General features: G+C 34.6%; 21 protein-coding genes, 1 long non-coding RNA gene and 1 pseudogene across 38 annotated transcripts; 4 read left to right on the top strand and 19 right to left on the bottom strand.

The window, feature by feature from the left end:
- Positions 1-10,789: 10,789 nt before the first annotated feature.
- Positions 10,790-11,260, bottom strand: LOC145318182 (histone H4). The gene has a single exon (XM_080159530.1). It carries the CDS (start codon positions 11,156-11,158, stop codon positions 10,847-10,849), a length of 312 nt encoding a protein of 103 aa, XP_080015656.1. The 5' UTR covers positions 11,159-11,260; the 3' UTR covers positions 10,790-10,846.
- On the top strand, positions 11,234-12,869 carry LOC145318150 (histone H3-like; annotated as a pseudogene).
- A 2,613-nt stretch (positions 12,870-15,482) lies between these two features.
- On the bottom strand, positions 15,483-15,878 carry LOC145318181 (histone H2A-like). Its single transcript, XM_080159529.1, has one exon. The coding sequence runs from the start codon at positions 15,876-15,878 to the stop codon at positions 15,501-15,503; it is 378 nt and encodes a 125-aa protein (XP_080015655.1). The 3' UTR covers positions 15,483-15,500.
- A 2,420-nt stretch (positions 15,879-18,298) lies between these two features.
- Positions 18,299-18,913, top strand: LOC145318180 (histone H2B-like). Its single transcript, XM_080159528.1, has one exon. It carries the CDS (start codon positions 18,306-18,308, stop codon positions 18,678-18,680), a length of 375 nt encoding a protein of 124 aa, XP_080015654.1. The 5' UTR covers positions 18,299-18,305; the 3' UTR covers positions 18,681-18,913.
- Positions 18,914-20,997: 2,084 nt separating this feature from the next.
- Positions 20,998-21,670, bottom strand: LOC145318179 (histone H1-beta, late embryonic-like). Its single transcript, XM_080159527.1, has one exon. The coding sequence runs from the start codon at positions 21,644-21,646 to the stop codon at positions 21,098-21,100; it is 549 nt and encodes a 182-aa protein (XP_080015653.1). The 5' UTR covers positions 21,647-21,670; the 3' UTR covers positions 20,998-21,097.
- A 3,044-nt stretch (positions 21,671-24,714) lies between these two features.
- LOC145318178 (histone H3) lies at positions 24,715-26,839 on the bottom strand. The gene has a single exon (XM_080159526.1). It carries the CDS (start codon positions 25,253-25,255, stop codon positions 24,845-24,847), a length of 411 nt encoding a protein of 136 aa, XP_080015652.1. The 5' UTR covers positions 25,256-26,839; the 3' UTR covers positions 24,715-24,844.
- A 1,172-nt stretch (positions 26,840-28,011) lies between these two features.
- On the bottom strand, positions 28,012-37,250 carry LOC145315688 (diaminopimelate decarboxylase-like). 4 transcript variants are annotated; one of them, XM_080155708.1, is made up of 14 exons: positions 37,124-37,250; positions 36,734-36,840; positions 35,628-35,710; positions 35,138-35,254; positions 34,271-34,440; positions 33,853-33,925; positions 33,402-33,449; positions 32,272-32,384; positions 31,908-32,009; positions 31,119-31,213; positions 30,520-30,601; positions 30,098-30,118; positions 28,990-29,069; positions 28,012-28,637 (listed from the first exon to the last, which is right to left on the bottom strand). In XM_080155708.1, the coding sequence occupies exons 1-14, from the start codon at positions 37,205-37,207 to the stop codon at positions 28,496-28,498; spliced, it is 1,317 nt and encodes a 438-aa protein (XP_080011834.1). In that variant the 5' UTR covers positions 37,208-37,250; the 3' UTR covers positions 28,012-28,495. The 4 variants fall into 4 exon arrangements, 3 of the variants coding, with proteins under 3 accessions (XP_080011834.1, XP_080011833.1, XP_080011835.1); XR_013878117.1 differs by lacking the exon at positions 30,098-30,118 and adding an exon at positions 29,120-29,298 and having other exon boundaries at positions 28,524-28,637; positions 28,990-29,015; XM_080155707.1 differs by lacking the exon at positions 30,098-30,118 and having other exon boundaries at positions 28,990-29,090.
- A 3,812-nt stretch (positions 37,251-41,062) lies between these two features.
- Positions 41,063-45,230, bottom strand: LOC145318177 (tRNA pseudouridine synthase-like 1). The gene is made up of 6 exons (XM_080159525.1): positions 45,177-45,230; positions 44,773-44,853; positions 44,180-44,318; positions 43,741-43,884; positions 41,972-42,076; positions 41,063-41,520 (listed from the first exon to the last, which is right to left on the bottom strand). The coding sequence occupies exons 2-6, from the start codon at positions 44,829-44,831 to the stop codon at positions 41,326-41,328; spliced, it is 642 nt and encodes a 213-aa protein (XP_080015651.1). The 5' UTR covers positions 44,832-44,853; positions 45,177-45,230; the 3' UTR covers positions 41,063-41,325.
- Positions 45,231-45,435: 205 nt separating this feature from the next.
- On the bottom strand, positions 45,436-61,929 carry LOC145318149 (tRNA pseudouridine synthase A-like). The gene is made up of 6 exons (XM_080159497.1): positions 61,805-61,929; positions 61,107-61,172; positions 60,365-60,502; positions 59,306-59,370; positions 58,783-58,855; positions 45,436-45,589 (listed from the first exon to the last, which is right to left on the bottom strand). The coding sequence occupies exons 1-6, from the start codon at positions 61,849-61,851 to the stop codon at positions 45,436-45,438; spliced, it is 543 nt and encodes a 180-aa protein (XP_080015623.1). The 5' UTR covers positions 61,852-61,929.
- Positions 47,411-57,667, bottom strand: Ccz1 (vacuolar fusion protein CCZ1). 2 transcript variants are annotated; one of them, XM_080155705.1, is made up of 13 exons: positions 57,371-57,667; positions 56,815-56,966; positions 56,169-56,302; positions 55,740-55,819; positions 55,402-55,481; positions 55,010-55,063; positions 53,931-54,069; positions 53,254-53,373; positions 52,685-52,842; positions 51,887-52,048; positions 51,337-51,472; positions 50,770-50,871; positions 47,411-48,312 (listed from the first exon to the last, which is right to left on the bottom strand). In XM_080155705.1, exons 1-13 carry the CDS (start codon positions 57,401-57,403, stop codon positions 48,193-48,195), a joined length of 1,470 nt encoding a protein of 489 aa, XP_080011831.1. In that variant the 5' UTR covers positions 57,404-57,667; the 3' UTR covers positions 47,411-48,192. The 2 variants fall into 2 exon arrangements, with proteins under 2 accessions (XP_080011831.1, XP_080011830.1); XM_080155704.1 differs by lacking the exon at positions 55,010-55,063 and having other exon boundaries at positions 55,348-55,481; positions 57,371-57,665.
- Positions 61,921-75,039, bottom strand: LOC145315682 (G patch domain-containing protein 1-like). The gene is made up of 11 exons (XM_080155700.1): positions 74,583-75,039; positions 73,718-73,873; positions 73,335-73,430; positions 72,347-72,431; positions 71,530-71,662; positions 66,431-66,529; positions 65,807-65,909; positions 65,225-65,308; positions 64,535-64,805; positions 63,757-64,175; positions 61,921-63,506 (listed from the first exon to the last, which is right to left on the bottom strand). Exons 1-11 carry the CDS (start codon positions 75,002-75,004, stop codon positions 62,531-62,533), a joined length of 2,844 nt encoding a protein of 947 aa, XP_080011826.1. The 5' UTR covers positions 75,005-75,039; the 3' UTR covers positions 61,921-62,530.
- Positions 75,040-75,231: 192 nt separating this feature from the next.
- Positions 75,232-75,845, bottom strand: LOC145315686 (cytochrome c oxidase subunit 7C, mitochondrial-like). Its single transcript, XM_080155706.1, has 2 exons — positions 75,704-75,845; positions 75,232-75,434 (listed from the first exon to the last, which is right to left on the bottom strand). Exons 1-2 carry the CDS (start codon positions 75,820-75,822, stop codon positions 75,344-75,346), a joined length of 210 nt encoding a protein of 69 aa, XP_080011832.1. The 5' UTR covers positions 75,823-75,845; the 3' UTR covers positions 75,232-75,343.
- Positions 75,846-75,847: 2 nt separating this feature from the next.
- Positions 75,848-101,822, bottom strand: LOC145315684 (sphingomyelin phosphodiesterase-like). Its single transcript, XM_080155703.1, has 17 exons — positions 101,657-101,822; positions 100,773-100,897; positions 99,595-99,712; positions 99,067-99,121; positions 95,341-95,434; positions 94,381-94,524; positions 93,700-93,835; positions 93,277-93,377; positions 92,757-92,886; positions 91,783-91,997; positions 91,290-91,366; positions 90,863-90,957; positions 90,407-90,465; positions 79,409-79,569; positions 78,910-79,038; positions 77,026-77,176; positions 75,848-76,489 (listed from the first exon to the last, which is right to left on the bottom strand). The coding sequence occupies exons 1-17, from the start codon at positions 101,741-101,743 to the stop codon at positions 76,333-76,335; spliced, it is 2,034 nt and encodes a 677-aa protein (XP_080011829.1). The 5' UTR covers positions 101,744-101,822; the 3' UTR covers positions 75,848-76,332.
- Positions 79,750-81,069, bottom strand: LOC145315687 (uncharacterized). Its single transcript, XR_013878116.1, has 2 exons — positions 80,563-81,069; positions 79,750-80,439 (listed from the first exon to the last, which is right to left on the bottom strand). It is a non-coding gene; the product is annotated as an uncharacterized LOC145315687 (long non-coding RNA).
- LOC145315683 (tetratricopeptide repeat protein 27) lies at positions 101,822-109,993 on the bottom strand. Its single transcript, XM_080155701.1, has 8 exons — positions 109,517-109,993; positions 108,145-108,738; positions 107,580-107,932; positions 107,025-107,303; positions 106,377-106,769; positions 105,792-105,973; positions 103,093-103,239; positions 101,822-102,727 (listed from the first exon to the last, which is right to left on the bottom strand). Exons 1-8 carry the CDS (start codon positions 109,634-109,636, stop codon positions 102,396-102,398), a joined length of 2,400 nt encoding a protein of 799 aa, XP_080011827.1. The 5' UTR covers positions 109,637-109,993; the 3' UTR covers positions 101,822-102,395.
- An 857-nt stretch (positions 109,994-110,850) lies between these two features.
- Positions 110,851-152,679, bottom strand: LOC145315675 (uncharacterized). Of its 2 annotated transcripts, none has more exons than XM_080155689.1 (36): positions 152,536-152,679; positions 148,820-148,862; positions 148,435-148,523; positions 148,156-148,215; positions 147,791-147,871; positions 146,987-147,106; positions 145,924-146,209; positions 145,443-145,621; positions 144,601-144,726; positions 143,315-143,497; positions 142,496-142,564; positions 141,885-141,971; positions 141,458-141,573; positions 140,118-140,970; positions 139,634-139,741; positions 139,224-139,314; positions 138,191-138,310; positions 137,642-137,755; positions 136,719-136,863; positions 135,814-135,938; positions 135,320-135,379; positions 134,686-134,775; positions 128,793-128,863; positions 128,413-128,503; positions 126,694-127,354; positions 125,887-126,051; positions 125,201-125,342; positions 124,621-124,698; positions 122,985-123,134; positions 121,749-121,943; positions 120,761-120,895; positions 120,313-120,366; positions 119,809-119,892; positions 119,365-119,496; positions 115,902-116,012; positions 110,851-111,467 (listed from the first exon to the last, which is right to left on the bottom strand). In XM_080155689.1, exons 1-36 carry the CDS (start codon positions 152,623-152,625, stop codon positions 111,369-111,371), a joined length of 5,403 nt encoding a protein of 1,800 aa, XP_080011815.1. In that variant the 5' UTR covers positions 152,626-152,679; the 3' UTR covers positions 110,851-111,368. The 2 variants fall into 2 exon arrangements, with proteins under 2 accessions (XP_080011815.1, XP_080011814.1); XM_080155688.1 differs by lacking the exon at positions 135,320-135,379 and adding an exon at positions 135,245-135,304.
- On the bottom strand, positions 113,500-115,259 carry Su(P) (prostaglandin E synthase Su(P)). Its single transcript, XM_080155695.1, has one exon. It carries the CDS (start codon positions 115,005-115,007, stop codon positions 113,691-113,693), a length of 1,317 nt encoding a protein of 438 aa, XP_080011821.1. The 5' UTR covers positions 115,008-115,259; the 3' UTR covers positions 113,500-113,690.
- Positions 152,680-155,338, bottom strand: LOC145315680 (uncharacterized). Its single transcript, XM_080155698.1, has 3 exons — positions 155,011-155,338; positions 154,646-154,752; positions 152,680-153,452 (listed from the first exon to the last, which is right to left on the bottom strand). Exons 1-3 carry the CDS (start codon positions 155,203-155,205, stop codon positions 152,876-152,878), a joined length of 879 nt encoding a protein of 292 aa, XP_080011824.1. The 5' UTR covers positions 155,206-155,338; the 3' UTR covers positions 152,680-152,875.
- LOC145315677 (uncharacterized) lies at positions 155,188-159,919 on the bottom strand. 4 transcript variants are annotated; one of them, XM_080155693.1, is made up of 5 exons: positions 159,700-159,919; positions 157,838-157,941; positions 156,692-157,496; positions 156,386-156,575; positions 155,188-155,243 (listed from the first exon to the last, which is right to left on the bottom strand). In XM_080155693.1, the coding sequence occupies exons 1-4, from the start codon at positions 159,877-159,879 to the stop codon at positions 156,564-156,566; spliced, it is 1,101 nt and encodes a 366-aa protein (XP_080011819.1). In that variant the 5' UTR covers positions 159,880-159,919; the 3' UTR covers positions 155,188-155,243; positions 156,386-156,563. The 4 variants fall into 4 exon arrangements, with proteins under 4 accessions (XP_080011819.1, XP_080011817.1, XP_080011816.1 ...); XM_080155691.1 differs by having other exon boundaries at positions 155,188-155,272; positions 156,386-157,496; XM_080155690.1 differs by having other exon boundaries at positions 156,386-157,496.
- A 1,059-nt stretch (positions 159,920-160,978) lies between these two features.
- On the bottom strand, positions 160,979-163,038 carry LOC145315681 (uncharacterized). Its single transcript, XM_080155699.1, has 3 exons — positions 162,871-163,038; positions 162,314-162,426; positions 160,979-161,837 (listed from the first exon to the last, which is right to left on the bottom strand). Exons 1-3 carry the CDS (start codon positions 163,030-163,032, stop codon positions 161,243-161,245), a joined length of 870 nt encoding a protein of 289 aa, XP_080011825.1. The 5' UTR covers positions 163,033-163,038; the 3' UTR covers positions 160,979-161,242.
- LOC145315679 (uncharacterized) lies at positions 163,035-165,997 on the bottom strand. 2 transcript variants are annotated; one of them, XM_080155696.1, is made up of 3 exons: positions 165,270-165,997; positions 164,345-164,435; positions 163,035-163,890 (listed from the first exon to the last, which is right to left on the bottom strand). In XM_080155696.1, exons 1-3 carry the CDS (start codon positions 165,576-165,578, stop codon positions 163,262-163,264), a joined length of 1,029 nt encoding a protein of 342 aa, XP_080011822.1. In that variant the 5' UTR covers positions 165,579-165,997; the 3' UTR covers positions 163,035-163,261. The 2 variants fall into 2 exon arrangements, with proteins under 2 accessions (XP_080011822.1, XP_080011823.1); XM_080155697.1 differs by having other exon boundaries at positions 163,035-163,892; positions 164,353-164,435.
- Positions 165,998-167,747: 1,750 nt separating this feature from the next.
- Sec6 (Exocyst complex component Sec6) lies at positions 167,748-185,857 on the top strand. 8 transcript variants are annotated; one of them, XR_013878115.1, is made up of 22 exons: positions 167,748-167,938; positions 168,302-168,481; positions 168,768-168,847; positions 169,956-170,073; positions 170,622-170,773; positions 171,207-171,272; positions 171,665-171,794; positions 172,248-172,344; positions 172,801-172,861; positions 173,587-173,780; positions 174,478-174,579; positions 174,987-175,043; positions 176,003-176,118; positions 176,703-176,763; positions 177,513-177,646; positions 181,435-181,573; positions 182,009-182,143; positions 183,006-183,143; positions 184,087-184,167; positions 184,841-184,975; positions 185,009-185,113; positions 185,367-185,857. XR_013878115.1 is itself a non-coding variant. In XM_080155687.1 (21 exons), exons 1-21 carry the CDS (start codon positions 167,805-167,807, stop codon positions 185,039-185,041), a joined length of 2,343 nt encoding a protein of 780 aa, XP_080011813.1. In that variant the 5' UTR covers positions 167,748-167,804; the 3' UTR covers positions 185,042-185,857. The 8 variants fall into 8 exon arrangements, 2 of the variants coding, with proteins under 2 accessions (XP_080011813.1, XP_080011812.1); XR_013878112.1 differs by having other exon boundaries at positions 185,318-185,857; XR_013878113.1 differs by having other exon boundaries at positions 185,303-185,857.
- A 2-nt stretch (positions 185,858-185,859) lies between these two features.
- Positions 185,860-210,293, top strand: CenB1A (Centaurin beta 1A). The gene is made up of 26 exons (XM_080155685.1): positions 185,860-185,982; positions 186,491-186,563; positions 187,319-187,468; positions 188,757-188,865; positions 189,128-189,197; positions 189,588-189,652; positions 190,006-190,074; positions 192,740-192,837; positions 193,440-193,505; positions 194,443-194,571; positions 197,652-197,746; positions 198,048-198,093; positions 200,753-200,824; positions 201,467-201,670; positions 202,105-202,218; positions 203,212-203,319; positions 203,803-203,899; positions 204,570-204,648; positions 205,059-205,183; positions 205,699-205,808; positions 206,392-206,500; positions 206,837-206,917; positions 207,461-207,590; positions 208,178-208,318; positions 209,550-209,717; positions 210,111-210,293. Exons 1-26 carry the CDS (start codon positions 185,933-185,935, stop codon positions 210,163-210,165), a joined length of 2,613 nt encoding a protein of 870 aa, XP_080011811.1. The 5' UTR covers positions 185,860-185,932; the 3' UTR covers positions 210,166-210,293.
- The last annotated feature ends 33,500 nt before the right edge of the window (positions 210,294-243,793 follow it).

Here is a 243,793-nt window from a genome sequence, read left to right as displayed (position 1 = left end):
AACACTCAGCTTGATTAATCAACCAATCAAAATTCACCAAAGTCCCCAAAGTTGTTAGGCCAACTAATAAGAAAACGTTATTATAAAACTTTGGGGACTAGTATAATAAACAGCCCATTGTCCCCTCTCTCTCTGGTTGTTAGTACATTTAGCATGCTTCTAATTGAAAATAAAAATAATGAAAAGTACATCTTAACTAAAAAAAATCCTATTTCAATGTTTCGATTATGCAATAGTTACTAAAGCGATTCTATTTATAATTCTAGATTTAACAAGGATGAAATAATCCAATAATATCTTTTCTCGTATTCATTCGAATCCGGTGGATAGGAACCGGTTCTCATCCATACGAAAAAACTATGTCTAGCATCGTATTATATCCAGCTTTCTACGAATATAAAAATGTACAATCATAAGATTAAAGCCAATTTTTTAGCCCGTGCCTTCGGCACCTCGGGGCTAAAAAACTGGTTTTAATCTTATAATTGTACATTCTATATCCGCGGAAAGCGGTTTATAATACGATGAAAGAAATAACTATTACTAAGTTGCTACACTTGTAAAACTATGGTAGGCAGCAAATTAACAAATACAAATAAATTAAATATGACAAATCTTACAATGGATATAGTATACTTGGAAATATTGCCAGGGGAAAATTTGTCGTCAATTTTGTTTGCTAATATGGAACTCATTTATTGGTCAGTTTGTTCATTTAGTAGGAGGGGATGGGGGCTATCGATGTTTTAGCCCGCTGCAAGTTTCACTTTTTTAGAGAACACGAAAATCTGGTATAGCATCTAAGTGATTATAAATCCATTATTAGACATTTCATTAGAAAATTGTGTAATAGACGTATTTGAAATATAGAAAAGCTTCGCTTATTAAAAAATGTGTCATAATGGATATATTATTACATGGATCTTACACCAGATTTTTATATTCTCTAATAAAGTGAAATAACGGTTTCCCCTCCTCCCTTTGAACTCATTTATCTCAATACCTCCCCTCCTACTGGATGAACGAACTGACCAATAAGTGTGTCTATATTAGCAAGCTAAATTGACGACAATTTTTCCTCTGTCATAATATCCAATTATATTCTACATCCATTAATGTGTCATATTTATATCATTATTTCTTTTTATAAATTAAACATGTTTCAAATCGATGATTTCAACTACATAGAAATTTTATACACTTAAAATCAACATCCTATATGAAAAGTTCGGAGGTAGATTTGTTTTTCTTTACTTAAAAATTTTATTTAACATGTCAATGTTATTTATGAATTTTTTAAAGATATACGTGTTTAGTAGTTATAATAAATATATATTAGCCAAAAAATATTTAGTTATTAAAATGTCATCTAATGACACGTTTGCAACAATCAATATATTATTACTTAGATGTTGCACCAGAGTTTTTTGTACTCTGATAATGTAATGCTCTCAGCTGGCTAAAATATCCATACCATTTACCTCATCTTCTCCCCTTCTACTGGATGTACGAACTGACCAATAAATAAGATTTTCTCATTTCTACGTCTATCCTATATTTATTAGTCTTTAAGGAGATAAAAATATTCTCTACATCTTAACTGCCATAACTTTGAATTTATCATGTGATTATTTCAACTTATCTCTAATGATAAACAAATCAAAGGCCGAAGAAAACAATTTCCCAGTATTACATCGTATTACAGATAATTTTCCACGAATATTAAAATAAAATCATAAAATTATTATCAGTTTTGTTAGCCCGGGCCTTCGTTAACATTTATAAATAAATTGGAAAGCTAGGAAAAAAAATAAACAAAATATTTACAGTATGGATTTAAACCGATCATTAATGTCCACTGGATTATAACCGGTTCTCAGCCATACTGAAATATCATGTATAGCATCGTATTACAAAAAAATCCACTAATTTTAAAATAAAATCATAATATTGATACCAGTTTTGTTAGTCCGGGCCTTCGTAAACATTTATACATTAATTGAAAGATTCAGAAAAAAAAACAAATAAACAAAATATTTACTGTCGAAAATCTGACCCTGAATTATAGCCACCATTTCCTACAGCTGCGCTACCTATGAACTCAATTTTCTCTGTTACAATGTTATAAGAATATTTCTCGTATTCATTCGAATCCGGTGGATAGGAACAGGTTCTCATCCATACGAAAAACCTATGTCTAGCATTGTATTATATCCAGTTTTCTACGAATATAGAAATATACAATCATAAGATTAAAACTAGTTTTTTTAGCCGGTGCCTTCGGCACCACGGGGCTAAAAAAACTAGTTTTAATCTTATAATTGTACATTCTATATCCGCAGAAAGCTGTTTATAATACGATGCGAGAAATAACTATTCTCGTATTCATTCGAATCCGGTGGATAGGAACCGGTTCTCATCCATACGAAAAAAAACTATATCTAGCATCGTAGTATATCCAGCTTTCTACGAATATAAAAATGTACAATCATAAGATTAAAGCCAGTTTTTTTAGCCCGTGCCTTCGGCACCTCGGGGCTAAAAAAACTGGTTTTATTTTTATAATTGTACATTCTATATCCGCGGAAAGTTGTTTATAATACGATGCGAGAAATAACTATTAATTTTATTTTTCTATGTTCAGTTTGCTAAAATTATGGATATAAAATATACGTGGATATTATGACAGGGTAAAAATTGTCGTCAATTATAAAGTTGCTATCATGGAACATTATTTATTGGCCATTTCGTTCATCCAGTAGGAGGGGAGTGGTAAGGTTAAACGGAGTTGATGGGGGTAATACTAAATTTAGCCAGCTAAAAGTTTCACTTATTAAAGTACATGATGATCTGGTGTAAGATCCAATTAATAATAAATCCATTGTAAAATTATCTTGAAATTCTGTGAAAACGAAGGATATTTTACAATTTTCTCCTAAATTTCCATTGAAAAAAATTTCGCTTAAATTTCTTTCATCAGATTTTCTAAATTCAAAATTCTTTTTTAAATAGTTACAAAAAACTTAATTAAGTATTTTGTGCTTCAAATGCACAGTTGAAGAAATTAACTATCTAAGCTTTTCTACAATTGAGATATCTATAATACAAAATAGAACGATGTCTCTCTATCCGTCTGTCTGTCTGTCCCTGCCCCCCCCCCCAAAAAAAAAAATTCCCCCACCAAAATTTTTTTTTTAGTTTTTAAAATCTAAAATACGAGAAATTAGGTTAATCAAACCTCTTGGGGCAAAGCCCTAGATGCTTGGGGCGAAGCTGCTAGTGAATGAATATAGGAATAATAAATTGACAGGGGAAAAGTTGTCGTCAATTAAGCTTATTAATATGGTTATAATTTACTCGTTAATTAGTTCGTTCATCCAGTAGGAAGGAAGGAGCTTTGGGTAAAGGAGTTGGATGGGGGGTATCGTTATTTCAACCAGCTGCGAGGATCACTTTATTAGAGTACATTAAAATCTGGTGCAACATCCAAGTAATAATAAATATATCCATTGAGTTTGTTAAAAGTTTTGTATTAAAAAGTATTTATTTTATTTTTTACAAATAACCAAGCGACAAATTTTTGATTTATCATTTAAATTTTTTTCAAAGTATGCAAATCAATAATTTTACAATATTAATTTGTTTCATATTCAATGTGTTCTACCATAAACGCGAAAATATCATCCCTGAAAATTTATAAACTGAAAAACACAGTCCTCATATGGTTCTCCTTTACAGTGTAGCATCTCATAGGTCCTGGGAAGATTTATAATTATTTTGGGGGTGTGTACCACCACCCTCCCAAGAGAAATCATCCTGAGAAAAATTATTTATAACTCTTTTTCTCAATAAAACTCAAATGCCCCTAGAGGCCTTCAGGGCCATAGCCGCTAGTAGCAGATATGTGAAAATGGATTATGTAATATTAATGATTAGAGTAAAGTTGAAGAATATGATAATAACACTTTTTTGGCAGATGTGATGGACCATCACCATTAAACTATTGTGAATTATTAAGTTTATGAAGTGTTTTTATTTAAAAATTTACAGCTTTGACCATGATCAATTGTACACAGGGATCTAAAGGGATAAGACAATGGCCGATAAACTGATGTACATCCCTAATGCTGATACACAAAATTAACCCTGCTGTAGATTACAATTAATGGTTGAAACATTTGACACTCAACTTAATTAATCAACCAATAAAAAATTCGTAAATGTTCCAAAAGTTGTAAAGGCAACGATTAAGAAAAACGCTATTATAAAACTTTGGGGACTAGTGTAATAAACAGTCCAATTTCCCCTCCCTCCCTGAAAATGAGATATTTGGCACAATAAGAAAAACTATCTTAATTCCAATAATTCTACCAACAATAAAAAAAGACCATTTTCATTCAATGTTATTTAACAAGTAACAGAATGTATATCTGTCTGTAGTTTAAGATCACGCGAACCGGCGGACCGATTTGGTTCTCCTTTACACTGAAGCTTTTTTAAAGATTAAGGGATGGTTTATAAATATTTTTGAGGAGGAAACTTCAACTCTCACAGGAGAAATCTCCTCTGAAAAAAAATACACCACCCCAAATAATTTTTACTTTTTCTTTAAAAACTAAAAATATCAAAATACTTTTATCCCTTCTATGCGAATAAATAATAAAAATTATGATTTTTCAACCAGAAATTATACACAACCTTAATACAAATTAAGTTTTACTTTTAGAAAAAGCAAGGCTTTATTATAATTTTTGTATTTACGTACGTACGTAACAGTTAGCTCTTTCAGTTAATTTGGGCATGTTAGAATTGTTCTATCGATATCAAACTTTGGATGATGATTCCTTCAACGGCTAGGTACAATTTAGAAAGCATAGCAACTCTATAATCGTTACCAGAATGTCCATACGCTAAATCAAAACCTGCTGTTATTTTTTACTTTTTTGTATGACATAATCATCCTATTCATCTGATTTTTGATACATTGAATTCTAGGACATTAAAGTAAAAAATTTTAAGCAAAGTATCTCTAAAATCAAGTCCTAAAATGTAAGTATGTCCCTAAACAGAATTCTGTATTTACTCAATTTAGCCGCAAGTTTATATACAATACAGTTTATTCCTTTAGATTAATTTTATGCTTTGACGATCTGCAAGTGTTCATATTTTTTTTGTTTTACAGATTGATTTCAGAGCTTCGCTTTTATGGATGTTGTCATATTGTTTAATGATGTTCAAGGTGTTACATACTAGGGGTTGGATGATTTATTGCTTATATGATCAACAACCGTCTGCGCCCCTAGTATTAAAGGTCATATATATTCGAATGGTTATAAAAGAACAGAAAAATATGCTAAAACCATCTAGAATTAAACCTAAAAAACAGCCTTAAACCATTCCAGTACATATGTAAAGCTTCTCTGTAATGAAGAACTCAATCGTTCCATTAATCATCGAAATATTGAGCTACTGACAAAGTCTCAATTTGTTATGAGTATAATAAAAAGAAAAATAAAAGAGTGTAGAGATTTTAAGTAACAAATAAGTCCATATATAAAACATTTAGTAAATCCCATGGTTTGACCGTGACAATTAGCATTATAATAAACATAATTTACTCTTTTTATAGCATACTAGAGGCTACGCCCCTAGAGGCCTCTAGTGGCACTTTAAATGTGTTTTTTGTTCAAGTCTCTACGATACTTCTTTATGTTACGTTCAAGTCTCTCAAATATTTTTTAAAAATTTCGATTTTATTGTGATTTCTCTTGGGAGGGTGGTGGTACCCTCCCACAAAATAGTTATAAACCTTCCCGGGACCTATGGGAAGCTACCCTGTTAAGTAGAACCCGATCAGTTCAGCGGTAAGCGAGATCCTTCAGTACAGACAGACAGACAGACATCCTGTTACTTTATTATAAGGATTTCATATTTTAATAGGAATCTTAATGAAAATTGTAGAAATATCTATTCCCGCTATCTTTTAGTTTTGCCTAACAGTATATTCTACCACATAAGTTCCCCAATAATAGTTTATAGGTATACCAAAATGTTGATTTTATTTACCCTTTGTTTTTATAACATTTTTAAAACTACATTGTAAATTAGTTTTTACTTCATCATATTATAGACAGCTTTCCACGGATATCAAAATGAAAATCATAAGACTATAACCAGATTTGTTAGCCCCGAGGACCCGGGTATTAATTATATGATTTGTATTTTATTATTCGTATGGCTACGAACCGGTTCTAATCCAGAGAATATCAATCGGATTTGAAGCCATACTGGAAAATAAAAACATTATGAAAATTGTCAATATAAAATTATAAATGATCTTATTTTTGCAATTGCATCTATCGAGTTTATTATCATTTAACTTAAAACTGGTATTTGTACTTCAAGATTTTAAATGCATAAAAAAAAACATTAATTTTAAATCAATTTAGCATAAATCAGTTTATTTTCTTAGTTTAAAAACAATTGATAAATTGAAAAATTCCTAAAACAAACAAAAAAAATCAAGTTTTACACCTTACCCAAAATGCTTTGTTTTTCTTTTTAGAAACACATATTTTCACCCAAAACTAAAAGTCACACTTAAAAATTTCAACAAAATGACACTTAGCCTTATTTTAACACAGATTAAAACACTTTTAAATTTGTCTTTATTAAATCATTTATACTTTAAATAAATCACTTTCATTTTTAAAAAAACTTTTATTTTATTCGAAGAATTATTCACATTTAATTAACTTAGATTTTATTAGTGTGTTGTTATGAAAGCTATAAAATGACTGCAACTAATATTTGCATACAACTCACAACTGGACCCCTCTTATAGAGTAGAGCTCTCTCATTTTCATATAGCATCTCTCTCTCTCTCTCTCATTCTTTTATTGTTTATCTCTCTCTCTCTCTCTCTCTTGTTATCTCTCTCATTCTCTTCTTGTTCATCTCTCTCCCTCTCAGAATGTCCATATGAGAAAACTCAATTCAGAACTCTGCATTAGTGAGGGGGAGGGGGGGGGGAGAACAACTTAGTAGTAGAATTAAACTCGACGACGGCTAAATATGTATGTTTCTACTATAGCACATAGGATGCCTAAATACGCACGGAAAAGCTTTTTAAAAAAGAGGGGGGGCCGGAGCTGAGGAAAAGCGGGTACTTTAGGCGAGAACTATTAAAAAGCACCCCCACGCCCTTGGCTTTTACCCCCCTTTTGCGCTGCTCATGAAACTCATCTTTATATTTATTTTTATGTATATTACATATATATAAAAATAACATTTATATATGTTAAATATATGTTTTTTCAGTGCTAAACGCGCGCATCCGTCATTTTTAGCCTTTGATTGAATACTTTTAGATAGTCATAACATTGTCACAGTTTCTAAACAACTAAATAGTTTGAAAGGTATATTAGCGTGTTTGGTAAGATATCTAAAACAGCATTTTTTTTTTCAGCAAAACTTAAAACAAATCCTTTTAAATCAATGCTAATTACTTCGCCTCTAGCCTCCAGGGGCTCTGTATTCGAAGAGTATGGAAAGGGCAAAAAATAGCCTAAAACCACCACAAGACTTAAATCTGGAAATGAAATAGCCTAAAATCATCTAGAAACATATGTGAAACTTTTTTTCTTTATTAATCAAGTTACTTTAAAGAAGAACTAGTAGCTGCGTCTTTAGTATCTAGGGATATGAGAGGGCAGAAAAATAGCTTAAAACCATACAACGTTTTCTCAAAAAAAAGCTTACTACTTTATAAAGAAGAATGGACTGAAAAATGTACAATATTTACATAGATACATACACTACAAAATATTTACACTACAAAAACATGTTCAGGTTGACCACTTAAATTGGAATAACAAATTTCAAATTTATAGGTTCTTTTCAATATAAATAGATAGTAGATAGATAAATAGAGGGATGTATGGGTGGATTATTTGATAGATGGATAGATAGATTGATATATGGATAGATAAATAGATAAATAGATATAGTAAGATATCTAGATTGGGGAGGTTTTGTAAATTTTTTATTTAAAAGATTTGAAATTGTGTTTTTTTTCAAACCTTTATTTTTAAGCTTAAGAGGAAGAATGAGAATAATATTCTAGAAAAAATGGTATCTTTAAAGAGTAAACTTTATTTTAGAATATTTTTACCTGAAAAAAAGTTAAAGGTAACAACTTGAAATTAAATAAAAAAAATTCAAAATTTATGAATTTTTCTTTAAACCTTAATTTTTAACCAGAAAAAGAAGCATTTTATTCAAGAAAAACGAGTAGCATATCCCTCATTTTCATGACGTCACATTGAGCGACTGTTACATTTACATTTACAGAAAAAACGAATATCTTTAAATAATATTTTAGAATATTTTCACAAAAAAAGTTATGGGTAGCCAGTATGCCTTTGAATCCGATTGATATCTGCTGGACTTTTAGCCCCTCCAAAAAATTTTCGCAGTAGATTTTCCCCTATTTCTAGACCCTGCGGGGGGCTCTAACCCTGCGGGGCAATCACCTAACCCAACTTAACCTTACCTAACCTAAAATAACCTACCAAAAGCTACTGTAAAATTACGATGACACTCCCCTTAAAAGGCGTCGCCACGAAAGGGACTATACCCGAAAATTGTATTATTCCACTCAGAATAAATTCAATTGAATTTCAATAGATAGACACCCTGAAAGATAAAGTGTGAAACTTAAGTAGGTAAGCAAAGCTTTCAAAACACAAAATTCAATGACTTATGCTTTAAAAAGACACTCTCTGACATTATTTTATTACCGAAAAAATATTTATGTAATGCATGCACATTTTTTTTACATAAACAAGAACAATTATAACAAAGAAAAGGCAGCAAAAGTATGAATTATCGTATACTAGAAATCATATTATTTGGCAATTTGTATTAAACTAGTGGATGCACCCGTAGCATTTAGGAGCTATGTTACCTCGTACGGGCGGGATTACAGTCCAGGACCTTCTCGACATGGTGTACTGTCTAGGCCTTGGTCCAGCAATCCAGGAGAACTAAGGATGACTGGTAAGTACCCTTCTCTGTCCAAACACCCAAGGATATTAGGTTAAGTAACATTCAACAGACAACCAACTCTCTGTGATGCACGACCTTTGTCTGAGAAGTCCCAACTGTGCATGGTAATGAGTTGTGCCTGTTTTGGGCCAAGGCATTCCCCCTACTCTAACTATTTATGTCGCGCATCTGACATAGCAGCAGTAGGAACAATTTTTAACGTCTTTAGTTATGACGCGGTGTCGGCCCGAGATTCGAACCTATCACCTTCCCGACAACGAGCGGATGCGCTACGTGTTGAGCCACGGTCGCGGGTTTAAGGAGCTATGTATTCGAAGAGGTAAGGAAAACAGCCTAAAACCAAACTAAGATATAAAAATGTAATTATTAAAATCATCCAGGGACCTATAAGAAGCTTCCATAAAATGGAGAATCGGTTCAGTAATTATCAAAATCTTAAGCTACAGACAAAAAAATCTTACGTGTTTAAATATTGAGTAACTAAAGTTTTGAAAAGGATTTGGTTGCAAAGGGTTATCAGAAAATTTGGCTCGGCAGCTGCGCGTAAGCCTCGGTCAAATCAATCAATTCATAACTTTAAAAATCAGCTCGTTGTCTAAACCTCTTCCTAACAGTCAATCCATTTTTCGCAATTTCTTTTTTTTTTGCACACATAAGGGTTTAAGGCTGAGGCCTATGCGCGGCTGAGGGTCGGCCTTGGGTTGTAGCCTAGGATTTTTTCTCTTTTTAATTTTCCAATGCAATAAATCTTGCGCTTATTATTTTCGCTGTTATGTATGTTGTCATCCTTGTTTGCAAAGAATGAAAGTCTTATAGGAATGGATACAGGATATACGTATATATAATAACATGTGAAAAACTGTCTTCAATTTAGCTTGCTAATACAAACCTCATTTTTTGGCCAGTTTGCTCATTCAGTAGGAGGGGAAGGTGTATGAGGAGTATCATCATTTAGCCAGTTGCAAGCATCACTTTATTAGAGTACATAAAAAACATGTGCAATATCCAAGTAATAATATTTAAATCAATTGTTATATAAACACATTGACCTCAAAAAGATTAATTTTGTCATTTTTTAAAGCGCAGTCTAATTTGTTTATCTTAGGAAAAAGCTATTACTAACAAGCGAAATAAATCTAAAATGATTTTTGGATTATTACTACTTAGCGTTGCTTCTCAATTTGCTCAAAAATCCCCCGAAAAAATCACGTTTAGGTTTCGTGATTTTTTGGAATTAATTTAGTTGTTGGTAGAAGCTGTGTTATACTTCGCTTTTACGTTATGAAGTTAAATCAATGACCTAAACTTTTTTTCCTCAGTTAAAAGTTTGAAATTCTAAGTACACTTATTTGTACACAAAAGAATGCATACTAAAGTACATTAAGGAATTTTAACTATTTAGGAAAAAATGTATTAGATAGATATTAGTAATGGATATAGTAAACGTGGATATATGGACAAGGGGAAAAAGTGTCGTCAATTTAGGTTCCTATATTGGTTCTCATTTACTGGTCAGGTCGATCATCCAGTAGGAGGGGAGAGGGTGTAACTGAAGCAACATACTAGTAATAATATGTCGATTATTATATCGCGTAATAATTATTAATAGTTTAGATGAACAAAGGTGAAGTAACTGAATGATGAACACATTCACATATTATTCTATTTTGATGTATTATACAATACATTTAAAACAGAATTATAAATAGAATATCTCTTTTAGTTAAAAATGGTTGGCCCTGAATAGGGCCGTTTGTTGTATACAGTGAGCAGTAGTTTAACCTCCGAATCCGTAGAGGGTGCGGCCTTGCCTCTTGAGAGCATAGACAACATCCATAGCAGTGACAGTCTTCCTCTTGGCGTGTTCAGTATAGGTGACAGCATCTCTGATAACGTTCTCAAGAAAAACCTTCAAAACACCACGAGTCTCCTCGTAGATCAGTCCAGAGATACGCTTGACGCCACCACGGCGAGCTAAACGCCTGATAGCGGGCTTGGTGATGCCCTGGATGTTGTCTCTCAACACCTTCCTGTGCCTCTTTGCGCCTCCTTTACCGAGTCCCTTTCCTCCTTTGCCTCTGCCGGTCATCTTGTTAGTTTAATTTCCAAAATAAAACTCAGCTGATAAACTCGATGACGCTATACTTATACCCAACTCACACGAATGCCTCGACCTCCTATTGGATGCACGTCTCGTCGATCCAGTACAACACCAGCGCGCCTCAGAAGTGTGGTTACATGCCGCATGGGGAAGCGGTGGGGTATATTACTAAAAGGAGGAAGGGAGGGAGGGAGGAATGTCAGCTTGTGTGTTATTTCAGGAGAACAAAGAAGTTTGGAGGGTAATCCACAAATCAAAACATTAGGTTTCTTAACCTCTAAATATATATTTTATTTAAAGCTATTAAAAAAGATTTATATAAAGATAAAAAATAACATAATTTTCTAAACTTTTTAAAAGCCATTTTTTTTAATTAGGGTCTGTCCATCCGTATGTCCGTAACAGATGGCAAATTTTGACATGTTGGAATTGTCCAATCGATTTCAAATTTATCCAGATTATTCCTGTAACAGTTTATGACTATTATTACAACATATTTTTTTTCTTTCAAAATAATAATATTACTTTATTAGGCAAAGCAAATGTTATATTATTTTGTATTTAAGCAGTTCTGCAATAGATTTACATACAATTTTGTATAGATATTATGTCTATTGAGTTAAAAGTGTTAATCAGTGCTTGTTTGTTTTCTATTTCTATTGTTTTCCCGTTTCAGTCTAGAAGGGTATCTCCAATCTTCCTACAGAAATCACCCCTAGAAACATTAGTCCCCCCAAAAAACAACTAATATTAACATTGGGAGAGTCATCCCCCACCCACCCACCCTCCTTGAGTGCATCTAAAGGCTTCTAGGGGGCGTAGCCGCTAGTAAATGATAAGTATATATTAGTATTTTTTTCTGTAAATAAATTTTAACATTTTCACTAGCAGTTGTCTTAAAACTATATGAAATAGGGTTTTATTTAATATGGACATTGCCACATATTTAGACTTGATTATAGAGATGCTTCGCTTATAACTTTGTACTTACTAACGTCTTAATAATTAAATGTATATAAAATTATCATATCATGTATAAAAATGTAGCAACGAAGCTACCAAAATTATCATGTTTAAAACTGATATACTGTAATGAAATTAGAATTACTGCGATTTAGAATTATTGCATCTTTTTGCTTGGGAATCAGCATGTAAAGTTTTAAATTAATGGGATGATTATAATCCGGTATTCATACTCAAATTAAGAAATAAAGCTCTCTGTTGCGGATAAACTAGCTTTGCTTTTAAAAATTAAATAAAATATTATTCAAAAAATATGACAAAACCCTTTATTTTTTCCTGATGCGTAATAAGTTGGCGTCAGGTAGCTGTATCATACATTTTATTAATTTTAAACCCCTAAACATTTGTGTGCATGTATAGTTCTGTGATATTCCCGCGCCAATTTTGAATTTCTACTACACCCCACCTCCCCCGCGCATATTTTCTGCCTATAGTGTCCCTTAACATATTTCCCTCTCTTTTTAAAGATTTTTAAAGCTTCCCTTCCAGCGTCTGGTCAGGGAGATTGCCCAGGACTTCATAACCGACCTCAGGTTCCAGTCCAGCGCCGTCATGGCTCTGCAGACTGGTTGGTCTCTTTGAGGACACCAACCTGTGCGCCATCCACGCCAAGAGGGTCACCATCATGCCCAAGGATATCCAGCTCGCCAGGAGAATACGTGGAGAACGTGCCTAAGTTATCTGCCTACCGATCGACAACAGAAATTTAGAAAACGGCTCTTTACAGAGCCAACTATTTTTTTCCACGAGATACATTCTTTGTCAACTATTGAAATTTTAATCTGCTAATAAACTAGTTGTTTCAGAAAGTCAAAAATCATCGGCTTAGTTACATAGCTGAGGCAATATATTTAAGTTTCCCTGAATGAACGAACTTGTCCATATTTAAAGCTGAATTTAAAACTTTCAAGACCTGCGATGCTCGTTTATTCTTCACATGTTAATAGGAGTAAATTTTGTATTTTTAACGCTGAAGACATACAAGCTTTAATTTTAGTATGTTAACAAAGTATCACAAAAAAGTTTTTGTCTATAAATACAATTAGATGCTAATTAATTCTACGCTTGGTTTATATAATTATAAAAACAGAGAGGGGACAATGGGCTTTTTAATACACTAGTCCCCAAAGTTGTATAATAACGTTTTCTCGTATTCATTCGAATCCGGTGGATAGGAACCGGTTCTCGTCCATACGAAAAAACTATGTCTAGCATCGTATTATATCCAGCTTTCTACGAATATAGAAATGTACAAATATGAGATTAAAACCAGTTTTTTAGCCGGTGCCTCCGGCACCTCGAGGCTAAAAAAACTAGTTTTAATTTCATATTTGTACTTTCTATATCCGCGGAAAGCCGTTTATAATACGATGCGAGAAATAACTATTCTTATTATTTGCTTATTGGCTCAACAAGTTTGACTTTCTACAGAAGGAGTAATTTTGTGTATCATCATTGGGGGTGAACATTAATTGATTGGCCATTGTCTTATCCCTTTAGAACTCTGGTTTATTTATGTCCTGTCTTCCATGAGCACCCCGGAGGTCCAGGACGGGCTCTCGTTACCCCTTTTCTAATTATTGAAGGCGGGGTTCTCCAAGACACAACTTGGCAACCTAATTATCAAGCATAGGTGTATTATGGCATGGTGTAAGGGTACAAAAACTCCCTAGCAAGAAAAAATGGGGGGGAAAGGAAATAGGGATAAAACCTCCCCTAACACCATGAACCTATGCTTAATAATCAGATGACCAAAGGTCAGTTTTCACAACAATATAAATGATTTTATTTTTTATGATTCCAAGACCTTTTTATCATTAAAAAATAAGAACATTTGATTGTTGTGTTAACCTCCCCATGTGTCAAAGACCTATTTCCTTTCAGGGAGGAAGTGCATTAGACCTTTTTCCTTCCTCCCTGACATGAAGGGTTAATTAATTACCCCTATATAGATAAATTCCTAGTAAAATATAAAGAAATAAGTGTAAAAGACCTCTATACAAACTTATTTCAAACGAATCACTTAAATTCTCAAGCAAAAATTGTACAAATTCTAATTTTCTTTTAAGCAATATGATTTTGTCAGATATATCTTGCGGGAAAAATGACCTAAAAGCAAGAAGTTTATCTAACTGAGCAATAGAAAAATTAACAACAAATTCTGTTGTTGAAAATAACCTTCTTATACAGCCCGTTATCCAAGTCATAAAATATTCAATCTCAGAAGTAAAAATTATCTTCGTAAGAATAATTTTTATTCTATTATCACTTGTAGTGTATCTTTATAATAGTTTTACAATGTTTTTAGAGAATTGTTTTAGAAAGTGTGACTGTGAAGGAACGGTGAACGGTCTGAGGTGAGGATTGCTAAAAACTGTTTTGCTTTGACTGAAAATTCTATATTTATACTTAACCCAAAAAAACGGTTGAATAAAATGAGTTTCACTTCCTTCCCCTTTTTCTTTTTGTGTAAAAATCACCCTCACAACCCTTTATTGATTCCCACTGCGCGCCAAAAAAAAGGGAATTTTTAACAGCTGTAACAAGCAACTGAAATAATTTAAAATATGTTTGGTAATTTCGGATGATTTTGGGTGGCATTGCTTCGTACCCCCCTCCCCTTACTTTAGATTTATTTCGATTTTGATTAAACCTTATTCTTTGTTTTATGACCAATGAACATCTGTTCTAAACCTTGCTTTATCTTTTATGCTTCGCTACTTGAGGATATTGGCGTCATTTCTTTTTTTAATTTTTCGACATAAATAATTTTTAAAGAGCACAAATTTTAGTTTTATCTCTTGCTGCTATTAATAAACATTTATCGAGTTTAAAACAAAAGTTCTGTAAAAAAAAAAGTTGTTATGGTCATTTTTTTTTATCAATCTTAACTCAGTGATCTTTAAGTAAAAGACAATAAACTCATATTCATATGTAGTGAGGTAAGGATGTTAGATCTGTGGAAACGTTTGGTCGGACAAGGGATGTTACATAAGAGCTTCGCTTCAAAGTAGCAGGTTATAGAATGAAACACAGGTTGATTAAAAGGACAAAGGTCTTTATTGTTTTTTTTTATTCAGACCGGGAGGTATTTTCAGAAAGTGTACTAACACCTACAAAGAGAGATTGGCCCCTTAAATATACTGCACCCGCCAAAACGATTTCTTAAGTGTCACTACTATCATGGTTTGTATTGAATACATCTAGATAATAAATAAGAAATATTTCTCAATATGTAATATTTTTAGCTCTCTTTAAAGAGAGCGTTTTCAGGTACAGAGGTAGAGTAGCAGATACGGTAATCTTATTAAGCCTTGTTCTTCTCAGACTTCTTGGGTAGGAGAACAGCCTGGATGTTGGGGAGGACACCTCCCTGGGCGATAGTGACACCGCTCAACAGCTTGTTCAACTCCTCGTCGTTCCGGATGGCCAGTTGCAGATGTCTGGGAATGATTCTGGTCTTCTTGTTGTCTCTGGCGGCATTACCGGCCAACTCAAGAACCTCAGCGGCCAAGTATTCCATGACAGCAGCCATGTAGACAGGGGCACCAGCTCCAACACGCTCAGCATAGTTACCCTTGCGGAGCAGACGGTGGATACGTCCGACAGGGAATTGGAGACCAGCTCTGCTTGAACGGGACTTTGCCTTTCCCTTCACTTTTCCTCCTTTTCCACGGCCAGACATATTGTAAGTTAATTAGTTGGAATAAGATATTAAACTGAATGACATTGGAATAGGTTTAACATATTTATACCTCTATCTGAATCCACACTATTTTAATTCTTTTCCCCTTTCCTTGACTAAATTGTCCCCCCACCCCCTTTAGTGTGTGTAGCCAACGTAACTTTGAAAATTTCCCCTATTTTCTCCTCCCCATATTTCAACAAAATCTCCACCCCCCTTATATCATTGTGATCTAGTGAATTATTAGGGTGTTTCTTTTTAAAAGCAAAACTTTTCTGTAGGTTTGTTTGAACGGTTAACTCTTTTCGTTAATTTAAACATTTTAGAATTGTTATATCGATTTCAATCTTTGCATGTTGATTCATATAACAATTTGGTACGATTTAAAAAGCTTAGCATCTGTATAACTTTACCAAAAAGTCCGCACGTTCAGTTAAAACATGCTGATTTTTAACTTTTTGACAAATTTTCTGTATGTTATAATGATTCTTAGGACAACAAGGTACATTGATATAAGCGAGTCATCTCTTTAATCAATTTCTTAATTCATGTAAAAGTTTGTTAGTAAATTAATGTACGGCTTATAAAGTTCTGAAACTCTACAAGAGTTACTGTTCGTTTGTCCTTCCTTCTGATTGTAGAGCTTCGCTTTTATGGATGTTGTAATCCTCGTTTCTAAATATTTATCTTTCCTCTCTTAAAGCCTTTCCATTCATTTTGTAGCATATTTACAAAATAATTGTCTTTTTCTTGTCTGTATGACAAATTACTTATCTTTTTTTACAGGACCATAGGATTTATATGTCTGTTTACAAAAGGATAGTAATCTATTCTTAATCTAATAAAAAATGCCTCAATTTTATTTAAAGACAATATCTTTCAACAATATAAAGGATTTAGTAAGAATATTATTTACATTAATTTATAAATCAGCCTTAAATGAATACTTAATATTTTTAATTCAAATAGGCTGGTAATTCTGTTTATCTAATAACAATTAGTTTGTGCTTTAATTTGGTAATTTAAAAAAAAATCTGATATAAAAGATAAAATAGGAATGTTTGGTTCCTAATAAACAGCTGTTTAGGATTACCCTTAACAAAATCAAATTTTACCGCCATTTTGTTGCAATAATATCCCGCTTTCACCTGCCATTTTTACCCGCGAAAACTGCACATAGCATACTAAACCAAGGATCTAAAGGGACAAGATACTGGCTAAAAAATTTATGTGCATCACCAAAGATGATACACAAAACTACCCCTCTAAATATCAAAATTAGTGGTTAAAACGTTTGGACGCTCTATCTACATTCTTTCCTGCTTCATTTAAGGAAGAATCGGAGCCAAAAAAATGGAATCAATCATTTAATTTTGTATTTTACATTCCGCGGAATACTGTCTGTAATATGATGAGATAAATAACATACCAAGATAAGGTATCCATTTGTTTGTAAATGAATTAGATGAAAAATAACTTCTACCATGTATCTTGTTAAAAATGTACATATAGAATTGTTATTTATTTCATCATATTATAAACAGATTTCCGCGGATATAGAATGTACAATTATTTTTAGCCCGTGCCTTCGGCACCTTGGGGCTAAAAAAACTGGTTTTGATCTTATGATTGTACATTTTTATATTCGTATACAGCTGGATATAATACGATGCTAGACATAGTTTTTTTTCGTATGAATGAGAACCGGTTTCTATCCGCCGGATTCGAATGAATACAAGAAAAGAATATTTTCACACAGTAAAAAATATTTATTAGGCCAAATGCTAAGGAATTTCTCAGGCTAGCCTATAAATTAGGATTTTTTAGTCTTGTATAGAATTTATGCTCATTAAAGCATCATGTATTTTTATTTATCTAACTGAAGATTGTTCTTGACATGAAACACTGTGTATTGGACTTATCAAATAAAAATAACATGTTTAATTAAACTGTGTTGATCACTCTATGTCTATATATATATATATAAGGAATATGTAAGACTTAGAAATCCCTTACTTATAGACTTTGATATTATGGGATTTGGCCAATAACTTTTTATTTCATATTGTTTCATTAATGAAATAAATATTCTAAATGTAAATGTTTACAGTTTTATAATTCCCGCCTTATCTTTTGTGTTTGCTCCTAGTTTTGTATCAAGCGCTTTATTACCCCCCTCCCCCTCTGTATGTCTGTGCTTATAATTGTGCATTAAGCGCGTTTTCTTTGTTAAATCTGTAGTATCACCCCCCACCCCCCATCTCTATATTCCCCTCTGTCTGCTGACACATTATGGGGAAGTAATGGGAAAAGGGGGTAGGAAAAGGGGGTGTATAGCAGAAGTATAGGAGATTATTACTTCTGCATTGTATAAATATTTTAAAAATTTTGAGCAAATCCAGAATCGATATAGATTTCTACTTCATCATGGCCCCCAAGGTTTCAGGAAAGGCTGCCAAGAAGTCCGGCAAGGCCCAGAAGGCCATTGCCAAGGGAGACAAGAAAAAGAAGAAGCTTAGAAGGAAGGAGTCCTATGCTATCTACATTTACAAGGTATTGAAGCAGGTGCACCCCGACACTGGTGTCTCCAGCAAGGCCATGAGCATCATGAACTCTTTTGTCAACGACATCTTTGAGCGCATTGCTGCTGAGGCCTCCCGTCTGGCTCACTACAACAAGAGGTCCACCATCACCTCCAGGGAGATCCAGACTGCTGTCAGGCTTCTCCTTCCCGGAGAGTTGGCCAAGCACGCCGTCTCTGAGGGAACCAAGGCTGTCACCAAGTACACCAGCTCCAAGTAAACTGTCTATCGCTATGTTCTGCCTGTTGGAAGAACGGTCCTTTATAGGACCAACAATATTTTTCATGATTTGAGAGTTTATATTCATTTTTTTGACAGTACAGTAATTCAGAGCGTAGGAACTCTGTAATCATTCCATTATGTCCGTACGTACAATTTAAACTTTATTAGATAACCCCATTTTTCTGCATTTAGTATCAATATATCAAGTCCTGTAAAAGACTCCTGAATTTACGCTATTAGTTATTTGAAAATATTCCGGGTTAGCCCGTCCGTCCCAGACATAGCTTTTTTCGTTAATTAAGGCATGTTAGAATTGTCCTATAGATTTCAAAGTTTGCATTGTAATTCCTGTAGTAGTTAGGTACGATTTAGCAAGCTTATCATTACCAGAACGTCCGTACGTCCATTTTAAACATGTTGTTTTTTTACTTTTCTAACAAATTTTTATGTGATCTAATTATCCGATTTTTCTGAGTTTTGGTATACTGATTCCTGTGACAACAAAGTACAATATTATAAGCAAAGCAACTAATAGAGTCCTAAAAATGTAAGTACGTCCATAAACATTATCCTGTATCATGAAGTTTTTCAACAAATTTACTCACAATTTTGCTTTGACTCTTATTCATTTATATTCTGATTATTCAGTTCTGACACTATATAAGTGTTAATGTCTGTTTTTCTATCGTTTCAGAGCTTCGCTTTTATGGTTATTGTCATCCTTGTTTTCTAAGAATTTTAATAATATTTATAATTTTAGTATGCTTTCCCCCCTTTATCTAGCTAACCATGAGTTTTCCATTTCTGTACAGATTTTCTAGAGACGCGCGAGATTGTATTTCTATAATACAAAGTAGAACGATGTCTGTCTGTTTGTGTGTTTGTTTGTAACGAAGGATCTCGCTAACCGCTGAACCGATCGGGTTCTCCTTAACAGGGTAGATTCTTATTTGTCCCGGGAAGGTTTATAACTATTTTGGGGGAGGGTACCACCACCCTCCTTAGAGAAATTAATTTTTTTAAATTTCTCAATTTTAGAAAGAGAGTTCAACGAAAAATAAACGTCAAACGTAATTTTTTTTTAACTTTCTTTTTAAAATCTAAAATAAGAAATTGAATTATTAAATTCGACTCTCTCCTCCTCAAGTGCCCCTAGAGGCCTCTAGGGGCGTAGCCGCTAGTACTACATAGATCACAGTGGGCCAAATCCTATACTATCATAGGCCAACCTGGGTGTTATTCCTAATAACATTTTTATTTTTGAAAGGCTAAAATTAATATGAAATAGCCTAAATCCATCACAAGACCTATATGAAACTTACCTAAAATGGAAAAGCTAATTGGTTTAGAAGTCAAATGCAGCTCAAAAATTTACATTATACACAGCATCATGGCAGGCTGGTAATATTTTGTAGTTAATTTAGTTTTCTCTTTCGATATTTACAAATGTCTTTATACATTGTTGATTCACTAAAATGTACAAAACAAAGATTCTTTAAACCTAATAGTATTATTTGAACTTTTTGAGGAAGTGAGGCGACATGGGTGTGTTTATTTAACTAGTCCCCAAAGTTTTATTCTTTGGATAATTAAATATTGATTGATTGGTTCATCAGAGGTGAGTGTCCAAACGTTTCAACCACTATTTATAATCTATAAAACTGGTAATATTGTGTATCATTGGGATTGTGCTTCAATTTATCGGCCTTTGCCTTATCCCTTTATATCCATGGAGGCTGTATTTTAGCAATAGTTGACATTGTACTTGCGTAGCTTCCCGGGAAACTAGTTAGTTAGTTATCACTAATAATACATTGTAAATAGCACTTGTTATCGTTGGACAAACGGATAGTGAAATATAGAGCAATTGATCAGCGGAGAGACAGAAAAGGATAGAAAATCAGTTACATGTCTGTTGTACCAAAAGACTAAATAAAAAAGGATGTGTCAACAAAAAAAGTTTCTTAGAATGCCTTTAAGTAAGCTGACCAGTGCTCATTGAAATTATAATTCAGCTGGATGTCTAGGCCTGTCAATACATCTTTTACAAATTGTGTTATTAATGCACACAAGCAGATTTAAATTTCAGGCTTATTGCGCGACTGACGAGTACTTTAACAGTATTAAACAATCAGTTTTTTGAAATTATAATATCGGAAGGTCATAAAATATTTATAGTTTGTAGGATTTAAAGAGGTGTATCAATGTAAGGAACAATTGAAGGTTTTGGCCTTACTGGATAGTCAGGGGAATCATGGCGACTACGGCTATAAACTTTAAACATAATCTATGAGGAACATATAGAAAGATAGTACAAGCATCTGAATAGAATATTATTATCTCAACTATGAACATATTTGAGCCCTATAAAGGGCAGTTTCAGGTACAAGTGTAGATTTAAGCAGGACAAGAAATTTACTTCTTGGCAGGCTTCTTAGCGGCAGCCTTCTTGGCAGCGGGTTTCTTAGCTGCGGGCTTCTTGGCGGCAGGCTTCTTAGCTGCGGGTTTTTTGGCAGCGGGCTTCTTGGCAGCAGGCTTTTTGGTGGCCTTCTTGGCAGCTGGCTTTTTAACAGCCTTCTTGGCAGCAGGCTTTTTAGCCTTCTTGGCAGCGGGCTTCTTGGCCTTGGGTTTCTTGACAACCTTCTTCTTCTCAGCCTTCTCTCCGAGCTTGTAGCAGCCAGCTCCCTTGCCAGAGGCCTTTGCCATCTTCAGGGATCCAGCGGCGACTCCACGCTTCAGGGCCATGCGCAGATGGATGGCAGCCTTGGCGGCATCAACCTTGTAGTTGGCACAGATGTACTTGAGGATGGCCTGGCGGGAGCTGCCAGTTCTGTCCTTCAGTGCCTTGACGGCAGCGGCGATCATAACGGCATAGGTGGGGTGGGCAGCGGGTGCCTTAGGCTTCTTGGCCTTGACGACCTTCTTGGCGGGAGCGGCAACAGCGGGGGCGGCTTCAGCAGTCATGTTGAATAATGGGTTTGTTCGGATTTGGTAATTCAAATTCTACTTGATAATTTCAAAGTTCCCGATTTAGTATGACAGAGAGTACCGAATAGAGAGCACCATGGAAATACAAAGTTTGCCTGATATATTATTTTGTGTTTTCACTATGACACTTTTTTCACTTTATTTTATAAAAATAAGAAATATATTTTTAAAAATAAAAATGTAATAATAATCTACATTTAAATTAGATTCTTTTGATATAGATTTCATATTTGTAAATTGATTATAAGTTTTCTAAATTTAGATATAAATCTGAAAATTAAGAAATATTTTCTGAAAATTTGACAAAAAAGTGAATATATTTCTATATTTTTAAGCAAAAACAAAAAAATAATAAATAAATTAGAAAATAAAAGTCATAATCTTTAATATTTTTTAAAAGTAAATATATTTTATTCATTTTTTCAATGTAAAAAGTAAGTTTAAAATTGACAATGAAAAACAAAATTTTTGCCGCGCGGTTAGTAGAGTTAACAAAGCTATGTTACTTTATTCGGACCTTTAAATTTAAAATACACAAAAAAATACTTAAATTATAACAAAACAGTCTTTATTGTGTTAAAACTCTATTTTATAATATAACTTTATATCGTTTTTATTGATAATAAGTTGAAAAAATATTTCTTTTATTTTAAATTTAATGAAAAGTATTAAAATACAAAATAGTCATTAAATGAAGCTAGAATATAAAATTTCCGAATTATATAAAGTGTAAAGTTTTATTTGTCTGTAGCTTAAGATCTCAATAACTACTGGTCCGAATGGGTTATCTCTATATAAGGGAAGCTTCACATAGGCCCTGTTATGGTTTTAAGCTGTTTTATTTTCAGATTAAAGTCTTGAATACGTTTTAAGCTATATTTCGTTAACCCCTCTCCTGCCCTTCAAATACAGATTCTCTAGATAAAAGCATATATTTTTAGAAAAACGGTAATTTGTTTAAAATTTTGATGTATGTTGCCAATGCCATTTTATTGTAAAAAAATACTTAATTTTTAAAAGCGAAGCTTTTCTATAATTAGGGTCGGTCCGTCTGTCCGTACGTCCATAAACATAATCCTGTATAAAGCAGTTTTTCAACAAATTTACTTACAATTTTGCTTTGACTCTTATACATTCGCATTCTGATTATTCAGTTCTGACATTATACAAGTGTTAATGTCCGTTTGTCCTACCGTTTCAGAGCTTCGCTTTTATGGATGTTGTCATCCTTGTTTTATCAAAAGAATGTATGTAATTGTATTGTACAAGGGGATCTGTATTCAAAGGGGGGTAAGAATAAGCAGAAATATAGCCTAAAACATTTCCTAGAATGAAATCTAAAAATATAACAGCCTGAAACCTTTCCGAAACTTAAGTGAAGCTTCCTTTAAAAGTCGATCAGATCAAATGTTATTAAGTGAAAGCTTTAAGCTTTAGACAAAAAAATCTTACTACTTTATAAAATCTAGAATAGAATATACATACATAAAAATATATTTTTTATGTCTTAATATATATTGTTGAAAGAGTTATTTATCGTATTGTTTATATACTTTTTATAAGCGAGGCTTTTCTATTATTAGGGTCGTCACGTTCGTCCGTCACGGTTAGCTCTTTTTGTTAATTTATGCTTGTTAGAATTATCCTATCGATTGCAAACTTTGCATGGTGATTCCTGTAGTACTTGGGTACTATTTAGAAAGTGCAGCAACTCTATAATCATTACCAAAATGTCCGTATGGCCATTTTAAACATGTTGATTTTTTACTTTTTGACATCAAATTTTTGTATGTTAGAATTAACCGATTCATCTGATTTTTAAAATTCTGGTTCCTATTACAACAAGGTACAATGCTATAAGCGAAGCATCTCTATAATTAAGTCCTAAAAATGTAAGTATGTCATTAAACAGTATTATGTATTTATGTAATTTTCTTACAATTTTGTTTATACTTATGCAATGATAATCTGCTTAAACAGTTTTGACACTCTACAAGTGTTGATGTTCGTTTGTCCTTCAAAACAAAAGTAGGTTCATAGTCGGAGGTATTTTACACAGTTTTTTACAGACAAAAGATGATAGTATTAATGTTAATCTATCGGCCACCGCGCCTCAGCCGCTAGTGTGACAACAAAATTAAAATATTCAGCTTGACGCTTATACGTGGCTGTCGAGCCCTGATTTATTTATGCTTTGTTAGTACCTCGGGAGACCAGGCGCCTGGGTTAACACAACAGGAATTGATAATTATATTTTTCATCAACAGTTACAAAATTGAAAAAAAAATCCTAAAAGGCTAATACCAATATCTATAATTTAGAATATTATAATATAGAAGCAAATCTTTTCAAAAATTATGGTCGGACATTCCATCCGTAACATTTAGCTCATTTTATTAGTTTATAATGTTACTAGCGGCTTCGCCACTAGTGCTGCCAGTAGTTTTATGTATGTGAACTAACTTCCCCATAAACAAACAACAAATTGGAGAGGGGGGGGTTTGTTTTGGGGGTGTCCCATCCCTCAAAAAATAGCTTAAAACCAGCACAGGACCAATAAGTATATACCCTGAAGAGTAGAATCCGATCGGTTCATTGGTTACCGAGCTCTTAAGGGACGGACAGACATCAAACTACTTTGTTCTATAGATAAATATTCTATCAATTTCAAACTTTAAATGATAATTTCTATAACAATTAGAAAGCGTAGCAACTCTATAATTGTTCCCAGAAGTTACGTCACATAAAAAGATGTTAAATTAAGTTTTTGACAAATTTTTGTATGATATAATCAATCTATTCATCAGATTTTTGGAAGAATGATGCCAGGACAAGTAATAAATACCAAATATCCATTTAACGCTTTTTAAATTTATTGACAATACGTCCGTATGACCGTACCATATAGCTCTGATCATAGATTTAAGAATGTTCGGTTTGGCAAAAATCAACAGTAATGCCAAACTTAAAATTTTAAATCCAAATATGAAAGCACGTCGATTTCAATATATATATTGTATATACGTTTTTTCGCGTCTAAAACATTTTTGTTCAGATTTCTATTGTTTGCGTTCGTAGATTTTCGTAACATTAATAAATAAACAATTTCAAAATGATTATATTTGTTGGCTCTAAAAAGAGCCGTTTTGGAGATCTTGGTGGAAGAGTAAACTCTTAAGCTCTCTCTCCACGGATTCTCCTGGCGAGCTGGATATCCTTGGGCATGATGGTGACCCTCTTGGCGTGGATGGCGCACAGGTTGGTGTCCTCAAACAGACCAACAAGGTAGGCCTCGCTAGCCTCCTGCAGAGCCATGACAGCGCTAGACTGGAACCTGAGGTCAGTCTTGAAGTCCTGGGCAATCTCCCTGACCAGACGCTGGAAAGGGAGCTTGCGGATCAGGAGCTCAGTGGATTTCTGGTAACGTCTGATCTCACGGAGAGCAACGGTACCGGGCCTATAACGGTGGGGCTTCTTGACACCGCCAGTGGCGGGCGCGGATTTTCTGGCGGCTTTGGTGGCCAGCTGTTTGCGGGGAGCCTTTCCGCCGGTAGATTTACGAGCAGTCTGCTTGGTACGAGCCATGATGATAATAAAGTTGTTGAAATTAAACTAATTCATAGAGTGAAAAGCCGTAATATATATACTTTTGAACATCTGCAGAAACTAAATTCTTTTTATCATAACGCTATGAAATATAATGTATTATCTATATCGCGCATGATAAAAGAAACATTAAAGGGAGTAGGGTGGTGGGGAAAGCTGTATCACGAAAGGGGAAGGCATTTATTTAAAAGGGGGTAAAATAAGGGTAAAAGGGGGGGGGGAAGGAGATAATAAACAAAATCCCCCCCCCCAAAAAAAAAATTGGCCATAAATTCTTTCAAATAAAAAGGCGGGGCATGATTCCAATCAATTTTTACCTGGATTAAGAAATATAGGCGGTTTGTCTGTAAAGATTTTTGACTTACACTGTCTTATCATAAAACAAGACTACAATAAAACGAAAACTGATAATAAGATAAAGTTTAAAAATATTGGACTTTTAAGTGTAAAATAGATAAATATCTAAAACAGCATTAAAGCTGCATGAGTTATGAAACATTTCTTTTCGTTTCTAAACAATAAGTTTAAAGTTATTGATTAGATGATAATTCATCAGAGAAATATATGTAATATATACGTGGATATTATGACAGAGGAAAATTTTTAGTCAATTTAGGTTGAGGTATTATGGAACTCATTTATTTGTCATTTCGTTCATCCAGTAGGAAGGAATATGATGGAAGGTTTTTTTAGCCCGCTATGAGGTTTAATTTATTAGAAAACAGGAAAATCTGGTGCAACATTCAAGTAATAATATATCCATTGTTGTCAGAAAATCTTATCAAAATATTTCAACTTTTTAAAAAGTATTGTCTAAGTAAATCTCATTTCCCCATTTTTTTATGTTTCATGCAGAACATTTTATCAAGAATAGACCAAATCCCAAAAATTTTATAGGCAAGCCTAGGAGGGTATATATATATACTAGTTGTCTCGCCCCTAGATTCTAGGGCAGTGCAAAGGGTGTTGGAATATAGCTTAAAACCACCAGAAGACATCTAAAAGATTCCCTGAAAAGGAAAATTAATTCTGTCTGTATCCGAGATCTTTTGCTTCAGACAAAAAAACTTACTACTTTATACTATACTAGCGGCTACGCCCCTAGAGGCCTCTAGTGGCATTTAAATGTTTTATTTTTATTTTAAATATCTCATTTGAGAAATAATTTGTCTATGTTATGCGACTACGCAGCGAGAGTACGCTAGCGACACTATGCGGCGGAAATATTTAAATCTTTTTCGATTTTATTGTGATTTCTCTTGGGAGGGTGGTGGTACCCTCCCCCAAAATAATTAAAAACCTTTCTGGGACATATGAGAATCTACCCTGTTAAGGAGAACCCAATCGGTTCAGCGATTAGCGAGATCCTTCGGTACAGACACACAGTAAACATCCTGTTACTTTAGTATAAGGATATGGGATATGTCATTAGGTTCATTTAGTTGAGTGTCCAAACGTTTTAACGACTAACTGTTACTGTTTACAGAAGGAGTAATTCATCATCGGGGATGTATTGTACATCATTTTATCGGCCATTGTCTTATCTCTTTAGATCCCTGCATCAAAAAGGTTGAAATCATATGTCGCCACAAGTTTTGATAGGTCAGAGAGAGATAAAAGTAGTGTTTTTCATTTATAGATAATAAATAGTCAGAATAGTTATTTCTCGCATCGTAATATAAATAGCTTTCCACGGATTTAGAATGTACAATTATAAGATTAAAACCAGTTTTTTAGCCTCGAGGTGTCGAAGGCTAAAAACACTGGTTTTAATCTTATGATTGTACATTTTTATATTCGTAGAAAACTGGATATAATACGATACTAGTTTTTTCCGTATGGATGAGAACCGGTCCACCACCGGATTCGAATAAATACGAGAATAGTTATTTATCGCATTGTTTATAGACAGCTTTCCGCGGACATTAAATAAAAAATAAAAAGATTGACAAGACCAATCATGTATAAAGTTGTATTACAGACAATTTTTCATTGTAATATCCGCGGAAAGCTGTCTATAAAACGATGCGACGAGTAACCATTCCAGGATGGTCGGAAAAACAGATAGACAGACGAAGTAAAATATAGAAACAGCCGGAGAAATTTTCTGAAGAAATTTCATCTTTCTATCTTTTAAAATAGTAGAGAAAATAAGATGGACACGCAAGGGCGTCCAAGCTTTTTCATTTGGGGGGGGGGGGGTGTAATCATATAGGCAAGGACGTCCAAGCTTTTACATTTTTTTTTTTGGGGGGGGGGGGAGAAAACAACCAACTTAAAAATTTTACGAATATTTAGTCCCCAATAAAATTGAAATGCTTGAAGAAAAAAAAATTTAATCCTAATCTTTTGATTTATGACTTGTGTTATATTTCAACAAATTATCTTTCAAAACTTACCCGTGGCGTATTGAAGGTCTTCCTTGAGAATGTGATCAGAGATGCTGTCACCTACACTGAACACGCCAAGAGGAAGACTGTCACTGCTATGGATGTTGTCTATGCTCTCAAGAGACAAGGACGCACTCTCTATGGATTCGGAGGTTAAGATGTTATCAGCATAATTGTGAAAACGGTCCTTTATAGGACCAAAAAAATAATCAACTGAGAAATTTTCGGTATAATAAATAGTTATGTATCGCATCGTCCTATAGTAATCCGAGAAAATTAAAATGAAATTATTATGGCCATCAATACTGCTTTGGCTGAGAATCTGTACTAATCTAGCGTGTGTCAATTGGTTTCAAATCCATACTGTAAAAATATTTAGATTGTGGAGGTAAATTGATGTTAATAATAAACAAAATTACCCCTTCTGTAGATTAAAAGAATAGGTTGAAAAGTTCAGAACAAGATAATAAAAATAATACTACCCAAATAACTCTTACTAATACTTGAACTATTAAAACGTAGATGTATTTAATTGGAAATACAAACATTTTTAGATAAGAAAAAAGTTTTAAATGACTAGATACATAACTAGACTAAATTAATAAATTTTTTGTGCCTTCCCTCAAAGTACCTAGCGGGCACAGAATTAATCCCCCCCTCCCCTTCTATACTAAATTTGGGGGGAAGGGGTGCCCTAACCCTACTTTACTACCTTGTACCCAAAATGGCCCTATCTCAACAAACAATCCCCCCCCCCCATTTTAAATTTATTTTTAATAGGGGAGGGGTACTTGCTCGACGAGGTACTGAGAGGTAAACGGCCAAATCTTTAATTAATTTGATTAGGTTTATTAAACCCCCAGAACTGCATACATTCTTCAAAAGTTTCTCTTGGCTTAAAGCATTCCAATTCAATTTCGCCGTTGATTTTCTTGTAGCCGTATATACCACTCGCCAATATTGAGTTAAACCTAAATTTAAGAGTTTTTTTATCACATCTTACTATAGACAGCTTTCTACGGATATTATAATGAAATATAAGATAAATACCAGTTTATTAGCCCCGAGTGGCTAAGGCCATGGCTAACAAAACTGGTAGGAATTTTATGTTTTTTATTTTAATATTTGTGGAAAATTGTATGTAACACAATGGTATACATGATTTTTCAGTGTATACATCCCCTATATTATAATGCTCTACATAACCATCATTCTATATGGTTAAAGTCCTTTGACTGGTAATTGATGCGCTCTGGGGTGTTTTAGTGTGTAGAGGGGTGAACCCCTATTGTTTCTGTACTATAAAATCTCTAAAATGATTACCTGCAGTACATAGACATAGTATAAGCACCAGTATCGTGTACTGCCAGTATATCTCCAGCTGTTGGATGGCTCAGTAACACCTCTTTAGCAAGATAATCACCCTATAATAAAACATAGTCATAGTACAAGCTCCAGTATCATGTACTGCCAGTATATCTCCAGCTGTTGGATGGCTCAGTAACACCTCCTTCGCAAGATAATCCCCCTAGAATAATACATTGACATAGTATAGGCTTCAGTATCGTGTACTGCCAGTATATCTCCAGCTGTTGGATGGCTCAGTAACACCTCTTTAGCAAGATAATCACCCTGTAATAATACATAGTCATAGTACAAGCTCCAGTATCATGTACTGCCAGTATATCTCCAGCTGTTGGATGGCTCAGTAACACCTCCTTCGCAAGATAATCCCCCTAGAATAATACATTGACATAGTATAGGCTTCAGTATCGTGTACTGCCAGTATATCTCCAGCTGTTGGATGGCTCAGTAACACCTCTTTAGCAAGATAATCACCCTATAATAATACATAGTCATAGTACAAGCTCCAGTATCGTGTAATGCCAGTATATCTCCAGCTGTTGGATGGCTCAGTAACACCTAATCCCCCTAGAATAATACATTGACATAGTATAGGCTTCAGTATCGTGTACTGCCAGTATATCTCCAGCTGTTGGATGGCTCAGTAACACCTCTTTAGCAAGATAATCACCCTATAATAATACATAGTCATAGTACAAGCTCCAGTATCGTGTACTGCCAGTATATCTCCAGCTGTTGAATGGCTCAGTAACACCTCCTTCGCAAGATAATCCCCCTAGAATAATACATTGACATAGTATAGGCTTCAGTATCGTGTACTGCCAGTATATCTCCAGCTGTTGGATGGCTCAGTAACACCTCTTTAGCAAGATAATCACCCTATAATAATACATAGTCATAGTACAAGCTCCAGTATCGTGTACTGCCAGTATATCTCCAGCTGTTGAATGGCTCAGTAACACCTCCTTCGCAAGATAATCCCCCTAGAATAATACATTGACATAGTATAGGCTTCAGTATCGTGTACTGCCAGTATATCTCCAGCTGTTGGATGGCTCAGTAACACCTCCTTCGCTAGGTAATCACCCTATAACAATACATGTACATTGTATAAGCTCCAGTATCGTGTACTGCCAGTATATCTCCAGCTGTTGGATGGCTCAGTAACACCTCCTTCGCAAGATAATCACCCTATAATAAAATTAATTAATTACCCATAGTTTTCCATGGACGTAAAGGGAAAGACAATGTGCGATAAATTGGTGTACACTGTACATCCCCAATAATGATACATAAAATTACCCCTTCGGTAGTGGTTAAAACGTGTGAACATCCAACAAAATGAACCAACCAATCAAAATCCAATAAAAGTCTCCAAAGATGTTTAGCCAACGAATAAGAAGACGTAATTATAAAACTTTGGGGACTAGTGTAATAAACAGCCCATTGTCCCCTCCCTCCCTGAATTTGTCCTCTCAGACCTCATACCTGAAAGCATAGAGGACCTCCTATGTCCACATTGATCTCGTTCCCCTCCTTCTTATCTCCATCCGCGGTGTACAGGGAAAATCTATGTCAATACAGGGATCATAACAACCGTTAAAGCGAAGCTCAACTTATTAGACAGACGAACATTAACGCTGAATTAAACGTAAATGTTACAAGAATAAACATATAAAATTTGAAATAGTAAGGACATTTCCAACATACTTGAATTAACAAAGCTGACTAAACGACCAAAATTGTAGAAAAAAACTTCTCCTTTATGAAGCAGAATATTAAAATAAAAGTAAAAGATTTAACTAACTAAAGACCGATATGGTGCTCCTTTACAATGAAGTTTCTTATATGTCCAACCTTCTAAGAGAACTCGGTCCGGGGGGGAGGGGTTATCACCCTCTCAAACTTTTAAGTCCCTCATTCCCCCCCCTTCAAAAATTCAAAATACATTAGATTATCCTCTAGAACCTTTAAAACCCTAAATTTTTAGCCCCCCCTCCCCCACCATACAAGAAAAAAGCTTTGATGTTCTTGGGTAAAGCCGCTAGTTTACAATTAAATCCTACAAAAAGAAGTATTTTAAAAACCTGTGTCTCCAAATATGGGGCAGATACACCTCCCTAGGAAACTGATTTGTCCCAAGATGGGTCAATATTATGGGGTTCTGGTCCTCTATCCATTCCTTAAAATATATTAGTTATCTATATTATTATATCTATTGTATTTGTATTAAGATGGGTCAATATTATGGTGTTCTGGTCCTCTATCCATTCCTTAATATATATTAGTTATCTATATTATTATATCTATTGTATTTGCATTAAGATGGGCCAATATAATAGGGTTCTGGTCCTCTATCCATTCCTTAATATATATATTAGTTATCTATATTATTATATCTATTGTATTTGTATTAAGATGGGTCAATATAATAGAGTTCTGGCCCTCTATCCATTCCTTAATATATATTAGTTATCTATATCATTATATCTATTGTATTTGCAGACTATTGTTTCAGAGGTCCCATGGACCAATAAAATGACAAGAAAGCATTGAAAAAAATTTTAATTGATTGAAAAAGTAGAAATTTGGAAAAACCTTTCGGAAAAAAAGGCATAATAAAAGCAGAATAGTTATTTATCTCATCCTATTAAAGACAGCTTTCTGCGGATATGAAACTAAAAAATATAGGTTTTAAACCAGATTTGTTAGCCCCGAAAGGCCGAAATCCATTGCTAAAAAAACAGATTTTTATTTCAATATTCGTTGAAAATTGTGGGTAATTTGATGCTATAAATGATTCTTTGGTATGGCTGACACCGGTTCTAATCCAACGGATAATAATCGGTTTCGAAGCCATACTGGAATAATATTACCTTAACACTTTGAACTCTGGTAAGACTGGTGCCAGCTTTCAGAAACAGAGATCTGCCAAATTCTGTGACAATACGGTATTTCCCGCTAAATATCATGGGGACCTATAACAAAGATCTGCCAAATTCTGTGATATACTTTTCCAATGATGATACACAAAATTACCTAGTCTGTACATTTTAGTTAGTGGTTGAAAAGTTTGGACACTCAACTTTGTGAACCAAACAATCAAAACTTAACAAAAATCCCAAAGGTTGTTAAGACAACAGATAATAAAACGTAATTATAAAACTTTGGGAACTAGTGTAATCAACATCCCAATGTCCCCTCCTTCCCTCCCTGCTAATAATGCTAGAAAATTCATACCCGTTCTTGCAGATAAGTTCTGTATAGCTGATAGGTGAACTCTTCTGGTTCTTTATCTTCTGTATACGAGGTGGACAGGCCTCCTCCAATGTCCACAGTTTTTATCTGTCCTGATAATCCAATATTTTGTCAATTATCTTTATATAAAGTAACAGGATGTCTGTCTGTCTATCTGTTCACTGTTTTTATCTGACCTGCTTTCACAATATTTTATCAATTATCCATATTTAAAAGTAACAGGATGTCTTTCTGTCTGTCTAAATAAGGTGGAAAGAAATCCACCAATGTCCACTGTTTTTATCTGTCCTGATAATCCAATATTTTGTCAATTATCCTTATATAAAAGTAACAGGATGTTTGTCTGTCTGTCTATAGGAGGTGGACAGGCCTCCCCCAATATCCACTGTTTTTATCTGACCTGTTACCCAAATATTTAATCAATTATCATTATTTTCCCTGCAGGTATGGCTTCAAAACCGATTAATATTCGCTGGATTGGAACCGTTTTCGCGCCATACTGAAAAATCATGTATCGTACCTAGGGTTGGCAATCCGAATCCGGGGTCCGGAATCCGCCCAATTTTTAAGCAATTTTGGAATCTGAATCCGGAATCCGTTTTTTAAGAGCGGATTCGGATTCTTAATTGGTAGGCTAAAATTAGCGTCTTGAGTTTTTTTCTTTCAACTCCGCCTTTTTGAAGGCAAAGATTATCATCTCGGAAGTGAATTATAGAGAACACCAAGAAAATAAATTTTTAGCACATATGTAGAACTTATTTTTTTTTATTTTTAAAAAAAGCCTTTAAAAATATTGCTAGAATCCGAAATCCGAATCCGGAATCCGCCAAAAATAAGAAACCGGAATCCGCGGGAATCCGCCTTTTTTGGACGGATTCTTGTAAGAATCCGAATCCGGTCCAAAAATTTAACGGATTGTCATCCCTAATCGTACCACATCACAGACATTTTTTTTTACGAATAATAATAGCAGTTTTCCTGAGGGGCCGAAGGTATTAATCTTATAAATTATAAATTTTAATATCCGTGGAAAGGAGTCTGCAATACGAAGCGATAAATAACTAGTAGGTATTTGATATTTACTTTTTGAGATAATTTTCATAATTTTCCTGGAACTAGTGCTTCTAAATATTCAACAAACTGGAACAACCTTTCACAACCTTAAATATATAAATTGATAATGGATAAATTTATGTTGATATTATGACAGGGGGAAATTTGTCGTCAATTTAGCTTGCTAATATAAATCTCATTAATTGGTAAGTTCGTTTATCCAGTAGGAGTGGAGGGTATGGGGTAAAGGGGGTGGATTTGGTGGGTATCGTAATTTTAGCCAGCTAAAAGTTTCACTTTAGGATGTTAATCAAACTAGCCCCCAATGTATGAGTATTATTATAATGTTTTCTTATTCGTTGGCTTAACAAAATTGGGAACTTTAAATTTTGATTGGTTGGTTCCTTTAGTTGGGTGTCAAAACGTTTCAATCACGAATTGTAATCTACAGAAGGGTAATTTTGTGAATGATCGGCCATTTTCTTATCCCTTCAGATCCCTGACACTAACCTGCGACAAACTTGTCAACTGGAACTCCTTGGCTGCCAACATGAATATGGACTCCAGTTAACCAGCTGTTATCCTAGAAAAAATATCATCTATTCTAGTGACGTGCCCAGAGATTTGTCAGGGGAAAGGATATAGATTAAACGGGGATATTATGACAGGGAAAAAATGTCGTCAATTTATATTGCTAATATGGACATCATTTATTGGTTGGCTCGCTCATCCAGTAGGAGGAGGGAATGGGGTAAATGGGGTTGATAGGAGAATCGTTATTTTAGCCAGCTACGAGTTTCACTTTATTCTAGTACATGAAATTCTAGTGTAACATCCAAGTAATTAGCCAGCTACGAGTTTCACTTTATCAGAGAACACGAAAATATGATTTAACATCCAAGTAATAATAAATCGATTGTCGAATTACCTTAAATATTTTGCCGATTCTATCCTGCGTGTCCTCCAGCAGCGGGAGGCCAAACTTGGACTGTTTGGCAGCTGTCGACATCATGGCAATATCCCCTGCACCCACAACCGGGTTTATACGCAGGCCAATCACTGGCAGCTCACCTTGGTACTCTTTCAGATAGTCGGCAACTAAATAGGAAATTTAATCAATCCTTATAATAAAGTAGAAGGATCTTTATGCATCTGCCTATATCTTTAACCGCTGAACTTATATGGTTATCCTTTACAGTGTAAGTTCTCAAAAAAACGCTTCTAGGGGCGTAGCCACTAGTAAATATATAAAAGTAATAGGATATCAGTCTGTACCAAAGGATCTCGCTAGATCGATAGCTTCTCAAAGGTCCTGTGAAGATTTTTAACTATTTTGATGGAGGGTAACACCACCCTCCAAAGAGAAACCACCCCTAGAAAAAATAAACCAACACCTTACAATACTTTTTTCCTTTTTCTTTTTCAACTAAGATTGTAAAGGGGGGTTGTCTTTATCTCCCAGTCTCTAGGGGCGTAGCTGCTTGTGAAATATAAAAAGTCTAGATTAATAATTCTTTAACTAGACTAATAGCAACACAGTGATGGAACAATCCCACCACGTTAATGGTTAGAAAATGTATTAGTTATTTATCGTATCGTATTATAGACAGCTTTCTGCGGAAGGTTAAAACCAGGCTAACAAACTGGTATTAATCTTATAATTTTTATTTTAATATTTGTGGAAAATTGTCTGTAATATGATGCTATTCATGATTTTTTCCGTTGGGTTTAGAACCGGTTCTAATCCAGCGGATATCAATCGGTTTTGAAACCATACTGGAAATAAAATAGAAACCTTGCTGAATCTCAAGCTCATTGTCGAGATTAGTATGAAACCCAAGATCTATAGCTTCTCTCAGTTCTTTGACAGTCTTCACGGGGGAGTCATATACAACTTTGGCGGCAGCAAATCCTGAAAATATAAACCTTTTATTGGTCTTGAAAGTATATTGTATTTCAATCAATTTCACAATAAGAAAATTGAGCTGTTTATTACACTAGTCCCCAAAGTTCTATAATAAGGTATTCTTATTCATTTGTTTAACAACTTTCGTGACTTATATTGAATTTTGATTAAGTTAGTTCTTAAAGTTGAATGTCCAAACGTTTCAACTACTAATTTTAATCTATTGAAGGTAAAATTTTGTATGTCCAAATAGGAGATGTACATGAGTTGATCGCCCATTGTCTTATCCCTTTAAATCCTGGTATTTATACACAATTACAGTTAGTATATACATTTTCAAAGTCTTTAGTATGACGCAGAGGATGTGAAAAAGTTATACCTAATGATAGGGCGTGTTTAGCCTCTTGTAAGCTGGCACATTCCGCCCCCAATCCTCTGTCTCTAGCTATGCCCATCACACATCTAAATATTGGGATGTTTCAGTTAAAAACCTGCGATGGATTCTTTAAAATAAATTAGGCTTGCTATTCGCTGGCGAGGCAAAATTATTTTGTGAAAAATCCTCCAAAATCGCATTAAAAATCTACATGAAATAAACAAAATCTTATGTTAATAACCCTTTTATGATTTTATCTAATTTTTGTACATTTTTTTATGCAATTTTGGAGGTTTTTCCACAAAAATAATTTTGCCTCACCAGCGAGTAGCGAGCCTAATTGTTTTTAAAATGGCGTTGCTACAAAAGACCAACTCTACAAGACTTTTGTTGGCGTTGGTCTTTTGTAGAGTTTGTCTTCTGTAGCAACGGCTTTAAAATCCACCTCTGGTCAAGGAGTATATAGAAAAGTCTTTAATGCCCCAACAATAACTTTAAACACTGTGGGTTCTAAATACAAGATTCCAAGAACTTAAGAAGCTTAGATTTTTTTTCTTTAAATAAAAACCAGCTAGGCCTCGAGCTGTGGTGCTCTGGAGAGGTACAAGATTTACAATTTCAATATTGTTTTCTTGTTGCCATTGTTTGAGCTTAGAATAAATTTGAACCAAAATTTCAGAGTTTATAATCAATATAGATTGTAAGCATTTTTCTTTATTGATAACAATAACAGCTCTGTTATTATTTATAGCGGCTACGCCCCCTAGAGGCCTTATAGGGGCAATTGAGAGGGTATTGAGTTGGATAACCCAATTTCTTAATTTCGATTTTTAAAAAAGTAAAAAAAATTCTGGGGAGGGGAAGTGTTCCCCCCCCCCCTATTATTAATTTTAGTAAAAAAAATTAGAGGGGGGGGTAGGCGGGATTTTTTTTCTAGGGGCGATTTCTCTTGAGAGGGTGGTGATACCTTCCCCCAAAATAGTTATAACCCTTCCCGGGACCTATTAGAAGCTACCCTGTTAAGGAGAACTCGATCGGTTCAGCGGATAGTGAGATCCTTCGTTACAAACAAACAGACAAACATCGTTCAACTTTGTATTATAGATTACCTTAAAGGATTAGCCTTAACGGCCATAGCATGCTCAAAGAAGGGTTCAGGAAAAGCTTCCAGCAGACTGTCAAGCCGCCCATTCAAATAGTCAACATCAAATAATTCCTGGAAAAAAATATCCTTATAATAAAGTAACAGGATATCCATGTGTCTGTCTTCTTTACAGGGTAGCTTCTTATAGGTCCTTATGTAAATTAAGACCTACCCAGGATCTAAGGTCGATAAATTGATGTACAAAAAAATACCCCTTCTGTAGATTACATTTTATGGTTGAAAGCTTTGGACACTCAACTTAATGAACAAACCAATAAAAGCTCAATACAAGTCCCCAACGAATAAGAAAACGTAATAATAAATCTTTGGGGACTAGTGTAATAAACGGACCTACCACTGAAGGCTGGTCATCATTGAGAAGATTTTTCTCCAACACTTTCTTTATAACATACTCCATTTTCTGAAAACAACAACACATTTAGAAATAGCGAAGCTCATGAAAATAAAATATTGCTGTGCATGGTTATATGGTCATACGTCTTTCAGACAACCAACTCTTTGATTGCACGACCTTTGTCTGAGAAGTCCTAACTGTGCATGCTAATGATTTGGCAAGTCATCCTCCCTGCTCTGAATATTTATGTCGCGCACCTGACATAGCAGCAATAAGAAAAGTTTTTAACGTCTTTTGTAATTACGCGATGTTTGGCTGAGATTAGAACCTCCCCGACAACGAGCGGATGAGCTACTTGGTACGCCAAAGTCGCGGGTTAAAAAAAAAACAAGACAAAAACATCATACTACTTTTTCACAAAGAATGTACTTTACAAAATCAAAATGTTTCTGATGCGATGTTTTTAAACAAACTAGAATCTAAAAACAAAAATAATTTATGAATCATATGTTTAGATAAACTTTGAACTTATTATTTCCATACTTTTTAACACTGTCTGTTTGTTGTTTAAGATCTCTAAAAGTAAGAAGCAACCAAATACTGATTTTTTATCTTTGAAGATTTAAGACTATTTTCTTTAAAGTAAAATATAGTTTGATTTTTATATTGTTTAGAAAGCAATTAGCTAAAGCGTATTTTTTTTTCTTGCAATATTAATTAAAAGAACAACAAATAAATATATAACTTTTAAAAAGCGAAGCTTTTCTTTTATTAGGGTCAGTCCGTCCGTAACAGTCAGCTCTTTTCGTTAATTGAGACATGGTACAAATGTCCTATCGATTTTAATGACTTTGATGATTCGTAAAACAGTTAGGTAGATACAATTAGGAAACATAGCAACTCTATAATCGTTACCAAAAAGTCCGTACGTCCATTAAAACAGGCCGATTTTTAAATTTTGTTAACTTATTGTTAAAAACGGCTGACACACTCAAATAAAGTTTATTTAAATAAAAAAAAACACATACTTACAAAAGCATATTTTAAATCTGAAATTGAAAAAATAAAATAAAAAATAAGTAACAAATATTTATTTAAACAAAAAACTTAAATATGTTTTATGATGAAACTATAAAAAATCACAGATTTTTATTAATAATTAAGCACATGTAAGTAATTTGAGATCATAATAACTATTTATATTAAAATTATTTTGTGAATGGATGTATTATTACTTGGATGTTACAACAGATTTCCATGTTCTCTAATAAAGTGAAACTCACAGCGGGCTAAAATAACGGAACCCCCATTCATCCCCTTTACCCCATCCCTTCCCCTCCTACTGGATGAACGAAATGACCAATAAATGAGTTCCATGTTAGCAAGCTAAATTGGCGACAATTTCAGGGTGGCCACAGACTTTTTTTCAAAATAGCATAAAATAGTATGCAAAAAAAAAGTAAATAGTATGCAATAGTATGTAAAATTTTTAAAAATAGTATGCAAATTTTTAAAAAATAGTATGAAATGGTATGCATTTTAAACAAAATAGTATGAAATAGCAAGCATTTAAAACACTATAGGGCCTTAAAATGTTGGTTAGCTATCAGTAATTTGAAATGTCCGTCTGTCTGTATGTCTTAGTTTGGGGGAAACGTGATTTTCTCGGCTCCTATAAAAGATAAAAGGCTGAAATTTTTAGACAACATTCCCATTATTAAGGAGCACAATTAACTATAAAACATCAATGGTGGTAGGACCGCTTTTTAGCAGGTTTTAGGCTATTTTTGTATTTTTCACATTTTTCTCCATATCTTTGGTGTTTATGGTCCGATTTCCAAAAATTTTTCAGTTATAGTATCAAAATTAAATTTCCTGTCGTTTCAAGAAAACAACTATGACGGTCAGACTGCCTTTAAGCAGGTTTTAGGCTATTTTTGTATTTTTCACATTTTTCTCCATACCTTTGGTGTTTATGGCCCGATTTCTGAAGTTTTTCAGTTATATATATCAAAATTAAATTTCCTGTCGTTTCAAGAAAACATCAATAGCGGTCAGACTGCCTTTTTGAAGGTTTTTGGCTATTTTTATATTTTTCACATTTTTCCTCCTATCTTTGGTGTTTATGGTCCGTTTTTAAAAATTTTTGTAGTTAAATATATCAAAATTAAATTTCCCGTTGGTTTAAGCATCCAGTGTGTAATTTACTTTGACCGTCGGTCTGTAGTCATAGTACTGAAATATAAATATTAAGAAATTAAAAACAAATGTTGAAAAGGTTTCGTAATTTTTTCCTAATATACATGCTTTAAACAACTAATATCTAAATTCTTATTTTTTTGTTTGTGCCTCGCTACTTATGGATATTGTCATCCTTGTTGTTCATATATAGGACAATCCGGTCCAAAAGTATGTAGCGCAGCGATAACATTAAATACTGAAATAAAACTGATATACTAGATATGGCATATTTATTTAAAGTAGATCGACACATTCCAATAGTATACAATTGATTCTAAATTCTTAAAACTAGCCTATCTATGATTAGAAAGTACGTAACATTTTTAACATTTTTCATATAGACAGTAGCTGCGCTATTTCAAGTTGTGTATGTTCAATTTATACTTTTTACGTCAATATATTGTCGCGACAGGTTATGTTCAGTGTCAGTATATTGTTTACCTTTACTACAGCTGGGAGTTTTTTTAAGTGCTGCTTTTCTATAAATAGGTTCTCATGTATGTCCGTCCGTACGTAACGGATAGCTATTGACGATAATTTAGGTATGTTAAAGTTGTCCTTTTGTTTTCAAACTGCATTATATGATGTCCGAAACCGTTAGATACTTTATAATTATTGTCAGTATGATTTAATTATGATTCAAAGGAAGATTAGCCACAATTTTATGAACGATTATTTTTAGTTTAATTTTTATCCTATAATATAAGTAGTAGGTAAGTTTGTTTTTCTAAAGCCAAAAGTATGTTGGTCCTAATCGGTTATACTTTTCAGCTAAGCTCATAAAAAACTTGGTTGGTTTTAAGCTATTTTCCTGAGGCGAGGGGCGAAGCAACAAGTGTTATGTAATTGATAAATCAACCCTATCATCTAATTGCAAAAGGGGGGGGGGGAGAAATGTGGTGACTCGTCACACGTGACACGACATACCAGTTCAATATGTAAATAAAAGTGTACTGTGTTTTGTTAAAAAAAAATTTCATTAATTTTGGTAAAAATTATTGCACACTTAATTGAACTTTTCTGTTAATATTTAACGTAAAATAAATTTTTTTTTAAATTCTTAATTTATATGTTTGCTACCTATGGAACAATTAGTTGATAGAATGTTACCCATGTACTTATTCAATTCTACTTAATTTATATTAAAGCTGGGGAGCTAAAGCGGTGTTTATTTCTATATACAAATTTTGGGGTGAAGTAGATCCCCGGCCCCCTTAAAATGTTTGAAAATAAATCAGATTTAACCATCTCAAAAAAAACTTTTTTTTAAATGGGGGGGGGGGGGGTTTGGCAAAGTAATAACGGGATTTCCTTAAAGCCACTAACATATTGGTTCTTTGAAAAGTTTTTATTATATTTTATGATAGGTGAAATCAACTACCTGAATTCTATTCTATACTTTTTTTCTTTGCATTCATATAATAGCTATTTCATCATTGTTCATAGTTTTCAAATCTAACTACTGCGTCATCCCGAAACTAGTTTTTTAGGCCTAGTTGGAAAATAGGCCTGGAATAATATTTTCTTACGTTTCCCATCCCTTATCCCTGAAAAATTGAAGATTTATCTGAAATCCAAAGAAATAGTGGAAATAGTATGCAATTTTGGACAATAGTGGAAATAGCATATTTTTTTGGAATAGTTTGCATAGTATGCAAAAATAGTGGAAATAGTATGTTTGTGGCCAGCCTGCAATTTTTCCCGTCATAATATCCAAGAATATTCTATATTTATATCCATTATTTTGTGGTAGATTAAAATTGTTATTTGCGTAAATCTTATTTTTAGCGTTCTCCAAAATATGCAACATAAATTCTATATTCAATCTTAGAGATGCTTTCTTCGGCAGTGTGTGTTTTGTGTAGAGATGTACAGCTGTAGATTAGTTAAACTCATAAACGGCGCCCTTAAACTTTAACGTCACTTTGAGCTAATTTATTTTTGGAAAAGCTGAACTAAAATTAAGCGTCATCTACAAAATTGTCTATTGGCTGGCCAGTGGCGCCCTGTAAATGCTGCCCCACTACATACATGTTGATATCTTCCTCTAGTGGTTGTACGGGCATTTGGTTATACTCATGTGTAGCGCCCTGCATACTTTGCTCGGTGTATTTTACGTCCACCAGAAATAGACCGTGGGGTTCGGCCGGACGCGCCTAAAAAAGAAAAATAATTATTATGTTAGTTTTTATTGGGTACTGGGTAGAACCGCTGGGTTTGAGAACCACAGAGATTAATAGGTAAAGGACATCTCCTGCCTTATTTTCAATTTTATTTTAAAAAAAGGTTGAGGGGTTCAGTGCTCAACTGACACTTTGAGGGAAATCACAATTGTTTCTTAATGCAGGGATCTAAATGGACAAGACAATGGCCAATAAATTGATCTACAACTCCAATGACGATACACAAAATTGCCCTACAGTCCCTAAAGTTGTAAAGCCAACGAATAAGAACACTTAACTTAATGAACTTAACAATCAAAATTCAATTAGAGTGTCTAAAGTTGTTAATAATATGTATTATAAGACTTTGGGGACTTGTGTAATAAACAGCCCAATGTCGCCTCCCTTCGGGATCTTAATGTCTCTAATATGACGTGGATATCACCTTGTTATGATATCCATCATCTGGATATGCCAACATTCTGGATATTGAGTCAAGTTTTAATCTCCCTTCACAGACACACAGACCAGCACCAACCATTCTTCGAATCTAAAAAATGGATGTAATATATACGTGGATATTATGACAGGGGAAAATTTTTCGTCAATTTAGGTTGCTAACATGGATATAATTTATTGGTAAGTTCGTTCATCCAAAAGGAAGGGAAAAGTATGGGGCAAAAGTGGATGGATGGAGGGGATTGAAGCTACAAATTTCACTTAATTAGAGTACATGATAATCTGGTGTAAGATCCAAGTAATAATAAATCCATTTATCTAAACAAGGCAATTTATTTCCATAAGCAGCAAAGATATAAGAACAAAATAAACAATAATTCTATAGAAATTAAAGTTTATTTTGTCCAGTATAGCTTCAAAAGTAACCGATTGATATCCACTGAATTAGAATCGATTCTCCTCCATACTTAACAATCATGCATAGCACAGTACTGCAGACAATTTTACACGGATATCAAAACAAAACTGAGGTGAATTCTTAAAAAAACTTTTTTCTTCACTGGCTCACTAAAATCAGTGAGGCTCAATAAAATTTTTAAAAATAATTCTCCTATGGTTTAAGTCTTATATTTTTTTAATCATTTCATCAATGTATGAATCACTCAAATTAATCAATGAATCCCTGACTGACCTGATTATGAAGAAAAGCATTGCCATTGATGTAAATATAATTTAAAGTGTTTAAACTGGGGTAGGTTAGGTAATGGAGAGCTTACTGATCATTCAATCAATCATTCAATCAATCTTTCAATCAATCTTTCAATCAATCTTTCAATCAATCATTAAATCAATCATTAAATCAATCATTTAATTAATCATTCAATCGATCATTCAATCAATCTTCCAATCAATCTTTCAATCAATTATTTAATCAATCATTTAATCAATCATTCAATCAATCATTGAATCAATCATTCAATCAAACATTCAATCAATCATTCAATCAATCATTTAATAAATCATTCAATCAATCATTCAATCAATCATTCAATCAAACATTCAATCAATCATTCAATCAATCATTCAATCAATCATTCAATCAATCATTCAATTAATCATTCAATCAATAATTCAATCAATCTTTCAATCATTCATTCAATCTAACAATTCATCAATGAATCAATCATTTAACCAATCAATCAATCCCTGACTGACCTGATTATGAAGAAAAGCATTGCCATTGATGTAAATATAATTTAAAGTGTTTAAACTGGGGTAGGTTAGGTAATGGAGAGCCCACTGATCATTCAATCAATCATTCAATCAATCTTTCAATCAATCTTTCAATCAATCTTTCAATCAATCTTTCAATCAATCATTAAATCAATCATTAAATCAATCATTTACTTAATCATTCAATCGATCATTCAATCAATCTTCCAATCAATCTTTCAATCAATCATTTAATCAATCATTTAATCAATCATTCAATCAATCATTGAATCAATCATTCAATCAAACATTCAATCAATCATTCAATCAATCATTTAATAAATCATTCAATCAATCATTCAATCAATCATTCAATCAAACATTCAATCAATCAATCATTCAATCAATCATTCAATCAATCATTCAATCAATCATTCAATTAATCATTCAATCAATAATTCAATCAATCTTTCAATCATTCATTCAATCTAACAATTCATCAATGAATCAATCATTTAACCAATCAATCAATCCCTGACTGACCTGATTATGAAGAAAAGCATTGCCATTGATGTGAATATTGTAGAATTTAAAGTGTTGAAACTGAGGTAGGTTAGGTAATGGAGAGCCTACTGATTCAACTTTTATATTAAACATTGTCTTTATAAATTCTTCCTCTCGTCGCCTCTGAAACAAACCAAAGTAGAAAAAATTTAATTCTAAGCCAGTGTACACAGGGATCTAAAGGGATAAGACAATAGCCGATAAATTTATGTACATCCCCAATGATTATATACAAAATTACCCCTTTTGTAGATTACAATTAAAGGTAGAAACGGTTGTAAAGCCAACGAATAAGATTATGTTTTTACTAAACTTTAAGGACTAGCGTAATAAACAATAAAAAGGGTTGGTTGCTAATCTTAAACTAACAGAATTTAGAATATCACAAAAATATAGTTGGAGATAATTCAATACTTACTACTGAAATATATTTATCAGTTCCTTCCTCCTTGCCATAGTGGAAATGTCCCCTAGCTGTACAGAAAGATTTGAAATTGTGGGTTCCCTCCATAATAGACATAGCCTCACTCATTTGATCATAATTAAACTCAGACTCTCTAAACAAAATATATCAAATGCAGGGATCTAAAGGGATAAGACAATGGTCGATAAATTGATGTACTTTCCCAATTATGATACACAAAATTCCCTTCTGTAGATTACAATTAATGGTTAAAACGTTTGGACACTCAACTCAATGAAACAACCAATTTAAATTTAACAGTCCCGAAATTGTTGAGCTAACGAAGAAGAAAACGTTGTTATAAAACTTTGGGGACAAGATTCTATTTACTAGGGCTCGGCAGCTGAGAAGCCTCAAATTTAAACCCGTTTAAATGCTTTGAAAAGTAATTTCAAAAGAGGGATTGCAATATTTAGGTCAGGTTTAGACTTCCAGCTGACTTTGACTTTTAAAATTGTGAAAGGTTGAATTTTAAAAGACTTTAAAAGGTGGCTTTAACGGTCACCGAGCACTGCAAATTAATTTATTTAAATGCAAAGTCCTCTTACCTTACTTGAAGATATAAATCACTGAATTGAACAGGAAGAAGGCTGTTATAAGCCCCCATGCTTCGGTTATTGGCTTTCAGTCTAAAATATTTAATATTTACTTAACAAAGATGAAAATATCCATAAAAACGAAGTGCTTAAACGGTAAGAAACGACAAAATTGCGTAAATTCAAAATACTTAATATATACTTATATTTTTAAGACTTAATCATATAGAATCCATAGATGCTTCGCTTAAAATATTGCACCAACAAAGGATTCCTCATGCAAAGTTTGAAATTGATAGAACAATTATAGCATGTCTATATTAACGATTAGTGCTAACCCAAATATGTATGGACGTATCGACGTACGTAAGACACTTGTTATAGAAAAGCTTCGACTTTAAAAAATGAATACTTACGATCGGGTGATTTTTGTGGGTTTAGGGAGAGGAAGAGAGGATTTTTTTCGAGGCTCCTGAATTTTTATCCACGTTTTATACGTTTTTTTCAGAGAGGGAGGGGACATTGGACTGTAAATTATTATGGTACCCAAAGCTGTACTTTAATTAAAAAATCAAATCTATGTATTAGACTTAATGAATTAAATAATGTTCTGCTTCTGACACTCTACCACAGTTATTGTTCGTTTGTTCTTCCTTCTGATTTAAGGGCTTCGCTTTAATGGATGTTGTAATCCTTGTTTTTAACATTTTGAAAAAAAAACGTGTTGTAAAATTCCTGGGAAGTGGCGACAATTTGATAGATGTAGCTGCGCTCATATGCATCCTGACGTATTCGGAAATTTGGATGTACAGCCAGTGTCTCATTTATCCTAAATAAATATATATTTCATATATAGCTACGCTCATATGCATCCTGACGTACTCTGAAATTTGGATGTACAGCAAGAGTCTCATTTATCCTAAATAAAGATATGTTTATTTAATATATATAACTGCGCTCATATGCATTCTGGCATACTCTGAAATTTGGATGTACAGCTAGAGTCTCATTTATCCTAAATAAAGACAGAATAATCGATATATTATTACTTGCATGTTGCACCATATTTCCATGTACTCTGATAAAGTAGAACTCGCAGTTGGCTATAATAACCTTACCCCCATTCTTTTAGATGAATTTACTGACCAATAAATGAGGCCCATATTAGCTAGCTATTTTGATGACAAATTTTCTCCTGTCAATATATATCCACGTACAATATCCTATACAGATTAATAACCATTCTCAAATTTTTACCTTTTTACGGTGCTAAGTTACTCAATAACTGAATCAAATGGGGGAAAAGTTTGACTTTCTAGGCTGCTATATAAGATAAACTTCCGATTTTTTCATGATGATAACCCTTACAAAAAGTATATAATTAAATCTATAATACAAAGTAGATTGATGTCTGTCCGTCCGTCCCTTAAGATCTCGGTAATCACTGAACCGATCGGATTCTACTTTTCAGGGAATATACCTACTGGTCCTGTGGGGGTTTTAGGCTATTTTCTTGGCGGGTGGGACACCTCCAATTTCCAAAAAACAAAAAAATCACCCCCTGAATTTTACGAATTCGCAATTTATTCGCGAAAATTTGCGATTCATTCGCATTTTTTCTGCTGGATAGGTAATAGAAGATGTAATTATACCTCTTGGGGCAAAGCCCATAAAGGCTAGGGGTGAAGCCGCTAGTTTTAATAATAGTATGGGAATTGAATATCTCCTCTATAACTTGCTTTGTCCGTGTCATTTGTGATTTTTTGTGCTTTCCTACTTTTGGATATTGTCATCCTTTTTATACGTTACAGCTCAATGTTTTATGTAAAGTTGTCGATAGAATATTCATTTTCAATTTTATATTCTATACTGGATTAGAAACGGTTCTCAGCCATACTGAAAAATTATGTATAGCATTGTAATAATTGCAATTTTCCAAGAATATCAAAATAAAAATAATATAGTTGATACCTACTAGTTAGCCCGGAAATTCGGGGCTTAGAAATCTGGTTTTAATCTAACTCTTTAGTATTCGCAGAAAGCTGTCTATAACACAATGCGATAAATATCTATTAGTAATTCAAATATTAGCAATTAAGAATTTGATTGGTTTGTTTTAAACTAGCAATGCCCAAACTTTTCAACCAATAATTTCAATCTACAAAAGGGTTAATTTTGTTTATTAACATTGGGTATGTATATTAATTTATCTTCCATTGTCTTATCCCTTAAGATCGATTGACAACCCCCTTTTCTGTAGGCCACTGGCTAAACTTAAAGTGATAATAAAAAAAACATGTTGTTGGGGGGAAGAAAAAAGAAAAAATTAAGAGAAATGAAAACATTTTTTTCCATTTTTCTCTCATCCTTGGTGAAAAAACAAATAAATCAATGTGTGGGAGGGGGGATAATATAAATAAAATAAAGAGTTTTTAAATTTTTTTCAATTTTACCCCTTCCTTGCTTGAAAAAAACCAGGAGGGAAAAAAAATTTAAGAAATGCAGCAGGGGAAAAAAATTAATCTTGTGCAGAATATACACCCCTGTCTTAAATAAGGTAAGTATATCATTTAGCTGCATAGTAAATTAAGACATTGGATGACGATTCTTGTAAACATAAAAATTATTAATTACTGAAATAAATAACACATTTTCATATATCAAAATTTATTACTTTTAATAAATACATGATCAGATCAATTATCAATTTAATCATTTTAATACTATTATTTTATCACAATTTATCTATTTCAGTTATTTATCGCATTGCATTATAGAAAGTTTTCCGCTGATAACATAATGAAAAACTATCAGATCAATTTTTATATTTTTATTTTAATATCAGCGGAAAGCTGTCTATATACTACGTGATAAATAACTACCTAAGTATTTCTTAATAAATTTTAAAAAACTTGGACGAAATGTTTTTTCTCTCCAAAATTTATCTAAACCTGGCTATTATCAACAAAATTTCTTTAAATCAAAACTACACTTTTATTATTAATGATCTAAAGTTTTGGATAAAAATATCACAGAGTTCAAATGAAGGGTGCTATCTAAAGAGAGAGTTACATAAAAAAGGGATGGAATGACTATGCCTATCAACAACTTGTAAAATCATTATCAATCTTCTTATTAATCATAATATAATTGTATGTTTACTCGTTTCTTTCATAATTACCATGACTTTCATTAGATCTTTTTTCTTCAAATCACTTAAACTTTAAATTTAGCATTGTTCATAAACATTCAGTGCATATATGATGTTATAAAATGACACGTTTTACATATTTAAACTTGATGTGGTTTCAGAATTTTAGTTTGTAATGGAAGGTGTTCCATATAACAACATTATTATCACATCTTTTAATGACAGGTGTTCCACATTCCAGCATAATTTCATGAAGACAGGTGTCCCACATGACGGCGTTACTACAGCATACAGATGTTGTCAAAACTGGTTTTCATCAGCCTGTTGACCGACTCAGCCACGTCCATCAGGTTGATATTCTTCTCTGTTAGGATGACAACAATGGTTCGAGACCCGGCAACCTAAAATAGAAAACATTAATTGGTCAATTCGTTCATCCTGTAGGAAGGGAGGAGATTGGATAACGGAGGTGAAAAAGAGTTATCGTCATTTTAGCCAGCTGCGAGTTTCATTTTTGTAAGAGAACATGAAAATCTGGTATGAAATCCAAGTAATAATAAATCCATTACTACAGGGTCATTCAAGAAAAATGATTTTTAAAAAAACTTAATTATGCATAGCATAGGCGTCCAAGGGGGGGGGTAATGGGCCATTTGGCACCCCCAAAATTTTGTGAACAATACCCCCCCCAAAAAAAAATTACCCCTACCTTGGGGGTGCCGTGGGCACCCCCAACGATTTTGGGGGGGGTATTTACCCCCCCCAAACCATTTTGGGGGGGGTAATTACCCCCCCCAAAATAAATGTTCTTTAAAAAAAATTTTTTGGGGGGGGTATTTACCCCCCCCCAAATTGAATGTTCTTTAAAAAAAAATTTTACTGTCCAACCAGTTAAAACAGTTCTTAACCATGATAACACAAAATTTAATAGTTTGATCATGTTTTATTTGCTTGGGCCTTTATAAGGGCTAAAACCATCCCGGGGATCTATAATGTAATTGTAAAGCACTGAAGATTCCATAAAATAGATACCTAACTAAATTAAATATTTCATTAAATAATGAAAAGGAATTTCTATAGGCGATTTCTTTTGGGAGGATGTCAGGGTGTCTCAAAACTAGTTATAAAACTTACCAGGACCTATAAGACGCTTCACTTTAAAGTAAAATCATATTGGTTCATTGGTTAGTGAGTTAATTATTGTATTTTTATGTTCTAAAGAATGAGATACTACTATATATTTGAATAGTAGTGGCGCCTTTAGCATCTAAGAACTCGTGTTTTCTAAAGGGTAAAAAGGGAGGAGAAAAATAGCCTAAAACCACTCAAAGGATTGACCTATAATAGTGTGGAACCATCATGGGATCTATGTGAAGCTTTCCTAAAAAGGAGAACTCAGTATTAAAAGTAATGAAATCTGAAGCTATAGTCAAATAAACCTTACTTACTACTTTATGTTATAAGATAGTACTTATTATTAACTTAATAGATTAGGTAGGTGCTTTTTTTACATAATTAAATTACCCCCCCCAAAAATTTTACCCCCGGGGTAAATTAGTTTGGGGGGGGTAATTACCCCCCCCAACAGATTTGGGGGGAGTATTTACCCCCCCCCAACAGACTTTAGTGGGGGTAATTACCCCCCCCAATCAAATTTTACCCCCGGGGTAAAAATTTTGGGGGGGGTAAAAAAAAATTTCGGCGCGCTTCGCGCGCCATTTTACCCCCCCCAAACACGAATTACCCCCCCCCCTAAAATTTTTTACCCCCCCCAAAAAAAAAAGCTTGGACGCCCCTGATGCATAGAAAATAAAACAATTATGTAAAATCCTTTATATATTTGGAAAACCTATTATGAGACATTTTGTTTCAAATAGTTGAAAATGATTATTTCAACAAATTATGTCCTAAAAACCGGTTTTTCCAAAGGCCTTTTTTTCGAAGATTTATTGATTTAAAGGTTGTAAAAAAAATGTGCACCTTTTTTAAATTCAAATTGCGCGGCTTGTGTTAATAGTAGAAAAATGTTATGCATATCGTTAGAATCGTCATAAGCTCTATTTTTTTACTACATGAAAACCTTTCCAGTGCTACGCATGGTATAGGAGCTACGAGGTAAAATGTTCCAATTTCTTAAAACTTTTAACCTTTTTCTCAAATTTTTCAACGTAGCTCCTAAACTATAAAAAGCACAAAAACGGTTCTTATATTTTCAAAAATTAGAGCTTATGACGATTCCAACGATATGCGCAACATTTTTCTACTATTAACACAAGCCAAGCAATTTGAATTTCAAAAAGGTGCAAATTTTTTTACACCCTTTAAATCAATAAATCTTCGAAAAAATGGCCTTTGGAAAAACCGGTTTTTAGGACATAATTTGTTGAAATAATCATTTTCAAATATTTGAAAAATAAATGTCTCATAATATGTTTTCCAAATATATAAAGGATTTTACATAATTGTTTTATTTTCTATGCATAATTAAGTTTTTTTAAAAATCATTTCTCTTGAATGACCCTGTATATACTATAACTAGGTTTAGTCTTTCTGACGGTATGTTACGTAATAATAAAAATTATACAGTCTTAATCGAAATATATTTACTTGGCCTAGTCACCACATTTTCGTTTATTCTTAATTAACTTCAGCTAGCAAACCCCATCCATCCACCCTTACCCTATCCCCTCCCTCTGGAGAAACCTACTACCTAACAAAGGAGGTCCATATTAGAATGCTAAAGTGACGACAAAATTTCCCCTATCAATATATTCACGTATACCATATGTACATTTTAGTATTACAAAAAAGAGTAGTAAGATATATAACAGAGAAGCAATCCACGCGTGGCCACGTACCTGGACAACGACCCACTCATCAGTGGACAGCCTGGCAACAATCTCCCCCTCTCCATCACCAACAACACCACTGTGGCTGGCAGACGTCATCTTCAGGTCCTGCAGATGTTTGTTTATATTCGAATATATGCTTTTTCAATGACAATATTTTTTATAATAAGCGCATTTAAGGCAACAAGGATTGTTAAAAATTGCAGGTTTCTAGGATTATTTATTGTGGTCATTGATCTAGCAACCTTCCAATATTCCAAGAAACTAGGAATGGTTCATTAGCAGCAACATATTTAGAGGAACTGCACCAGTTTCGAACAGTTAACTGTGGTAATTTAATGATATAGAATTTTTTTCAATATACTTCATGGAGATATTATCTATACCTCAAATCAAATGCAAAATGGTTTACAGGGCTAAGTTTTTAATAACTTGTTCACATTTCGTAACCAAAATGTTATTTTTTATCACCTAAAATTAATTTTGAAGGCAGAAAAATTCTACTATAGGCAACTTGTAAATATTGTGGACGAATAAAGGGTCGTAGATTAACATAATAATTCGAATATATTCCTGAATGAAATCTTGTGCCAGCATGATGGCCTTGGTGTTTCCCTCCGTCACTGTCGACTTCACCGCCAGGTTCGAGGCGTTGAAGTAGAAGAACATGACGTTGTCCGAAGGGGCTGGGGGCGTTGGGGATATGGCCCCTATTCAATATGAAAATTTACAATGAATTAGCCTGAAGATAGCTGGATGCACCATGAGATCTTATTTTGGTGCATCTCTGAACCAAATCTTGTTTTATTGATGTGCATGATGTATATTGTCACACGCCCTTTAGACAACCAACCCTTTGATGGCACGACCTTTGTCTGGAAGTCATAACTGTGCATTGTAATGAAATGCACTTGTTTTGGGCCAAAGCATTCCCCATACTGTAAATATTTATATTGCTTAAGCAATTAGGTTTTTTGTTTGTCCGTTAAGATCCGGCAAACCACTCAAGACAATTTTAGGCCATTTATATTTAGATTCAGGTCTTACGCTATTATCTCTGCCTATCTTTTCCATTCGAGCCTCTAAAGATGATGTAATAGCTTATTCATTATTGTAAAACTTTCCTGAAGAAAGAGCAGCCAGGTTACTGCTGCTAGCCCCTCCACAAGCTTGTAAGCTGTTAGCTGCGCTGCTGCCACTGACAGCAGCTGCCCCTTGCTTGGATATGTAGGTGTGAGTCAGGTCAGCTGATAGGTTACCCAATTCTTTCCCTGGATTTTCTTTAAATCTACGAAAAACAAGAAAAATTATCAAGGATCTTAATGGATAAGACAATGGCCAATACATTGATGTACATTCCCAATGATGATACACAAAATTACCCTTTCTCTAGATTACAGTTAGTGGTTGTAACGTTTGGGCACTCAACTTAATGAACCAGCCAATCAAAATTCAATAAAAGTCACCAGATTTGTTAAGTAATAAGAACGTTATTTTAAAACTTTAGTGACTAGTAAAATAAACAGCCCAATGTCCCATCCCCCCAAGGGTTGGCAAAATTCGGGATTTTTGTAGAAAAATTCCGCGGACAAGCAAAAGTCCGTATTTTATTGGTTTAATCCGGGAAAAGTCCGGACTTTTGAAAAAAGTTTTTTTTTTAAATAATCTCTGTAAATGTCAACGTATTGACCCAATCTTTTGTATTTAGGTACGAGAGAGGCAATAGTGAGCTGAGAGGACTTCTTGGTAGTAAAGATACTCTACAATTCTCTTACTTTATTTTAGATGCTATTAAAAACTAAACATCATAAAATGTACCTGGTTAGAGGGACAAGAAAGCAATCCAATGTTATATAACTGAGGTGGATTCTTAGAAAACTTTTTGCCTCAGTGGCTTACTAAAATCAGTGAGGCATAATTTTACCTGGCATAAAATTGTTGGCTAGGATTATTATTAAGTAGAAGAACAAGGGTAGTGTTGACCACGTGGTAGACAGCCAGGTGGTAGCTTCTCTTGTCAAGGAAAACTGTTGGCAGCTGGCCAGCGTCCTCGCCTACTAGGAAGGAACCGCTAGGAGTTCTTTAAATTGGGCAATTAGTTTAGAAGGGTTAAACACAATGGATATAGGATATAGGATATACGTGGATATTTTGACTGAGGAAAATTTGTACCTAGCAATTTAGCTTGCTAATATGAACCTTATTTATTGTACCGTTCGATCATCCAGTGATTATCCAGTAGCAGGGGAAGGGAAGGGGGGTAGTAGTTGTAGTGTATTTTTGTCTTGGGCTTACGATCTCGGAAATTACTAATCCGAATTGGTTGTACTTTTCAGGGAAGCTTTATAGGTTTCTTAGGCTGGTTTTAGGCTATAATTAAGACCTCCCCTGCCTTCCCCTAGAGGCTTAAGACCAAGCAACTACCTTCCTAGTGGTTTAATAGAATAACTTTTATAGGTAAAAAGTAGGTTTAATAAAAATTGCTCTATTCCTGTTGATATTATTAAGACTTGCAAGAATGGTGGTTGAGAGATATTGTACAACAAGCTTGGTCAGATCTGGCTCTATATCTGACCAAATCAGCTGACCTGACTGAAGGAACAAGCACTTACTAAATGGTAAAATATGGCTGGATTTAAAAAAAAAAATAAGGATATCAACAACCATAAAAGCAAAGCTTTGTAATCAGAAGGAAGGAAAAAAGAACAATAACTCTTGTAAAATGGCAGAATTTGATAATTAGAAAATTAATTTGTAAGTCTAATCTAAATAGAACATAATTTATTGCAAAATTGCTTTAATACAGAATTCTGTATAAGGACACACTTTCCTTTTTAGGATTTAATCATAGAGATGCTTCGCTTATAATATTGGACCTCGTTGCCATAGGAATCATATGAATAGAATAATTACATCAAACAAAAAGTTGCTATAAAAAAGTAAAAAATCAGCACGTTTTAAATGGACGTACGGACTTATTGGTAATGGTTATAGAGTTGCTATGCTTCCCAAAGCATACATAACTGTTATAGGAATCACCATGCAAAGTTTAAATTGATAAGAAAATTCATGTCTAAATTAACGAAAAGAGCTAACCATTACGGACGGAAGGAACGAAACTAATAATATAAAAGCTTCCCTTTTTTTAAATTGAGCAGCCATATATCCCTTATGTTCTCTTTGTCCGCCTTGATCCTGTTGATGATGGCCTGGACCCGCAGGAAGTCAACCATCTCCACAGCCAGGTACTGGATACCACCCCAGATGTAGGTCAGGTCACTCCGGTCCACACGCAGTGTTCCAAGATACCTGCAAGAAAATTTTAAGTATTGTCAATAAATCACTGATTCCATGGATCTAAACTATACGTGGATGTTATGACAGGGGAAAAATTATTATCAATGAGTTTGCTAACATGGAACTTGTTTATTAGTCAGTTTGTTAATTTAGTAGGAGGCAATGAGATGTTGTAAAGGGGGTATCTTGAAGTATGGTTGTTATTTCAGCCCGCTGCATATTTAACTTTATTATAGAACATAAAATCTGGTGTAAAATCCATGTAATAAGAGGCCCTAAAAATCCCATTTCCGCACGGTTTTCTTACCTAATCTAAAATTATAATTTAAGTGTATTTTTTTTGTTCATTTAGCTGTAGTACCTATTGGACTAGGCTTGTGTTCCAAGTTTCAAAATTCTAGCTCAATTTGTGGACCATTTTGCTAACTGTTTGAGTTCAGATGTCATCGCGCCCCCTCTTTTCTCAGGATAGTTTTAAAAGCTACGATTGCATGTGAAGATCATCAAAATAAAAAGGTTTAATAATGGTACGACAATTTTTTTCATGTTAAACTTTCAAGGAAAGGAGGGTAAATTACCTACGCTGTTTATTACTCAAAGATATAAATATTTCATAACCATTGTCTCAACAACTTTGGGTGCTTTTTGAATTTTGATAGGTTGGTTCATTAAGGTAAATGTTCAAACGTTTCAACCATTAATTGGCATCTACAGAAAGTGAAGTTTTGTGATCATTGGGGATGTACATTAATTTATAGGCCATCGTCTTATCCCTTTAGATCCCTGTAAACTTTCCTTACCTGGACAAGAAATGGTTGGCCAGTTCCATGAAGAGTGTGACATTACCAGCACACCTGCCCAGGAGGGAGGCCGCTAGACCAGAGTTTCCTTACCTGGAGAAGAAATGGTTGGCCAGTTCCATGAAGAGGCCGCTAGACCAGAGTTTCCTTACCTGGAGAAGAAATGGTTGGCCAGTTCCATGAATAGGCTGATGTTGCCAGCACACCTGCCAATGAGGGAGGCTGCTAGACCAGAGTTTCCTTACCTGGAGAAGAAATGGTTGGCCAGTTCCATGAAGAGGCCGCTAGACCAGAGATTCCTTACCTGGAGAAGAAATGGTTGGCCAGTTCCATGAATAGGCTGATATTACCAGCACACCTGCCCAGGAGGGAGGCTGTTAGACCAGAGTTTCCTTACCTGTAGAAGAAATGGTTGGCCAGTTCCATAAAGAGGCTGATATTACCAGCACACCTGCCTAGGCGGGAGGCTGCTAGACCGGAGTTTCCTTACCTGGAGAAGAAATGGTTGGCCAGTTCCATGAACAGGCTGATGTTGCCAGCACACCTGCCCAGGAGGGAGGCCGCTAGACCGGAGTTGAACAGGCTGAACATCGCGTAGGCCCGCTTCAACATGCTTATCAACACCTGTAAATATATTATTCAAATAGAGATAATGCTAATAGAATGGTTGGTTGGACAGAGAATCGGACAAAAGAAACTTTAAATTAGATGTTCATATGTCATAGGATTAGGAATCTTCACTGAAATTTCAGCTGTTTATCATCAATAACGGCCAATAAAATCTCATTTTCCCATAGCGTTCAGTCTAACTGACGAATAGACAAAGTGAATTATAGAGTAGCTTTGCTACTAAAAACTTAATTTAAAGAAAAGTTATCCTACCTCGTCTGAAACGTCTTCTGGATAGAACTCAATAACATCTCCGCTAGCACCATTTGTATTGTTATTGTTACTTCCGGTTTCTAAACATTTTTGTTGATAAATTTTTTTTGGGGGGGGATCTAAAGGTATAAGACAATGGCCGATAAATTGACGTATATCTCCAATGAGGATACATAAAATTAACCCATCTACAGATTACAATTAGTGGTTGAAACGTTGGACACCTAACTTAATGAACTAACCAATCAAAGTTTAATAAAAGTCCCCAAAGTTGTATGCTAACGAATAGGGAAACGTTATTATAAACTTTTGGGACTAGCGTAATAAACAGCTTATTGTCTCCTAACTCCCTGATCTATATTACTAAGAAAATCCAAAAAAAGAAAATTGGAGAGAACTTCAATAACAATGCCAAAAAAAAGATTTTACCTTTGGTTTGTTGTTTCCTTGTGTTTGGTACAGCTGTGGCCAGACAGAGCCAGTAATCCTTCTCCACCTCGTGGAACACCAGCCTCTCCTTCAGGGTGTGCAGCGAGTGCGCCGGGTGGGAACCGCCAGAGAACCTGAAAGTGGGAAAAATTGAAAAACCTTTTAATAAAGTAACAGGATGTCTGTCTGTTTGTCTGAGTGTTAATGTGTTTGTATGTTTGTACCGAAGGATCTCGCTAACCGCTGAACCGATCAGGTTCTCCTTTACAGGGTAGCTTCTCATTGGTTCTGGGAAGGTTTATAACTATTTGGGGGGAGGGTACCACAACCCCTCCCAAGAGAAATCAACAAAAAAACTGAATTTTTTTTAACAGTCCTGCTTTTGCGTAGAGACATCAACGAAGCATAGACATGAAATAAAAAAAAACATCTAAAGTGCCACTAGAGGCCTCTAGGGGCGTAGCCGCTAGTAAATTGATAACTAAGACATCATATATTGTACAGTTCGCACATCCAGTAAGGTGAGAGGATGGGGTAAAGGGAGTAAATGAGGGATCGTTATTATAGCCAGCTACAAGTTTCCCTTTATTGAGTACATGATTATCTGGTAAAAGATCCTAGTAACAATAGAATCTAGAATGTTTACCTTTTAGCAAAGTTGACCACGCCCTCCACGAGGCCAAGCTTGTGTAACTTGAGGTCAGTCTTGGTGTCCTCTGGCCAGAAATAGACAAGCTTCTTCTCCTCCTCCCCCTCCTTCTGACCCCAGGTACTGTTGAACAGGAAGAAATTCACCACCTGGATGGATGCATTGTAGCACATGCATTAATGATTATTAAAATCAAATAATCAATTTTTGTTTAAATATTGCAGAATTGCCTCATGGCTTTCAAAAAATAAATTTCCAAATTGTAGTCTATGAAAGATTTTTTTCAGGGAGGGAGGAACATTTGGCTGTTTATTACACTAGTCCCCAAAGTATTCAACGTTTTCTTATTCTATGGCTCTTTGGTGACTTATTATTGACTTTTGATTGGTTGGTTCTTTAAGTTGAGTGTCCAAATGTGTCAACGACTAATTGTAATCTACAGAAGGGGTAATTTTGTGTATCATCCTTGAAGATGTACATCCATTTATCGGTCATTGTCTTATCCCTTTAGATCCCTGGATTTTTTATTAAAAAAGGTAATGCATGTATTAACCTGAACAGGCGAATAGTTACTTCTTGGTTCCATTCTTATTTCTGTTGATTAAATTACTCTTTGCTTTTCTTTTGGTGGATTTACTAATTTTAATTTTCGTGGATTTTTTTCACTGGATTTCTTTGAATATCAATGTTTTAATCACGTTTTTTAATTTATCACTGTACAGTAACGTAGATACTTGGAAGAACTGGTTTAAAATAAGTTTTTTTTTTTTTAATGCACTCTGATAAATGTTTTACAATCAAAGATCTTGTCAGTGTGTATCAATCTCTCAAGTTGAGTTACAGCTTCATTCAAGACATCTGAAAAAAGTTTGGATCTAGTGCTGTTCACGGTAAAATGTTCCTGGTAACGATTATCCCCAAAAATCTTAACTTTAAAAGCAGCTAACAGCCAAACGGCTGAACGTAAATGTCATGTCCACAAACCGTAATAAGCGGCATAACGAGGCCTTCTTTAGTCGGTTAAAATTTTGTGCGAGCATAATCCATAAGCTCCACCGTTTGCCCGTTATCAGCTTTTAAAGTTCTCATTTTTTTTAGATAATCGTTACCATGAACATTTTACCATAAACTGCACTAGATCCAAAAGTTAAATATTTTTATTTTACTTGAATTTCATGCAATAATTATAAGATTAAAATAGAAATAAAAACAAATAAAAGAAATTAGATACACACTGAAAACATCTCTGTATAGGATAGATAGATATTTAAATTAAGATAACTATTTTGCTTAGTTTCTTAGAGTAATATTTTTTTCTTTTTTTTTCTTAAACTTTTAACAGGCGAAAACATTAAAACCAATCTTTTTAGATTAAATAATAGACAATGACATAATATCTAACAAGTTAGACAAATCTTAATAAACTATAATTAAGGTATTTTAGACTAAATAAAAGCTTTTGATATTATTTTATACCTCTTATTTCTAAAAATTTTAGGTGTATTGATTAAAATATATGAAATACCTATGAATGTTAAAAAGATTTACAACAAACCTCAATTTTTTTGGAATAATTGCACACTTTCAACAGACATTATCATTATTTAGGTAATAGTTATTTATAGAAATAAAAAATAGTTTTGTTAGCCCCGAGGGACCGTACGCCGATGATAGCAAGACTTGTTTTAATAAATATTTTTTTAATATTCGTGAAAAAAATTGCATATAACACGACGATATTTTAATTGAATGATTTTTATTTAATATTCGTGAAAAAATTGTCTATAACACGATGATATATATGATTTTCTAGTATAGCCGTAGACCGGTTATAATCCAACGGATATTAATCGGTTTCGAAGCAATACGGGAAAATAATTTCTAGACGTTTTATGTGTAAATAATTTTACAGCATTGTTTAGAACCGGTTAAAATTTACCGGATAAAAATAACTATTTCACTCACCTAATATCAAGGTTGCGCTTGACAAAATGATAGTTGAGCCGTTCAGTAATGGTCAGAGGATCATAATATTTGTCTACAATTCACAAAATAAATGGTTAAGTCATGATAATTGCATGAACAGTTGGCAATAATAAGAATTTTAAAGAGTCTTTAAAAAAAATAGGTAATGGGAGAATTTAAAAAATGCAATTAACAAGATTAGATTTTATACAAACTACCTAGTTCCTTTTTTAATGGTAAAGAGATTACTCTCCTTTTGTGTACTTACAGACATAAAAACCCCATAAAAGTTATTTTCAAACTTTACTTGCGAGCGAAAATTTTTTTAAAAATATCCTACCACTCAGGCAGGTAGACAATGGGAGAAGAGAAAAGGACTGGTGACTGAAGATAAGTTATTGAGGGACACAATAGGTAGTTTGTTTAGGTACTTTAAAAAATCTGGAATCAGAAAAAGAATTTGGAGGAAAACAATATACATTTCTCATTTTGGGGTTTCAAGTACGTATCCATTGTATCCTGCCTGGCTCTGGATGTTGTAGCTCCACAGTACAGGTATTCTTGTATGCGTGCACCCCTGTATCTGTCCTATAATATAGATAATAAGTGAGGTAGCTAATTCTATACAGGTATTCTTGTATGCGTGCACTCCTGAATCTGTCCTATAATATAGATAATAAGTGAGGTAGCTAATTCTATACAGGTATTCTTGTGTGCGTGCACCCCTGTATCTGTCCTATAATATAGATAATAAGTGAGGTAGCTCATTCTATACAGGTATTCTTGTATGCGTGCACCCCTGTATCTGTCCTATAATATAGATAATAAGTGAGGTAGCTAATTCTATACAGGTATTCTTGTATGCGTGCACCCCTGTATCTGTCCTATAATATAGATAATAAGTGAGGTAGCTAATTCTATACAGGTATTCTTGTATGCGTGCACCCCTGTATCTGTCCTATAATATAGATAATAAGTGAGGTAGCTAATTCTATACAGGTATTCTTGTATGCGTGCACCCCTGTATCTGTCCTAATATATCATTATGTTTATATTTTTAGATAGGCCTTTGACCCAGGGATCTAAAGGGATAAGACATTGGCAGATAAAGGGAAAAGTAGGTTGCGGGTAAAATCCGTAAAGGTTGTGTGTTTTAGGTAAGATAAAAAACAGTAGTAGAAAGATAAAAATTTATGTTAACTTATTAAAAAAAATTTTGTCAATAGTTCTTTTCAATAAGAAATACACATATTTCGTGAATATTATCGTTCTACTACTATTTAAAGCCTCAAAACACAAACCTTTACGGATTTTACCCGCAACCTACTTTTCCCTTGATGATACCTACGCATAATTACAATTAGTGGTCGAAACGTTTAGTCGATCAACTTAATGATCCAACCATTCAAAATTCAAAATAGTTTCCCAAAGTGCCAACAAATAAGAAAACGTTATTATAAAACTTTGGGGACTAGATTAATAAACAGCCCAATGTTCTTTCCCTCCCGGAGATTTTGGGCAAGAAGTAAACAAAGGGTTTAAATAAATAGGACAATTTAATTATCAAAAATCAAGTAAGTACCTCGAGGAAAGATTCAAAATGGCCGGTTGGGCAGGTTTTAGCCTATATTCAAGGCCAGTCTCTATGGCCCCTTGGATGGACTTTTCCTCGTCAGCTAGCAGTTGAAGATCACTAGCTTCCAATTGGATTAAATGTGTACTAAAAATGAAAAAAATATATAACCACGTTATCTTATTCGTTGGCCTAAAAAAACTTTGGACACTTTTATTAAATTGTTATTGGTTAGTTTCAAACGAATTTTGTTTAAACAATATTTTGATATTCAAGAGGAGAAATTTTGTTTATCATAACAGGGGCTAGGATGTATCACCTCGATAGAGATTATTTAGTCCTTTGACACTAGTATATTAACTTTTTTTTGTCTCATGTGGATATTATTAACCTTGTTATTATACTGTAATTAACTAATCATGATCAATTTTACTGCTTGTTTGTGATTATTTATGTCATGTATATATGTATGTCTATTTCACTAAGTGTGTCATAAAATAAATATTTCAAAAAATGTACATTAATCTACCGTCAATTGTCTAGTCCCTATATTTTCAATGAAAGGCGACGCTTTTCTGTAATAAGGGTCAGTCCGTCCAGCCGTCAGTACGTAACGGTTAGCTCTCATCGTTTATTTATGCATGTTAGAACTCTAGTATAGATTTCAAACTTTGCATGATTATTTCTGTAATTATTACAAATTATAATTTTTATCCTTGTTTTCCAGAGCATCTTAAATAGAATGGCTCACCTCTGGTCTCTGAGCTTTTCTGCTAGGGTACAAGTTTTCTTTCTGCTTGTATTTTTCTGACTTCCACTAAATAGTAAAGACAAACGTTAGATATTTTTATACCGCCTGTTTTAAGACTTACCCAACTTAAAAAAATAGATGTGAACCTTCTTTAAAGTGGAGGACTTAATCCCTTATTCTGGTTGTTATTATGATTTAATCAGGGTGTCGGAGCCGTTTAATTTTGATGCGGCTCCGGCTCCTACCTTAAAATTATTACATCAATTTTTGTTTATTATTGAATTTGATAAAATAAAATAAATAATATAAAATATTTTGCTTTTATTTGATTAAAGCTATATAAAAGTAGAAGGATGTGTGTCTATTTGTTAAGTAACAATAGTTTTTCAGTTTATTATATGGAAATAGACCGTTGCCAAATTATAATATTACTTTTAAAAAATCATTTTTAGCTAATCTGGAGCCGGAGCCGTTTTTAACGAAAAATACGGCTCCGGCTCCACCAAAAATGTTGCTGCTCCCGGCTCCGGCTCCGGCTCCGAAACACTGCTGATTTTAGATATAAACAAACAAAAATCATAGGAGCAAAACTATGTCAAAATTAAGGGAAGTCCAAGCGTCTGTACTCAGCATATACAAACAATTTAATTAATTCGGAAAGAACTAGTTTTTCGATTCAGGCAAATGAAATTACTTACCAAAATCTTGTCCCCTTATAGTTGAAACTGATCAAATATCTGTGCATTATTAAACTTTAACATTATTTTCAAAGTAAATAATGATATTGTTTCACATCACATTATACCTATGTAAATCTGTAATAAGAAAATGTACAAAAATAGACATTATATCACAGCCAACAAATAATGGATATAAAATATACGTGGATATTATGACAGGGGAAAAATTGTCGTCAATTGAGGTTACTAATAAGGAACTCATTTATGGGTCAGTTCGTTCATCCAGTAGGAGAGGAGGGGATGGGTTAAAGAGTTGAGTGGGGGGAATAGTCAATTTAGCCCGATGTGATTTTCACTATGAAAGTCTGGTATAACATCCAAGTATTAAAATATCCATTTAACAAATTGTCATGTTAATGACAATATTTTACGACAAATATGTAGTTCTAATCTCTTTTTCTTTTAAGTATAATTTGTAAAAAAAAACAATTTGTAAGAAAATATATATATAATTTAAAATCTTTAAGATATATGTAATATGTATATAATCCAATTATAAATAATTTTACTATTAAAAGCTTAGAACAAAAGTTTTTTTAGAGGTTAAATGTCCCATTTAGATTTCTTAAAAATCCTTTAATTTTGCTTAATAAAAATAACCTAACATTTTTAAGATAAAAACACTTCAATATTTTAGATACTTTTCATGATACATTAAATATAAATAAGAATAAAAAATAACAATCAATCACTATCACTTTTGGAAGACTTATGCTTCTTCTTTTTTCTCTTTTTCTTGCTCTTCTTTTCTTTCTTGTGCTTTTCTTTTTCCTTGTCCTTTCCCTTCTTTTTCTTCTTCCCCTTTTCCCTTCCCTTCTCCTTTTCCTGCCACTCCTTCTCTGAGTCTGAGCTTCCAGTATCATCAGATGAGATAACAATACTTTTACCCGCATTTTCTTCTTTCCGTCTCAACGGACTAGCGGTCGTTTTGCTTCGGATTGATTGAGCCGCCGCGTTAGCGGCCAACACCGTCGGTGGTGCCACGGGACCGTATTCATCATCGCTAACATCGCCGCTCTTGATCCCGAGAATGTTTCTAACACTGCGGTCGAGAATTGACTTAGGCCGGCTGGTCAACGCCTTTAACGGTACAACCGGTGGCGGCGTTTTCCGCCGCCGTTTCTCAAACTTGTCAAAGTTAATACCGGCAAAAATGCCACGCGCTGCATCACTATTCGGACCTCTTCCGCCGTTGGCTGGGCTGTCGTGGCGGGAGCTACCGCCGCTGCCGTTACCACCATCGCCGCGTGATCTCTTCATTGTGTTGTCTGCAAGTAGAGAAAGATTATTAGTATTGTCCTCTCCCTGCTCACCTTCGCTCTGACTCCCATCATCATCACTAGAGTCAGCAAAAATAGCCTTGAACAAGTCCATTGGCGGCTTCTCCGGGACTTGTATCTCCGGCTCATCCTTAACTAAAACCACATCCCGTGGATCTATCCGTTCTTGCTTTACTTGCCGCGGCGGTGAAGAATCATTATCATCGCCATTTCCCGCCTTTTCTTCTTTAATGTCGTCTTTGTTATTATCACTGGTTTTGTTGTCTGAGGCTTGCCTGGCGCTGCCCAGAAATGCAAACAGCTGATTGCTCTCAAATATTGGTTTCTTTTTCTTGTCCTCGTGTTCGCGAGTGTTGTTGAATGGATTCTTCACGTTAAATCTAAAACAAGGATAATTATTTACATAAATAGGGCAACATTAAATGATGGATTTTATGACAGGGGAAATATTGCCGTCAATCTAGGTTGCTAATATGGACGTCATTTCTTGGTCAGTTTGTTCACCCAGTAGTAGAGGAAAAGATGGGGTAAAGGACGTGGATTGGGCGTATCGTTATTTTAGTGAGCATCACTTTACTAAGTGTACATGAAAATCTGGTGTAACATAAGTAATAATATATAGATTGTTACCTGACACATAAAAGCTTTGCCGGCACCCATTCTTGTGTTTCTCTTGTCAATTTACCAAACATTTTCATATCCACCGCCTTTCTTTTATCGGCAGAAACATCGCCTTTACTACTACCCGCCGCTGATACAAAAGAAATAACGGCTGTATTTTCGGTACCGGCGACTGCTCCGCCTTCAGATTTAACACCGCCTTCCTGAAGCGAACCATCCTCTTTAATTGTCCCCGATGAAACAAATCGCGATGCTATGGCAACATTCATGGGTTTGTACAAATGCGCGGCGCGCTCAAACTCAACTCGCTCCCGCTCTCTCTCCCACTCGGTCATGGCTTTGGGCTGGAGAATGCGTAATGCATCGCGACGGTTGTTCTTGATGCACACAAGGAATTGTTCGTAGCGCAACTGTTTCGCTGGATCAGCCTGAAAAATAACGCAAGATTAATAAGTAATTCTGGATAGGGATATAAAGGGATAAAACAATGGCCGATAAATTGATGTAAATCCCAAATGATGGTACACAAAATGACCCCTAATTTATTACAATTAGTGGTTGAAATGTTTGAACATTTAACATATTGAACTAACCAATCAAAATTTAATAAGTATCTCTAATGTTGTTAAGCCAACGGATAAGAAAACGTTATTATAAAACTTTGGGAATAGTGTAATAAACAGCCTGATTCAACCCCCCCCCTAACTGAATTCTGGATTATTTAAATTAAGAATAGATATCCCTTTTAATGTAGCTTCGCTGCGAAAGTTAAAACTTTTCATACTACCTTAAATGGCTTAAAACCGCCACTTGCGCCAGCAACAGGCTGACCGTCACCACTCGTTAGAAAATCCGGCAACTCTTCCGGTTCCCGTTTTACTTCCTCCTCTTTAATATCAGCTGATTTATCACGTGGTGCTGGTTTCGAGGACTTTTCGCGGGAATGGCCGACAGATTTGTTCTGATCATCAGGGAATAAGGTTGACCGACGCTGGTCTCTGGTTGGGTTGGAGGTCGTAGGTTTTGGAGCCTCGCTTCTAGATGGTGCGTCATCAAATCTAAATCATAATTTAGAACAAGATTAGTTATCATGAAAACTGGTGCCTTTTTTACCATGCAAAAAATTATTACCGTCTTATAGTGTAAAGACATACAAGCCACATAGAATGCCCATAAATTATTTTTTAGTATAGCTTCGAAACCTATTGATATCCGCTGGATTAGAACCGGTTCTCAGCCATACTGAAAAATCATGTTTAGCCTTTTTATTGCAGATAATTACCATAAATAAAAAATTAAAATAAAAGAGTTAATTTCAGTATTGTTATACCGGGCCCTCGGCCCCTCGGGGCTAACAAAACTGATAATTTTAAGCTTGTATCTTTTTTTTTTAATGTACACAGAAAGCTTTCTATAATACGATGCGATAAATAACTAATGCTAAGGCTTTTCTACATTTAGTATGTACAGAACCAACCTTGATTTCTTAACGTATCCCGCCTCGGAGGGTCTCCATTCCCGAGGAATTCTTGGCGGTGGGAAGGACTTGATCAGCATGGACCTGAAATTATAAGGTTTTTTGTCTTCTTTGGAGCTTTTAATAGCGAAGCTACTCTACGATTCACTTTGTCTGTCCGTCAGTCAGTCCCTAACGCTAAGGTGGAAATCTGATTTTCTCGGCTTAGGGAGCGGAAGATTCCTATGGCATATGCTCATCTAAACTATACATTGTTTTGTCCGTCTGTCTGTCGGTCATTCTTCAAAAGATATAAACGTTATATTTAAGGTTTCATTATTTTCTTAGAATTTTTCATTGCTATGATAATTAAATATCTGCTTTATAACTCACTCTGTAAGTTTTCCATTCCAAGATTTTTTGTGCTTCGCCACTTATGGATGTTGTCTTCTTGTTAAATCCTAACTTTTTAGAACATAACTAAATTAACAAAAAACACAATACCTACTAAAAAGTTGTTAAAACCAAAAAACATTAACATTTACTTTATCATTTCGCCATCAAAAAATGTTTTATTTCTAAATAAATGTATTATAGAATAACCTGCGCGTGCTAAGTGTAAAGCCATCCAAAACATCGGTCAACTCATCCAACATTTTGCTGTTACTATTTGTCAGGGCCTTCGACTTTTTGCTGTTTCCTTCACCTTAATGGATATATTATTACTTGGATGTTACACCGTATTTTCATGTTCTCATATCAAGTGTAACGTGTAGCTGGCTAAAGAAACGATTCCCTCCTTCTATTCCATTACATCACCTCCTACTGGATGAACAATACGACTAATAAATTATGTCCATGCAATGTTAGCAAACTAAATTGACGACAATTTTTCTCCTGTCTTAATATCCACGTATTTTCTACATTCATTTTTACCTAATAAACAAGGATGGTTACATCTATTGAAGTAAAACTTTTTGAGAAACAAAAATGACAACACCCATAAAAAGCTCTAAAACTATAAGGAAGGACAAACGCTCAATAAATCTTGTAGAGTGTGAGAACTTAAAAACATAATTCCATTTTTTCAGGATTTAATTATAGAGTTGCTTCGCTTTTAACATTGTATCTTGTTGTGATTAGAAACATTATTCCAAAAATCAGACGAAAAGGATAATTATATCATACAAAAAGTTGTTGTTAAAAAAGTTAAACTTAATATCTTACCAACATCTAAAGAGAAGTCATACTGTGCCATATCGTCTCTGGCATTGTTATAAACATCAAAATCGTCCTCTTCGTAAACTCCAACACCGAAAGCTTCCCCTGAATTGAAATTGATTTTGTATCATCCTTGTTTATTGACTAATTCTAGAGTTTAAATACATCAATTGGTAAGGGGGGGGGAAGTTTGTACACTTATAGGAAATGAAATTCAGTATCAAAGTTTGGGAGGGACGTGTGGGCTTGTTTTTAAAGTTATAAACCTAATTCTTTTTGTAAAATCTCTTATATGGCTGGATGTACACGGAAAACTTTGAAAATTGAATTTTGGTACTTTCCTTCAAGGGGCCAGTGGAGCAAAAGACCCCCCAAAACACTAAAAATATGAGTTCTGAGCTTATTTTTAGAGATATCAACCTAATTTTTTAAATGTAAACTTTTTAAAAATAACTGAACTTAGTAACCATTACACATTTCATTTTGGGACTTTCCTTCTAGGGGCTTGTGGAGCAAGAGACTCCCCAAAACTAAGAAAAGGAGTTCTGAGCTTATTTTTGAAGATATCAACCTGATTTTTTTCAAAGAAAACTTTTTTAAAATAACTGAACTAAGTAACTATTACACATTTCATTTTGGGACTTTCCTTCTAGGGGCTTGTGGAGCAAGAGACCCCCCAAAACTAAGAAAAGGAGTTCTGAGCTTATTTTTGAAGATATCAACCTGATTTTTTTCAAAGAAAACTTTTTTAAAATAACTGAACTAAGTAACTACTACACATTTCATTTTGGGACTTTCCTTGTTGGGGCTTGTGGAGCAAGAGACCCCCCAAAACTAAGAAAAGGAGTTCTGAGCTTATTTTTAGAGATATCAACCTGATTTTTTTCAAAGAAAACTTTTTTAAAATAACTGAACTTAGTAACCATTACACATTTCATTTTGGGACTTTCCTTCTAGGGGCTTGTGGAGCAAGAGACCCCCAAAAACTAAGAAAAGGAGTTCTGAGCTTATTTTTGAAGATATCAACCTGATTTTTTTTTGCAAAGAAATCTTTTTAAAAATAACTGAACTAAGTAACTATTACACATTTCATTTTGGGACTTTCCTTCTAGGGGCTTGTGAAGCAAGAGACCCCCCAAAACTAAGAACAGGAGTTCTGAGCTTATTTTTGAAGATATCAACCTGATTTTTTTAAAGAAAACTTTTTTAAAATAACTGAACTACCTAAGTAACCATTACACATTTCATTTTGGGACTTTTCTTCTAGGGGCTTGTGGAGCAAGAGACCCCCCAAAACTAAGAACAGGAGTTCTGAGCTTATTTTTGAAGATATCAACCTAATTTTTTTTATAGAAAACTTTTATAAAATAACTGATCTAAGTGACCATAACACATTTCATTTTAGAACTTTCTTTTTAGGGGATTGTGGAGCAAGAGACCCCCCAAAACACTGAAAATATGAGTTCTGAGCTTTTTTTTATAGATATCAACCTTATTTTTTCAAAGAAAACTTTTTAAATGTAATTGAACTAAGTACCTAACTGTTACACATTTCATTTTGGGACGCTCCTTCCAGAGGCTTGTGGAGCAAAAGACTCCCCAAAACTAAAAATATTAGTTCTGAGTTTTTTTTAAAGATATCAACCTGATTTTTTATAAGAAAACTTTTTAAAATAACTGAACTAAGTAACCATTACACACTCTTGATTACCACTACATTATTGATATCTTTAAAAATAAGCTCAGAACTCATATTTTCAGTGTTTTGGAGGTCTTTTGCCCAACCAGCTCCCAGTAGGAAAGACCCAAAATGAAATGTGTAATGGTTACTTAGTCAACCTGATTTTTTTAAGAAAACTTTTTTAGACAGAACCGTACTAAGTAACCATTACACATTTCATTTTGGGACTTTCCTCCTAGCAGCTTGTGGAGCAAAAGATCCCCCTAAACACCAAAAATATGAGTTCTGAGCTTATTTTTAAAGATATCAACCTGATTTTTAGCAAATCTGTTGTGGCTACGTAGTTCAGTTAAATGAAAAAAGTTTTCCTTAATAAATCAGCTTACCTAATATCTTTAAAAATTAGCTTACCTAATATCTTTAAAAATAAGCTCAGAACTAATATTTATGGTTTTCAGGGGTCTTTTGCTTTACTAGCCCCTAGAAAGAAAGTCCCAAAATTAAATCTGTAAAGGTTACTTAGTTCGGTTATTTTAAAAAAGTTCCTTTAAAAAATCAGGTTGATATCTTTAGAAATAAGCTTAAAACTCCTATTTTTAGTTTTGGGGGGTCTTTTGCTCCACAAGCCGTTAGAAGGAAAGTCCAAAAACGAAATGTGTTATGGTCACTTAGATCAGTTATTTTTAAAAAGTTTTCTTTAAAAAAATCAGGTTGATATCTTCAAAAATAAGCTCAGAACTTCTATTTTTAGTTTTGGGGGGTCATTTGCTCCACAAGGCCCTTAGAAGGAAAGTCCAAAAATGAAATGTGTAATGGTTACTTAGTTCAGTTATTTTTAAAAAGTTTTCTTTAAAAAAATCAGGTTGATATCTTCAAAATAAGCTCAGAACTCCTATTCTTAGTTTTGGGGGATCTCTTGCTCCACAAGACTCTAGAAGGAAAGTCCCAAAATGAAATGTGTTATGGTTACTAAGTTCAGTTACTTTTAAAAAGTTTTCATTGAAAAAAATCAGGTTGATATCTTCAAAAATAAGCTCAGAACTCCTGTTCTTAGTTTTGGGGGGTCTCTTGCTCCACAAGCCCCTAGAAGGAAAGTCCCAAAATGAAATGTGGGTAGATTCCTCTTAGTATTATTTTTAGCGATTTCGAAAATTTGAGTAGCCCCCCCCCCCCCCCCCCCGACAACAAGATAATAATTTAAGTAAACTATTATTAGGTTGGACAGGAGGAAGGGAGGGAGGGTATATAAGGCGAGACACGAGCCTTGCCTTGCCTTGCCTCAGGCTCCTTAGTCAACCATGCCAACCAGTTTAGGATCGCAGTCCCTCACTACAAGGCATATTGTAGTCGACTAACAAACAGCTACAAGCTTTCAGTCTATTTATAGCAGAATTCTTACTGTAATGTTTACCCCTTTCCCCTCCCATCTGACCAACAACCCCCTTTTCCCCACCCCCTTAATGTTCTCCCTCACATCATGCGAGCACTCCATGTCCGCTACGTGTCCGCGTTTTTTTACTGTATAGTTTACCCCTTTCCTCTCCCATCTGACCAACAACCCCCTTTTCCCAGTCCCCTTTATGTTCTCCCTCTCGTCCGCGTTTTTTTAGCAAGAACAATTTTATTTGTGGGTTGCGTAGCAATATTTAAAAGAAATAGCCGACAACGAACATCTGTGGCCGCAGCGCTCGGCTCCCTAGCCTATAACCTAACCTAACCTAACCTAAAATAGTTTTTTGAAATTTAGAAAATTAAAGTACCCCAGACAACGAACATCCGTGGCCGCAGCGCTCGGCTCCCTAGCCTATAACCTAACCTAACCTAACCTAAAATAGTTTTTTGAAATTTAGAAAATTAAAGTACCCCAGACAACGAACATCCGTGGCCGCAGCGCTCGGCTCCCTAGCCTATAACCTAACCTAACCTAACCTAAAATAGTTTTTTGAAATTTAGAAAATTAAATTACCCCAGACAACGAACATCCGTGGCCGCAGCGCTCGGCTCCCTAGCCTATAACCTAACCTAACCTAACCTAAAATAGTTTTTGAAATTTAGAAAATTAGAGTACCCCGACATCAAGTTGTGGACACAGGAAAAAGGCAAGCTTCAATTTAATTCAATAACGTGCTGTGGAGAAGCCTCGCTTCGCTCGGCTTCCCCACACAGCACGTTATTGAATTAAATTGAAGCTTGCCTTTTTCCTGTGTCCAAATCTTTTCCTCCTCCCGCAGACTATCCAGACTGTCGGGGGGGGGGGGGGGGGGGGGGGGGTACTCAAATTTTCAAATTGATAAAAAATTTTGTAACAGGAAAACGCCGAAATGTGTATTAGTTACTTAGTTCAGTTATTTTTAAAAAGTTTTCTTTGAAAAAAATCAGGTTGATATCTTCAAAAATAAGCTCAGAACTCCTTCTCTTAGTTTTGGGGGGTCTCTTGCTCCACAAGCCCCTAGAAGGAAAGTCCCAAAATGAAATGTGTAATGGTTACTAAGTTCAGTTACTTTTAAAAAGTTTTCATTGAAAAAAATCAGGTTGATATCTTCAAAAATAAGCTCAGAACTCCTGTTCTTAGTTTTGGGGGTCTCTTGCTCCACAAGCCCCTAGAAGGAAAGTCCCAAAATGAAATGTGTATTAGTTACTTAGTTCAGTTGTTTTTAAAAAGTTTTCTTTGAAAAAAATCAGGTTGATATCTTCAAAAATAAGCTCAGAACTCCTTCTCTTAGTTTTGGGGGGTCTCTTGCTCCACAAGCCCCTAAAAGGAAAGTCCCAAAATGAAATGTGTAATGGTTACTAAGTTCAGTTATTTTTAAAAAGTTTTCATTTAAAAAATTAGGTTGATATCTCTAAAAATAAGCTCAGAACTCATATTTTTAGTGTTTTGGGGGGTCTTTTGCTCCACTAGCCTCTTGAAGGAAAGTACCAAAATTCAATTTTCAAAGTTTTCCGTGTACATCCAGTCATATAAGAGATTTTACAAAAAGAATTAGGTTGATAACTTTAAAAACAAGCCCACACGTCCCTCCCAAACTTTGATACTGAATTTCATTTCCTATAAGTGTACAAACTTCCCCCCCCCCCCCTTTATAACACTTTCGTATATTTATATAATAACATATCTAAAAAAATATTGATTCGGCCCATACAAGCATTAGTTGGGTTTCGCAACCCAAGTGAAACCCAACTTTTGTCCTCCTTATAAAGGGCTTCCCCTTAAAAAGGAGGAGAGGGGCCACCTAGCGCAACTGAGGAGTTGAAAAGTACTGCTCAACTTCATGAACCAACCAATCAAAATTCATAAAAAAATTAAGCCGACGAATAAGAAAACGTTAATGCAAAACTTTGGGGACTAGTGGAATTTTATATAGTAGGATAAAGTAAACAAGTTTATACTGATACTCGACAGGTTTAATGCTATTTTCTTTACCTGAAATGGAAAACTTTTTCTTTCCGGCGGCTGCCGCCGATTTAACACTGAAAGCACCAGAACCTGGACCAGAGGCTCGAGACCCAGTACCTGGCCGTTCCAGACCCTTGTACCCGATACCAAAGAAGTTATCCTGAACAATAAATAGTTGTTGGCTTGTTACTTAAGAACTCTAAAACTTCCAGTTTAAAAGGTTTTTAGGGTAGCAAGGATTTAGGATTTTTGTACTCAAGGATTTTCATGAAAATAAAACTATTTCAAGAAAAGGTAGGGTATTATCCTCTTAGAAATTTTTTTTTCAATATTGAAAATTTGAGTAACCCCCCCCCGACAGCGAACTATGAACTCTGGCCGCAGCGCTCGGCCCCCTTGCCTGCCTAGCCGCAGCGCTCGGCCCCCTTGCCTGCCTAGCCGCAGCGCTCGGCTCCCTAGCCTAAAACCTAACCTAACCTAAAATAGTTGTTCGTCGGTAGTCGGGGGAGGGGGTGTGGGGGTACAAAATTGAAAAAAAAAATTTCTAAGAGGATAACGCCAAAGGTAGATAAACAGGAGCAAACATTAATTCTTTAGGTAATTTTCTACAATACCAAGGGGGAAAAGGAGGTCCGTCCTTACTCCTCCCTTAAAAATTTATCTTAGAGTTAGCTATATTATTATTTACAGGAAAATAAACTTTTTTTTCTGGCGGAGGGGTGTAACTCTAATAGATTTGTAATAACTTGGATCTTACACAAGATTATCATGTTTTCTAATAAAGTAATACATGTAGCTGACTAACTATCTCCCCCATCCATGCAGTGGTTAATGCAAATATTACCTTAGGGTCAGCCATATAGACAGGCAACTCATCAGGGGCAAACATAAATTCTTTGTATTTTTTCATCATTTCCTCTTCGCCTGAAGTCGATAGCCAATACTTGAGATAAACATTTATTAATCTGCTATTGACGTATCATTTTATCCTTGAACTGTACATGTAGATATAATAAAGACTTTCCAATTATGACTTCAAAACTGATTAATATCCAATGGATTAGAACCGGCTTATAGCATCGTAGAACAGTCAATTTTCAATGAATTTTAAATAAAAACCATAAAATTAATACCAGTTCTGTCAGAACGGGCCTTAGCCTTCTCGGGGCTAACAAAACTGGTTTTAATCTTATAATTTTTAATTTTAATATCCGCAGTAAGCTGTCTATAATACGATACTATCAATAACTAGTATAATATAAAGTAAAAATGATATAAAAAAAAGGTTTTAATCACAAACATTTCTGGCAAGATCAAACTTAGATTATTACCTACTTTTATTTATAAAAAAATGATTTATTACAATCCCTTATAGATATTTAATTTATGGAATAGATGAAACTAGGGATGGCAATCCGTCAAATTTTTGGACCGTATTCGGATTCTTCAAAGAATCCGTCAACAAAAATATTCCCGCGGATTCCAGATGCTTATTTTTGGCGGATTCCGGATTCGGATTCCGGATTCTAGCAATATTTTAAAAGGCTTTTTTAAAAATTAAGAGTTACATATGTTTTAAAAATTAACGTTGTTGGTGTTCTCTATAATTCACTTCCGAGAACCGAACTAGATTTTAAAAGATTTTATATATAATGATGATAATCTTTGCCTTCAAAAAGCGGGAGTTGAAAGAAAAAACTCGAGACGCTAATTTTAGCCTACCAATTAAGAATCCGAATCCGCTATTAAAAAACGGATTCCGGATTCGGATTCAAAAATTGGGCGGATTCCGGATTCCAAACAAATTCATAATGTAAGTATCGATCCCTGAATCATCTGAGCTATCAGCCGCATACCCGCGACAATCTTTACCGCCGCGGATAGATGCGCTGCTCCCTTCTCCATACGTGTTCTTGTGGCTACTTTTTCTAAATATAACAATCAATCAAAAATTGTTTTATAATTTAATGAGATCTTTTATGACAAAATATTGAGATGACAAATATTAAATCGAATTTACCAAGGGATGAAACAAAAAGCGATAAATTGATGTAATTTCTAGATAATGATTAAGACTATTACTCCTTTGCAAGATTAAAACATTTGTTAGTAAAGTTAACAATATGCTGGTTTGTACTATTCTCTTTAAGATTTTAAATAGCCTTTTTCCTTCTGAATCATCATAAAAAGAAAGAAAAAAATCAAGAAAATCTACCTGTCCTTCTTACTACGTTTACTTGTCTTTGGTCCAATGCCCTGGCCAGGTTTCCATCCCTGGGCCCTCAGCAGGGACTCCCCTATGGTCGGGAGGGTGGGCTGGATCAGCTGGTTGATCACGGCCCCGAACAGGGTGCCCTCGGGACGGTTCGATCTGAATCAAAATTTAGGTTATCTTACACGGGAATAGTAATTTATTTATTTTTCTTTTATAGATAGCTACCTAATTAATTTAACTTTCTTTGACTTAAGAGGTGTGTAATCTGCATGGGATCCCCGGCTATGGGGGTGGGGGGGCTACTTCATTGACTTTTCTCTCCTTATTCTGATCCCTTTTCCGCCATTCAAGCCGGGACGGGGATATGTAAATGAAATATTATTTGCAGCTTGAAAAAAATGTATCTTGCCCCTATTTTATTAAAAAAGTTAAAACTTCATAGAATGCACAATAGAAAAGTGGAGAAAAGGTGAAACGATTTAAAAAATCTGAATTTCATCCATATAAAATATTTAATTCTCGCTTGACATTTTTTTCTCTCAATTAAAACATTTATAGTGACGGGAAACGCAAGTATCTAAAAGGATAAGACAATGGCCGATAAATTGATACACAAAAATATCCCGTCTGTAAATTAAAATAATGGTTAAAACGTTTGAACACTCAACTTAAATAACCAACCATGAATTAAAATTGCTCGTTCGTTTATCCAGTATGAAGGAAGGGGATGGGGTAAAGGAGGTTAATCGTTGTTTTAACAAGCTGCGGGCAATACTTTTAACATAGTAAATGAGATTAATCCAATTAATATAACGAATTCTAACGACGCGATGGCTAACTTTTCCCTCCATGGCTCTAGCCTCACCTTGTAATCTCTTGTGAAGAATTATTCTGAAACCTGGCCTTAGTCTTCAGGGCATGCGGTGCAAATCCAAAACTGCCAAAATCCTCATCATCCATAAAATCTTCGGGTCGCTGTGAAAATTTACTTCTCCCGCTACCGCCGCCGCCAACATCTTGCTTTTCCGCCTCAACCGCCAATGAACTACCGCCGCCGCGAGAGGATTTGAACTGCGACGGTGTCCAGCCTTGCGGCGTGTCGACTGTATTGAAAAATCCCGCCGAAAAGCCGCCCGTAAAAGCACCATGAAACCGTCGCTTGCCATTACGATCTGTAACAATCTGTTCTTCAACACTTATAGGACGTTTTCGTATATTTTCGCCCTCCGTTAATTCTTTCAGCGGTTTTCCAAATTGAATATAATCATTTTCATCTTCGTCAGACATTTTAATTAGCTACCTATGTAAAGACAGCTTAGGATAATCTGAAAAAATTCATTAAGAAGCGTTCATTTCAACAAAACTACTATTTCAACTACATATTATGTTTAAATATTAAAAAGATAATAAAAGCTGTTTATATTTTGTGGTTTTTATGATGTTTAAAATTCTCTTCTTTACATTTAAACATAATTAAATATTATTAAAGAACTAAAATAAAAACACACACAAGATTCCATAATTAAGTCTTATTTTATTTTTTAGAAACATTAATGTTCTACATTAGACTATATATTGAGGGATAAAATACATTGATTGGTTGGAGGAAACTAAATGGTTGAATGTTTACTTCTTCAGGAGCTGGTGACGGATGGCGTAGAAGGGGACGGTCAGGCCGCTTCCGAAGAACAGGATAAAGTAGACGGTCAGCTTGTACCTGAAATAAAACATTATATAACCATAGTATTCTATTTTGTAAAGTAGTAAGGTTTTTTTTTGTCTGAAGCTTAAGATCTCATTAACCACTGAACTAAAATAGGTCTCCTTTACAGTGGAGCTTCTTATAGGTCCAGGGAAGGTTTATAACTATTTAAATAGTTTTCAAATAGTTTCTGGGACTAAGGGATAAGAACATTAACGATAAATTGATGATCAATAACCCAATGAAATTGAACAAAATAACCCTTTTTGTTAGAAACTACCAACCTGTTGTTGATGGAAAATGGGAGGTTGTCTCCGGGGGGAGGGCAGCCGTGGTCACCACCCCTTCTCAGGGCGCTGGTAGCAAAGCCACGGGACTGAGAGATGAGGCGAGAGAAAACCATTTTTTATTCGGGTTTTGTGGCCGGGTCTGAAATATTAAGATGTCATGTTAGATAAATATTTAAGACTAGTAGCAATTTAAGAAATACATAAGTTATGAGTGTCTGTCTTAAAAATAAACAAAATTGAATTGCGCAAAACGCGGCATTCAAGTACATTAATTTGGAAGATTTTTTTGTACAAAATAAAAGTCAAAATATTTTGTTCAGGTACTTCAATTTCAGCATTAAGTTACAAATAATAAAATATAATATAATATATAAATAATTTAGGTACGTGAGATTGATTGGTAAAATATCACAAGTTGTTTTGAGTTTCATCAATTTCAAAGAATTTTGAAGGGATATTTTAATTAAGAGTTTTTCTGGAAGTAATTTATAAAAAAATGGTTCTTTAAAATAACAAATTCATAAAATAATCCCTTCTTATAATGTACAATTTCAAAAAGCTTTTATCAGCAATTTATCAAAGTATGTCAGAAACAAGAACACTATTGTGCTACGTGGCTCAGCTTAGTAGAACCAATATCTGAACCAGGAGATAGGGTTGTAGTAGCTCCATGTCTTGACAAACTTGTTGCAGAACTCCTTGCTCATGTGTGACTGGCTGCTCTGCAGGTTGCACACGATCCGCCGCTTGCAGATCAGGTCACAGTGCGGCCTCTCAGTACTACAATTTATCAGGACGTTTTATAGTTAAAATTAGACGGGTGTATATTTTCCAATAATTTTCATAAATAAATCTGGGGAGGAAATGAAAAGGAGGAGGAAAATCCCTGTGAAAATGTAGATAAAGCCCGGGGATCTTGAGGGATAAGACACGGTTCGATAACTTGCTATAAAACCCCAATCATGATAAACAATTAGTTTGAATCAAACATCAAGATTTAATTTTAAAAAACACAGTTATTAAACCAACGAATAAAAGAACGTTTTTCTAAAACTTTAGTTACCAGAATCATCAAAGTTCATTGCCCCCTCTCATCCCCAATAATAATAAATAAAATTACCCCTTCTGTAGATAATTAGTGGTTGAAACGTTCAGACACTCAACTTAATGAACCAACCAATGAAAATTCAACAAAATTCCCAAAAGTTGTTAAACCAACAAATAAAAGAACGTGTTTCTAAAACTTTGGAGACTAGTGAAATAAACAGCCGAAATGTCCCCTCCCACCCTGATAAAAACAACTGAAGAACTCCTGCCTAGCTCCATGGTATAGATAGTAGTAGTGTATGAAGGCCTCCTCATCATTATCAATCCTCTCAATGTAGTTGTGCAGGTTGTCCGGGCTCAGGGATGTCAAGTTCAAGTCTTTCCTCGCGCTAAATAACCTCCTCCAGAATGGTTCTTTGTCTAAAAACAATACAAAATTAAAGAAAAGTACCCAAACTTTTGTACAAACGAATGAGATAATGTGGTTGTATAAAACTTTGGGTACCTGTGAAATTTACAGTCCCAAGTCACATCCCTAACTGCCAATGGCATAACAATTTTATCAATCGGAGCAGGGATAAGGGATGGGAAATGTAGGAAAATATTATTTCAGGCCTATTTCAAGCCTAGGCCTATTTCTAGCCTAATAAACCAGTTTTGGGATAGCGCAGTGGTGCGTATAAAATGCTAATGAAAAAGCTGTGTGTGTGTGTGTAGATAAAGTATAGAATCAAATTCAGGTAGCTAGTTTAAAGTAAAAAACATAACTTTTTATAAACCTATATATTAATGGCTTTTGTTAAAATGAAGTTTTTTCTCTCCCAAAATTTTTTTATCTTTTACTTTGGTAATTTGAACTGTCAGAAAGCTATCGTTGGGTTTCCCTCAGACAGATTTTAGTTTGTATTATTTGCATTTTTATTAATGAGTAAAAATTTTATTTGAAAATTTCATTGCTAATTAAAATTCAAAATAAATAAATAAATATGCACTTGGGTAACATTCTATCAAGTTCTTTGGATTCTATAATGTAATGATATATCTGTACTGTGTTGTATTGTACAAATTAGGGTTAAGGTGGTGTATCAGTTCCGTACTAAATTTTTAAAATTCAAAATACAACATCTAATTTATAAACTACCAAATGAAAATTCGTAGCTACCTTCTTTCCAAAAAAATAATCCCGTTATTTTTGTTTTTTCTATATGGCCCTTTTTAGTGTTTAACTCTAAGCAGATTTAATAATTAAACTAATGTGATCTAACACCATTTGTATTTATTTTTTCGTAGCAGACGAAATCATTATTTTTTCTAGAATTGTCTGCTTGTAAAATTTCCGCCATCTGTGATTTGGGCTTGTTTTGTATCAACCAATCACCAATTGGCGCCGCCAATTGGTGATTGGTTGATACAAAACAAGCCCAAATCACAGAACACTATTGGTTTAGAGCGGTAGCCAATATGAGCCGTCCGCCAGTAAGGTCATTAAATTAGGCAAATGGTAAAAGTTGCATGATCCCTTTCAACACCAGGCTGAGACCTAATTTATGGCCAGGTTTCCTATCCCTTATCCCTGAATCGGAGGAAGAATCATTGTACAATGTCTCGACCATTCTCTCCAGGGATCTATAGGGATAAGACAATGACCGATAAATTGATTTACATCCCAAATGATGCTACACAAAATTACCCCTTCTGCAGATTACAATTATTGGTTGAAACATGTGGACACTCAACTTAATGAACCAAATAATCAAAATCTAATTAAAGTTCTCAAAGTTGTTGAGCAAATGAAAGAGATAACGTTGTTGTAAAATTTTAGGTACCAGTGAAATTTACAGTCCAATGTCCCTTGCATACCCGCCAATGCAATGGCAGAACAAGTTTATAAATCTTGGTGGAAGAATCATTTATTTTATAGTAATAGATGTAGAATATACGTGGATATTATGAAAGAGGAAAAAGGTTGCTAATATGAAACTAGTTTATTGGACAATTCGTTCATCCAGTAGGACAGAAGGGGCTGGGGTCGTTATTTTATCCCACTACAAGTTCACTTTATTAGAGATCATGAATATCTGGTGTAAGATCCAAGTAATAACATATCCATCTTTTTATTTCAAGGTCCTATCAATCTCTCCAATCGGGTTTACCTGGATGAAGATTAGCCTCCGCAAGGTCCATGTACCAGGTCTCATGATCCTCCACGAGGCCATCCTCCGCCCCTACGTAGTAGATCTTGTAGGACGGGTTCAGACCGTAGTACGGCGTCACAGACGGACCTACACAAAGTACACAGTCATACTCAGCTTTGACGCTGATAAAATACAGGTAGGTGATTAGGTATAGGTAAAAATCTTTTAACTTGCAACTTTAGAAGTATTTATAATTTTAAATTTTTAATTTTAAGTGTTACGTGAAAATGTAGGAGAATTTTTGTTTGAAAAAGAATTTATCTTAAATGATTCAAAATTGCTTAAATGATTCAAAATTGCTTAAATTGACGAGAAAAAGCAAGAGTTTGGCGGTTCTTGGCGGGAGAGACCGCCGTTTTTTTTTTTTTTACAAGCCATGCCAAATTGAAATTGAAACTCTTATTGAAACTGCTATTTTTATGAAAGTAATATTTAATTTAGTTAAGAAGATGTGTGCCTATAAAAGCAATGTTGGTGGGTCGCTTGCGACTACCGGTCATGGCCGCGTCCAGCTCGGAGCTGCGCTCGTAGAACAGCTGGAACTCGTTCATGTGTGTGTGGCCGTAGAATTGGGCGGTAACTGTGTCCTCGTAACGGTTGATTATACGGTTAAAATTCCTAAATGAAAAAGTTCCAAATAGAAACAAAATTAATTTTCTTCTAATTTTGAAAAAAAAAATTTCTTAATGGGAGGTTCTACGAACTGTATTAAATCCTTCAGGGATAAGACAATTAATGATAAAATGACATAATCTCCAATGAAAGTAAACCACTGCTGAAGATCAAAATTATTGGTGGTAAGTTTTTGTCAAATGTCCAACTGATGCTGTTTTAGGTGTGGAGAAAATTACCTGCTACCTCCAACTTTTGAAACAACTCCAGAAGATGGATCCAGAATTAGTAAAGTACATGTTTTTATCGTTTGAAATTCATAATTAGCTAGAAAAGACAATAATGGCTACTAATTTCAGACTTTAAAGACATTACCTGGATTCCGTGAACTTGCCGGCATATATCCTCCCGCTGTGGATAGCAAAGAGGAGCTGCTTAGCCAGGCCACGGAAGTTGTAAGTATTTATTTCATATTATGTAAATATTTAAAAAGAAAAAGTAATTTTAGCATTAAAGCAGGACCAAAATGGTCATAACTCAATTTCAATATTTGTTTAAAATCATTGTTAAAAAGTTTACTTTATAAAAAACAGAAAATTGAAAAGATTATATTGTATTTAGAAAATGAAGTTTTCCTGTTACCTGTAACATTTGAGCCCTTAGAGGACATTTAAAGGAATTCTGAGGTTTGTTTGATTATTATACATTTTTTGTTAATTTATGTATTATCAAAATTGCCGTTAATATGCAATATAAAAAAGATTCAAGATATTTCAAAAAATAGAAAGACAATTAAAAGTTATAGTTAATAAAGAATATTTAAATCTTTTAGTTGTACCTGATTGTATCTGGAATCATCTTGTTCTATCTGTATACCTGCAAAAGCCCGAAAACAATAGTGGTTTTTGAGTAAGGTACAATGATTATTTAATATTGAATGAAAATTTATCATTTTAAAGATTTTTGAAAAAGAAAGAAAATAATGTTTTTTTTACTTACCAAGTTTATTTCCTTTTAAGATTTAAAAGTTCAACTTGCAAAGTGTGATGATGAAAAAGCTCCTATTTAAGAAATCTGCAATCCCTGACTAGGTAAAAGTCATTATATTTGTATTTAATTTATAAAATTTGCTAGTAAACTCCGGGTTATATTTTGTAGCACCATAATTTATTGTGTTTTTTGTAGCACCATATTTTCATATATTTAAAACATTTATAATTTGCAATTAAAAGAATATTTTTTTTATGGAATGATCTTTAAACTTGCTACCAAATGCATAAACTTTCAAGAAAATTAATCTTGTTATTTTTCTTTGCAGTTTATTGATCAAGTCCTGGCAAGCCAATCAGCTAAGCCAACGTATATCAACTACCTGAGTGTATTCTTTTTCTACCAATTGTTCAATGCCTATTGCAGAAGACTATGGTAAAGCTTCCTGGTAAAGATGAGAAGAGAATATCTACATCAGATTGAGACTGTATCTAATGACTGAAAGTGGATTGTATCTGAGGTAAAAAATTAATCCTTCCCTGGAAATCAGATGTCCTATACCTCGTCCCTGGAATAAAGGAAGCAACAAAACTGGACATTTGACAATCAATAAACTATGGTTCCAAGCTCGGTCAATTATAGCTTGAAGAGTCTAACAGCCACGTTTTAACCTGGAGGACTGAAGGTGGACCTGCCTGGGAGCCCCACCTGGCTGCAGCTGCGAAGCTAAAGCCGAACTAGCCGTCCCTCGCGGGGTTGCTAGCACATCACACTAATTTGCATTATTATATATTATATATATTGTTTTATAGTTGAACTTTTTCTTGCTCAATAAAAACGGCCGTAAAAGCGCCAACCCACTAGTCTCATGCGGTAGCCCGATATATGGCTACCGCCCGTCGGGCAAAACGCAGACGTTAAACCTTGTGGGCCCTAACTTGAGATTGAGACATCGGCAGTTTTAAGGATCTTAAGCGGCATAACTCTAATTTTCCATAAGTCCGCATGATTAAGTAGACAATTCCATGAACCTGAGAAGCTCTGGACTCACAGACCCTGGGCTGGATAACTTGCCCCCATTGCGCCGAGACAGAGCCCATCCCGTAAACAACACTACACCAAGGCCGCCAGTTTCAACGCGCGCTAATTTTGAGTCTGACTTGCCGACGTCCCCCTTTACATCAAGGAGAAGTTTAGCCCGTTCTCCCACTGGCCCCCCACCTGCCGCCAACGTTCCTATTGGCCCCTTGTCTGCCGCCAATCCTACGTTGCGTCCCCTTTCTGCCGCCAGAGCTCCTATTGGTCCTCTGTCTGCCGCCAATTCAACGTCGCGTCCCATTGTTGCCGCCAGAGCTCCTATTGGTTCTCTGTCTGCCGCCAGTTCACCTTCGGGCCCCCTTTCTGCGGCCAGCACCCCCACGCGTTCTGACGTTAGTGAAAGCAGTGGGGACACCCTACAATGGGATAATAGTGTTGAAGAAACAATACTTAGCTCAGATATTAGACAATTTGAAATTAGCCACACCGTCCGTGTAAAAACCCCCAATATGGTTTATGAAGGGGAAGTAAAACAGGCACTTGCGTCCCTCTGTAAAGCCCAAATCCTTTTTGAAAACCATCAAGAGAAAGGAAATGATTCTTTCAAGTATAAAACCACCGTCCTGGACCGTGCTGTAGAAGATTTAAATTTATCAGCAAGTCTGCTTAGTGACGTCCGAGCTCATTTTGAAACCAACCCGCCCGAGGATAGAAACCTTGTTGAGAAGGCCGGTTCCGCGACAACGCTGTTAAATGATATACGGACGTTGGTCACTAAACTTTGCGACCACCTTTATGAAAGAAGTATAACTGAACGTGAGGCCGCAGCCGCGCCGCCGCCAGCTATTGCACCGGCAGCCGCCGCCCCTGGAAATATGCCAACAGGGATTAGGGTTTATCCTGTCAATCCAAACAAAATGAATGATGCTACACGGCAAGTTAAATTAATGAGACTTGAGGCCACCAAAACCACAGACGTCCCGCGTGCTGGAAATGTGGAGGAGCTACTCTATGCCATTACAAACAGGATCCCTGAATCGGACGCACACTTGATGGAGATGCTGTACGATTTTGAAGAGTTACAGAAAGAGACTTTGGAGTTATTTAAGAGGCTTGACACACAAATTGTTGACGCCATGGAGCTGGATGAAGTTGAAACGGCTACAATGCTTCAAGAAACTAAAAATAGTCTTGATAAACAATACTTGCAAACACGCGACTATGTAAAAGAAGCAGAACTTAGTTTTGGGCTAAAAACAAAGTGTGTCACCAGTAAACATAAGGCCCAGTCCCTGACCGTCCCGGAATTCAGTGGAGAAAAGGGGTTAGATTATTTCACCTTCAAGCAACAATTTATAATCTACGTTGGTTCTATCCCTGACCTTACCAACTCTGACCGTTTGGAATTTTTGAAGAAAAAATGTTTAAAGGGACTCCCTGCCGCCATTTGTCTGCAAGAAACAACTATTGAAAAATGTTGGGACAAGTTATCAGAAAGGTATGGAAACATTCCCATGATCTTTAACAAATACAAGGATGAGTTTTTCCATTTCGGCAGATGTCCTTACAAAGATTCTGAGAGGACAAAACAAGCAGACTGGTTATATAAGGTTCAAGCCAAGCTGCTAGAGGTTGAGAAATTTGCCGAGAATAATGACGTCACAAGCTATTTATATACAAAAAGTGACATTCACACATTGGTCCAACAGCTGTTAAACCGCGAGCGCCAGATAGAGTTGGGACGGCGATACCAAAAATTTAAATCTGGAATGGGTCTCATGGATGAACACAAATGTTTTGATGAATGTATCACTTTTCTTACTGAACAAGTTAGTGACATTAGTTGGCAATTGTCCATGCCCGCAATTTCTCTGCCTGGTGAAGATAAAACTAAGAAGGTGGAGAAGCAATGGAAAGAAAATAAAAAGGAGAAGGAAACTGTCCTCTCTGTGGGTGCCGGAAACAAACCAACTGACAAAAAGACACGGGAGAAAAGTTATGGAAAGGAAGATAAACAAAAAACCCCACAACTCCAACAGACGGGCGACGGCTATCCACCAATCGACGTTATGTGTGGGGAATGTGACGGCATCCATACCCACCTGTATTTTTGCAAAAATTTCTTGGACACGCCTATAAAGGAGAGGGCAAAGTTGGCTACCTCCAAAAAAGTTTGCCATAGATGCCTTCGAATGGACAGTAATGTTGATTTAAATGATCTGCAGTCATGGTGGGACAGGCATGCCAACGACTGTCGAACAGACCACTTTTGCAATTTGGATAATTGTGGTAAAGTCCACCATAGAAGGCAAAGGCATATTTTGTGTTGTAGTTATCATCGTAATACCAACAAAAAGAGGCTTGATAACTTCAAGGCCTCTATTGATAGCAGCAGGCTTCCCGGCGATAACCTTCTGTTTGTTGACACATACACAACATTACCTGACATTGGAAGTCAGGTGACGGCAACAGACCTACCTGCAAATGTTATCCCAGATGTTGAAAACCCTGGTATATTTATGTGTCAAGAGTTAGAGATAACAAAAGGAGGTCCAACTATACTACTTTTTTATGACAGTGGTTGCGGATCTGCCTGTTTGAGCACGAGAGCTGTTAATCTGATGGACACTAGGGAGATTAGGCCTGGACCTACAACTTTAAATGTCGCTGGAGGAAAGTCAATATACTTAGAATATGGTGACCGGCAATTTGAGCTACCAATGGCCGGGACTGACAAAAGAGCCACCGTCAGTGGTATACAAATGGATCATGTCAGCACCCAGTTCCCAGTCTGGGAGTTAACTGAGGCCTATAATGACATTGTTAAAGCTTATGGACACACTGTCAAATTGCCAACTGTACCTAAATCTGTTGGTGGTTCTGAAGTAGACTTGTTACTTGGGTCAAAATATAATTATTTGTTCCCTACTGTGGTTGCTACTCTGCCCAGTGGTTTATGTCTGTATGAAAGCAAGTTTGCCGGGATGGGTGGTCACCGTGGAATCCTTGGCGGTCCCCATGAAGCCTGGAGACTAGCTGCCCATGCTGCCAATTTTATGGGGTCAGCAGCATTTTTAACCTGTGAATTAAGAGCCTATCAGAGCCATAAACGTGCATTGTGGTCATCTCTGGACTGGAGTGTTGATATGCCAACAAAAGATATGGATGTTGTTGAAGATACGGCTGGACTGACAGAAACGCAACATTCAATAAATCATGCTAAAATGATGGAAAGACGATACTTTGAGCTGGAAGGTGTTGGAACAGAAGCCCCCTATAGATGTATTAACTGCAGAGGCTGCCCTACCTGTAAGAAGGGCAACCAACTGGAGCATCAGAGCCTAAAAGAGGAGAGGGAGGATGAGATAATCAGTCAATCTGTCAAATTTGCACCTGAGGAAAAAAAGGTCGTTGGTACACTTCCATTCATTTGTGACCCTGATGTTGAGCTAGGAGAAAATCATCATGTTGCTTTGGCTATCCTAAAAAGTCAAATGAAACAATTACAGGGAAATCCTGAAAAAAGGCAAGAGGTTCTAAAGTCACACAATAAGTTGGTTGAAAATGGTTATTCCTGTAGAGTGTCAGAACTACCGCCAGAAATACAACTTGAAATGGAAAAGAATAAAGGCTGTTATTATCTGCCCTGGCGAACTGTTCACAAGGAAGGCAGTTTAAGCACACCCGTAAGAACAGTCTTTGATGCATCCAGCAACTCTACCACCGGCAAAAGTCTTAATAACTGTCTGGCTAAGGGCAGTAACAGATTGGAAAAAATCCTTAATCTCTTGGTGAACTTCAGGAGTGGTGTGTATGCTTTCTGCTGCGATATTAAAATGGCATACAATCAGATAAAACTTGACCCAAAGAGTTACAGATGGCATAAATATCTTTGGATTGATGAACTTGACCCGAGTAAACCAGTGGAGGAAAGATGTATGCTAACCATTATTTATGGTGTAATTAGTTCCGGCAACCAAACAACTGAAGGTATTACACAAGTTGCCAATTATTGTAAACTAAATCATCCTGAATATACACTAGGAGCTGAGGTGCTGATAGAAAAGTGTTATGTGGATGATGCCAATGATGCTATGGATACCATTGAGGATAGAGTAGAAGTTATTAATGGTATCAATTTTACCTTGGACCTTGCCAATATGGAAGTTAAAAGTTTTGTCTTGTCTGGACAAAAACCTGATGAAAAAGTCTCTTCAGATGGTGTAAATGTTTCAATCCTTGGCTATACCTGGGCACCAGAGGAAGATGTCCTGTCTCTTGAAGAAAAGCCTTTGTATTTTGGCAAGTGCAAGCGTGGAAAAAGACCTGACCCTGTTAGTGGAGACCTTAAGGAAGCACTTCGTAGATACTTCACTAAAAGGACTATTCTGTCCCTCATTGCTCGCAGCTTTGATCCTTTGGGTTTAGTTTCCCCTGTTACTGGAAACTTTAAGCTTGACTACAGAGAAATAATCGACTTACAAGTAGGATGGGATGATGGTTTACCTGATAAGTACCTGGACAAGTGGGTTAAGAACTTGGAATTGATGCAACAGCTGCCGAAGATAAAGTTTCCCCGTTCGGCTGCTGGTAAAGATAGTGTTGATTTGATTATTAGTGTTGATGCAAGTAAGGATATAGCTATTGCTTGTGGCCATGCAAGACACATATCAACGGATGGCGAGGTTACTGTTAAACTAATTGCTGGCAAATCCAAGATTATCACAGGTTCAACCATCCCACGTGCTGAGTTAAAGGCTGCCGTCATGGGGGCTGTATTATCCAAAGTCATAATAAATAACTACAGAGGCAAGATTAATAACACATATTTTGTTAGCGACAGCTCTGTTGTACTTTCCTGGCTAAATCAAGATAGCCGCCCAATGTCCATTGGTGTAAGAAATGCTGTTGTTGAAATCCTGAGGTTCAGTTCCAGGGACCAGTGGTATCATGTTGAAACTGCGTTAAATGTGGCCGATACTGGAACCCGTCCAGGAGTAACAATTGAAGACATTGGTCCAGAATCTGCCTGGCAAAGAGGAAAGGAATGGATGTACCTGAGTCCTGATGACTGGCCAATTAAAAAGGTTCAGAGTATCCAACTGACTAAGGAAGATAAAGAACAGGTTGGAAAAGAAATTAAGTCTATTTCTGTTAATGTTAGCCTGCAGGATGAGTTGACCGCTAGATATGAATATGGCAAGTATGTTATTGACCCTAATCGTTATGGCTGGTGGAGGACAATACAAGGATGCTGTTATTTAAAAAGATTTGGTTTGTGGCTCTTAAGCAAGTCAAAGGATATAAGCGGAAAACTGCCAAATAATGTCAATATGAAGGACCATTTGAGTTCTGTGGAAATTAAAGCTGCTGAAGACTACTTTTTCCGTATTGGAACTGCTGAAGTAAAGAAGTTCACTAAGTCAAAGGACATTTCTGGCACTGTTGAAAGGGACGGAATTATTTACTACACTGGCAGGATTCTTGATGGACAGAATATTTTGGATCCTGAAAATGTTTTCCCAGACCTACGGCCACTTACATTTGTCAGACCTGTATTGGACAGGTACAGCCCAATTTCATATGCAATTATGAAACATGTCCATGAAAATCTTGTCAACCATAGAGGGACTCAACACACCCTCCTTGAATCCAGATATATTGCCTTCATTATTGGAGGTAGAAATCTGGCAAAGGAAATCAGACTAGGATGCCAGCTGTGTGTAAAAAGAAAGGCCAGACTGTTGGAGGTAAAAATGGGTCCTGTTCATGAAAATAGGATAACTGTAGCACCACCCTTTTTTAACACCCAAGTGGATCTCTGCGGACCATTTATTGCCAGATGTGAGCATAACCACCGTTCATCTGTTAAAGTTTGGGCGGCCATTTTCCGTGACCCTGGATCTGGTGCCCTAGCCGCTCACATTATGCAAGATTATTCAACAGAGGCTTTCTTACAGTGTTTTTCAAGATTCTGCCACAACCACTGTGTTCCAGACATGATCTACATTGATCCAGGTAGCCAGTTAAAGTCAGCGTGTAACAGGATGGAGTTAAATGTGACCAGGTTGACCAGAACATTAAATGGTAAGCATACTGTTGGAATCAAGTATCAGGTTGGACCAACAGGTGGTTCAAATTATCAAGGTGTTGTTGAGAGATCTATTGCTGAAGTTAAAAAGCTGTTTTTCTTGACATTTGGTGGAGTTAAACTGAGTATTTTGGCCTATGAAACTGCTCTGTCATTTGTATGTAACGAGTTAAATAATCTGCCTATTTGTATTGGATCTAAAACCAGCGAGCTTGATCACATTGATTTGATCACCCCCAGCAGATTAATGTTTGGCAGAGCAAGTAATAGAAGCTTAAATTCCCCTGTGTGTGTAGATAAACCGACAAAACTATTGGCTCAATTAGACCAAGTCTATGAGTCATGGTGGAAGGTTTGGACTACTGAGAAGATTGCTGACTACATCCCAAAAGCCGCTAGATTTGACAAGACGACGCAGCAACCTAAAGTTGGAGATGTCGTTGTTTTCTGCAAGTCAGAGGGGGAGAAGTTTGTCGGAAATCAGAATTTTAAGCTTGGGATAATTTCTGAGGTGTTTACCAGCAAGGATGGAGTCATTCGTTCAGTTATGGTTGAGTACAAGAATGCCAATGAGGCAGGCACCCGCCAGACCCGCCGTCCTGTCCGCAACATTGCAATCATTGTCACTGAGGACGAGCTGACACTTCCAGAGATCTTAAACCAAGCAGCCAAGAGAGCAGATTTAATGTACTTGTACAAAGGTGATAAATAAACGTTAATAAACATGTGAATTTTATGTTATTTTTATATGTAAAAACACTTTTATTTGCCGAAGTTTTATTCTATGAAAAACATTCATTCAGTTTTATCCTAATTTTATAAAACCAGTTTTATCTTAATATTATGGAATATTTTACACCATTTTTATTTTAATGTTTTATCCAGTTTTGGGCCATTGTGCCCCGTCAATTTTTGTTAATAAAAATACTATTGCATTTCTTGCATTTTACGTTAGCTGTACACTTTAAATAAGTCTTGAAGTACAAAAAGTAATTTCAAAACTATCAAATAAATAAAAATATTTATGTTTGTAAATGCATAGCAAGAGGGTGTGTCATCACTAGACTATCCCTCAAGTTCTGCCAATAGTTAAACCCGGAGTGAGGTTGCAGGTAATTTTTCTTCCGCCCGGCAGTGTCAAATGTCCAACTGATGCTGTTTTAGGTGTGGAGAAAATTACCTGCTACCTCCAACTTTTGAAACAACTCCAGAAGATGGATCCAGAATTAGTAAAGTACATGTTTTTATCGTTTGAAATTCATAATTAGCTAGAAAAGACAATAATGGCTACTAATTTCAGACTTTAAAGACATTACCTGGATTCCGTGAACTTGCCGGCATATATCCTCCCGCTGTGGATAGCAAAGAGGAGCTGCTTAGCCAGGCCACGGAAGTTGTAAGTATTTATTTCATATTATGTAAATATTTAAAAAGAAAAAGTAATTTTAGCATTAAAGCAGGACCAAAATGGTCATAACTCAATTTCAATATTTGTTTAAAATCATTGTTAAAAAGTTTACTTTATAAAAAACAGAAAATTGAAAAGATTATATTGTATTTAGAAAATGAAGTTTTCCTGTTACCTGTAACATTTGAGCCCTTAGAGGACATTTAAAGGAATTCTGAGGTTTGTTTGATTATTATACATTTTTTGTTAATTTATGTATTATCAAAATTGCCGTTAATATGCAATATAAAAAAGATTCAAGATATTTCAAAAAATAGAAAGACAATTAAAAGTTATAGTTAATAAAGAATATTTAAATCTTTTAGTTGTACCTGATTGTATCTGGAATCATCTTGTTCTATCTGTATACCTGCAAAAGCCCGAAAACAATAGTGGTTTTTGAGTAAGGTACAATGATTATTTAATATTGAATGAAAATTTATCATTTTAAAGATTTTTGAAAAAGAAAGAAAATAATGTTTTTTTTACTTACCAAGTTTATTTCCTTTTAAGATTTAAAAGTTCAACTTGCAAAGTGTGATGATGAAAAAGCTCCTATTTAAGAAATCTGCAATCCCTGACTAGGTAAAAGTCATTATATTTGTATTTAATTTATAAAATTTGCTAGTAAACTCCGGGTTATATTTTGTAGCACCATAATTTATTGTGTTTTTTGTAGCACCATATTTTCATATATTTAAAACATTTATAATTTGCAATTAAAAGAATATTTTTTTTATGGAATGATCTTTAAACTTGCTACCAAATGCATAAACTTTCAAGAAAATTAATCTTGTTATTTTTCTTTGCAGTTTATTGATCAAGTCCTGGCAAGCCAATCAGCTAAGCCAACGTATATCAACTACCTGAGTGTATTCTTTTTCTACCAATTGTTCAATGCCTATTGCAGAAGACTATGGTAAAGCTTCCTGGTAAAGATGAGAAGAGAATATCTACATCAGATTGAGACTGTATCTAATGACTGAAAGTGGATTGTATCTGAGGTAAAAAATTAATCCTTCCCTGGAAATCAGATGTCCTATACCTCGTCCCTGGAATAAAGGAAGCAACAAAACTGGACATTTGACAGTTTTGGACACTACTAGTCCCAAACCAATCAAAAATCAAAACAAAGTTTTTTGCTAACGATAAGATAACATGGTTATACAGCTTGGGTACCAACAGTGTAATTTTAGGTCCAATGTTCCCTACCTTCTTGGGAAAATATACACCCCTGTAATACAGCCATAGATTTAAGTAGAGACGGAATAGATTACCTGCTCCAGACGGCAGTACAGTCAATATGTCCCGGAGGAATATGGCCAATCAAATGAACCTGGAAATATATTTTGGTAATTCTTTTATTCTACTTCTTTATAATTCAAGTTTTTTTCTAACTTTTGCTTTGTTACTGCATAAGAAGTGAAGGGATAGGACAAAAGCAGAAAAAATAGAGACCAGAATCATTAAAAAGGAAGAAAATCCCTAACATCAGCTCTTGTAGGTAATTTTATGTATTCCTATATTCTAGTAATTCAATCTCCCCCCCCCCCCCCATAAAAAAAACAGCTAATTTCAACCCTTAGTAACATTTGAATCGCAAATCATTTATAAAATTACAATATTTGTGGGATAAATCTGATTTATTCCTCTAATTGTATCAATTCAATTCAAACTTTTTCAAAACTGACAGACAAAGATTACAGGTAAAACTAAAGAAAACTTAAACTAACCTTTTCTCCCTTGAATTCTGCCAGCTGTAGCTCGTACATCAACCACTTGAGCTCTTCCGCCGGGTCCGTGGAGTTCAACAACAACCAGAAGTTCTGGATCATCAAGGTTTAAAATAAAATCATCTTTAAAAAAGAATATTTCCATGAACATGAAGAAAAAGGCACTTGTAATAGTGACCCTTATTAATAGAACTGCACTGCACACTTAGGTTTGTGATATATTCGTTGTAAAGATTGGGCACTACTGGTATCGAACAAACCAATCAAATATAATAAAGTATCCAATGAATAAGATAAGGTTAAAAAATCTTTGAATACTAAAGTATTATACAGACCCTCCTCCATGTAAAAGCACATTAAAGACTATTAATATCTTAAAAATTAGGTATCATAAAATCAAATTATTTTTTTAGTTAAAAACCTTCCTTGTTCATACAGTAGTTCATGTTGAGAGAGATAACTCTCAGGTTGGGAGCTACGTTCACAGAATAATAGCCACCATACCTATAAAATATTTACAATTAAGCTTCGGTTTTGATGCTTAGATCTAATAAGTTAATACAAAATATTCGATTTACATATCAAACAAAACACAAAGCTAGCAAACAGACAGTTATACATCATATCTACTCAAACATTTTTCTCACCATTATTTATTATAATAAAACATACCAAATTAATGAAGATGTTTATTAAGATCTTTAAAAATACCTTATACATATAAAGTAGAAAGTTTTATTGTTTTGTTTCTTTATAATTAGCCAACCACTGATTCGATTAAGTTATCTACTTTCGGAAAGATTTAGAGGGATGGTTTAAGGCTATTTAATTTTGAGGCTTAAAACTTGGGATGGCTTTCAGATATTTTCTGCCCCTAAGATCCCAATTTCGTTTTTATCTGTATCATAAAAAAAACTTACCTAATTGAAGGACCTGGCCCTTGGCCAATCCAAGTTTGCCACTCAGTATCCAGCGCGTTGTACAGCCAATCAATGGAATGCTCGCCGCGGACAAAGGGCAGCGGAAAGGAGTCGACCGGCGCCGACTCGTGGTTGCCCAGGGCCGGCAGAATTTTGATCTTCGGAAAGAATTCTCGTAATTGGTCGGCGGTACCGGATAATACTTTAAGGTTGGCCTAGAAACAAAATATATTTTATCAACCTAATATTTTAAAACTATTTACATACCTATGACATATTGATATGAGAAATTTGAAGTTTATATAAAAATATTCTTAGTGTACCCTTGCTTTACAAGAATCTCATTCTTATCTATAATACAAATTAGAAAGATGCCTGTCCGTCTAAAGATTAAGATATTGGTAACCGCTGAACCTATTGGGCTTTACTCTTCAAGGAATATAATTACTGGTTCTCTGGTGGTTTTAAGCTTTTCTTGAGGTGGTGGACACCCTCAGTATCCCCCCATCCGAAAATTTTTACGACAAAGTAAATTTAACAAGAGGAATTTTTTGATAATATCAATATTTATATAACGCCCGAGGCTAAGGCGAAGTCGCTACTACATGATATATTAAACAAACAGTGCAAAAAAATATATATAATACCTGTCTAGTCTGGTTCCAAACATCATGTGGTGGGAGGTAACAGGTCCAGTAAATATATATAATACCTGTCTGGTCTGGTTCCATACATCATGTGGTGGGAGGTCGCCGGTCCAGTAAATATATATAATACCTGTCTTAGTCTGGTTCCATACATCATGTAGTGGGAGGTCGCCGGTCCAGTAAATATATATAATACCTGTCTGGTCTGGTTCCAAACATCATGTGGTGGAAGGTCGCCGGTCCAGTAAATATATATAATACCTGTCTTAGTCTGGTTCCATACATCATGTGGTGGAAGGTCAACGGTCCAGTAAATATATATAATACCTGTCTAGTCTGGTTCCATACATCATGTGGTGGAAGGTCGCCGGTCCAGTAAATGAGATCTACATCAGGATGCTTCATGGCTATATGGCGATACATGGACTCTATAGTTCGTAGCGGCGTATCACATTTACTGAAAAGAACAACTTTTATCTATATGCCAATATAAAATCTAAAGTAAGGATCTAAAGGGATGGGACAATGGATGGGATTATTATCGATAATAAAATAGTTCCTACAAGTTACCCAGTACAAATGGATTTATAATTGATGGATCTTACACCAAATTATCATGTACTCTGATAAAGTAAAACTAGCAGCCAGCTGAAGTAACGATTCCCCTCATCCACCCCCTTTACCCCATCCCCTTCCCTCTTACTGGATGAATGAAATGACCAATAAGTTAGGTCCATGTAAGTAACCAAAGTTGACGACAATTTTCCCATCCACGTATATTCTAAATCCATCACGTACAAAAAAAGAATTAGTTATAGAAAACCTTCGAATTAAAATTAAGACTCACCGATAATCGCCCCAATGGCCGGCCCTATCCTCCGGATAGAGGACAGGTCCGCTGGTCTCCCGACAACACATGGGTTCATCACACTCGGCCAGCGAGCCCTCCTGAAAAGGAAAAGTTCTATCATCCATGAAAATTGTTATATTAGTATATTGGTTTTAGCCAGCTACGAGTTTTACTTTTGATAGAGAACATGAAAATCTGGTGTAACATCCAAGTAAAATGAATTCATTTCTACAAAGGATATAGAAAGAATGGAAGAAAAGTAAATCAAAAGGCCCGGGCTAACAAAACTGGTATTGATTTTAAGACTTTTATTACAAAATTCGTGGAAAATTGTCTGTAATACAAAGCTATCCATGCTTTTTCGGTTTTAATCCAGTTGATATTAATTGGTTTCAAAGTAAAAATGAAAAATACTATTACCTTGTAATATGGATCCCAATGAGTGTCAGACAGATGAAGAATCTTCAATTTTTTGCCAGATTTGTTGTTGGCCCCTGGCTCCTTGCTGACTATCGGCGGCTTCACGATTGGCGGCAGCAGGATGTCCCAGTCATGTCTAAACAAATAATGTTATTGCTGGTCATGAATGTACTTGAATCTGGAGCTTAAGCTGGCCCTAGTGCATATACAAAAGTGTCTTAACTTACTCCATGACAACATAGTTTAAAACAATTAAAAAAAAATATTGCTAATCAATCATTCATTCGAAAGTCATTTATAAACGAAATAATATTCAATAAGTAAAATCACAAAAAGTAAGAGTATGATTTTGAGATACAACAGATAATGAGAAAGACATATATTTATTGAGAAATAGAATTTCTCAGGGAGAAAGGGAGACGACTATGGATTATAAATGATATATGCATCCAAAGTTTATCAACGTTGGTGTACCAAATTGGAATTTTTAATATATTCTGATTAAATAGTACAAACTTTAAACGAAAAAAATATAAGAGTATGTGGGAGAGGGATAATATGAATAAAATAATGTGTTCTGAAACTTCCTTGCTGCGAAAATACTAAGAAAAATTTTTTGTAGCAGGAAAAAAAATAATTTAGTGCAGAATATACTCCTCTGAATAAAACTAAGTGACTTACTTCTCGCTGTATGGTTTATTACATGCCTCTCCAAACATGAATCCACACATCTCCTCAGGGCTCTGATTAGTCTGCTTGATCACATAATAGATTTCCCCGCCGAAACTATCCACTAAGCCTTCGCACATTCGGCGGGAGACCATCCTAAAAATTAAAAAGGTCCATAAGATCTTGGAAAATGTTAATATGAAAAATTCTAATTAAAATAAAAATAAGGATCTAGGGCAGTTCACAGTGAAATGTACCTGGTAACGATTATCTTAAAAAATCTATGAACTTTAAAGGTGAAACGTACAGATTATGTACACATAAAATATTAACCGTCAAAAGAAGGCCTACAAATAACCTGAAAGTCATTACCTACTCAATAATGCAGAGCATATGAAAGATTCAAACGGTGTGCTGGCATGACATGTACGTTCAGTCGTGTTTGGCAGCTAGGAGCCGATAATAATTAATAGATTTTGAATTGGAGATCCCATAATGGCTATAATATCTCATGAATACCACAGACATGCGTTAGTTATAGAGTAGCTACGCTACCTAGAAATAAACCTACGTAATGGTGTAGCACATATTATGAGCATCTTTACTAAGTTTCTATAGGGCAATATAATAATGAATATGATATTGAATATAACAGACAAAGACTAGTTATAGAGTAGCTATGCAGCTCCTATAAATAAACCTACGTTATGGTATAGCACATATTATGAGCATCTTTTAACAAAGTTTCTAATGTCACCCCAGAATGGATATAATATCAGAGGAATAGCACAGACAGACGCTAGTTATAGAGTAGCTATGCTCCTATAAATAATCCTACGTTGTGGTATAGCACATATTATGAGCATCTTTTAACAAAGTTTCTAATGTCACCCCAGAATGGATATAATATCAGAGGAATAGCACAGACAGACGCTAGATATAGAGTAGCTATGCTAATCAAAATAAACCTACGTTATGGTATAACACATATTATGAGCATCTTTTAACAAAGTTTCTAGAGACACCCCAGAATGGATATAGTAGCTGAGAAACATCAACCCTGCCTGTTTAATTAACAATATACTCAAGGGGGGGGTTTTTAATGCAACCATCTCGTAATCAGTGAGCAAATGGCACTTAGAATTCGAATTTCGAGCTGAAATTTTGCATGGGTAATCCTTGGGAGGTTTATTTTCCCTAAATCGAACAAAAAGTTGGAAAAGTAACGGCTGGCGGCTGCAGCTCAGCCGTTTAGCCGTTTTTGGCCTATTTTTAGGGCAAATTCATCATTATTTACGTAGGAATCAACTTTTTAAAACATAGTTTTGGTTTAATTCATATTAAATGATAGCAATAACCATTTTTAAAATTTCTAGTACCAGCTGCTAAACGGCTAAAACCGGCTGAAAACGGCTGGGAGCGGCCAAAGTATGAAGAGTAGATAGGGCTTGTGACATGTCTAGGGGTAGGTTTTTATGGGTGCTGAGCTCAAAAATACTACTAAAAATAGTGACGGCCAAGCCATATGGCAGCTGGGTAACAGCTGCAGCTCAGCTGCGAGCGGCCAAGATTAGAATTATTAGATAGGGCTTGTGACGTGTCTAGGGGTAGGTTTTTATGGGTGCTGAGCTCAAAAATGCTACCAAAAATAGTGGCGGCCCATCGATGTGGCAGCTGGGTAATGGTAACAGCTCATTTGCGAGAGGCCAAGAGTAGAATGAGTACATAGGGCATGTGACATGTCCAGGGTTAGGTTTCTATGGGTGCTGAGCTCAAAAATACTACCAAAAATAGTGATGGCCAATCCATGTGGCAGTTGAGTAATAGCTGCTGCTCAGCTGCGTGCGGCCAAGAGTAGAATGAGTAGATAGGGCTTGTGACGTGTCTAGGGGTAGGTTTTCATGGGTGCTGAGCTCAAAAATGGTACCAAAAATAGTGGCGGCCAATACATATGGCAGCTGGGTAACAGCTGCTGCTCAGCTGCAAGCGGTCAAGAGTAGAATGAGTAGATGGGGCTTATGACGTGTCTAGGGGTAGGTTTTTATGGGTGCTGAGCTCAAAATGCTACCAAAAATAGTGGCGGTCCATCCATATGGCAGCTGGGTAACGGCCGCAGCTCAGCTGTGAGAGGCCAAGAGTAGAATGAGTAGATAGGGCTTATGACGTGTCTAGGGGTAGGTTTTTATGGGTGCTGAGCTCAAAAATACTACTAAAAATAGTGACGGCCAATCCATATGGCATCTGAGCAACAGCTGCAGCTCAGATGGGAGCGGCCAAGAGTAAAAAGAGTACATAGGGCTTGTGACGTGTCTAGGGTTAGGTTTTTATGGGTGCTGAGCTCAAAAATGGTATTAAAAATAGTGGCGGCCAATCTATATGGCATCTGAGCAACAGCTGCAGCTCAGATGGGAGCGGCCAAGAGTAAAAAGAGTACATAGGGCTTGTGACGTGTCTTGGGGTAAGTTTTTATGGGTACTGAGCTCAAAAATGCTCCCAAAAATAGTTGCGACCCATCCATATGGCAGCTGGGTAACAGCTGCAGCTCAGCTGGGGGAGCCTAAGAGTAGAATGAGTAGATAGGGCTTGTGGGCTGTGGGCCATATGGATGAGCCGCCACTATTATTGTTAGTATTTTTGAGCTCAGCACTCATAAATACCTACCCCTGGACACGTTACAAGCCCTATGTACTCATTCTACTTTCGGCCGCTCCCAGCTGAGCTGCCGCTGTTACCCAGCTGCCACATGGATGGGTCACACCTATTTTTGGTAGCATTTTGAGCTCAGAACTCATAAAAACCTACTCTAAGACACATCACAAGCCCTATCTACTCATTCTACTCTTGGCCGCTCCTAGCTGAGCTGTAGCTGTTACTCAGCTGCCATATATGGATTGGTCGCCACTATTTTTTGTAGCATATTTGAGCTCAACACCCATAAAAACCTACCCCAAGACACGTCACAAGCTCTATCTACTCATTATACTCTTGGTGGCGCGCAGCTGAGCTGCAGCTGTTACCCAGCTGCAATGTGGATGGGTCGCCACTATTTTTGGTACCATTTTTGAGCTCAGCACCCATGAAAACCTACCCCTAGACACATCACAAGCCTTATCTACTCATTCTACTCTTGGCCACTCGCAGCTGAGCTGCAGCTGTTACTCAGCTGCTATATGGATGGGTCGCCACTATTTTTGGTAGCATTTTTGAGCTCAGCACCCATGAAAACCTAACCCTAGACATGTCACATGCCCTATGTACTCATTCTACTCTTGACCTCTCGCAGCTGAGCTGCCGCTGTTACCCAGCTGCCACATGGATGGGCTGCCACTATTTTTGGTAGCATTTTTGAGCTCAGCACCCATAAAAACCTACCTATAGACACTTCACAAGCCCTATCTAATCATTCTACTCTTAGCCGCTCGCAGCTGAGCAGCAGCTATTACTTAACTGCCATAGGGATTGGCCGTCACTATTTTTAGTAGTATTTTTGAGTTCAGCACCCATAAAAACCTAATCCTGGACACGTCACATGCCTCATGTACTCATTCTACTCTTGGCCTATCTCGTCTGAGCTGCGGCCGTTACCGAGCTGAGCTGCGTCCATTACCCAGCTGCCATGTGGATGGGCCTCCACTATTTTTGTTAGCATTTTTGAGCTCAGCACCTATAAAAACCTACCCCTAGACACGTCACAAGCCCTATCTACTCATTCTACTCTTGGCCGCTCGCAGCTGAGCTGCAGCTGTTACCCAGCTGCCATATGGATTGGCCGTCACTATTTTTAGTAGCATTTTTGAGCTCAGCACCCATAGAAACCTACCCCTAGACATGTCACAAGCCCTATCTACTCTTCATACTCTTGGCCGCTCCCAGCCGTTTTCAGCCGGTTCTAGCCGTTTAGCAGCTGGTACTAGAAATTTAAAAAATGGTTATTGCTATCATTTAATATGAATTAAACCAAAACTATGTTTTAAAAAGTTGATTCCTACGTAAATAATGATGAATTTGCCCTAAAAATAGGCCTAAAACGGCTAAACGGCTGAGCTGCCAGCCGCCAGCCGTTACTTTTCCAACTTTTTGTTCGATTTAGGGAAAATAGACCTACCAAGGATTACCCATGCAAAATTTCAGCTCGAAATTCAAATTCTAAGTGCCATTTGCTCACTGATTACGAGATGGTTGCATTAAAAACCCCCCCTTATATTAAATTTTTATGGACTAAAGCTCCTCGGAAACTATGGTATATCAATGTATATCCTATTACATAAAGTAGTAAGCTTTTTTGTCTGTAGCGAAGGATCTCGCTGAACCGATATGGTTCTCCTTTACAATGAAGCTTCTTATAGGTCCTGCGATAGTTTTAGACTATTTTTACAAAGAGGTCTATACATGGTTTTAGGCTATTTTCAGCCCTTCGAATATATAGCCCCTTAGATGAAGGGGCGCAGCCGCTAGTAGAATATAAGCGGATATAATGAGGGGAAATTTTTTTGTCAATTTTACTTGCTAATATGGGCCTCATTTATCAGTAAGTAGGGGTAAAAGGGGTGATTGAAAGGTGTCGTTATTTTAGCCAGCTGCGAATTTTAATTTATCAATACATAAAAATCTAATGCAACATCCAAGTAATAATATCATATCGATTGACATATTAGAACCAAAGTCCTCAAAGTTAATAAGAAATGAGTATATTTTCCTTGCAAGCTGTGCATGAGGCCCCACCAAACACACTGTTCTCAACTTCATAAACAACCTGACAAAAAAATAAGAAAAATTTAAATAATTCTGTCAAATATGGCTTAGAATCCGCTGGATAGAAAACTGATTCTAAATAGTACTGATAATATAAGTGTCGCGTTTTTTATTTCCAAACTTTGCAAAAGGCGATCTTAATCTACTTAAAGGTATCGTTATTGTCTTATCTCTTAGGTTCAATATTTTTATTCATAAACTAGAGTTTATCGCATCGTATTATAGACAGCTTTTCGTGTATATTAAAGTGAAAGATTATGACAGTAAAGCCAGTTTTGTTAAGGCCCAGACTAACAAAACTGGTTTTAATTTTATCATTATTATTTTAATATTCGTGGAAAATTGTCTGTAATACAATGCTAAACATGAATATTTTCAGTAAGACTGAGAACCTGATATTCTAATCAAACTGATATTAATAATTTTTAAAGTTATACTGGAAAATAATTTGCTTGGAAAGGATCCATTTTCTACCTGTCCAAGTTGTAGAACCTCGAGCATAGTGGACAGATGTTTGCCAACAGATCTGGAGCCCGGAGGACTGAAACCTGGATCCAGAACTCCAAACAGACCGTCAGACATACCTCGCTCCCTGCAGAATAAAACTTGGTTTTTTGCAGAAATGAATAGTGGATTTTTACTTTCAGCCATGGGAGAATGATTTATTGGCAAGTTAAGAAAAGTTTTTTTATCGCATTTTATTATAGACATTAGGGTGGACGATTTTGGAATTTCACATTATTAGACATTGGCAAGGGTTACTGGGCCATTATAAAACCCTGTGAAACTTGAAAGAGGTTTTTTAATCCAAAAACAACGGGCGCACGGAAGGGTATAAAATGTACCCGCCCCCTTATAAAACCAAAAATTGAAATTCCTTCAAACACAGGCATGTTGCATATCAAAATGACCACATTGAAATGCTGATTACAGATCTGAAAACCGTTTTGAAAAATATTGATTCAGTCTGAAATGATTTTCAAATAACCTACCAAAATGAACAATTTTGACTAAATAAGCTGTTTTTAGGTACTTAATGAGATCTAGGAGTAATATTTTTCAAAACGGTTTTCAGATTCGTAATCAGCATTTCAATGCGGTCATTTTGATATGCAACATGCCTGTGTTTGAAGGAATTTAAATTTTTGGTTTTATAAGGGGGTGGGCCCTTTTTATACCCCCCGCGCGCCGGCAGTTATAAGAGCCAAGTCACTTTTGAAACTTGAATGGGGCTTATCATACATATATATGACTTTCACAACTTATGATAACAGTAGAATTTTAAAAAAGGGGGAAATGGACCCACCCTAATAGACATGCAGCTGTACGCTGATGGAAAACGATAAATCATAACAAAACTGATTTTTCATTTTGCTATTCTTAGAAAATAGATTTCAAAGCTATACTAGAAAATGTATTAGACTTGTCATTTAATAGTAATTTTTTGTTTTTGATACAGACTGCTATTATTTCAAGGATCTTAAGTAATAAGACAATAGACAAGACATCTTCAATAATCATAAACAAAATTACCTTTTCTTTTGTAGATTATATTTTTAGGCTGAAAAAGGTAAAAGTGAACCAATCAATCAAAATCTAATAAGTCTAAAGTCACCACAATTTTAAAACTATTTAAAATGCAAAATGCTCACCTGAAATTGTGTTCGACAATAGCTTGATTATTATCGACATAATGTTTGTATAATTTCAACTCCTGCATGGCCTCGGTTATATTCAAGCCCTCAAGCTTCGCCTTAACTTGGGTCTCTATCTCATTCTAAAAAATAAGATAAAATGGATAATAAAAAGAAAACCAAGTAGCGGGTTTCGCCGTATTTTCACAGTAGCTTTAGAAAGGTTATTTAAGGTTAGGTTAGCTAGAGCTCCCCGTAGGGGCTAGAAATAGGAGGAAAGCTACAGTTAAAATACGACGAAATCCGCAACTTCGTTTTCTTTCCATGATCCTATTTCATTTAAAGAAAGTAATTTAGCTAATTTAAGTTACTAGTGGCTATGCCCCTAGTATCTAAGAGCTCTGTATTCATTGTTCAAAACCAACCCAAAACTTAAATCTTTAAATAAAATAGCCTAAGACCACTTTGTGATCTATGTGTGGCTTTACAAATAGGAGAACTCAAACGATTCAGTGGTCATCGAAATCTTAGGCATCATGCAAAAAAAACTTACTACTCTCTAAGATATTTCTTTATCAAATACATAGGTATATGTTAAAGAAAAGTAAACAAGGGTGAGAACATGCATACCTAAGAAACGTAGCACAAAAAATATTGATGGATACACGGACATGTTAGTTATATGCAAGCTCAGTGTCGTAACAAATATGAACTGGACATCTGTAACTTAGCCGACAGATATTGTAAATTAATTCTGGATTCTCATTAAAGAAAGGAATCTACACAATAAATGCAAAAATCTGTCTTGAACAGCAAAAAATTAAGTTACCCCCATTCACGGCCGGCCATTAAGAAATATAGAGTAACTTCGCTAATTAAAACACACAAGGAAAAAAAAATACCTCAAAATTCTTCTTGTTGATGGGGGCAGAATTTGTTGGATTCCAAGAGCACAGAAACCCCAATACCAATAAGTTTATCACAGCCATTGTTATTATGAACAAATAGTTCCTTGTTACAATATCACATAAAGGTTTAGTTAGTTAAGGTCAGTCATGTCAAATTAGTCTGAAAAAAATAGAAAAAATTATTTAATCACAGCCGTTGAGATATACTTATTTAACAAAATATCACAATAATACATAAATATATAGGGGGGATATTTCTTTTAAAGAAATTATTTTTGATCAAACTCTTTTGATAAACAAAAATATCCCCTTTAAGCAAATGATGACCATTTAATTTCAAAACGTTTCTTCTTTAAATAAATGCTAGGTAATAATGGAAAGTAACAAAAGTTTTAAAACAAATAAAAACAGGATAAACTATTACGTTGAAATGATAATCACATCCCATTTCATTCCAGATTAATCCGCCAATTTTTGGATAAATAATCGGGATGCAAAGAAATCCACGAAAAACCGGATTTCAAGCCAGGATTCATCCGGTATCTTAACTAGTTTTGGATAAATACGCCAATATTTTGACAATCCATTTCCTCCGAATACCATCCCTGGATGTTAAAACGCCCTGTAATTTTAATTGTTTTTAAACACATGACAATGACCTAAAATAATGACTTTGGCTTGAATTGAATATCTTACTTTATAGTCATACGATTTTACAATGAAGGCCTTTTATTTAATTTCCCGCTTTCAATTCTTCAATCCTATTGAGTAGAGCGTCCACATCCGTCTTGGTGTGGGTGTACAACTCCTTCACATCTGGGACAATATCCCCCGTGGCTATACTCGTCTGACTGCGCTCAACCAGCTTTAGCGAGCTGACCATCGTCAGCCTTGCCGAGTTGGCCAGCTGCAGCTGCTGGACCGGCAAGGAGGTGACCGCCAGGATGGCGTGGACCAGCTGGCGGCAAGTATCCAGGACAGCGGTCACCTGGACGAGCTCCTTGTCCCAGCCCTTGCGGGCGGTGTAGGTGGCCAAGCTTTTCTGCAGGTATTGACATCCTTTCACTGAAATCAAAAGATCATTATCAATACAAGTAACGACGTAAGGCGTATATAATTGTACCTAATTGTCCTAGGAATCATTATTTAAAATATAATGTATGTAAAAGTTTTGTGTGAAAAACTAGAAAAGGATGTAAGGACAATATACATTACGTGGAGTTGCTACGCTGTCCTATTTATTCCTTATTAATATAAGAAAATTCAAGCAAGGTTTAAAACAGAATTATTTCATTATGCTTAATTTTTGACATGGATATTAGAACTTTTCCTATTGTAAAAAAATCGCAACTTATGACGAGTATGCATTAGATTAAAGTCAAAAAGAACAATAATGAATTATAGACATTACATCCCTGAACTGAACATACCTTGATTTTCAGCAGCTGAATTCGAGTCAGTGTCAGCGACCAGAATCTTGCCGTAGCAGTTCCAAGGAACAGGTTCTTTGGGCTGGCCCACTGTCAGCCGCCCCAAGAGCTTTAGTAGGTTCGGTTTGTACTTTATACTGGATTCACCTAACAAAATATTTAATCAAAATACAAAAGTTTTAGATAACACATAAAAATCTATACTTAAAAAGAAATGGAAAAAGCTAAACTTTATTGATTGATTGCATGGCCTTTGACTAGATGTCCTACAGCAATCTATCTACAAGGGGGGGGGGGGTTTTTAATGCAACCATCTCGTAATCAATGTATAATTGGCACTTAGAATTCGAATTTCGATCTGAAATTTTGCATGAGTAATCCTTGGTAGGTCTATTTTCCCTAAATCGAACAAAAAGTTGGAAAAGTAACGGCTGGCAGCTGGCGGCTCAGCCGTTTATCCGTTTTTTGCCTATTTTCAGGGCAAATTCATCATTAATTTACGTAAGATTCAACTTTTAAAAACATATTTTTGGTTTAATTCATGTTAAATGATAACAATAACCATTTTTAAAATTTCAAGTACCAGCTGCTAAACGGCTAGAACCGGCTGAAAACGGCTGGGAGCCGCCAAGAGTATGATGAGTAGATAGGGCATGTGACATGTCTAGGGGTAGGTTTTTATGGTTGCTGAGCTCAAAAATGCTACCAAAAATAGTGGCGGCCCATCCATATGGCAGCTGGGTAACAGCTGCAGCTCAGCTGGGAGCGGCCAAGAGTAGAATCAGTAGATAGGGCTTGTGACGTGTCTAGGGGTAGGTTTTTAGGGGTGCTGAGCTCAAAAATACTGCCAAAAATAGTGGCCGCCCATCCATATGGCAGCTGGGTAACGGCCGCAGCTCACCTTTAAGCGGCCAAGAATAGAATGAGTAGAAAGGGCTTGTGACGTGTCTAGGGGTAGGTTTTTATGGGTGCTGAGCTCATTACTACTACCAAAAATAGAAACTGCCCATCCATATTACAGCTGGGTAACGGCCGCAGCTCACCTAAGAGCGGCCAGGAGTATGAAGAGTAGATAGGGCTTGTGACATGTTTAGGGGTAGGTTTTTATGGTTGCTGAGCTCAAAAATGCTACCAAAAATAGTGGCAGCCCATCCCTATGGCAGCTGGGTAACAGCTGCTGCTCAGCTGGGAGCGGCCAAGAGTAGAATCAGTAGATAGGGCTTGTGCCGTGTCTAGGGGTAGGTTTTTATGTGTGCTGAGCTCAATACTACTACAAAAATTAGTGGCAGCCCATCCATATGGCAGCTGGGTAACGGCTGCAGCTCAGGTGAGAGCGGCCAAGAGTAGAATGAGTCGATAGGGCTTGTGACGTGTCTAGGGGTAGGTTTTTAGGGAGGCTAAGCTCAAAAATACTACCAAAAATAGGGGCGGCCCATCCCTATGGCAGCTGCAGCTCAGCTGGGAGCGGCCAAGAGTAGAATCAGTAGATAGGGCTTGCGCCGTGTCTAGGGGTAGGTTTATATGTTTGCTGAGCTCAATACTACTACAAAAATAGTGGCGACCAATCCACATGGCAGCTGGGTAACGGCTGCAGCTCAGCTGAGAGCGGCCAAGAGTAGAATGAGTAGATAGGGCTTGTGACGTGTCTAGGGGTAGGTTTTTAGGGGTGCTGAGCTCAAAAATACTACCAAAAATAGGGGCGGCCCATCCCTATGGCAGCTGGGTAACAGCTGAGGCTCAGCTGGGAGCGGCCAAGAGTAGAATCAGTAGATAGGGCTTGTGCCGTGTATAGGGGTAGGTTTTTATGTTTGCTGAGCTCAATACTACTACAATACTACTAAAAACCTACCCCTAGACACGTCACAAGCCCCATCTACTCATTCTACTCTTAGCCGCTCCCAGCTGAGCTGCGGCCGTTACCCAGCTGCCATATGGATGGGCGGCCACTATTTTTTGTAGTAGTATTAAGCTCAGTACCCATAAAAACCTACCCCAAGACACGTCACAAGCCCCATCTACTTATTCTACTCTTGGCCGCTACCAGCTGAGCTGCAGCTGTTACCCAGCTGCCATATGGATGGGCTGCCACTATTTTTGGTAGCATTTTTGAGCTCAGCAACCATAAAAACTTACCCCTAGACATGTCACATGCCCTATCTACTCATCATACTCTTGGCGGCTCCCAGCCGTTTTCAGCCGGTTCTAGCCGTTTAGCAGCTGGCACTAGAAATTTTAAAAATGGTTATTGCTATCATTTAACATGAATTAAACCAAAAATATGTTTTTAAAAGTTGATTCCTACGTAATTAATGATGAATTTGCCCTGAAAATAGGCAAAAAACGGCTAAACGGCTGAGCCGCCAGCTGCCAGCCGTTACTTTTCCAACTTTTTGTTCGATTTAGGGAAAATAAACCTACCAAGGATTACTCATGCAAAATTTCAGATCAAAATTCGAATTCTAAGTGCCATTTATACATTGATTACGAGATGGTTGCATTAAAAACCCCCCCCTTTATTCAGTCATTATAAAGATTGATTAAAAAGTACGGTTTTAGTCCATAAGTAGAGCTTAGGTATGTATATCAAACGTACAAGTTAAAAACAAACATTGTTATTTCTTTGGGTGAGATAATAGAGGGTTGCTACATTGAAATACGTACGTAATTATTAAGTATTATTATTACTGAACATCACCCACCTACACTATCCTTAATGCCATCAATGACGACTCCTGCCAGTATCTTCAAGACTTCCTCATCAATATGAGTTTGTTTGATGTCTAGAATCCTGTTGTATGCCCGAATGACCTCGTCGAATGCGCCAACATCAACGGATAAGACCATCAGGTTGTCCCAAACCTTCCAGTTGTCAAAGTCGCACCTAAAAACAAAACTTAAAATCTCAGAAAGAGTTTAAAAAATATAAAAATGGGTAGAAAATATAATGCAGGGGGCAGGGGGTGATAGAAATAAAATTTTCCTGAATAGCAGTGATCTAAAGTTATAAGACAATGGCAGATAAATTAATGTACATCCCAAATGGTGGTACACAAAAGTACCCTTTCTGTAGATTAAAATTAATAGTTGAAATGTTTGGATACATTCCTTAATGAACCAACCAACCAAATTTCAACTAAAGTCCCCAAAGTTGTTCAGCCAGTGAATGAGTAAACGTTATAAATTATAATAAAACCAATGTTCCCTCTCTCCCTGTAAACAACTAATATTTTTAGTGGAAATACCTTCTTTGTTTGTTTTAAAAAAATGATCATATAATTTCTCACCTTACGGCCTCTTGTAAAACCCTCCAAGCCCGTTCCTTCTGTTGCGACTTGATATAACAATTGGCCAAATTGTTCCAGGCCTCAAAATTATCCGACTCCAGGCTACAATAGTCCCTATACGCCTGAGCGCCATCAGCCCACGCCTCGAGCTCCATAGCCGCGTAGCCCATCCGCAGCATCACGTCCAGCTGGAATCTGGAACAGTTCAAGCTCTTGCGAAACCATTCCATAGCCTCGGTATAATTTTTGTTGTAGTATTCGTGTAAACCTAGGGATTTTAATGCTCTGGCGTTCTTGTTGTTTGACAGCTGTAAAGCTTTGTGATAGTGTTGGATGTCGTCTGTAGCGTCGCCTAGCTGACACCATAGGCGTGCAGTCTCCTTGCCTTCCAGTCTGTAAAATAGTTAAAATGAATTAGGTACCTACCTATGTAATAAAAATACTTAAAAGCTAAGAGGAAAGAATTGTTAGGTACCACACCTCGTTAAACAATATATCAAACTCTACCAGCGCTCTTCCACTGGCTAAGAGTGACAGGTATCCTACTTAAATCCACTCTAATCAATAAAGCCTAATAATATTATGAGGATTGTGTATATTTCAAAACTATGTCTAAATCTAAACCTACTTTATAGGAGAAAATTTTACCTTTTCTTGATAACTTCAGCAGATTTATGTCTCATCTGCAGCATATTGTAGCAGACAATCACCTCATCCCAACACTCGAGCTTCAAATACAGGTCAAGCGCTCCCTTGGTCGCCCCCAGGGACATCAGGATAGAGCCCAGCTCCTTCTGCAGTCGCCAGCGGGGCGGTAGCCGGGAGGTGTACACGTTTTTCATCAATATTTGGCGGGGTATTTGATTGGTTGGTAGATATGCCTCAAGAATAGTTTCTAATTGAGCTCTTGATCTTTCAACTGTTCGCCTACACAAAAAATAAAGTTATTAAGACATAAAAGAAAACAATAAACTGTACTACAGTAATAAAATAAAAATAAACTATGAAGAAAACACAATGCTAGCAAACCTTTATAGAGCACATAGTAACAGTATGGCCCTAGGTGATGCTTTCAAAAGACAAAAGGTAAACTGCTTTTTAACAATTCTTGGCTATCTTACTAGTAGTAACCGACCGTTGGACAAAAGAACATAGCTAAGTTATGGTATAGGCTATCCTATCTAAAATACTAATTACTCCTACCTTGATTTTGACTCCAGCTTGCACCTGTTGAACAGGGCAGTGACATGAATGGCCCAAGAGACCGGATGGGCCAGTATCACATCCAGGTGCGGGGTCAGCTCCTGCCACGATATATCATCCACAGGTAGATTACGCTCCTTTAGGTAATACCGCCCCAACAAACAGCTCTGCTGCAGGGAATCAAGCTCGCGGGTCCGTTGCCGCTCCGCGTCTTGGAATTCAATCTTTTCGAGGCGCACTTCGTCGTCGAGTTGTAGGTCTTTGGGCAGGTAGGCAACGTCGAGACTTTCTGTACGTTTAGCATAGTGGGATTGTTCTTCCAGGTTTATGGTAAACTGAGGAAGATCCTTGATCTATGATCAGAGAATATAAAGTAATAGAAAAGAAAAAAATTCGCAATATTTTAACTAGGTAAATATCGCAGCTGTTAATTAATAAAGACATTTTTGACTGACAAAATTTAGACAGTAAACTGTATTTTATAATCAACACACAGAAACCTGAAGACATAATCAGTAAATGTAATGTTAAACCAAATATTATTCTATTAGTTTATATTCTATGCCTGAAATTTGGTCCTCTTGCCAAGTGCGCCCGTATCCTCCACCTGTATTCCTAGGGCAGCGGCTGTAGCCTTAGTCGCCTCCCCACACTCGCGAATATAATGATAGCTGTAATAATACTTGGCCTGTTCTATCAATATCAAAGGTTTTAGCTCCAAATCAGATAAATCTTCTAAATCTTTGAATATTGATTTTATTTTTTCAAACAACGTTGCGGATTTTTCGTAAAGTTCGGCTTGGACAATAAGGGCACAGCGAACACTCCATAGTTTTATTATGTTATCGTCATCAAATTTTGTAGAGTTGTCCACTAGAATAAAGCTTGCTAGGGATAAAAGTTCAATAAGATTTGAATTTGCAATGAATCCGTCTCCTTCTTTGATCATCAACTCCAACAATTCTGTCTTTGTTTCATCGGTCAGCCAGGAAAGGAGGGAGGTAATTTGAGTTTCACGCGGCTGGGTCCAATTTTCTGCGACGAAGGTTTGAAGGCAGGCAATGCCGAATAGTAAAACATTGTGTTTAGCTTTTTCGTCGTTTAGTTTGCTGGCTATTTCTTGGATTGGTGATAATTTTAGTTTTTCAAGGTCAAAATACTAAAATTGGTTATTAGTTTACATTAATATTACATCAAATTAGATGAGTACAAAAAATGACGCGTAAGGTAAAAAGGCTTCCAAGTTTTAACAAGTGAATTGAGTTCTCTATTTTGATAAGGCTTCATATAGGTACCTATTTAGTTTCAGACTAAGTTAGCGCAGTTGCTATCCTAATACAATACAAAAAGTAAAATAAAAAGTAGTAAGATATTTTGTCTGCAGTGAAAGATCTCGCTATATAACAGCTCAACCGATATGGATCTCCTTTAAAGTGAAGATTCTTATACGTCCATGGAAGGTTTTTAACTATTTTTGGAGCAGGATATCTTCACCCTCGCAATGATATATGACCCTCCAAATTTTTTTTTATACTTTTCCTTTTTTAAGGGGGGGGGGTCTACTTTACCACCTACCACCTTAAGTGCCCAGTAAGGCTTCAGGGGTGTAGCAGCTAGTGTCCACTCTCTCCCTGCTTTAACAAAACTATTGTAATGTAGGGAAGGAGGTGTGACATTGGGCTGTTTAATACACAAGTCCACAAATTTTTTTAGTAGGGAAGGAGGTGTGACATTGGGCTGTTTATTACACAAGTCCACAAATTTTTTAAAACTTTTTCTTATTTGTTGGCTACAACTTTACAACAACTTTAGGGACTCGTTAAAGGGTTTTGTAATCTACAGAAGGGGCAGTTTAGTGTATCATCATTGGGGATGAACATCAAATTATCGGCCATTGTCTTATCCCTTTTGATCCCTGATTATAATGTAACCAAAACCTGAAAATTTGAAATCAACGTTTCATAATTATGTTGCAACAGATAATTTAACAATTTGTTTTCTTCGCTTAAATTATCAATATCATATTCTAGCGTGAATTTTCTCAATAAATCAATCATTTTTAACACTATTCTATCATCTATGGGGGGCGAAAGTCACTTTTTAATGTTCACATTCTAATGGCTCATCATTTTTTGAAAGAATTGTACTGAAACAGAGTGGCGAACATCTGATTTGGAGTACAGAAGACATTTGGTATGTGGATCAAAACTTTAAACACATTTCCCCCCCAATCGAAATAATTCAATTGCTCACATAAACCATTGATTTATAATAATAATATAGTATTTAAACAATTTCAAAAAGTTATATTTGATATTTAAGTTTAAATTTAGTAACACTAGAAATATTAAAGGCAAAATAAGAAAGGAAAAAATATACGGAAAATTTGTCTAAATTTCAGACATTTTGTTTTGCCGCGTAAAATATTATGAATGCGCACAAGTATGGATAAGTTTTTAGGGACATTTGGAATAATGTTAATAGGGAAAGAAATGATATTTTTTCTGACCCTTTTTAAAAGCGAAGCTTTTCTATAATAAGAGTCAATCCGTCCGTCCATCTGAGATGGATAGCTTTTTTTATTAATTTAGGCATGTTAGAATTTTCCTATCGATTTAAAATTTTGCATGGTGATTCCTGTAGTAGTTAGATACGATTTAGCAAGCGTAGTAACTCTATAATCATTATCAGAATGTCCGTACGTACATTTTAAACATGTTGATTTTTAACAACTAATTTAAACATTATCCTGTATCATGAAATTTTTCAACAAATTTACTCACAATTTTGCTTTGACTCTATTAATTTATATTCTGATTTTTCAGTTTTGACACTGTACAAGTGTTAATGTCCGTTTGTCCTACCGTTTTAGGCTGCGCTTTTATGGATGTTGTCATCCTTGTTCATGTAATGGCTAGGGGGAACTCTTTAATTTCATTTGTTAAATTACTACCTAGGAAGTTGAGGAATGAAAAAATGGACTATAAATTAAGGTGCACACAAATAATGCAGAATACATTAATTGACTAGTTTGATCATGGCAATTTTAATTCAACCAAACAAGCATTAATAATAGTACCAAAAGTTTTTAAGCCCAAACATGATAGAAAATATTTGCTTAAAAGTTAAATTTTAGTTTTAGGTACCTCTCCCTGATCTGAAATTCAGATGGTTTGAATGTTAAAAATATTTGGTATTTAAAACGTTAAAATTCCACCTTGTCATTTCCTACAAAACTCCACGGTTTCTAATAACTATAAAAAAAGAAATATTCATTTTATTTATTTTTATTTTAATAAAAATTAATACTATAATTATTTCAACTACATTACATTCACAAATAATAATTAAAGTCTTAGCATAATACATTATTTTTGTGTCAAATTGAATAAAAATTATAACTTAAAATTTTATTTCTTTTAATATGAATCAAATTACATAATAAAATAACTAAGGTCAACGAAAATTTTGAAAAATATTTTTTTTTGTGATAATATACTTGTTCGTAAGCAAGTAATTAAAGCAAGATTAATTTTTCCAGTATGGCTTCCAAACCGATTAATATCAGCTGAATTGGAAACGGTTCTTAGTCAAACTGAAAAACCTTCTATAGCATCGTATTACTAACATATTTCCACGAATAACACAAAAACTAATTTTTTAAAAGTCCCCAGTGTAATCTTTTCTTTCTATAAACCGCGAAAAGCTGACTATAATACGATGCGATAAATAACTAATCTCCCATTTATCTATCCTCACTCCCAAGAGGTAAAATACGTGGATTTTTGTTTAGAATTGTTGATCAAATTTGAGATGCATGTATGCCATGGAGCTGATGAATTTATCAGTGAACTTTTCTCTCCAGTGCTTCAGGGAGGGCAGTGACGTCTGAAAAAAAAAATTATTTATTATTTCTCAGGGGATGTGATTCAGCCAATTAATTCGATTTGAAATTACCGAAAATTAGATATTTTGTTGGCGTAAAACATGTTTTTTGATGTAGCTGAAGGGAAGAGGGTTGTGAGGAAATTTTCACTTATAATTGTTTGTCTAAATTTCATTCCCTAGTCCCTGATTATTACTTGAATCATGCACCAGATTATCATATCCTTATACTAAAGTAACAGGATGTCTGTTAGGGCAAGCTCATATCGGAATTAGACAAAGAGGGGATATGCAACAGATAAAATTAACCTTTCATTTCTGACCGAAATAGAATTTTAAAAAATTGAGTTTTAGAACGCGACCACTAAAAAATATATTTGATTACTTATTAATATGCAAAGACGTCATTCAAAATATGTTTGAATAAGAACTATGGCTTCATGGTGCTCCCTGGAAAGGCCTAGAGGAGCTGTATCAGGAACTTTTGTCCGTTTCAAAATATCTCGTTCCTAGCCTTAGAAATCACTAAAAACCACATTTTTTAAAGGTTTATTGAGAATTGTCCAATTTGTAGAGTTTTTTTTAGATTTTCTCAGGCTAGGAATGAGATTTTTTGAAACGGTCAAAAGTTTCTGATTCTACTCCTCAATGCCTTTCCGGGAGCACCAGAAAGCCATAGTTCTGATTCAATAAATTTTTGACTCCCATTTACAATAGCTATACAAATGAATGTCTGGTCGTCAGCGGTTTAAATTTTGAATCATCCAGAGGTGTATTATACTCATACAAATCATTTGCAGATCCCCGCTTTGGCCTCAGAAAAAAATGTCCAAAATCGACCCACCCTCTGTGTGTCTGTACCGAAGGATCTCGCTAACCGCCGAACCGATCTGGTTCTCCTTAACAGGGTAGCTTCTCATAGGTCCTGGAAGGTTTATAACTATTTTCTAGGGGGATGGGACACACCCAACCCCCCCGAAATTTTTATTTTATTTTTTTAACTAAAATTATAAATGAGGGGGGGGGGGAGCACCCCCAACCAATGAAGATGAAATAAAATTTTAAGCCAACGAATGACAAAACTTGTTTTTAAATAACATGACAGGGAAAAGATTTTTGTCAATTTAGGTAGCTAATATGAACATCATTTATAGGTCAGTTCGTTTATCCATTAGGTGGTGGTGGTGGGGGGGGGGGGTCATTATTTTATCCAGCTACAAGTTTTACTTTATTAATGGATTAATGAACTGACCTATAAATAATGTTTATATTAGCAACCTAAATTGACTACAATCTTTTCCCTGTCATGTTATTTTATAAACAAGTTTTGTCATTCGTTGGCTTAAAATTGTATTATATCTTAATTGGTTGGTTGAATATAACATTGTCCAAACTTCTCTAATGATCAGTAAACTAAAACCATCACGGGATATAAATAAAAGCTTAACTAAAATAGAGAACCCAAATCAGTTCAGTCGTTACTGAGATTTTACGCTGCAGACAAAATAACCTTACTGCTTTATATAATACCAACGGCTGCGCTCAGAGCATCTATTGGCTCTGCAGTTAAAAGGTATAAAGGAGGCACACGATTAGCCCAAAATCATCCCAAGACTTAAATCTATAAATACAATAGACTAATTCCAACAGGAGACCTATGAGAAGCTTCCTTAAAGAGGAGAACTCAATCAATTCAGTAATTATTGATATCATAAGCTTCGGACAAAAAGCCTTATTACTTAAAAACAATCTTCAAACAATATTTTACTATCCAATGCTGTCTTATGCGTCTGACCGACATACATCCTAACATTTGGTACACAATCAATATTTCTTGATTATATGTATGTATATATTACAATGATGACTATTTTGACCTAACGAATCATTATTGAGACAAATAATTACATATACCGAAGACTTGCAATTATTTTATATCATAATTAGTTTTTCTGCGGGTAAAATATGCCTAATTTCGGATATTGTGAAAATATATACCTAGAAATATTTTTTTTAAAAAATAATAAAAAGAATAAAAAATATTAAATGTTTATTTACATAAAATACAAACTTAACACAAAATAAAAGAAATGTTAAATTAATGCCTCGATTATTCACAGAAATGAATTAGGTAGGTATTGAATAATAATAATATTTTTTAACACTTTATTGATGGCAGACAGTTTATGTAGGAATAAGTTCATGGCGCTTCGCGCATTTTGTGTTTCACAGATCTAGCTGTCCGCGTCTTTTATTCACACTCTCCTTCATACTGTCAAACCAGCTGCCAATGGCAGTGTTGCGACGTGCATCCGCAAACGCTTCGCATCCTTCAATAGCACTCAACACGCCAAAAACCGCTAGATCGGCAAGATTGGGCGTATCACCGCCCATGAATTTAGTCCCCTTCTTTTTCAGCCCCTTGGTCCAGTGGTTGCAGGCGTCGTACAACGATTCACGCGGGTCCTCCTTGATGGAATGGCGTTTCTTCAACCGTTTGGCAATCAGCCACATAACGGCGGCTCCAAAATAGATGACAAGATAACGTTCCCATGTAGAGAATAGAGCCGGCCAATTGCCGGCTGTGTCAAACCACTGAAACGTGGCCAACGCCTCGGAGGGCGTTTGATACACGTTGGGACTGAGTGTGTGGACAAGTGTATCGTCAGCCCACCGCCTCCATCGCCGTTCCTCCACAATATCCTCTTTGGTTCGGTTCACCTTGGCCTCATTGTACATTAGGAAGTAACGATTCTGTATGTCCGCCTTTTCGCTGCCGTCCGTGTCGACATAGCGTATCGTGGGGTAGCAGTCCATAATCTGTTCTAGGTTCGCCTCGGGGTCGGCCAGCTGCGAGAACAGCGCCGACACAATCACAGAGCTGTCGTTGATTTGGATAGTCTTGTCCTTGTACTCAATCACGACCACCGGAACTTTCTTGTACTTAGACCATTTCATTTGGGTGCGTAGCACACTGTTCACTTCCACAACGTCGTAATTGATGCCAAAATAGTCTAGAAAGGCGCGGGCTTTACAGCAAAACGGGCAGGTTTGGTATTGGTACAACGTCACCTTCAGCCCCGACTTGTCCGTGTCGGTTCTGATGCTGCGGGCAAACTGAAATTCTGGCGGTTTCTCGGTCAGAATATATTCTTTCACTGTGTCATCGTTGGCGATTTGGGCCCGGTTTTTGTTGGCCTGACTAGATTGGTAGCCTAGGGCACCGCCGATTAAAGCACCCACGCCGAGAGCTTTCAATATCAGATGCTTTTTGTTCGTTTTTTTCTTTTTTTCGTCCGCTTCTTTTTCTTCTTTGGATTTATATTTATCAGCGACAGGGCCATAGCTTGCTGTTGTGGTTGAAAAACTATTTTGACTAGCTGCATAAACTTTTAAAGAATGCAGTAACCGATAATTGTTGATATAAGCTAGGGACGCCACACGTCCATTCAGATGGATACAATTTTGACCGCCGAAAATCGCCGGCGTAATTCGTCCAACCGTTGAAGACGGACGTATAAATAGTTTCACGTGTGATGCCATTCCTCTGTTTGAGTTGAGGGCGGTTTTAATTGAATAGATGAATTAAATCAACAACAAACATTGATCAAACTCTCACAGAATGCATAAAATCAGCTGATCATATAAGAATAAACATTTATGAAACATTGGAATCACGCAACCTCGTATAAGTAAAATTAATCTCGCAACCTCGCACTGTTAATTTTTATAAAATTTTAAAATTCAAGGAAAGTTATATATAAAATTAATGAATACACAATGCTATAAAGACTTAAGAATAACTAAATATATATATTTTCACAATAACCGAAATGGTGTAATTTGTTATCAAAAGAAATTTAGAACTTATGATAATGTTTAGAACCTTTTACCTATACAAAATTTGATAAGAATAGTTATTTCTCATATCGTATTATAAACGGCTTTCCGCGGATATAGAATGTACAATTATAAGATTAAAACTAGTTTTTTTAGCCCCGAGATGCCGAAGGCACGGGCTAAAAAAACTAGTTTTAATCTTATGATTGTACATTTCTATATTCGTAGAAAACTGGATATAATACGATGCTAGACATAGTTTTTTTCGTATGGATGAGAACCGGTTCCAATCCACCGGATTCGAATGAATACGAGAGAAAAAAGTTAGGTATTTTATTTAGGGGGGGGGGGGGGATTAAAATAATTAGAATAGAAAACAATAAGTTTTAATTATATAGTTTAACCATATAATATAATTTTCTCGTATTCATTCGAATCCGGTGGATAGGAACCGGTTCTCATCCATACGAAAAAACTATGTCTAGCATCGTATTATATCCAGTTTTCTACGAATATAGAAATGTACAATCACAAGATTAAAACTAGTTTTTTTAGCCGGTGCCTTCGGCACCACGGGGCTAAAAAAATATGACTTACCTTATCCAAAGACTTGATGTTAATAAATTCCCGGAAGAAATCTTTGAAAAGAGTTTGGTTGGTCCATGATCTCTTGTATTGACCTTTCTCCTCCCACACTCCAGATTTTAGCTTAAATAATGGATTTATTATTATATGGATCTTACACCAGATTATCGTGTTCTAAAGTGTGTTACTTTTTTATATGTTTCATCAATATTTGGCCACAACTTAGTTAAAAATGCTTACAAAATAGACCTTTTTCGACCTAAGATGCTCAAATCCTTCTTTTATAAGCCCCATCAATCAGTTTTGAGATATCTCCATATTTCAAGGAAAATTTACAAAAAAAGGCAAATTTGGGTGTTACCTTTTTATATGCTCAGATACCATAAAATTAATAAAAAAATAGGGTAGTGCGGGGTAATTCCGGTCAATTTTTTGCTTCAACTTAAAAAAAAACATACTTCCCAAAAACTTTTTCCGGTTTTTAAGAGTGCAAATGAACGATATGGCAATAACGAAGAAGCCTGTCTTGGTCCCATTAAGATCTCACAACTAGAAGTCGGTCAAAAATCGGTTTAAAGGGCGGCGGTTGGCCTATACCGGAATAACCCCACCGGTGGGGCTATTTCGGTCAGTTGACTTTGTGGGGGTGGAACACCCCCTTAAAATATTTTTTTTAACATTTTAAACTATGAGTAGAAAGCTGAGGTCATTAGCTTTCTAACAGTACTAGTCGGTAAAATCGCAAAAAAAAACATCAATTTTTTTCATGCAAACTTTTTAAAAAAATCATAGTTTTTATTATATGATTAGGTTTTTTTAAGCTTTATACATAAATTAGAGGCAATTTCTGATTCGCAGGTCTTGGAATTTCTTGAAAAAAGTGATTTTTTCCCAAAAAAAATTTTAATTTTAAAAATCCTGCCAGTTTTGACAGCAGTTTTTGATACATTTTTTCTTGTCTCAAATTAGCTAGGATTGACCTACAAGGGTGGGGTTAAGGTGTCTAAAGATGCAAAATTACATGCCTGACAATTAACTTGAAATGATATGGGGTCTAACTCTAATATTTCAACACATTTTATGCAACAGGAATTTTGAAAATGCAAAATCTTGAATATGTACTCTAAATCTTGGAGATAGAACCCATATCCTGGGGAGTTTTTGTTAGGACATGCAAAGAGCTTTCTATAGACACCTTAAACACCTTTCTAGCTTTATCCTAGCCGATTTGACATAAAAAATCCAAACCGCGCAAAAATCGCGAACACCCTCTTATACGAAAAAGATGCAAGGGTTTCATATGGAATTTTAAATCTTCTAGCGGTCTTTCTAATAGACATACCCCTTCTTACATGAGCCAATGCAGCTGATACATCTTCAGGTAAATATTTAAGGCGTTCCTTTGGTGGGTGATATACTCTTCCCATTACTATAAAAATGTGTCTGAAATTTTTTTAATGTCTTTACAAATTGAAAAGCTTAGGCAACAAAACATGACATAATACAAGCAGTAAAATGACTAGTAATGTACATCACACAACAGGCAAGGCAATGATTAAAGCTTAGGTCATGCATTTAGGTTGTTTATGCTTCCAGATCACCTAAATAAAACATTAGGGTATTATACAGTTATAAATACAGTAATAAAAAAAGTAAAAAAAGTGACCGGAATAGACCATTTTTTTTAGACGAAAAAAAAATTATGAAAAAATCAAGTTAGAACAAGGCCTCCAATTGCAAACGATAAATGAATGCCATATCTTTCATTTTACAAAAACCCGGAGGTCGCTGGGACTTACCATTTTTTCACAATTTTAGCTTGAACATGGCCTATTTTGAAAATTTTTTTTTGCAAATTTTTTGCAACTTTTTGAGGGCAAAAAAATCATAGAAGGAGTGATCTGACAAAAATTTGCTGAAGTAAGAAATGAAAGTATAGGCAATAAACTACAACTTTGCTTTTCTGAAGATCTCTCGCAAACGTTTAGAACACCGTTAAAAAACGGTTTTAGAAAAGTTGGTCGTTTGACCGGAATTGACCCGATGACCGCATTAACCCTGCACTACCCTACTTATTTTTACTTTTCTCTCATTTTTAAAGTTTGATTCTGTTAAAGTAAATTTTCTTGAAGGGATTTATGCATTGATTTTACAGAAACATATTTTTTGGTGGAAATAAATGATCTTCAAAAGAATTTTTTTTTGGAAAATAAGAAATTCAACCCCCATTGCCCTAGAGGACAGCTGTTGACCTCTAGTGTTCATGGTTTTGTCAAGTACATGTTAAAGAAAAAAAAAAGCCAAAAAAGTACATAAAAAAGTATCTTAATGTGTTAGAAAATTAAATTGTCTTCAAATTTGGGAATGCTGACCTTAAAGATGCTCTTACTGGTGGTGATGGTGACCCGGAAGGCATTGAATTACATGAGCATTATGGCAACACAACTATTGATCTATGTTCTGATTTTTAAATTCCTAGCAGCCTCCAATGAAAAAATATAAAAAAACTTTTCAAAATCACAGTATTTACCTTATGAATTTGAGAATAAAAAAATCATTTTGGGATTTCTCTTGATTGGAGGCTGCTAGGAATATAAAAATCAAAACATAGATTAAAAGTTGTGTTGCCATAATGCTCATGTACTTCAATGCCTTCCGGTTCACCATCACCACCAGTAAGAGCATCTTTAAGATCAGCATCCCCAAATTTGAAGTTAAACAATTAAATTTTCTAACCCATTAAAATAATTTTTTATGTACTTTTTTGGCTAAATTTTTTCTTTAACATGTATTTGACAAAACCATGAACACTAGAGGTCAGCAGCTGTCCTCTAGGGCGATAGAGGATAAATTTCTTATTTTCCAAAAAGAATACTTTTGGATACAATTTATTTCCACCCAATATTATGTTTCTGCATAAATCCCTTCAAGAATATTTACTTTAACAGAAGCAAACTTTAAAAACGAGAGAAAAGTATAAATAAGTATTTTTTTATTGATTAAAAGGTAACACCCAAATTTGCCTTTTTTGTTAATTTTCCTTGAAATATGGAGATATCTCAAAACTGATTGATAGGGCTTGTAAAGGAACTATTTGAGTACTTTAGGTTGAAAAAGGTATGTTTTGTAAGCATTTTTGACTGAGTTGTGGCAAAATAATGATGAAACATATAAAAAAGTAACACACTCTATATCAAAGTGTAACTTGTAGCGGGCTAAAATAAAGAACCCACACCTCCCCTCCCACTAGATAAATGAACTGACCAATAATTGATAGGGAAAATAGCAACTTAAATGGACGAAAATATTTCCCCTGTCATAATATCCACATTAATTATGCATCCATTACTAAAATAAGATATCAATGTCATCTGAAATGTTTAGAAATATTCAGATAAAACGCAGGTATAGGCTCCACAGGTTTAGGGCTCCCGCAGGGGTTAATGTACTTAATCGTCAAAAATAGTCTTCATACCTTGACAATGTCCATGTACTGTCCAAAGAGTACACAGTACACCGAGGCAGCTATTCCATAATAATCAATGTGTTCTCTCCAAGGTGCCTTCTCACGCATGGGCGCACAGTACAGACCATCCGTTTTTACAACCTTGAAAGGATAGACAAATTAAAGCAGGGATCTTAAGGGATAGGACAATGGGCAATAAATTGATGACCTGTTCTCAACCAGGCAGAAAGTTATCTTCTATACATAATTATTGGTTAAAACGTTTGGACACTGAATGCTTGTATTAGTGGTTAAAACGTTTGGACACAAAACTTAATGAACCAGCCATATTAAATTCGATATAAGATGGTATACAAACGAATAATAAAACGTTATTATAAAACTTTGGGACTAGCGTAATAAACAGCCCAATGTCCCCTCCCTGCAAGTATATAGTATGTATAAATAACCTACCTTGTCAAAAGAGATATTTTCTGGAAGGATAGACATATCAATAGCCTTGCCAAAGTCGATCAGCTGCAGGCACAGGTTTCCAGGCTAAATATAAAATTAAGATAATTGACATTTTTAAAAAGGAATCTTTTATAATCTATTTTACAAATTACAACAGACTTTTCCACCAGCCAAAAAATTTGCATTGAAACTAAAGTCTATTTTCAGAATGACATTATTTTTAAAAAGAAATTATTAGCATTTTAAAGAATTTGTTTTTATGAGCAAAGTATAATTTATTGTAGCATTCCTCTACATGTCTGGATGTCTTTTAACTAGGGCTCTGCAGCCGCACATAAGCCTCAAAACCCAACTGTTTGGAAAAATATAATTCTGAAGTGATGGATTGTCTGATAGAAAAAGATTTAGACATCCAGCTGACTTTGAAGGTTATGATTTAACGATATCACTGAGGAGGTTTACAAGCGGCTGACACGCTGATGCCGAGCCCTGCTTTTAACTAACCTTAAAAATATCCGCAGCAGTTTTAGAAGCAGTTCTTGGTATCTCTGGGATTCTCTAAAAAATTATATTGTATACAACATATAAGACTTAATAAATATTGTTTTATTGTAACTCTGAAATATTTCATGTTATCCTTATATTAAAGTAACAGGATGTCTGTATGTATGTGTGCCTGTCTGTGTGTACCGAAGGATCTCGCTAACCACTGAACCGATATGGTTTTCATTCACAATGTAGATTCTGGGAAGGTTTAAAGCTCATTTGGGTAAGGTACCACAATACCCCCCCACTCTATTTTTTTTAAAAAACTTTTTCTTTAAAAATTAAACTTAAAAATGAAGACGGGCGACTTTTCTCCCGCACCTCAATAGTCCAAAAAGGCCTCTAGGGGCATATAGGCTAGTATATAATGAACTAAAATATATCTTATTATTAAGAAAAACTGCACCTGTAGCAGAAAGTTATCAGGCTTGATGTCGGCATGAAGAATGCCGAGACTGTGTAGGGCCTCCACAAGGTACAGGATCTCGATGGCAAAGTAGAAGGCTGCAGCCATCAGCTCTCTCCCCTCCATGTTCGCCGTCTAAGAAAACAAATATAATATTTCTAAACAATAAATCATTTTCTCACTAGTTGCTTAACCCAGGGGTCTAAAGGAATAAGACAATTGCAAATAAATCATTTTTCATTCTCAATAATGGTACACATAGTTACCCCTGAAGTAGATTACAATTAGTGGTTGAAACTTTTGGACACTTAACTTAATGAACCGACCTACCTAAATTCAATAAAAGTCCCAGAAATTATAAAGCCATCGAATAAGAAAAAGTTATTATAAAATTTTTGGGGATTAGTGTAATAAACAGCCCCATGTCACCTTCCTCCCTTGGATTAACCCCTAGCATTTAATATCTCTGCCTTCGAAGGACATACATTAGGAAAATGAAAGGGGGAAAAAAGGGGAAAGGAATGACACCCTAGCATTTCCGACACAAGAACAGACAAAGTAGCTTCGCTACTTATAATTCCAATAGATTTATTATTACTTGGATCTTACACCAGATTTTCATGTACTCTAATAAGTACTCAAAATCGAAAAAAATATTATTAAGAGGAGAAGGCTCCCTTGCCATAATATCCACGTATATTCTATATCCATTTAATAATTCCCTACCTTCAATCTATTACACATATTGAGGAGAGAGCCCAACTTCTGGTGGTAGGAAACAAATATTCCACTATTGGAAAAGTTATAATTAACAGGCCATTGTCTTATCCCTTGAGATCCCTGAATAATTCCTTATTTTCAGTCTATTAGCCACATCCAGGAGAGTGTCCAACTTCTGGTGGTAGGACACTAATATTCCTCCATTTTGGAAATGTTATAAATAAGTGGCCATTATCTTATCCCTTTGGATCCCTGAATAATTCCTTACCTTCAGTCTATTAGCCACATCGAGCAGAGTGCCCAACTTCTGGTGGTAGGACACAAATATGCCCCCATTGGAAAAGTTATAATTCCTGGGTATGGCCATGAAGGAGGGGGCCATGAGGGAGTAGACACTCCTGCGCAGCCGCTGCTGGACCTCAGTACAGATGTACCACTCCCATTCATTCGCAGGCTTCTGCACCTAAAGACAAAAGTTAAAGTGAAAACTTTGAAAATTCTAGGCAGTAAGTGTGTATTTTTTTAAATTAGGTATTACAACTAAAAGAATAAGGGATCTAAACGGATAAGACAATGAAAGATTAAGGGGGGGGGGGGGAGGGGGAGTTCTGACACTTTTGCGTAGAGAGTGATTATAGGCTTTGTCTTTGGACTGAGAGGATAGGTTATTAGGGATAAAATCATTCTTATATCATGAATTTCCCCCAGATTTAAGATTTTTTGGATAGGCCTTTAGGTTCCGGAGCTCCAGGCCTCCAGGTTGTCTCTCTACAGGTAAAAATGAAAAAAAAATTTTTTTTTAAAGAGATAGATGTCAGCTTATGAGACAAAATATGTATGTTTTTTCTTCAAATATGTAAATAATTAAACATTCAAAAAGAAGTATAGGTATTTTGTTTTATAAGTTAACTTCTAACTCTTCAAAAAAAAAATCTTATTTTTAATTTTTACCTGTACAGAGACCACCTGGAGGCCTGGAGCTCCGACACCTGGAGGCCTATCCAAAAAATCTTAAATCTAGGGGAAATTCATCATATAAGAATGATTTTATCCCTAATAACCTATCCTCTCAGTCCAAAGACAAAGCCTATAATCACTCTTTACGCAAAAGTGTCAGAACTTCCCCCCCCCCCCCCTTATTAATTGATGATAAACAAAACTAATACTTTAATACTAGTACTAAAATCATTGATGAAAAAGTTTGGACACAGCACAGCTAGTTTGAACAAACAAATTAAGATTTAATAAAAGTACCCTCAGTTTTTAGGCCAACGAATTATAGACAAAACTTTGGGTACCAGAATTACTTATAGTTTACTGTACCATCCCTCCCTTAAAAAAGTTCATTAATTTTCTAATCTAATCACTCTACTTTCAAAGACTAAAATTGCACTTATGTTTGTTTACAAAAAAATTTAAAAATCTCAAACAAGCAAAGATGACTTATAAATATCTGCTTTTTGAGCATTTTCAGCGTTTGTTTGTCATAATTACATTTACTTACTTTCAGAACAGCATCAATGCCAGCAATAGTACAGTTCATATCATCATCCTCTCTGATCGCGCTGAACACCTTCGCAAACCCTCCCTCGCCCTTCAGGCTCTTGATGAAGAACTTGTCATCTCCCACCTCAATCATTCCGTTCACACGAACCTTAAAAAGGATGTTTGTTTGAAAATGATCTTTTAAGTACACATAAAATCTATTGAAAACTTTTTACACTTTAATGCTTATTTTTATGTGAAAAAGTTTACAATGATAATACCTGAATAGTATATATTTCATTAAAAAACTTTCTTTAAATTAGGGGGTATTTTTTTCTAGGGACGATTTCTCTTGGTAAGTTTAAGGTACCTTCCCCTAAATAGTTATAAACCTTCCCTAGAACTATAAAAACTCCATAGTAAAGGAGAACCATATTGGTGGTGCAGTTTGCGAGATCTTGAGGCAAAGACTCAAAGATAAATATCCTTTTACTTTTAAATAAGGATAGGATTACATGCTAAGTGTGTCTGTCTTAAAAAGTCTCCACTATTTTTACTTTTGGGAGAGGACCTTCAAATTTAACATATCCATGTCTCCACCATGTCTCTGATCTATTGGAGGCTCAACTTGTCTCAAGTATTTACCTGTGGCAGAGATCCTTCACACTTTACATATCCATGCCTCTGATCTATTGGAGGCTCAACCTGGCTCCAGTATTTACCTGTGGGAGAGATCCTTTACACTTGACATATCCATGTCTCTGATCTATTGGAGACTTAACTTGGCTCCAGTTTTTACCTGTGGGAGAGGTCCTTCACACTTGACATATCCATGTCTCTGATCTATTGGAGGCTCAACTTGGCTCCAGTATTTACCTGTGGGAGAGATCCTTTACACTTGACATATCCATGTCTCTGATCTATTGGAGACTCAACTTGTCTCAAGTATTTACCTGTGGCAGAGATCATTCACACTTTACATATCCATGTCTCTGGTCTATTGGAGGCTGCACTTGTCTCAAGTATTTACCTGTGGCAGAGATCCTTCACACTTGACATATCCATGTCTCTGATCTATTGGAGACTTAACTTGGCTCCAGTATTTACCTCTGGCAGAGATCCTTCACACTTTACATATCCATGTCTCTGATCTATTGGAGACTTAACTTGGCTCCAGTATTTACCTCTGGCAGATGTTGCAAATATATTTGCATCATTGCAAAAATGTACAACCAGCTCCACGTATAGTGAAGCGCACATTGGTATTCAAGGCTTTGCTTTAAAGCAGTCATTATGTAGTTATCATGTATTAAACATCATGCAATAAGTTAAGAAAATAAAGGTATAATATTGAGTTATCTTTTGTATATAGTTAAATGTATTTTGGTATTTTTGTTATACAAAGTGTTTAAGAGATCAAAAATGGTACACAGAGATCCTTCACACTTGACATATCCATGTCTCTGATCTATTGGAGACTTAACTTGGCTCCAGTATTTACCTCTGGCAGAGATCCTTCACACTTGACATATCCATGTCTCTGATCTATTGGAGACTTAACTTGGCTCCAGTATTTACCTCTGGCAGAGATCCTTCACACTTGACATATCCATGTCACTGATCTATTGGAGGCTTAACTTGGCTCCAGTATTTACCTGTGGGAGAGATCCTTCACACTTGACATATCCATGTCTCTGGTCTATTGGAGGCTGCACTTGGCTAAGAATCAATTCCTGTAAGTAACAATAATGTATCAAAAATAACTCAATTGCCTACATACTTATAATAAAATTAATAATAGTTATTTCTCGTATCGTATTATAAACAGCTTTCCGCGGATATAGAATGTAAAATTATAAGATTATAACTAGTTTTTAGTCTTGCTTTCGGCATTGTACATTTTTATTTTCGTAGAAAGCTGGATATAATACGATGCTAGAGATAGTTTTTTCGTATGGATGAGAACCGGTTCCTATCCACCGGATTCGAATGAATACGAGAAAAATCTTTATAAAACTCTTCAAAATCTTCTGCATTATCAAACCCAATAAAGTCAGTAAAAAATCATTAAAAGTGAGTGTATCATAATAAAAGCACAAATATCTATAGTAAACAATCAAATAATAGGCATACATTGAAAGAAATAAATTGAACTTAAGCTAACTTAGGTATGTATTAATGTACAAAACTAAATGTAGAATAGATTATTATTTTAATAATAGAAAACATTTTAACCTGGAACTCTGTGGAGAACGGATCAACGCTCTCATCAGCTGATATTCCCTGTACAGGAACCGGTTTAACAGCTGCTACAGCTGGTGATGTCATCAAAGATGGCGACGACGCCATAATGGAGGTACTCATGTTGGGGTCAGGCCTACAATTTTATTGAATGTTCAATGGTGCAATAAAACATTAGAACAATATAACACTTTTTATAATTCAAGTGAAGTCGTCAGTAACTTTGTTGCAAAATGCGATTATTCGGCTGCTATTTAATATAGAATATTGATTTTTGGTACCCCTCATCCAGTAAACAACTTTCTTAGCACGTCGGTCATTAAGAGACATACATTATATTGATTTTTAAATTTTTTTTTTGTAATTCCTATTATTTAATAATCACATACTCTCTCTTTATTGTTTTGTTTTATGATGTCTGAACAACTGCTTTAGAATTCGCTTATTTTCCTAGTCGGTCCATGATTTTTGTGTGCTTCGCTACTTAGGGATGATGTCATCCTTTTTTTATTATTACAGTTATTTGAGCGTAATTGAGCAAAATGGATTTATCATTATCAGGTACTATAAATAAAGTGAAACATGTAATTGGCTAAAATAACGACCTCCCCCCCTCCCCCTTTACCCCCATCTGCTCCCATACTACTGGATGAACGAACTGAGCAAAAACAACGCAATACCTGGTAAGATTAAGACTTTGCATTTCTAATCTTGACATATGATGAGTCGTCAATTCTAGTTGGCTAGGCCCGCCCCTGGTGACCTCCAGGTGACCGCCTTTTGTCAACTCCAGGTTAGGCTGGTCAGCTCTGGTCAGTTCCAGACTTTCAGGTTTGGTCATTTCTGCAATATTTTAATTATGGATTGTCGAGATAGAATTATTAGTACTTGGATCTTACACCACATTGTTATGTACTCTAATTGATTCTAAGTTGAAAATTGTAGCTGGCTAAAATAACGAACCCCTGCCCTCCTACTGGATGAACGAACTGACCATTAAATGATGTCTATGTTAGCAACCTAAATTGGCGACAATATTTCCCCTGTCGTAATATCCATGTATATTCTATATCAATTATTGTCGAAAAAGAGTTTTTCTTTGCTTGCAAAATTCGTATCAAATGCGCTTTCAAAGTCAAAGATGCTTAAAACTTTCATAAGCTGCTTTGAAACCAATTATTATATCAATGTACATCCTCAATGATGATAAAAAAGTTAACCCTTTTGTAGATTAAACTTATTGGTTGAAAAGTTTGGAAACTGCAAGTTTAGAACCAACTAATCAAACTTCAACGAAAGTTTCCATAGATTTTAAGCCAACAAATTAGATAACTTAGTAATTTAACTTTGGGTACCAGTGTAATTAACAGTCCAGTGTCCCCTACTTTCTTGCAACACAAACAAATGAAATTGTATAAAAAAAGAAAGATATCTAGGAATTACGTATTTAAAAACATTCTCTAACAAAACGAAATCCATATTTTCCTAGATTATTAAGGTCAGGTCTAGTCATATCCAGAGCCTCAGGTCTTGTCAGCTCCAGGCTATTCTCCAGGTTGACCCGTCCTCCGTGCTGCTGCCCAACACCACTAGGCTCATTTGAGGTCATGTCAAGGTTTACACGTCCTCCGTGTAGTGTCATGCTGTTGTCGTGTTTAGTCATTTCTAGATTGACCCGCCCATATTGAGCCAGACTGCTTTCGTGCGTGGTCATCTCTAGATTAATGCGCCTTGGACTTCTCTCGTGACCGGTCAACTCCAGACTGGGCACTAGATTTGGGGATATTTTGCCGCTGTTCACACTCAAATGCGGGCGCATCATTGAACGTTCTCCGCCGGCGCCGGTCATATCAAGCTGCGGCCGCGAGGCAGCGGCGGCACCAAGTCCTCCATGGTGCGTGGTCTCGTCCATCCCATTGAACTGAAGCTTTGTCGGGGTTGGCCTGATGGACAAATGGTTTTGTGGATTAGCAGTTGCGCTGCTTGTGTCGAGTATGACACGACTGTCGTCACCGAGCAAACTGGGCTGATATGACCGCTCCATCATCAGCTGCTGTTTTGACCGCTGCAGCTGGGAGGCTGACAGACTGCTGCTGTGACCGCTGGTTTTATTGCTTTTAGGTACAGGGGTTGGGTTGGCTGGTTCAACTGGTTTCAGGATTAAAAGGTAAATATTGTTAAACAAAAGTCATTTAAAATAGTATCCACTTCTTATCCCTCTTACTTATCCTTATACTCAAGTAGCAGGATGTTTGTCTGTCTGTGTGTTTGTACCGAAAGATCTTGCTAACCGCTGAACCGATCGGGTTCTCCTTAACAGGGTAGCTCCTCATAGGTCCCGTGAAGGTTTATAACTAGGTACTTTTTTGGGGATGGGACAACCCCAACCCTCCCAAAAAAATGAAAATACCCACCCTCCCCCCCCCAAAAAAAATTAAATTTTAAAAACAAAAATTGAAAAATAGGGGGGGGGGGGGGGGGAAAGGGAAACCCCCCCCCCAAAAAAAAAATTTCCACCCCCCCCAAAATTTTTTTTTTTTTAAATCTATGAAATTGGGTTATCAAATTCGACTTCCCCCTCCTCAAGTGCCCCTAGAGGCCTCTAGGAGGCGTAGCCGCTAGTATTATAAAGTATTAAGTTTTTTTTCTATGGGTAAAGATCTCGGAAAGTGCTGGGCCGATTAGGTTGTACTTTTCAGGGAAGTTTTATAAATGTTATGGGATGTTTTTAGGTTATTTTCCTAACTTTCCCCACTCTCCCCTAGAGGATAGGGCGATGCAAAAAGTAATACATAACATATAACAAATAAAAGTATCCAAAGTTGATCTATGTTACGTATGTTATCTTAAATAAAAGAAGTGCTAATAGTTATTTCTCGCATCGTATTATAAACGGCTTTCCGCGGATATAGAATGTACAATTATGAGATTAAAACTAGTTTTTTTAGCCCCGTGGTGCCGAAGGCATCGGCTAAAAAAACTGGTTTTAATCTTATGATTGTACATTCTTATATTCGTAGAAAGCTGGATATAATACGATGCTAGACATAGTTTTTTCGTATGGATGAGAACCGGTTCCTATCCACCGGATTCGAATGAATACGAGAAATTGAATTAAGCAACGTTTAAAGCTTTTTTTCCCAAGTATAAAGCACCATTTACGATCTTTTGCTAGGGACCTATTCCAGATTTAATTTTAATCCTGCCTGTTTCTGGCTTCTTCACTGCCAGGGCTTGTTTGAACTCAGATAACATAGCAAACATTCCTGTGTTATCCTCATCATCTGTTATCTTAGCCTGGATAGATAGATACATAGTCAAGATGGATATAAAGATAGATAGATAGATACACTTGGTTGATCTCAAATAACCGATATATATCCGCTGGATTTTAAACGATTCATACCTACACTGAAAATCGTATAACACACAATTTTCCACGAATATTAAAAAAAATTGCATTAATACCAGTTTTGTTAGACCTGGCCTTCGGCTCCTCGGGTCTAAAATGTTAGTTTCAATCTCCTAATTTTAATAACCGCGGAAAGCTGTCTATAATACGATGCGATGAAAATTGTTGGCTGACCTGTTCGTCCTCTGAAGTTGACTTGGTAGATCCAAACCTGGATCTGGAGCTAGCTGCAGGCAACAGTTTCTACTCAGGTACAGTTTATTCAATACAACCATTCAGAACGATTTTTGGGTTGGAAGTAATAACAGGATTCTCCATTTTATTTAAGAAAGGTATAAGGATGGTTTTAGGCTATTTAATTATTTAAATATCTAAGTGTTGAGATTCAAACAGAGCCTTAAATCTAAAGTAGGGGGCGCAACCACCAACGTGTTTAATTTTCTATTGTTTTATATCCTAAACTAGCGGCTACGCCCCTAGAGGCCTCTAGGGGCACTTGAGGAGGAGAGAGTCGAATTTAATAATTCAATTTCTTATTTTAGATTTTAAAAGAAAAGAAGGCGTATCAACTTTTTTGCTTTTTATTTAAGATAGCTAGCCGGTTCTTTCAGTAAGTAGTAGATGTAAAATTTTTAATAGAATTCAGATATGCAATCGGTTTTTTTGTAGACCTCTTATTTTTTAAGTAATTTAAGTTTTTAAAAAAATAATTAAGTCGGTTTTAAGGTACTAAAACGCAACAAAATAAAAGAAGAAAATGGCCAGTATGAACAAAAATAGTAAGATCTTTAATTTGACACCTTACTTATAAAATTCTGTTAAGTAAGGGGGGGGGAAGTTTGTACACTTATAGGAAATGAAATTCAGTACCAAAGTTTGGGAGGGTCGTATGGGCTTGTTTTTAAAGTTATCAACCTAATTCTTTTTGTAGGCTCTCTTATATGACTTGATATACACGTATTTCTTTGAAAATTGAATTTCGGTACTTTCCTTCTAGGGGCTTGTGGAGCAAAAGACCCCCCAAAACACTAAAAATATGAGTTCTGACCTTATTTTTAAAGATATCGACCTGATTTTTTCTTTATAATACTTTTTTAACATACCCAAATCAACGAACCATTACAGATTTCATTTTGGGACTTTCCTTCTTGGGGTTTATGGAGCAAGAGACCCCCAAAACACAAAAATATGAGTACTGGGCTTATTTTTGAAGAAATCGACCTGATTTTTTTTTATAATACTTTTTTAACTTAAACGAATTAACGAACCATTACAGATTTCATTTTGGGACTTTCCTCTTAGGGGCTTTTGGAGCAAGAGGCCCCCAAAACACAAAAATATGAGTACTGGGCTTATTTTTGAAGATATCAACCTGCTTTTTTTATATAAAAATAATATTTAAACATAACCGAATCTACGAACCATTACAGATTTCTTTTTAAGACTTTCCTTCTAGGGGCTTGTGGAGCAAGAGACCCCCAAAACACAAAAATATGAGTACTGGGCTTATTTTTGAAGATATCGACCTGATTTTTTTTATAATACTTTTTTAACTTAACCGAATTAACGAACCATTACAGATTTCATTTTGGGACTTTCCTCTTAGGGGCTTTTGGAGCAAGAGACCCCCAAAACACAAAAATATGAGTACTGGGCTTATTTTTGAAGATATCAACCTGCTTTTTTTTATATAAAAATACTATTTTTACATAACCGAATCTACGAACCATTACAGATTTCATTTTGGGACTTTCCTTCTACGGGCTTGTGGAGCAAAAGACCCCAAAAACACTAAAAATATGAGTTCTGAGCTTGTTTTTTAAGATATCAACCTGATTTTTAAAAAATAATACTGTTTTAACATAACCAAATTAAGAAAACATTACAGATTTCATTTTGGGACTTTTCTTCTAGGGGCTAGTGGAGCAAAGATTCCAAAACCACTAAAAATATGAGTTCTGAGCTTATTTTTAAAGATATCAACCTGATCTTTTTAAAATAATACTTTTTTAACATAACCGAACTAAGAAAGCATTAAGGATTTCATTTTGGGACTTTCCTTCTAGGGGCTTGTGGAGCAAAAGACCCCCAAAACACTAAAAATATGAGTTCTGAGCTAATTTTTAAAGATAACCTGAGAACTCAATTTATTTTGTTTTGGAGGTGTTTTACCCTACTTTCCCCTAAAAGGAAAGTGCCAAAATAAAATTATTAGTGGCTACCTAGTTCAAACATGTGAAAAAAGTTTTCATGAAAAAAATCAGCTCAATATCTCTAAAAATATTTTTTGGGGGTCTTTTGCCCCACTAGCTTCTAGAAGGAAAGTCCCAAAATGAAATCTGTAATGGTTTCTTAGTTCGGTTATGTTAAAAAAAGTGTTCCTAAAAAAATCAGGTTGATATATTTAAAAATAAGGCCAGAACTCATATTTTTAGTGTTTTTGGGGTCTTTTGCTCCACAAGCCCCTAGAAGGAAAGTCCCAAAATGAAATCTATAATGGTTCGTAGATTCGGTTATGTTAAAATAGTATTTTTATATAAAAAATCAGGTTGATATCTTTAAAAATAAGCTCAGAACTCATATTTTTAGTGTTTTTGGGGTCTTTTGCTCCACAAGCCCGTAGAAGGAAAGTCCCAAAATGAAATCTGTAATGGTTCGTAGATTCGGTTATGTTAAAATAGTATTTTTTTGTTATATAAAAAAATAAGGTTGATATCTTAAAAGAGAAGCCCACGACTCATATTTTTATGATTTTTGGGGGTCTCTTGCTCCACAAGCCCCTAGAAGGAAAGTCCCAAAATGAAATCTGTAATGGTTCGTAGATTCGGTTATGTTTAAATATTATTTTTATATAAAAAAAGCAGGTTGATATCTTCAAAAATAAGCCCAGTACTCATATAATTTTTGTGTTTTGGGGGTCTCTTGCTCCAAAAGCCCCTATGAGGAAAGTCCCAAAATAAAATCTGTAATGGTTCGTTAATTCGGTTAAGTTAAAAAAGTATTATAAAAAAAAATCAGGTCGATATCTTCAAAAATAAGCCCAGTACTCATATTTTTGTGTTTTGGGGGTCTCTTGCTCCACAAGCCCCTAGAAGGAAAGTCCCAAAATGAAATCTGTAATGGTTCGTTGATTCGGGTATGTTAAAAAAGTATTATAAAGAAAAAATCAGGTCGATATCTTTAAAAATAAGGTCAGAACTCATATTTTTAGTGTTTTGGGGGGTCTTTTGCTCCACAAGCCCCTAGAAGGAAAGTACCGAAATTCAATTTTCAAAGAAATACGTGTATATCAAGTCATATAAGAGAGCCTACAAAAAGAATTAGGTTGATAACTTTAAAAACAAGCCCATACGACCCTCCCAAACATTGGTACTGAATTTCATTTCCTATAAGTGTACAAACTTCCCCCCCCTTATTGAAAAAATCTATTTTGTTAACCTCGGATTAATCAAAACTTTTAAATTAACAAGGATGACAACATCCATATGTAGCGAAGCACAAAATTTTGTGGATGGGACTGACCGTCATGGTTGTTTCTTCAAACGACGTGAAATTTAATTTTGATATCTTTAACTGAAAAAATTTTGAAAATCGGACTAAAAACACCAAAGATATGTGGGAAAATGTAAAAAATATAAAAATAGCCAGAAACCTGCAAAAAGGCAGTCTGACCGTCATTATTGTTTTCTCCAAACGACGGAAAATTTAATTTTGATATTTTTAACTGAAAAAATTTTGAAAATCGGACTAAAAACACCAAAGATATGGGGGAAAATGTAAAAAATATAAAATAGCCAAAAACCTGCAAAAAGGCAGTCTGACTGTCATAGTTGTTTTCTTCAAACAATGTGAAATTTGATTTTGATATGTATAACTGAAAAAATTTTGAAAATCTGATCATAAACACCAAAGATATGGGAGAAAATGTAAAAAATATAAAAATAGCCAAAAACCTGCAAAAAGGCAGTCTGACCGTCATTATTGTTTTCTCCAAACGACGGAAAATTTAATTTTGATATCTTTAACTGAAAAAATTTTAAAAATCGGACCATAAACACCAAAGATTTGGGGGAAAATGTGCAAAATTAAAAAAATAGCCTAAAACCTGCTAAAAAGCCGTCCGACCGCCATTGATGTTTTATAGTTAATTGTGCTCCTTAATGATGGGAATGTTGTCAAAAAATTTCAGAATCCTATCTTTTATAGGAGCTGAGTAAATCCCATTTCCCCCATAGCGTTACGGACGGACGGACTGACTGACGGACGGACTGACTGACGGACGGACATAGTGAATTATAGAGTAGCTTCGCTACTAAAAATATCCTCTCACAGGCATAAAAAAGTATGTGTTCATATATACTTTTAGAATGAGAAAAATAATACGAATTCATTCTAAGCAAAATTGAAAAACTTTTATAAAACTAAAATAAAAAATATAAGTTTATTTTAAGAATCATAATTTTCGGCTTTAAAGGGTTAGCTTGAATAAAACCTGAACAAAACCTAAACAAAAGACAATGCAATGTAGCAGATATTTTTTAAACACAAGAAACAATAATGTATTTTTAACTGCATTGTTTTGAAGTTTATAAACAGACTGATGCATATTTGTTCATAATTTTTCATTCTTTACATGTTCTGTAATATCACTATATTTATTGTAGTATCTATTGTATATATTGTATGAACGTTCTCCTTTTTTTTTTGGCAATTCTATTGGTCAACTTTATAGGTTAAGCTTCGCGATTCGTCAATTTTCGCGATTTGTGATTGGCTAGTTTAGTAGTTACAATTCTTAAAATAAACTTTTTATTTTTTTTATTTTTTATTACAATTTTTTAAAACTTTATCAATTTTGCTTAGAATGGATTCGTAATATTTTTCTGATTCTAAAGGTATATATGAACCCATGTTTTTTATGTCTGTTTGAGAAAATATTTAGGTCTAAAGTTTTTATTAAACCGAGGTTAAAAAAATAGATTTTTTCAATAATTACTCAACAGAATTTTAAAAGTAAGGTGTCAAATTAAAGATCTTACTATTTTTGTTCATACTGGCCATTTTCTTCTTTTGTTATGTTGCGTTTTAGTACCTTAAAACCGACTTAATTATTTTTTTAATAAAACTTAAATTACTTAAAAAATAAGAGGTCTACAAATAAAACGATTGCATATCTGAATTCTATGAAAAATTTTACATCTACTACTTACTGAAAGAACTGGCTAGCTATCTTAAATAAAAAGCAAAAAAGTTGATACACCTTCTTTTTAAAAAATTTTTGGGGGCGAAATTTTTTTTTTTTTGGGGGGGGGGGAGGGGTGCCACCCCTTCCTCATTTTTAATTTTAGTTAAAAAAAATTTAAATTTTTTTTTTTATGGGGGGGGATTTTAATTTTTGGGGGGGTTAGGGGTGTTCCACCCCCCAAGACAATAGTTATCAACCTTCCCGGGACCTATGAGAGGCTACCCTGTTAAGGAGAACCTGATCGGTTCAGCGGTTAGCGAGATCCTTCGGTACAAACATACAAACACACAAACACGCAAACACACAGACAAACATCCTGTTACTTTATTATAAGGATAATTTGTTCAAACAAATTCACTAAAATTGAAAATAATCTTTGAATGTTTTAAGAATAAGTATTTTTAAATAGCTAATAATTATAAGAAACTATGTACATATGTATAATTTCAAAGCTACTCTATAACTAATTCTATCAATCTCTCTGTCCGTCCGTAATGATATGGCAGAAAATCGGATGTACTCAGCTGCTTTTTCAGAAAGACAAAGACATCTTTGGGGAAAAGGTATATTATTTTCTAATTGCTGTGTTAAAGGACTTTTTATTACATGGACCTTACACCAGATTATCATGTGCTCTAATAAAGTGATGCTTCAGCAAATTTTTGATAACCCATCAACCTCTCCCCTGGCCCTCCTACTGGATTAACGAACCGACCAATAAATAAGGTCCATGTTAGCAATCTAAATTGACAACAATTTTTACTCTGTCATAATATCCACGTATATTCTACCTACACTCATTGCCGTATTTTATAAATTCCTGATGTGATTGTGAAGTTGTGGACATAGTGGTCATGCTGGACTTATCCCCCGCATACCCAGAATTGGCGGTCAGCGATCCCAGACCAGCACCTAGACAATATTGTAAAACACTAGAGGGGGAAGGGGTTAGATAACTGTATTTTCCTATCGAAATCAATATGACCTGGTGCCTACACTCAATTGGATCTTATTTTGGCTGGGGGCCAAAGTTTAAACAAAATTTTTCTAGGACAGGACACTGTAATGTACATTGTTAGGAAAATAACTTATTTTGAAAGCTATAAAATAATGAAACGGGTGCATGAGAGTTTGAAGTAATTAAAAACTAATGTACCTGGAGTCCTTACACTGCCAAGAGAAATGTGTCCGCTAGTTGCAGCTGTGCTGTCTGCACCTAAAACTAATGTACCTGGAGTCCTTACACTGCCAAGAGAAATACGTCCGCTAGTTGCAGCTGTGCTGTCTGCACCTAAAACTAATGTACCTGGAGTTCTTACACTGCCAAGAGAAATATGACCGCTAGTTGCAGCTGTGCTTACTGCACCTAAAACTAATGTACCTGGAGTCCTTACACTGCCAAGAGAAATATGTCCGCTAGTTGCAGCTGTGCTGTCTGCACCTAAAACTAATGTACCTGGAGTCCTTACACTGCCAAGAGAAATGTGTCCGCTAGTTGCAGCTGTGCTGTCTGCACCTAAAACATTTTTATAATTATCTATAATCAATATTAACATGCCGTATGCATAATTTTCTGACTAAAAAAATCTCAAAACCAGCTGAAAGCTTTCAAATAATTTTGAACCGAGTTCAGAGTATTATTGTTTTGGGGAGAATCTATGACATTAAGAAGTTTGCATATAAGAATTTAGTAAAACCCTGATGGCCATTTTTGTTCTGTTGGGCTATTAGATGTGACTTAACCATAGTTAATAATAATTTAAAGTTCTCTAAACATGCATGCCTACCCCTGCAGGCCTCCACCAAACCTCTAAAGACCTAACCATAACCAATACTAACCTAAAGTCCTCTGAACATGCATGGATAGCCCCTGTCTTCCCTTTATGTGATTTACTAACCCCTACAGGCCTCCACAAGTCCTCTGAAGACCTAACTATAACCAATACTAACCTAAAGTCCTCTGAACATGCATGGATAGCCCTGTGTTGCCCCAATGGGACTTGCTGAACTCCTGGGATGCGCCGCCAGTCCTGTGATGACCTGTTGTATCTACTCCGCTACTGCTGCTACTCGACCTATAAAAAAAGGATGGATTATAATCGATTTATTATTACTGGATGTTGCACCAGATTTCCATGTAATCTTATAAAATGATGCTCGCGGCTGGCTAAAATAAGGATATCCACTGCATCAATCCCCTTTTTCCCCCATCCACCTCCCTCCTACTGAATGAACGAAGTGACCAATAAGCGAGGTCCATGTTAGCAAGCTCAATTGACAGAAAATTTCCCCCCTGTTAATATATCCACCTATATCCTAAATCAATTGATGAATTTTATTTCACAGACTTACGTATATAGATTATTGACACTTTTCCACAGGGATATAATGATGGAACAATGGACAATATATTCACAATTTTAGAGTTATACATCAATACATATATCAAACAAAAGGAAATAGTAGCTTTCGCAAAATTCCGTAAGGTTGTGAGTAAGATTCCAGTCAAATGCACTTATTAGGTCAAACTGTTTTTAAATATACGTTTAATTAACTATGCGTTTGGTCAACATTAAAAACAGTTAGACTTTATAAGCGAATTTTACTGGAAGCTTGCTCACAATTTTACGGAATATTGCAAAAGCTACTATACCCTTTGTCAAATAGTAAAAAATTAAGCATGATTTAAAATTAAATAAGACTTTCTGGTAACGATTATAGTGTTGCTAAGCTTCCTAAATCGTCAAGCAGTTGAAATAGATAAGACAGTTCTAACATGTATAAATTAATTTAAAAAGCTATCTATCTCGGACAGACCCTAATCATAGAAATGCTTCCCTTATGATAAGACCTACCTATAGCACTCCTGTGACACCTCGACAATGGGGGAGAGGGGCATGATGGCGGGGGCCCCACCAAACCCAGTCATATCCTCCCCCCCAGGACAACCAGTCTGTACAGGAGATACGGGACGGGGCGGCAACATCATCGAGTTTTTGTCTACATTTGAACCAATAGATATTAGTTATTTTGAGGAAGGAGTCTAAAGGGTTTGGACAATGGTCGATAACTTGATGTACATCCTCATTGATGATACACAAATCACTCCTTCTGTAGATTACAATAAATGGTTGAAATGTTTGGACACTCAACTTAATAAACCAAAAAATTAAATGCAATAAAAGTCCCCAAAGTTGTTAAGCTAACGAATAAGTCATTATAAAACTTTAGGGACTAGTGTAATAAACAGCCCAATGTCCCCTCCCTCCCTGCTTTTGAGGTGTTTCATAAGATCCCTTGTACAGGCACGACCGAAAAAAAAATCCTAATGGCCTTTGTAGGTTAAAGCTCAGTTTTTTTTTATAATTTAGGTCAGGTTTGATTATGTTAAATTAGGTACATAATAGCCCTGCAGAGGTTGGACAGAGGGAAAAGGACACGACCCTTGTTTTTAAATAATTTGAAAATAAGAGGAAAATTGCACTCTACGCTGTTGGGATCGCCCCAACACTTTTAAAACTTTTAACTTTAACTTTTAAAACACTTATAAATTGTGCTCTTAAAACCTAGGTATATCAATGGATTTATTATTACTTGGATCTTACACCAGATCTTCATTCTTCATGTTCTATAATAAAGTGAACTCTGTAGCGGGCTAAAACTGGATAGACGACCTGACCAATAAATACGAGGGGATATTGCAACCTGAATTGACGCCAATTTTTCTCATGTCATAATATCCATGTATATTCTTATCTTTTTCCATATCTATAATTGCCTGCTGACAAATTATCGGAACTGTTGGCTGCGCTGGCAGCCGCAGTGGCAGGATTTGAATCAAACAGCTGGATGGCGCAGGTGTCCTCATCTTCGTCAGGTATATAACCGCCACCTTAAATAAATACGAAAATTGTACATTATAGATTAATTACTTTTGGAGCTTAAAGAAAATTATTATATGCTCTAATAAAGTGAAAATTGAAGCTGGCTAAAATACAGATAATTTGAAGTTGAAATGATATTTCAAGCCTCTTATGAAATGCTGTTAACTTGAATACGTCTATCAGTTAATCGGTCGATATTGCTCATTGTCTTATGTATCATCTTATTAAAATTTGATTTAGCTAGAAACCTTAGAAACTTTATTTTAAAATCTTTGTTCTGAATTGGTAGGTATTTTTCAGCTTTTGCAAAGGCCAATCCAAGTTATGAAAGTACCAAACCATGCATAAAATTATGCGAATACTGAATATGTGTAATAATAACATTTGTTTTGTATACATATGTTAAAATACGTGTATCTATCCATCTATTCTTGATTCCTTACCTCTAAAAGGTGTGGAGGCACACTTGGCCGCCATTTTCTCAAACATGGTCTCATTGGGCACAAACATGGTCACATTACCCGCGCCTCCCAGTCCCGACGGGGCCTGCAAACCTGTTGGACCTAAACAAAATTGTGTTAAACTACGTTATGTGCGTCTATCCTGTAAGTAATTTTTGTAACTCAAGCTAAAGATCTCAATAACTACTAAACCGCAACTTTAGGGAAGCTTTACATAGTTCAGGGGATAGTTTCAGGCTATTTTAATTTTAAGATTTACGTATTGGGTTGGTTTTAAGCTCTTTTTAATCTTAGAATATAGTACCTCAAAATGCTAGGGTGCGCAGGATATAGTAATATATAATTCATCTAGAATTTTTATCTATTGGTTTAATGTTAAATTTCTATCTAACCAAATTAAGCTTAGAATTGTAGCGCCACAAATGGGCTTAACACCCACCCCATAAACAAATATCGAAGGAGGTGTAAGACACATAATTTAAGGGGTGTTATTTTTGTAAGAGAAGTGAATACACCACCCTACACAATCTGACGTCATTTGGTAATTTTAGGCAAGAAGCACGCAATTTGTTAAAAAACCTCTTAAATTTTTTTTTTTTGGGGGGGGGTGTAGGCCAAAAATGACATGATGATGGTGCTAGTGGCCTGGTGAATCCATCCTCATCCTCCAGACAACCTGACCTGTACTAACCTGATGGTGGTGCAAGTGGCCTGGTGAATCCATCCTCATACTCCTTACAACCTGACCTATACTAACCTGATGGTGGTGCTAGTGGCCTGGTGAATCCATCCTCATACTCCTTACAACCTGACCTATACTAACCTGATGGTGGTGCTAGTGGCCTGGTGAATTTATCCTTATCCTCCAGACAACCTGACCTATACTAACCTGATGGTGGTGCTAGTGGCCTGATGAATCCATCCTCCATACAACCTGACCTATACTACCCTGATGGTGGTGCTAGTGGCCTGGTGAATCCGTCCTCATCCTCCAGACAACCTGATCTATACTAACCTGATGGTGGTGCCAGAGGCCTGGTGAATCCATCCTCATCCTCCATACAACCTGACCGGCCACGCCTTTCTTCTTCATCCAACATCTTCTCCTAAAAACAGCAAAATTATTTACCTTTTTGGCGGCTAGGATGTTAAAACTAAAGGCAATGTATAAATTGATATCTTATTACATGGATCTAAAGGGAAAAGACAATGGCCGATAAATTGAGGTACATCCCCAATGATAATACACAAAATTACCCCGTATGTAGATTGCAATTAATAGTTGTAACGTTTAGACACTCAACTTAATGAACCAACCAATTAAAATTGAATACAAGTCCCCAAAGTTGTTCAGCCAACGAATAAGAAAAACTTTGAGGACTAGTGTAATAAACAGTCCAATGTCCCCTCCTTCCTGAAATTTACCTGTTCTTCCAGTGACATACATGGTTCTCCCTGTACAGGCTGGAGCACACCAAACCTGGGGCGGGCAACCTTACAGGCAGGCTCGTAATCACTCGGCGGTATATTCTCCTAAATAATAATATATAATAGAAAAATGGTTACTTTACTCAATAGCCTAAAACCCCCAAATGACAATTTATAAAGTATTCCAGTAAAATACAACCAAAGCGTCTAGCAATAATTTTAGCTTCAGACAATTATCCTTACAACTTTATTTTATAAGATTAACAAAAACTGTAGGTACTGCGTAGAAAAATTCTAAAAATTATTTAGATTCCAAAAAATGTCAGACTTATAACAAAAATTTTTTTTTACTGACATAAGAAATTGGTGATTCTTCACACAATGGGCCAGTTCAGCACTGATACCCCCCCCCCCCCCCCCAATGTACTTTGAGGGAAAGCACTGTAAAGTAACAATTATTAATCTAAAATTAAATAAAAACCTGATCCATATCCATCTCCTGCTGGTTACCGCTGTCACTATGAATAGCAAACGGGGCAGCAGCAGTCTTCTTTACAGGCTCCCCTACAGGCGTCTCATCAGAGAATATCTGGAAAGGAGCTGCTGGTGCTTCATCTGTGAAAATAGAAAAGGGAGCAGCGGCCGCCGACTGTTTTGTTTCTTCTGCCGGCTGTACATCAGAGAAGATCCTAAATGCTGGCTGCGGCTTAGCAGCAACTGGCGCATTCTCAGCATTATCTTCAAATATAGGAAAACTGCTGGCGGCTTTTTCGGTTAACACGACTGGTTTTGCCTTTTTAGCGACCGAAGCCAATGATATTCTTTCAACATGCTCAACAGCCGGTGTAGCACAAGCCGCCGCTGCCGCCGGACTACTGGCTGATTCATCGGCAGCTGCATCAGAAAATATTTCAAATTTTGGCGGCTCCGGCATAAAAACATCATCTCCATCGGCTGACGTTGAATTGGCCCAGAGCTGCTGCATAACTGCCATGGCAGCTTTAGTATTCACTGTAGGAGACGGCCTGCAGTTACCACCGTACATTCCGCCGTGATTCCTATGTGGCGACGGAGTGATTGCCTTACCGCCGGCGCTACTGAATGATGATCCGCTACTGCCAGAACTTGCCGACATCTTACCCGTCGCTGGATTAATATTCAACAACCGTTGTGTGTCATCCATGGAATTAAGTCTTGCCGAAGTGTTGGCACCGCCGTTGCCAATACTGGTTGACCGTCCCGGCGTGTTTAGCGGCGACGGTTGGTTTGAGTTGAATGAGGTGGAGGCTGAGCCCACGCTGCTGGCTGTGCTTGGACGTATTACACGGACTCCTTGTTGTAATATATTCCATTGTTTATTTGTTAATACGTTTGAGTAACATTTGTCAAACAGATGTAGTTACTCAGGGATCTAAAGGGATAAGACAATGTCCGATAAATTTATGTACATCTCCAAGCATAATAAACAAAATTAAACCTTCTGTAGATTGATTACAATAATATTAGTGGTTGGAACGTTTGAACACTCAACTTAATGAATCAACAAACTAAAATTAACTACCTAAGTCCTAAATTCCCCAAAATTGCAAAGCCAACGAATAGGATTACGATATTACAAAACTTTAGGGACTAGTATAATAAACAGCATATTGTCCCCTCTCTCTCTATGGTAGTTACTGAATAGAACGACAGAAAATTATTTTTTAATACTTTAAGCCTAAAAACATTAAAAATTCGATAAAAATTTAAAAAACCATTTTTTATGACCACTGTTTTTAGGGTCCCAAGAGCCTAAAAAGCATTAAAATGGAATATATTCCTGGCGGTTGAATTTTCTGTGGTTGTTGTTGTTGCTGTGCCAGCTGTTGTTGCTGAGCTAGCAGCTGTTGTTGAGCCAGTTGTTGCTGTTGCAACATAAGCTGTTTCATTTCTTCCATCTGAACAGTAATAGGTACATAATCGATATATTATTAATTGGATATTGTACCAGATTTTCATATACTCTGATTAAGTAAAACTTGTAGTTAACTCATAAGGAAAAAGAATAAGAGGTTGAATACTCACCCCCTTTCCTTGTAAAATACTACTTCCCCATCCCCTAAAAATGTATACCCCATCCCCTTATACGCTCATATTGGATGAACAAACAGGTCAAAAAAGTGCTGTCCATATTGGCAACCGAAATTGACGTCAATTTTTCCCCTGTCATAATATCCACGTATATCTTATATCCATTACTGTCCTATACCTGCTTGGTCATTGCTTCTTCTCTTTCCTTCAACATTCTCTCCCTCTCAAGAAGTTCAATGCGGCGCTGCTCTATCTCCTGCTCTTCCTAAGATTATACGGCGTTGATAATAATATAATTATTACGGCACTGCCCTTTCTACTAAATTTATATGGTGTATAATAATAAGTTTAATACGGCGCTGCTCCATCTTCTAAATATTATACTGTATTGAATACTAATAAGTTTAATACGGCACTGCTCTAACTATAAGTTGTAAAATGGACGATAAATTGATTTAATGATAATAACTAAAATTAAAGGTTAAAAATATAGTTTGCCAAATCAAGATCTAAAAACAATTGAGTACCAGAATAATAAACAGTCCAATATGAAATGTCCACTGTCCAGAGATCTAAAGGTAATATTAATACACAAAATTACCCATCTGCAGAATACTATTATTGGTCTAAACGTTTGGTCACTCAATTAATGAACCAACCAATCAAAATTCAATAAAAGTCCCTAAAGTGTTTTTCAACGACTAAGAGAACATAAAACTCTTGGGACTAGTGTAATAAACAGGCCAATGTCCCCTCCCTTCCAACAAAATCACGAAAAAAAGGACCAACCTTCTTTTTCTTCTGTCTAGCTCTCCATTTCATAGCTCTCAACTCTTCAAAACTAAACTCTGTTGTACCCTAAACAAAATTATTTACATTTACAAATAGGTATAATTTCAACTGACCCCCCCCCCCCCCCTCCAGGTGGTCTCTGTACGTACAGGTAAAAATGAAAAGAAAAAAAATTTAAGAGTTAGAGGTCAACTTATAAAACAAAATATGCATCTTTTCGAATGTTATTCACATATTTGATGAAAAAACATGCATATTTTGTTTCATAAGCTGACCTCTAACTCTTAAAATATAGTTTTTTTTCATTTTTACCTGTACAGAGACCACCTGGAGGCCTGGAGCTCCAGAACCTGGAGGCCTATCCAAAAATTCTTAAGTTGCGGGTATTTCATCAAATAAGAATGATTTTATCTTTAATAACCTATCCTTTCAGTCCAAAGATAAAGCCTATACTCCAGGTTTACGCAACTCTTCCCCCCCCCCCCCCCACTTGTTTTGTCTGCGGAAAGCTGTTGATAACACAATGCAAGATATAACTAATATATACCTAATAAACCAGATTCGTAGAGTACATTGGCTTTTTTGTGGGGTCATATGGTCTAAAGAGGGCGAATGTTTTTGTTAACTTACCTTGAATTGGTGGAAGAAGTAAAAACTATATGCCTCTTGTGTCAAATATACCTGATAAACCAGATTCTTACAGTACATTGGCTTTTTTGTAGGGGTCATATGGTTCAAAGAGGGCGAGTGTTTTTGTTAACTTACTTTGAATTGGTGGAATAAGTAAAAACTATACGCCTTTTGTGTCAAATATACCTGATAGACCAGATTCTTACAGTACATCGGCTTCTTGGTGGGGTCGTATGGTTCAAAGAGGGCGAGGGCGATGCTGACATCCTTCTCCGGCTTCAGGGTAGACAACACGTTGCTCTCCCCTGGCAGCAGCTTGTGGGGGGTCACCGTGGACCCCTTCCTCTGGTCCTCTTCGGAACCTTCGTCCTAGAAAGCGAGAAGTAGTGTGCTTGTATTACGTAAAATCCGCGAGTCGAAAGCGACTATTAAGTCTAATTGTTATTAAATATGCATTTTATTATACTATGCGTTTTGTCAATATTAAGAATACTCAGACTTGATAATCGCTTTCGACTGAAGCTAACTCACAGATTTTACGCATTACAAGCAAAAAAATAGTTCTCCCTTGATATATTATTACTTAGCTGTTGCACCAGATTTTCATGTACTCTAGGAATAAAGTGAAACTCGCAGTTGGATAAAATAACGGTACCGCCCCTTCCATCCATCTATGTTAGCAACATAAATTGACGACAGGTTATGTGTATATTCTTAACCTCCCAAGATTGGATTTCATGGACATAGTAAACTATAGTGAACAAAATAAATACAATAGCTGAGAGAAGGAGGGAACATTGGACTTTAAATTACACTTGTTCCCAAAATTGGAAATAACCCTAGTATTTTATTCGTTGGATTACTTTGAGTACTTTTATTGAATTTTAATTTAGCGGCTTCGCCCCTAGCCTCTAGGGGCTCTGCCCCAAGAGGTAAAGACAAAATGTAGTAGATGTGGTGCAGCACCAAGTAGTTAGTATCATCTGCATAAAAAAAATTTATTGGGATTTTTTTGGGGGGGAGGGAGAGGGTTGGGGGTGTCCCAACCCTCCAAGAATATAGCCTAAAAACACCACAGGACCAGTCGGTATATTCCCTAAAGAGTAGAATACAATCGGTTCAGTGGTTACCGAGATCTTAAGGGACGGACAGACATAATTCTACTTTATATTATAGATTGGTTGGTTCTTAACTAATAGCGTCACAATTCTTGAACCAATAATTTAAAATTACAGAAGGGGGCTTTGTCGTCCTTAGTCTTATACAGGAAACTATAAAGATAAGACAATAGCCGATAAATTGAAGTACATCCCAAATGATGATACAAAAAATTACCCCCCAAGTTGTTAAGCAAACTAAAGAAAACTTATGAAACTTTTGGGACTAGAGTAATAAACACTGATTAAACAGCCCATTGTTCCCTCCCTCCCTGGTAAGAACGCCATTATAGAAAAGCTTCGCTCTTAACCAACCTGATGCAAGGTAAAGCCAGCTCTGGGCGCCATCTCCCCAATTTTGTTCAGGGGAACATTTATGGATTTCTTCACCTTGCCAGCAGCGGCTTCATTCCAATGTCCCGCAGCCAATACATTCTCCTTCACAGTTAGTTTGTAGTGAAACTTTTAGAGAAAACAAGGATGACAACATTTATAAGTAGCAAAGCAATGTATACATTATGTAGGTTTATGTTTCTTATCGCATAACCGACGGACAAAAAAAATATGAAATGCTCATAAAGGGAGAGGTAGGTTTCTGGTAAAATAGTAGTAGAACGATAATATTCACTAAATATGTGCATTTCTTATTGAAAAGAACTATAGACAAAATTTTTTGTCTTAAAGTTAACATAATTTTTTATCGTTCTACTAGGTACTGTTTTTAACTTATAACACATAACCTTTACGGATTTTACCAGAAACCTACCTTTATTGAATCTTCAAAACAATTTCTAGCCATCTATCTTAAAAAGTAGCCATGAAATTCACGTTTCCCCCTATCGGACATTTCAAATTAATACTCCTCCTACTAGGACAGACGAGCATTAAAAAATGCGCAAAATATGATATTTGTTAATGGATTTATTATTACTAGGATCTTACACTAGATTAGCATGTACTCTAATAAAGTAAAACGTGTAGCTGGCTAAAAAAAACGATCCCCATCCATCCCCTTTACCCTATTCCCTCCAATTCTACTGGATGAACGAGCTGACCAATAAAAGAGTAATTGCCGACAATTTTCCCCTTTCATAATATCCATGCATGTTCTACATCCATTTCTTATACTACTGTTTCACTTCAATCTAACTTCCCTTATGATCAGCCCGGCTGGGGATACTTGGGACACCGCTAGTAGCTGTACGAGGAGCCGCGTTCTCTTGACCAACCGCCGCCGCCGCAACATGTTGGCGGGAGCGGCTGCTGCCGCTAGCTGATGGCTGTCTTGATTGGCCACTGCTCCCGGCTGGCTCATCTTGGAAGATAGCAATTCCTCCTAGATAATAGCGCGGCGCTTTCACATATTGTATCCTTTTATGCACTGATAAATTCCCCCCCCCCCCTTATATTTAAAATAAGAGGGTGGGGTAGTGTTTTGTTTGTTATCATTTCATAAATTCAAATGTAGGTATCTTCTTTCTTAATTATTAACTGAGGAATTTAGTTAACATTTTTTTTCAAACACTCAACTTTCTTCGAGAATTTGTTCTTTAATTTAACAAAACAAAAAAACAAGACAATTTTTTAACAAAAACTAATTGGCAAAAAAAAGAGAAAAAATACAAATAAAATCCCAACCTGCATTATTGCTCGGTTTCAACGCCATCCTATCCACCTGTCCGGACGGCCTATGGACTCCGGGCTTCGAGCTTGTGACCACCCCGGCCCCGACTCGCACACTGCCCACCTTGCCGTGCTTGCCCTCGCCGCGCAGCCGGCCCAGGGCACACCGCTGCTCCTGCTCATAGATCTCGTCCTGCGAGATTTCTTCGCCGTTCAGCCGTTTGGCCACGCGCATCTCAAAGCCTTGTTTCCGTTGCTTGAGGCCGGTTTTGGCCTCGGTGTCGGTCAGCGCATCAACTCCCTGAATTTTACAACAATCGATATATTATTACTTGGATGTTGCACCAGATTTTCATGTACTCTAATAAAGTGATAGTGGACGCTGGCAAAAATACGATACCCCCCCAACCCAACCCCTCGTACTGGATGAACGAAATGAGGTCCATGTTAGCAACCAAAAGTGGATGACATATTTTCTCCTAACAATAAACCACGTATTTTCTATATCCATTCTTACAACTAATATTCATGCGTCCCTAGATATTTAGATTAGCCAAACACCGTGTCATACTCAAGTAAAATAATCTAATACTATTCAAATCACATAAAGTCAATGGTCGAAATATAGTGGTTGTCTCGACCAATATACAGATAATATTTATCGCATTGTCATAGAGACAGCTTTCCGTGGATATTAAAATGAAAAATTGTCTTGATTGATTGATTAACCATAGTATATTTGGGAACTAAGTCTCCAGAGGTGAATTCTTAAAAAAAACTTTTGCCTCACTAAAATCAGCTAAAATCAGTTTGCCACACTAAAATTTTAGTGAGGCAAAATTATCCCCTCTAAACCTTTAGCGAGCCTCACTGATTTTAGTGAGGCAAATTTGTTTTAAGAATTCACCTCTGGAGTATAGAAAATTGTCTATAATACGTTGCTATACATGAATTTTCAGTATGGTTGAGAACCGATAATAATCCAGCGGATATTTCGCTTTAGAAGCTATACTGGAAATTTTATTATCTCACAACTAGGACTTTTAGATAAAGGTTGTGGCATCAAAGTGAGTGTTACCTTTAAATAGACAGATTCAGCTGCCTTGTAGTTTCCTTGGGTTTCAAGTAGCCATGCCCAGGCATCATACAGGCCTGCCTGTTGTGTACAGATACCATTATTGTACATATAGCTGTACACCTAAACATATATATATTTATATCATAGTCATGATATCCTTATACTAAAGTAACAGGATGTCTGTTTGTGTGTCTGTACTGAAGGATCTCGCTAACCGCTGAACCGATCGGGTTCTCCTTAACAGGGTAGCTTCCCATAGGTCCCGGGAAGGTTTATAACTATTTTGGGGAAGGGTACCACCACCCTCCCAAGAGAAATAAAAAAAGTCGAAAAAATTTTAAATATTTGAGAGACTTGATCGAAACATAAAGAGGTATCGTAGAATTTGAAAGCAATAAAGAGGTATCGTTTAGATTTGAACAAAAAAAAACATTTAAAATGCCACTAGAGGCCTCTAGGGGCGTAGCCGCTAGTTTTACATATAGCTGTACGCCTAAACATATATATTTTCCAAATAATTATTTTTTTCGACTTTTTTTATTTCTCTTGGGAGGGTGGTGGTATATTTATAATGCTTCCCAGGACCCATGAGAAGCTACTTTGTAAAGGAGAACCATAACGGTAGAGCGGTTAGCGAGATCCTTCGGTAATAGTAAACAGACAGAAAGACATCCTTTTACTTTATAATAATGTATATTCCCTGAAGATTGGGATCCAATCGGCTCAGCAGTTACCGAGATCTTAAGCTTCAGACAGGCTAACGGACGGACAGACATAATACTACTTTGTACTATATATGAATACCTCTACTGGTGTACTTGACATCTTGGCATACTTGAGCCAAACCTCTAAAAACCTTGGGTCCTCAAAGGCCTCTTTGCTGTCCTAAAAATATTACTACATAAATATTTGCTTAACAGTTGTGATGCAATGTAAAAATTCGTGAAATATTTTTCATTGTTCTAAACCTTTCCCTTTCTTTGATTAAGACTCAAAATAGAGATGCTATGCTTTCTAAATTGTGCCTTACTGTATCTCAGGAATCAAAATTCAAAGTTTGAAGTTGATAGTACAATTCTAGTATTCTTATATTAACTATCAGAGCTATCCGTTGCGGACAAACGGATTGAACGTAATACTAATTGAAGAAAAGTATATAATGTACTGACCTTGAATCTTGTGATACATTTCTCCAGCAGAACATGGATCTTTCCCTCCTTCCCACCTTTACCAATGGATATACTATTACTCGGATGATACACCAGATATTCATGTTCCTTAATAAAGTGGCAGCGAGCTAAGATAACAATACCCCCCCATCCAACATCTTTAACCCATCCCCTTCCCTCTTACTGGATGAACGAACTAACCTATAAATGAGGTCTATATTAGAAACCTAATTTTTTACACTGTCGTAATATCCACGTATAATGTATATCCATTCCTTTGGGAAACGCCTGCTCTACCCAGGAGACATATCTGTACCACGGGTCCAGTGGATCCCCACCAGAGTAACTCCGGATCTCGGTTTCAAATGCTAGAAAACAAAACAAGGTTAGCAACATCCATACAAGCGAAGCTCAACAAAATAGTGGGGAAAAAATTTGATGTAAATCTGTAAAAAAAAAAAATGACTAGGATGCACTTACATAGTTAGACTTGATAGGAGATATGCTTTACTTATAACATTCTACCTAATCGCCAAAAGAATCACCATGACATTCAAACAAGGCAACAAACTTGATGTAAAAATATCTGGAATGAATGTTTAAAATAGTCATTTCATGATCCTTACGATCTCAAGAACAGCAAATTTTAATTAAAAATAATTACCTGCTCTTTGTTCTTGTAAAAGTTTTTGAGTATCTCCATCCTTTTTTAAACAACATTTATCAGTTTCAATCATTAAAAATAATATTATATAGAAGTGTTATTATACAGGGCGACCACTCAAAAACAAAAAAAATATAGTATTTTCATAGTATATTTTTTTAATCCATATAGTATATATAGTATATTTTTTAAAACTCGTATAGTATGATATAGTATCGGACTTAGAATTATTAAGTAATACATAGTATATACATCATCAATAATAACTCAAAGCATAGCTGTTATCAAAGCAATTTCACATATAAGGGGCTTACTCTGTGATTATTAGGCTAGGTATTGTTGTGAGACTATAGATTATTTAGGATAAAAGTTTACTTTTGGTTAGTATTTCACATATATTTAATCATTTTTTTGATAGGTCTCAGGTTCAGGTGCTGCAGGCTATCTGGAAGGTGGTTTTTGGACAAGTAAAAAAAATAAATTTCTGTTTGAAGAGTTAGAGATCAACTTATAAAACAAAATATGCATCTATTTTGATGTTATTAACATAAATAAAGAAAAAATCAAAATAGGCCTCCAATTTCTAGTCTTGCAGTCCTCTAAGTTCTGGTCCTGCAGAATCTGGACGGATAAAAATCAAACTTCCCTCAATTGAACATTTAATGGTATATTTGTTAAACAAAATGAGCTTATATTTGGATGTTCTTTATATATTTGAAGGAAAAAATAAAATTGGCCTTCAGGTTTAGGAGCTGCAGGCCTCCAGGTGGACTCTATACACAAATAAAATAAAAATTTTAAATTTAAGGAGTTAGAGGTTTATTAAACAACATAAGCATCTTTATTGATGCTATTTATATATTTAAAGAAAAAATGACAACCGACCTCCAGGTAATGATGCTGCAGGCCTCCAGGTGGACTCTGGACAGGTAAAAATCAAAATTTCTTATTTATGTAGTTAGAGGTTAGTCTATAAAACACCATAAGCATCTTTTTAGATGTTATTTACATATCTAAAGAAAAAATACAATTGATCTCCAGTTCCAGGTGCTGCAGGCTTCCACTGTGTAGAGAAAACCTGGAGGCCTAAACTTGAACTCTTCAAATAAGAAATTTGAGTCTTTTACCTGTTCTGAATGAACCTGAACTTGGATCCCGATATGTTAATATTATCCAAGTAAATGCATATTGTTATATAAATTGACCTCTAACTCTTCACATAAGAAATTTGATTGTTTACCTGTTCAGAGTGGACCTAAAGGCCCGCAGGACCTGAACTTGGAGGCCGATTTATATATTTTCTTCAGATATGTTAATAAGATCCAAAACTCTTAAAAAAAGAAATTTGATTTTTTACCTGTCCAGAGTGGACCTGGAGGCCTGCAGGGCTTGACCCTGGGGGCTAATTTTCAATTTTTTTCAGATATGTTAATAACATCCAAAAAGATGCATATTCTGTTTTATAGGTTGACCTCTAACTCTTCAAAAAAAATTTGAATTTATACCAGTCCAGAGTGGACCTGGTGGCCTGCAGGACCAGAACTTGGAGGCCAATTTAAATTTTTTTCTTTAGATATGTTAATAACATCCTGAAAGATGCATATTCTGTTTAATAAGTTGATCTCTAAATTTAACAATTTTTTAAGCTTTTATCCCAAATAACCTATAGTCTCACATTGATACATAGCCTAATAATCACGGAGTAAGCGAAAGTGGTAAAATTTCCCCCTTACCCTTAAGTTAATTCTATGAAAAATAACTGATATTTTAATCATAATCACAAACAAAAATATATTTTAAAGGAATTTCTCCATCTCTTTTTTACTGTACCTAGAGCTTTATGCATTTGTCGTATCACAGTATCTTTTGAGCCCCACGCAGGGGCTAGAAATAGGAGAAAACCTACTGTGAAAATAAGATAAAACGCTCCTTAAGAGGCGTTGTCACAAACTGACAATATTCGTTTTTTGTTATATAAATGTAATATTATATAGTATATATAGTAAATTTTTGTCAAGTAAAGGTAATAATATATAGTATATATAGTAAATTTTGGTCATATAGTATGATATAGTATCCAAATTCATCCTATATAGTATAAATAGTATATATAGTATGCAGTGGTCGCCCTGGTTATATCATACTAATAAATACTATCCTGTTTAATAAAACAGGAAGTATGTCTGTATATCTGTGTGTCTCCTTTACAGTGTGAAGCCTATATATTAGGTCCAGGGAAGGAATTTAACTGTTGGTAATATTCTCTTAGAATTTTTTTTTCAATTTTGAAAAGGGAGGGGGGGTTTAATGCAACCATCTCGTAATCAGTGAGCAAATGGCACTTAGAATTCGAATTTCCATCTGAAATTTTGCATGAGTATTAGAGTAATCCTTGGTAGGTCTATTTTCCCTAAATCGAACAAAAAGTTGGAAAAGTAACGGCTAACGGCTGGCGGCTCAGCCGTTTTCCCATTTTTTTGGATATCTATATTGCAAATTAGTCACGAAACCTATCTCCACATAATACTCTTTTCCACTCCAAAACGCTATCAAACGATTCTAGACGGTAGCTGTTGGTACTAGAAGTTTTGAAAATTGTTATTGCTATCATTTAACATGAATTAAACCAAAAATATGTTTTAAAAAGTTGATACCTACGTAATTGATGATGGATTTACCCTGAAAATAGGCAAAAAAAAAACGGCTAAACGGCTGAGCCGCCAGCCGTTACTTTTCCAACTTTTTGTTCGATTTAGGGAAAATAGTCCTACCAAGGATTACTCATGCAAAAGTTCAGATCGAAATTCGAATTCTAAGTGTCATTTGCTGATTACGAGATGGTTGCATTAAACCCCCCCTTTTATTACTCCCCCCCCCCCCCCCCCCCCGACAGCGAACTATGAACTCTGGCCGCAGCGCTCGGCCCCCTTGCCTGCCTAGCCGCAGCGCTCGGCTCCCCAGCCTAAAACCTAACCTAACCTAAAATAGTTGTTTGTCGTTAGAAAAAAATTTCTAAGAGGATAACGCGAAACTTTTTTTCGTTTTAAACTAAAATTAAAAGTCGAGTGTCGACTTTACCCCGCCCCACTTCTCCCACTTACATGCCACTATGAGCTTAGCCACTTGTACTAGTTTAGGACGATAAGGTCCAATTCTTGAAGATAGAAAAAAGAAAAAAAAGTGATTCTAAAGGTCAGACACACAGTCACTTGTAGAATTATTTGCATCTTAAAAGCATCAAACAGTTTTATTTTCAAAACTGCAATATAAAATGTTTAAAATGTTGTAGCCCCTTCTGGTATTGCTTATTTTTTTTGATGATTTTTAATTTTTATATTGTGTGGGGGGGGGGGGGTGTGTGATAATTCTTACATTTACCAATTCCTGTTTTATTATCTCGTTCTTACTTGGCATTATCGTATACTTTTACTTATAACATTTAGGGTAAATTTCATTCTCCTTTTTAAAAAAAAGATTAGTTTTAATAAAAACTGATGCCTATTTGAAATTAAAAAAATGGTGACTGTCCTTTCGTGTAGACATACCAAGGTAACGAAGATACACACACCGACAAACTTTTAGGATACCTATATAAAATAAGTCCCCAAGGCCATATAAATAATGAGAAGGCATTGGTTTTTTTTTAATTGATGGAAGAAATGAACACTAGCTGTCGTTTTCTCAAAAAGGCATGAAAAGACTGATAAATGTTCCTTGTCATGAAGAACTGAGTTGAGCGTGGACACTTTTCTTCCCTGCTTCAACGGCTGAACATTCTCTTTAGATAATTCCCATTCGTCCGCCATTTTATTAGGTATTTAATTCATTTAAGTATAAAATTCAATGATAATATGCTAATATCTGAAATATTAACAATAACTTGTAAATGTTGACATATTTAATGTTTATAAAATAAAGTGATTAAGATTATTCAGTCACAATTATAAAATGATTATAAAAAAACATTAGTAAAATCTACATATAATCTAAGAAAACAAAGTTCCATACAGACAGGCAAACATTTTGGATTCACTTTAGTAGAAAATTAAGAGTCAGTCAATTGATTTTCCTCATGCAACTTTGACAAAGGAATGTTGCAGAACACTTGACACGAATATTTTGACAACGGCTTAATAAAACAGAATAGTCTTTGCATCCATGACATTGCGTTAGTGAACGAACTTCTTTGCATGATGACTCACCAATTGCTGCACTTAGATTGGTGCTTTTGACGAGCAAACGATTGACAAGGTTAATATTGTCAATATTGGCGCTGACAAATGACCCAACTGCTTTGGCTGATATATACTGTCTTTCAAAAAACTTAACACACTTTTCTTCTATACTGTTGGCTATTTCTTTGCAAGAATCAACTTTTTCTAGCTTAGTTACACACTCCATTGCAGTGATCAGATTATCATCTTTAACAACAACAGCTGATATTATTAGCAGAGAAATTATTTTAACAGGACGTTGTATATCATAGAAGTCAGTAAATAGAAGCATATCAGATAAAATTTCTATATTGGAACAGGAGCGAAGTAGTATTTCACAACCACGGAGCCAATCTAGCAAAATTTTGACAGCTTCATGCTTGAATCCTTCAATGTGAACAACTTGCGATGTGATAACTAGTAGTGATGTACATGGCGCAATAAATATTTTTTAAAAAATCACAAGACAATACATGTTCTATTACATGATTGCACTGGAAATTGTTATTTCAGGGGTGTATATTTTGCACAAGATTTATTTTTTTTCCCCGGCTACAAAAGGGGGGAGGCGGATGTGCCACTTTTTAAACCAAAAATATACGCGCATGTACTCAGCCCATAAAAGAGTTACAGCTCTAAACTTTGGCACAGCAATTGCTTTGTGGAGAACAATATGGAACTGTAAAGAAACGGCGGTAAAACCGCTGCTCCCGCCGAAAACCGGCGTTTCCCGCCGAATTGTTTGCCTTTTTTCGCCAAATTATACAGTTCTCAATCATCTGAGATAAATTTTTTTTTTCATAAAAATTTCCCTTCTATTTTCACGTGACACTTGTAAATTGAAAAATGTCAATACTAAAAAAAAGTGTAAAATCTTGACAGTATTGACATGTTTCAAATATTACAAGTGTCAAGTGGAAAAATAAGGGAAATTGTTAAGAAAAAAAAAGTTTACTTAGATAATAAAAATTGTCTATAATGGCGAGAAAAAGCAAAAAAAATATGGCGGGAAACGGCGGTTTTCGGCGTAGCGGCGGTTCCGCCGCCGTTTCTACACAGTTCCATATTGTTCTCCACAAAAGAAAATGCTATGCCGAATTTTAGAGCTGTAACTCTTTTACGGGCTGAGATCATGCGCGTTTTACTTTTGGTTTCAAAAAGTGGCACATCCGCCTCCCTCCTTTTTTATTTCCCCCCCCTAGTTTTTTCTCACCAAGTAGGGGGTAAAATGGAAAAATATTTAAAGAACTCTATATTTTATTTATTTTATCCCTTCCCACATTTTTTTAGTTTTTTTCACCAAGGAGGGGGGGGGGGGGGGAATTGGAAAAAATGTTTTCAGTTTTCTTAATTTTTACATTTTTTTCCCCTCCAACCACTTATTTTTTACCCCCCCCCCCCCCCCCCTGAGCAGGGAATCCCATGTAGAATATACACCCCTGTGTTATTTATAAACAAAAACCACAGTCTTAATCTAATGAACAGGTATAATATAAAGAATGGCTAATATAATAGGATTTTTAAAATTAAACTTTATGAAATGTAGAGCAGTAACATCAATAGAAAAGTTGCAGATACAGAATGTTACACAAAATAGATAATGCGCTTTCCTTGTGAATAAAAAACTTTCATATTTTGCAAATTTTCTACTTTTACATCTCCAGAATCGGTGAGGTTACGATTTTCCACATCCATAGAATTCTTGTTTTCATCAATTTCCTAAGATAATGATAATTGATAATTGACATAAAAAGGTTGAATTACACTAAACAATGGATAAAAACATCATAAAAAGCAAAGCTCAACAATCATAAATGTCATACATCCTATCATTAACAAAAAACAACTCTATGGTCATTATATTATTCTTTGCATTAATACTAAATTTAACTTAAACTTTTTAAGGCATGAAAAAATGATTTAAAATTTCGTAAGCAATTACTTATATATTTTGATTTAAAATAAAACATACTTCACCTTATTGAGAAGATTAACAGTGGCTGCGCCCTTCCAGTTGCTGCTGAACATTGACTTGAAAACAGTTGACTCAGTCACAAGGACATCCATAGGCATAGCAATAAATTCATTTTCACAAACAAGCATTACAGGAATATTATCACTTTCCTTTAGGGCTGCCATGATGGTTAAATTAAGTTCTGAAAAAAAAATCATTATTTAAAAGAGGTAGGATGTCTCTGTCTGTGTGTCGTCTTGATATGACCACCAGTTAAGTTAGGTTCTCCATAATTTAACTTGGTAATGCTTTTTGAAGATCTTTTAAAGAATATTATAAATAATTTTGGGGAGTGTAATTAAACCTTCCCCAGAAAAGGGATAGTTCTACGAAGTGTATTTAAAGAGTTAAGGTACTTAGAGTAGTGAACTTTTATATGTCTTAGTAGATTATATTAGGCATTGGATAGATATGATTATATGTTAAAGAATTTTTAACATTGACCAGACCAAACTTTTTTATTTGACAATATCTAAAAAAGTTAAAGTGATTTGCCACATAAATTACATGAGAATGGTCTATTTTTTTCCAAATATGTATAGCCCAAACACCAATATCAGAGAATCTTTTTCCACATATTTCACAAGAGTTATAAAAAAATTGAACAGGGAGTTCCCCTTAAGACAAGTTACTTAAAAAACATAAAAATAACGTCCGGTTCATTATAGAACAGGTTTTCTATAGATTCTTTATAAAAAAATAAAGAAAACCGTCCGGTTTACTTACAATTTACAAATTATCTCACGCGGAAATACCAATTAACCATACAATATATATATATATATAAAAAGACCATTCTCATGTAATTTATGTTGCAAATCACTAACTTTTTTAGATATTGTCAAATAAAAAAAGTTCGGTCAGGTCAATGTTATAATTCTTTATCACAATCATATCTATCCAATGCCTAATATATTCTACTAAGACATATAAAAAGATCACTACTCTAAGTACTATACTAAATATTTTATTGGTCATTCTTTGTTGTTATGTGTATTTTGTTGTATAAAAAGTTCTATTAACTAGTAAAGGCTATCTAAAGTTGTATTTATGTCAAAAAAGTTTTTGTCATATATAACATGCATCGAAGTTGAAAATAAAAATGAAAAACTCATTTTTTATGGAAAATCCCTGGTCAAATCTTTTAATTTTAATCAATAACTTTATATTAAGCACTACTACGTTATTTAAAATAGAAAAAACTTACAGTTGACTATTTTTTTTAAAATGCACTTCGTGAAACTATCCCTTTTGCCTACTTTTACTCCCCCCCCCCCCTCCACCGAAAATAAAAGATTATGATCATGGAGACTAAAGGGCATAATATTTACAGAGAACCTAATTGATCTGGCGGTTAATGCGATCCGCTTTGGCTTTTTCCAATGTAGGAAAAAGCCAAAGAGATGACCATGCTCTTGTTCTTAATTCATCGATTAATGTATCACATACATCTTTCTCCTTATAAAGAATTTTGGTATTTTTTTTATCACATGCATAAATTATTGAACAAGTTAGTTTAGAATGTAAACTATCAAAATGAATCTTTTTCAAGTAAGGAAGCTTTAATACATGATAAGTTTCAAGAGGGTCTTTTGTAAAAAAAGGAAGGTTTAATTCTCTTAATGTATGCATTGAAGTTTTTACAAGAGTCAATGAAATAGTTTCACTCAAATCATCAAGTTCAAGATATTTTAGGTTATCAAACTTAAGGCAATTGAGATCATCATTGTTGTTGAATTCAACCTCAGCTATTATTAACTTTGTAAGTGTGGTTGTACTTGTTTTCATTAGAGATAGGGCCAACTCCTCATTCACATCACGTAAACTTATAACTGATAAGTTTTGAATGTTGAAACCGTTGATATCCATGTTGGTTAGGTTGACGTCTTCTAACTTCAGACTGGTGATATTTTTAAAATTAACAGTCCTCATAACACGCAATATATTTGCCATGTCTGATTCCTTAAGCGCAAGAGAATTTAGATTTGGTATGCAGGGCATTTCAATATGGTTGATAACAAAATCATCTTCTCGATAAATTGATGCATAATCAATTCCGATATGCTGAAGCTTATTGGCATGCCTGCAAATCAAAGATCTGACCAGACAGTTTGTATCAAAACAACAAAATATTTGTAAATTCAGCTTTTCCAGCTGTTGAAAATCAAAATCCTGTTCTAGAAGATACTCATAGCCATCGTGGTTATAGGGAATCTTCAAGCCGGTAATTTTATCCTTATAACTTTTCAAAACTTCTTTAATAAAACCAGGATCTATATCAATATCATTAACTATTATCGGAAATTCAAGGTTTAGTTTCAGAACGGGTCCATAGGGTCTTTCATCAGCAGCTGATAATATTTCTAGGATTTCAGGTTCGTCCTCAGTATATCTGACATGGTAGGTTCCAAATACAGAGTTTAACTCAGCTGTCACTGTTGTGAAGCACCTAGAAAAAATAACACTAGGTATTTATTTAATACTTTTAAATCTATTTAGCCGTTTAGGCTTTTTTGGTATTTTAAGAGCACATTAAAGTAAAAGCTCTACATTTAAGTATCAATACTATATAACTTACTAGCGGCTTCGCCCCTAGCCTCTAGGGGCTTTGCCACCCCCCAATAAAATAGTTATAAACCTTCCCGGGACCTATGAGAAGCTACCCTGTAAAGGAGAATCCGATCGGTTCAGCGGTTAGCGAGATGCTTCGCTACAAACAAACAGACAGACATCGTTCTACTTTGTATTATAGATGTATTTAAGAATCATATAAAGTAACTAAAAACTCACCAAGAAGATACACATCTCAAAACCTTCAGATCATCAAAAGATAGGAATTCAAATATTTTTCTCATGGCCAACAAGGGAACAACTCTAAAGTTTCCAGCAATGTCCTAAGTAGTAAAGAAGTTTAGTTGGTTCTAATAGTTGATGATTAGTAATAAAATGCCGTTTCTCGCAGACCTGCGCGCGCGGTCATGCGTCATGACGCAAATTTCAATTCTCAGTTTCCGATGCTTGATTTACTTTTTTTCTTTATAACATAAAATGCGTCACTCTTCCCACATGACCGCGGGCGATCGGGAGAAACCCGGCGTTTTATTACTAAGTAGTCATCCAAAGAGTTCGGCGCTCTCACACCAATTACCCTCTTGGGCACTATACCACCCCCCCCCCTCCCACTAGTAAAATGTAGGTTTTTTAGCCAAAAAGAGGAATACTCTTGAAATTCGACCTGTTCTCATTTATTTATACCTAAATAGAGAGCCCCACGTCTTTATTTAAATCATAAGTGCATAGCCTAATTTTTTTCATATTTTTATATTTTATACCTAATAAAACCCTATGTTTTCCAAAAATCTAACATCATTTCAACAAGTTTTATTCATTTATTTTATATAAAGTTCTTTTAAATCCGCAATAATATTTGTTTTTTTGAATAGAAATACCTACATTTAATTAACTAAGATGGCATTCAAAATTTTTTTAAAAATTTCAAAGTATATAAAATAAAGATTTCAAAAATATTATTATAGCAATTCAGATTCTCATACTAGAATAGGTCACTAGGACGAATGAACATTAACACTTAGAGAATAATTATAATATATGTAAATATTTTAAATGTCAAAACAAAATTGGAGTAAATTTGTTGAAAAACTGAGAACAGACATTCTGGTAATGATTATACAGTTGTTAAGTTTTCTAAATAAATACTTAACTTCTAAAGGAATCACCATGCAAAGTTATAAATCAATAAGACAATTCTAACATGCCTAAGTTAACAGGAAAAAAACTATATGGGCGGGCGAACGGACCGTCACTATTTTTAGAACAGTTATTCTTAATAGACACATCACTTTGAATTTATAATACATAATTACAAATATGTTTTACAAGTATTACAAAGACCTGTTAGTTCCTTCATTTGCACCAGATTTTCAAGAACAGACAACTTTTCATTTTTCTTAATCTTGGCAATTTATGCCTTTTCTTTCACAAGCAACACAAATTATTTTAGAGTTTTAAATGATCTACTGCAAATTATGGCATGTTTGTTATTTATGAAATAATCACACTGAAAATGAATTTTATTACTAAAAAGCTTCACGGATTTTTCATATTTTGACTTGCGGATTTTTTTTATGAATTTTTTAGGTTAAAAACACATTTTTACAGCTTTTTTTCAAGAAAAAATATACTCAAGTTCAAATGCAATTTATTCTTTAGGCTATGTACTTATGATTTAAGAAAGACGTGGGGCTCTATATAGGTATAACTAAATGATATCAGTTCGATTTTCCAGAGTATTCCTCTTTGTGGCTAAAAAAACCTACATTTTACTAGCTAGTGCCCCCCTCAATCTTTTTAAAAAAACTAATTGAAAATATGAGGGTGGGGGGATTGTTGTTTTGTTTGTTTGATGACGGATATGAAAATGCCGTTTCTCGAAAACGTACTCGGTCATACGCAATGTTGGAAAGGTGACGCAAATTTCAGATTTGAGTTTTCGCGATTTGAGAAAAATGCATCTTTATATCAAGCTAATCAAATGATCTTGTAAGCAGTTTACAGATACTTGATATTTATTGAGTAGCTAAGCTAGTTAGTTAGTTAGTCTTAGTTAAGTTAACATCAAATCGTTTATTTACCTGTGAACATTTACAATTTTCTTTTAATTGTAGGATATTTTGCTCAAAATCTTTGTTGGAGGTCTCTAATTCTAAAATTCTGGCCATCAAAATTAATTTCTCTGCCTCCAATTCTTCATTTTTCCTTTTCAAGTCCTCTATGGTTTCAGGTAACTCTGCATTTTTTCGTTTCTTGCCCATTTTCTGTTTCTCTGAAAAAAATTTTAACAGCTAATTTTTATGTGATATAAGGGGGGGGGGAAGTTTGTACAGTTATAGGAAATGAAAATTTAGTATCAAATTTTGCCCTGGCCGTTTGGGCTTGTTTTTATAGTTATCAACTTAATTCTTTTTGTAAACTCTCTTATATGATTGGATCTACCTGTAAAACTTTGAAAATTGAATTTTGGGACTTTCCCTCTAGGGGCTAGTGGGGCAAAAGACCCCCCTAAACACTAAAATTTTAAGTTATGCGCTTATTTTTTAAGATATCGAGCTGATTTTTTAAATGGAAGCTTTTATTGCATAAATGAGTTGATTAGCCATCCCATATGGCATATTTCATTTTACACTTTACTTCTAGGGGCTTGTAAGCTTAAAACTTATAAATTTTGTATTTGGGGGGGTTGTTTTACCCCAAAAGCCCCTAGAAGTAAAGTGCAAAAATGAAATATGGGGTGGCTAATCAACTCATCTGTGTAATAAAAGGTTCCATTTAAAAAATCAGCTCGATATCTTAAAAAATAAGCTCATAACTTAAAATTTTAGTGTTTGGGGGGGTCTTTTGCCCCTAGAGGGAAAGTCCCAAATTTCAATTTTCAAAATTTTACAGGTAGATCCAATCATATAAGAGAGCTTACAAAAAGAATTAGGTTGATAACTATAAAAACAAGCCCAAACGGCCAGGGCAAAATTTGATACTGAAATTTCATTTCCTATAACTGTACAAACTTCCCCCCCCCCCCCTCCTTACTCTATTAATCTCATTTTTGGTATACTGATTCCTAGGACAACAAAGTACAATGTTAATAGCAGAGCATCTTTATATTAAAGTCCAAAAAATGTAATATTTCCTTGCATTTAAGCAGTTTTTCAACAAAACTTTAAATTTTGTTACAACCTTTATATATTTATATTCGGATTATTCAGATCTGACACTCTACAAGTTTTAATGTTCGTTTGTCCTACTATTTCATAACTTCACTTTTATGGATGTTGTCATCCTTGTTTTAATAAAACAATTTTTTTAAGATATAAAAATCACTAATTAATAATTATCTCCTATCCAAAATTCACCTCATTTTATTTTGTCTGAAAAAAAAATTAAAAAATAAGACAAACAAAATGACAGATTAATGACTTTAAAATAATGACATAAAAAGATCAGTCACAATCACATGATTATACAAATCACATTTAAATAGCCACATGAAGGCTGAGAAAAAAAAGAAAACAAAATTGTTATACAGACAGGCCAATCATTTGTAAGTGAATAGTATGGAAATTTTCCTAACGGCAATTTTCACAAATATGAACACAAAGGTTACAAACACATTTACCACATTTACCATGGCAATGACATATACATGTCATTATAGGGCTGGAACTGTGAAGCCGCCATATTTTGCTGGAGCAAAATAGGACCCGGGTTGCCTAGTATTGGTATGGATACTTTTTTGCAACTAGGACATGGCTCTTGTGAAGTAACTTCCTTGCGTGTAGACTCCCCAGTTGCTGTATTTAGATTGGTGCTTTTGACTAGCAGGCGATTGACAAGGTTAATATTGACAAAATTATTGTTGACAAACGACCCAACTGCTTTGGCAGATCTATACTGTTTTTCAAAAAACTGAGCACACTTTGTTTCCAAGCTGTTGGCTTTTCCTTTGAATGAATCAACTTTTTCTAGCTTAGCTACACACTCCATTACAATGATCAAATTATCATCTTTAATAGCAATAGAATCTATTTTCTGAGTGATTGCCGAAACTGGACGTTGTATATCATAGAAGTCGGCCAAGAGAAGCATATCAGATAAAATTTCTATATTGGAACAGGAGTCAAGTAGTATTTTATAACCACGGAGCCAATCTAACAAAATTTTTACGGCATCATGCTTGAATCCTTTAATGTGAACAACTTGTGGAATGATAACAGAACTTTCTAGGAAATGTGCAATACATATTTTGATAAAATCACAAGTCAATATTTGCCCTAAGATGGTGCTGCTGCGAATTATTTATTTGGGGGGTGGGGGGAGTGAGCAAAATTGTCTAAATATTGAGCTAGATTCTTAAAACTTGGTACATAAGCCTAGTCCTATAGGTACTACATCTAAATGGCAAAATTTTTAGGTTAGGTTAGGTAAGAAAAACCCTGCGGAAATGGGGGGTTTTATGCATTTTTTTTTGTCTATTTTGATGGAGAAACTTACCTTTAATTGCTTTTTCTTAGGACATTGCCCCCTCCCCCCCCCTTTCCTCCCTTTAATGTAAATGACTAAGTTTAAGCCTTTAAAGGTATGAGTGTAATATTTTGAAACATAAGTAATATCATGATGTTAAAATTCAAACTTTATGAAATGACAAGAAGAAAAGTTACAGATACAAAATATTTTCAAAACTAGATATTGCACTTTCCTTGTATATCAAAACCTTTGATACTTTGAGAATTCTCTACCGTTCCATCTCCAGAATCGGTGAGGTTATGATTTTCCACATCCATTGAATTCTTGTTATCGTCATTGTCCTAAAATTAATGAACATTAAGTCAAAGATGGTTCATTAGTAGATTTTCAATGCACTCAGAGAAAAGGAGATGTCCATCTGACAAACAATTCTAAGTGTAAATTTTCCCACAACAACCACCCCCCCCCCCCCCTTCATACCAACTTCCCTTCAGTTACCTCAAAAAACAACAAAATATTTAATTTTCGGCAATTTCAAATGAAATTAATTGACTTAATAGCAGTCTCTGAAATGCACTAAAACCAGGGTGACAACATACTTAAAAGCAAAGCTTAACAAATCAAACTGGCATACAAACTATCATTAACAAAATAAATACTTAAGCCAATTTGATTTTATTCATTGATACTAAGTTAAACTTCATCTTTTTAAGGAATGGAAAATTTATTAAAATTTCTTAAGCAAGTACCTATATATTTTGATATTTAAAAAAATAAAACTACACCTTATTGAGAGGATTAACAGTGGCTACGCCCTTCCAGTTGCTGCTGAACATTGACTTGAAAACAGTTGACTCAGTCACAAGGACATCCATAGGCATAGCAATGAATTCCTTTTCACAAACTAGCATAACAGGAGTGTTATCACTTTCCTTTAGGGCTGCCATAATTTTTAATCTGAAAAAAAATAACAAAAAATTAATAACAAACTTCATACCTAAATATGAGTGATAAATTAAAAGGGAATAACATAGCCAAGCCACGTATAATTACAATGTGGAAGGATCAGAGAAAGCACAAATGAGCTGACTTTAAAAAAATGACTTACATTTGAATGGGCAACGTTTTTTTATGGGTAATATGATGAGACAAAACTTGGGTTAGGATTAAGATGAATTAATAATAATTCCGATTGGTTGAGTTTGCCCTTAGCCTTTCAATTTTATGGCTAGCACAACAATTACCGCAATGTAATTTTCCATTTTTCATTGCATCAGAAATGGCGATTGGAAACTTACTACAATGGTCGATTCCTATCACTGAATTGCATTTTGGACACATCTTAGCTGAATTCCTAAACGAGCAAAAGGAATCTCCTGTGTTCAGATTAGAACATTTGGCGAGTAACCGGTAGATAATGTCAATATTGGCAAAATTATTCACGACAGCCATTCCAAGAGCCTTGGCTGATCTGTATCGGTTTTCAACAAACTGGACACATTTTCTTTCCAAATTCTTTGCTATGTATTTGTATGTCTCAACTTCCTCAATCTGAAATACACATTGCATTGTGGTGATTAAGGTATCATCTCTGATGGAAACGTTTACCATTTGCTCAATGATTGGACTGACAGGCCTTGGGATGTCATAGTAGTCACAAAATAAAAGCATTTCAGTCAAAATTGGCATATTATGACAGTTGTTCAGGATTACGTCATAGCCTTGAAACCAGTCAAATATTATCTTAACAGTGTCATGTTTGTAGCCCTTGATTTGGATAACTTCCGAAATTATGTGTGAAGTTTCTAAGAAAAAATAAAGCACAATATATATTAAATTTTATGTCTAGCTTATAACAGATTATAGAAACATAAATAGATATGTTTCAAAATAGAACAAGCTGAGTTATGGTGGTGATAGTTCGAGTTCAAGTCCGTCCCAATGAGATGATATCAGTACAACCCTTATCCCAAGAATTTCAATTATCACAATAAATACAGGAAACCTGCCATTCTGGACAAGGTTATACTACTCCATGATTACTTAGATCCAAACACCAAGAAATTATAAAAATAAAATAATAGGTAAAATAAAAATGAGAAAAATATATCTAAAGAAGTTAAAGATTAATATAACTAGTTTTAAATAATCTGCAAATGAAAACAGAAGCTGTCTTAATTCAAAGTGTTGATCTATATGTATAAAACGCACATCTAATTTCAAATATTTGATTTTTGTATTAAAAGGGAAATATCATGCCTTTTCCTGGTTTATTTTTTAAATTCTCTATTTTTGCTTTCTCAGAATCAGTCCCGTTTGAATTTTCCAACTCCATTGTGATTTCATCCGGCTAACATTAATGAATAGAGCAATTGATTAAAAGGTAAGAGAAAAGATTTATGATTTGTATGGATATATTGACAGGCGAAATTTGTTGCCCATTTAGCTTGCTATGATGGATTTCATTTATTGGTAAGTTTGATCATCCAGTAGGAGAGGAGGGGATAAGGTAAAGGGTGTGGATGAGGGGGTATCGTTATTTTAGCAAGCTGCGAATATTACTTTATCGGTACTAATGAAAATCCGGTGCAACATCCAATTGTTAATATATCGATTGCTGGGAACATTGGGAGGGTATAAATAACAGAGCTTTGTGGAGCTTGATGCACTTACAGTACTTTACAATAAAGATCTTTTAAAATGTTCCAATCAAACACAATTTGACATTACCTATTAAAAACAACAAAAAGACCTAACTACAGACAAAAAATAAAATATTTCATCTAAAACAGAATGTATTATCTTTCCTTGCAAGGGCGTGATTCTCCTTTGATTGTTAAGTGTTATCTAGAGAATCCTGGGCATCATCTGCTTGTAATGGGATGCAATAATCAAACACCCAAGTATGTTAGGTTAAGTAACATCCAACAGACAACCAACCCTTTAATTGCATGATCTGTGTCTAAGAAGTCCTAACTGTGTATTGTATTAATTTGTGCCTGTTTATGGGCCAATACATTCCCCCAATCATAATATCTATGTCGCGCACTATAGCAGTAGGTAGTAACCATTTTTGACGTCTTTAGCTACGAAACGGTGTCGGGCCGAGATTCGAACCGAATTCCTAAAGTCGCAGGTTAACGATTAGTATTTTATGAAATTGTTAAGTACAAAAAAAAGAAACCTCATGAAACGGATGCACCATAGAGGCCTTCCTCCAGTTACTGCTATACATAGATTTAAAAACGGTCGACTCCCCGACTAAAAGTTTCATAGACACGGCTATAAATTCATCTTCACATGCAAGCATTACTGGAATATTTTCCGTCTCATGTAAACCTGCCATTGTAAAATTAGAAATAAAGTCTAAAATTATAAAAAAAAAAAAAAGGGCTAGCTTTACTATATGTAACAAAAATTTAATTGAACCGTTATGTGTCCTTGTACAAAATACAATATTAAAAATATACGTGAAAGAAAATATAGGTAACATTTAATTCTATATGTGTAAAAGGCTGAATAGTGAGTCATTTAAAACGGAATAGTCATTCTTTTTCATAATAAACACTAGGTACATAATATAAATCCAAAACTATCAAGAGAATCAATATTAGGCCGAGTTCAAATATTATATTCAAATTAAAGCTAATAATCTATAATTTTCACGTATAAAACTGACAATCCTGAACGGCTAGTACAATTACATATATTAGCTGTTTTGTCGTACGTCCTTTTACGTATTACAATGAAACGACGATCGATTATAGATCTTTAAAAAATGTAAAAAATAACAATTTCAACAAAACAGTTAAGTATTTAATAACTTAAAATTTTCAACATTTTATGATATATTTCAATACGTACTTAACTTTTATTAATCGTGTTCCTTCAAGTCAAGATCGAAGGAAGGCCGGCCACATAGTTGCCAGATATTTTTCAGATCAAAGTGTACAAATAAGGTGTACATTGGACCTCCAATGTGTACATTTGGAGGGGGGAAGGGGAAAAGGGAGGGGGGAATGGGGAGAAGGGGATGGGGAACGAGGGGGATTTGCTACGCTATCCTAATAGGTAGGAATTACACTAGTGGCATCTAGGAGCTCTTAAGGGAGAAGGGGGAGTCAACCTCACACCTTCAGTTGTAATTTTGCAAGTTACTACAAAAAATATAAATATTCAGTTAACCTTCAATGTTTATAACCAGAAAATAGAGGAAGGAAGCCAATTTTTGGGGGTAAAAAGTCCATTTTTGGAAGAAAAATTCCAATTTTGTGTGTACACGTGTACATTTTTAAAAAAATGTTGAAAATGCGTACATCCTCATCGGTTTTGCCCAATGTGTACATTTGTCAAAAATCAGGTCAAAAATGCGTACATTACGCGCAAAATGTGTACATCTGGCACCGCTGGCCGGCCACCTTTTACGATCGCATTCCCTTATTCGTTCGATTCGCGCCAACTTCCAATTTCAATTCATTCAAAAATGAACAAAATAGCAGAAAATATTATTCTAGCTCTCTTATTGGTCAAACTATTCATTTCGATACTTGTATTTGTTTGCGGATTTTTTCAATTTCTGATTGGTGGATTTTTTTGGTAAACAAAGAATTTCATTGGTTGACAATTTATACAAAGATGACATTCACATGAAGCATAATTAATCAAACAAAGTTTGGTTATTTAGAATTATTCTAAATGCTCTTTAACATGTAAATGTTGTACAAAATAGTTGGTAATAAAGCAAGAGTGTAAAAGATTGTAAAAATTACAAGAAATATTATTCTTAGAAATCAAAAATATCTCCAAAATCTTTGTTTTATAAATTTATAAATGAAGCAATCTGTATCTATAAACTTTGAAGTAAGGTAAATAAAAAGAGAACGAACTTGCCAGATGTACTTATTAGAGGACAGACGTAAGATATTGTGTTAGAGATTGGTAACTTTAAACATTGTATATATTTCTATTTTATAATTATTGATGTATATATGTAAAATATTAATAATTTCTTCAATAAGATTCCAATTTAAGAAAATAATTACATAAGAAACAATGAAATGGCCAATAATTTATATTTTTCTGTCAACATGTTTGTGGGAAAAATTAGCAGACAAAGGTGATCGAGTTATGATTTTGTTATGACTAATTTTACGCCCTTATAAATTTTACATTGAATTTTTACAGTAATTCTTAATTAACGGGATTTTTATATGTAACATATTGTCTTAATAATTTGACAATTCTTTTATTTTAATTAAAAGGGCTATTTCATGAATCGCATTTTACGAGTTTTGTCACTTAAAATTTGAGTCTCTATATATATGACAATAATCTTTATCCACGTAGTTTTAAATTAAGAAACGAAAATAAATTTTGATTGGCTATTCCCACGTTATTATGTTCTTCGTATTATGATCCTTATATGTAGTTCTGAAATTGAGTTTTATTACATAGATCATGTACTCTAATGAAGTGAAATTTGTAGCTGGCTTAATTAATTATCATCCACATGTACCCGGCCTTTAACCATTCCCCTCCTCTTCCTACTGGATGAAAAAACTGACCAATAGGTGATGTCCATGTTAGCAACCTCAATTGGCATTACATATTTTTTCCCCTGTCACAATAACCAATTAAATTATATTCTACATCCATTAGTTCTCATAATTTCAGACCATAGAACATTAAGAAGGAATTAAAGGCATAATTTGAAACCAAAATGCCTGGCTTCGAGGCAGAACGAAGCGAGGTAGTTCGCCTCGAGGCGGAGACACGAGAGAAGGCAGCGAAACATGTGGCGAATATGTTACAGCGTCCAGATCAACTTGATAAAGTAGAGCAGCTTGTTAGCAGGTACGTAGCTATATTTTTTTTATTTTTTTAGTTTGATAACCTACATTTTGAGAGCTTACTGCATTAACTTTCATATCTTATGTTTGCTTAACTCGCGTATTTGTAAGACACAAGCTGACGTAATTGTCAATTTTTTTACCTATAAAAAATCTCTGTAATAACTTTTACCTTAAATTCAGATTTTCTCAGACATACCTAAATGATTGTTTATTGCCATAAAAATGCATGTCATATCATCCTAGCTAGAACAGATAATTAGCACAATATGTTGTCAGAAGGTTCGAACTGTGCAGAATATAACTTTATTTTAATTATCTCAGAATTCAAATAAAAATAATTCAAACTAATATTTTTTTCCTGTAGGGTAAAACGAAAGAAAGCTAGTGTTGAGGCGATGTTGAAGACCGCCATGCAGTCCCAGCTGGACGGGGTGCGGACAGGTCTGAACCAGCTGGAGACAGCGCTCACGGACATGAGGGAGATACGCGTAGGTATCACAGAAATGGAGGTCAACCTGGAGGCGATTCCGGATCTTTACCAAAGGTTTGCCTTTAACAAGTTATTTTAAATATCATGAAAATTTCATAATAAGGAAGTATGGTTGACCCCCATGGATGTATTTTGTTAAAAAAAAATATTTTCGCTGAGGGGGGAGGGGGAAGAATCTTTTCTCAAAATTTAATTTGCTACGCAGAAAAGATATGTTACATTATATACCATAATACCTACTCTTAATAAATAAAATTTTAAGCATACGAGGAAAATTCGATTTATTTTATTTTATAGACAAAAATAGCCAATGACTAGGTATTTTATATTATTTTTTTAGACTTGCTGAAGTACGAGAAGAAAATTTACGTCACAGTCAGTTGGCCACGGCCAGAGAGAATCTCAAACATATTTTTACAGGAAAAGACAGAATAGTTATTTTTTCGCATTATGATAGTAAAATGAAAAATTGTAAGAATATAACCAGATTTGTTAGCCCCGAGGGGCCGAACTATTATTGTCGCACACCTGACATACCAGCATTAGGTACCAATTTTAACGTCTTTGATTATGATGCGGTGTTGGGCCGATATTCGAACCTATCACAACAAGCGGATGCGCTACATGTTACGTTACAGTCAGTGGTTACCCTTTCTTCATAGTTGTCTATAATACTTTCTTATTGGTTCGTTTGCAGATTTTACACATCAACTTAATATTTGCTTCTAAAGCCGAATTGTTTTTTATTGTACATAAATTTTAACTTTCTTTAAACTAATCATATTCCTATGACAATAAGGGGTTTTTTTTTAATGCACCCATCTCGTAATCAATGTATAAATGGCACTTAAAATTCGAATTTTGATCTAAAATTTTGCATGTGTAATCCTTGGTAGGTCTATTTTCCCTAAATCGAACAAAAAGTTGAAAAAGTAACGGCTAACGTCTCAGCCGTTTAGCCGTTTTTTGGCTAATTTTAGGGCAAATCTGTCATAAATTTCGTAGAAATTAACTTTTTGAAACATATTTTTGCTTTAAATCATGTGAAATGATACAAAAAAAAACATTTTTTGGATTTCTAGTACCAGCAACTACCGGCTAGAACCATTTGAAAACGTTTTGGAGCAGAAAAGAGCATTATATGAAGAGAGGTTTCGTGATGGATTTCCCTTAAAAATACCCAACAAATAGCTAAACTGCTGAGCCGCCAGCCGTTAGCCGCTACTTTTCCAACTTTTTGTTCGATTTAGGGAAAATAGACCTACCAAAGATTACTCATGCAAAATTTCAGATCAAAATTCGAATTCTAAGTGCCATTTATACATTGATTACGAGATGGTTGCATTAAACCCCCCCCCCCCCCTTTTTATTCAAAAGTTTTGTTATGTTTTATTTGTAGAAAATTCACAAAAATTTGATGCCTGATAAAACCTTAGCACTACCTTCAAGCTATTACCTATTTATCCTAGTATAATTTCTACTGCATTAAAAAAATTGTTGATAGGTAATATTCTGTGAATTCATGTAGTTCCTGAAACCGTGGAGAGGACCAAGTTATTGATCCAGGAGGGCAAACTATTACAGGCGCACCAATCCTTGGTGGATTTAGAAAATTCCAGAGATGATCTTCTTTATGAGCTACATAGGTCAGTATTTTAAATAACTACAATAACAAAAAATTAAGGTATATTTAGGAAATCTTATGTATCATGTTATTTGTTGATTGGATAAAATACTAGAATAACAATTTTAAGACACTTAACCGATCAATACCTTTTTTTTTTAAGGTTCAACTATATATGATTGAATTATTGATTGACTAGCGGCTATGCCCCTTACCCTCACATTTTAAATTTTTATTTTATAAAGAAAATAAATTTTGGGGTGCAATTTATATTTTTTAGCGGTTATTTCTCATTGAGGGGTAGTTGCACCCTCCCTCCAATAGCTTCCCAGGTCTTGTAAGAAGCTACACTGTAAAGAAGAACCATATCACGACATGTAGTTAAGTAGGGCGCGTGTTCAAACTCCCAGGTATTACCCATATACCTATACTCTTATTTTAAATGTTTGACAAAGAAGTGTCTGGTACCTTTTTAAATGTCTTAAGTTATGACTTTGCCTGATTGAGTAAATTTGAATTTTCCTACCATCTTTTAGTTTCACAATGTTCAAAAAAAAATTTTTTTTACAGACTTGGTCATTCCAACTCCGACGACAAGGACCTGTTGAAGGAGTACTTCGAGACAGTGGACGACCTGTCTGCCCTGTTGGAGAAGCATCTGGGCATCATCTTACTCCGCGCCTTTGCCACCGTTAGAAAAAATCCGCATGAACTTGTCACAGGAAAGTGTTCGTAGATTTTTTTCGTAAATAATAAATAAAAATTTTACCACAGTATTTATTACCTAATCTTCTTAGGAAGTATGTCTTTTCTTGGCTCGTCTTTCTAAAAAAAATCACGTTAGTTAAAGTGAAACAAAAAATAATGAGCATGTTTCAACCTAATTGAATCTCCCCACCACCATCCTCTATATTTTTTTAGAATATTAGGTAACTTTTGGGAGTTGGGGGGGGGGGGGGGGGGGTTGGAGTGGAGAAAAATATACACCCCAGGTTTTCAAAGAAAGAACAGTTTTAAGATTGGAATTATTACATAGATGTTGATAAACAAGAAAAATAAAATAGGAAAAACTTGTGGATTTTCTTAATTCTGAAATAATATGTTAAAATGTTATATAACTATGAGGAAATTACTGAACACTGTTGTTTCGTGTAGCTCTGAGAATAATTGAAAGAGAGGAGAGAATGGACGAGGATTGCCTTTATAGAATGAGACAAACAGGTAATGTATTTTATATAGTTGCTTCGCGCCTAGCCTCTAGGAGAGCGCAGGAAAATAATCATAAACCACCCAGATACTTATATCAAGCTTCCCTTAAAAGTACAACAAATCCGAACCAACAATTTTTGAGGTCTTTAGCTTTAGATAAACAAAACCTTACTACTTTACATTATATGATCAGCTATTGGGACCTTAGATGCTTTTAGGTTCATCTTAGGGGGGGGGGGGGGGGGGGCAGGCAGCCCATCGTCATAGATTTAAGTTTTAAAATTACCTGGAAAGTAATTATCTTGGATGATTGCAATGTAATTAGGAAAGAAATTATTATTTTTAAAAAATATGATTCATATTCCTCGACTTACAAAAGTAAAATATCACCACCAACAATTTAGGTTATATCCCCCCGGGCCGTCCTAAGCAGCTGAAAGAGAAATGTCTGACTCGGCTGCACGACGATATCAGCCAGAAGATTGAGGCCAATCAGCTGGAGGTCAGGGACGAGAATAAGATGTGGCTTGTCAGGTGAATTGATCAGCTGTTTCATTATCTGGATGGACATTTATATCTTAAATGCGTTTGGTCTATTTTATAAAATTTCTAGCGGCTTCGCCCCTAGCCTCTAGGGGCTATATTACCTACCCAGTAGAAAAAAATACGAATGGATCGCAAATTTTCGCGATTAATAACTAATTCGCAAAATTCGCCAAAATTCATAAAAAATATAGATGGGGGATTTTTTGTTTTTTGGGAGAAATCACCTCGAGTCAAATTGACCACCCACCCACCGATTTTTTTTCTTTTTCTTTATTAGAACTTAAACTGAAAGTTATGGGTTGACTTTCCTCCACTCCCCAATTCCCTCAAGTGTCCCAAGATGCCACTAGGGGCGTAGCCGTTAGTTGTAGATAAAATATACTGTCATAGGGTGCCTTTCCTTGCATCTTAGCTGATCTCTTTAAACATATTTAATTTTAGGCATCTTGAAGTTATCCGTATCAAGATGTTGGAGGACCTGAGGCTTGCTAAGCATCATTTTGTTCCTTGCTTCCCTCCTAAATATAATATCTTTCAGGAATATATTTTATTCACATGTTCTTTTACAGGGGGAGGGCTGTTTACTGCATTAGTCCCCAAAGTATTATTATTTGTTTTCTAAAATGTTTTTGAATTTTGATTGTTTGGTATATTAAGTTCAGTATCCAAACGTTTCAACCCTTAATTGTGATCTAAAGAAGGGGTAATTTTGTGTGTCATGATTTGGGATGTACCTTAATTTATTGGTTATTTAGGTCCAGTTTGGTTAAGTACAATAGTTTAGCCCTGTGGGGTAAGGATACCCCAGTGCTAGGGCTTCCGCAGTTGCTAGACTTGTTGAAAATCGCCCCTCTCCACACCCTTATTTTCAATTCTTTTTTTTCAAAAATGAGGGAGATTTCGTACTTGCCAGGTACTTTGTTCAAAATATACCATTAAATTTCCCAGATTTTATTTATGAAAAACTTATGAATAAAAATATTTGCATATTTAGTATTGTGTATCATTATATCATACAGTTGTAGCGGATAGAATTCAAACTATTATTGATGAAGGTAGGTTTAGTATTTCAATATTTTATTATATCTTAAATCTGATTATATTTTCTTAATCCTATACCTAATAGAAAGTAGTAAGGATTTTTTGGTTAATGTTATAGTCCCTTTTGTGGCAACACCTCTAATGGGACGTTTCGTCATATTTTCACAGTTACTTTTGATAGGTTATTTTAGGTTAGGTGATTGCCCCGCAAGGGCTAGACATAGGAGAAAAGCTACTGTGAAAATCCGACGAAACGACCCTTAAGAGTCGTTGTCACGAAAGGAACTATATCCGATTTTTTGTCTGAGGCTAAAGACGTCAATAAGTACAAGTCCGAGTTGGTTGTATTTTTCAGGGAACATAAAAGTCGTGGGGTGGTTTTAAGCCATTTTCCTTGCCTAGCCACCAGCCCTCCTTTATAAGCTAGGGGCAAAGCAACTAGTTTAGTTTAAAATCAACAAAGCATTTGATGAAAATATATATATTAAAATAGCCAAGGTTTTATAAGAACAGTTTTATTATGAATTCTAAGTTTAAGGGAAGAAGCAGATAGGATTTTTGCTTTAACCAAGTATTGGTTTTAACCCAAAAAAATAATAGGGATATGTTTTTCTTTTGTAAAATTAAACTTAATTGAATAAAATAACCTTTTTTTTTAATTGATTGATTGATTATTCATACTTTCTTACAGTTGGACCTAAGACTCCTGGATTAACTTTCATTAAACAATAACATTAAGGTCTAGAGGGACAAGAGTTCGTATCCCTGCTGCAGTGGGTGGAGCAGACTTACCCCGGGCCCGATCTCATGGGCTCGACGGCCCTGAACATCGACAAACACCTGATCCCGCCCCTGTTGAACCCGGAGGTCGTGGATGCCCTGATGACATCGTATCTGGATAATATGAGGGAGAATTATAACAGTTGGATGCAGGTAAGTAATAAGCAAGGCTCGGCAGCCGCGCATAAGCCTCAAATTTAAACCCGCTTGTATGAAAAAAAAAAAAAATTTATATAGATGTATTGTCTGTTTAGTAATTTAGTACCTAAAAGATTTTTAATATGAATTTTAGTAAAAATAATAAAGGATACTTTAAAACAAAGTAACCTTTTTAGTACTGATAACTATACCTTATTTTAGAAATAAATTTAAAATAAGGGGTCAGTTTTAAGTTTGTTTGTTCTAGGAATAGTTATTTATCAAATTGTATTATAGACAGCATTCCGCGGATATTGAAATATATACGGCCCCTCAAGTCTAACAAAACTGGTTGTAATCCTATAAGTTTTCATTTTATTATCAGTGGAAAATTGTCTGTAATACGATGCTCTAAATGGTTTTTCAGTATGGTTGAGGACCGGTTCTAATCCATCTGGGATATTAATCGGTTTCGAAGCCATACTGGAAAAAACTCCCTCCCCCCTATTTTCGATTTATTTTAAAAAATAAGGAATGGGGTAGTTATCAACAGGCACTTGTGGTAAAGCACTATATAAAGAAGGTCTATGTTTTTTTTCTCGCATTTTAGGGTAGGTAGGTATAAATTTTAAAAAAATAAATAAATATACCAAAGACTAAAATCAAGAAAAGTAAACGAAACCTATTAATGAATAAAATTTTTATTTTGTAGAATGCCATCAAGTTGGAGAAGGAAGATTGGAAGAAGAACAAGGATCCAGAGCTGGACATGGATGGATATATCAGTACCTCCAGTCCTGTTACTATATACCAGGTACTAGCGGATACGCCACTAGAGGCCTCTACTGACACAACTTGAGGCGAGGGTAAAGCTAAAAAGTATTTTAGTTTTGAATGGTGATTAAAAGCAAAAACTAAAATAATTTCTGTTTTTTTTTCATGGGACGATTTTTCTTAGGAGGATTGAAATACTCTCTTATAAAATACAATAAACCTTCCATGGACCAAAAAGAAACTTCACTGTAAAGGAGAACCATATCTGTCCAGCAATTACCGAGATCTTAAGCTAAAGACAGAGAAACTCCTTGTTACTTTATATAAGGATAAATAGTGATTCTTAATTTAAAAGGACTATAGAAATATGTAATGATTAAAACTTATGACTTGTTTAGATTCTTTGATACTAACTTTATCAAAGTTTTACGCCCTTTTCTATTAAAGATGGTGGATGAGAATTTGCAAGTTTCTGCTACCATAAGCCAAGAATTAGTTTATAAGGTAATTTTTTACACATAATTAACTCGGGTATAATCCCTTTCGTGGCAACGCCTCTTAAGGGGCGTTTCGTCAAATTTTTGACACTAGCTTTTCCCTTATTTCTAGCCCATGCGGGATGCTCTAACCCTGCGGGGTCAATTCCCCAACCCTGCGGGGCAATCACCCAACATAACTTAACTTAACCTAACCTAATCAAAAGCTACTGTTAATTAACGACGAAACGCCCCTTAATAGGCGTTTCCACGAAAAAGACTATACCCCATATAAAGAACCTTTAACAAAATAATCAGCGTTCGTAAGGGATAAAACAGTGTACGATACATTTATATAAATCACCAATTATAATAAACAATAATAATAAAGATTATTGGTTAGATTAAAGATAAAGACTATTGGTTGAAAATTTAGGACACTACTAGTTTAGAACCAAACTAACCAAATTAATTAAAAGTACCCAAGATTTTTTAAGGCAACGAATAAGATGACGTTGTTATAAAACTTTAAATAATAGTATGATGTGCAGTCCAATGCCCTCTTCCTCTTTGGATATATAAATCAGGAATAGTCCCTTTCGTGACATCGCACCTTAAGGGGCGATTTATCGTTTTTAAATTGGCTTTTTATAGGTTATTTTAGGTTAGGTTAGGTTATATTGGGTTAGGTGATTGCCCCACAGGGTTAGTTAATTGGCCATGCAGAGGCTAGAAATAGGAGAAAACCTACTGTGAAAAATACGAAGAATCGCCCCTTAAGGTGCGATGTCACGAAAGGGATTATACCCAATAAATCTACGCATAATTTCATACCTACTGACTAAGTCAGAATTTTTACCTGAAATTTCCATAGAAGATTTTTCAACCGTAATCTTATTTTTATCGCTGTATCTTTGTTTGGATTGAAAATATTCATATGTTGGCATAAATCTTTGACTTCTCTGTTCAACTGTTAATATTGCTAAGGTGTTGCTGCTGGGCATCGAACAGGTCGCAGACTTTGGCCGTCTGTACAAGACTGCCATCATACAGTTCAAAACTGAATATTTTGCGGATAGAAAACAGTATGGACAATATACGAGGTACATTTTTTGGATCATGGAAGAAAAACGAAGTTTCGGGTTTTGTCGTCATTTCATAGTTGCTTTTATCCTATTTCTAGCCCCTGCTACGAACTCTAAACCCTGTGGGGCAATCTAAACACTTACCTAACCTTACCTAAAATAGCCTTTCAAAAGCTACTGTAAAAATGCGACGAAACCCGCAACTTCGTTTTCTTTTCATGACCCTATATTTTAAAGTTGAGATTATTAACGATTTGGAAAACTTTTTTGGGTATGCCTGGTGTGTATGTTTAATTGCTGTCGAAAAAATAACTAGCAGTAAGATTCAGCTCTTCAGTACAGCCCCTACGTTGAACCAATGGATATATGATATACACTGATACAGGGATATGTTGACAGGGGAAAAATTGTCTTCAATTTAGTTTGCAAATATGGTTAGTTCGTTCATCCAGTAGAAGGAGGGGGGTGGGGTCGATGAGGGGGTTGCGTTATTTTAGCCAGCTTCGAGCATGAATACATGAATTTCTGGTGCAACAACCAAGTATTTATAGGTATAGCAGCCACTAATTGTACCCTCTCTGTTTAAAAAATGTTTTGTCTAGGTACATGATCGCCATAATAAACAACTGTGATAGGTTTGAAGAACTCAGTCAGGATATGAAGGTAGGTTGCACCATTTTGTTTCCAGTATGGCTTCGAAACCGACTAATATCCTCTGGATTAGACTAGGTTCTCAGCAATACTGAGTAATGTATAGCATCACATAACAGACAATTTCTACGTATAATAAAAAAAATTATTAAAATTAATAGCAGTTATGTTAGACCAGGCCTTCGGCCCCTCGGGGTAACCAAACTTATACGATGCGATAAGTCACTATTACAATTTTTGGAAAAAGGGTTATATACCTATGTATATAGTTTCACGGCTGCTGTATGAAATAGACTGATGTTTTTTGTAGTGAAAAATAAAATACTCATACATCCTTTTTACAACTTAGTCCGTTAGTCGGTCATTCTACAAGCATTTATATATTAATATGTAAAGGTTTCATTGTTATTCAGTTTTCATCTCCCTCTTTTGTTATAACCACTGAACATCTGGTCTAGACCTCTACAGGTTTATGTTATAAATAAAATTGATGTTCATAGCAGAGAGAGAGAGAGAGAGAGAGAGAGAGAGAGAGAGAGGCTGTTTAATACACTAGTCCCCAAAGTTATATAATAACGTTTTCTTATTCTTTGTCTGAACAACTTTGGGGACTTTAGAAAATTTTGATTAGTTGGTTAACTAAGTTTAGTGTTCAAACGTTTCAACAACTAATTTCAAAGAGTAATTTTGTGTATAATCATTGGGGATGAACAATAACATCAATTTATTGGCCATTATCTTATCCCTTTTAATTTTCTCAGGAACGTTGGTCCAAGGTGACCGTTAGCGGGGGAGGCGGGGGAAGTAGCGGTATCCATCACGATACAACCGCCATCGGCCAGGGTACCGTTAAAACTGAACATGAAGTTCTACTCCGCACTTATCAAGACATCAGGTACAAGTTAATTTCCTTTACAAACCCCTCCCTCCTTTCCACATACAGGGCCGGGGCGGAGGGCTGCAAATTATAATGGTAGTCCGAGTTTTATATTTTATAAGCATATTAATTCTTTGTTGGCTTAAAAACTTAGAGTACTAGATTAAATAAAAGATGTTTTGTACCACCTATCATCATCATCATCAGACGCATCTCTCTTTTTGACTGTGAAGGCCAGAGAATACGGACACCTTGTTCCTCCATGAATTCCTGCTGTCTTTGGCAAGTTTCTCAGCTTCTCCCCATGTTAATTCCAAATTAAAGAGGTCCTTTTCAGTGCTCCGCCTCCAGGTCATTTTTTGTTGTCCCCGATTACGTTTACCAGTGGTAGGGTTCCATTTTAAGCACTTTTTTGGAAACCTATTTTGTTCCATTCTGAGCACATGTCCTAGCCACCTTAGTCTTTTATATTTCACTTCTGCTTCAATACTATTGCACTTGGTCTTAGCATACAGCTCAAGGTTTGATATTTTGTTTGGCCAGAATATTTTGCAAATTCTTCTTAGGCAGCTATTGTGAAATGCATTAAGTTGATTTGTTTCAGTTTTCACAGTTCTCCAGCATTCCGCTCCATAGAGAAGAACTGATTTCACATTACTGTTGTAAAGTCTGATTTTTGTTTTCAGAGCAAGTTTCTTTGAATTCCAAACGTTGTGTAGACTGTTGAAAGCAACCCTAGCCTTATCAATCCTGGTTTTAATATCAGCTTTTGAGCCATTTTCACTGCTGATAACACTCCCCAGATAGGTGAATTTGTTGCTTTGTTTCAATTGTTCACCATTTATTGTTATAGTTTGATCAGGGTTTGTAGGTATATTCATAATTTCAGTCTTCTTGACATTAACAAAGAGCCCGACTTGTCCTGCATATTTGACTAGTCTATCTGTCTTAGCTTGTAGATGTTTAATTGTTTCTGAAATCAGTGCCAGGTCATCAGCAAAGTCCAGATCTTCTAGGTGTCCTAGTATGCCCAGCTGGAGACCACGTTTTTTGTCCTCTGTGGTTTTCTTCATCACCCAGTCAATGACCAATATAAATAGAATAGGTGATAAAATGCATCCCTGTCTAACTCCAGTGCTTATTTTAAAGAAATCAGATGTCTTATTGTTTCCAACTGAAACACAGGCTTGGAAGTTGTCATAAAATTTAGTTATCATAATTATCATCTTTTCTGGTATACCATAACTTCTTAGTATTTTCCAGAGTGTTTGTCTGTGTATGGAGTCAAAGGCCTTAGAGAAATCAACAAAATTTACGTTAAGTGGCTTGTTAAATTCAACACATTGTTCAATAACTGTCCTAAGGGTGAAAATTTGGTCAACACAGCCCCTTCCAGCACGGAATCCAGCTTGTTCTTCTCTCAGTTTATTGTCAATTTTCTCATCAATTCTGTTTAAAATAACTTTACATAGGACCTTGCTTGGGATAGAAAGCAGCATAATTCCTCTCCAATTATCACAATTGTTCAAATCTCCCTTCTTAGGTAGTTTTATGATTATACCTTTAGACCAGTCCGTTGGTATCTTTTCTTGCCTCCAAATTTTATCAAAAAGATCAGTTAGAGTCCTAGCAGAAAGATCTATGTCTGCCTTAAGCATTTCGGCAGTTATCAAGTCAGGTCCTGGTGCTTTGTCATTCTTTAGGCTATGTATAGCAGCTTTAACTTCTTGAATAGTTGGTGGTCTTATATCTATGTCTATTTCATGTCCTGGTTCTGGTTCAGCAGTAATTTCTGGTTCAGGTCTGTTCAACACTTCTTCAAAATGTGATTTCCACCTTTCAGCAATTTCTTTTTCTGTAGTGAGTAATTTACCATCTTTAGCCTTGATAGTTTCACCACTCTTTTTGCTATATTTGCCACTTAATTGCTTGGTTATGTTGTATACTGTTTTCATGTTACCAAAGTCAGCTGCTCTCTGGGCCTTTTCAGCCAGATTGTCAATGTAATCTCTCTTGTCTTTCCTTGTGCACTTTTTGACTTCTTTGTCTTTAGCAGTATATTCAGCTTTTAAATTGCTCATGTCAGCCAAATGTTGAGCATTATGGATTTTGTTTTTGAGCTTCTTTCTCTCTTCTATTTTGATCCATGTTTCTTCAGAGATCCAGTCCTTTTTCTCTGGTTTCTTGTGTCCTAGGATTTCCTTAGCAGTAGATTGAAAGTTTTCTTTAATTGAAGTCCATGTGATCTCAGTCTCGTCATTTAGGTCCTCTAAGACTTGAAATCTATTTCTGAGTTTTAAGACAAATTCATTCTTTATCACAGGGTCCTTTAATCTTGAAGAATCATATTGTCTACCAATCTCACTCTTTTTATCATGGCCAGTACGCTTCAGCTTTAATTTAATCTTACTGACAACTAGTTCATGGTCACTAAATATGTCGGCTCCTCTATAGCTCCTACAGTCTTGCATTGACTTGACCCATTTTCTATTGATCATAATGTGGTCAATCATGTTTCTTGTTTGTCCATCAGGTGTTGTCCAGGTATATTTGTGAATGTTTTTGTGTTGGAATAATGTACCTCCTACAACCATATCATTATTTAAACAGAATTCAAGTAAAAGTTCTCCATTTTCATTTCTTGTACCTATGCCAAAGTGTCCCATTGCATTCTCCACTCCAGTCCTGTCAGTTCCTACTTTAGCATTCATATCTCCAAGAACTAGGCACATGTCATGTTTGGGTACTGAGTTTCTGATTGATTGCAGTTGATCATAAAACTCTTGTTTTACTTCTTCATCTTTGTCATTTGTTGGGGCATAGCATTGGATAATGGTCAACTTGCAGTGCCTTGATTGGAATCTAGCCTTAATTATTCTGTCTGATATAGGTTTCCAGTCTATTAGTGAATTGACATGTCGTTTTTGAATAATTATAGCAACACCATACATATGTTGGCTTTCATGACCAGAATAAAGTATTAGGTGGCCATCTTTGGTTGTAGTTTGTCCTTGTCCTGTCCATCTACATTCTGCAATCCCAAGTATTCCAATATTGTAACTTGTCATTTCTTTAACTACTTGGGCTGTTTTAGTTGACTCATACATTGTTCTAACATTCCAGGTTCCTATCTTACAGCTTTGCTTAGAACTTATTGGTCCTGTCATCAAGTTGATAGCTTCCTTTCGGATTTCACCATCATCTTTCATATTCTCAGTAAACTGAGCATCAGTTCCAACGGTTCTTGTTTCATGCACACCTCTGGCTGTGTGAAAGCCATTAGTGTTTGAGGTTCTGTGGGTGTTTTCGCTAACTGTGGGGATTTTTACAGGTAGGATAGTTAGTCCTACGCAAACCTTCCATATCCCTGGAAGGATTGTACCACCTATATGTTAATTAAAATAGTCAAATTGTAGGTGCCATATTTTTAGAAAATTATTGGGGTACAGTCCCTTTCGTGGCAACGCCCCGGCCCCTAAGGGGGCGTTTCTTCGTATTTTCACAGTAGCTTTTCTCCTATTTCTAGCTGCTGTGGGGGACTCTAACCCTGTGGGGCTAATTGCCTAACCCTGCGGGGCAATCACCTAACCTAAAAAAACCTATCAACATTTTGAAAATACTACGAATCGCCCCTTAAGGGGCGTTGCCACGAAAGGGACTTTAGCCAATTATTGTCATGGTCCTAAGCCATTTTTAGATTATCTACTAGTCACTTCAAACATTTTTTTTCCAATATTAAATTTTTGTTTGTTTGTATATTTGACTAAAGTCTGGAAGCGCAGCCACTAACCTAATTCTAATTGTAGAGAGCTGTCAATTGACTACCTCTTGGACGAGGCCTTCCTTGACATAGAGGCCTACTTTGGGGAGTTGTTTACGGCCAGGTGGCAGGGTAATCCACAGGCTGTTGAAACTATCTGTCGTACTCTGGAAGATTATTTTCAGGTACAGTGAAACTATAATGGATGTAAAATATAGATGGATATTACGACAGGGGAAAATTTGTCTTCAATTTAGGTTGTTAAAATGTTGGACATCATTTATTGGTCAGCTCGTTCATCCAGTAGGAGAGGGAGGGGATGTGGTAAATGGGGTGGATTGGGGGCGATCATTATTTAGCATGCGACAAGTTTCACTTTATTAGAGTACATAATAATCTGGTGTAAGATCCATGTAATAATAAATCTATTAGTGATACTAATTTGAAAAGATAAACATCCATAAAAAGATGGTTTTCAAAGAGAGGATGCTTTGTTGAGGTTTTTATGTATTTAAACAAAAGGATATTTTCATTCTAAAAAGACATACCTACGTTTTTGTGAAAAAAATCTTGGTTAACTTAATCAGAGGGATGGATTGAATTGTTTTATTACTTATCAGGATTACCAGTTCTTGAAGCCGAAGAACCTGCACCTGGTGATCCTGAACGCACAGAACCGCGTGGCGCGCAAGTACATCACCATCATGCTTCAGCCCAACATGCTCAAGCGCAAGATTGCCCCCGTCAACGAGCAGGTACGATATTATTACAATATACCTACGTGGATAATGGATATTTTGACAAGTGAAAAACTTAGGTTGTTAACATGGACATCATTTATTGATCAGTTCGTTCACCCAGTAGGAGGGTAGAGTATGGGGTAAAAGTGGTGAATTGGAGGATTCTTATTTTAGCCAGCTACGAGTTTTACTTTATTATACTACATGAAAATCTGGTGTAAGATCCAAGTAATAATAAATTCATTACAAGCGCAGCTACTCTATAAACATTGAATATTATTAATTTTGTGTGTCAATTTAAGTGTGTTTAATAGGAGGAAAAGCTGTCAAACATAGTCAAACATTTTACAAAAGTAACAAGTTTATCTGTCTCTCTGTCTGTAAGGATCTCGTTAACCGCTGTACCGATATAGTTCTCCTGTATAATGTTTGTTCTTATAGGTCATGGGATTTTTCAAAACTATTTTGGATAAGGGTACCACTACCCCGTAAGAGAAATTGCACCTAGAAAAAGATACCCCCCCCCCCCAAAAAAAAAAAAATACTTTACTTTTTTCTTTTAAAACTAAAATAGAAAAGAAGAGATGTTCAAAAGAACTTGGGGTATAGTCCCTTTCGTGACAACACCTCTTAAGGGGCGTGTCGTACTTTTTTTCACTGTAGATTTTCTCCTATTTCTAGCCCCTGCGGGGGGCTCTAACGTTGTGGGACTGGGGCCAATTGCTTAAACATGCACGACAAACACCTGACCTAACCTAAAATAACCTATCAAAAGCTATTGTGAAAATACGACGAAACTCCCCTTAAGAGGCTTTGTCACGAAAGGTATTTTACCCGAACTTACAATAGCTTATAAAACTAAATATTTTTACCACAGGATCGCAAGAATGTAGCCGCGCAAATCAAGAATGAATCCATGCGGTGCAAGTCCTTCTTCAAGGATGTGAAGGAAATGGCTGCTGGCGGTATGGAGGATTATGACTCACCATTTGACACCATAGCTCTGCTTGCCGAGGTAATAATACATCTAGTTTATAATTCTCTAGTAGCTGCTGGTGGAATGGAGGATTATGACTCACCATTCGACACCATAGCTCTGCTTGCTGAGGTAATAATACATCTAGCTTATAATTCTCTAGTGGTTGCTGGTGGAATGGAGGATTATGATTCGAGTCACCATTCGACACCATAGCTCTGCTTGCTGAGGTAATTGTACATCTAGTTTATAATTCTCTAGTGGTTGCTGGTGGTTTGGAGGATTATGACTCACCCTTCGACACCATAGCTCTGCTTGCTGAGGTAATTGTACATCTAGTTTATAATTCTCTAGTGGCTGCTGGTGGAATGGAAGATTATGACTCACCATTCGACACCATAGCTCTGCTTGCCGAGGTAATTGTACATCTAGCTTATAATTCTCTAGTGGTTGCTGGTGGAATGGAGGATTATGACTCACCATTCGACACTATAGCTCTGCTTGCTGAGGTAATTGTACATCTAGTTTATAATTCTCTAGTGGCTGCTGGTGGATTTTAACAACTAATTGTAATCTATAGAAGGCGTAATTTTGTGTATCATCATTGGGGATGTGCACTAATTTTTCGGCCTTTGTATTATCCCTTTAGATGCCTGAATATGATAAAAAAAACATTTAACATATTTCAAAATCTTAACTTTTTATGAAAACTAATTTAGTTTTTTTCTGTATGGATTAGGAAACCGATTAATATCCGCTGGATTTGAACCGGTTCTCAGCCATACTGAAAAATCATGTATAACATCGTATTACAGACAATTTTCCACAAATATTAAAATAAATATCATAAAATTAATAACAGTTTTGTTAGCCTGGGCCTTTTGCCACTCGGGGCTAACAAGACTGGTTTTAATCTTATAATTTTTATTTGATATCCGCGGAAAGCTGTTTATTATACGATGCGATAAATAACTATTGCAAGGTGTTGGCCGCTGACCTTGAGATGATGTCGCTAGATTTGGGAACTCTGTGTCAACGATATCCAGATATCACTCATGAACAGGTCAGGGACATTCCCGAGATTTTATAGGACATTATCATTCACAGATAGGCATACTATTGGTTATGAGTAACACGTTGCGCCTCTGATCGTTGTTGGGAAGGTGATTGGTTCGAATCTCGGCCCAAAATCGCGTCATAACCGAAGACGCTAAAAATGTTTCAAGTTACAAACGGAAAATATTTTTTCATTATTTAAGGAGAGATCAGTGTTTTTCCATAAAGTGCCTGCCGAGAACTGACTGAAATAAATTGAAAATAGGGGGTGTGGTTGGTTTTTTCTATGCTTCGCTTTACGGGGCTACCTGGTATTTAACCTGACCTAGCCCGACCAAAATTAATAAACAAACAAAATAAGTTTAAAATAAGGGGGTGTGTGGGTTCAGTGCCGAACAAAGTAAACTCCAAATTGTCTTAGCTATTTATCAATCAATCCCATAATATAAAATAGTAAGGTTTCTTGTCTGTAGCCTAATATTTAGATAACTACTAAACCGATTGAGTTTTTCATTCTATGGATGCATCTTGATGGGTTTAGGCTCTATAAAGTTTATATTTAAGTTTGGTTTTTATTCTATTTTATTTTCCATTTTTTACTCCTTCGAATACAGAGCTCCTAGATTCTAGGAGCACAGCTGCCAATTTATTTAAATTGTACTTAAATTAATCATTCTTAGTTGTTCTGTCTGTTGTTATTGCGTGGTGACCTCGGTAGCCGGCAGGAGGCCCACAGAATGGCAGAGGACTATGTGAAGGAGGAGGGCGGGGAGGTCAGGCCACTCCATGCCAAGTCCATCTTCTCACAGGTCAATGTGTCCGCCAGCTTGAATCCCTTTGCAAGTTAGAAGTCCGCCAGCTTGAATCCATTTGCAAGTTAAAGTACTAAGGCAGCTAAATGAAATTCAGTTCACAAAATTTAATTGTCTCCTTATACAGAAAAGAAGATTTGGGTATAGTCCCTTTCGTGACAACGCCTATTAAGGGGCATTTCGTCGTATTTTCACAGTAGCTTTTCTCCTATTCCTAGCCCCTTGTGGGGAGCTCTAACCCTGCGGGGTAATCACCTAACATAAAGAATAACTTATTAAAAGCTACTGTAAATACGACAAAACGCCCCTTAAGGGGCGTTGTCACGAAAGGGACTATACCCAAAGGTTTTTCTTTGATTTGAATCATATAATGTTTATGTGTGTTTTAAGATAGATTGATGTTGACTCATTGAATAGGGTTTAATACAAGTTACAAAAACATTCCATGAAAAATTTCAACAACAAATATAATGTTATATTAGGAGATTCTCTTGATATATTATTGCATTAAATTACTATTTTTTTTCTTCAAAACATAGAATAGATAAATTATCCTTCTAGAAAGTTACATTAGAATTCTCAAAGAACATAATTAACTATACAGATTACCATTGATTAAAAATTTTCTCATAAACCTTATTAACATAAGATGTATTATTATAATAGTAAAAGTATAGAGGGGGCCGACATTCCTTGGGTGTTAAATGCAATTTGCTAGCAGACGAAAATGGTCCCTACTATTTGGGCCAGTTAGTTGTCTTGGTTATACATCTATACCTACTTATACATTTATTGTTTTACATATTAATTATATTTTTATAATTGTTCATTTGTTATACTAGTTTTAGTAATTAGTTATTATTATTGATATTATTTAATTTCAGACATTTTTTGGTGAATTATGGTAGATTGAATATTTTTTTTTAAATCTTCCAAAATCTGTTTTTTTAATCTTCCAAAATGCCTGCTCCAATTATTGATTATGTGGAGTGTTTGAAGGATTCTCCTAGGTGAGATTTTTTTATTAGGGACCTAAAGAGATAAGACAATGGCCGATAAATTGATGTACATCCCAAATAATAATAGACAAAATTACCCCTTCTTTAGATTGCAATTAGTTGTTGAAACGTATTAACTAATTAAATTCAATATAAGTCCCCAAAGTTGTTAAACCAACGAATAAGAAAAGGTTATTATAAAACTTTGGGGACTAATGTAATATACCGCCCAATGTCTCCTCCCTCCCTGCTTTTTAATGCCTTCTTTGACTAATTCAAATTTTTGAATTTTTTGAATGCCTTTGGGACTTTCAGAACAATTGTTAGTATATCACAATGGATTTATTATTACTTGGATCTAACACCAGATTATCATGCACTCTAATAAGTGAAACTTGTAGCTGACTAAAATGACGATCCACCCCCTTTACCCCATCCTCGATCATGCTTATTTGTCATCACATCTTGGCATTTAAATAATTCTGATATCCAACAAATATTTTTTTAATATTTTTTTAAGGTTTCGCCAACAGCTTGGAATCAATGAAAATACGTTGGAGGATTTAGAAACTAAACTTGAAAAAGTTTTAAAGGTAAATTTTGTAAAATTGCACCAAGCATATTTTTTTGATTTTTGATACAATGTTTAGAAATATTTAATATTCATAATAGTCCAAATTACAGTGTACACTAGTTTGAAATTGATTAAAATAAAAAGTCAAATAGTCATTGATTGATAAGCTTTAATTTCTTAGATTTGGGACCTAGTCGTTATGGAGTAGGTTGAGACACTTTTTTAAAGCCACTAGCAGCGTTGCGGAGCTGGAGCTGGGAGCCGCCATATTTTGCCTGAGCTGGAGCCGTTATTTTCGTTAAAAAACGGCTCCGGTTTAGTTAAAAAAAGAGAGTTTTTATTAATTTCAATTTAGTAACTCTGTTGTATCGTGTGCAAATGCCCCTTTCAAGTTTTTCAAGGCCATTTTTATCAAAAATTTCATTTAAAACCTTCAAAAGTCAAAAATAGACTTGGCCAGAAAAAATATGTTGAGTTTTCTTGATTTTAGGTTGAATCCGGAGCCGCACCAAAATCAAACGGCTCCGCATCGCTGGCCACTAGGGCCAACTCATGAAAGCTCCTCGTTATTACCTCCACCTCGCAGAGTATGTTATGTGACCCAAACACCATGCTTAAGTCAAAATGACAAAAATAAAATATTTAGATTAGGGCGGCAGAAGTCATAATCGCCATTCAAACAGACTGACAGACAAACACACATCCAAGTTCTTTGCACACTGACAAACAAACACACATTTCAGTACTTTTTATACTGACATACATTTATTTTAGTGCTGTAACACGTTGACAGAGGGCGGCCGTGCATATGTGGGTAATCAAGCCGCCTTCCTCGCCAGCATTTGGGAGCTGAGTGCCTACTTCTCGGCCGACCAGGATACCAACATCTCAACAAACCTTAACCAGCTTATTCAGACTTTACAGGTCAATTTTTATATGTTTTGAGTAGCCAGCTATTGTATGACAGGGAGGGAATGAACATTGGACAATGAATAACACTTGTACCCTATGTATTATAACTATAATTTTATCTTATTCTCAAAAATTTTGATAACTTTTATTAAAATTTAATTGCTGCTTGTAGTCTAACAGTATCCAAACTTTTCAATAAACAGATTTAATTTACAGGTGAGGTATTTATGTTTATCATAATTGGAGAATGATGTTTTATAATCATTTAGGAGATATTAAAGTTCCAGAATATGATAATAGAACAGACAGCCTTGGGTATAAACATATATTATTATTATTAGGAGATATTAAAGTTCCATAATATGATAATAGAACAGACAGACCTGGGTATAAACATATATTATTATTATTATTAGGAGATATTAAAGTTCCAGAATATGATAATAGAACAGACAGACCTGGGTATAAACATATAATTATTATTATTATTAGGAGATATTAAAGTTCCAGAATATGATAATAGAACAGACAGACCTGGGTATAAACATATATTATTATTATTAGGAGATATTAAAGTTCCAGAATATGATAATAGAACAGACAGACCTGGGTATAAACATATAACTATTATTATTATTAGGAGATATTAAAGTTCCAGAATATGATAATAGAACAGACAGACCTGGGTATAAACATATATTATTATTATTATTAGGAGATATTAAAGTTCCAGAATATGATAATAGAACAGACAGACCTGGGTATAAACATATATTATTATTATTAGGAGATATTAAAGTTCCAGAATATGATAATAGAACAGACAGACCTGGGTATAAACATATATTATTATTATTATTAGGAGATATTAAAGTTCCAGAATATGATAATAGAACAGACAGACCTGGGTATAAACATATATTATTATTATTATTAGGAGAAATTAAAGTTCCAGAATATGATAATAGAACAGACAGACCTGGGTATAAACATATATTATTATTATTAGGAGATATTAAAGTTCCAGAATATGATAATAGAACAGACAGACCTGGGTATAAACATATATTATTATTATTATTAGGAGATATTAAAGTTCCAGAATATGATAATAGAACAGACAGACCTGGGTATAAACATATATTATTATTATTAGGAGATATTAAAGTTCCAGAATTTGATAATAGAACAGACAGACCTGGGTATAAACATATATTATTATTATTAGGAGATATTAAAGTTCCAGAATATGATAATAGAACAGACAGACCTGGGTATAAACATATATTATTATTATTAGGAGATATTAAAGTTCCAGAATATGATAATAGAACAGACAGACCGGGCTATAAACAAAACTCTGACAAAGTTCCTTAAAGAAGATATGAAGAAAATGCATGAGACAAAGGAATATTAAGTTTTAAAAGTTGGATGATTTAAAAAAAAACATTTAGGAGATTTAAAATTGTTAATTCCGAGCAGCAACCTTCTTTAGTTTCTATAGAGGGAACATGACATTAGAATTTAAAATATTCTGGTACCCAAAATTTTTTAATAAGCCTGCTGATTAGAAGGCATAAAGTCTTTGGGTTCTTTGAAATTTAATTGTTAGAAAGCTCTTTTAATCTATTTTTCAAAGTATACTGTAAACTTGTTATTTTTTGTGCCAGGGATATTTTAATAAAATATCTAATGATCTTGACTCCGCACTAAACAAAAATGCTTCAGCTTCTAAAAGCAGGTTATTAAATCTTTTTGAAATAGTAACAGGATTTCTCAGTGTCTGTGTGTCTGTACTGAAGGATCTCGCTAACTGCTGTACTGAAATAGTTCTCCTTTAAAAGGTAGCTTTTCATTTGTCCTGGGAAGGTTTATGATTTTTTTGGAGGAGGGTACCACCACCCTACCGAAATAAATCGCTCAAAAATATATTAAAGTTACCGCTAGGCGGCGCTATTGTCGTATAAACATGAATTAAAACATTTGATTTTGAAATGGACAATTTATTTCAAAAGAAAACATTTTACATGCCACCAGAGGCCTCTTGGGGCGTAGCTGCTGGGGGATTTTATGTATCTTTATTTATTGGCCATTGTCTTATCTCTTATCCGTTATAAATATAAATATTTAGATTAGCAGAAGTGGAAGACGCTAGTAACCTTCTGACGGCTACAAAATCCTGCTTTAGATATACAGGTATGTTGAAATAAAAGTCAATTTAGCTTGCTGACATGGAACCTTTTTATTGGTCATTTCTTTTATCCAGTAGGAGGGAAGGAAATGGGGTAGAGTGCTACAAGTTTCACTTTATTACAGAGCATGAAAATCTTGTATAGAATATTATACATGGATATTATGAATGGGGAAAAATTGTCGTTAATTTAGGTTGCTAACATGGAATTCATATATTGGTCAGTACGTTCGTCCTGTTAGAGGGCAGGGGATTGATTGTGCGTATCATTATTTTAGCCCGCTGCGAGTTTCACTTTGTTAGAAAACATGAAAATCTGATGTAACATCCTAGTAATAATAATTTCATTATTTTTAAGGAATGGATTATGTTTATCAGATATCAATGCTGCAATCAAAGAAAAGACACGTAACATTGGAAGCTGTAGGTAAGGTTTAAATTTTAAAAATCCTCTAATTAACAAGGAAGTATTTGGTCCATTTTCCTTAACTTACTCTGACAGACCCTAATACTAAATTTTTCAACTCTGCTTTTTAAGTTTGTAATCCTTATATAGAATGTAAATTATGTCTTGGTGTGTGTGTGTGTCTGTCTTTGTTCTTAAGGATCTTGCTAACCGACATGTTTCTCTTTTACATTGTAGATTCTCATAGGTTCTGGGAAGGTTTATAACTGTTTTAGGGGAGGGTACCACCACCCTCCCAAGACATATTGACCCTAGAAAAATTTACCCTCTTCATTTTTTTACCTTTTCCTTTTAAAACTAAAATTGAAAGTGGGGAGGGGTGGGAATCGACACCCCCCCCCCCCTTCCAACTCAAGTGGGGCTTAGCCGCTAGTACGCTGTTTAATCTGTGATTTATTACTGTAAAGTTTTTTGTAATTTTCTTATCTTTTATTGTTTTTAACACCTTTCGTGTTGACATTGATTTTATATTATTAGTATATTTGTTACACTAATACTAGTAAATACATAACTATTTAAATGGTAGCTTTTCTACATTAAAGTAAGTACGTCCGTGCGTCCGCAAAAAATATGACTCTTATTATTAATTTAGACAAATTAGAATAATGATTCTTTTACTTCTAGTCTATGAACTATGATTCAATTCAAGTCATAAGGGGGGGGTTTTTAATGCAACCATCTCGTAATCAGTGATTAAATGGCACTTAGAATTCGAATTTCGATCTGAAATTTTGCATGAGTAATCCTTGGTAGGTCTATTTTCCCTAAATCGAACAAAAAGTTGGAAAAGTAACGGCTGGCGGCTGGCAGCTCAGCCGTTTTGCCGTTTTTTGCTTTTTTTCAGGGCAAATTCATTGTTAATTACGTAGGAATCAACTTTAAAAAAAAAAAATTTTGGTTTAATTCATGGTGAATGATAGCAATAACCATTTTTTAAATTTCTAGTACCAGCTTCTAAACGGCTAGAACCGGCTGAAAACGGCTGGTAGCTGCCAAGAGAATGTAGGGTAGATATGGCTTGTGACATGTCTAGGGGTAGGTTTTTATGGCTGCTGAGCTCAAAAATACTTCCAAAAATAGTGGCCGCCCATCTATTTGGCAGCTGGGTAACAGCTGCAGCTCAGCTGGGAGCGGCAAAGAGTAGAACGATTAGATAGGGCTTGTGACGTAAAATGAGTTAATTGAGTACATAGGGCTTGTGACATGTCTAGGGGTAAGTTTTTATGGTTGCTGAGCTCAAAAATACTACTAAAAATAGTGGCGGCCCGTTCATATGGTGGCTGGGTAACAGCTGCAGCTCAGCTGGGAGCAGCCAAGAGTAGAATGAGTACATAGGGCTTGTGACGTGTCAAGGGGTAGATTTTTATGATTGCTAAGCTCAAAAAACTACCAAAAATAGTGGTGGCCCATCCATATGGTTGCTGGGTACAAGCTATGTCTTAAACTTTTACTTTTATCTGTTGGTAACTGTTCTCAGCCAATTTCAGCTGTTTAACAACTAAATCAACACTGAAATAATCAATATTTGGTTATCCTTTAATAGTACCAAAAAGTGCTTAGAGCTAAGTCTTAAACAAAGGCTTACTGCACAGATGCAGCTGTTACCCAGCAACCATATGGATGGGCCACCACTATTTTTGGTAGTTTTTTTAAGCTTAGCACCCTTAAAAACCTACCCATTGACACGTCACAAGCCCTATGTACTCCTTTTACTCTTGGCTGCTCCCAGCTGAGCTGCAGCTGTTACCCAACTGCAATATGGATGGGCCGCCACTATTTTTGATGCTCAGACCTACCTACCCCTGTTACACAGCAACCATATGGATGGACCACCACTATTTTTGGTAGTTTTTTTGAGCTTAGCACCCATAGAAACCTACCCCTAGACACGTCACAATCCCTATCTACTCATTCTACCCTGGCCGCTCCCAGCTGAGCTGCAGCTGTTACCAAGCTGCCATATGGATGGGCCGATACTATCTTTGGTAGCATTTTTGAGCTCAGCACTCATAAAAACCTACCCCTAGACACCTCACAAGCCCTATGTACTCATTCTACTCTTGGCCGCTCCCAGCTGAGCTGCAGCTGTTACCCAGCTGCCATATAAATGGGCGGCCACTATTTTTGGTAGTATTTTTGAGCTCAGCAGCCATAAAAACCTACCCCTAGATATGTCACAAGCCATATCTACCCTTCATAATCTTGGCAGCTCCCAGCCGTTAACAGCCGGTTCTAGCCGTTTAGCAGCTGGTACTAGAAATGAAAAAATGGTTATTGCTATCATTAACATGAATTAAACCAAAAATATGTTTTTAAAAGTTGATTCCTACGTAATTAATGATGAATTTGCCCTGAAAATAGGCAAAAAACGGCAAAACGGCTGAGCTGCCAGCCGCCAGCCGTCACTTTTCTAACTTTTTGTTCAATTTAGGGAAAATAGACTTACCAAGGATTACTCATGCAAAATTTCAGATCGAAATTCGAATTCTAAGTGCCATTTAATCACTGATTACGAGATGGTTGCATTAAAAACCCCCCCTTATTTGATAACACAGAAAGAAATAATGTCAAATTAGTCAACAATTTACCCGCTAGGTGGCAGTTTTAATTTTGTATTTCACTCTAGGAAACCTTGTGAAAGCATACGCGACATACTTTCGCCAGGGATTCAATCTTTTCAACGAGACAGAAACTTACATGAAAACTCTTGACGACAAGATTCAGGTATTTTTAGGGAGATCTGGTCCAGTTTACGGTAAAATGTTCCTGGTAACGATTATCTTCAACAATCCAGATATATGCACGTACATGTTTTCCTCGCTAATCGTTACAAGCGGCATAGGAAGGTCTATAAATTATCTGGAATACTCAAGATCCAATGATGCAATCTTTAATGAAGCAAAAAATGCGTAGTTTATGTGCTCTGCGAGATGAGGTAACTGCATTATAAGTACTGGATTATAAATTGTAGACCTTCTTTTGTCGGTTAAAATTTTGTGCTTATATATTTGTACATATGTTTAGTTGTTTGTCTGCTGGCACCCGGAAATGTTTTAGATAATCGATTCTAGGAACCTTTTACCTCTAACTGCACCTGATCCATTTTCAGGGATAGATAGGACAAGAGTAAATTATTTATTGTTTTTTTTTGCTTACATAGTGCTCGATTTAATTAATTTTTAGTAATTTACATATATTTAATGAAATAGTTTTCGCTACTGTGACTATGATATAGCATTTGATTTATTTTAAGACCTATAGTAATAGAAATTCTGGTTTATGTCACTTTCTAACTTATTTATATTTTATAATAGCGTTTTTTTAAGGAAATGGAAGCATCGACAGCAGCACTGGAAAAATCTTTAGAAAAGCGCCACACTTATGTTTCAAAGGTAAGGCTTTTTAGCAGCGTATAGCCATAGAAAATTCTCAGGGATCTAAAGGGATAAGACAATGGCCGATAAATGGATGGACATCCCCAATGAGGATATACAAAATTTTGTAGATTACAATTATTGGTTGAAATGTTAGGACACTCAACTTTCCTTAAATATCTTAAAAACAAAATTTGAACATGAACATGGAAAAAAAATCTTGATTTTTGTTAGCTACATAAGTATCATGATAATTTTACATGAGTGTGTTTTTATTTGTTTGAAGCAAAAGATCTCTAAAAGATAAAAAAAAAAGATATTTGAATAAAAGAATGATCACGAAACTTTAATATTTAAAATAAAATATTCTTTTGTGGCATAACCAATAAACAGACAAACCAACAAATTTATATACTTGATGCACATTGGTTTAGGCAATGTGGAAACAAATTTTTATCTGTATCCTTATAATAAAGTAACAGGATGTTTGTCTGTTTGTGTGTCTGTACCGAAGGATCTCGCTAACCGCTGAACCGATTGGGTTCTCCTTAATAGGGTAGCTTCTTATAGGTCCCGGGAAGGTTTATAACTATTTTCTTGGGGGTGGGACACCCCCAACCCCCCAAAAAATGAAAAATCAGCCCCCACCAAATATTTTTGAAACTAAAATTACAAATGATGGGGGGGGGGGGGGGCACCGCCGCCCAAAAAAAAAAATTTCCACCCCCCAAAATATTTTTTTTTCACTTTTTCTTTTTAAAATCTAAAATAAGAAATTGGGTTATCAAATTTGACTTTCACTTCCTCAAGTACCCATAGAGGCCTCTAGAGGCGTAGCCGCTAGTATCTTAAAAAATAGCTGAGCAATAAACATTTCCCCCACTCCGTCTATCAAAATCAGTCGGACATTTAGAATTGTAAAGTAGCTTCGCTACTTACAAACTAATAATTTTAGGATGATACTGAAGTTTTAGCAACGGATAGCAAGGGAAGATCTGTTAGCCTTGAGGGGTACCTTTTCAAGAGAGGTCAGGGCACTTTCAAAACTTGGAATAGAAGATGGTTCTATCTTGATAATAATAAGGTATGAAGCAAGGTATGTTGGTGTGTAGTAGTAAGGTATGTTGGTATGTAAGGATATCTTTTCTAGAGAGGTCAGGTCACTTTCAAAACTTGGAATAGAAGATGGTTCTATCTTGATAGTAATAAGGTATGTAGCAAGGTATGTTGGTATGTAGTAGTAAGGTATGTTGGTATGTAAGGATACCTTTTCAAGAAAGGCCAGGTCACTTTCAAAACTTGGAATAGAAGATGGTTCTATCTTGATAATAATAAGGTATGTAGCAAGGTATGTTGGTATGTAGTAGTAAGGTATGTTGGTATGTAGTAGCGCTATTAAAGTCTGTTGGTATGTAAGGATATCTATTCAAGAGAGGTCAGGGCACTTTCAAAACTTGGAAAAGGAGATGGTTCTATCTTGAAAATAATAAGGTATGTAGCAAGGTATGTTGGTGTGTAGTAGTAAGGTCTGTTGGTATGTAAGGATATCTTTATAAAAGAGGTCAGGGCACTTTCAAAACTTGGAATAGAAGATGGTTCTATCTTGATAATAATAAGGTATTATTATCAAGATATGAAAGGATACCTTTTCAAGAGAGGTCAGGGCACTTTCAAAACTTGGTAGGGTAGTGCGGGGTAATTCCGGTCAATTTTTTGCTTCAACTTAAAAAAAAACATACTTCCCAAAAACTTTTTCCGGTTTTTAAGAGTGCAAATGAACGATATGGCAATAACGAAGAAGCCTGTCTTGGTCCCATTAAGATCTCGCAACTAGAAGTCGGTCAAAAATCGGTTTAAAGGGCGGCGGTTGGCCTATACCGGAATAACCCCACCGGTGGGGCTATTTCGGTCAGTTGACTTTGGGGGGGTGGAAAACCCCCTTAAAATATTTTTTTTAACATTTTAAACTATGAGTAGAAAGCTGAGGTTAGCTTTCTAACAGTACTAGTCGCATGCAGATCAGACAATTTTTTGACCACATTTTCCCCATTATAAAAAAGTCGGTAAAATCGCAAAATAAAGCATCAATTTTTTTCATGCAAACTTTAAAAAAAAAATCATACTTTTTATTATATGATTAGGTTTTTTTAAGCTTTATACATAAATTAGAGGCAATTTCTGATTCGCAGGTCTTGGAATTTCTTGAAAAAAGTGATTTTTTCCCAAAAAATTTTTAATTTTAAAAATCCTGCCAGTTTTGACAGCAGTTTTTGATACATTTTTTCTTGTCTCAAATTGGCTAGGATTGACCTACAAGGGTGGTTAAGGTGTCTAAAGATGCAAAATTACATGCCTGACAATTAACTCGAAATGATATGGGGTCTAACTCTAATATTTCAACACATTTTATGCAACAGGAATTTTGAAAATGCAAAATCTTGAATATGTACTCTAAATCTTGGAGATAGAACCCATATCCTGGAGAGTTTTTGTTAGGACATGCAAAGAGCTTTCTATAGACACCTTAAACACCTTTCTAGCTTAATCCTAGCCGATTTGACATAAAAAATCCAAACCGCGCAAAAATCTCGAACACCCTCTTATACGAAAAAGATGCAAGGGTTTCATATGGAATTTTAAATCTTCTAGCAGTCTTTCTAATAGACATACCCCTTCTTACATGAGCCAATGCAGCTGATACATCTTCAGGAAAATATTTAAGGCGTTCCTTTGGGTGATATACTCTTCCCATTACTATAAAAATGTGTCTGAAAAATTTTTAATGTCTTTACAAATTGAAAAGCTTAGGCAACAAAACATGACATAATACAAGCAGTAAAATGACTAGTAATGTACATCACACAACAGGCAAGGCAATGATTAAAGCTTAGGTCATGCATTTAGGTTGTTTATGCTTCCAGATCACCTAAATAAAACATTAGGGTATTATACAGTTATAAATACAGTAATAAAAAAAAGTAAAAAAAGTGACCGGAATAGACCATTTTTTTTTTAGACGAAAAAAAAATTATGAAAAAATCAAGTTAGAACAACGCCTTCAATTGCAAACGATAAATGAATGCCATATCTTTCATTTTACAAAAACCCGGGGGTCGATAGGACTTACCATTTTTTCACAATTTTAGATTGAACATGGCCTATTTTGAAATTTTTTTTTTGCAAATTTTTTGCAACTTTTTGAGGGCAAAAAAATCATAGAAGGAGTGATCTGACAAAAATTTGCTGGAGTAAGAAATAAAAGTAAAGGCAATAAACTACAACTTTGCTTTTCTGAAGATCTCTCGCAAACGTTTAGAACACCGTTAAAAAACGGTTTTAAAAAAGTTGGTCGTTTGACCGGAATTGACCCGATGACCGCATTAACCCCGCACTACCCTATAGAAGATGGTTTTATCTTGATAATAATAAGGTATGTAGCAAGGTATGTTGGTATGTAGTAGCAAGTATGTTGGTATCTAAGAATACCTTTTCAAGAGAGGTCAGGGCACTTTTAAAACTTGGAATAGGAGATGGTTCTATCTTGATAATAATAAGGTATGTAGCAAGGTATGTTGGTATGTAGTAGTAAGGTATTTTGGTATGTAAGGAAATCTTTTTAGAAGAGGCCAGAGCACTTTCAAAACTTGGAATAGGAGATGGTTTATCTTGATAATAATAAGGTATGTAGCAAGGTATGTTGGTATGTAGTAGTAAGGTATGTTGGTATGTAAGGAAATCTTTTTAGAAGAGGCCAGAGCACTTTCAAAACTTGGAATAGGAGATGGTTTATCTTGATAATAATAAGGTATGTAGCAAGGTATGTTGGTATGTAGTAGTAAGGTATGTTGGTATGTAAGGAAATCTTTTTAGAAGAGGCCAGAGCACTTTCAAAACTTGGAATAGGAGATGGTTTATCTTGATAATAATAAGGTATGTAGCAAGGTATGTTGGTGTGTAGTAGTAAGGTCTGTTGGAATGTAAGGATATCTTTATAAAAGAGGTCAGGGCACTTTTGAAACTTTAAAGAGAAGATTATTTTAATACGGATATCAATAGTGTGTAACCAACAAATTATTTACCTATGATTTTAAATAACTTTAAATCTTGTTATTTAGTTTTATTTTTTGCTATTATTTAATTATTAAGAGAAATAATTATTTTAAGTTGTGTTATGTGAAACGGAATGGAGAAGAAATCACAGTAATGGAGGAAGATCTAAGAATTTGCATGGTCCGTCCTCTTAATGAAATTGAAAGAAGGTACCGAAACCTTTTCATGGTTATTCCCCCTTGTCAAAAAAAAATAGTACCTCTGTTATTTTATAACCTTGATTGGTTAGTTTAAACTAGCAGAGTCTGAACTTCCAATTGAGTACTAATTTTAATCTACAGGGATGGTAGTTTTGTTAATTGTCATTTAGGGTGAACATAAATTTTTTATTAATTATCTTATCCCTAATGATCCCTGATTTATGCCTATTTTATTCTAAACTTGAAAAAATATGATAGATCAAATAAGATAAGAAATTATTTTCAATAAATATTTTTTTTTATCTTTCAGGTTTTGTTTTGAAGTGATTTCGCCTGTTAAAAGCCATGTTTTACAGGTATGTAATAATATTTCATTTTAATTTGAGAATATTTATTAGTTAAAGTTTGAGGGTGGTAATATTTTTCCCTTTCTTTTCAAATAAGAAACAAGATTAATAAATTCTAGACAAATCCAGCATTAGATATAAGGATATATTAATTTTTCTATGCTATAAGATTTAATTATCATAAGTCTTTTTTGTTAACTTACTCATTTTTAAAATTTAAAGCAGTAAGGTTTTTATTTTTTGTCTGAAGCTTAGATTTTAAGATCTAATAAACCAATTGATTTCTCCATTTTATGGAAGCTTCACATGTCACGACGTAGGTAGCGGGATTGTTTTAGACTATTTTCTTTCCTTCCTTAACCCTTCGAATACAATGTGTCAAATGTGTCCTTAGATGCCAGGGACACATCCAATATAAAAAAATTTGGTATAGTCCTTTCCACGAAATCCCTACATAAGGAGCGATTCTTCGTATTTTTAAAATGGCTTTTTATAGGTTATTTTAGGTTAGGTTAGGTTATATTGTGTTAGGTGATTGCCCCACAGGGTTAGGTAATTGGCCCCGCAGGGGCTAGAAATAGGAGAAAAGCTACTGTGAAAAATACGAAGAATCGCTCCTTATGGAGGGCACGGTTAGGCCCTCAGATGTCAAAACTTTATTTTAGTGTTTGGCCAAAATGACTTAGCAATTGTATCTGTAAGTACGTCTAATAACACCCTTTGCTATTTTTAAAATCCTAGAAAATTTTTTTTTGCAAGAAAATTGCATAAATTCGCAACCTTTTTTAGAACCACTACATAACTCGAGTTTTAAAACTTTTTATATAAAATCCTTTTTACAAAAAATATCAATAATTACTTAAAATTAAACCTGAAAGAAAAAAAATCTCATTACACGTGTTAATTTGCATGTTTTAGGTCTTTTTTTGAGGAAAGTATAACTTCCACATTTTTGACAATAATTATATTTTTTAACATTTCAAAGTAAAATATAATAAAACTTAAACGATTTTTCTTGAATTATCAGTTGAAAATTTCATCAAACATGCAATTTAAGTGATGAAAATTTGATAAAATCATTTTTTGAATGTTTAGAATTACCAATTTTCTACATTTAAAACAAAATGTTAACAAAATTTAAAAACATTCTAATATATAACTTTAAAAATCAATAACATTTTATAAAATTATGTTTTAAAAAATAAATCATTAAAAGGTATTAAAATGCATTTTAAGTTGCTTAAAATTAAAACGAGAATATCTTTTTACACTTTATTCTTTGTAATAGAGATTAATCGTCATTTGCTGAAAATGAAACATTTAATAAACTAATTGAATCTTTTTGTGACCATATTTAAAATTTTTAATTTTTACACTAAGGTGTTTTTTAATAAAAATCTTTGTTAATTTCTGTTTTACGACAAAAAAAGAAAGGGACTTTTTTACAATTTCTAGGTTATCTTATGCAATTTAAACTATATAATATGAAATAAATTTTAGTTGTCTTTCTTTTGAGCCACAAAACACTGTAAAATGTAACATATATGCAAAAATAACAATTTTTTTAATGAATATTATAATATCCTTATATGACATTGCGTCAGAGCTTATTCTTTAGATCATATGTTCATGAAAAGTAGCCATAACTTGGAGGGTTGCGCTATTTATTAGAATATTAAATAAACTTGAATGGTAAAAATATTAGCATAACCTTTGTCAATTCAAATGCTTTAGGTATATGATTCGGAAAGTTAGTTAAAAAAGAGAGAACTTGCTGTGTATACTGTTGAAAGACTTTCAAAAATGCGAATTACAAAGCAATCCTAAAAGATCGGGCCGTAGGCGAGTCTTAGTTGATTGGGGGGTATGGGGGTTTTCTGATAGCAAATATTGCGTTATTGGTATACAAGGTAAAAACAACATTTTAAAGAAATTCTTTAAATAAAACCCAACGTGTATTGACAGTACAAACATCTTAATGCTAGCAGACATATGTTTATCAACATTTGCAGAAAGCTATTTCCACAAGAAAAATTATTCAGGTTTCTACTTCACAATTTTAAATATTTCTTTTTGATAAAATGTTTGACATATATCGTATAATCATTTACCAAAAAAAATATTTTGATAATTTAGATTTCAGAGAAGATTAATCCTTTCAAAAAACTAAGACGACATTTTACATCTTCTGTCATGACATTTTAGAAAAAATATAAAAAACCAAAATTTAGTATGAAAACTATTTTCATCGATTTTTCTGAAGGTATTATCGTATTCTGTGGCTTTGTTATTATCATTTACTTATATCGAAAGTGCCAAACATTGTACCCTAACTTATTCATTTAATAAAAAACCAGCCGTGAGGGATGTCGTGGAAAGGACTATACCCAAAAAAATAAACACCTTTATGGACAGATCCCTCCATTGTATTTAGGTAATGGATTGGATATAGAATATTCGTGGATATTATGACAGGGGAAAAATTGTCGTCAATTTAGACTGCTAACATGGACTTCATTTATTGGTCAATTTGCTCATTCAGTAGAAGGGTATTGAGCAAAGGGGGTGGACGGGGATTATCTTTAATTTAGCCAGTTGCTAGTTTCACTTTCTTAAAGTACATTGAAATCTGGTGTAACATTCATTTAATAATATATCGATTATTCAGGCTGATTCCGAAGGATTATATGCTTTATGGATGACCAGTCTTCAGCAAGGAATTTCATCAGCTCTTCACCAGGTACAAACTTTTTCTTGGTCTATAGCAGGGATTAGAAGGGATAAGACGATGGCCGATAGATTGCTATACATCCCCAATTAAGTACGCTTTCTGTAGATCACAACTAGTGGTTGAAACGCTTGGCCACTCTACTTTATGAACCAACCAATTTAAATTCGATAAAAGTTCTCAAAGTTGTTTAGCCAACGAATAAAATAACGTTATTATAAAACCAAACTTTTGATTGCAAGGCCTTTTTTGATTGTTCTTATTATGAACCTAGACATTTAGTCAAATCGTATCTATCAATGTATACATTATTACTTGCAGCGGGATAAAATCACAATTCCCGCCTTTACTCCATCCCCTCTTATTGGGTGAACGAACTGACCAATAATTGACATGGGAAATCGTAACCTAAATTGACGACAATTTTTCCCTGGCATAATATCATTATCCACGCATATATCTACACATTTACATACATTTATTATTATAGCTAAACTGCAAGAGGATAATATGTTCATGGATATATACATAGTTCCAGTATGGCTTCGAAACCGACTAATATCCGCTGGTTTAGAACCGGTTCTCAGTCATAAAATTAATATCTACCAGTTTTGTTAAACCGGGCCTTGCATGAAAATTGTATATTCTATCAAGGTTATCGAGGATCGCGGGGATGTAGGTTCCAGCTCCGGCATCCAGTGGGAGGAGGACAGCGACACGGAAGAGGCACAGGACCTCAAGGTGGCGAGGATGAACACTGGCGGCGTTGGCGGCGGCATGGGGGGTGGCGGCAAGCATAGGACCGCCCAAACTATGCGTAGGAATGCTCTCCAGATTCTGGATATTCCTGGAAATGAGGTAATACTTATTTATTGCGTCGTATTATAGACAGCTTTCCGCGGATAAGAAACCAGTTTTGTATTAATGATTTTTTAGTATGGCTGAGAACTGGTTCTAATCCTTCGAATAATAATCGGTTTTAAAGCTAGACTGGAAATTAACTATTTAACCTAAATATTTATAATACCAGTTTTTCCAAGGTATAAGACAATGAGGATTAAATTGATATACATTTCCAATGTTGATAAACAAAATCACCCCTTTATAGATCTAAATTATTCATTTTAAGGTTTTAATACATTTAGTTGTAATATACCAATCAAAATTCCATGAAAGATATAAAAATAACAGCTACCTACAGTATTAAACTAAACCAGTTCTTGAAATAATGCATTTCACTTGCTTATTATCGTCATGTGCCTCGTATAACAAGGTCTGTTTTTTTTTATCAGGTTTGTTGTGACTGCTCGGATCCAGATCCTCAGTGGGCCTCCATCAATTATGGAGTGACTCTTTGCATCGAGTGTGGTGGTATTCATCGTAGCCTTGGGGTTCATATTACTAAGGTGGGTGTACTCTTTGTATCATTATTTATAGAGTGATGCTTTGCACGAGTGTGGAGGTATTTATCGTAGCCTTGGAGTTCATATTACTAAGGTAGGTGTACTCTTTGTATAATTAATTTGGGAGTGACTCTTTGCATTGAGTGTGGTGGTAGTCAATGTACCTTGGAGTTGATATTACTAAGGTAGGTGTACTCTTATAAAGTTACTCTTTGCATCGAGTGTGATGGTAATTATTTTAGCCTTTTAATTCATATTACTAATGTGGGTGTACTATTTGTATCATAAATTATCGATTGACTCTTTGTATAATAATTAATTATGGAGTGACTTTTTGCATCAAGTGTGGCAGTATTCATCGCAGCCTTGGAGTTCATATTGCTAAGGTGGGTGTACTCCTTGTATCATTAATTATGGTGGTGACTCTTTGTATTGAGAGTGGTGGTATTCATAGGAGCCTTGGAGTCCATATTACCAAGGTGGGTAAACAGTGGTCTCCCAAAAGTTTGTCCTGTCTGTTACACTTTATTATATGGCGGAGTCTACTCTGTAGGAATGGATATAGAATATGAAAGGATATTATGACAGGGGAAAAATTTTCGTCAATTTTGTTTGCTAACATGGAACTCATTTATCGGTTAGTTCTTTCATTCAGTAGTGGGGGGGGGGATGGGATGGGGTAAAGGGGGTGGGTGGAGGGTATCGATATTTTAGCCCCCTGCGAGTTTTACTTTAGAACATGAAAATCTGATGTAACATTTAAGTAATAATGTATCCATTTGTCTATAATATTATGTTATTTGAATTAATCGTGTATCCAGGTGAGCTCTATAAAGCTGGACGCATGGGAGCCAGAGATTCTGAAAGTGATGGCAGAACTGGGCAAGTTTGGTGTACTCTTTGTATTATTTATTATAGAGTGACTTTTTGTATTTTTTATTATAGAGTGACTCTTTGTATAAGTTTCTATAACATAATGTTAATAATAATATCCAGGTAAGGTCTATAAAGCTGGATGCGTGGGAGCCAGAGATCCTGAAGGTGATGGCAGAACTGGGCAACAGTATTGTCAACAAGATACTCGAGGGAAAAATTAACCCACAGGTAAATATTTTTTTGAATTGCAGGGGCTGCAATTAATTCCATTTGAAATTTCCGAAAATAAAATGTTTGGTTGGCGTAGAACTTGTTTTTTTATGTAATTGCAGGGAAGTGGGTTAGAAAACGAGAAAAATGGAAGAGGTTGTGGGGAAATTTTCACTTAAAATTGCTTTTCTCTGGTTAAATATTATTATAAATATGATATTTTGTTCTTAAATGGCTTAGAGATTTAAGGGAATTAGACAATGGATGATAGATCTATATTAATACATTCCCAATGATGATAAACAAAATTACTTTTTCTATATATTAAAACCTTGGTTGAAAAGTTGTGACACTACTATTTTGGAACCAACCAATCAAAATTCAATTCAAGCCAATAATAGATCATGATTATACAACTCTAGATTCCAGAAACTATAAAAATTTAAACTTCGATTATTCCTAACAAAGGGTTTCAGAGATTTTAATGTACATGTAATTTAGGACAAACCAGGCCCAAGCGCTACAAGAGCCCAGCGAGAAGCATTTATTATTAACAAGTACAAAGAAAGAACTTGGGTTGATAAACAAATTTTTAAAGGTAATTTAATATTAGGGCACTTTCACAGTCACACACCCACCTTATTTTTTAAATAAACTGAAAAAGGGGAGGGGGGGGGGAAGTCTTCAATTTGTTTGTTAATTACTTTAGGTCAAGTTAGGTTAGGTTATATTTAGTATTGAGTGTACGGCACCGGAGGTATAGCCCGGGAAGGGTTAGAGCCCCCCCCCCCCGCAGGGGTTAGACATTTAATTTATTGAATCCCTCAATTTATTTTAAAAATTAGTAAGGAGGGGGGTATCAGTACGAGTCAACTCAACAGGCTAAATTGACAACAAAGGGGTAGTTTCACGAAAGGCATTTGAACTTAATTTAGTGAACCGCATATTTTTTCCAGGTTAATTGGTTAAACCACATTTATATGGCATATATTTGAAAGAATTTCAATTTTCTACCACGTAGTTTTTAAAATATCAAGACTTGAAAATCGTCTTTTTAAATTGCATATATCACAAAAGACAATTTTCAAGTCTTGATATTTTCAAAATTACATGGTAGAAAATTGAAATTCTTTTAAATATATGCCATATAAAATATAGTTTATCCAATTAACTAGCAAAAAATATGCGGTTCACTAAATTAAGTTCAAATGCATAACGTGAAACTACCCTTCAATAGATCCACTTATATGCTATATCCATTATTTTAGGAGATGAAATTCGTAAGATGGAGGTCTGGTCGGTGCGCCGACTTCGCCGACGTGCCAGGTCGTCCAAAATGCCGACAGGGACGGAATAAATACTTTTACAAATTAATAATTTTTGTTGCTTAATAATAATTAAATTTAAAACAAGAATGATAACATTCATTCAAGAGTATCGACAAGAACGTGATGATTTATAAAAGCTGTTAATAAAGAATTTTTTTATTCTTGCACTTTATATATCACTAGATCCATTAAAATAATCATTATGGTTCTTAATGAATAGATTGAAAGAAAAAAAATTATAATTTAAATATTTTCGGCTATTTAACTTTTCCTTTTCTTTCTTAGGTGCTGTAAAAATTAATGAACAAAAATTTTTCATGTCTAACCCCCTTCAAAGTTCTTTGACCCTGAGAGGCTATCCTTAACTAACCTATACGATACGAGGGAAACCATCTGATTTTTGTTATTTAAAGTATTGAACCGCGTAGGAAAGAGTAAAAAGACTCCACCCCCCGGGGGTGAAGAAGCAAGCGCAGAGGCCGGACCAAGTGGGGTCAAGGGAGAGGAGGATGAAAGTTTGCTTGAGTCAGTCCTCAGGGCTAGCACTCTGTCAGGTAATCATTATATTAAAGTAACAGGATGTCTGTCCGTATGTACTGATGGATCTTGATAACTGATGGACTGCTATGGTTCTCCTTTATAATCTATCATCTCATAGGTCCTGTTAAGGTTTATGACTTTTTCGGGGGATGGTATCGCAGCTGGCTAAAATAACGATACCCATTCCCTCCCCTCCTACTGGTTGAACGAACTGACCAACAAATTAGGTCCAAATTAGCAAGCTATATTAACGACAATTTTTCCCCTGTCATAATATCCAGGTATTGAATATCCATTGTATTTAGGATCTTATCTATATTATTCTAGTGTCGAGCAACGATGGAAGGTTCAGTGACGAGAGTGTAAAGTTGAGATACAGTGGTGATGACAAGGAGGATAAAGTAATTATATATCCATTCTTATTTCAGTGTCGAGCAAAGATGGCAGGTTCAGTGATGACAGTGTAAAGTTGAGATACAGTGGTGATGACAAGAAGGATAAAGTAATAATATATCCATTCTTATTTCAGTGTCGAGCAAAGATGGCAGGTTCAGTGATGACAGTGTAAAGTTGAGATACAGTGGTGATGACAAGGAGGATAAAGAACCAATGGAAAAAGAACTCAGGGTTCAAAGTCAGGTAGAGCTTTTTAACAGAAACAAATATTAGTTATTTATCGCCTCGTATTATAGACAGCTTTTCGCTGATATAAAAATAAAATTTATGACAGTTTTGTTAGCCCCGAGGGGATGATTTTTATTGTAATATTCGTAGAAAACTGTCTGTAGTACGATGATATACTTGATATTTCAGTATTGCTGAGGAACGGTTATATTGCAGCGGATATTAATCGGTTTTGAAGCCATACTGGAAAAGGTATTATGGTGCCTGTCTGTTTGTCGCCGGCTGTTTTAATACTGTTTTGTCCTACTGTGATTGAGACTAACCAACCTTCCTCAAAGAAAATCTTAGCACAAAACTTTAAAAAAAAGAATTGTAATAGTAATAGTAATTGTAAATGTATCAAATTCATCAAATTGAATTCTTTAAAATATACCAATTTGTTTTATCTGTTTTAACACAGCTAGGCAGTCGATTAATTTTCGCTGTATTCCAATTATGAACATTTTAGAGATTGATTGCTAATCAATCAATTAATCGACTGCCTAGCTGTGTTAGAAAATGTTAAACATTAGATGAAAATAAATAATGTACTCTTTAGGTACTAAACACGGAGGTTGTACTTTTCGGCGGTACCCTGGAGAAGCACCACGTGGCCAGTGTACAGCTGGACAGTGACCAGGAGTCCACGGATGGAGAGGAAAGTACAGGTGAATATGAAGCATCAATACAGGCTGCCAAAAGCAATGTCATTGATCCAAAAAGGAATCTTGATCAATGTATAAAAAGAACAATAATGCTAAATAATAAAATTACACAAATTACCCCATCTGTAGATAACAATTAGTGGTTGAAACGTTTAAACACTCAACTTAATTAACCAACCAATAAAAATTCAATAGAAAAAACAAAAATAAGAAAACATTATTATAAAACTTTGGAGTAATAAAAAACAGCCTAATATCCCCTCCCCCCCCCCCCTATTCAAACAAAAAACAAACTGATGAATAATGAAAGTCCTTTTCTCATTATATGAAATGTTTAAGGTGACGACAAAGTTGGAACCGAAACTGCAGCCAGAACCAGTGTTGGTAATGTGACAGACTCTATTGCGGAGTTAACTCCAGGTAACATGTATACTAGGACGTCTAAGGGGGGGGGGGGTAAAGGGGTGATTACCCTCCAAAAAATTTTAATTTTACCCCCCATGTAACATTTACTCCTACCTTGGGGGTGCCTTAGGCACCCCCAATCATTTAGAAGGGGGTATTTCTCCCCCCCCAACCCCTTAAAAAAAATCTAACCCCCCCCCAAATAAAAAAGCTTGGACGCCCCTGCATTGATATATTATTACATGGATGTTGCATCAGATTTTCATGTACTCTAATAAAGTAAAGCTTGTAGCTGGCTAAAATAACAATCCTACCATCCACCCTCTTTACCCCATCCCCTACTACTGGATGAACGAACTGACAAATAAATGAGGTTATATGGATATTATCAAGTTGAATTGAAGACAAATTTTCCCCTGTCAATATATCCACGTATATCCTTTATCCATTATGATAACTTTGCACTAATATAAGAATATTTCTCATTAAGTAAATGTAGTAAACTACCTACTGTTCCAAAAATTCTAATGAACACACTAAAATCCTTTTTTTTACCAGATCTGTTGTTATACCGAGCTGCAGGGGCGCACAACCTGCCCGTGATGCTGATGGCGCTGGCCCTGGGGGCCAACAAAGAGTGGCGGCATCTCGGGGAGGGCAGCCAGGCCGCCATTCATCAGGCTGTCAGGTAAATTAAGTTATTGATTGATTGATCGATTGATTTATTGATTGATTGATTGATTGATAGATTGATAGATTGGTAGATTAGTAGATTGGTAGATTGATAGATTGATAGATTGATAGATTGATAGATTGATATATTGATAGATTGATAGATTGATAGATTGATAGATTGATAGATTGATAGATTGATAGATTGATAGATTGATAGATTGATAGATTGATAGATTGATAGATTGATAGATTGATAGATTGATAGATTGATAGATTGATAGATTGATAGATTGATAGATTGATAGATTGATAGATTGATAGATTGATAGATTGATAGATTGATAGATTGATTGATTGATTGATTGATTGATTGATTGATAGATTGATAGATTGATAGATTGATAAATAAGATCAATGGATTAGAATAGTTATTTATCGCATCGTATTATAGACACCTTACCGCGGAAATGAAATAAAATATATAAAATTAAAACGAATTTTGGAAGCCTGGTCCTTCAGTAATTTTACGATTTTTAGAATGTAATTCTTTGATATATAAAATTAAGATTAGCTAATATTATTTGATAATTGTCCATTTAGATCTGGAAGCGTGATGTCTACGCAGTTCCTAATCCTGAACAACACCCCTACAAGCCAGGCTGACGGGGAGGGTAACACCCCCCTCCATCTGGCAGCAATGCTTAGGAATACAGGACAAGTCTGTCTTCTACTCAAGCATAGGTAAGAGTTCTTGTACAGTACATGGAGGGTAACACCCCCTACAACTTGTGCAGGGAGGATAACACCCCCCCCCCCCATATCTGGCTGCAATGCTTAGGAATACAGGACAAGTTTGTCTTCTACTCAAGCATAGGTAAGAGTTCTTGTACAGGGAGGGTAACACCCCCCTCCATCTTGTACAGGGAGGGTAACACCCCCCTCCATCTTGTGCAGGGAGGGTAACACCCCCCTCCATCTTGTGCAGGGAGGGTAACACCCCCCTCCATCTTGTGCAGGGAGAGTAACACCCCCCCTCCATCTGGCAGCAATGCTTAGGAATACAGGACAAGTCTGTCTACTACTCAAGCACAGGTAATAGTTCTTGTACATGGAGGGTAACACCCCTCTCCATCTTGTACAGTGAGGTTAACTCCCCCTACATCTTGTACAGTGAGGGTAACATCCCCCTTTCCATCTTGTACAGAGAGGGTAACACCCCCTACATCTTGTGCAGGGAGGGTAGCACCCCTCTCCATCTTGTACAGGGAGGGTAACACCCCCCCCCCCATATCTGGCAGCAATGCTTAGGAATACAGGACAAGTATGTCTACTACTCAAGCACAGGTAAGAGTTCTTCTATCTATTATTTGCTGGGACGGAGGGGACATTGGGCTGTTTATTAGACTAGTTCTTAAAGTCTTATAATAGCTTAACAACTATGGGGATGTTTTTTTTAAATTTTGATTGGTAGGTTTATAAAGTTGAGTGTTTAAATGTTTCAACCACTAATTGTAATCTACAGACGGGATAATTTTGTAAATCATCAGTGGGGTTGTACAATGTACATCAATTTATCGGCCATTGTCTTATCCCTTTAGATCCCAGTATTGTATATTTTACTTGTATAAGATATTTTCTTTGGATCTTAAGGGACTAGAAAATGGACGGCGAAGTGATGTTCATACCCATTGGGGTTAGACATAGACATGATTCTGTAGTTTAAAATTATTTGTTGATTAATTTGAACACTGCTAGTTAATGAACCTACCAATCGAATATTTATGAAAGTATCCTAAAGTTTTCAGCCAACTAAAAAGAATATGTGGTAATAACTTTTGGTACTATTGTAATTACCAGTCCTTATCCTTCCCCCATTAATTTTGATTTTTTTCAAATATAAGAAAGGAGTTTGAGAGCGCACTGGGCACTCTAAGGTAAAGAACCAATTAATATTTTTCTTTTATTTTTATAGAGCTAACCATCATTTGGTAAACAATGCGGGTCAAAACCCGCTGGAGATTGCGGTCGCCAACTCCGATGCGGATATAGTTACTCTGCTGCGGCTAGCCGCACTCAACGAGCAGATTAGAGAGAATGATTTCACGGGGGATGATGATACCTTCAACGATGTGGTTCAGGAAAAAAAGATACTTCTATTGATTTTTATAAAAAAAAATTTCTAAAATATAATAATTATTTATCGCATCGTATTACAGACAGCTTTCCGCAGAATTCTAAATGGAAAATTAAGAGTCCCTTGGTCTAACAAAATTAGTTTAAATTTTATGATTTTTATTTTAATATTCTTGCAGAGTTGTCATAATACGATGCTATACGTGATTTTTCGTTATAGCGGATATTAATCGGTTTCGTGGCCACACCATAAAAAAAATTAATAGAGCTTTAGATTCCAGTCCGTTTAAACAGTAAACACTTGCTAAAAAAAGAATTTAAACAATATAGAAACGGGCGTTTTTGAAGTCAAAGGCAAAGAAAACTTACAAATTATTAAGTATCTTTTTTGTTTGTAGGAGTTTTCTCAAATGGTATATACACATCCAGAAAGGTTGAACAGAAATAAAAAATGAAATATGAAATTAACTTTTTTAATGAAATTTTATAGATATAGCTTAGTATAATATATAGTAAGTTTTTAGTGAATTGCATTTTGAAGAAGGATCTGATTGAAATTTTTTTTAATATACTGAACATGCTTTTTGGCTTGAAGGGGAGGGAGGTAGAAGTTTACCTAATAGATTTATAAGTTTCCACAACGAATAGTCAATACCGCAGAAAATACGAAATCGTTTAATTGTCTCCCATCCTATAACATGCGTTAAAATTAAAATTAAAATGTATTTTTGCCAGTCATGGATGTATTTTTGTCAGTATAAATAATATGTTAGATGTAAGTTTGCTAGAGGAATCGATTTTATTATCATTTGTATAGTCAAAATTCAGAGCTGGATCTTTAAATCATTTTAGTGGTGAGCCAGATCGGGGTGCGCCGAATTTCCGCCAATCACAGCGCGGCATTTCATAAAATGCTGTGCTCTCATTGGTAGAAAGTTGGCTCACCCCGATCTGGCTCACCTCTAAACTGATTTAAAGATCCAGCTCAGTTTGTCATAAATACATTTATACTTTTTAAATTGCACTGGCGAAATTACATCCACTGTAAATTTGCTGGATGTGTAAATGGCAGTCCCCTTATCTAATATATCTAAAATTTAATAGATAATTATGGTGATTTTGATATGTCACAGTTATGAAATAATTTGAATTAATAATTAGTGAAAATTATATGTAGATAAAGTGAGATTAATATAGTACATACATATATACAAGATTTTATGCATTTTGATTTTGAAATTTAAGTACAAAACATATAAATATTAGAAATGTCTTCCTTACTTTTAATAGAAATATATTATATACCCATGGTAGAAATTTAAAATAAAGATACATTTGTAAAGAATTTTTTATTATATCGATCAAATACTTTGTTTATGTCAAGCTTGTAAAACTCGGTAAATGTGTTAGAAATAGCTTAATAGTCTTTTTATCGCATCGTATTATAGACAGTTATCTGCGGATATTGAAACAGAAAATTTTAAGTTTTAACCAGATTTGTTTTCCCCGAAGTTCTGAAGGCCCAAACTGATAATTTTATTATCTTTATTTTAATATTCATAGAAAGTTGTCTAAAATACGACGCTATACATGATTTTTCAGTATGATTGAGAACCGGTTCTAATCCAGCAGATATTGATCAGTTTCAAAGCCATACTGGAATAGTTATTTCTCGCATCGTATTATAAACGGCTTTCCGCGGATATAGAAAGTACAATTATGAGATCAAAACTAGTTTTTTTTTGCCCCGAGGTGTCGAAAGCACCGGCTAAAAAAAACTGGTTTTAATCTAATGATTTTACATTTCTATACTCGTAGAAAGCTGGATATAATACGATGCTAGACATAGTTTTTTCGTATGGATGAGAACCGGTTCCTATCCACCGGATTCAAATGAATACGAGAAAGATTATTACTTGATAACCATAATGTGATTTTATATCATAGCTTTTATTTTAGAGATGCTATGAATTAAATATTTTTGCCTTTTTAAGACTTCTTTTAAGTTAAAAAGCTTACTTTAAAAAATAATATAATACATATGAACAAGAATTTGATTAAATATATATTGTCTTTTTTTATTTTTGATATATATTTAAATATGTATTTCCTTTTATGAGTGAGATAAAATTAATGTACAAAAAATAACTTTATAATTTTTTCATAGATTTTTTTTAGGTTAAACATCCTTTTTTTGTCAGTGGACTCCACTTAAACCTTCTTTTTTGTCTGTTTTATATAATTTAAAAAAATGAATCTAAATAGATAAGACTTTGAACGATAAGTTAAATAAACAAACATCCCCAATTTTGAGCAACAAAAATACCCCTTCTGTAGTTAAAATTTTTTTTTTTTTAAATTCAAAGGGGGATAGTTAGTCCATTTACACATTGAGGAATTCTAACCTATTAAAGTACATATTTTTGCATTTTTCTTTATATTCTGTGATTTTTATTGATTTTGATATATATTATTATACCTTATGATTATATTTTTATGTAACTTAAAATAAAACAAATATATAATTGAAATGGAATAGTGGTTCTGTCTCTATAGATATATAAATGGGCGTTATCCTCTTAGAAATTTTTTTTCAATTTTGTACCCCCCCCCCCCCCCCCCCCCCCGACTACCGACGAACAACGAACAACTATCTGCGGCTAGGCAGGCAAGGGAGCCGAGCGCTGCGGCGAACAAAGACAAACAAGGATAACAACATCCATAAAAGCGAAGCTCTGAAACGGTAGGACAAACTAACATTAGCACTTGTAGTGTGTCAGATAATCTGAATATGATAGTCGAACGAAACAAAATTGTAAGTAAATCTGTTAAAAAACTGCTTAAATATAAGGATATTGTTAAGGATATACATACATTTTTATGACTTGATTATAGAGATGCTTCGCTTATAACAATGTACTTTCTGGTAACCGATTATAGAGTTGCTTTGCTTTCTAACTCGTACTTACCTGCTATAGGAATCACCATGTAAAGTTTGAAATTGATAGGACATCTCTAACATGCCTAAATTAACGAAAAGAGCTAACCGTCACTGACGGACGGACCGACCCTAATTATAGATAATCTTCGCTATTTAAAAAAAAATCTTTAGAATATTTGTCCCAACTTTTGCCTGAGTCAGACGAAAAAATTGAGAGATTAAATTTAACCTTAATTTTCAACTATTTCATCAAGGATAGACAAGATAGATTCACAGGGATTTTTAGGGATAAGACAATGGACCAGAAATTGTCGTACAACACTAATTGTGATAATAGTTATTTCTCGCATCGTATTATAAACAGCTTTCCGCGGATATAGAATATACAATTATAAATGGTTTTAATCTTATAATTGTACATTTTTATATTCGTAGAAAGGTGGATATAATAAGATGCTAGACATAGTTTTTTCGTATGGATGAGAACTGGTTTCGATCCACCGGATTCGAATGAATACGAGAAGAAACAATATTTCTTCGATCTTTAAGTTGAAATTATCAAAGGATTGTTTTGGACAGGGATCGGAAGCCTCACGTAAGCCGCGCATAAGCCTCAGTTTTAAACCTGCTTGTGAGCAGAAAAAAAAAATTTAAGAAAGAAGGATTGTCTGCTAAAGCGCCGTTTTATACATCCAGCTGAATTTTATAGTGATAAAATCACGATTTCACTGAGGCTTAGACGCGGCTTACGTGAGGCTTCCGATCCCTGGTTTTGGACACTAAATAATGTATCAAGATTAGATATATTACCCAAAATTTTTAAGGTAACAATTGAGATATCGTAGTTTGGTTATACTACTTAGGGTTAGGCCGGATATCCGGCTGATTTTTAAACCCGAATATCTGGCCAACGTTCGATATCCGGCAAATTACCGGATATCCGGCGTCAAAAATCAGCCGGATATTTTAAATATCCGGTATCCGACTGGATATTGAAAATGACCGGATATCCGGCACAACCCTTTTTTGGGTACCGATTTAATTAATAATCCATTATCCTTTCCCTCCCTGGGATATTCAGCATTTATAGAAAAACAAGGATGACAATATCCATAAAAGCGAAGCTTTGAAACGATAGGACAAACGAACTTTAACTTTTGTTGAGTGTCAGAACTGAACGTACAAAATATGAAAATATAAGGTTTGACAAAATTATACGTAAATTTGTTGCAAAACTTCTTAAATACAGAATTCTGTTTAAGGACATGCTGACATTTTAATACTTGATTATAAAGATGCTTCGCTCATAATATTGTACCTTATTGTAATAGGAATCAGTAATCAAACAATCAGATCAATCGGATGATTTTATCACATAAAAAAATGTTATTAAAAAAACATGTTTAAAATGAACGAACGGACTTTCTGATAACGATTATAGAGTTGCTTCGCTTTCTAACTCGTACCTTACTGTTATAGGAATCATCATGCAAAGTTTGAAATCGATAGGACAACTTTAACATGCCTAAATTAACAAAAAGAGCTATCCGTTACGTACGGACGTTAGGACGGACGGACAGACCGACTCTAATTATAGAAAAGCTTCGCTTTTAGAATGTTTATGTAGATTATTCTGCCTTTACATGATATATTATTATTTATCACATTTAATGTGAGAATGTTGATATTATCATATTCAAAATAAATGCTGTAATAAGCTTTAAAATATTTAAACACTAGTCTTTCATTGGACACAAAATGACGTCCAATAAGAAAAAGGAATAAAAATATTGGAAAGAAAATTATTTTATTTCAAAATTAATTCTTGGCATTTTGGAATAAAAAATATAGGGGAAAGAAAATTATTTATTTCAAATTTATTTCTGGTCTTGAAATAATATTCATTATTTTATTTTAATTCGAGTGTCAACCAATAAGAAATAGGCATGCTGTTTTAAAAGTTTGGAATAAAAATTATTAGTTTTTGTCAATTCCTTTTTTCAGAGTATAAAATGAGAATAAATTTTCCAACATCATTATTGATTTCTAATTTAACATTTCATACAGTGGGTAATATTTATTTCAACATTTTTTGTCATTCAAAATCAAGTGTCACAAAAATAATAATATCTAACATAAAAAAGAAATTTTTAAAATAATTTTGTTTTCTTTATTTGTTGAAGATTTAAGCCCAAGCTTTTTCTGAGGGGGGAGACCCCCCTCAACCCCCCCTCTCCTGAGGGGGGAAACCCCCCTCGACCCCCCCCCTGACGCTCTCTTCTTTAAAACTTTCATTATTTCTGTAATTTATTCTAACTATCTTATAAATTTCAAAACATGAGATAAAAAGGAAATAATTTGCTGTACATTATTAAAAAATTTAAAAATTGTAAAAAAAATTCCAACATGATTTTTAATTTTAAATACAAGAATATTTTTTCCTATATGATATGTTAAATTTAAATACAGGAATATTTTTGTACTGTGGAATTGAAGAAATAAATGCTGTACATTAGAATGGCTTGATTTTCAATGATTTTCTAATTTTAAATGTGCTACATACACTTTCTGTCTGAACATCATATAAGAGACCAAAAAATGAAAAGAAAATATTTTGGATAATGGGGAGGCTCGCTGATGCATGTAAACTTTTAGAAAGACACTTGTGGGGAGAATTTTTTTTTTTTTTTTTTTTTGGGGGGGGGGCAATTATTTTTCTTTCAAAGTATAGCTTTATGCACCTTCCCAATTTTGTCTTGAAGAGTAGAATAAGAATAAAAAATCTGTTTTTAAAACTATTGATCCTAGCAAGAAAAATCCATAAATAAATTTAAAAACCAAGAGATTTTACATTTAATTTAAGATTTTTCATGCTTGGATGAATATTTTTTAAAACCAATTTGATATTCTTATATTAATCAACAAGACAAATTCAAAAAGATGCATAAAGCAATACTTTGAAAGAAAAAAAGTTGCACCTCCAGAATAAACTTCTAAAATTTTTAATGCATGGAAACACCTTCCCCCAATTTCCCCTCAAGGACAAAATAAATTTTTTATATTTAGGTTTCTTATATGACGTTTAAACTGTAGATGTTGATTACAAATTCAATGTCCAAAATTGATCCACTCTACTGTACATTGTTATAATTTAATATTTGATGTGGGTATAAACATTAGACATAGATGGTCAATCTGACCCCATTTTTTTCTTAAAAAGAAACCTTTGTTCACTTTTTGTTGTATATGAAATACAGCCCTATAGGCAACATTATTTGCAACTAAATTTTGCAATGATATAAATTTTAGAAAGATAACTTTATTATAAGAAATTAAATTATTTATAACTAACTTATTATATGTTGTGTCATACGCTTCACATTATATAATGGAAGAAATATTTTCTTCAAATATTTCACCCAAGGAAAGCTTTAACCTAAGATATTCAACAATTTATAGCTGATACATAATGTAAACAAAATTCCCTTGTGCTGTCTCTAGGTTATCTCTATTGTATAAATGAACGTACAAAAGAGGAGGAGAGAGAGAAGGAAATAGACAGAAAAGTGAGGGAGGGGGGAGGGGGAAGAAATATAGAGAAAAATAGACAGAGATATTTATTGTTCACCCTTAGATGATGTAAATTTTTTGATAGACTTTTTTGAATTTAAGAAAAAGATAGAGAATGAGACAAAACCAAGTATCGTATTTTATTAATATTGCTTATACAAGAAAGGTCATTCAAAATTATTTCACCAATATTAAGGTCAAGTGACAAAAATTTAAATTTCCACCTACTTCGCCCCCAGAGGGGGCAATAGTAGAAGGAAAATTCAAATTTTGATCACATGACCAAAATTGTTGAAATAATTTTAATATCCTTTCTAGCATTCACAATATTACGAAAATATGATAAATAACTATACTTGGATCTTATACCAGATTATGATCTGTAATTAAGTGAAAGTAACGATCCACCCCCTTTACCCTATTCCCTCCTTCTGGAAGAACGAACTGACCAATAAATGTTGACGACAATTATTCCCCTGTCATAATATCCACGTATTTCTATATCCATTTAAGCAGCACACGCGCTTGAGGTAGACACTTATTAAAAATTGTACAAAATTAGGCTCTGAATTAGCCGAACAGGCCACGTAAGTTGATCTATAAATACTGGTGCCCAAAGTTTAATAAACACTAACTTACTCATTTATAAGCTTGAAAAGTTCGGATACTTTTATTAAATCTTAATTGGTGGGTGCAAAATAGTAGCACAACATTTCTATCTTATCCCTGGAAGTCCCTGCGTTACACCTATTTAATCCTTGCCTAAGTACCCTAAATATTTGATATAAGGATAAGGTCAAGGAGTAATTGAATGTCAGCACCTCTAGGTATCAGCAGCCGCCAATTCATACTGCGGATTGCAGCGGCTACCGATGCCTAACTGCTAATGCACCTATATTTATTACAACTTAGTAACTGCTGTGGATTTTTAAAATGAGGATACTGGGTGGTTGATGAAGATATTCATTTTTATCCAGCCGTTTTCATGTATGAACAATTAGATCAATAGGAACATTAGGAAGCAGGTATAAGATATAACCAACAAGCGAAATAAATATCAAATAATATTTGGGGGGCAAATGGAGAGGTCGTCAATTTTACGATGTGTTGCCCCCCAACGACAGCTAAAAAACACGTATAGGTTTCGTGACTTTTTTCCGAATTAATTTCGTTATTGGTATAAGCTGATTAGGAAGTAGGAACCATTGAATCTATAGAAACATATCATACAAACAATCGGTCCAAGTTATCGGTTAAAAAGTGTACACATCTTAATACTGTTGAGCCCTTATTTTTAAAAATTTATTTAATAAATAAGTCAGTTGTAAATAGTTGAATTTATTAGGATGAAGATCAAACAATTTCGTCGCTCATGTTATGGGATTAAATCATATATGATTATATGTAAAAAATCTTTATTTGCTAGAAATTAGGACGGATCATTTTGTCTGATCAACTCTCTAGGGTAATAAATCTATTCCTATAAGATAGTATAAGAATTGTTTCGGCAGCTGCGGCTGAAAATCCCTTGTTAGTACAATATAAATGAGATGGACTATATAAAAGTATGTGCTGAAATCTTACATAACATAGTATAGTACTCAAGATCAACTTATTCTATTTCAAAATTGTATAGTCTGTACTAAAAGCAAGGCAGATCTTTTTGAAATAAGCTTTATAAGCAAACAATATATTAATCTAACGTAATTTCTAACTTATTAAATCTAGAAACCTTTTTTAAATAACATATGTAATTGTATCCCTAGTAATCCCAATCCGTGTAAGTAAGCAATTAACATTTTTTTTGGCTTACTTAAATGTGCCATTGTGCCATTTTTGTGGTAAATTACTGATAAGCCATAAAAATACTAATTGCTTACTTATATCAGCATTCAACAACAATTTGGTCTGACTTGTGAGTTAAAAGAGGGTGGAGTAAATAAATACTCAGTCATTTATAGTAAAAGTGGCTTATATAAGTTGAATTGAAGAAAAAGGAGGAGGAGTAATAATTAATCCCTTCCTTCCTGTAAGCAGTTTATGAAAAAAAGAGAAGATTTGGATGATATAAGCCAAATAAGAAACAAATGTGATTGATTCCTTATAAGTAATTTATCAAAAAAATTGCATGATTTGGTATATAAGCCAAATAAGCAATAATTTTCATTGATTGCTTATAAGTAATTTATCAAAAAATTGCATGATTTGGTATATAAGCCAAATAAGTATTTATTGTGATTAATTGCATATAAGAAATTTATAACAAAAATTGCATAATTTGGTATATAAGCCAAATAAGCCAAAGTTTTCATTGATTGCTTATAAGTAATTTATCAAAAAAATGCATGATTTGGTATATAAGCCAAATAAGCATTTATTGTGATTGATTGCTTATAAGTAATTTATCAAAAAATAGCATTATTTGGTATGTAAGCCAAATAAGCATTTGTTGTGATTGATTGCTTGTAAGTAATTTATGAAAAAATTGCATGATTTGATATATAAGCCAAATAAGCATTTATTGTGATTGATTGCTTTTAAGTAATTTACCAAAAAATTGCATGATTTTGTTTTTAAGCCAAATAAGCCAAAACTTTCATTGATTGCTTATTAGTAATTTATCAAAAAATAGCATGATTTGGTATGTAAGCCAAGTAAGCATTTATTGTGATTGATTGCTTTTAAGTAATTTACCAAAAAATTGCATGATTTTGTATATAAGCCAAATAAGTCAAAACTTTCATTGATTGCTTATAAGTAATTTATCAAAAAATAGCATGATTTGGTATGTAAGCCAAATAAGCATTTATTGTGATTGATTGCTTGTAAGTAATTTATGAAAAAATTGCATGATTTTATATATAAGCCAACTAGGCCAAAACTTTCATTGATTGCTTATAAGTAATTTATCAAAAAAAATGCATGATTTGGTATAAAAGCCAAATAACCATTTATTGTGATTGATTGCTTATAAGTAATTTACCAAAAAATTGCATGATTTTGTTTATAAGCCAAATAAGCCTAAACTTTCATTGATTGCTTATAAGTAATTTATCAAAAAATAGCATGATTTGGTATGTAAGCCAAGTAAGCATTTATTGTTATTGATTGCTTGTAAGTAATTTATGAAAAAATTGCATGATTTTATATATAAGCCAACTAAGCCAAAACTTTCATTGATTGCTTATAAGTAATTTACCAAAAAAATACATGATTTGGTATACAAGCCAAATAAGCAAAATTTTTTATTGATTGCTTATAAGTAATTTATCAAAAAAATGCATTATTTGGTATATAAGCCAAATAAGCCAAAATTTTCATTGATTGCTTATAAGTAATTTATCAAAAAAATACATGATTTGGTATACAAGCCAAATAAGTAAAATTTTTTATTGATTGCTTATAAGTAATTTATCAAAAAAATGCATAATTTGGTATTTAAGCCAAATAAGCCAAAATTTTCATTGATTGCTTATAAGTAATTTATCAAAAAATTGCATGATTTGGTATATAAGCCAACTAAGCTAAAACTTTCATTGATTGCTTATAAGTGATTTATCAAAAAATAGCATAATTTGGTATATAAGCCAAATAAGCAAAATCTTTCATTGATTGCTTATAAATTACTATCTAAACTATCAAAATAATAAATAAACTATCTAAATATAAAATCTATCAAAACTAATTAAAAATTAATTCTTTACAATATATCAATGAATTAAAGGAACCATGCAAGAAATATACCGCTACAACTGCTGAAAGACTGCCAAGAGTAGACCCAATATCCAAAATTTGAAGCCTCCAGCTTCAAAAACAAAAAAGTTATAGACATGTTAAATTACATTTTTAGTACTATGAAAATTTTGAAAGTTTTTGATTGCTAACAATAGAATTTTCATTATTAAAATACGTCGCCTAGAAAGCAAATTATAAGCTTATTTTTGGCAGAAACTTAGGATACCAGTAACTGATAATGTTTATCCAATAAAAACACTCTTCTTTATAGTCAAAATCATTCAAAAAAATTCAGTTTATATTGCATTGTATTGAGAGTACTGTAGCGTGAGAATGCCAGCCTCTAGGATTTCCAGCCAATTAGAAGCCTGAGTGTACGCTAACTCTGCTGAACAACCAATCACAGCTGAGCATCTGTATTACTTACATTAGTTTAATTTTTTCCCGCTATGATTTTACGCTTTCAAACGCAATTCAAACCGAATTTTTAAAAGACATTTTGACTATAAAATGGGGCGTTTTATTGCAATAATGTTATCAGTTACTGGCAGTCTAAAATTATGACAAAGATAAGTTTTTAATTTTGCTTCCAGACGGCGTAATTTAATATTGAAATTTTCTTTTAGTACATTGAAAATCTTTCAAAATTTCCATTGTACTAAAAGAATAATTTTGAAATGTCTGTAACTTTTTTGTTATTGAAGCTGGAGGCTTCAAATTTTGGGTATTGGGTCTACTTGTGGCAGGCTTTAAGCAGTTAAAGTGCGGTATTTCTTGCAGGGTTCCTTTAACATAAAAAAGTTTCATGTCTGTTATACATTAAAACACATAAAAGTCGGCTGTAGAGGGCTAAATCTTTAAAAACACAAATTAATGTTTATGCAATACAACAAATTTATCTTTATCACATTTATAAATATGATTATTCAAATTTATTTTTTAAACTATTTTTAAAGAGTATGTATCTTTAATGTGTATAGTTTTCATTCTTTTCATTTTAATCAAATAAAAGTTATTCTATTATATTGGAAATAAGTCACTTTGTGATAACACTATATTTAAAATCTAAAAATTACTAGCTTTGTCATTGGTTAATGCTGATTCCTCATAGTTTTTATGTTAATTCAAAGATATAATCCTAATAAAAATTGATGTGGGCTATTATTCTCATTTTAAGCTCTGCAGTTCGATTCTACAGGTGTCGGAGTATATTTTTGATATACCTTTCAACAGTTTAAGGTTTGATTTAAAAAATTTATTTTCTTGAAAATAACAACTTAAAATGGCTATTAAAATATTCTACCAATTACACTAAAAATTTCATTTAAAATTCCTTCATTTAAAACAAATAACCAATTTTCTTACCTTAAAAATTGCTCATGTTTTCAATTCTCACCCCTCATTTATTTCTATGGACAGATGGACAGATTAAGATATAAACTCATAATCTTTCTATAATTTGTAGGTAATTAAATGTTTTTATAAATAAAATTCAAATTTATTTGTCTTTATAGTTTTTGTTGTCAAATAAAAAGGTTTTTTTTTTCTTTGTACTTTAAGCTACATCATTAAAAAATATTCTTTTACTGCAAAAGCATTTTAATCATGAACTGTGAAAAAATGACAAATTGCAGCATCTTAAAAATGCTTTTGTGGGGAGCTAAAAAGCATTTCACCTTTAAAACTCATTAAAGTACTTTTCTTAGACCTTTTTCTAAATTAACCCATTCATGACGAGCGCCACATTTATGGTCATATTGAGCTGAAAATTTTAGGGAAGCTTTATTATGGTAAAAATAGAATTCCATTTTTTTTTTGCTCTAGTGGCGTCCACAGGAAAGTTACAAATAAACCTGGTTCAGCGCGAGTAAAGAAACCTGCCAGGCATAGGTACTCGTTTTTGGCGGTTTCCCCCGGTATTAAAACCCGGTTTCTTGGCCAAAAAAAAATAAAAATGTAATTTTTGAACGTCCAAAGTGAGTTGTAGAGTAGCTAATACTTTGATACGATCCGTAATTGAAAACTACATAACCTCATGTAATTTATAGAGCTACAAGTAAGATATGAAACAATTTATATCACATTTAGTGTTTTGGCTATAAGTGCCACCCTTTTCGGTTAAAAAAGCCCATTTGCTAGGAGTTTTAAAACGTTGATATCTATATGTTGATGGGTATCTTTACTCGCGCTGACCTGGACAATAAAACTTGCATGTATCTTTACTCACACTTAGGCGGACCTATATAGCACGTAAAAAAACGATACAAAAATCATACAGTATGACCCACGAAAAAGTATTTTTTTAGGGTGTACAGCCCTTATTTTTTAATGTATCATTAAAAGTAGCATATGTCCGTGTTCTCTGTACATTTCCACACAAGCATATATAAAAATTTTAATTTTTTGCTTCATAAACACGGGAGATTTTTAGAGCTAAAGTTTTTAAAAAGTGACTTAGCAAAAAGTAACTTTTAACATTAAACAACTTTTTTACCAAAATTAAGGTAGAAATCCTTTTATTTTTGTTACTAGCAGAAACTTTGTACAAAAATGAAATAAAAAAATTAGGGTTTAAGTTATAAGCATTTTTTTATACATATTTTTTGAGTCTTTTTGGCTTAATGATATTTTGAATAACAAACCTATAAGGAAAAATTGTTTTAGATTGAAAAACCAAATAAATCTTTATGAATTTAACAGGAAAATTGTTTTTGTTTCATAATCCTAACTTTAATAACAAAAAAGTTATAAAGAAAATAAAATTACAACATAATGATTTTTTAGTCTAAAAAGCTTAATTAAACCCCTATTAAGGGATTGAGATGTCAGAAAAGGGGGTGGAGCAACTGTCATAATTAATCCTTTTCATAAATAAGGGTAAGTAAATAGCTTGAAATTTGCAAATAATCAATTCATTTACTAGTATTTTTTGTCATTAAAAATTGATATTTTTTGGTGGAATAAAAAAGAAATAATTAGTTAACTTGTTTTTCTTTGTATATCAATCTTCAGTTACCAGAAAGACATAATATAACCATTCAAAAATTCTAAGAAACCAAAAAAAATATTTTTCTCAGTCACTTTTTCAAAACTTTAGCACTAAAAATCTCTGGAGAATGAAGATAAAATAAAATATTTTTATATATTCTTGTGTGAAAATTTACAGAGAACAAGGACAATTGCTACTTTTAATGATACATTAAGAAATAAGGGCTCTACACCCTAAAAAATACTTTTTCATGAGTCATACTGTATAAAAAATAATAATTTGAATAAAAACAATTCACAAATGGATGTAGTTGCCAATAAACTTTAAATTTCACGGAAAAAAATCAGCAACTTTACTACATAAACAAAAAAGTTAGGAGGGGTATTTTGAAATCATCTTGTTTTTCTTGGTTTTCAAATTTTGTTGAGCTATACCGGCAAACGGAAGTAAGCAAAATTGCCTGCTCCAGTGGGAAATGAAAACCAGGGTAGTAGAGGGGGGATTCATACTGAGAATGATGCAATTAAGAAACTGGGAACTGGATTTTTTTGGTTTTTGGTAACCGGGCGATAAAAACCGGTTTGTCAATTATGGGTTAATATTGAAATTTTAAGATTTTTTTATACAATATAAAATAGTTATCTTGATTTTTCACATTTTTCACATAAAGCATTTTTTAAAACTATCTAAACTACTCTACTCTACTCTAAAATTTTGTGTTTTGGTATAAAAGCAGAAAATCATAACTTTATTGTTTTATTTTAAGCCACAATAATGGCAAACCTATCAAAATGCTCGTAAATTTAACCACAAATGTGAATATCTAGAAAAATACTAAATCTAAAACGATACAATGCAACATTTTTTTTTCTTCAACTATATAGATTTTTATTTTTCTTTTAAAACTTAAACTTTACTATCTAACAATTTAAGTTACCGCAATTGTGGCTCAACACACAGCAAATCTGCTTGACGCCAAGGAGGTGCAAGGTTCAAATCTCACGCCGATCCAGCAGCATAACTATAGACATTAAAAATGGTTCTTAATGCTGCTCTGTCAGGTGCTTTACATGAATAGTAAGAGCAGGGGGAATGCCTTGGCCCATAAACAGGTGCTACAACTTACTATCATGCACAGATAGGACTTCTCATACAAAGGTCATACAATTAAAGGGTTGGTTGTCTGATGGATATTACTTAACCTAATATCCTTGGGTGTTAGAGTATTGCATCCCATTATACATGGATGATGCTCTATATTCTCTAAAGGATCCCTTAAATCGAAGAGGAATCCCCCCTTACGAGGTAATGGTAATGGTAATCTATCTATATATTGAAGTAACAATTCATATATTTGTTTCTTTGTATATAAAAGTAACAGGATGTCTATATGAGAGTGTCAGTTTGTCTTTCAACACAATAGGATCTCTCTAACCTCTTATCCAGTATGGTTCTCCTATACAATGTAGCATCTCATAGGTCCCGGGAAGATGCTTTTTACCTTTTCATTAAAGACCAAAAATTGAAAGTTAAAGTTGATTCACCCTTCCCCCCTCCCCTATGAGAGGCTTCTAGTAGAGTAACCACTAGCAAAAAACAAAATACGGGAGGGAAAGGAACCATGGGCTTTTTAATACACTACTCCCGAAAGTTTTATAATAACATTTTCTTGTTCGTTGGCTTGCCAACTTTGGAAACATTTATTGTGTTATTATTGGTTGGTTCATAAAGTTAAGTGTTCAAACATTTCAACCACTTATTATTCTACAGATGCATTAATTTTGTGTATCATCATTAGGGATATACAACAACAATTTATCGGCCCTTTAGATTCCTGAACAAAATCGCATTAAATGAAATGATGAAGGGATACAAAAGGGATAAGACAATGGATGATGAATATATGTACATAACCAATGATGGCACAAAAAATTACCCCTTCTGTAGATTAAATTTAGTGGTTAAAATGTTCAAACACTCAACTAATCATACTTTTATTAAAAGTCCCAAAAGTTAATTGTTAAACCAACGAATGAGAAAATGTCATTATAAAACTTTGGGGACCAGTGTAATTAACAGCCAAATGTCTGCTCCCTCCCTGATAAATGATACTGTCCTGCAAGATTCTTGGTTGAGTCATTTGCTGTCAGGGTTATCATTGTTTTAGCCTTCGATGCCAGCCTCGCTAATTAGTTGAGGATAAGTACCCAAAGTAGTGAATGAGTACCTAAAGTCTATAACTACACTGTCCTAAGATAGAGGAGACAATGGGCTAATTATTACACTGGTCCCCAAAGTTTTATAATATCATTATCTCATTCGTTGGTTTAACGACTTTGGGGACTTTTTATAGGAATATTACTTATAAGCAATCTTTATAAATTATTGCTTGTTTGGCTTATATATCAAATGATACTTTTTCTTCAATTCTTCTGAAATGAGCAACTTTTACTATAAATGTCTGAGGATAGGTCAGACAATATTGTTGTAGAATGCTGACACAAGTAAGCATTTTATATTTATATGGCTGATCAGTAATTTACCTAAAAATGGCACAATTGGGTGAACAATTTACTTTTTTATGTGTAAAATGGGGGGGAGAGATTACTAGGGAAAGATTTTACATAGATCAATTAAAGCGCAAAAATAATTTGGTTGCCTTTTTTTGCAATATCTGATCATACACGTATATATAAATATTTGTAAATGTTTAATGGTATGAGAGGGTGTGCAGCAAATAGATCAGAGGCGGGACAGTACGTTTCGGTCAGATTATAGTCAGCCAGCGCTGTTTAGTTTGGTTTTCGGTCAGCGCGGTACAGTACATTATGGACAGCCAGCGCTTGGTTTAGTTTAGTTTTGTTTGTGGAGGTAGAAAGTTTGTTGAAAGTGTGAATTAAATACAATGTTAATTAATTAATGTGAGATATCAAATAATAATTAATATATATAATCTTTATGTAAACTGTGCATTATATTAAAGATAAATAATCAATGAAATAAAAATTAATTATTTATCTTTTTTTATGTAAAGTTTATAAATGCGCACTTAATTCAAACAAAAGTAAATTCTTAGTGAGATACAAAATAGAATCCAGAAATTTCGGCCCTCTCTGGGAATTGTCTTTCATCATAGCTGAAATAAATTTTTGTAAAGGTAATTCTTATATTATGTATCATGTATTTACAGCTATTATCTATATAGATTGTTTATCTAAAGGAAAAATTGTCTGTAATGCGATTCTATACATAATTCAGTATGACTAAAAACCGGTTCTAATCCAGCGGACATTAATCGGTTTCAAAGCGTCTCTAGTCCTAAAAGTGTAGTTATGTCTTTAAACAGTATCATGCTTATTTAGTTCTGACACTCTACGCGTTGATTTTATGAATGTTTTCATCCTTGTTTTTCTGATATTTATCAGGGATCTAAAGGGATAAGACAATGACCGATAAATTGATGTACATATCCATTGATAATACACCAAATTAAAACTTACAACTAGATTATAATTAGAGGTTAACACGTTTGGACACTTAACTTAATCAACCAACTAATCAAAATTCATTAAAGTCCCCAAAGTTGTTAAGCCAATGAATAAGATAACTTTATTATAAAACTTTGGGGACTAGTGAAATAAACAGCCCAATGACCCCTCCCTCCTTGGATATTTCTACTCTCATTTTCTTTCTGTTCAATTTTATTATTGGCAGAATTAAGTTCATACCATTTTTCGTCAATTGTTCCATCCCTGTTTGTTTATATATACCAAGGAAGGGAGGGAACATTGCAATGTGTATCCTTATACTAAAGTAACAGGATGTCTGTGTGTCTACACTGAAGGATCTCGCTAACCGCTGAACCGATCGGGTTCTCCTTAACAGGGTAGCTTCTCATAAGTCCCGGGAAGGTTTATAACTAATAATCAAAAAATTTTCAAATTTAGAGGAGACTTCAACGTCAAATAAGGTGGTATCGTACATAAAAAATTTACTTTAACAAACAACAACATTTAAAGTGCCTAAAGAGGCCTCTAGGGGCGTAGCCGCTAGTAAATAAGATAGGGGTATAGTATGACTAGTAAAATACTGTTCAGTATGGCTTCGAAACCGATTAATATTCGCTGGATTAAAACCAGTTCTAAGTCATACTGAAAAATCATTTATTGTATCGCATATTTTAATTTTTTCCATGCATTATTTTTAAAATATTTTTACTCTTACAATTGTACATTTTTAATTCCACGGGAAGCTGTTTAGTGTTTATAATACGATACTATAAATAACTATTTCAGTGTGTCGACGTATCAAATTTTATTCTTGATTTAATAGGTTTTGAGTCATACTGAAAAGAAAAGTTATTATATTGTAGACATTTATAAAAAACAGAAATTTACTTGCGCGATAATTGTTTACAATTTATAGAACAATGAAAGATTGATTATACTGCCCCTAGATTGGATTAATTATTTATTGAATCCTATTATAGACAGCTTTCCACGGAAATTAAAAAAAATATAAGAATAAAAATAATACTGGTAGTAATACGATGAAAAACACGGTTCAGTATGGCTGAGAAACGGTTCTAATCCAGCGGATATTAATAGGTTTCCATTCTGTAATAGTAATTTATCTCATCGTATTAGAGTCAGCTTTCCGCGGAAATCAAAATGAAAAATGAAAGGATTAAAACCAGTTTTTTTAGTCCTAATTGGACCCAAAGATCCAGGCTAAGAAAATTTGTTTTAATTTAATGATTTTTATTTTAATATTTGAGGAAAATTGTCTGTAATACGATGCTTTACATAATTTTTCAGTATGGCAGAAAACCGGTTCTAATCCAGAGGATGTTAATCGGTTTCAAAGCCATACTGAGAAATGGATTATCAATTGACAAAAGCATAGCTTTTATAGGTCGGTCCGTCCGTTCGTGGAAAATTGTCTCTAATACGATGCTTAACATAATATTTTAGTATGGCGGAGAACCAGTTTTAATCCAGCGGATATTAATCGGTTTGGAAGCCACACTGGAAAATGGATTATCAATTGATAAAAGCAAAGCTTTTATAATTGGGAACGGTCCGTCCGTTCGTACGTCCATTGGTTAATATTCCAGTTAATTGGCAGAAACGGGTTCTAATCTAGCGGATTGTCTGTAATACAATTCTTTAATATTTTTTCAGTATGACGGAGAACCGGTTCTAATCCAGCGGATATTAATCGGTTTCAAAGCCATACTGAAAAATGGATTATTCATTGATAAAAAAATAGCTTTTATAATTGAGGTCGGTCCGTCCGTTCGTGGAAAATTGTCTCTAATACGATGCTTTACATAATTTTTCAGCATGGCGGAGAACCAGTTTTAATCCAGCGGATATTAATCGGTTTGGAAGCCATACTGGAAAATGGATTATCAATTGATAAAAGCAAAGCTTTTATAATTGGGATCGGTCCGTCCGTTCGTACGTCTATTGGTTAGCTTTTTTCCGTTAATTTAGACTTGTTAGAATTGCCCTATCGATAAAAAATTATGCACTATAACACTGTAATTAAGTCCTAAAAATGTAAGTATGTCCTAAAACAGTATCATGCTTATTTCAGAGCTTTCATTTTATGGGTTTGTCATCCTTGTTAAAAGCGAAGCTTTTCTATAATTAGGGTACGTACGCACGTACGTCACAGAGAGATAGCTCTTTTCGTTAATTTAAATAGGTTAGAATTGTCCTATCGATTCAAAATTTTGCATGGTGATTCCTTTAGTAGTTAGGTACGATTTAAAAAGCGTAGCAACTCTATAACCGTTACCAGAATGTCTGTACGTCCATTTTAAACATGTTGATTTTTTTTACTTTTTTTAACAACAAATTTTTATGGGATCTAATCATCCGATTGATCTAATTTTTGGTATATTGATTCCTAGTACAAAAAAAGTATGATGTTATAAGCGAAGCAACTTTATAATCAAGTCCGAAAAATGTAAATATGTTCATAAACATTATCCTGTATCAAGCAGTTTTTCAACAAATTACTTACAATTGCTTCGACTCTAATACATTTATATTCTAATTATTCAGTTCTTACACTATACAAGTGTTAATGTCCGTTTTTCCTACCGTTTCAGTGCTTCGCTTTTATGGATGTTGTCATCCTTGTTTCTTTGATATTTATATTGACACTGGCCGATAAATTGATGTACATTTTTTTATAATTTGCAAAAATTTTTACTTCTTCAGATTACAATTAATGGTTAATATATTTGGACTCTCAACTCAATAAACCAACCAATCAAAATTTATGAAAAGTTGTTAAGCCAATGAATAAGAAAACTTATCATAAAACTTTGGTGACTAGTGTCATAAACAGCCCAATGTCCCCTTCCTTCCTGGATATTCATATTGTTCTTTTCTTATGTGCCCCATGTTATTATAGGCGGAAATTAGTTAATAACATTTTTCGTTCAATTTTCCATCCCTACAGATATATACCTAGGAAGGGAGGAAACATTGGACTGTAAATTACAATTATGCGAAATGAGTGGAGAGAAAGGTACCCAAAAGTTTTATACTATTTATACTATACAAGTTTTATAAACAAAACTTTGGGGAAATTTAATGAATTTTGGTTGGTTGGTATTGCACTAGTTGTTCTCAAACTTCAATAAATTCAATTAGTAATTTAAATCCACAACAGGGGTAATTTTATTTATCATCATTTTCTAATCCCTTAAGATCCATGAATTATACAAAATGTTTCATAAATACGATGTCTTATTTGTTGACTCAAAACCTTTTTGTACTTTTATTGAAGTTTTTTTATTGAATCTGTTTTCTACATATATAAATTTATAACCGTGGAAGGCTGTTTATTATACGATGTGATAAATAAATATTATTTCTTCATATTATGGACAGCTTTCCGTGGATATTAAAATAAGAATTAAAAATAATTAAATTAGTTACATTAAGCGCTATCCTATAAATTCTCACCAAGTTAAACTGGTTATAAAACTTGGAATTAAAGTGTGATTTACCCTCCAATGGCACCTCCCTCCTTTGCTCAAATATATGCATCATGAAACGTTTTAAGTAATAAAGCCAATAATCGACCCATTTAAATATAATCCAACTATGTAGTCCCCAAAGTTTTATTATAATGTTTTCTTATTCTTTGGGTTAACAACTTCAGGAGAGGTAATTTTGTATACATCAATTTATTGGTCATTGTCTTATCCCATTAAATCAATTCTGAATTAACCAACTCTAATGCATACTGAAAAATAATGTATTATAATTATGTAGACAATTTCCTGGGTATAGTCCCTTTCGTGGCAACGCTCTTTAAGGGTCGTATTTTTAAAATGGCTTTTGATAGGTTAGGTTAGGTTATATTGGGTTAGGTGATTGCCCCGTAGGGTTAGACAATTGGTCCCGCAGGGTTAGAGCCCCTCACAGGGGATAGCAGTAGGAGAATAGCTAATGTGAAAATACGAAGAAACGCCCCTTAAGGGGCGTTGCTATGAGAGGGACTATACCCAATTTCCGAGTTAAAACGAAATTTCCAGTATGGCTTCAAAACCGATTAATATTCGCTGGATTAGAACCAGTTCTAAGCCATACTGAAAAATTATGTATAGCATCGTATTACAGAGAGTTTTCCACTTTTATTGAAATAATACTCATAAACCTAAAACCAATTTTCTTAGCCCGGGCCATTCGGGGTTAAGAAATCCGCGGAAAGCTGACTATAATACGATGCAATAAATAATTACATTCTTTTTTTTCACATATAAATTTCCTGTATGGCAACAAAACCGATTAACATCCGCTGGATTAGAACTGGTTTTAAGCCATACTGAAAAAGCAAGTATCATAATTTAAAAATAATTTTGTTTTTATTTCCGTTGTGTTAGAATAGTATTTCAACCTACATGTTGAATTATAGACAATTTTACACAAAAAAATCATCAAGGAATTAAATACATTAAATTTTAATTATAAACTTAGTGTATAGTTTTTTTTTATCCGTGGAAATCTATCTATAATACTGAAATAATGTATCATTTAAAATAACCTTTTTTAGTAGCGAAGCTACTCTATAATTCACTTTGTCCGTCAGTCCATAACGGGGGAAATGGGATTTACTCAGCTCCTATAAAAGATAGAAAGCTGAAACGTTTTTGACAACATTCCCATCATTAAGGAGCACAAATAACTATCAAACATACAAGGCGATCGGACCGTTATTTAGTTGTAGATATCAAAATTAAATTAAACAGTGTCTATTAAAAAATCTAAAAGATTATTACATTTCTTTTTTACCTCATTTGAGCATTTACTTTATTTCATTATAAATACATACATGTATACATAACAGTGCGTCTGTTATATATTTATTTTTAAAACTATTTTGACGCAAACCTTTTCACATTTTTTGAGCTATGCATTTTGTTATTTACATTTACTTGTTTTAACTTAACAAATGTAAGAAATGCGCGGGGTTTTCACTAGAAATATTTGGATTGCAAACTTGGTTAATAGAAGAAATAGGTTAATGTTAGGTATTATCACGTTTTGATGTATATTTATGAGCAAACAAAGAAGGGAGGTGTCATTGGACTGTAAACTGTACACTGGTACCCTAAGTTTTATTACAACTTTATCTCATTCTTTTACTCAAAACTCTAGCAGGTTCCAAACTATTAGTTATTTTGTGGTTCGTTTTTTTAGGGGGGGGGGGGGGTAGATATACCACACTTTTCTGGGATCTTGCTGAGTCAAGTATCAACTGTTGGGAATATCAAAGGATGACTCCATGCAAAATTTAAGCCGGATCCGGCCAAAACCGGCCGTGAATTTTATGAAAAACCGTTTTTTTCCGGTTTTTAGGGGGTATCTGTAAATCGATTCAGCTGGAGCAAAACCGGTTAGAGGTACAAAAAATTTTACTTCACATGAAATTTAGCCAATGCAATTGCCTACAAGAATGTACTTTATCATCAACTTGATTGGACAACTCTTTCCCCTCCTAAATGTCCATTAAAACCTCGGAAACGGCAAATATCGCCAAAAATCACGCCTTCGGCGGCAAATAACGGCTAAACGGTCAGCCGGAGGCGAATGAAACATAAATAAAGAAATGTCTGCCTCAAAAAGTTGTTCAACATCAAAGAGATGCTTGAAGTCTCTAAAACGACTCCTTCCCCTCCTTTAAGGGGAAAAACTGAAAAAACGTGATTTTCAAAAGTATGCCCACTTCGTGGGTGTGGGGGGCACTGAGCCCGTCACCCCAGGGTCACCAAATATAAAGTCTAGGCGGCCCACAATGCTGAATTTTCACCAAGTGAAAGTCTTGTGTCATTATCTTATATGAGAAAAAAGTTATTAATTAATTAAAATTTCAAATTGTGATTTTTTGATGGATTTCTTTGATGAAACGACAGGCCGGTCAATTTTTAGGCCATTTTTTGCGGTTTTTGGGCCGTCACGCCCAAACGGTTTGAGATAATCTCACGGGACCTTTTGCCCAACCTAAGTCTGGTTATTTGTGAGGTCTAGGAAAAAAAAACAGACTTACGCAAAAGATTATAATTATAATCTTTACACAGAAAAATGGCACGAGGTGAGGGTTTGAGGGGGCAAAATGAGCCGACCAGCGATTTTTGACGGCGCGCAGCGACGTCGTGCTTCATCCAATCCGGGATTTTTTTTTTCTTAGACCTTACTAATAACCAGGCTTAGGTCGGGCAAAAGGTCCTGTGAGATTATCTCAAACCGTTTGGGCGTGGCGGGCCGAAAACAGTAAAAAATGGCCTAAAAATTGACCAGCCTGTCATTTCATCAAAGAAATCCATCAAAAAATCACAATTTGAAATTTAAATTAATTAATAACTTTTTTCTCATAAGAGATAATGACACAAGACTTTCACTTGGTGAAAATTCAGCATTGTGGGCCGCCTAGACTTTATATTTGGTGACCCTGGGGTGACGGGTTCAGTGCCCCCCACACCCACGAAGTGGGCATACTTTTGAAAATCACGTTTTTTCAGTTTTTCCCCTTAAAGGAGGGGAAGGAGTCGTTTTAGAGACTTCAAGCATCTCTTTGATGTTGAACAACTTTTTGAGGCAGACATTTCTTTATTTATGTTTCATTCGCCTCCGGCTGACCGTTTAGCCGTTATTTGCCGCCGAATGCGTGATTTTTTGGCGATTTTTGCCGTTTCCGAGGTTTTAATGGACATTTAGGAGGGGAAAGAGTTGTCCAATCAAGTTGATGATAAAGTACATTTTTGTAGGCAATTGAATTGGCTAAATTTCATGTGAAGTAAAATTTTTTGTACCTCTAACCGGTTTTGCTCCAGCTGAATCGATTTACAGATACCCCCTAAAAACCGGAAAAAACCGGTTTTTCATAAAATTCACGGCCGGTTTTGGCCGGATCCGGCTCAAATTTTGCATGGAGTCATCCTTTGATATTCCCAACAATTGATACTTGACTCAGCAAGATCCCAGAAAAGTGTGGTATATCTAGGGGGGGGGGCGATTTTTCTTGGGAGGGTGGTGGTATCCTCCCTTAAACAGACAGAGACACACATAGATCCTGTTACTTTTTAAAAACAGTATATTATTCAAAAAATAATAATTATTTATCACCTCGTATTATAGTTAGCTTTCCGCGGATATTAGATTGAAAAAAATAAGATATTAAAACCAGTTTTGTTAGCTCTGAATGGTTGAAGGACCTGGCTAAGTAAACGGATTTTAATTTCATGACTTTTTGTTTTAATACTCGTGGAAAATTGTCTGTAATAAGTTGCTATACATGATTTTTTTCAGTATGGATTAGAACTGGTTATAATTTAGCGGATTTTAATTGGTTTTGAAGCCATACTGGAAAAAATATTTTCGGTACTAGGCCATACTGAAAAATGTACAATCATAAGATTATAACCAGTTTTATTAGCCTTAGGCAGGGTTCGGAAGAAGGATTGTCTGCTAAAGAGCAGTTTTATACATCCAGCTGAATTTTATAGTGATAAAATGAAGATTTCAATGAGGCTTACACGCGGCTTACGCGCGGCTTCCGATCCCTGGACTTAGGAATCTCGCGGCTTACAAAACTTATTATTGTACATTTTTAAATTCGGGAAAATTGTTTATAATACGATACAACAAATAACTATTCCAGTATGGCTCAGAATTTAATTCATTTCCGCGGTTTAAAAACAGTTTCTGAGCAACTCTGAATAAAACAACAAATCTGGAATTAATTTCGTAATAAAATTTTGTATCTTTGAAAATGCTTTTTAAACGATGTGATATATAATCCTTCACCAGGGAGGTGGGGGGCATTGGACTGTTAATTACAATGGTGAGTTTTATAAACACATTATTTTATTTGTTGTATGAGTAAATTTTCAACCAATAACTTAAATCTTGAAGGAGTAATCTTGTTTATTATCATAATTTATCATGCATTGTCATATCCATTAAGATCCCTGTCCCTTACAGCTTAAAATTATTATCTTTACGCTGCGGTGGATACAAGTTGTTGGTGAAATTCGTAAAATCTTAGTTATATGAAAATGAATAAAATTAATCTCCCTTCCAATAATTAATCATAAAAATTTTGACCAAGGGCTGTATATTTACTAACCTCTAAGTGTCCTATTCCTCCTCGTAACATTGTAGCATGGTTAATAAAATTATCACGATTGAAATTATATTTTAACTAATGTTAATGCATTATTTATCTGCTATTGACCTCTCCCTCTACATTATATTTTATTGTTATCCAATACTATCAGATATCTGAAGGGATACAACAATGGACTAAAAATGCAGTTAGGACTCGAGACAAAATTCGTGCAATCAAAGATTTGCTTGTCTATTGGGTGTTACCTTACTTAATACACTGGGCGATTGAGCGCTTTACACTGCAATTTAAAACACAGAGTAGGTTCAAGGTGGCATGGATAGGAATTGCACCCGAAGCGTCACCGAGCCCCTAGAGGTAATACTGGTATAAGGACAAGTATGTTCATAAGAAGAACAGCATTATTTTACTATACTGAATTTAACATGGACAAGTATAAGTATAAGAAGAGCAGCAATATTATACAATACTGATGTTTAAGTAATGTTGAAGTATATTCATAAATAGCGCAGCAAAATTATATTATGCTGTCCCTAGTAATCCCTCCTCGTGGAGTAAGCATGAAAAAAAGTAAATTGCTTACTTAATTGTGCCATTTTTGTGGTAAATTACTGATTTTAACATGTGCTTTATTTCCACAAGTTTGTCAGCAACATTATAATAATCTAAATTTAACAAGGACATTAGTAACGCAGCAACATTATTCCTTCTAATGTTAACAAGGACAGTAATATACATATTTAGCACAGCAACATTATACTATACTAATTTGAAACAAGGATAAGTATTAAGTGCAGTCAATATTGTCTAAAATGACTATAACATTTGGAAAAATAGTGCAGCTATTACCTTTTATGATACAAATAAGGATTTTAATTGCCAATTATCTGAAAAGTTTATATCCTTGATATGAAATTTTTTTGAAATTTTATAACTCTGCAAACCCAAAATCTTCATGCGGTTTTTAATATCTTTAGTATGATTCAATCTACGCATATAAGGATTGCTTTAATCGTTTTCCAGGTCCCATAACTGTGCTGCTAGAACTTTATTTTTTTAAAATTGGTTAAGAAATAAGGATTTTAGAAGCTATAATATTAGAATACTAGTTGTTTGATCCTTATCCTATTGGGGAGTCTGATGGAGGTCAGGAACAAAGCCTAAAACCAACCCTAAGACATGTATAAACCTTTCCTTAAAAGTGTAACCAAATTGGAACAGTATTAGCAAGCTGTTTTTGTTATCGACCAGCCGGAAATCGTCCGATTTCGGCCGGATTTGGCCGTTTAAAATACTCAGCCCATATTTTTTTCATGTAAAGTTTAAAAATATCGTAGTCGGCTATTCTTTGGCCGATTTAGTCGTCCAAGGTGGCAAAAAAATAGTCCTGGTCGTAATAAATTCAAATCCGTTGACCAATCAAAAATCAGTCTGGTGGTTGTCGCGCAACTATGATTTTAAAGTTGTAGACATGATAATAATTGCATAAAATAGAAATAAAGTTTAAAAATACTGTATTCGGCTATTCCTTAGCCGATTTAGTTTTCCAAGGTGGCCAAAAAAATAGTCCTGGTCGTAATAAATTCAAATCCGTTAACCAATCTAAAATCGGTCCAGTGGTTGTCACGTAACAACGATTTTAAAGTTGTAGACATGATAATAATTGCATAAAATGGAAGTAAAGTTTTAAAATACCGTATTTTGCTATTCCTTGGCCAATTTAGTCGTCCAAGGTGGCAAAAAAATAGTCCTGGTTGTAATAAATTCAAATCCGTTGACCAATCTAAAATCGGTCCAGTGGTTGTCTCATAACAATGATTTTAAAGTTGTTTTAAATGCTGCGCATATTATAAATATAATAATGTCGTCTTCGAAACGAAAATTTTACGCTAGCAAATTTTTGAACTTCTTTTGTGATTAATATGGATCTTTTACCATAAAATTACTTTTTCATAAACTAATTATTATTTAACTACCTTTTTTAAAGTAGCTGCACTAATTTTCCACCAAAAAAAAATTATTGACTGCACTTAATAAGTATATCCATAAGTAGGGCAGCAACATTAAACTATTTAACAAAGTATCCTTATTCCTCTCCCCTTCTATGGCATTGGGGTACCAAAAAATGTAGGTACCCAAAAGTTTTTCTATGTGTGTGTGATTTAGTTATGCAGCAAATGATACAAGAATATTTATAATTCAGTACCAAATTTTGCCCTGGATTGTTGGGCTTGTTTTTATAGCTTGTAAGCTCATTTATATGATTGGATCTACCTGTAAAATATAAAAATTGAATTTTGGGACTTTACTTATAGGGGCTAGGGGAACAAAAGAACCCCCAAAACGCTAAAAATATAAGTTCTGAGCTTATTTTTAAAGATATCAATCTGATTTTTTTAAAGAAAACTTTTTTAACATAACTTAACCAAGTAACTATTACAGATTTCATTTCAGGACTTCCTTTCTAGAGGCTAGTGGACAAAAAAAACCCCTTAAACTATAAATATGAGTTCTGAGATTATTTTTAGTAGCAAAGCGCTACTCTATAATTAGTAGTGAAGCTACTCTATTATTTGAAATGTCTATCTGTCTGTCTGTCCGCCATCTGAGACAGAAAGGGGGAAACATGATTTTTTCAACTCCTAAACCCTGAACCACTTCATTATGCATTTTACATTTTCTGTATATTTTGTCTATGGTAGTCCATAAGTGTACAGATTTACTGTACATTGTTTCTATTTGTTAAAGCAACACATATGACAAAAGAAAAAGATTCTGTTTAAAGTAAAATGCTTATGTGTCAATGAAAAACTTTATTTTTTTAAAAATTTTTTACTGGTCTACTTCATTATGCAAATCTAAAGAAAATCAATGGAGAAACATTTATTATGCACTTTTCTCCTCTTTTAAAGATTGAATCTGATAAAATAACAATTTTTAAAGGGATTTGTGCATTGATTATTATGAAAAACAGTATAAGGTAGAAATTAATGAATTTTCTAAATAAGAAATATTAGAAAAAAATTCAACCTTTTATCACTTTAGAGGACAACTGCTGACCTACAGTCTAATGGATGTAGCTTAATACATGTTAAAGATAAAAATTACCCTTAAAAGTATAATAAAATGTTTTTTAATGTATTAAAAAAATCAACTTTAAAATTTTGATTTTAAGGATGATGTCCTTTGAGATACTCCAGGTGATGGTGATGGTGAGCCAAATGTTTTCTAAGTACATGCCCATTACAACAACTTGTCTATTAACCTATGTACCATTTATTGTAGTCATAGCAGCCTCCAATGGAGCCTCCCAACACAAAATATAACCATTATCTAAAAACTACAATATTTACCTTATGAATTAGAGTAATTTAAATTGCAATTTTTTTCTATTTTAATACTGCATGGCTTGAGGCTGCTATGACTACAAAAGTTGGACCATAGTGAAATGTATAAGTTGTCATCATGGCCATGCACTCTGATAACTTTGGCTCACCATCACCACCAGTAAGAGCACCTTAAAGGCCACCATCCTCAAAATCAAGATTTTAAAATGGATTTTTTAAACACATGAAAAAACATTTTTGTATACTTTTGAGGGTAATTTATATCTTTAACAAGTATTTAGCTTCATCCATAAAACTGGGGTTCAGCAGCTGTCCTCTAAAGTGATAAGGGTCGAATTTCTTCTTTTCAAATATTTCTTATTTATAAAAATCATTAATTTCTACCTTATACTGTTTTTCATAATAATTAATGCATAAATTCCTTTAAAAAATGTTATTTTATGAGTTTCAATCTTTAAAAGAGGAGAAAATTGCAAAATAAACCTTTTCCCATTGATTTTCTTTGGATTTGCATAATGAAGTGGATCAGTAAAAAATCAAAAAAATTATTTTTTGATCAATACATAAGCATTTTACTTTAAACAGAATCTTTTTCTTTTATCATATGTGTTGTATTAACAAATAGAAACAATATATAGTAAATCTGTACACTTATGGACTATACAAAATATCCAGAAAAATGTAAATTGCATAATGAAGTGGTTAAGGGTTTATAAAAGATAAAGAGCTGAAATTTTTAGGGATAATTATGCTAACAATCTTCATATTTTCACCAAGTTTCATTAAGTTTTGCCAATTGTTTGGGGTGCTAGATCGATTCTTACATTTTTAAGGACTTTCAAGGACTTCCAAGTTTTTTTTTTGAAAGATATGGTAATTTCCATTTCAGGTTGTAAATCTTTTTTATTCCCAAAACCTTTAACCTTGGAACTAAAATTTGTGGGTATAAATAATCCCAATAATAGAAAAATGCTTTTAACTTTAAAAACTTAATTTTTTCATCACAATGTGTATAATAAAGGATGAATTCTGATATTTATTTGGCCACCTTTTCGACATATCTCTTTAGATCTCTGGTAAATTATGCTTTTGAAAATCAAAACTCATTTTGATGAAATTTTATTTTGTTGATATCTTTTTTGTTAATAAAGTTAGGATCATGAAAACATCATTAACCTTACAAGACTCAAAAAAATGCTTTCAACTTAAAACTTATTCTAACTTTTTACTTAAAACTTATGTAAGTTACTTTTTCTTAAGTTACTTTTTCAAAATTTTGGCTCTTTCTAAAATTTTTTTCTTGTGTGGAAATATTAAGAGATCAAGAACATATGCTACTTTTTTTGATACACTAAGTAATATGGTCTGTAAACCCTAAAAAATACTTTTTGTGTGTCATGCTGTATTACATAGAAGCTCCACAATAATGTCTTAGTTCCCAAATGCCAAATTTCATTGGGGGTGGGGGTTATCATACCTGTACATCCCTCCCCCATTAGACATCAGTGCACTTCATTGCTTGTTTTTATATATAATAGCTTTAAATTTTTTTTTGAATAAAAGTCTAATCCCAAATGACAAATACTATATTAGATATTTTACTATTATTTATTTATTCTAAATCTTAATAATAATTCATGAATATTTTTTGTAAATATTAAAGAAACATATGATAGAAAGAGTAGTTTTGTGTATTTCATATCAATATTAAATATATTTTATTTTTAGTAATTTTTTCTCAGGAGTTTACTTCATTGGAGAACAGAGTTGATAAATCAATCAAAATATCATTAGAGTACATTAGAATCACTTCAAAGACAGATTGTCTCAGTCTGTGGTTAGAGTGGTTTTGCTGGAACTTTATAAGACAACTTTAAATCAGAAACAGAAGATTGATTTATGCAGAAAACTAGTGAATTTGATTTAAACATCTAATTTGTATAAATTTAAAACAAACTTTCATCAGTCATTTTTTAAACATGAAAAAGATATAAAATTTTTGAATGTATTGTAATACTGTATAATATCATGTAGTTTAATATAATTTGACTTATAAAGTTTTTTTTACATTAATTATAGGTTCAATTTTGCCAATTTTCATCATGAAAGTAGGAAATAAATCACAAAAAATGACTTGTTTAAGTAAGGATTTTGTAGCAAAAATGGAAGATTTAAGTAAGAAATTAGTCTCAAAAATGGCTTGTTTAAGTAAGAATTTTGTAACAAAAATGGAATATATAAGTGGGAGATTAATCACAAAAATGGCTTCTTTGAGTAAGAATTTTGTAGCCAAAATGGAAGATATAAGTAAGAATTTAATCACAAAAATGGCTTGTTTAGGTAAGGATTTTGTAACAAAAATGGATGATATAAGTAGGAAGTTAATCACAAAAATAGCTTATTTAAGTAAGGATTTTGCAACCAAAATGGATGATTTAAGTAAGTAATCAACCTCAAAAATGGCTTATTTAAGTAAGGGTTTTGCAACAAAAATGGATGATTTAAGTAAGCAATCAACCCCAAAAATGGCTTAATTAAGTAAGGATTTTGCAACAAAAATGGATGATTTAAGTAAGTACTCAACCCCAAAAATGGCTTATATAAGTAAGGATTTTGTAGCAAAAATGGATGATTTAAGTAAGCAATCAACCACAAAAATGGCTTATTTAAGTAAGGATTTTGCAACAAAAATGGATGATTTAAGTAAGTAATCAACCCCAAAAATGGCTTATTTAAGTAAGGGTTTTGCAACAAAAATGGATGATTTAAGTAAGCAATCAACCCCAAAAATGGCTTAATTAAGTAAGGATTTTGCAACAAAAATGGATGATTTAAGTAAGTACTCAACCCCAAAAATGGCTTATTTAAGTAAGGGTTTTGTAGCAAAAATGGATGATTTAAGTAAGCAATCAACCCCAAAAATGGCTTATTTAAGTAAGGATTTTGCAACAAAAATGGATGATTTAAGTAAGTAATCAACCCCAAAAATGGCTTATTTAAGTAAGGGTTTTGCAACAAAAATGGATGATTTAAGTAAGTAATCAACCCCAAAAATGGCTTATTTAAGTAAGGATTTTGTAGCAAAAATGGATGATTTAAGTAAGCAATCAACCCCAAAAATGGCTTATTTAAGTAAGGATTTTGCAACAAAAATGGATGGTTTAAGTAAGTAATCAACCCCAAAAATGGCTTATTTAAGTAAGGGTTTTGCAGCAAAAATGGAGGATTTAAGTAAGCAATCAACCCCAAAAATGGCTTGTTTAAGTAAGGATTTTGTAGCAAAAATGGAAGATATAAGTAGGACATTTATCACAAAAATGGCTTGTTTAAGTAAGGATTTTGTAGCAAAAATGGAAGATATAAGTAGGACATTAATCACAAAAATGGCTTGTTTAAGTAAGGATTTTGTAGCAAAAATGGAAGATATAAGTAAGCAATCAACTACAAATATAGCCTAAATGGCTGAGAAGGGATTAAATTTTGAGGAAAAATAATCCGGATTAAAATCTTAATCTGTAAGACATTTACGTCAAAAGCGTCCGATTTGGCTGATTCTTATCAGCCACCCTTATTTTTGGGGATTTTTAGGGGTTTATAGGGCAATAATAGTTCTTCAAGTAAGCAATTAACCTACGAAAATGGCTCGTTAGTCCGACATGTCCGATTTAAGTAAGCCACTTTTGTTGTAAAGTGCGGACTTTCCCGATGTGAGCACGTCCTACTTAAATCTGACAAAAATGCTTATATAAGCACAAAAAAAGGTAAATTGCTGAGATAGAGATTACTAGGGTATATGTCTTTTGTAGTTTAACCAACTGGCCAAAATTATTTCAAATCCTTAAAAGCAAATAAAATTAAAATTCTGTATTTTGTAGTTAAATCGAAATTGGTCACTAGAAAAGTAGACCCTAGTAATCTCTGTCTCAGCAATTTACCTTTTTTTGTGCTTATATAAGCATTTTTGTCAGATTTAAGTAGGACGTGCTTACATCGGGAAAGTCCGCACTTTACAACATAAGTGGCTTACTTAAATCGGACATGTCGGACTAACGAGCCATTTTCGTAGGTTAATTGCTTACTTGAAGAACTATTATTGCCCTATAAACCCCTAAAAAACCCCAAAAATAAGGGTGGCTGATAAGAATCAGCAAAATCGGACGCTTTTGAGGTAAATGTCTTACAGATTAAGATTTTAATCCGGATTATTTTTCCTCAAAATTTAATCCCTTCTCAGCCATTTAGGCTATATTTGTCGTTGATTGCTTACTTAAACAAGCCATTTTTGTGATTAATGTCCTACTTATATCTTCCATTTTTGCTACAAAATCCTTACTTAAACAAGCAATTTTTGTGATTAATGTCCTACTTATATCTTCCATTTTTGCTACAAAATCCTTACTTAAACAAGCCATTTTTTGGGTTGATTGCTTACTTAAATCCTCCATTTTTGCTGCAAAACCCTTACTTAAGTAAGCCATTTTTGGGGTTAATTACTTACTTAAATCATCCATTTTTGTTGCAAAATTCTTACTTAAATAAGCCATTTTTGGGGTTGTTTACTTATTTAAGTAAGGATTTTGCAACCAAAATGGATGATTTGAGTAAGTAATCAACCCCAAAAATGGCTTATTTAAGTAAGGATTTTGTAGCAAAAATGGATGATTTAAGTAAGCAATCAACCCCAAAAATGGCTTATTTAAGTAAGGTTTTTGCAACCAAAATGGATGATTTAAGTAAGTAATCAACCCCAAAAATGGCTTTTTTAAGTAAGGTTTTTGCAACAAAAATGGATGATTTAAGTAAGCAATCAACCCCAAAAATGGCTTATTTAAGTAAGGATTTTGCAACCAAAATGGATGATTTAAGTAAGTAATTAACCCCAAAAATGGCTTATCTAAGTAAGGATTTTGTAGCAAAAATGGATGATTTAAGTAAGCAATCAACCCCAAAAATGGCTTATTTAAGTAAGGATTTTGCAACCAAAATGGATGATTTAAGTAAGCAATCAACCCCAAAAATGGCTTATTTAAGTAAGGATTTTGTAGCAAAAATGGATGTTTTAAGTAAGCAATCAACCCCAAAAATGGCTTGCAAAAACCTTACTTAAATAAGCCATTTTTTTGGTTGATTACTTACTTAAATCATCCATTTTGGTTGCAAAATCCTTACTTAAATAAGCCATTTTTGGGGTTGATTGCTTACTTAAATCATCCATTTTTGTTGCAAAAACCTTACTTAAATAAACCATTTTTGGGGTTGATTACTTACTTAAATCATCCATTTTGGTTGCAAAATCCTTACTTAAACAAGCCATTTTTGTGATTAATGTCCTACTTATATCATCCATTTTTGCTACAAAATCCTTACTTAATAGAGCCATTTTTGGGGTTGATTACTTACTTAAATCATCCATTTTTGTTGCAAAAACCTTACTTAAATAAACCATTTTTGGGGTTGATTGCTTATTTAAATCTTCCATTTTTGCTGCAAAATCCTTACTTAAACAAGCCATTTTTGTGATAAATGTCCTACTTATATCTTCCATTTTTGCTACAAAATCCTTACTTAAACAAGCCATTTTTGTGATTAATGTCCTACTTATATCATCCATTTTTGCTACAAAATTCTTACTTAAACAAGCAATTTTTGTGATTAATTTCTTAATTAAGCTAGAAACTAATGACAAAAAGGGCTTGTAGATGTAAGTGTTCTATGACAAAACTGGAGGACATATGTAATAAATTAATCACAGAACTAGCTAGTAAGGATTGTATATTAAAGATAGAGAATATTATTAAGAAATGAATCACAAAACTTGCTTGATTAGGTAAAGGTTTTCAATAATAATA

The sequence above is a fragment of the Acartia tonsa genome, chromosome 4 (genome assembly GCF_053477335.1).
Source record: "Acartia tonsa isolate MP-2025a chromosome 4, ASM5347733v1, whole genome shotgun sequence".
Lineage (NCBI taxonomy): Eukaryota > Metazoa > Arthropoda > Copepoda > Calanoida > Acartiidae > Acartia > Acartia tonsa.
Note: the sequence above shows the minus strand (reverse complement) of the source record. Positions and strands in the feature narration are given on the sequence as shown.

What these genes read in the sequence shown, in the direction of transcription:
- LOC145315683 (XM_080155701.1), bottom strand. Translation starts at nt 109,636, where the DNA reads ATGATTGATTTATTGAGAAAATTCACGCTAGAATATGATATTGATAAT. An exon ending in GCAAGAGGACCAAATTTCAG is followed by an intron (nt 107,933 to 108,144) that starts GCATAGAATATA and finishes CTCTGATCATAG; the next exon opens with ATCAAGGATCTTCCTCAGTT. An exon ending in GCTGAAGTTATCAAGAAAAG is followed by an intron (nt 106,770 to 107,024) that starts GTAAAATTTTCT and finishes ACTATTTTACAG; the next exon opens with ACTGGAAGGCAAGGAGACTG.
- LOC145315688 (XM_080155708.1), bottom strand. Translation starts at nt 37,207, where the DNA reads ATGTGTTGTTGTTTTCAGAAAATGGAGTATGTTATAAAGAAAGTGTTG. An exon ending in ATATTTAGAAGCACTAGTTC is followed by an intron (nt 32,385 to 33,401) that starts CAGGAAAATTAT and finishes ATATTGGATTAT; the next exon opens with CAGGACAGATAAAAACTGTG. An exon ending in ACTATGTCTATGTACTGCAG is followed by an intron (nt 28,638 to 28,989) that starts GTAATCATTTTA and finishes TCTTAAATTTAG; the next exon opens with GTTTAACTCAATATTGGCGA.
- CenB1A (XM_080155685.1), top strand. Translation starts at nt 185,933, where the DNA reads ATGCCTGCTCCAATTATTGATTATGTGGAGTGTTTGAAGGATTCTCCT. An exon ending in GCTTCAGCTTCTAAAAGCAG is followed by an intron (nt 189,198 to 189,587) that starts GTTATTAAATCT and finishes ATAAATATTTAG; the next exon opens with ATTAGCAGAAGTGGAAGACG. An exon ending in GGATGGAGAGGAAAGTACAG is followed by an intron (nt 206,501 to 206,836) that starts GTGAATATGAAG and finishes GAAATGTTTAAG; the next exon opens with GTGACGACAAAGTTGGAACC.
- LOC145318178 (XM_080159526.1), bottom strand. Translation starts at nt 25,255, where the DNA reads ATGGCTCGTACCAAGCAGACTGCTCGTAAATCTACCGGCGGAAAGGCT.
- LOC145315686 (XM_080155706.1), bottom strand. Translation starts at nt 75,822, where the DNA reads ATGGTTTTCTCTCGCCTCATCTCTCAGTCCCGTGGCTTTGCTACCAGC. An exon ending in CCATTTTCCATCAACAACAG is followed by an intron (nt 75,435 to 75,703) that starts GTTGGTAGTTTC and finishes GTTTTATTTCAG; the next exon opens with GTACAAGCTGACCGTCTACT.
- LOC145318182 (XM_080159530.1), bottom strand. Translation starts at nt 11,158, where the DNA reads ATGACCGGCAGAGGCAAAGGAGGAAAGGGACTCGGTAAAGGAGGCGCA.
- Sec6 (XM_080155687.1), top strand. Translation starts at nt 167,805, where the DNA reads ATGCCTGGCTTCGAGGCAGAACGAAGCGAGGTAGTTCGCCTCGAGGCG. An exon ending in TCAAACTATTATTGATGAAG is followed by an intron (nt 172,862 to 173,586) that starts GTAGGTTTAGTA and finishes AATAACATTAAG; the next exon opens with GTCTAGAGGGACAAGAGTTC. An exon ending in CCATAGCTCTGCTTGCCGAG is followed by an intron (nt 183,144 to 184,086) that starts GTAATAATACAT and finishes AACTATTGCAAG; the next exon opens with GTGTTGGCCGCTGACCTTGA.
- LOC145315680 (XM_080155698.1), bottom strand. Translation starts at nt 155,205, where the DNA reads ATGATTTTTTTTTCAGAACTTAATTTAACCATCATGGCAGCCCTAAAG. An exon ending in CTGTTAATCTTCTCAATAAG is followed by an intron (nt 154,753 to 155,010) that starts GTGAAGTATGTT and finishes TCATTATCTTAG; the next exon opens with GAAATTGATGAAAACAAGAA. An exon ending in ATGAAAGTTTTTTATTCACA is followed by an intron (nt 153,453 to 154,645) that starts AGGAAAGCGCAT and finishes TACATCACTACT; the next exon opens with AGTTATCACATCGCAAGTTG.
- LOC145315677 (XM_080155691.1), bottom strand. Translation starts at nt 159,879, where the DNA reads ATGGGCAAGAAACGAAAAAATGCAGAGTTACCTGAAACCATAGAGGAC. An exon ending in AAAATTGTAAATGTTCACAG is followed by an intron (nt 157,942 to 159,699) that starts GTAAATAAACGA and finishes TTTACTACTTAG; the next exon opens with GACATTGCTGGAAACTTTAG. An exon ending in TTGAGATGTGTATCTTCTTG is followed by an intron (nt 157,497 to 157,837) that starts GTGAGTTTTTAG and finishes TATTTTTTCTAG; the next exon opens with GTGCTTCACAACAGTGACAG.
- LOC145315684 (XM_080155703.1), bottom strand. Translation starts at nt 101,743, where the DNA reads ATGGCTGTGATAAACTTATTGGTATTGGGGTTTCTGTGCTCTTGGAAT. An exon ending in ATTGTCGAACACAATTTCAG is followed by an intron (nt 99,713 to 100,772) that starts GTGAGCATTTTG and finishes TTTATTCTGCAG; the next exon opens with GGAGCGAGGTATGTCTGACG. An exon ending in AGGTTCTACAACTTGGACAG is followed by an intron (nt 99,122 to 99,594) that starts GTAGAAAATGGA and finishes TTTTTTTGTCAG; the next exon opens with GTTGTTTATGAAGTTGAGAA.
- LOC145318181 (XM_080159529.1), bottom strand. Translation starts at nt 15,878, where the DNA reads ATGTCTGGCCGTGGAAAAGGAGGAAAAGTGAAGGGAAAGGCAAAGTCC.
- LOC145315681 (XM_080155699.1), bottom strand. Translation starts at nt 163,032, where the DNA reads ATGGCAGCCCTAAAGGAAAGTGATAACACTCCTGTTATGCTAGTTTGT. An exon ending in CTGTTAATCCTCTCAATAAG is followed by an intron (nt 162,427 to 162,870) that starts GTGTAGTTTTAT and finishes CATTAATTTTAG; the next exon opens with GACAATGACGATAACAAGAA. An exon ending in GGTTTTGATATACAAGGAAA is followed by an intron (nt 161,838 to 162,313) that starts GTGCAATATCTA and finishes TTTCCTAGAAAG; the next exon opens with TTCTGTTATCATTCCACAAG.
- LOC145318177 (XM_080159525.1), bottom strand. Translation starts at nt 44,831, where the DNA reads ATGGGGGCTTATAACAGCCTTCTTCCTGTTCAATTCAGTGATTTATAT. An exon ending in GATTTATATCTTCAAGTAAG is followed by an intron (nt 44,319 to 44,772) that starts GTAAGAGGACTT and finishes TATTTTGTTTAG; the next exon opens with AGAGTCTGAGTTTAATTATG. An exon ending in ATGCTTTTCTTCATAATCAG is followed by an intron (nt 42,077 to 43,740) that starts GTCAGTCAGGGA and finishes TCCATTTTTTAG; the next exon opens with ATTCGAAGAATGGTTGGTGC.
- LOC145318179 (XM_080159527.1), bottom strand. Translation starts at nt 21,646, where the DNA reads ATGACTGCTGAAGCCGCCCCCGCTGTTGCCGCTCCCGCCAAGAAGGTC.
- LOC145318149 (XM_080159497.1), bottom strand. Translation starts at nt 61,851, where the DNA reads ATGCACAGATATTTGATCAGTTTCAACTATAAGGGGACAAGATTTTG. An exon ending in ATTTTGAATCTTTCCTCGAG is followed by an intron (nt 59,371 to 60,364) that starts GTACTTACTTGA and finishes TCTATATTATAG; the next exon opens with GACAGATACAGGGGTGCACG. An exon ending in AAGCGCAACCTTGATATTAG is followed by an intron (nt 45,590 to 58,782) that starts GTGAGTGAAATA and finishes ATATTTATTTAG; the next exon opens with GATAAATGAGACACTGGCTG.
- LOC145318180 (XM_080159528.1), top strand. Translation starts at nt 18,306, where the DNA reads ATGGCCCCCAAGGTTTCAGGAAAGGCTGCCAAGAAGTCCGGCAAGGCC.
- LOC145315675 (XM_080155689.1), bottom strand. Translation starts at nt 152,625, where the DNA reads ATGGCGGACGAATGGGAATTATCTAAAGAGAATGTTCAGCCGTTGAAG. An exon ending in CAAAGTCTTAATCTTACCAG is followed by an intron (nt 125,343 to 125,886) that starts GTATTGCGTTGT and finishes ATAAAATTGTAG; the next exon opens with GCCTGACCCCAACATGAGTA. An exon ending in CTGATAACTTTCTGCTACAG is followed by an intron (nt 120,367 to 120,760) that starts GTGCAGTTTTTC and finishes ATAATTTTTTAG; the next exon opens with AGAATCCCAGAGATACCAAG.
- LOC145315679 (XM_080155696.1), bottom strand. Translation starts at nt 165,578, where the DNA reads ATGTTACCTATATTTTCTTTCACGTATATTTTTAATATTGTATTTTGT. An exon ending in TGGTGCATCCGTTTCATGAG is followed by an intron (nt 164,436 to 165,269) that starts GTTTCTTTTTTT and finishes CATTAATGTTAG; the next exon opens with CCGGATGAAATCACAATGGA. An exon ending in AAAAAATAAACCAGGAAAAG is followed by an intron (nt 163,891 to 164,344) that starts GCATGATATTTC and finishes ATTTTTTCTTAG; the next exon opens with AAACTTCACACATAATTTCG.
- Ccz1 (XM_080155705.1), bottom strand. Translation starts at nt 57,403, where the DNA reads ATGGAACCAAGAAGTAACTATTCGCCTGTTCAG. An exon ending in GTAACTATTCGCCTGTTCAG is followed by an intron (nt 56,967 to 57,370) that starts GTTAATACATGC and finishes GCATCCATCCAG; the next exon opens with GTGGTGAATTTCTTCCTGTT. An exon ending in AGCCAACAATTTTATGCCAG is followed by an intron (nt 52,049 to 52,684) that starts GTAAAATTATGC and finishes TGTTTTTCGTAG; the next exon opens with ATTTAAAGAAAATCCAGGGA.
- LOC145315682 (XM_080155700.1), bottom strand. Translation starts at nt 75,004, where the DNA reads ATGTCTGACGAAGATGAAAATGATTATATTCAATTTGGAAAACCGCTG. An exon ending in TCTTCACAAGAGATTACAAG is followed by an intron (nt 73,874 to 74,582) that starts GTGAGGCTAGAG and finishes ATTTTGATTCAG; the next exon opens with ATCGAACCGTCCCGAGGGCA. An exon ending in GCGGCTGATAGCTCAGATGA is followed by an intron (nt 72,432 to 73,334) that starts TTCAGGGATCGA and finishes TTGGCTATCGAC; the next exon opens with TTCAGGCGAAGAGGAAATGA.